Source organism: Pseudophryne corroboree, chromosome 6 (genome assembly GCF_028390025.1).
Source record: "Pseudophryne corroboree isolate aPseCor3 chromosome 6, aPseCor3.hap2, whole genome shotgun sequence".
NCBI classification, from domain to species: Eukaryota; Metazoa; Chordata; class Amphibia; order Anura; family Myobatrachidae; genus Pseudophryne; species Pseudophryne corroboree.
In genome coordinates, this window is record NC_086449.1 from 119,450,141 (window position 1) to 119,738,498 (window position 288,358).

The window sequence follows — 288,358 nt, forward strand, 5'->3', positions numbered from 1 at the left end:
CCCCCTGTAGATTTGCCCCCAGTAGCTGTGCCCCCAGTTAATTTGCCCCCTGTAGCAGTGCCCCTAGCAGTTGTGCCCCCTGTAACTGTGCTCCTTGTAGCAGTGTCCCTTGTAGTAGTGCCCCCTGTAGCTGTGCCCTCAGTTGATTTGCCCCCAGTAGCTGTTCCCCTTGTAGCAGTGCCCCAGTATGTGCCCCCTGTAGTTGTGCCCCTTGTAGCTGAGCCCCCTGTATGTGCCCCCTGTAGTTGTGCCCCTTGTAGCTGAGCCCCCTGTATGTGCCCCCAGTAGTAGTGCCCCTTGTAGCTGAGCCCCCTGTATGTGCCCCTTGTAGCTGTGCCCCCTGTATGTGCCCCCAGTAGTAGCGCTGCTTTGAAACCCTAAAAGAAAAATCACAATATTTACCTGCCTCGCTCCTGCTTCCAGACCGCTGCTTCTGCTGTCTCCGGGCGCCGGCTCCTCTCTATGGGAGAGACTTCATGACGTCTCTACCATAGCAGCGCCGCACTGACACTAGGGGTCAATTTTGACCTCTAGCGTGAGTCAGCGACGCCGGCTGCAGCGGGCGCACACGGCGCTCGCTGCAGCCGTGGAGCGGGGAGGGAGGGAGGATTAGTAGCGACTTTTGCCACGGCGGCGCCCTCAGGGTAGTGGCGCGGGCAAAAAGCCTGCTTGCCCATGGCAAGAGCCGCTACTGGTTCACCCACTATTACCCTTCCCTATCTATATCACCAGAGCCCACACCCCAGTCACTGCTAAACCGCTTAAGATATTGGTACAATCTGACAGAATGTATTGGAACACCGAAACACTACCATATTATGTATATCGATACTTAAATTAAACTTTAAAAATAGGTTTCATACAAGTTTTCACACCCAATCTTCCCACACGGGTCCAAATTACTACTTATTTACAGATGTGTCCTCATACATCATGGCTGCAGTCGCGCCAAACAGCTCTTTGGGGTGCTCCAAGTCCATATCTCTCACTGTATGGTGTACTGAAGATTGGTGTATGAGGACACTTCTGGATTATTTTCTATTTTCCTTCACTATTCACATTGTTGTCCAGTATATAGAGGCAATTCAATACCCCACCATGTGCCTTTGCAACAGTATTGAAAGCACTCTGCAATAATGTTTCTTCCTCACTTCTCCTCTCACCCAATAGAACTGCGCAGGAAAAATACCAAATATTGCTTACAGTAATAAGTGATAGTGTGCGCAGCTGAGCATTGTGGCAGCACATTGCCGAAAACTGCATTGCCCCATATTTGTCTATGCACCTAACACCATCTGCTGATTGGGATGGAAAACCAGCCTGGGAAATTTATGGAAGCGGTCCTAATGGGGGTGTGGCCTGTTGAAGGGGTCCTTCCTCATAGGGCGTCTTGTACTGCACGGCAGGGTCGGATTGAGAACAGCAGGGTCGGATTGAGAACAGCAGGGTCGGATTGGGAACTAAAAGTGGCCCTGTAAAATGTAGTAGAAGTGGACCGACATGGACAGCACATTGGATGGCAGAGTTGCTGTACTGCAGAGATGAAATAGCAGAATGAATGGGGACAATGCAGTGTACTGAGTGTGGTGGGTGCCTGTCATGTGGGGGCCGGGGCCACATGACAATACACAAAACAGGACCCGCATACACGTCGGCCTACCAGGAATCTGCCTAGTGAATTCTATGGCCAATCCGCCCCTGCCTAATACCATTGTATTGCTAATATCTCTTTTCCACTGACATCTAAATCCCAGGATATTGCATCTTGTAGCTAGCAGGGTTTTACCTGCCAAGGGCCCGGATGAACAGCAGTTTAAACGAGTAACCCAGGTCGTCTGACACAGGACCCGTTCACAGCTTTGAGAGAGACGCTTTCCCAGCGCAAGAAAATTATGTCATCTCCAAGTAACGCCACTGCATCCGTGTGCAATGAGAATGTCGCCGACCCTGGAATAACCCTGGCCAGTGCCGCAGTGTGAAAGGGACTGTCCCGGGTCTGACCTGGTTTGGAACTGTGTTCCAAATCTTGGGACAGACCCGGGACTTTAGTGTAAAAGGAGTACAGTATGTTGTGCCTGAAAACTAGGGTTGGGTACACTTGAAGTATCTCATTGAGCAATTTGTTTTTATGTGTTGTTATTGCAGTCTGTGCGCCTGTCTTCCTATTTAGCCTACTGAATATGTGAAGCCTAACTAGCGTTCATGTTCGTTTGAATAGTAGATAACGATTGCTGCTAGGTTTTGTGGCAGATACACACATTATGGTGGTTTTTGCCATATGTATGTTCTTCAATCCTTGCCGCTGTTGTACTTTGTGGGAAAAGCAAACTCTGGGCCTGACAGCAGATTAAGAAGCACTCAGTCAGCCCATTTGTCACTGACTAGAAACCTATCGCTACACCGCACCCAGAGTACAACACTCGGCTATTACCGTCTTCAGCAGCGTGTTTGAATATATATGCCTATTACTGCTGTTGTGTAGCTGTATAGAACACAACAAACACACTACACGCTATGTACAATAACAGCAATTTATACAAATTGCATTCTAAACAATATTTCAAATAAAATATTAAAATTGAAACAGAAAAAAAATACATTTGTAACAGATGTCTGCAGAGCTTACAATCAGAAAACACACTTTTTTTTTTTAGGAACAGACAATTCTATAAATGGCTGATTATATATATATAATATATATAAGTCCTTGTCTTGTCTGTTGGTAGTAAGGTCCATGCACACAGAGTTCACCTGTTGGAGATAAAATAGTAATGTTCATTTATTTGTTGGTGAGGGCAATCCTATCACGTCTCGGTTAAGGCATCCTGAATAATAATTTTTCAAATACAGATAGTAACCCTGTGGTGGTCGTGGTTATTAGTTAGGGTGCAGTCAGTCTCTCATACTTACAGTAGGATTCACTCAGCCCATTGGTAGAGCAGGATGGATACTTTGGGGTATATTCAATTGAAGTCGAAAGCTGCCGTCTATCGAAAAGACGTCAGTTTTCGAAATTTTTTAGGTCGGAAGGAGTTCCGACCTATTCAATATAACCCAAAATTATTCAACAAGTCGAGCACGTGGATCCTCGGAATAGCTGCAAATCCGCGTGCTTGTGTCGAAAACGGGGCCAAAACCCCTTTTCCACCATCTCAATTCGACTTTAAAAAAAGTCGAAGTGAGATGCAGGAGCACAGACCGGGGAAGAGCCGCGGGCAGAGGGGAAGAGCAGCGTCGGAGGAGACGGCAGAGCCGCGGGCAGAGTGGAAGAGCAGCGCCAGAGGAGACGAGGAGGAGATGGTGGGGGCAGATGGGGGAGAGCAGCGCTACAGCAGCGGGCAGCATAGCTGGAGGATGTCACAGCCGCCGCTCACAGCAACGTCTGCCCTGCTCCAGCAAGCGGCACCTCGCTTGCTGGAGCCGGGTGGACGCTGCAGTGAGCGGCGGCTGTGACATCCTCCGGCTACGCTGCCCGCTGCTGTAGAGCTGTGCTCCCCCGTCTGTCCGCGGCTCTCCCCCGTCTCCCCTCCCCCGTCTCCTCCGTTGCTGCTCTCCCCCTCTGCCCGCATTTCACCTCCTACATCTCAATTCAACTTTTTTTAAAGTCGAATTGAGATTGCTTTGAATAGTCCAGGCTGGAGCCATTCCGACAAATCAATGTCGGAATGGATCCGACTTCAATTGAATATACCCCTTTGGGGTAAATTTACTACAGATTCTAAAACAGAGAATTGGTGATGTTGTCACGGCAACCAATCAGAAGCTATCATTTCTCTATTGCCTTTTAGAAAATGATAGACAGCATTTGATTGGTTGCTATGGGCAACATCACCAATTCTCTGTTTTGGAAGCTATAGTAAATTTACCCTTTTGTCTTGCAGTCAGTTCCGTTGTGGGGGGTCAGTGTCTCATATTAGGATTCAGTCAGACTACATAAAAACAAGCTTCATAACAACATATAAGGGGGTATTCAGTCACATTTTGATGGACATTATCTCAGGGTTAGGGTGGATACGGTACATGACTTAGGGGTCTATGTACTAAGCCTTGGAGAGAGATAAAGTGGACATAGATAAAGTACCAGCCAACAAGCTCCTGTCATTTTTCATACACAGGGGCCGATTTAACAATGAGTGATATTCTTCTTAATCACTCGTAACGAATGATAAATTGTGTTCTAGCCAACCAGCTCCTAATTGTCATTTTTCAAACACATGACAGGCACTGATTGGCTGGAGCATCATTTTTCATTCGTAAAAGTGATAAGAAGAATATCACTCATTGTTAAATCTGCCCCACAACCTGTAACATGTCAGTTAGGAGCTGATTGGCTGGTACTTTATCTCCAACCACTTTATCTCTCTCCAAGGTTTAAGGGGGGTACACACGTGGAGATGTGTGCTGAGCGATCTAGCACAGTCCGCTCAGCACACATCTCTCCCCCCACTCAGCACACAGGGTGATGTGTGCTGAGCGAGGGGGATGGGACGAAGGAGAAACGCTCACTTCACCCAGCAGTGAAACGAGCGATGTACTAGATTGTGCAGGCCAATCTAGCACTGGCGATAGCGACGCATGGGGCCGTGCATAGCTATCGCTATGGGGCAGATTTCTTAGACATTAAGCACAGATCTCTCCGTGTGTACCCCCCTTAAGTACATAGACATCATAGTGAAGAACTTTTTCTCATAATAGCATGCAGCAAGGACTGTAACATATTACCTGTCAATCTTCAGGCTGTTCTAATTGCGACTCCATTTTGAAGTAGAGGAACACAGGCTAGATGAAAGAAACAAGACCCCTTAGTGTGTGGCAGACAAAATATAGATATGAGTCTAGGAACAGTTCCTGAACCTCACCTTGTGATCCCCCATACAGACATCTCCTCCAGTCCGCCCATACTGAACACAGTCTTCTCCATCTTTACCCTGTGGAGGACAGAACAATGATGTGGAGATCATAGAGGTAGAGATGTGGTGATATCAAGAGAAAGAAGAAAAACAGAGGTGACTGAGAGATTCCTGACCTTCTGCAGGAGGCCTCTAGCAGTGTGAGACATGAAGACCCGGTCACACCATGCTGGGCATCGTGTACCCATGAACTCTGAGGGTTTCATCACATTTTCACTGAACGGGTAACTGGGAACACACACAGCAAAGTCTTAATGACAATAATCTGTATGTAACATCACCTGGTATGACTAACCGGCCTGACTGCTTATCTTACGTGGGAGGAAAGGAGATCTGGACCTCTGTCAGTTCATTCAAGAAGGGGATTGGTTCATGGTCAAATCTGAGCAGCTAGGGAGAAACGTGCATGGGTACAGTGGCAGTACAGTATCTACAAGACGACAATGTAATCTATCAATCATTCTTTCATAAATACATACTTATTAGATGTTTTACATTTGTAGTCTACCTTATAATTAGGACCATAGACATATTGGATACATGTTTTCCCTCAGTAACTGGTTCCAAATGAGTAGACAGGCTGTGTTCTCATTAATATTGGTTTAGCTAACACAATTGCTATCATTAATGTATTTCAGTGTCAGCTGCACTTTCATGGAGAAATAATATATAAATGGTAATTACTCATGCACAGAAATACACAAATAAAGTGTCTCAGATAGCTACCATGGACAGACGAAGGCTTCTTGAGCAGCATGTCATACTAGAGTCTCATCGGCTGCCATAAGATACCCCATCTTTATCACCTGTTGGGCTTTACACCTTGCGAGATTCTTGAGGATATCTTGACAGAGTCACTTCTGTAATGCTGACCCTGCATGCTGTGATTTAGCCCAACAATGTGGCTGTATTAGATAAAATTGTTCACCTAACAAGGTGTATGGAGGTCCACTACGATTGTCAATACGATAATCATTTGGCCTGGAATAAGTTAAATGCAGTCAGAAGAGCACCTCAATTTTTATTATTGGAGGAGCAGCCTCAGGACTAGGTTATGCATCGGAAGGGTACGCTTTGATGAATAGGTGGGTTTTCAGTGCCCGCTTGAAGCTTTGCAAGGTTGGGGAGAGTCCAATGGAGTGGGGGAGCGCGTTCCACTGAAGGTGTGCAGCGCGGGCAAAATCTGGAACTCGAGCATGGGAAGCAGAGACCAGGGCAGAGGAGAAGTGCTGGCTGACCGTAAGGGGCGGGAGGGAGTATGAAGGGAGAGGAGGTTGGAGATGTAGGGAGCAGTGGAATTAGAGATGGCCTTGTATGTGAGGGTGAGGAGTTTGAAGAGGATTCTGCAGGGGAATGGGAGCCAGTGCAGATTTTGTCGAAGGGGAGTGGCAGAAGTGGAGCGGCGGAAGAGGAAGATAAGCCTAGCTGCGGAGTTGAGGACAGATTGGAGGGGAGCAAGATGGGAGCAAGTGAGGCCAATGAGGTGAACGTTGCAGTAGTCGAGCCATGAGATGACAAGTGAGTGGATTAGTTTAGTTGCACTTTGGGAGAGAAATGGCCTGATGCGAGCAATGTTGCGTAGCTGGAACCGACAGTATTGCACCAGAGCTTGGATGTGGGGTGCAAAGGAGAGGGAGGACACAAGAGTGACGATCAAGCAGCGGAGTTGGGGAACGGGGGAGATGATGGTGTTGTCAACAGTGATAGAGATTTTGGTAGGGGGTGTTACTCTGGCTGGGGGAAAGATGAGTTCAGTTTTGTCCATGTCGAGCTTCAGAGAACGGTCGATCTGACAGTATCTGTCTTCAACCCAGAATGAAGCCATTAAGGCCCCCATTTATCAATCCTTGGAGAGTGATAAATAGTACGGTGATAAAGTACCAGCCAATCAGCTCCTAACTGTCATATGTTAGAGGCTGTGTTTGAAAAATAACAGTTGGGAACAGATTGATTGGTACTTTATCACCATGCAATTTATCACTCTCCAAGGCTTGATAAATCTGGGCGTAGGTCTGAAGGCTGAGCAACCAGGTCTGTCAAATCTGGCCATACACAGAGGGGTAAATTTACTAAAGCTTTTAAAACAGAGAATTGTTGATGTTGCCCGTAGCAACCAATCAGATGCTGTGTATTATTTCTCTATTGCCTTATAGAAAATGATAGACAGCATCTGAATGGTTGCTATGGGCAACATCACCAATTATCTGTTTTAGAGGCTTTAGTAAATTTACTCCAGTGACCAAAGTTGGTATAGGTCCAGTGCAGCTAAATGCATGCATGGACAGCTTAGTATCAAGTTATAGACGACACGGGAAACCAGTTATCCTTATGCCTAGGATATTATGCAGAAGACGAATTTAGTGATAAAGTAACTATATTACGTAATTATTTTTTTATAAACTTTCAAGAGTACATAGGTCTCCTAGTCTGGCATGGTATAAAATGTATATTGAAATAGATATAGATTTATATATAGTTCATAGTCATTTTTGGGTGTGGTATAGAAGATCTACACTGTCTAGATAAACAGTCAATAGGTCGAGCCCATATGGTCAACATGCATTAGGTCGACAGGTACAAAAGATTGACTAATGAAAGGTCGACATTATTTCTCACCATATGTACACTGTCATCCTGAAAAATCTTTGCGTTCTGATGTTCAAACATCTTAATCTTCATGACTAGTTGAACCTGAGTAGAATGGTAGAGGCCAAGATGGCAGACATGAGTAGTGGGTGAGACATGGCGAAAAAACACATGTATGAGGGAAGCAAATGGGAAGGGCTGAGTAACAAATGGGCTAACAGGTGCAGGATTGAGAGGCAAGTCAAAGAAAGATCTCTGAGTGAGATAAGAGTGTAAGAGAAACTCAGAGAAGCTATTAAGAGCGAGGGAGGAAAGAGGAAAGGAAGTAACTGAATGATATATGGGAAAACAACTAAGGATCTGGAAATAGCTATGGCAGGAGGAGGAGTGAATGAAAGTAGCTGAAAGAGTGCAGTAAGTGAAAGCAATTAGGAAAGTGAGTGTAGGAAGGGAAGGTGGGAAGGGAGTCAAGAAAGGGAGGGTTGGATATAAGGTGAAGGAAGTACAAGCATGGCAAGTTGTAAATAAAGGCAGGCAAGGGAGTACTGAAAAGGAAGGCAGGTATCAGAATGAAGGAAATGGGAGAAGGATGCGAATGTATGTGAGTGAGTGAGTGAGTGAGTGAGTGAGTGAGTGAGTGAGTAAAGGAGGGGAGAGTCTTAATGGAGTGAAGGAAGGGAGAATGGAAAATGAAATAAGGGAAGGAAAGGAAAGAGAGGGAGGGAGGGAGGAAGGGAAGGAAAGGAAAGGGAGAGAGGGAGGGAGAGAGAGAGAGAGAGAGAGAGAGAGAGAGGGAGGGAGGAAGGAAGGAAGGAAGGAAGGAAGGAAGGAAGGAAGGAAGGAAGGAAGGAAGGAAGGAAGGAAGGAAGGAAGGAAGGTAGGTAGGTAGGTAAAGGAATGAAGTAAACGAGAGGGGAAAATTAAATTAAGTAAGAGGATGGGGGTCAGAGGGTGAAGGACAGGAAAACAAGTGAGGTGGAGGACGGGAAAGGCAAGTAAGGGAGTGAAGGAAGGATAGGCATGTGACTAAAGGAACAGAAAGTAAATAAAGGAGTGAAGGAAAAAGAACTGAAAAAGAGGTGAAAAATGGAAAGGTGTAAAACAAACTGTCGAGAGTGAGCACTATACCAGTTTGCATAGTCTAATTTGCATAAGGCGCAGAAAACGTGATTCTGGTACGTATACCCGCTTAAGCTAACAGAGGAGGGACGGGAGAGGGAAAGGGCATTCTAAACGCTGAATGCATTTAGAGTATATACACAGAATTGAGAACAGGTACAGACCTGCAACCAGCAGTATACATTTGCAGGTGGTACAAATAGTGGATAATAATGAATTGCTTACGATTGGACGATTGCAAAGGCATCACTAATGCTGATATGTCCAGGTACATATTTATTGTTTTGTGAACGTGTGGTAGCGTGTGTGTGTGTGTGTGTGTGTGTGTGTGTGTGTGTGTGTGTGTGTGTGTGGTTATGCTGCCGTTATGGAGCTGTATACATATTTAGTTTAGCACCGATCTCCAAATAGGTGGGTTTATGCTAGGTTTGTGTGCATTCTTTTAAATCATAAATTGTGCCCATTTTGGACTCTCTCTACATCAGCCCCTATGAGTATAAATATTAGTAAACATAATAACAGGTCACATGACATGTTTAGATGATCAGAGAGCTTTGGAAGTTAGGGTGACAGTGAAAGTAGTGATTAGAATAATAGCGACAGGAAAAGTCTAACCTCTCCATCCTGCTCATATGCAACGATCTGTCCATCTGACTCACCGGTGACACTTGGGGGCCAGCCCTGAGCCTGAAACAAGCAAAACAGTGTTCTATCACATAGTATATATAGCACAGTGGGCAACCATTGCAGTCACTTCCATTCATGATATTCACACCTGGATGAGGCTTTTCAAATCCAAACGAAAATTAAAATCTCCAAACAGGAAAAACGGAGCATCAGAGTCATCCTGTAACCTGGGGAAGAAGAGAATTAATACAAACATGTGTGATGTCGCATACTGAAAGCAAAGCTAGAAGGAAGGGGATTATGGGGTAGGAATGATAAACCCAGATGTCAGCAATGGTCCTTTTCCTCCTAACTAATGTTTTATATAATCAATTTACAGTGAGATTCTCAGAGTGTGATCACAACTAAAAGAAGGCAGATTGCCACATCCAATTCCCTCAACATAAGTGATCTTTCCCATATCCATACCACTGACACGAGAGCGAGCTCATAACTGTGGAGATCTCTGGTACATCTTATAGTAGACAATATCTGGTACCTGGCCAGCACATGGTATAACGCTCTTCTGCGATTGGAGCTGTACACGGATGGAGAGGAGTCACAGGACACAAGATTTGAGGCATCATGGAAGAAGTGAAGATTCACAAGGTCAAACATCCTTAAAAATAGCAGAACACGGAGAATGGTACAGTTAGTGCTGGTGATGGTGGTGTGCGTGTGTGTGTGTGTGTGTGTGTGTGTGTGTGTGTGTGTGGGAGGGGGGGGGCATGGCACGCTACCCATTATCATCGCTCTAGTGCAGAGGCGCTTTGAGAAAAGAGGGGGCCTGTGCGCAGTCTCTGATTGGGCCACCTTCTCTGGCGGCACAGTAGACTACTGCGCATGTGCAGATCTCCAGGAACATGGCACCCGCACCACATTCCCAGGGTCATCTCTATTGAGTGAGTATAAGTAAATGGGTGCAGGGTGTGGGCCCCCTTGGACCCAGGGGCCCATATGCACCGCACAACTTGCACCCAATATATATAAGCTAGTGATCTGGGGGCATGCCCAGCACTCCCAGACATGCCAGGTTGCCCACAGAGACTCTCCCCATACTGTGCAGATGTGCACAGCATCTATTTATCCACTGCTCCCCCACCCTCCTGTGGGACACTGCGGCCTGCAGGTGGGGCGGCAGGACATTCCCCAAAAAACCTGACAGTTAGGAGGTATGAGCGCTATTTTTTTTTTTTTGCTTTACTCCTAACTCAGAACCAGCCCCTTTATATTCCTTTGATTTTAAACATCTTTTTGCTGAATTCAGTTCCAGCCAGTACATTACCTTACATGCTGACATATTACTGGCATATTACTTTAAGAACGGCACGTGTCTCATAGGAATAAGAAGACAATATACACCTGTATTAGAGAAATGTTTTGTCCAGGAGTCATCGTTTGGTAAATCTACTAAATTATATAATTATAGATATAATGTAAAATATTACCTAAAAAAACCCAGATGAAAATAAACCCTACTTATACAACTCTATCCCCTTCTAAGTAACATTCTGATTACTGTACCTTCCACCCCCCTTCCCCTGTACATAGGGCAGGATTAATTGGCACCAGGGAAGCTCTGACTCGTACACTGGAAGGAGTAGACATGACTGCAGTGCATCAAGCTCAAGGAAGTATTAGGATCAAGGGTTGCTCATTATTGGAGATATGAGTCAAATACAAACACATTTATCACAGTGATTGCCAACCTGCTGCAGCACAATCACACTGATCTGAGCCACAGAGTGGGGAGGGTCTGGCTGTGATTACCTGCATGTATTACAGCAGCATGTGTCATTAGCAGAAAGCCATTAGCAGGGCACTGCGACATACATACCGGTTGTGTATCAGCCACCGCGTCCTCATGAATCCTTTACGGGTCCATGCAAACTGCAGATGTTACAGGAGCAGGTTAAAGCACACGCTGTGCCACATACTAGCCATGAATATGAAGACACAGTGGGATAAACATTTGTATATATAAATATCCGCCAAGCTAGTACGTACGAGTCCATCATATCAACAAGGAATTAAGAAATGACTAGGTTTCCTTTCCTAGTGGTTCCATGCAATTTACTCTAAATGCCCATTTGTTACCTACAGTCTCAGTCATACTCCGAGTTCTAACTCTGTGTAAGAGGGTCTCATATAAAGTTGGCCTACAAAAATGCATCCCAAATACAGGCCTAGACCTATGTAATATTGTTGTGTGAATGGCATCCTACAATACAGAGGTATATAGCAATGGCCCCATAAAAAGACGCTCTGGCTTATAGATGCGACAATGGAAAAAATGTGACATTTGTTATCACCAACTTGATAATTACTAAAAGCGAACTCATTATTTTCCCCGCTACCCTGGTGCCATTATCTCCCTCAATGCAGCGAATAAAGTCTGCTGTCTGGGCGTTATCCTCGATTACTACCCTTTCCTTCCCGCAAAATCTCTCTCCTGCCATTTCCACCTCTGTAATATCCCTAGTAGGGATCAGTTCGGGATACCGGCAGTCAGGATACCAACAGCAGAATCCCGACACTGCTAACGCCGGCATTCCGACATGTATCAGGCCCTCACTCACTACTGGTGCCACATGAATCTTATTCTCGCACTCCCCATCTCCCCACTCTACTACTGTGTAACCTCCTCACCCTTACCCTTACCATGTAAGATCACCCACCAACTATTCACCCTTACCATGTAAGATCACCCACCAACTATTCACCCTTACCATGTAAGATCACATGGGCAGGACCCTCATTCTTCCCATTCCATGCCACTTGTGCACCTTGTCTTTGACTCCAAGTCCGATCAATGACTATGATACTGAACATTCGCCTATTCTATTTGTACAGGCCCAGTGAGTGACAAACTGCCTTCCCTCCCTGCCACTTGCCTTACAAGATAGTGAGTTGCCATACCCTCAACCCATATCCTGGGTAGTCCTGTAAAATAGTAATGTAAGCGTTTGCACAGAAAGAGAATGAAGGACAACCTACAGCCACCTAATAAGCTGCTCTGCAAGCTGGGAATAACAGTGACAGCAAGTAGGCTGCGGTTGGTAAGACCCCATGGGGGAGATGTACTAAGCCTTGAAAAGTACTACATTTCACACTGATAAAGTACCAGCCAATCAGCTCCTAACTGTCATGTCACAGGCTGGGTTTGAAAAATGACAGTTAGGAGCTGGTTGGTTGGAACTTCGTACATCTGGCTCCATAGCAGAAAAAGATGAGACCTTAACTTTACTAAGGGCTACATTTACTAAGCAGTGATAAGAGCGGAGAAGTGAGTCAGTGGAGAAGTTGCCCATGGCAACCAATCAGCACTGAAGTAACATCTATAATTTGCATACTATAAAATGATACAGAGCTGCTGATTGGTTGATGTGGAAATATCTCCACTGGCTCACTTTTCCGCTCTTATCACTGCTTAGTAAATGTACCCCTAAGACACCAATTTAAAATGAAACCCCTGTCATTACTTCATAGAACAGTTCAGGTAAAAATTTATATTGAAACCATGAGGAATCTAACTGCAAAAGGCCCAGCTAGACTGAGAGCTCCTGACGTGCCCTTGTGCCAAATGAAATCAAGGCTCTAATGAAGGCCTACTAGAAGCAGCCTACTGGACACAGTTCTGGAAGTAAAGAACACGACAAATAAATGGCTCCATCAGAGCTTACAGGAAGGGAACTGCTATACCGGAAGTTACCCGGATACACGTGTCAGCATGTGGACCCCTGATCATTCCTCTGTGGGTACTTTGGACATAATATTGAAAGGTGTGAACCCACTGTACTTATATCTGTACCTCTGTCCAGAAGTCCTGTGGGAATCTCTCCTTGTGCACATTGGGACAATCCTCAAGAGAACTAATCCATGCCGCATGGCCTGAGAGAGACACAAACCGCCTTTCTGGGAGACAAAGAGGAGAGAAAAGCTGCTGAAGACAGTAATGCCAAGATATCAATGGGTGTGGGCCGCAAACAGCGCCAGGTGGTATAAACGGTAAAAATGCAGATTTCCCGCTGACTATATTCAGAGGATATACCAGGCTCCCATTATATACAGTGTACACAGAGGATATACCATATTCCCATTGTACACAGTGTATACAGAAGATATACCATATTCCCATTATACACAGTGTACACAGAGGATATACCAGGCCCTTATTATGCACAGAGGATATACCAGATTCCCATTATACACAGTGTACACAGAGGATATACCATATTCCCATTATACACAGTGTACACAGAGGATATACCAGATTCCCATTATACACAGTGTACACAGAGAATATACCAGGCCCTTATTATGCACAGAGGATATACCAGATTCCCATTACACACAGTGTACACAGAGGATATACTAGGCCCTTATTATGCACAGAGGATATACCATATTCCCATTATACACAGTGTACACAGAGAATATACCAGGCCCTTATTATGCACAGAGGATATACCAGATTCCCATTACACACAGTGTACACAGAGGATATACCAGATTCCCATTACACACAGTGTACACAGAGAATATACCAGGCCCTTATTATGCACAGAGGATATACCAGATTCCCATTATACACAGTGTACACAGAGAATATACCAGATTCCCATTATACACAGAGGATATACCAGACCCCTATTATACACAGTGTACACAGAGGATATACCAGATTCCCATTATACACAGTGTACACAGAGGATATACCAGACCCCTATTATACACAGTGTACACAGAGGATATACCAGATTCCCATTACACACAGTGTACACAGAGGATATACCAGACCCCTATTATACACAGTGTACACAGAGGATATACCAGATTCCCATTACACACAGTGTACACAGAGGATATACCAGATTCCTATTATACACAGTGTACACAGAGGATATACCAGACCCCTATTATACACAGTATACACAGAGAATATACCAGGCCCTTATTATGCACAGAGGATATACCAGATTCCCATTATACACAGTGTACACAGAGGATATACCAGATTCCCATTATACACAGTGTACACAGAGGATATACCAGATTCCCATTACACACAGTGTACACAGAGGATATACCATATTCCTATTATACACAGTGTACACAGAGGATATACCAGATTCCCATTACACACAGTGTACACAGAGGATATACCATATTCCTATTATACACAGTGTACACAGAGGATATACCAGACCCCTATTATACACAGTATACACAGAGGATATACCAAATTCCCATTACACACAGTGTACACAGAGAATATACCATATTCCCATTATACACAGTGTACACAGAGGATATACCAGACCCCTATTATACACAGTATACACAGAGGATGTACCAGATTCCCATTACACACAGTGTACACAAAGGATATACCATATTCCCATCGTACACAGTGTACACAGAGGATATACCAGATTTCCATTATACACAGAGGATATACCAGATTCTCATTATACACAGTGTACACAGAGGATATACCATATTCCCATCGTACACAGTGTACACATAGGATATACCATATTCCCATTATACACAGTGTACACAGAGGATATACCAGATTCTCATTATACACAGTGTACACAGAGGATATACCATATTCCCATCGTACACAGTGTACACATAGGATATACCATATTCCCATTATACACAGTGTACACAGAGGATATACCAGATTCTCATTATACACAGTGTACACAGAGGATATACCATATTCCCATCGTACACAGTGTACACAGAGGATATACCAGACCCCTATTATACACAGTATACACAGAGGATGTACCAGATTCCCATTACACACAGTGTACACAAAGGATATACCATATTCCCATCGTACACAGTGTACACAGAGGATATACCAGATTTCCATTATACACAGAGGATATACCAGATTCTCATTATACACAGTGTACACAGAGGATATACCATATTCCCATCGTACACAGTGTACACAGAGGATATACCAGATTTCCATTATACACAGAGGATATACCAGATTCTCATTATACACAGTGTACACAGAGGATATACCATATTCCCATCGTACACAGTGTACACATAGGATATACCATATTCCCATTATACACAGTGTACACAGAGGATATACCAGATTCTCATTATACACAGTGTACACAGAGGATATACCATATTCCCATCGTACACAGTGTACACAGAGGATATACCAGACCCCTATTATACACAGTATACACAGAGGATGTACCAGATTCCCATTACACACAGTGTACACAAAGGATATACCATATTCCCATCGTACACAGTGTACACAGAGGATATACCAGATTTCCATTATACACAGAGGATATACCAGATTCTCATTATACACAGTGTACACAGAGGATATACCATATTCCCATCGTACACAGTGTACACATAGGATATACCATATTCCCATTATACACAGTGTACACAGAGGATATACCAGATTCTCATTATACACAGTGTACACAGAGGATATACCATATTCCCATCGTACACAGTGTACACATAGGATATACCATATTCCCATTATACACAGTGTACACAGAGGATATACCAGATTCTCATTATACACAGTGTACACAGAGGATATACCATATTCCCATCGTACACAGTGTACACATAGGATATACCATATTCCCATTATACACAGTGTACACAGAGGATATACCAGATTCTCATTATACACAGTGTACACAGAGGATATACCATATTCCCATTATACACAGTGTACACAGAGGATATACCAGATTCTCATTATACACAGTGTACACCGAGGATATACCATATTCCCATTATACACAGTGTACACAGAGGATATACCAGACCCCTATTATACACAGTATACACAGAGGATATACCAGACCCCTATTACACACAGTGTATACCAGACCTCTATTACATACAGTGTACACAATTCATACGTGTCTCTTATTAAAGAGATGATTTGGCAATCCTAATGGATTTGCAGTTGTATGGCTACGCCTATACTGTACTTGGCCTCCACCAGACAGCCCCCCCATTGGTGCCCGTCACATCTTGGTGCAAGCCGCTGGAGGCAGACATAACTGGCATAAAGGCGGCATGGGCGCATATGCATTGGCACAGTATTCTGAGCATTCGCAGAATGAGTTCAGTAGCAGTCACACCTCATCTGCCCCACTGCTGTCACACGTACAATGTCTAAACACACAGTGCCATCTGTATTAACACTCATACACTATAGCAATGCCAGTCTCCGTATTTCTTACCTTGAAAGTCATAGATCTGAACACTACGCAGGGAATCATGTATGAAATAGACAGAGCCAAGTGCCTGCAAACAGACATATAAGCACAGTTAATAAAACAATATTTTGTAAGTAGTGGAGCAATGGGTAATATGGTGAGGATGTGGGGATTTCAGGCACTGTAGGGGTTAATGAAGTCAGCACCTATAGGGTCCTACAATCTGTTCTATGGACACGAGCACAGGTGAACCCACCAACCCCCACCTGATCCTAGGGGGCACAAGGGCCCCCCTCCCATCCTCACAGCTCCACTCGGCTGATTAATTGGGAGCCTGCGATCAATAGGAGGCAGAAAATTAAAACTATTTTTAAGAGATTAAGTCGTTTAACAGCTGTCTGGAGCGGTGTCAGAGAGGGATACCACAGAGACAGCGCAGGGAGGGGAGCAAGCAGCGGAGGAGGGGGAGAGCTCAACAGTTATAGGCACACAGAATGTGAATTCAAGAGCAGTAAGGGACGGCGCTCCACCAAGTCTACCCTTTACTTTGCAGACCTTATCATACTGTAGAAGCGGAACAGAATGTCCCTACATGGTGTAGAGTGCGGCCCTGCAACCCTGTGAAGCCACCTACCACCTCTGCTTGAAAGCAGCTCAATGTTTCTACTACCCTCATACTACAAAACGTTTCCCTTAACCTGCCAGCCAGATTCAGATCAAGACCCCATTGGGGTCTTAGTTTGGGTTCTTTTACCCCTCAATGTATTAAAAAACAAACAAGCAAATAAATAAATAAACAAACAAACATACAAGATAAAAAAAACAAGGGCCTAAGTCAGAAGCCTAATTAGTTGCAAAATGGATAATCCGGGTATACTGCCAGCAACACCCCGCTTCATTGTAGGACATAACTAGAGAAGTGTGTGTAAAATCATAAGTGATTACAATATGATGAAAGGGTTAATGATGGCGGATTCAAGAAATGTCAGTAAGTCGATATTTGGCCCCAGTGATACTGGTAAAGAAGCAATGCGCAGTAACTGGCACAGTGGGGTGCCGATATGTGTTGGGGTGACTGGTTCCTCAGACACGTACTGAGATATTGTGTAATCATCAGGCAGGGGAGGGGTTAACAGGGTGATGCGCCACAGGAGGGGTGCGGAGACTCACAGACATGTTCATAAATCAGAGTCTCGCACGAAAGAGTCGCAAAAATATAGAGTACCAAATAATTGCCTATCAAAAGAGCGTTAATAACCAGGAGGGAGAAGAAAGAGACAGCGCTGCCTAGGGAGAGAAAGGCAGCAGACTACTGAGAAAAGACAACTGAATGGAGAGAGAATTAGAGCAATCTAGTGAGGGAGAAACAGCCGGTAGGAGAGTGGGACAGCAGACTGATGAAAGAGACAGCTGGATGGAGAGAGAATGAAAACTAGCTGGAGAGAAAGCTAACTTGAGAGAGGACACAAGCAAAGACTAGAGAAGAAAGTAAAGTATGGCTGATTAAGAGAAAAACAGAAAGCAAGACAGCTGCTTGGAGAGGGAATAAGAGAGCTGCTAGGGCCTAAGAGATAGCTGTCATTCCACTGAATGGACAGTATATGAAGGGAGAGAAAGAGATGACAGAGATAGCCGACTGGAAAGAGAATAATATAGCACAGGCATTATCCAAGGAAGAGAATTAAAGATCATGGGGCAGATGTACTAAGCCTTGGAGAGAGATAAAGTGGAGACGGATAAAAAAAAAACAGCCAATCAGCTCCTAACTGTCATGCTACAGGCTATGTTTGAAAAATGACAGGAGACGATTGGTTGGTAGTTTATCGCTCTCCTCCTTTATCACTCTCCAAGACTTAGTACATCTGCCAGTGTATGAGAAACAGACAGATAACCGACTTGAGAGTTGACCAATGAAAGAGAGATCACTGATTGGAGAAAAAAATGAGACAAAAACAAAATATACGTTATGGTAAGAACTTACCGTTGATAACGGTATTTCTCCGGCAGGGTCCACAGGATAACATTGGGATATGATGGAGCGACAGTGGATTGGCACCAAACAATCACAAGCTTTCTGGCCTCCCAGGAGGCAACGGGCTTGTCCATATATTCCCGTCCACTGGCTCAGTCAAATCAGTTTTTTGTTTGATGCGGCAGGAGCCGGACCATGGTCACAGGGCTGCTGTGTTTGGCAGCCCTAAGCTTTATTATTTTATTTATACAGTCTTACTACATTGTTTTGAGTGATCTTTCCTAACAGCGTCTTGCACGCATATTGGAAAAAGTCGCTCCAACAACTCTCCGCTGGGTCGCAACAACGCTTACCCACGGTACAAGTGATGTCTCAACGGGCGCCTGTGTCGGATATACTAGCAGGTCCAGCAGACGTTACCAGGCTGTGGCCGGAGCGCAGGGAGAAGGTAAGGCATCGGTTCCGCTTAGTAGGGGAATACAGACACAGCCGCACTGTTTTGGGAGGAGACTACCAAACAGTAGCTGGCGCACCGCCACCACGAGTGCTCCAGCACTAGGCTTTACGGATCATTAGGCACCAGGAATAGTTTGAGGCTGCGATCCCTAAGGTTGATGTCAGCAGCGAGGAGTCAGACGCTCTCCTGGTCGCCCCTCCCCCCAGTTCATGACCAGTTTCCGTGCGTCTCCCGCCATGAACTGAGTACCTCACTTCCGTCTCAGACGCAACCACGAGGGGTCTCGGCCACAGCATAGGCCGCTGCGTCTGTGTACACAAAGGTTACCGCTAAGAGTCTGGGTCGCAGAAGGGTAAAAATGAATCTAAGCAGACCCAGTACAATAAGCCTGGTAAAGCAAAGAAGCAACGGGCCACTAGAGGTCCAGCTTCCAAACCAGAACAGAAACCATCAGCCTGATGGTGCGGGCCTCCACCTGGGGGACTCCAAGGTATGGGGGCCGACTTCTTCAGTTTGCACACATATGGCAGCAGTCGACAACAGATGCCTGGGTGCAAGAAGTGGTATCTCTGGGTTATGTTTTCCCTTTCAAGAAGCAGCCTCCACGAAGGTTTTTTTGCACCAGCCCGTCTCATATAGAGACGAAGGCCAGAGCCCTGCAAGAAGCAGTTCAGAAATTGCTCCAGTCCGGGGTAATTATTCCAGCACCCCCCGAACAATAGGGGTGGGGTTTTTACTCCAACTTATTTTTGGTCAGAAGCCAAATGGATCATTCTGGCCAATTCTCAATCTCAAAATGTTAAACAAATACATTTGGGTCCCAAGGTTCCACATGGAGACGTTACGTTCTCCTGTAGACAAGCTATTGTCTGTTGGAGATGGCCCGGGAGCAATTCCTGGGATTGTGCCAGGATTAAAAGGTCGTCGAGGTATGGAAAAATTCATATTCCCTGCTTGCGGAGATAAGCTGCCATAACCACCATAATTTTGGTAAATACTCTGGGGGATGTGGCTAAGCCAAAGGGTAAAGCCTGGAACTGAAAATGCTGCTGGAGGATGGCGAACCTGAGATAACACTGATGAGACAGTGCTATAGGAACATGTAGGTAAGCATCCTGTATACCCAGGGATACCATATAATCCCCTGGTTCCATGGCCAAAACTATGGAGCGTAACATCTCCATGTGGAACCGCGGTACCCAAATGTATTTGTTTAGCATTTTGAGATTGTAAATGGGCCGAAACGACCCATTTGGCTTCTGAACCAAAAACAGGTTGGAGGAAAAACCTTGTCCCCGTTGTGCAGGGGGTACTGGAATAATTACTCGTGACTGAAGCAATTTCTGAACTGCTTCTTGCAGGGCTCTGGCCTTTGCCTCTACCCGAGATGGGCTGGTGCAGAAGAACCTTTGAGGAGGCTGCTTCTTGAAAGGGAAAACATAACCCAGAGATACCGCTTCTTGCACCCAGGCATCTGTTGTCGACTGCTGCCATATCTGTGCAAAATAAAGAAGTCGGCCCCCTACCCCTGGGGTCCCCCAGGCGGAGGCCCGCACCATCAGGCTGATGGTTTCTGTTCTGGTTTGGAAGCTGGCCCTCTGGTGGCCCAATACTTCTTTGCCTTACCAAACTTACTGTATTGGGGCTGCTTACGTTCACTTTTTCTTTTGCTTTTCCCTGCGACCGAAATGGCCGAAAAACCGGACCCTTAAGCCTGGGGTTATATGTGACAGGAAACCTGACTTTCTTGGATTCTGCTTCTGATTCCAGAATATCTGTCAATTCCTTACCAAACAGAATATTCCAAACAAAAGGCAAATATTCCAGAAACTTTTTTGATTCTGAATCAGCTTTCCATGTACGTAACCAAACTGCTCTACGAGCACCTACTGTTAAGGCTGATGCTTTAGAAGCAATAGTACCCATATCTATTGCCGCTTCTTCCAAGAATACTGCAGCCTGTTTCATGTGAGCTATATGGGATTCTTGCTCCCTAGAAGGTGCTAAAAGCCCGTCTTCCAGTACCTCAGCCCATTCAGCTACTGCTCTTGCCATCCAAGCTGAAGCCATAGCTGGCCGACTGCCCCGGACAGAGAAAATATGGTTTTCAAAAACCCATCCACTCTCCTGTCTGTGACATCATCTAATGACGTTGAAGGCAAAGGCAATATAGATTTTCGCACTAATCGAATGACATGCGTATCTACTTTAGGAGGCACTTCCATTTTTAAACAGTCCCCAGTTGGAAAAGGATAATTGGAATCCCATTTTCTGGGTATTCTGTATTTTTTATTGGGTGTAGCCCAATCTTCTTCCATGATTTCTGTCAGCTGATCTGATCCTGGAAACTCTATCCTGTTTTGGGACGTTTAAACACAGGTGCTTTAGTTTTTAACACCGGCTCTGCTGAATCCTCTAAGGACAGAATAGCCTTCATTGCTCTAATTAATTCAGCTACATCCACTGAGCTGATACCTTCTACCTGTTCTTCGTATGCTGAAGCAGAGTAGCTAGAGCTATCATCATCTGATGTATCATCCTGTGTAGCCTGTGAATTTGATGATTTATTTACACTCGGTTTATCAGCTTGTTTCATTGGAGAAGCTGTTGGGGATATACCGTAGGAAGGGAGCTGCATATATGGGTTAACAGTGTACCCTACTCCTGGTATTGAAGCTGTAGGAATTACCCGTTCAGCTATACTGGACAAGGTCTGTGCAAACATTGCCCAAGGTGGATCTACCTGACGCTGAACAGGGATCTGCCTTGTAATCTGCTGAAAAGCAAAACAATTTGCACATAAACCATCCTGTACCAGATCCTGAGAGGATAATACCGTTTTGCAGGACAAACATGATGATATAAGTGTTGGTGTTACTGTCAGTGTAACCTCGTCACTTTGCCGCTCTTAGACATGATAAATAATCAGCACTTCCACAGTGTACTACACAATTTGTGACTGTAATCACTTTACCATTTAAAGTGATATCAATCTGACCCTACCCATGCACCAGCATTGAGGCTCAGAAGAAACCACTGACAAACATATATAAAGTCAGCAATCACACTAGCAGTCAGTCACGTTATATATTAGTCATATGAGCATATTATCAACTACAAACACATTTCAAAGTATGTAGAAGTACATATTACTGCATTCTGTTCTATACAAATCTTAACGTATTCAGACGCAATATGAAGAAAACCACAGTAATGTACACAGACTCATATGCAATGGACACTAAACTTAACTATTCATACTAACCAAAGTAGATAGAAATTTAGTGCTGTATAACCCGTACTCAGTAGAGTGGGAGACAGGGAGACTCATCTCACTTACAAGATCGCTCAATATGTTAGTGAACGCTGAGTGGATCCAGACACTACTAGTGTACACTGTCGCTCCGGGAACTTTAGGTGAACACAGACGCACTGTGTACACAGACGCTCCAGTCACGCAGACGCCTGTACTGCGACCCGGTCTCCTCACGGTAGCTTTTTAGTGAACACAGACGTAGCAGCCTATGCTGCGACCGAGACCCCTCATGGTAGCGTCTGAGATGGAAGTGAGGCAATCAGTTCATGGCGGGAGACCGACGGAAACTGGTCATGAACAGGGGGGAGGGGCGACCAGGAGAGCGTCTGACTCCCCACCGCTGACATCAACCCTAGGGATCGCAGCCTCATACTATTCCTGGTGCCTTATGATCCCTAAGGCCTAGCGCTGGAGCACCCGTGGTGGCGGCACGCCAGCAACTGTTTGGTAGTCTCCTCCCAAACTAGTGCGGCTGTGTCCGTATTCCCCTTCTTAGCGGAACCGATGCCTTACCTTCTCCCCGTGCTCTGGCCACAGCCTGGTAACGTCTGCTGGACCTGCTAGTAAATCCGACACAGATGCCCGCAGAGACAGCACTGTACCGTGGGTAAGCATTGTTGGACCCAGCGGAGAGCTGTTGGAGCGACTCTTTCCAATATGCGTATAAGACGCTGTTAGGAAAAATCACTCAAAAACATAGTAAGACTATAAAAAATAAAATAAGAACGCTTAGGGCTGCCAAAAACAGCAGCCCTCTGACCATGGTCTGGCTCCTGCTGCACCAAACAAAAAAATTATTTGCCTGAGCCAGTGGGCGGGGATATATGGACGGGCCCGTTGCATCCTGGGAGGACTGAAAGCTTGTGATCATTTGGGGCCAATTCGCTATTGCTCCATCATATCCCATTGTTATCCTGTGGATAACCTGTGGACCCAGCCGGAGAAAAGTGTAATTTAGAGAAATTTCTGTAATTTCTGGTGTGGAACTAGAAAGGGCAGCACAAGGAAAGAATGCAGAGAAAACTGGAGAGGAGAGAGACATCCAAGGACTATGACTAGAGCAATAAGAGACGCCAGAACAAGAACGGAGATGAAGGGTCATATGGTGTCAATGATATGGGTGACGAGACAGCATGGTCTGTGCTGACAGCCAGGGTGGGGCACATGCCAGGGTACAGTGATCTCAGGATACCAGTGGCTATTATTGCAAGGGGCTCTTCATAAAGATAGTTACCTTCTAAACCACCACCGCCTAGCATAATAAATTCATTATTCTAAACGTAATTTTATTGATTAGATGTTAAAACTTTTTATAACTTAACTGTAAAAGAGGTGTGGGCCTGGGATCAAAAATTGTCAGGGTTCCCATCAGTGCTTAAAGTGGTCCTAGAGAGGTGGTGGAACTCACCCCCCTCCCCACGGTGCCCATGTAACAAAGGTATTGCGCGCGCCGTAGGCGCGTGCAGCAAAAAGGGGGTGTGGCCTCAAAAATAAAGGGGCGTGGTCACACAATAGTAATAATGCCCACAGTAGTAGTACCCAAGTGGAAATTTTGAAGTGGGGGTATGGAAAAGTGAAGGGTGCAATTATGTGCGCGCCGAAGGCGCGCGCACTCCTGACAAGGGGGCGTGCCCTTCAGTGTAGTTTACCACACCATATACCCCTTATACACATTATGCACCACAATAGTAGGACCCCTTTCACATTATACCTCACAGTATGAGCCGAAATTCACATTTATACCACACAGTATGAGCCACATTCATATTACACCACACAGTATGAGCCAAATTCACATTACACCACACAGTATAAGCCAAATTCACATTACACCACACGGTATGAGCCGAAATTCACATTACACCACACAGTATGAGCCGAAATTCACATTATAGCACACGGTATGAGCCGAAATTCACATTACACCACACAGTATGAGCCGAAATTCACATTATAGCACACGGTATGAGCCGAAATTCACATTATAGCACACGGTATGAGCCGAAATTCACATTATAGAGTGACAGAGTGACAGGGAGAGTGACAGCAGGGACATGGAAAGTGACAGCAAGGGAATACAGTAGGGACTAGGGAGAGAGAAAGGCAGCAGGTTAGATTACCTGTTTAGCAGCGGCGGTGGTCTGCGGTGCTGTGGATGAGTAGGCTGTGGTAGGCGTGACGTGGAGGAGGCTGCAGGCCTCGGAGATAGTGCGGAGGAGGAGGCTGTGGGTGCGCAGAGGTCCGAGGGCGGGGCGGCAGAAGAGGCTGAGGGCGGCTGCAGTGGATCTGGAACCAGGCTGGCTTTATTCCTGCCGCCGCATCGAGCTCCTGTGACCACGGCGCTAATATTTCAAAACTGCTGCGGACCGGCAGCCAATCAGCGACAGATTTGAACTAGTAGCGCCGCGGTCACAGGAGCTCGATGCAGCGGCAGGGATAATAAAGCCGGCCTGGTCCCAGATCCGCTGCAGCTGGGAGTCTGGAACCTGGGCTTCCAGTGCGGCGGCGATGGTAGGGGTGGAGCGACGGAGGGCGGACCGGGAACGCAGCTTCTTTGTCGGCCCATACAGTAATGCCCCCAGCAGTAGCACCCCTTATACAATGCCCACAGTAGTAGTGCCCCTTATGCAATGCCCCCAACAGTAGTGCCCCTTATGAAGTGCCCCCTTTACAATGCCCTCATTAGCTGTGCACCCCATCAGTAATGCCCTTAATGGTAATGCCCCTGTGTAGTATTGCCCCTAGTCGTTTAGCCCCTGTAGTTTAGCCCCAGTAGTCATGCCCATACTGGTAATGCCCCTGCAGTTATGACCCCAGCAATTTACTCCCCCCCCCCCCCCCTTTAGTTTAGCCTCTGAGTGGTAATGCCCCCAGTAGTTTTGCCCTCATGTAGTTTGCCCCATGTAGTTTATCCCCCAGTGGTAATGCCCCCTGTAGTTGTGCCCCCAGTTGTTTAGCCCCTGTAGTTTAGCCCCCATGTAGTTTGCCAAAGTTAGTAATGTCCCCAGTAGTTTGCCCCCTTGTAGTTATACCCCCAGTAGTTTAGCTCCTGTAATTATGCCCCCTTGTAGTTTAGCCCCCAGTAGTAATGCTGCCAGTAGTTTGCCCCTTTGTAGCTTGCCCCCTTGTAGTAATGCCCCCAGTAGTTTGCCCCTTGTAGTTTGCCCCAGCAGTAAAGCCCCCCAGTAGTTTGCCCCCAGTACTAAAGCCCCCCAGTAGTTTGCCCCTCTGTAGTTTGCCCCAGTAGTAAAGCCCCCCAGTAGTTTGCCCCAGTAGTAAAGCCCCCCAGTAGTTTTGCCCCAGTAGTAAAGCCCCCCAGTAGTAAAAGCCCCCCAGTAACTAGCCCCCAGTAGAAACGCCGCTAGTGGTACACATATAGGAGGGTGGGGGAGGGGGGGAGCACCATACTTACCAAGCCCCGCTCCCGCCACAGTCCTCTCTCGCCGCCCGCTCCTCGGCACTACGGGAGAGACGTCATGACGTCTCTCCCATAGCGCGCACTGACAGAGCCGGAAGCCGGAGCTCAGTACTGAGCTCCGGCTGCCGCTGCGGAGAGGGAGACGGGCGCCCGCTGGTAACGCGATCTCAGCGGGCGCCCGGCATCTCCCTGCAGCGCCGCCCGGGACATCGGGTTAGGTGAGCCGGGGGAGGCGGAACTGCGTTCCGTCTCCTGGTGGAACTGACGGAACGCAGTTCCGCCCCGTTCCGGCTCACTTTAACCCCTGGTTCCCATCATTTTTATACACAACCCAAGTGATGATGCATTCACAGCAAGCAATTTCCCAAGCATTTGATTGCCCATGCTAAGGTTTATGGAATCTGTGTAATAAATCCATCCCCCTCAAAAATTGCACTTGCTTAGATTGCAGAGCTGGTGGTATGGCAAGGCGTGTTCAGATCGGTAAGTGCACCTTATGTGCCTGGCTTATTCTTGTAGAGAACAGTAATATATGTGACTGGTTTTCTCCAGCAAAGAACAGGAGAACATGCACCTGATGTACGCACAGTGGGGCAGATGTATTAAGCCTGGAGAAGTGATAAAGTGAAAGGTGATAATGCACAAACCAGTCAGCTCATAACTGTCATTTTTCAAACCCAGCTTGTAACTTGACATTAAGGAGCTGATTGGCTGGTGCGTTATCACTTTCCACTTTATCACTTCTCCAGGCTTAATACATCTACCCCAGGATTACATGCACTTGCTTGAATGTCAGTAGAAAACAGTGGTTTATGGGTAGACTTTCCATTATATATCTTTAATCCGGGACAACTATGATTTACACAGGTTCTGTGGCTGATTAAAACAAGGTGAAATGCAGGCTTGAATTTAGCCAGCCACAGAACCTGTGTAAATAATAGGTGTCCCGGAATAAAGGGATATTATGGCAAGGGAATGCGTTTAATTTGCTGGCTGTCGGGATCCTGGCGGTCATTAAGCTAACGCTGGAATCCAGACAGCCAACAATGCCTCCAGCCGGAATCCCGTCGCAACTATTCCCACTCGTGGGTGTCCACCACATCCATAGAGTTGGAATAGATCCAGTGAGCCACCGAACCCACATCGTGGCAAGCGCAGCGAGCCCACACGGGCACTCTTTGTGCTCGCCCCACTGCTGGCATTCTGGCGGCTGGGATGCAGCTGTCGGGATATTGACAGATGACATCCCGTCCGCCGGTGAATCATACTGAATCCAAGGCAAGACTCCAGGAGAGAACAGTACTATATGTGCCTTGTTTATGACAGGAGATTAGCTGATGGATGTACGACTATAATGTGTGCTGTATTTTTAGCATTTACACTATGTCTGCACAATATCATTAATAGAAAAAAGATGTAATATTTACTATGTAAAAGTAAATTACAATAAGATGTAAACACAAAATGGAAGCAGCCGCCTATAGTCATAATCATCATAAATTTGTATTATAAGCTCCATAAGTGACTCACCTCAGGCACATCATGGGACACGTGTCCTCACTGTACTTTGGGGAGAAGCAAGCTCTTATGTTTTGGGGGGGTTAAAAGGAATCCTTCTTTATGAAGAGCTTCTTAAACAGTGTAAATTCTTTAAATACGCTGGTATCCTCCAGGCAGACAAGAATATTCTGTGTGTAGCATTTCGTATGCAGATACAGCCACAGTCGCACACAGTATATAGGCATGCCGTATATCATTTTAATCAGCAGAAGCTGCTTGTGCATCCTAGCCACATAGCAATACAAATAAGATGCATTTTCATAAAAAGTAGGCACCCGACATTAGCAGAGCTGCCAGTTGACTCACGCCAGGAACTACATGTGTCATTATGTGTATAAGGGCATTAATAATGTGTAACACATATGTAAGGGGCACTATGTGTGTCATTATGTGTATAAGGGCACTAATGATGTGCGGCATATGTGTAAGGGACATTATGTGTGTCACTATGTGTATAAGGGCACTAATGATGTGCGGCATATGTGTAAGGGACATTATGTGTGTCATTATGTGTATAAGGGCACTAATGATGTGCGGCATATGTGTAAGGGACATTATGTGTGTCACTATGTGTATAAGGGCATTAACAATGTGCGGCATATGTGTAAGAGAAATTATGTGTATAAGGGCATTAATAAGGGTTGGCATAATGTGTAAGGCGCATTATGTTTATAAGGACATTAATAATATGAGCCATATGTTTAAGGGGCATTACTGTGTGGTATTATGTGTATAACTGCATTACCAATGTGTGGCATTGTGTGTATAAGGTGCTCTACTGTCTGGCGTAACGTATAGAAAGGCACTACTGTGTGGTCTAATGTGAAAAAAAGAGCAATATGGTGTGGTGTAATGTGAATAAGGAGCAATATGGTGTGGTGTAATGAAAATAAAGAGCAATATGGTGTGGTGTAATGTGAATAAGGAGCAATTCAGTATGATGTTATGTGAATGAGGGGCACTACTGTGAGGAGTAACGTATATAAGGTAAAGTGGTACTACTGTGTGATGTAATGTGAATAAGGGACACTGTCGTATAATAAATTGTGAATAAAGTTGCACTACAGTGAGGCATAATTTGAATTGGGGGTATTATTGTGTGGCCATGCCCCTTGTCAGCAAAAACACATACCTTTTTGGGCTGTACGCCGAATGTGCACACTGTTCTTATTTAAATTACAGGGGGTAGGAGAAAATAAAAGGACTGCTATGGGTGGGGGGTGATGGTGCTGGGAAAGGGGTGCAGGGTCAGAGGCAGAACTAGCGGTGGTGCTAGGGGGAACCAGCCAAAATCTTGCCTAGGGTATCATATTGGTTAAGGCCGGCTCTGGCAGCAGTATGCCCCTTTTTACATATTATGGCAGCAGTCCCCCCTTTTTACACATTATGGTAGCAGAGTCCCCCTTTTTACACATTATGGCAGCAGAGTCCCCCTTTTTACACATTATGGCAGCAGAGTCCCCCTTTTTACACATTACGGCAGCAGAGTCCCCATTTTTACACATTACGGCAGCTGAGTCCCCATTTTTACACATTATGGCAACAGTTCCCCCTTTTTACACATTACGGCAGCAGAGTCCCCTTTTTTGCACATTACGGCAGCAGAGTCTGGGGGGGGGGGATAGACAGAGAGTGAGAGTGTAAGTTTGTTATACTTATATAGACGAACTAAAGAGACAACAGACACAGCAGTCGGTACCCCCCAGTCCGCCAGCCCAGCTACCCGTTTTTGTGGGGTGGCTGGAAGATGCGGTGACCTGGCCTCAGAGTTGTTGTCAGAGCCCGCTCCCCGCCGGGGATCTGACAGCGCGATCTCTTGTCCCCGGTGGATGCTGGTCTCAAAGAGGAGGAGCCAGGGGTGGGGAGGAGCGGATACCCCTCCTCTTCTCTCATGCTGAAAAAACTTCCTACGCCCCTCGCAGACCACGGCCGTCCAGCATACTTTAATGAGAAGCTGTCAGCGGCGGCAGGGCTCCCGTGCAGCAGCGGCAGCCAACGGGAGTGAGTCTCAGTGTACCAGTGGCCGTGCTGCCAGATGGTGCGCCCTCAGTGCATTTGCACTGTGGGCAATGAACCATTGGCCCACAACTAGTTACGGCTCTGCTCTCAGCCACACCAGCCTCCTGGCATATGCCAATGTTGACAGAATGCTATGTTAGGTGGGAAGCACTTCTGTATTTCTGTATCTGACCCAGGCTTACAGAAACACACTATGTAGACTGATGAATTCATACACACTGGCAGACACAGCTGGCAGTCAGCTCCTTAACTGCAGAAATGCCATCTTTTCTTACCACCATCTCTTATGTCTCACATCTTGAATTCCAGCTAATGTGAGAATCAGGGATCCTCAGTCCTCCATTTATTACATGGCAACAAGTGAAGTTTATAAATTATGATGCTTACATACATGTTTATTCAGTCAGCCATCAAGTGAACTCTAGGCTCAGATTTATCAAGCAATGGCAAGTGACAAATTGCACAGTGATAAAGTACCAACCAATCAGCTCCTGTCATTTTTCAAACACACCCTGTAACATGGCAGTTAGGAGCGGATTGGCTTATACTTATCACTCTCCAAGGCTTGATAAATCTGGGCCTAAATGTTGGCGTTTAGCACAGCTACTTACCAACTTTATTCATATCCTCTCTGGAGAATCCTGGAAAGGAAATGACGGCTTTGGGAAAGGGGCGGCTCTCTACATCATCAGGCCCTGCCCCCGCTGCCTCAAAATGCTGTGATTCGCGGAGCCTTGGGGAGGGGATAAATTATGAAATTTGCGTAATTTAGCCCAACACCCACCAAAGAGACCTAAGATTCCCTGTATTATCTTCCCCATCCTGCCCACTTCACTCATACCCCTTTTCCATTAGCTCTAAAAACACGGGTAAATGCACGGGGGCGCGCATTTACCCGTGGTTTTTCCTAGTGGAAACGCCCCCCCCCTGCAAATTCCCGGATCAAATGATCCGGGAATCCTACCCGGGTAGCTTGCCGGGTTGAACACGTGTTCAACCCGGTAAGCTGTGTAGTGTGAACGCAGTGGCAAATGCAGGATTTGCATGGGGGGGTTTCCTGAACTGGGTGGAGCCAAGCACGGGGTTGGGGACTGAGGTGACCCAGTATATGCTGGGTCCGTAAAACTAGTGTGCCTGTGTGTGTGTGTGTGTATATATATATCTACACATATATATATATATATATATATATATATATATATATCGTATATACACACATAAAGATTATATATATATATATGTATATATATATATATATATATATATATATATATCCAAACAATGATTCAGGGGCGCTATAGATCACTTCCCAATTATACCAGCAATATAATTGACCACATATAACAATTGATAACAATTTATTAAAAGCACATTATGCAAACAGAGATAACCCTTTCCAATACACAGTCAGAAATTTGTGTCATAGATGAAATGAAGGGTATTATTTCTCTCTCTTCAACACTGACGCATTTCGTCCTTTACGGACTTCTTCAGAGGGATGGTCAGAGAAGATATATACTTAATCCAAACAATGACAATCAAAGGAATATTCAGGCCCTTTGGGCCACTTTTTACAGTTCGGATATGTTGCAAAATTTTAAGAACCAATGAGACCTATATCAATAATATGTGAAGGTCCAATAGCAAAATAGATAGTTTACCCCTAGTCCCACTAGGGGTGAGCTTCAATAAATAATGGAATTAACCACAGTGTATGGAAGGGCGGCGCTGGGAGATCATGTGATCTCCCAGCGCCGCCCCTGCCGTGTCAGCAGCAGCGCCACCAACCTGGCAATATGCCGGGTTGGTAGAGCTAGTGTAGAAGGGAGCTGTAGCACGGGTCGCAGCCGTGTCAGGCTCCCGGCTGCGACCCGTGCTACAGGTGGAAAAGGGGTATAAGTGAGTGGGATGCAGGAAATCTGCCTCCTCGTATGGGAGTGTGGGGGACTACCCACATAATCAGGAGTCTCCCATAACTTCCAGGAGAGTAGACGAACTGTCACTTTCTTCTATGAGTTTATCCTCTCACATAGTGGGCGTCTCAGGCCTTGCACATACATATGGATGTACACCAGAGAAGGGCTTTCTGACCACCAAAAGATGCAGACAAATCAGACCACACGTGCATTGCATGGACATGCATGCAGGGGCGGATTGGGATCAAAAACCAGCCCGGGAAATGTATTGAAGCAGCCCTAATAGGGGTGGGGTCTGTTGAGGGGTGGAGTCTGTGAAGTGGGTGGGATTAATGCTCAGAAGGCTCAATCAAATGCATGCAAACTTTTAGGGGCGTGGCCTCATGGGGAAGGGGCGTGGCCACATAATAGTGCCAATTCACATTACACCACACAGTAGTGCCGCTTATACACATTGCACCAGGTAGAACCTCCTATAGACACTGCGCCAGGTAGAGCATGGTATACACTTTGCGCCAGGCAGAGCACATTATACACATTGCGCCAGGTAAAGCACATTATACACTTTGCGCCAGGCAGAGCATATTATACACATTGCACCAGGTAAAGAACATTTTTACACATTGCACCAAGTAAAGCTCATTATACACATTGCACCAGGTAAAGCACGTCATACACTTATACATAACGTGAGCCCTCTCGTTTTTAATGGCTTCCACTATTTGAGCACAAAGGGATCAGTGCCACCCTATACACACACACACACACACACACACACACACACACACATAGTGGACAGTGCCACCCTACACACACACACACACACAGGTCACCTACACACATAGTGGACAGTGCCACCCTACACACACACACACACACACACAGGTCACCTACACACATAGTGGACAGTGCCACCCTACACACACAGGTCACCTACACACACACAGGTCACCTACACACACAGAGAGAGGTCAGTGACAGCTTCCCCCCTCCAACTGATCAGTGACAGCCTACAAAAAACCAAACAGCACAGTATTAGCAGCCTACACACAGTGTCAGCCTATGGAGCTGCTGAGCTTACCATGGGACTGGCCACTCCTTCTACTCCTCCAGCCTCTCCTCTGAGCTCCTAGCTGCCCCGGGCCATCAAACTCCCCAGCAAAGTTGGTATCCATGCCAGCAGCAGCTCCCCCATAGCGCCGCCTCCATGATGTCACTGTCTGCAGCAGCTCCCTACGTGCAGGGGGTGGGGAGGAGAGAAGGGAAGGGATCCGCCGCTGCGCTCCACAGCTGATCTCCATGGTGACTTGCAGGGCTGTGCTGGCCTAACGCTGCCGCGATCGGAGCTAAGCTCTGATCGCGGCTGCCGGCCAGAATGGGGGATGACGGCGGCCACTGAGGGGACACCAGGACCAGCCAAACGGAATCTGGTCCGGCGTCCCAATCCGCCGCTGCATGCATGTTACACTGGTAACAGTATCATATGCATTACATACACATACTTGTCACACTTGTATTAATACCACAGTGTTCTACACAACACATACATGTTACACTGAAAATTCCCAGCTGAACAGAACTGAATAACTATTGCTAATAGAGTTTCCGACAATACTGTACAGACATTAAATATTACCACAATACACATTCTTTCCTTTTCACTATAAAACCACATATATCTGTATACGACTTAATCTGTATCTTGCATACAGTGTTTACACACACACCTCACACCTCTTTCTATCTCCCTCCCTCTCTGTATTTATCAACCTGACACGATCAATACTTTTAATCTAGAGCTAAATTTATTAACTATGGTAGACAGCAGGGGAGATAAATGTGACCCCTGCCTCTCTCTCACACACTACATAACTTCCATATCTACAGGGGGGCAGAAAGTTTCTATGTATAGGTCATTATCTGTAGCACCTATGTCACTGACATTGCAGTGTCGCAGAACACTATTACCCGCGCCCAGTATGGCCGATACGTTCCTGCTGTGTTCCTGGGTGTTGACTCATTTCTTAGAGGTCCACGACTTAATGCAGTGCTGCTTGATTTGAGTGCTGAGCAGGGGTGACAAAGAAATATTTAGATCTGAGCAGCTTCTTCTCTAAAGGTGCCCATGCAAGGGAAAGTGGCAGAGCGCCAGATCTATGGCTCATTAAGTACAGTAGCTAGCAATAAGGCATATGGAAAGTGAACTGGATGGCTGAATCCAGATGTATTTAATGTCTGGGACTTTTTTCCTCTTAAGATATTAATAGAAGTATGAAAAAAATGTGTTATATAAATGGTATATATCATAATTCCTCTAATAGCCTGCAAAAGTGATTTAAAACAAAAAAATTCTGTATATATATTTTTTTTTAAATAGGATTGCTGCATTAAGTCCTATTAAAGAATATTCACTGACCACATACAGAGGAGGCAATTGTGAAGGGCAATCTGTGTTGCCCAGCTAGTCTGTCCCATTTTTTTACCTTTTGGTAATCTCAACCCTATTTGATCCTTATTTCTCTGTAAGGATATTCATATGCTTATCCCAAGCAAGTTTGAATTGCTATACTAACTTAGCCTCAACCACCTCTGATGGAAAGTGGAGGCTATTCCAACTATCCACTACCCTTTCTGTGACGTACTTTTTCCTCAATTTTCCACTGAACATCCCTCCAGTCTCAGTGCATGTCCTCATGTTCTAATACTTCTGTTCCTTTAAAGAATGTTTCCCTCCTGGACCTTGTTAAATCCTTGATATATTTGAAAGTTTCTATCATGTCCCCCCTTTTTCTTCTCTGCTCCAAACTATACATGTTAAGAACTTTTAGTGACTGTTTATGGGTAAGTTTTGTGATATAAACCATGCAACATTTTAGCCAGGGCTGTTTCTTGGGGCAGGCGAGCAGTGCAACCGCACTGGACGCCCGCCGCGGCACTAACTGTGGCTCCCTGCTTCCCCCTCCTATTTCTCCCCGAGTAACCCGCTTGGGGGGCGGAGTTTCATGGAATGCCGCGGTTGCACCGTTACGTCACGACGCAACCCCGTCACTCCGCGAAACTCCCCCCTCCCGAGCGGAGTACAGAGGGGGATCCAAGTTAAGAAGAGGGAAAGGCCGGCGCGAGGAGCGACTGGTGAGGCGGGCCGAAGAGCGGTAATCGCCTCTGTAAGTATTCTCTCTCTCTCAATGTGTAAAATGGGGACACATTTTTTTATGTCATGGGGGGGCGCATTTTTAAATCTCGCACTGGGAGCCAAATTGGCTAGAAACAGCCCTGATTTTAGCTGCCCTTCTTTGTCCTCTTTATAATGTATGTATATCCTTCTGGAGATATAGGGGTCTATTTATTAACATTATTTTTACTAAAATAATGTGAAAAAGGGTGTTTTCACACCCTTATCACATTATTTTAGTATCACCTAAATGTATTAAAGGGCATTTGGAGCAGTTTTCATAAAAAACTGCTCCAAACCCTGTAATTAACTTTTTTTTTAGTAACCCACTTACAATGGGAAATGTGATGTGGCCAAATTTACTAAAAATAAAAGAAAAAAAGGGAAAAAATACTGCAGTGTGTCCTGTGATAATCTCACCAGCTCAGGCTGTTCACAGGGCAGCACTGCGATAATGTGGCATTTGCCCCTGGCAGAGAAAGCTGAGCAGGGACCCGGCAGAGTGATCAGCTATATGTGTCCGATGGACACACAAGCTCATCACAGTGTAAAAAAACAAAAAAGTAAAAAAACAAAAAAAACCTCACCTGTCCAGGGAGCCGGTGTCCGCTGCTCCAGTGAGCGATGCCGGGCACCAGGTCCCCCATATGCTGTGCTGTGACCCCGGTGAAGTAAAGTGACGCTGCAAAATGGCAGCGCACTTTACAGCACCAGGGGTCACAGCGCAGGAGAAGGACCCGGTGCCCGGCAGCCTCCTAAAACAGTGCGAACCGGCTCCCTGGACAGGTGAGTATACTATCTTGCTTGGGGGGGGGGGGGGGGTTTCGGCGCGTGGGGGTAGCCGCGACGGTGGGGGGTGGGGGTCGACCGGGCGGCGGCGGTAGCGATGATGCCGACAGGGGCGGCGCATGTGCAGCAGGACATTGGGGTATTTTTTACGAAAAACACACCGATGATGCTGCGAAGAGGCATCGCAGGGACAGAGCTTGACCGCAAGCTCTGTTCCTACATGTGATAATTGATACATCCCTGCGATCTAATCAATTATCGCAGTGCGAGTTTGGCCGATTTATCACCTGTCATCCGCATCCTGTATGCGGATGGTGATAAATAGGCCCCATGGTCTACAGAACTGGACACATTGCTCCAGATGAGGACGTACCAATGACCCATACAGTGGCATTATTACTTTGTTTTTCATGTTACTTATTCCTTTCCCGTGCAATAAAGCATCTGACTTACCTGCCTCTGTGCTTTGTTACATTGCTCCCGAGCCTTTAAGGGGCCTATTTATCACCATCCGCATCCATGATGCAAATGACAGGTGATAAAATCACCCAAACTCGCACTGTGATAATTGAGTACATTGCAGGGATTTATCAATTAGCGCATGCAGGAACAGAGCTTGTGGTCAAGTTCTGTCCCTGCGATGCCTCTTCGCAGCATCATTGGTGTATTTTCCTTAAAAAAAATACCCAGATGTCCTGCTGCGCATGCGCCGCCCCCGCCGACATCGCTGCTACCGCCGCTGCCCAATCGACCCCCCTGTCGTGACTACCCCCAACGTGCCGTGGACCCCCCAATCCCCCGTCAGAAGTGAAATATACTCACCTGTCCAGGGAGCCGGTCCGCGCTGCTTCAGGAGGCTGCCGGGCGCCGGGTCCTTCTCCTGCGCTATGACCCCCCGGTGCTGTAAAGTGTGCTGCCATTTTGCAGCGTCACTTTACTGCACCTGCGTCACAGCGCAGCATATGGGGGACCCGGTGCCCGTCAGCGCTCACCGGAGCAGCGGACACCGGCTCCCTGGACAGGTGAGTATGGGGTTTGTTTTTGTTTTTTTTACACTGTGATGAGCTTGTGTGTCCATCGGACACACATAGCTGATCACTCTGCCGGGTCCCCGCTCAGCTCTCTCTGCCAGGGGTAGAGAAAGCTGGGCAAAAGGGTGCTTATCGCAGTGCTGCCCTGTGAACTTGCCAGCCTGAGCTGGCGAGATTATCACAGGGCCCACTGCAGTATTTTTTTCACATTTTTTTTAAGTAAATTTGGCCACATCGCATTTCCCATTATAAGTATGGGGAATGCGATGTGGGTTACTAAAAAAAAGTTAATTAAAGGGTTTGGAGCAGTTTTTCATGAAAACTGCTCCAAATGCCCTTTAATACATTCAGGTGATACTAAAATAATGTGAAAAGGGTGTGAATGCACCCTATTTCATATTATTTTAGTAAAAATAATGTTAATAAATAGACCCCTAAGTCGCTTGAAATAGTGACTCCTAGATCCCTTTTCTCCTCAATAGATTCCATTATACCACCCTTGATAACATATCTAGCGGGACATTTACTAAGCAGTGATAAGAACAGAGAAGTGAGTCAGTGAAGTTGCCCAATCAACCAATCAGCAGCTCTGTATAATTTTATAGTATGCAAATTATAGGTATTACTTCAGTGCTGATTGGTTGCCATGGGCATTTCTCCACTGGCTCACTTCTCTGCTCGTATCACTGCTTAGTAAATGTCCCCCTTAGTCTTATGTTTTTGAGACCCATGTGCATGATTTTGCTTTTTTTAGCATTTAGGGGGGAATTCAATTAAAAGAATAAGCTCTCGAGTAGGGCCCTCTTCCCTCATGTGATTATCCTTTTTCTTGCTTTAATAATCTTCAACTGCACCAAATCCAGCAGTCTTCTGCCACCTGATACTTTTTTTAGTGTCATCTGCTGATGTAGCCATGTCTATATACCCTGTACTTGTCCTATATTGTTTTCAAATGTAAGTTACTGTTTTCCGGTTTTGATTATTTGTTTATGTACTCTGTAATTGGGCGCTGCGGAACCCTTGTGGCGCCATAAAAATAAAGGATAATAATAATAATAATAATAATAATAAAAGAGAAGAAACATCGGGAGCGAAAAATTTAAGTTTATCGTAACGTTTCCCAATGTGTCTCCTGAATTTTTTTGGGGGGCAATCCAATCTGGTCACCTGAAAAAAAATAACCTTTCTACCAAAAACACACAGGTTCAGAGAAACGTGACTGCTTCCAGTGAAAACACACAGGTTCAGAGAAACGTGACTGCTTCCAGTGAAAACACACAGGTTCAGAGAAACGTGACTGCTTCCAGTGAAAACACACAGGTTCAGAGAAACGTGACTGCTTCCAGTGAAAACACACAGGTTCAGAGAAACGTGACTGCTTCCAGTGAAAACACACAGGTTCAGAGAAACGTGACTGCTTCCAGTGAAAACACACAGGTTCAGAGAAACGTGACTGCTTCCAGTGAAAACACACAGGTTCAGAGAAATGTGACTGCTTCCAGTGAAAACACACAGGTTCAGAGAAACGTGACTGCTTCCAGTGAAAACACACAGGTTTTCAGATTAAAACAGGGCTGTTTCAGGGGATTTGTTTCTCCTGCTTGAGGCAGGAGAAACATAATACTCAATAAGCTGCGACTAGCGCTGGCTTATTGGGGATAATTGAATAGCCCCAGGGTAATTGAATTCCCCCCTAAATTGTAGTTGCCATGTTTTTGACTATTTCTGAAGTCTACACAGATCGTCAATCATTTGTTTTACCCCTCCTGGTATGTCTACCATGTTGCGCTATGTCTAGTCTGTTGCATATCTATGTGTCATCTGCAAAAAGGCATACTTTCCCCTTCAATACGGTTTACAATGTCACCAACATAAATATTAATGAGCACTGATCCAAGTACAAATCCCTGTGGCACTCTACTGGTAACATTCCCCTCCTTAGAATGCACTTAATTTTCTACAACTGTCTGTTTCCTACCCTGCAACCAGGTTCTTATCCATTCCACTGTTTTATAATCCAATCCAATGCTTTCAAGATTTTTTTTCTAGCATGTGGGACCGTGTCAAATGCCTTACTAAAGTCTAGATATGCTACATCTATGGCCCCCATTGATCTATTATTTTAGTAACAGTCAAAAACGTCAATAAGATTTGTTTGGCATGACCTCCCCCAAGTAATCCATGCTTTTTGAAATCCTGTAAATTGTTGGATTTAATAGTGTTTCCATTACTTTCCCTACTATTGACGTAAGGCTTACTGGTCTGTAGTTACTAGCTTCTTCCTTATTTCCACTTTTGTGCAGTGGTACTACATTCGCTCTTTTCCAGTCCTCTGGAATTGCTCCTGTAGCTAATGACTGGTTGAATAATTATGTTAATGGTTCTACCAGAACATCTTTAAGCTCTTTTAGCATAATGCCAGAAGTATACTTGCTGACAGAGAGGAGGGGGGTCCACAACAGAGGCTGCATGTGGGTACTCTCCTCTCTTAAAATGGTCCTGGCCTATCTTATATAAAACCACTTACAGTACTTTTTTTCCAGGAACACTTAAAGTTCTCAATTCCCTCAGTGTCATTAGCTACAGTACTGGGACACATCTAGGTCATAACTTTAGAATACAGTGTCATTTAAAGAAATAGGGGTAAGCTGTTGCTACTAAACAACAAGAGAAGTGCAATCCTTATATTGTTTTAAAACAATGTGTGTGTATGAACATATATCACTAGCCTTATGGACCAGTTAGTCACCGGGGTGCTAGCTGTGGTGGGCAGCATTGATGATTTTTATTTTCTCCCCACCTCTCTCTCTCCGCCTGTCTTATCAGGTCTCTGCCACTTTTGGATCTTTCCTGGTATCTGCCCTCCACTATAAATTCAAATAGGTACGGATCCAGAATGAGTGCCCCCAATGGGTTTTGTTCTAAATTTCGCTTTTTCCCACCTAGATTCCACTGGCAGCATGTGGGCACTTGTGTTCAGATTTATAAAGCCGAGTGAATAACAGGAGAAGCGGGCAGAGGGCAGAAAAGGACAGCAGCAGCGGGCACATAACAGGAGGCAGCTGGCATAGAAGGGCAGAGGTGGGCATATAACAGGAGGCAGTGGGCAGGCAGATAACAGGAAAGATCAAAAAGTGGGCAGATAACAGGAAAAATGCCCCCTTAACCCTGTCTCATTCATTATCTCTTTATCAATGTTTCTCCCATCTTTCTCTCCTCCTCTTGCTCCAGACATTATATAATGTCTATGAGAATACTTTTGAACAGATTTTCCTAGTCTGACTCTGAAGCATGATAAGATAATACCTCAGGTATAAGTGCACATTAGAGAGACTGCCACAGGTATAATGCTGTACAGTGTACATTAGAGTGACTGCCTCAGGTATAATTGCGGACAGCGTACATTAGAGTGACTGCCTTGTGTATAAGTGCATGCAGTGTACATTAAAGTGATTGCCTCAGGTATAAGTGCATGCAGTGTACATTAGAGTGACAGCCTATGGTATAAGTGGGCACAGTGTACATTAGAGTGACTGCCTCAGGTATAATTGCGGACAGCGTACATTAGAGTGACTTCCTTGTGTATAAGTGCATGCAGTGTACATTAAAGTGATTGCCTCAGGTATAAGTGCATGCAGTGTACATTAGAGTGACTACCTTGTGTATAAGTGCATGCAATGTACATTAGAGTGACTACCTTGTGTATAAGTGCATGCAGTGTACATTAGAGTGACTACCTTGTGTATAAGTGCATGCAGTGCACATTAGAGTAACTACCTTAGGTATAAGTGCATGCAGTGTACATTAGAGTGACTGCCTCAGGTATAAGTGTATACAGTATATATTAGAGTGACTGCCTCAGGTACACGTGTACAGTGTACATTAGAGTGACTGCCTCAGGTTTAAGTGCATGCAGTGCACAATAGAGTGACTGCCTGAGGTATAAGTGCATGCAGTGCACATTAGAGTGACTGCCTCAGGTACAGTATAAGTGTATACAGTGTACATTAGAGTGACTGCCTCAGGTATAAGTGCATGCAGTGTACATTAGAGTGACTACCCTCAGGTATAAATGCATGCAGTGTACAATAGAGTGACTGCCTCAGGTATAAATGCATGCAGTGTACAATAGAGTGACTGCCTCAGGTATAAATGCATACAGTGTACATTAGAGTGACTGCCTCAGGTACAGTATAAGTGTATACAGTGTACATTAGAGTGACTGCCTCAGGTATAAGTGCATGCAGTGTACATTAGAGTGACTGCCTCAGGTATAAATGCATGCAGTGTACATTAGAGTGACTGCCTCAGGTATAAATGCATGCAGTGTACATTAGAGTGACTGCCTCAGGTATAAATGCATGCAGTGTACATTAGAGTGACTGCCTCAGGTATAAATGCATGCAGTGTACATTAGAGTGACTGCCTCAGGTATAAATGTATGCAGTGTACATTAGAGTGACTGCCTCAGGTATAAATGCATGCAGTGTACATTAGAGTGACTGCCTCAGGTATAAATGCATGCAGTGTACATTAGAGTGACTGCCTCAGGTACAGTATAAGTGTATACAGTGTACATTAGAGTGACTGCCTCAGGTATAAGTGCATGCAGTGTACATTAGAGTGACTGCCTCAGGTATAAATGCATGCAGTGTACATTAGAGTGACTGCCTCAGGTATAAATGCATACAGTGTACATTAGAGTGACTGCCTCAGGTACAGTATAAGTGTATACAGTGTACATTAGAGTGACTGCCTCAGGTATAAGTGCATGCAGTGTACATTAGAGTGACTGCCTCAGGTATAAATGCATGCAGTGTACATTAGAGTGACTGCCTCAGGTATAAATGCATGCAGTGTACATTAGAGTGACTGCCTCAGGTATAAATGCATGCAGTGTACATTAGAGTGACTGCCTCAGGTACAGTATAAGTGTATACAGTGTACATTAGAGTGACTGCCTCAGGCATAAGTGCATGCAGTGTACATTAGAGTGACTGCCTCAGGTATAAATGCATGCAGTGTACATTAGAGTGACTGCCTCAGGTATAAATGCATACAGTGTACATTAGAGTGACTGCCTCAGGTACAGTATAAGTGTATACAGTGTACATTAGAGTGACTGCCTCAGGTATAAGTGCATGCAGTGTACATTAGAGTGACTGCCTCAGGTATAAATGCATGCAGTGTACATTAGAGTGACTGCCTCAGGTATAAATGCATGCAGTGTACATTAGAGTGACTGCCTCAGGTATAAATGCATGCAGTGTACATTAGAGTGACTGCCTCAGGTATAAGTGCATGCAGTGTACATTAGAGTGACTGCCTCAGGTATAAATGCATGCAGTGTACATTAGAGTGACTGCCTCAGGTATAAATGCATGCAGTGTACATTAGAGTGACTGCCTCAGGTATAAATGCATGCAGTGTACATTAGAGTGACTGCCTCAGGTATAAATGCATGCAGTGTACATTAGAGTGACTGCCTCAGGTATAAGTGCATGCAGTGTACATTAGAGTGACTGCCTCAGGTATAAATGCATGCAGTGTACATTAGAGTGACTGCCTCAGGTATAAATGCATGCAGTGTACATTAGAGTGACTGCCTCAGGTATAAGTGTATACAGTGTACATTAGAGTGACTGCCTCAGGTATAAGTGCATGCAGTGTACATTAGAGTGACTGCCTCAGGTATAAATGCATGCAGTGTACATTAGAGTGACTATTTTCTGTGTCACTGGCATCCTTTCCCCATGGGAGTTGAAGTGGGAAATGATAGAGAAAAGCTAACTGCCTGTGCGGTGGACCTCATGAAAGTGGATGATCTGTCTGACACAGATGGATCCTTTGCGGATTATAATTTGTGTGATCCCCTGACCCTTCTCTTGCGCATGTAAGTATCAGGCATGTAAAATGCTAGTGACAGAAAAGGGGGATATTCCGGCCTTAGCAGGGACAGCATTTAGTCAGCGCTACAATCCCGCTCATCATGCTATTAGGATATAGGCACTTATTGCGATCCCATTGCACATAATGAGGTTTATTATGTATATACTGAAGTGTATTACACATGTTGTATATACTGTATATTGTATATATGCTGAAGTGTGCACTAAACATCCATAAGTGTGTATTTTACATAGAAAAAATTGTGTTTTACATAGGTTGCTCTTTGTTTTACATTGATTACTGTGTGTCCTTCAGACTCTTTGATCTGAGTGATCTTTTATGTTCCAAAACCCAATTTCGTTGTTCAATCTGCAAATACTTTACCAGATTATCTGACGCAAAGCGGAGAACAACCCGTATAGTAGATGAAGGAGAGGGAGCCCGGGACTGGGGCACAGTAAGCTTTGTGTATTTATGAGGAGCAATGTGTTTCTCCGCAGCAACACATTGATTTTTCTTATAACTTAAACAATGATCTCATTTATATCTCTGATTATCCCCTCTTCTCTACAATGCCTGCCTCATACATTATAATGTGTTTTTTTGTTTATTCATGATCCATTACATCGCGCCTGTAGAGCAAAGCAAACTATTGATTTGCATTTATAATCAAATGGGTTAATTCATTTATCTAATTCTTATTGATCCTATTTTATGATGTCAGTATACACTGCAGCTCGTACTACAGACGGGGCTGGAAATGTACAACATACTAAGCGCCATAGTATAAGGGCTTAACTAATGCTGGGCTGTACAATGTGTGGAACAATTTCTGGCTGTATCCTCCTACACCTATACTGTACCTACAGCAGAAAAAAATTACTATGTAGAAACAAGAGTATACAGTATATAAAATTATAGATAGATAGATAGATAGATAGATAGATAGATAGATAGATAGATAGAGTGGAACGAAAGAAGGCTGCGGCACTCAGGGTCTTGTAACCAAACACTGTGTATTAAAAAGTCACAACATGGTCCATCAACGTTTCGGGGTGTCTGGATGTGAGAGTGTCACATCTTTACAAAGGGGGTAGACATCCCAAAACGTTGATAGACCATGTTGTGACTTTTTAATACACATCGTTTGGTTAAAAGACCAAGAATGCCGCAGCTTTCTTTCGCTCCACTATCAATTACTGATAGCACCGGGGTGCAGAAACTGTCAGAGGAGTGCCGGGCTACACATCTTTTATATATATATATATATATATATATATATATATATATATAGTCAGAGCCAGCACAACCCGTTCAGCAAGGGTATGCACAACAACAGGGAGGCACCAGGTTCAGGAGGCGCTTAACCCTACTGTGCTACCGTTCAGTTTCAGCCACACTATGTGACAGGCACTATGTGACAGCGAGACGTGTGGTTCTCAGTGTTAGTTCCCTCCGTCTCCCTCCACTCCAATGCACCTGTCAAGCTCTAAGACAGGCAGTGGCACCGGCAGCTTCAAGCTAATTTCCAGTGTAAGTACCACATACTCCCCCCTCTCCCCTCCTGTGGACATATATGTAAGGGCCACTACTTCTGTGGGCATTAGGTATGGCACTACTACTGTGGGCGTTATGTGTAAGGGGCACTACTACTACTATTGTGGACATTATGTGTAGCACTACTACTGTGGGCGTTATGTGTAAGGGGCACTACTACTACTACTATTGTGGACATTATGTGTAGCACTACTACTGTGGGCGTTATGTGTAAGGGGCACTACTACTACTACTATTGTGGACATTATGTGTAGCGCTACTACTGTGGGCGTTATGTGTAAGGGGCACTACTACTACTACTATTGTGGACATTATGTGTAGCACTACTACTGTGGGCGTTGTGTGTAAGGGGCACTACTACTACTACTATTGTGGACATTATGTGTAGCACTACTACTGTGGGCGTTATGTGTAAGGGGCACTACTACTACTACTATTGTGGACATTATGTGTAGCACTACTACTGTGGGCGTTATGTGTAAGGGGCACTAATACTGTGGGTGTTATTTGCAAGGGGCATTACTGTGGGCATTATGTGTGGCACTACTACTGTGGGCATTGTGTGTAAGGGGCACTACTACTGTGGGCATTGTGTGTAAGGGGCACTACTACTGTGGGCATTATGTTTATAAGGGACATTACTCTGGGATTGTGTAGCATAACGTGTATAAGTGGCACTACTGTGGGGAGGGTGGTGGTGAACACCCTAGCACCGGCCCAGTATAGAGCTACATGGAGTCTTTCACTGGCTGCCCGAACAGCACAGCATCTCCTCTTCCCCAGCTAAGTAGCGCACGTGCATGCACGCACACACATACACCATGGTGTATATTTACTAAGGTGTTGGTTTATAGAAGTGGAGTTGTTACCAATACCAACTAATTAGATTCTACTTATCATTTATCTAGCACCTTCTAGAAGTTAATAGCTGGAATCTGATTGGACACTATTGTGGAAGCGGAACAGGATGAGGGGGATATCTGCATACTATCTGATGCTAATGAGGATATTGAAAATGTTGTTTAAGTCAGCCATCAGTCGCAGCAGTTCTTGCCCGTGATAAAAAGAAAGAAAGCCATTGTGATGCCCGGGCATAAGACCAAAAAAGGTACCTCTTGGGTTTGGGATTATTTTTACCCAAATCCTGACATTGTTTGTGAAGGCAACTAGGCACCTCCACCATGTTACATCATTTGCGGCGAGTTCATGATTTTTTTTTTTAGAAAATTATAATCATTTGTAAAATAATAACAAGTAGTTCAGTATCAGCTACCAGCAGTTTGGACCAGCACATGCAATCTCCACTGCCAACATCCTCATCATCAACATCTTCATTAGTGATCAAAGGTAGTCCTTCTAAAAATATTTTTTTTGTAGGGGCTCAAACAAACCAAGCACTTCAGCAATAAAAGTATCAGTCCCTGTCACCAGAGTGCTTGGTTTGTTAAACTGTACATGTCCTTTTTAATATCCAACAAATGGGTGAGAAGGAGGGCCCAAGGACAATTCCACATTGCACCACTTTTCATTTCTGCCACTGCTGTGTGGCAATGTTTAATAAATGTACTATAAACTGCTGTGTGTTTGTGCTGCTGCTCTGTTGCTTAGTAATGGGCCAGCTCGCTGCAGCCTTTGTCCAATATTGATGAAAACAATATTATGAGCTGTGAGGTGGTCAAAATGTATTGGAAATCACAGTGAATTCATGTCATTTAAATTAATAATACTGTAGGAACAAAAAAAATGCCCAAATTGTGTGATTTTAGCTGTTTATATCAATGTTTTAAATTAATAAAACACAGATCCAAAACACATAAAAGTGGTTTTGGCAAAACCAAAACCAGACAACAAATTATAACCAAAACACGGGGGTCCGCACACAACTCCAGTTAAAACACACAGGACATATAAATAGAGATAAACACTCTTTTAGCATATGTATATAGAGAACATTTTACAGAACCTGGATTATGCTCTTATGAGTGACACAATCTTACCTCCAACTGACATTTGTAACAGTTCTACAATACTTGCTGAGGTCCTGTAATCTGCGTGAAGTGCAATTCTCTCATTGCATTGTAGATAAGTGGTTATGAGGCCAGATTCCCTTATCAGGCTAGAAATGATAAACCTGGAGCAGATATTGGTGTTACGAGCACAGCCCAGCGTCATATCACTCAGGCAGAGTTGTATATAGGCTAATTATTGTCACATTTCGTTTTAGAATGTCAGGGATTTCACAAACCAAAGGGGAGGGGAGTGTGTTTGTCATGTACAGGGAAATCTAGACAAACTCTATTTTACATTGTGTTGTTACTAGAGATGAGTGGATCGGATTTGCTGAAAAAACAACATATCTGAACATTGGGATACAGAGCTGAAACAAGATCCAACCCAAGCCAAATTCGGTTTTTGGATCTAAAATATGAACCTTGTGTGTTCTGGATAGCATGTAAGTCTCTTTCTCAAGGTTCTAGAAGCCATTTCACACTGGATATTAATGTAATTGATGCAACAAATAATGTAGGAACAAGCACAGGTCCAAATCTCATGATTTTTAAAGAAATCAAGAGCCCAAACCAAAACACTTGAGGGTGGTTTTGCCAAAATCAAAACAAGATGATGATTTAGAAGGCATAGAAGGTCCAACAGACCGAGTAGAATGGGCATTAATAGTAGGGATGAGTGGGTTCGGTTCCCTGAGAATCGAACCCTACCGAATACCACATCCCGAGCCGGGATCCAAACTTCCAGCCTGACTCGGAAAACCAGAACGAGGCAAAACGTCATCATCCTGCTGTCGGATTCTCGCGGGTTTTGGATTCGATATAAGGAGCCGCGCGTCGCCGCTATTTTCACTCCAGTCTTGAAGAGTGTAGTGAGAGGACGTGTCTCCTCAGTGTCTGTGCGGGAAAGTGGCGTGGCGCGTGGGGTGGCAACCTGCTCTTATGTGTAATTCCAGTGCTGTCTTGTGCTGCATCAGTCCAGTGGTGGTGTCTTGTGCTGCATCAGTCCAGTCACAGTGGTGGTTTCCTGTGCTGCCATAAGTCCAGTGCTGCTGTATAAGTCCAGTGCAGTGGTGCTGTCTTGTGCTGTATCAGTCCAGTGGTGGTGTCCTGTGCTGCCATAAGTCCAGTGATATTGCCGTATAAGTCCAGTGCAGTGGTGCTGTGTTGTGCTGCATCAGTTCAGTGGTTGTGTCTTGTGCTGCCATAAACCCAGTACTGCTGTATAAGTCCATTCCAGTGGTGCTGTGTTGTGCTGCATCAGTCCAGTAGTGGTGTCTTGTGCTGCATCAATCCAGCCACAGTGGTGGTGTCCTGTGCTGCCATAACACCAGTGCTGCTGTACAAGTACACTCCAGTGGTGCTGTCTTGTGCTGCATCAGTCCAGTCACAGTGGTGGTGTCCTGTGCTGCTATTAGTCCAGGGGTACTGCAGTATAAATCCAGTCCAGTGGTGCAGCCGTATAAGTTCAGGGGTACTGCCGTATAAGTTATGGGGTACTGCCGTATAAGTCCAGTGGTGCAGTCGTAAAAGTTCAGGGGTAGTGCCATATAAGTCCAGTCCAGTGGTGCAGCTGTATAAGTCCAGGGGTACTGACGTATAAATCCAGTCCAGGGGTACTGCCGTATAAGTCCAGTGGTACTGCCGTATAAGTACAGGGGTACTGCTTTATAAATCCAGGGGTACTGCGATATAAGTCCAGTCCAGTGGTGCAGCCGTATAAGTTCAGGGGTACTGCCGTATAAGTTCAGGGGTACTGCCGTATAAGTCCAGGGGTACTGCCGTATAAGTCCAGGCCAGTGGTACTGCCGTAAAAGTCCAGTGGTGCTGTCCTGTGCGGTGTATTATTTACTCCAAATAAAGGGGTTAGTAATATTTAATCCAAATAATTTTTACAGAGTTTGCCCTGTGTGGTTTAGGGGTACGCTCTGCTGTGCCGTATATTGTTATATAACTTCGTCCAAATAAGAGGGTTATTATTATCCAAATTATTTTTACAGGCTTTGCCGTGTGTGTGTGGTTTAGGGGTAAGCTCTTCTGTGCCACGCATATTGTTATATAACTCCATCCAAATAAATGGGTTACTATTATCCAAATTATTTTTACAGGCTTTGCCGTGTGTGTGTGGTTTAGGGATACACTCTCCTGTGCCACCAATATTGTGCGTGTATTACATATGGGCAAATTCCAGCATGTCCCATGTTGTGCACATACAATTCATTTGGTGGTGCAGAATTTTTTGAGAAATGACAGGGGCGTGCAGGAGATGCGAAAAATTGCGGCCCACTTTCGACATTCAGCCACTCCTAGATGGGCCAGGTGTTTGTGCCGCACACTTGTGTCGCTTAGCTTAGTCATACAGCAACCTCAGTGCACCTCCTTTTCTTCTTTGCATCATGTGCTGCTTGGGGACTAGTTTTTTAAGTGCCACCCTGTCTGCCACTGCAATGCCACTCCTAGATGGGCCAAGTGTTTGTGCCGCACACTTGTGTCGCTTAGCTTAGCCATACAGCTACCTCATTGCATCTCTTTAACTTCTTTGAATGATGTGCTGTTTGGGGCCTATTTTTTAAATCTGCCATCCTGTCTGCCACTGCAATGCCACTCCTAGATGGGCCAAGTGTTTGTGCCGCACACTTGTGTCGCTTAGCTTAGCCATACAGCTACCTCATTGCATCTCTTTAACTTCTTTGAATGATGTGCTGTTTGGGGCCTATTTTTTAAATCTGCCATCCTATCTGCCCCTGCAGTGCCGCTCCTAGATGGGTCAGGTGCTTGTGCCGGCCACTTGGGTCGCTTAACTTAGTCATCCAGCGACCTCGGGGTAAACCTTTTGGCCTAAAAACAATATTGTGAGGTGTTCACAATAGACTGGAAATGAGTGGAAATTAATGTTATTGAGGTTAATAATACCGTAAGATCAAAATTACCCCCAAATTATGTGATTTTAGCTGTTTTTGTGGGGGGTTTTTCAAAAATCATCCAGATCCAAAACCTGAAAGGGTGGTGTGGCCGGGGAGACCCACCAGACACATGTGCAATGGCGGCAGCGGCACTGAAGGGTTTAACCCTTATGTGCCCGGCGCCATTTTCAGGACAATGGGTGCTTGGCGCCACTTTTTGAATGAACACTGGCGCTGGGCGCCATATTTGAAATGTTAGGGGCGGCAGGCGCCATGTTTTTAAAAATGTATATTTATGTACGCTGCGGTCCCGGACCTCTTCGGCGACCGCGGCAGTGAGGGAAGCCCCCGGTGCGCCGGGGGAGAGGAGAACCGCTGCGCTGCCCACTGGGGGGACCAGGTTATCTGTCCCCATGTGCGGTGGGTGAAGAAGGTTGCTGGCCACCCGGCGCGGCAGCTGGGAGTCCGAGATCTCTGGCTCCTGTGTGCTGCGCTGGCGGCAAGAAGCGCCCTGGAGGTTGGCGGCTGGGACATTTGCAAGTTTTTGAAAGGACTTGCAAGTTACATGGTTTATCCAAGTTGGAGTGGGTGAGACACCTTGTGCCTACTTTGCATGGAGAGGCCTTGGAGGCCTATCGAGGAGTGGCCATAGAGGACTGTGGTAATTACAACGAAGTCGCAAAGGCACTCCTCCAGCGCTTCTTCATCACTCCAGAGTCTTACAGGAAAAAGTTCCGAAACTTGCCCAAGAACCCTAACAGCACCCATGAGCAGTTCGCCACCCAGCTGCGGCAGTATGTGGTGAAGTGGGTGAAGGATTTTGAAGTCACTACATGGGACGTAGTGAAGGAGCGGGTGCTAGACCGGGAGCCACCCAGCTTAAAGATGGCTGCCAAGCTAGCAGATAAGTATGTGGCAACTCGGCCACATGGGCAGAAACGCCCAAGCAGCAGCCAGCCACACAAGACTGTACAACCAGGGGGTCACCCCTCTTCAGCTCATCGCCCTCCAAAGCAAGCATCTTCCAACCCGGGTGCTTTTGGCCAGGAACTGCCCCGCAGTGCCCCTGCCAGTAATCAGAGACCATCAGAGCCACACCTGGACAAAAAGTGCTATGGCTGTGGGAAAATCGGACATCTGAGGATGAACTGTCCTGCATCCCAAGCACCCCAGACTCGTGCCCCAAATCCGAGTGCAGGAGCCCGAATTGCTTGCTTAACCCGTGGAAATGAGCCTTCAGTCGGTCCGATGGAGTGTGGCGAGAAACAGGTGCATTCTGCGGAGATGGCCTCTACACAATATGTGGAGGCACCTGCAGCCGGTCCACGTGGGACCCCTGCAGGGGGAAAGCCTAAGAGACAGGGTTGGGGCAGGAAGTGTGGTCTGGCAGGAAGGGTTAAGGTACAGGGTAGACAGGAAAGTGGGAGGGGATAGACCAGATAGGGAACGTGTCCAACTGGTCCCCCATGGAACTTTCCTGCGCAACCGGTGTCGGTGTCCAGGCGTTGTACCACCAGTGCTCCTTGTCAGCCGAGGAACTCCGTGAACTATAGTGACTGTCTCACGATGATGATGACATCAAATCTTGCGAGACTGTGTTCAGCCCAGACTGAGTCGAAGCTGCTGTGACGCTACCATTGGCAGCTCTTCCTCAGCGTTTCCCCGGGCTACGGATGTGAAGTAATGCTGGCCCGGCTCATGTGAGAAGAGCAACGAGAGCTGACAGGCATGTCACACATATACTGTATTTATAATATAATGAGCTTGCATGAATTAAATAGAGGCTCAAGTTATATATAGATATATGTATATTTTTTAATCACTAACAGACACCTTTTAGTAGTGCATTTGTTTGTTTAACCTGTTGAAGCTTGATATTGATTAGGTTGTGTGCAACGCTTCCACGGTTCTTCTCTCTTTCACACAATCTAGTGTATTAAGGCACCAAATGCCTGTAATTTAGCCAAATGGCAACTATCATATACTAGGTGATTCATCGCGCCCTACGGGCGCTCTTCACACCGTCGTAAGGGGCTACGCCCCTTTAACCCTTGCACACCCTTGTGGCATGCAATATTTTTATTATAGGGAGTATTACATCCAATCATAATTTTGTGAGTGGTTAAATATTGCACGGAGAAAGGGCGTGCAATGGTTAAGGGGTGGAAGCCCCTTGCAACGGCGTGAACAGCGCACGCAGGGCCTGGTGAATCACCTAGTAGGTGCTATGGTTGGGGGAGTAGGGGGTGCGGGGAAGAGGCGGATGGGATCGTGGGGTGCCACGGGAGGGGCGGTTGGGGTGGTGTCGCAGGTGGGGGAGGGTGCGTGGGTGCCGTGGGTGGTGGACCGGAGCCGCTGTGGGTGGGGGAGGAGCAGTTGCGGGGTTGCCCCGGGTGGGGGAGGGGTGGATGCGGTGGTGCAGCGGGAGGTACGGGTGCGGGGTCGCTGTGGGTGGGGGAGGGGTGCTGGAGGGGGTGTGTGGGGGTGCCGCGGATGGGGCCCGGAGGTACTGTGAGTGGGAGAGTGGCGGGTAATACTTCTCCTGCTTCTCCTCCTGTCAGCAGCTAAGCTGCTGTCCTCCCTTTGGCAGTGGCTCTCCCGGAGACTCGCACAGCAGCCAGTCACTATTGTTCGCGCCGGTGTCCCAATGCGCCGCATTACAGGGAAGAAGATGTACGCAATAAACTACAGCTACCAGCAGCCCTAAGGGGCCGAATGCTTCGGTACTAAGGGCTGCTGGGTGCTGTAGTTTATTTAGTGCATCTACTTCCCTGTAATGCGGCGCGTTGGGACACTGGTGCTAACAATAGTGACTGGCTGGCAGAACTGAGTGACTGGCTGAATCAATGTAAAAGGTGAGAGTGCTGAGCAGTGTCAGTTGACACTGCACACAGGGCCGGCGCTAGCCGCTCAGCAAAGGGATGCAGTGCAGGGAGGCACCAGGAAGGAGAGGCGTTCTCCCTGCTCTGCCTGTGCTGAGCTGCTGCTGCTATCCCTGCTGCTGCCGGCTGCTGTCTCCCCCCCCCCCCTCCCCTCCCCTGTGTGACATTCAGTGGCCGGGAGGGAGCCAAAGTGGGCGGAGCTAGATGGGAGTAAGGGGCGGAGCTACACGGGACCATGCTGCAGCAGGAGGATGAGCTGCTACAGCTTCGGCAAGCCAGACTTCATTAGATAAGTGTCTGGAAAGAGAGTGAGTGTGTGTGTGTGTGTGTGTATATATATATATACAGTGTCTGTGTATACTGTATATATGTGTGACTGTGTATGTGTGTAATGTATGTACAGTATGTATGTGTGTGTGTTTGTATATATATGTGTCTGTTGTGTGTGTATGTGTGACTGCTGCATAATGTGTGTAAGCGTCACTGGTACAGGGGCATTACGTGTGTGAGCGACACTGGTACAGGGGGCGTTACGTGTGTAAGCAGCACTGCTACAGGGGGCGTTGTGTGTAAGCGGCACTGGTACTGAGGGCGTTATGTGTGTAAGCGGTACTGGTAGAGGGGGCATTACGTGTGTAAGCGTCACTGGTACAGGGGGCGTTACGTGTGTAAGCGTCACTGGTACAGGGGGCGTTACGTGTCTAAGCGGCACTGGTACAGAGGGCGTTACGTGTCTAAGCATCACTGCTACAGGGGGTGTTACTTGTGTAAGCGTCACTGGTACAGGTGGGGTGTGACATGTGTAAGCGTCACTGGTTCAGGGGGCATTACATGTGTAAGTGTCTCTGGTACGGGGGCATTACATGTGTAAGTGTCTCTACTACAGGGGTCATTATCTGCGCTGTGCATGTGTAAAGTATGCGAGGGTGCAAATTTATAGTTTGCAGGGGGGCGCCGAACACTCTAGCAACGGCCCTGACTGCACACCCACTGCACTGCACAGCACTGTCACCTTTTACATTGATTCAGCGTCCAGACATTACCCTCCGCAATATCACCCTCTTTATCCATTACATTAGCCATCTTGGGGCTTCCAGGCCGGCAGCCCAGGTACTGTGTTGCGGAGTCAAGGCCTCTGGTGATCTGGGTGCGGCTGTGGCGGGGAGGCACTTCTGTGACATCACACGCAGAGGACGCTCCGGGGCTCAGAGAGTATGCGGCGCAGGGAGGCCTATGAAAGTCTTCCGCTGCACCACTTTCATACACATCTATGCCGATGGCCGCAGCAGCTTCTGTTCCACCTGCGGCGCAGCTAGGGAGTGGGGATTGTTGATGCCGGAGGGGGCAGGTGGACTGGCAGCAAGACATTGGTGGTCATTCTGAGTTGATCACTCGCTAGCAGTTTTTAGCAGCCGTGCAAACGCTATGCCGCCGCCCACTTGGAGTGTATTTTAGCTTAGCAGAAGTGCGAACGAAGGGATCGGAGAGTAGGTACAAAAAAAATGTGTGCAGTTTCAGAGTAGCTTCAGACCAACTCGGCACTTGCGATCACTTCAGACCATTCAGTTCCTGCGTTTTTCCGAACACTCCCTTAAAACGGTCAGTTGACACCCAGAAACGCCCTCTTCCTGTCAATCACTCTGCGGCTGCCTGTGCGACTAAATAGCATCGCTAGACCCTGTGTAAAACTACATCGTTCGTTGTAATAGTACGCCGGAACCACAATCTCTTGGTTAAGGTGAAAAGATGACACCACCTTAGGTAAATAACTGGGCGTGTTCTAAGAAGTGCCCGATCACGATGAAATGTTAGAAAGGGTGGACGACAGGGCATTCAGGACAACAGACAGATTTCATGGAGCCACAGGAGGAACATAGGGAGGCTGAATCCGTAATACACCCTGAGTGAATGTATGAACGTCAGGTATAGATGCAATTTTTCTCTGAAACCATACCGACAAAGCAGATATGTGAACCTCGAGGGAGGCCAGATGAAGACCTAAGTCCAGGCTTCTTTGCAGAAAAGCCAGAATTCTGGAAGTTCTGAATCTGTATGCATCATACCTCTTATCAGCACACCAGGTGAAATAAGTTTTCCACACCCTATAATAAATCCGAGCAGATGCCGGTTTGCGGGCTTTTAACACAGTTCGGATGACCGCCTCAGAGAATCCTTTGGCTCTCAGGAGTGATGCCTCAAGAGCCACGCCGTCAAAGCCAGCCTGGCCAGGTCCGGATAAAGACAAGGGCCCTGTACGAGGAGGTCTGGGTGCTGAGGAAGTAGAAGAGGACGCTCTGTCGATAGACCCTGCAAGTCTGAGAACCAATGCCATCTGGGCCACGCTGGAGCGACTAGGAGTAGAAAGTAGAAATCCTTCTTCTTGTTTGAACTTCCACAGGACCCTGGGCAGGAGTGACACTGGAGGGAACACGCAGGGCAGCCGAAAGTTCCATAGAATTGCCAGTGCATCCACGAACGCTGCTTGAGGATCCCTGGTCTTTAATCCGAAGACCGGAACCTTGTGATTGTGTCGAGATGCCATCAGGTCTACGTCTGGTAGGCCCCACTCGTCCACTGGGAGTTGAAAAACTTCTGGATGAAGACTCCACTCTCCGGCGTGCATGTCTTGGTGGCTGAGGAAGTTCACTTCCCAGTTCAGGACACCCGGATTGAACACTGCCAATATTGCTGGCAGATGACAATTCCATCATAGCCATGCGGCTTCGAGTGCCGCCTTGATGGTTTATGCATGCCACCGCAGTGGCATTTTCTGACCGTACTTGAACTGGCCTGTTCTGTACCAGAGGCAGGGCAAGAGCCAATGCATTGAACACCGCCCGCAACTCCAGAATGTTTATTGGGAGGAGTGACTCCACCTTGGTCCAGCTACCCTGGAAAGAGTGTTGCTCCAACACCGCACCCCATCCCCTCAGACTGGCTTCTGTTGTCAGCAGGACCCAGTCGGAGATCCTGAAGGGATGACCCCTGCTCAACTGCTGGACCTGTAGCCACCAGGTCAGCAACAGGCGAGCCTCCGGAGTCAAAGTGATCATGTGAGATCTGATCCAATGAGGTAGACTGTCCCACTTGGAAAGGATTAACCTCTGCTGAGGGCGAGAATTAAATTGAGAGTACTCTACCATGTCGATTGCCGACACCATCAGGCCAAGTACTTGCATCGCCGGCACTCTGGGGCAACAAAGGAAGCATCTTATTCTGTCTTGAAGTCTCATGACTTTTTCGGTTGACAGAAACAGCCGTTGACTGTGTGTGTCCAGGAGTGCCCCCCAGGTGCACCATGCTCTGTGCTGGGACCAGGGAGGATTTCTTCCAATGGGCTTGTAGGAAGCTTACCGTCAGTTGTAGATGACTGAGGAGGACATCGTGGGAGTTTGCCAGAATCAGCAAGTCATCCAGATATGACAGGATCCTGACTCCCTGGCGAAGGAGATGGGCTGTCATTACGGCCAAGACCTTGGTGAAGATCCGAGGAGCCATGGCAGAGCCTGGAACTGATAGTGGAGGATGCCAATAGCAAACCGCAGATGCTGCTGATGCGACATGGCAATAGGTATATGCAGGTACGCATCCTGTATATCCAGGGATACCATAGAGTCTCCGGGTTCCATAGCCACTATAATTGAGCGCAGTGTTTCCATACGGAACTTGGACACTCTCACAAACTTGTTCAGTAATTTTAGGTTAAGTATAGGCCGGAAAGACCAATTGGGCTTCGGAATTAGAAACAGGGTCGAGTAGTAACATCTGCCTCTTTGGGCCAGAGGAACCGGCACTACCACTTCTGTATTCAGGAGAGAACTCACAACCTTTTGCAAAGCTTGCGCCTTTAACGGATCCGAAGGGATAACCGTGGTGCAAAACTGGCGAGGGGGACGTCTCTTGAAGGAGACTGCGTACCTGTGAGAGACAACTTCTCGCACCCATGCGTCTGAAGTGGTCATTAACCAGACCTGGGTTAACTGCAGAAGTCGGCCTCCCACCCTGGGGTCCTCCGGGGGATGCCCAGCCCGTCATGCGGCAGGCTTGTCTTGTTTAGTACCAGGCCGATGGGCCACCCAGGGCTGCTTTGCCTTGGCCTTAGTGGTTTTGGGAGCAGGAGATTGTCTTGGGTATGCCTGACCTTTTGCTTTCCCTTGAGGCCGAAAGGAATGAAAAGTGTTACCTTTAGCCTTCTGTGCAGAAGGATAAGTATTTGGGAGAAAGGCAGTCTTAGCAGCCGCCAATTCAGACACAATTTTATTTAGGTCTTCCCCAAACAAAATGTCCCTCTTAAAGGGGAGTACCTCCAAGGTCTTTTTGGAGTCTAATTCCACCCTCCATGACCTCAAACACAGAATACGGTGAGCCAGGACAGATGTATGCAACGCCTTAGCTACCAACACACCCGCCTCAGAGGACGCCTCCTGAATGTAATAGGCGGCGATGGAAATGTGAGACAGGTATTGTCTGGCATTGTCAGATATATCCTCGGGCAGCTCTTCCTCTAATGCCTGAACTCATGCTTCAATCCGTTTTGCAGCCCAAGAGGCCGCAATAGTGGGTCTATGTACAGCACGTGTAAGGGAGTAAATAGATTTCAGGCATCCCTCCACACGCTTATCTGTCAGTTCGTTCAAGGAAGGGACAGTGGTGACAGGCAGAGTGGACGACACCACTAAGCGGGTGACATGAGAATCCACCGGCTGTGAATTGTCCCACTTGTTACATAACTCTGCAGGAAGAGGACAGCGAGCCAAGGCTCGTATAGACAGAGGGAATTTCTTCCCTGGATTAGACCAGGGCTCCTGCCTGATGTCCACCAAATGGTCAGAATGGGGCAATAGATTTTTAACCACCTTCTGCCATTTAAATATATCAGTTTTCTTAGCCACAGTAGTGGAATCCTCATCATCAGTGATTTGTAAGATTTGCTTAATAGCAACCACAATGGCAGGGACATCAATTTGCAATAGAGAATCCTTGTCAGAAACACCTGATTCAGTGTCTGAAAGGATAGTATGCTCCCCCACCTCTTCAGATAAAATATCTGAGAGATTTGTGGATTGTGAGGAGGAAGCACCCCGCTTAGATGACCCAGAGACACTAGAGTGACCTGGAGTAGATTTTTGTCTGACCAAGGAATTATTTAATTGCTGCAACTGGTTAGACACATTTTTTGCCCAAGGCGGATTAACCATAGGGACAATTTGTGGCTGTAAGGGCACAGGTGGTCCCATAGGGGGCGTAAGGCAGTCCACCAGAGTACCCAGCAGGTTTGTGAACGCAGCCCAGGGTGGCTCCTGATTGGTTACAGGAGCTGCGGACTGACTGGGAGATGTAGGCTACATAGTACACAGACCATCATACACAGCTTCACCCTCTGGTAAATCTTTGGCGCATTTTCTGCATGATGCAGGAACGTCCACAAACTTACTGCCCTTCTTGTTAGACATTGTACACAAATGCAACAACAGAACGAATTAGTACAATAAAGCCAGACAGAGTACAATACCTTCAAATAAATCCGTTAGTATGTGACTGTAGACACAGTACACAACACCAGCGAATAAATCCGGTATTATGTGACTGAGTACACAGTAGAATAAAAGTAATAGGTAAATACTGTGATGCACTATATATATGACCCTGACGCACCTAGGGGGTAATTCAGACCTGATCGCTTGAGGTCAGAACTGCGCATGCACCGCAATACGCAGGCACGTCACACGGGTACAAAGCAGATCGTTGCTGTGCGATGGGTTTTACAAAGAATCCATTCGCACAGCCGATCGCAAAGGGATTGACAGGAAGAAGGCGTTTGTGAGTGGCAAATGACCGTTTTCTGGAAGTGTTTGGAAAAACGAAGGTGTGTCCAAGCGTTTGCAGGGCGGGTGTCTGACGTCAATTCCGGCCCTGGACAGGCTGAAGTGATCGCAGCGGCTGAGTTAGAACTGGGCAACTCAGAAACTGCACAAAGTTTAGTTGTACCACTCGGCTGCACATGCGTTTGCACACTTGCACAGCTAAAATACACTCCCCTGTAGGCAGCGGCTATCTGATCGCAGCGCTGCAAAAAACTGCTAGCGAGCGATCGGGTCTGAATTACCCCCCTAGTCCCTTAGGGTACAGAATATAGTGATAGATATATCTGGGAAACACAAAGTGAAACCACACAGCAGATACACGCACACACAGTCACTGGCAATGCAGATAATTATTATGACAATAAAACTGCACTGGACTAGTATATGTACAGATATATATCTAACACAGCACGGTCCTTGACCGGATGTATATATCAGAATACTCGTACAATATCTCCTGTAATAATAAGTACACTTTTTCTTAACTAACGCTGTATGTATAAAGACATGAAGAATACTCAAGTGCTTGTAAAGTCAAAGCGCTGTATACAGGCGGCTTTACGAGGGAGAACTTGCCCTCAGTCCCAGAGATTAGCCGCAACTATGCTTATAAATGGCGCCCAGCGTCTGTCAGGGAGTGAGGGAGAGTGTGAGGCAGCTCCAGGGCGGAAAAATCTGCAGCAGATGTCGCCCTGGGCTGGGGAAAGGCTACAGGTCAAGCGCCAGCTCTCCTATGCTGGACTTCCACCCCAGGTACTAGCAAGCCTTATTAAATGGGGCGTTAGTACACCCGACCTGTGCTCTATTGCCCTGGTGGTCTAGTGGGGTCCCTGTTCGGTGACAGTGTCCATGCCAGCGCCGCCACCCATCTCCCTAGGTTGCGGACGGAATGCGATTTTTATGGCGGGTCCCGCGTGGAGGACCCTCTTACCTCCTCCCCGTAGCAGCCACGTGATCCAAGAGAGCGACTGCGACCATGTGCCTAAAGCCGTAGCATCTCTGCCGCAAGTATCCGGGAACAGGCCTCGGGACTATGTGACGCCACTTGGGAGGTGATGGAGCCGCAGCACTGAATGTCACACACAGACCTACAGCGCTGACAACCCAGTTTTGAAGAAATTTTCTGTCAGAAAAAGCTTTTTCAGTGCTGCCCAGTGCAGCCCACCTGTTAAGTGACCTGCTGCTGCAGACGCCAACTGAAACTGAGTTCACAGTGCTTGAGGCAGGGTTATAGAGGAGGCCCCAATGCATCCTGGGACACCCTAAACCGTTAGCCTGATGATGCATCTGGATCAAGATCTACTCTACACCCCGATGTTTCACTGTGGAAACCAATGTAACCTGCTGCAGAAAAGTAATTAGAAGCCTTACTGTGGGGCATAATGTGTAATGGGCATTGCGGTGTGTGGCATAATGTATCATGGACATTGCGGTGTGTGGCATAATGTATCACGGACATTGCTGTGTGTGGCATAATGTATAACAGGTATTACGGTGTGTGGCATACTGTATAACGGGCATTAAGTGTTTGGCATAATGAGTCACAGGCATTACGGTGTGTGGCATATTGTGTAATGGGCATTATGGCGTGTGGCATAATGTTTAAGGAACATTACAGTGTGTGGCATAATGGGGGTAATTCCGAGTTGATCGCAGCAGGAACTTTGGGGGTAATTCCAAGTTGATCGCAGCAGGAAATTTTTTAGCAGTTGGGCAAAACCATGTGCACTGCAGGAGAGGCAGATATAACATGTGCAGAGAGAGTTAGATTTGGGTGTGGTGTGTTCAATCTGCAATCTAATTTGCAGTGTAAAAATAAAGCAGCCAGTATTTACCCTGCACAGAAACAAAATAACCCACCCAAATCTAACTCTCTCTGCACGTTATATCTGCTTCCCCTGCAGTGCACATGGTTTTGCCCAATTGCTAAAAAATTTCCTGCTGCGATCAACTTGGAATTACCCCCTTTGTTAGCAGTTGGGCAAAACCATGTGCACTGCAGGGGAGGCAGATATAACATGTGCAGAGAGAGTTAGATTTGGGTGGGGTGTGTTCAATCTGCAATCTAAATTGCAGTGTAAAAATAAAGCAGCCAGTATTTACCCTGCACAGAAACAATATAACCCACCCAAATCTAACTCTCTCTGCACATGTTATATCTGCCCCCCTGCAGTTCACATCGTTTTGCCCAACTGCAGTAGCGGATCTTGCCACAGGCAAGCAAGACTTTTGCCCGGGGCGCCGCCTTCCGGAGGGCGCCGGCGCCTTCCGGAGGGCGCCGCACCATGGCAAGATCCGCTGCTGCTGTGGTGCCCCCCGCTGCTGCTGCCCGCTGTCCTGTGAAGGGAAACTAGATGCTACGCGTCTAGTTTCCCTTCCTGGAGAGGACCTTAACTGTAATGATGTGCGGTGCGCGTTGACGTCATCGCGCACCGCACAGCAAAGGTCCTCTCCACGAAGGGAACTAGACGCTTAGCGTCTAGTTTTCCTTCGTGGAGAGGACCTTTGCTGTGCGGTGCGCGATGACGTAATCGCGCACCGCACATCCTACTACAGTACAGGGGGCGTAACTGACCACGCCTCCTGTATGAAGCCATGCCCCCTAATGCCACCCGGGGCGCAAGAAGCCCCGGAACCGGCCCTGCCCAACTGCTAACAAAGTTCCTGCTGCGATCAACTCAGAATTACCCCCAATAAAGAGGAAAAATGAAAAATAATGTAAGGGACATGAATCAGGATTATTATTTTTTTCCTGCGGTGGCCAATGTCTAAGTGTGCAGGTTGCAAAACTGGGGTACAAGGTAGTCTTTTCCTGCAATACCAGGCCCCTTGCAAGGAAGTCATGCCCCTTTTACTGAGGCCATGCCCACATTTTGGCGCACCCGCGCCTACGGCATATGCAAATCCTCCACTTTTATAATGGCAATTGGGGGGGGGGGGGGGGGCGCACAAAATGTTTTGGCTTGGGGGTAAAAAAGTTACACCACTGGTTGCGGTGCAATTGGGGTAAATGTAACATGCGCAGAGAGATTTAGAATTGGGTGGGTTATATTGCATACATTCCAACTTTCAGAATTCAACAATCGGGAGTCCCCTGTGCGTCCCTCTGTCTTCTCTGAATAGATGCTGTGCGCACAGCGTCTATTCACCACTGCTCTACAGCAGAGTGGCGAGTGACAGGAGTCTCCCAACTTCCCCTCCCGCACCACAGGACACTGCAGCCTGCAGGTGGGACAGCCCCAAAAAAACGGGACTGTCCAGCAAAAATCGGACAGTTGAGAGGTATGTCATATTGTTTCTGTGCAGGGTAAATACTGGCTGCTTTATTTTTACACTGCAATTTAAATTTCAGTTTGAACACACCCCACCCATATCTAACTCTCTCTGCACATGTTACATCTGCCCCACCTGCAGTGTAGCATGGTTTTGCCCATTAGTGTAATTTTTTGGTTTGCTTACAAACCTAAGGCCATATGTACTAAAGAGATAACATGGAGAGAGATAAAGTACCAGCCACCCAGCTCCTGACATTTTTCAGACACAGCCTGTAACATGACAGTTAGAATCCGATTGGCTGATACTTTTTCTATCTTGTCACTTCATCTCTTTCCAAGGCTTAATACATACACCCCATTGCCTCTAACCTCTAATGAAGGAAATAATCCGGCCGGTCAGAATAACACACGTGCCATGTTCTCTGTGCAGTATAAACAGTCAGTATTAACTCTACTTCATTGAAGTTTACAACTCTTAGTACTTGAAAGCTAATTTAGGCAATTAGAAAACCGTCTAATGTTTAATGCAGCAATCCCATATATAAGATGTCTATTATTTTCTTCAAAGAGCAAGCTAAGTACCTTTTAAGTATGTTTCTGATTTGCCATTAGCTATTTTCGAATACAAAATCTAGCTCAGACCTGGTCAACCTGTGGCTAGCTGGCTGGCAGGCAAAAGTGGCCGTCAGAGACAGCCGCAGGGTCATAGCTCTCTGCATGCCATGTGATGTCACACTGCAGTCAGAGTTCAGAGGGGAATCCCAATGCTTCTCTGCTCAGTAAATCACGTGACTGTGGTTGCCATTGTAGTTCAGAATCATAAATCATTAATAGCAGCCTGAAGTAAAAAACAAGAGAACATTTTTTCATGGGCTAACTGCTTCAGGAGTGTATTTACTTAGTATGAAAGGCAAGTGAAGGGGCACCTAAAGCTGGGGGGATGGGTACAGGGGCCCCAGGGTTTGACTGGAAGGCATAACCACACAGCTTCTTTAAAGATGGCCAGAATGGGGTGTGGCAGAGCTGCTCCTACCTGTGGTTACCACTCAAAGGCAGGTATGTCTGTTCAGTTTGACCCCTGAAGAATCACATCTGCTGTCAATTTGGCCACCCACAAGCAGAGCCAAAGTATACAGATGTGTTCATTAAGCAATGATACCGTATAACCAGATTCCACAGCAAAGAGGGCATTTCCTGCTTTCTTGCCAATGCCCCAACACACAGATTTGCCATCACTGTGTGACTGGGCACAAGTGTTGGATTGCTGGGACAACTCAATCAAAAACAAATGCCAGTGCAGTAATGTACAGCAGATCCCCAAAGGGTCATTCCACACCAAATCACTTTAAAAAAAAAAATTACAAAAAAATGAAATGTTCACCACCCGTCTCAGATTTGTACGTTTTTTTTTTTTTGTTAAGAGAGGATGTCAAAACAACTATTTCTGCCAAATATCTCGACTGTCTGACAATTTGGTTATTAAATATTGATTTTTCAATTTATTAAATTATTTACTAATCACGGCTTCTTTATCCAGTTTATATTTTATTTGGGTATTTATTAAGGAATCACCATGAAATTTGGACCTCTAAGGTAACACCTCCTCTCGAATCCAAAAATCCAATCCAAATTACTTTATCTGCTTTACGTTTTGACTTACGATAAAAACGCATGTTTTCCGAAAAGACTTAAAAACGCTATGTTCAATCAACATTAGATATTCAAAAATGTTTAATGTGCTTAACAAAGGTATACATTATTGCTACACAAAAAATCAGCATGGTACTCTGGCCCTCATTCCAAGTTGTTCGCTCGCTAGCTGCTTTTAGCAGCCGTGCAAACGCTAAGCCGCCGCCCTCTGGGAGTGTATCTTAGCAGAAGTGCGAACAAAAGGATCGCAGCGCTGCTACAAAAAAAGATTGTGCAGTTTCTGAGCAGCTCCAAACCTAGCTTGCAATCACTTCAGACTGTTTAGTTCCTGTTTTGACGTCACGAACACGCCCTGCGTTCGGCCAGCCACGCCTGCGTTTGTATCTGACACTCCTGCGTTTTTCCACACACTCCCCGAAAACGGATAGTTACCTCCCAGAGACACCCACTTCCTGTCAATCACTATGCGGCCAGCAGTGCGGCTGAAAAGCGTCGCTAGACATTGTGTGAAACTACTTCGGATGTTGTGAAAGTACGTCGCGCATGCGCATTGCGCCGCATACGCATGCGCAGAAATGCCGATTATTTGCCTGATTGCTGCGCAGCGACCGAAAACAGCTAGCGAACAACTCGGAATGACCACCTCTGTTTCATAATGGAGAAAAAAATCATGAAGTTGACGTTCAATTACTGTTGTACCGCATACATAATTAACACAAGAAATCATGAAATTTTAATACTTAAACATAACTTGAGTCCCTAATTTATTTAATATCATAGAATACATGGTAAAACAACAAGAAAACTTAAAGAAGCCCATGGCATACCGGCTGAACCTGAAAAATATTGAGGGAAAGCCCTTTCTGTACAAATCGTTCATCAGGTACAGCAGTTTTACTAAGATGAACATTCTTGGATGTGCCCTGGAAAGAAAGTCTGTTTCTGTAAAAGTTCCAGGAGGAAAAATAATTCACACACAGGAAAGGCTAGTCCTAGTAAACTTTAAAGAGCTGTATCTTTCTTTCAAATAGTTAGCGTTGCTGCAAGAGGTATGCATTCTGTGTGTGTTTGCGAAACTCATCAAAACGTAAAAAGTTATTGGTTGCTGTTCTACCACTAAAGATGGACTACAAAGACGTAACTGAAATCCTTGTTTGTTCTTTAGTCTCAAAAACTTGTATGCTTCATCGATGTGACAAATGCCCAGGTCTGGAAGCACTTCAGAAAATAGTTGAAAAACTTTTTCATGATAGTGACATCATGATGAAGACATAGGGGTATATGCAATTCCGGGCGAATTGCGGCACTTTTTCGCCCGTTTTTAAATTCGACACAATTCGACCATCGAATTCCGGCAGGTGGGTGCCGGGATTCGACATATTCAATAAAAAACGGATTCGACAGTCCCGCTGTCGAAAAACGGCTGAATTGACGGTTTTTGATTCGTTTTTTAAAAATGTTAAAAAAAAAGGTAAAAAACCCGAAAAAAATTTGCGTGGGGTCCCCCCTCCTAAGCATAACCAGCCTCGGGCTCTTTGGGCCGGTCCTGGTTGCCAAAATACGGGGGGAAAAATGACAGGGGATCCCCCGTATTTTAACAACCAGCACCGGGCTCTGCGCCTGGTCCTGGTGCAAAAAATACGGGGGACAAAAAGAGTAGGGGTCCCCCGTATTTTTTGTACCAGCACCGGGCTCCACTTGCTGGACAGATAATGCCACAGCCGGGGGACACTTTTATACCGCTCCCTGCGGCCGTGGCATTAAATACCCAACTAGTCAGCACTGGCCAGGGTACCCTGGAGGAGTGGGGACCCCTTCAATCAAGGGGTCCCCCCCCCAGCCACCCAAGGGCCAGGTGTGAAGCCCGAGGCTGTCCCCCCCATCCAAGGGCTGCGGATGGGAGGCTGATAGCAAAGTGTAAAAATGAAAGAATATTGTTTTTTTGCAGAAGAACTACAAGTCCCAGCAAGCCTCCCCCGCAAGCTGGTACTTGGAGAACCACAAGTACCAGCATGCGGGGGGAAACAGGCCGCTGGTACCTGTAGTTCTTCTGCAAAAAAAATACCCAAATAAAAACAGGACACGCACACCGTGAAAATACAACTTTATTTCACACATGCCGACACATACATACTTACCTATGTTGACACGCCGACTGCCACGTCTCCAATGTCGACGAATCCGGGGTACCTGAAAATAAACTTAATACTCACCTAAATCCAGTGTCCAGTGATACTGGTAATCCACGTACTTGGCAAAACAAAAAAACGCATTTACCCGATCCACACGGACTGAAAGGGGTCCCATGTTTACACATGGGACCCTTTTCCCCGAATGCAGAGACCCCCCGTGACTGCTGTCACAGAAGGTCCCTTCAGCCAATCAGGGAGCGCCACGTCGTGGCACTCTCCTGATTGGCTGTATGCGCGTCGGAGCTGTCAGACGCACATCGCACAGCCCCCTCCATTATCTTCAATGGTGGGAACTTTGCGGTCAGCGGTGAGGTCACCCACGGTCAGCGGCTGACCGCGGGTAACCCCACCGCTGACCGCAAAGTTCCCACCATTGAAACTAATGGAGGTGCTGTGCGATGCGCTGTCTGCCAGCTCAGAGGCGCATAGGGAATCAGGAGAGTGCCAGGACGTGGCGCTACCTGATTGCCTGAAGGGACCTTCTGTGACAGGAGTCACAGGGGGTCTCAGCATTCGGGGAAAGGGGTCCCATGTGTAAACATGGGACCCCTTTCAGTCCGTGTGGATCGGGTAAATGTGTTTTTTTATTTTGCCAAGTACGTGGATTACAAATATCACTGGACACTGGATTTAGGTGAGTATAATTTTATTTTCAGGTACACCCCGTGGATTCTACTTGGACAAGTGGACCGAACGTCGTGTCAACATAGGTAAGTATGTGTGTGTGTCGACATGTATGTAATAAAGTTGTACTTTCAAGGTGTGCGTGTCCTGTTTTTATTTGGGTGTTTTTTTGCAGTAGAACTACAGGTACCAGCGGGCCCGTTTTTCCCCTGCATGCTGGTACTTGTGGTTCTCCAAGTACCAGCTTGCGGGGGAGGCTTGCTGGGACTTGTAGTTCTGCTGCAAAAAACAATATTCTTTCATTTCACAAAAGGCTATCAGCCTCCCATCCGCAGCCCATGGATGGGGTGACAGCCTCGGGCTTCACCCCTGGCCCTTGGGTGGCTGGAGGGGGGGGACCCCTTGATTGAAGGGGTCCCCACTCCTCCAAGGTACCCCGGCCAGGGGTGACTAGTTGGGGTTTTAATGGCACGGCCGCAGGGACCGATATCAAAGTGTCCCCCGGCTGTGGCATTATCTCCCCAGCTAGTGCTGGTTCCAAAAATACAGGGGACCCCTACGCTTTTTGTCCCCCGTATTTTTGGCACCAGGACCGGATGCAGAGCCCGGTGCTGGTTCTAAAAATACGGGGATCCCCTGTCATTTCCCCCCCCCCCGTATTTTTACAACCAGGACCGGCTCAAAGAGCCCGAGGCTGGTTATGCTTAGGAGGGGGGACCCCACGCATTTTTTTTTCTGATTTTTAACCCATTCCATAAAAATAAAAATATTTAAAAAAATATATAAAAAATACTTGTGCCTCCTAAATAGACAAACCAAGTACCTAATCCCTTCTAATATAAATAGATATGCTATTACCAATAAAAACACACAAAAAAAACCATGTTTTTAAAAATTTTTATTAGATTCCGCCAGCAAAGTGAGGCAGATTGAAAATGACGAATTTACTGTCTAAAAGCACTGTTGTCGAATTTACAATCTTCAATTGAATATACTTTTGTCGAAATGCCGCATTTGTACCATTGCAGAAATGTCGAATTTGTCAAATGTCGAATTTCAAAAAGTCGAATTTGGAAAGTCCATTTTTTTGACGAAAAGTACTGTATTGCATTGTCGAATTTTTTTTTGGGTCGAAAATGTCCCGTTTTTCGACATTTTCGGGAATTCGACCGCAATTGCATATGCCCCATAGTTGTTTATAAGCAGTGGGTCAACGCTGACCAAAGTAAATTTGTTACACTCACTAGTACTGTGGAACAATTCAAAGATATTTGTAGTGCTGTTGATGATGCAACAGCCCATCTGTATACAGCAAAGTCGCAGACTGAATACCTACGCCAGTTGAAGGAAACCATTCGACCAGAAACAGAAGCTACATGTTACTAGATTTTGCAGAAAATTATTAATTTGTGCATCAGGATGCAATTCAAGAATTCCACTGGGACACTTCACAAGGAACACTTCACCCATTTGCTGTATACAGATAGAGCCACACTTATCTATGCTGCGATGAGTGCGCACAGCATACGCATTGCAGCATAGTTCGAATGTGCTGTGCTGCATCTGATCAGAGCCGGCGTTCGCTTCATAAGCTTCCATTGGCGTGCATATGCGTGCATTTGCGGGCACACATGCCGCAAGGCAACGATTAGCGTGACTACATCTATTTTTAGGCAAGATGATTGTGTGACACTTTAAACTGTGTGAGTCTGTGTGTTATAAGTGATACCTATGACCATGTAGCAATAACTGTGCATGCCTTCTTTACGGTAGTTACGAAACACTTAGCGGAACTATTACCAAAATTGGAGTATGTTCACTACTTTAGTGATGGTGCTAATAAACGTCTATCCAACCGCACCAGTCTGCAAGCAGTGAAAACTCATAAATTTTTGACACCTTTGGACCTGTGTTCAGTGAAACCAGTGTGTTTTTGATAGAAACAGCCCCGTTTCCGTGGATATGGTTTCGCCTGCCTGAGGCAGGTGAAACAAAATCCCTGACAAGCTGGCGCGAGCCGCGGCTTTACGGGGTTAACTGGATAGCCCCCCGGCGGGACAAAAGTGATCTGCAACCTGGAACATACATAGCAGTAGTGTACAATAACATCCGGTACATTGGGTATATTATTCAATGTAATGAGGAGGAACAAGATGTGCTGGTACACTTCATGAAACAAAACCAATCACCAAATGTGTTGTCCTGGCCTTCAATGTTTTGTTCCTTTTATTCAGGTCCCCTGTGTAACGGAAGTGCCTATTATCCAAGGAAGTACCGGAAGGCACTGTCTGTTGACACTTTAAGGAAAATTACAGACAGTTACAACATGTTCCAAACAAGGGAAAGATAATGTGATTGTTGACTCAACTAAAGTTATGGATTCAAGTTATGTTTAAGTTTTAAAATGTCATAGTTCCTTGTGTTAATTATGTATGCGGTACAACAGTAATTGAACGTCAATTTCATGATTTTTTTCCCTCCACTATGAAACAGAGTACCGTGCTGATTTTTTGTGTAGTAATAATGTATACCTTTGCTTAGCACCTAGAAAAAAAAATTGGGATATCGAATGTTGATTAAACCTAGAGTTTTTAAGTATTTTCGAAACACGTGCGTTTTTGCTGTAACTCAAAACATAAGGCAGATAAAGTGCTTTGATTTGGATTTTTGGATTCAGGAGGAAGAGTTACCTTAGAGGACCAAATTTCATGGTGATTCCTTACTAAACACCAGTCATACTTCAAATAAACTGGATAAAGAAGCCGTGATTAGTAAATAATTTAATACATTGAAAAATCAATATTTAATAAACAAATTGTCAGACAGTCGAAATATTTGGCAGAAATAGTTTTTTTGACATCCTCTCTTAAGGTGGGTACACACTATTAGATATATCTGCAGATCAATTGATCTGCAGATATATCTATGTACGGATCGGGCAGTGTGCTGTGCATACACACAGCCCGATCCGTCGGGGGACCGACGTCATGAACTGGGCGGGCGGCGAGCGCCCGCCCAGTTCACCTGTCAATCACCGCCGGCCGCCGCAGCATGTGTACGGGCGGTCGGACGACCGCCCCGTACACACACAGCGACGGGCCAATATATCGTTAGATATATTGGCTGTCGGCTGTGCTGCACGGCCGACGCGATACGTCTGTGAACGACGGAGTTCACAGACGTATCGCCCGTACACACTGGCCGACGGTCCCGCGATGTATCAACCGTTCAAGAGAACGGCCGATACATCGACCAGTGTGTACGGGCCTTTAGCTAAAATTTTTCCATAAAAATCTGGGTGGTGGACATGCCTGGTTGAACTGACATGGCATGACCCCAAACAGACCCTTTAGCTTCTGGCGCCCCCTGGAGGCTAGGTGGTGGTCGTCCTAGGCAAATGGCTTTGCCGCCTATGCCTAGGGCTGACCCTGTGGAACGCATTTTGGCCACAATAATTTACATTCTTAAATGTCATTAAGGTTACATTTTGGTAGGTGGGGTCACACAGCGTGAGGATGGCTTAATCCTGCAGGAAAGTAATAATTGTCAACTAGAGACAGTCTTGTATACTTCTGTTATGATGATGTCCCTTCTCTTTCTTATGTCTCACTATGGGTAACACTCATATAAACAGCGGAGGCAGACATATTGGAGCTGTACAACTATTCAGGGCAGACAGTAATGTCCCTGCTGTGTATGAGAGACGGGGCGCACTTTCTAGCAATTTGTTTGTTTTTTTAAATGTGTGTTGAGGACGGTATTATGGGAATCAAGGAAACTAATAGTTATTTTACCAGTTCTTCTACTGTTGGAGAAAGACTGTGAATGTCTGTGACATTAATGGAAATAAGGGCAGATAATTCAATGTCCCACTAATGATGGTTGGACTGCAATGTCACTACCAGTAACAAAATGCTATGTGTCATTGCTACAGTGGTACGCAGTCTGACAGCGGTGTATATGCATTGTGGTGAAAGATGAGAGAATTCTGCCACCTTGTGGTAAAACAAAGTTATGTCTACTTCAAAGTCAATGCACTTAGGAACAGATTTACAACGCTTACAGCAATCCAGTAATAACAAACGACTAATACCCCTTTCAGATTGGTAGAGCCCGGTTACACCCGGGAATTTATACACGGGTGCAACCTGGCTTGACACCCCTTTCAGACTTGCGGCCCGACCTGGAATATTGCTGGGTTGGTGACGTCACCCCCGACGCTACAGGAGGCAGCGCTTGGAGATGATCATCTCCAAGCGCTGCCTCCTCCTATGCAGATAATGGATGCTGAGTCGCCGTGACCCGGCTTACCTGTTCACACTGCACAGCTTCCCAGGTCGATTCCGGACTCAACCCAGGTCACGATATGGGGTGAAATGCCCGGGGATACAGTCATTAGGTCGACCACACTTAGGTCGACAGTCATTAGGTCGACCACTATTGGTCGACATAGTCATTAGGTTGACATGAACAAGGCCGACATGGAAAAAGGGCGACATGAGTTCTTCACTTTTTTTTTTTTTTACTTTTTCATACTTTACGATCCACGTGGACTACGATTGGGAATAGTAACCTGTGCCGAGCGCAGCGCCAGTGGAGTGAGGCACCTTTCCCGAAGTTCGCTCGCCATGCGAGGGGACACGCTGCACTAATTGGGGTTCCCTGTCACTTTATGAAGAAAATGACAGCAAAAAAAACAAGATTTTACTTACCGATAAATCTATTTCTCGTAGTCCGTAGTGGATGCTGGGGACTCCGTAAGGACCATGGGGAATAGACGGGCTCCGCAGGAGACATGGGCACTTTAAGAAAGAATTTGGATACTGGTGTGCTCTGGCTCCTCCCTCTATGTCCCTCCTCCAGACCTCAGTTAAAGAAACTGTGCCCGGAAGAGCTGACAGTACAAGGAAAGGATTTTGGAATCCAGGGCAAGACTCATACCAGTCACACCGTATAACTTGTGATAAACTTACCCAGTTAACAGTATGAACAACAACGGAGCATCAGATCAACCCTGATGCCACCAAACATAACCCTTATTTAAGCAATAACTATATACAAGTATTGCAGAAGAAGTCCGCACTTGGGACGGGCGCCCAGCATCCACTACGGACTACGAGAAACAGATTTACCGGTAAGTAAAATCTTATTTTCTCTAACGTCCTAGTGGATGCTGGGGACTCCGTAAGGACCATGGGGATTATACCAAAGCTCCCAAACGGGCGGGAGAGTGCGGATGACTCTGCAGCACCGAATGAGCAAACACAAGGTCCTCCTCAGCCAGGGTATCAAACTTGTAAAACTTTGCAAAAGTGTTCGAACCTGACCAAGTAGCTGCTCGGCAAAGCTGTAATGCCGAGACCCCTCGGGCAGCCGCCCAAGAAGAGCCCACCTTCCTTGTGGAGTGGGCTTTTACTGATTTTGGAAGCGGCAATCCAGCCGCAGAATGAGCCTGTTGAATCGTGTTACAGATCCAGCGAGCAATAGTTTGCTTTGAAGCAGGAGCACCCAGCTTGTTGGATGCATACAGGATAAACAGCGACTCAGTTTTCCTGACTCTAGCTGTTCTGGCTACATAAACCTTCAAAGCCCTGACCACATCTAGTAACTCGGAATCCTCCAAGTCACGAGTAGCCACAGGCACCACAATAGGTTGGTTCATATGAAAGGATGACACCACTTTTGGCAGAAATTGTGGACGGATCCACAATTCTGCCCTGTCCATATGGAAAACCAGATAGGGGCTTTTATGTGACAAAGCCGCTAATTCTGACACACGCCTAGCTGAAGCCAAGGCTAATAGCATGACCACCTTCCACGTGAGAAATTTTAACTCCACGGTTTTGAGTGGCTCAAACCAGTGTGACTTCAGATAACTCAACACCACGTTAAGATCCCAAGGTGCCACTGGAGGCACAAAAGGGGGCTGAATATGCAGCACTCCCTTTACAAACATCTGGACTTCAGGAAGAGAAGCCAGTTCTTTTTGAAAGAAAATGGATAGAGCCGAAATCTGGACCTTAATGGAACCCAATTTAAGGCCCAAAGTCACTCCCGACTGTAGGAAGTGAAGGAAACGGCGCAGCTGGAATTCCTCCGTAGGGGCATTCCTGGCCTCACACCAAGCAACATATTTTCGCCATATACGGTGATAATGTTTAGCCGTCACGTCCTTCCTAGCCTTTATCAGCGTAGGAATAACCTCATCCGGAATGCCTTTTTCTGCTAGGATCTGGCGTTCAACCGCCATGCCGTCAAACGCAGCCGCGGTAAGTCTTGGAACAGACAGGGCCCCTGTTGCAACAAGTCCTGTCTTAGAGGCAGAGGCCATGGGTCCTCTGTGAGCATTTCTTGCAGATCCGGATACCAAGTTCTTCTTGGCCAATCCGGAACAATGAGTATTGTTCTCACTCCTCTTTTTCTTATGATTCTCAGCACCTTTGGTATGAGAGGAAGAGGAGGAAATACATAAACCGACTGGAACACCCACGGTGTCACTAGTGCGTCTACAGCTATCGCCTGAGGGTCTCTTGACCTGGCGCAATACCTCTGTAGCTTTTTGTTGAGGCGGGATGCCATCATGTCCACCTGTGGCAGTTCCCACCGACTTGCAATCTGCGCGAAGACTTCTTCATGGAGTCCCCACTCTCCCGGGTGGAGGTCGTGCCTGCTGAGGAAGTCTGCTTCCCAGTTGTCCACTCCCGGAATGAACACTGCTGACAGTGCTCTTAAGTGATTCTCCGCCCAGCGAAGAATTCTGGTGGCTTCCGCCATCGCCACCCTGCTCCTTGTGCCGCCTTGGCGGTTTACATGAGCCACTGCGGTGATGTTGTCTGACTGAATCAGCACCGATTGGTCGCGAAGCAGGGTATCCGCTTGACTTAGGGCGTTGTATATGGCCCTTAGTTTCAGGATATTGATGTGAATGCAAGTCTCCTGACTTGACCACAGACCTTGGAAATTTCTTCCCTGTGTGACTGCACCCCACCCTCGGAGGCTTTCATCTGTGGTCACCAGGACCCAGTCCTGAATGCCGAATCTGCGGCCCTCTAGAAGGTGAGCACTCTGCAGCCACCACAGGAGAGACACCCTGGCCCTGGGGGATAGGGTGATCAGCCGATGCATCTGTAGATGTGATCCAGACCACTTGTCCAACAGATCCCATTGAAAGGTCCTCGCATGGAACCTGCCGAAGGGAATGGCCTCGTATGATGCCACCATCTTTCCCAGGACTCGCGTGCAGTGATGCACCGACACCTGTTTTGGTTTTAATAGGTCTCTGACCAGTGTCATGAGCTCCTGAGCCTTCTCCATTGGGAGATAGACCCTCTTCTGGTCTGTGTCCAGAATCATGCCCAGGAAGGGCAGACGAGTCGTAGGAATCAACTGCGACTTTGGAATATTTAGAATCCAGCCGTGCTGTTTTAACACTTCCCGAGAGCGTGCTACGCTGATCAGCAACTGCTCTCTGGACCTCGCCTTTATGAGGAGATAGTATGGGATAATTGTGACCCCTTGCTTTCGCAGGAGCACCATCATTTCCGCCATTACCTTGGTAAATATTCTCGGTGCCGTGGAGAGACCAAACGGCAACGTCTGGAATTGGTAATGACAATCCTGTACCACAAATCTGAGGTACGCCTGATGAGGTGGATAAATGGGGACATGAAGGTATGCATCCTTTATGTCCAGAGACACCATAAAATCCCCCCCTTCCAGGCTTGCGATGACCGCTCTGAGCGATGCCATCTTGAACTTGAACCTTTTCAGGTATATGTTCAGGGATTTTAAATTTAATATGGGTCTGACCGAACCGTCCAGTTTCGGTACCACAAACATGGTCGAATAATAACCCTTTCCTTGTTGAAGGAGGGGAACCTTGACCACCACCTGCTGAAGATACAATTTGTGAATTGCAGCTAACACTATTTCCCTCTCTAAGGGGGAAGCTGGCAGGGCCGATTTGAGGTATCGGTGAGGGGGCATCTCTTCGAATTCCAGCTTGTATCCCTGAGACACAATCTCTATCGCCCAGGGATCCACCTCGGAGTGAACCCACTTGTGAATGAAATTTCGGAGACACGCCCCCACCGGGCCTAGCTCCGCCTGTGGAGCCCCAGCGTCATGCGGTGGATTTAGTGGAAGCCGGGGAGGACTTCTGTTCCTGGGAACTAGCTATATTGTGCAGCTTCTTTCCTCTACCCCTGCCTCTGGCAAGAAAGGATGCACCTCGGACTTTCTTGCCTTTTTGTGATCGAAAGGACTGCATTTGGTAATACAGTGCTTTCTTAGGTTGTGAGGGAACATACGGCAAAAAAATTGACTTTCCAGCAGTAGCTGTGGAGACCAGATCCGAGAGACCGTCCCCAAACAACTCCTCACCCTTGTAAGGTAAAACCTCCATGTGCCTTTTTGAGTCGGCATCGCCTGTCCATTGCCGAGTCCACAGGACCCTTCTGGCAGAAATTGACATTGCATTTATTCTAGAGCCCAGAAGGCTAATGTCTCTTTGAGCATCTCTCATATATAGGACAGCGTCTTTTATATGCCCCAGGGTCATTAATATAGTATCCTTGTCCAAGGTATCAAGTTCCTCAGATAAGATATCCGTCCATGCTGCTACAGCACTACACACCCATGTCGACGCAATTGCCGGCCTTAGTAAGGTACCTGAATGTATATAAATGGACTTCAGGGTACCCTCTTGCTTTCTATCCGCAGTATCTTTTAGGGTGGCCGTATCCTGTGACGGCAGGGCTACCCTTTTGGATAAGCGTGAGAGAGCTTTGTCCACCCTAGGGGAGGATTCCCAGCGTAACCTGTCCGTTGGCGGGAAAGGATACGCCATAAGCATCCGTTTGGAAATCTGCAGTTTTTTATCTGGAGATTCCCAAGCCTTTTCACATAACTCATTTAGCTCATGTGAAGGGGGAAAGGTCACCACCTGCCTTTTTTCCCCATACATATGAACCCTCTTGTCAGGGACTGGGGTTTCCTCTGTGATGTGCAACACATCCTTTATTGCTATAATCATATAACGGATGGCTTTTGCCAATTTAGGCTGTAACTTTGCATCATCGCCATCGACACTGGAGTCAGAATCCGTGTCGATATCTGTGTCAACAATTTGGGATAGTGGGCGCTTCTACGACATAGGATCAGGCATGGGCTGAGACCCCGACTGTCCTAAGGTTTCAGCTTTATCCAACCTTTTATGCAAGGAATTAACATTATCATTTAAAACCTTCCACATATCCATCCAATCAGGTGTCGGCGCCATCGGCGGTGACCCCACATTAATTTGCTCCCGCTCTGCTTCCACATAGCCTTCCTCGTCAAACATGTCGACACAAGCGTACCGACACACCACACACACACAGGGGATGCTCTTTTTGAAGACAGTTCCCCCCCACAAGGCCTTTTGGAGAGACAGAGAGAGAGTATGCCAGCACACACCCCAGCGCTATATGTCCCAGGAATCACACAGTAACTTAGTGTCAACCCAGTAGCTGCTGTATATAATGTTTTTGCGCCTAATTTATGTGCCCCCCCCTCTCTTTTTACCCTCTTCTACCGTGTTTCTGCAGGGGAGAGCCTGGGGAGCTTCCTCTCAGCGGAGCTGTGGAGAGAAAATGGCGCTGGTGAGTGCTGAGGAAGAAGCCCCGCCCCCTCAGCGGCAGGCTTCTGTCCCTCGTTTCTGTGTAAAATTATGGCGGGGGCTCATGCATATATACAGTGCCCCACTGTATATATGCCCAACTTTTGCCAAGAGGTCTCTAATTGCTGTCCAGGGCGCCCTCCCCTGCGCCCGGCACCCTACAGTGACTGGAGTATGTGGGTTTAATATGGGAGCAATGGCGCACAGCTGCAGTGCTGTGCGCTACCTCAGTGAAGACTGGAGTCTTCTGCCGCCGATTTCGAAGTCTTCTTGCTTCATTCACCGGCTTCTGTCTTCCGGCTCTGCGAGGGGGACGGCGGCGCGGCTCCGGGATCGGACGACAAAGGGTGAGATCCTGTGTACGATCCCTCTGGAGCTAATGGTGTCCAGTAGCCTAAGAAGCAGGACCTAGCTTCAGAGAGTAGGGCTGCTTCTCTCCCCTCAGTCCCACGTAGCGGAGAGTCTGTTGCCAGCAGATCTCTCTGAAAATAAAAAAAACCTAACAAAATACTTTCTTATAGCAAGCTCAGGAGAGCTCACTAAGTAGCACCCAGCTCGTCCGGGCACAGATTCAAACTGAGGTCTGGAGGAGGGACATAGAGGGAGGAGCCAGAGCACACCAGTATCCAAATTCTTTCTTAAAGTGCCCTGTCTCCTGCGGAGCCCGTCTATTCCCCATGGTCCTTACGGAGTCCCCAGCATCCACTAGGACGTTAGAGAAAGTAAAAAAAAACTCATATCGACCTAATGACCAAGTCGACCTAGTGTCCATGTCAACCTAATGCATGTTGACCAATAGTGGTCGACCTAATGACTGTCAACCTAAGTGTGGTCGACCAGATGACCCATACCCACATGCCGGGATGCTCGATCCGAGATATTCCTTCAGGACCCTTTCAGACAAAGCACAACCCTGAGTTGATGCGCGTTCACGTGCAATACCTCGGGAAATGTACGCTGGTCTGAAAGAGGTATTATCTAACAATATTTTATCAGGAAGCCGCTCCTTGTACAAAGCTGTAGCTAGAAGTCTGGTTTGCTGGCAATAGTTCCCTTAATGTACACAGCAAAATGGAATAATGGGGAAGACACCGCCGGCATTAGGGCTTTTTGCCCTGGGATAAATTGATGCGTAATTCTGAAGGCAGTATGAAAGGAGCAAATGAAAGAAACATCCTTCCTTGATGAGAAAGCCGCTGGGCGACAGCCCCGTGTTCTGTGTGTCCTTTAGTCACTGAAACAAGCATAGGCTTTTTATTCCTTTTAATCCCTATAACATACCTTTGCATTACATTTTTTACTAGCGCACACAGCAAATATTGCAACCCTACAGCGCAAGTCACATGCTCCCCTTAATACACAGCAATAGCATTGTCCCAGACCCAACCCAAGCGGAACGTTCCATGATTACTTCTAGTTCAATCCATTTTATTGTAGTTTTCGGCAAACTAGACGCATATTATAGAGACATCAGAAGTTACACAAAACACACACAAACACCATTAATAAAATACTAATAATTCCTTAACATTTAATATTAGGATGGAAGAGATCAAAAACAAAGCTTTGCTATTGATAATGGTCTGGTAGAAAACCAGAAAAGATGGGGCAAAGTAGATTTTTCATTCTCCCAAATCTCCCCAGGATGTCACAGAGACCGTCAGGGCTGGATTAAAGTTTATGGGGGACCCAGGGAAACTAACTTTTGGGAGGCCCTACCAATAAAATTGTCAATATGAAATTCCATTAATATTATTAAAAAGTATAATGTGTACATACTCTGAGCACCACAAATAAGTTTAAACTTTCCAGTTGCTTTATGTAAAATCATTAAATTCAGCAATATTCAGCTTTTGACATGTTAAATAGTTGTTTTATTGGTTCTTTAAAATGAAACAATGTAAGTGCTGCTCTTTTCATAAATACTGCCATATTCAACTGCCTAGGGTGCCTAACCCAAATAGTAATACTGCCCTATGCATCTGCCTAGTGTGCTATCTACCCTGTATGGCAGAGGCGTTTCTAGAGAGGAGGCGAACAGTGTGCAGGATCCATCTGGGCCCACTCCTCTCTAGCCGGCAGCGCTGTTACTCTGGGTACTAGGCTCCCTAGGGGACCCTAGTGCTGTCCTAGAGTCTAGACCGCATGCGCAGAGCTCCAAGAAAATGGGGCGGTGGCCATTTTCACAGCAATCTTTTTCTACTGTGCATGCGCAAAACACTGGGAAAACGGCGCCGCGCCATTTAACCAGTGATTTCAGCATTGCTGCTGCTGCGACGTGGAACTCCGGAGGGTAAGTATGAAAAATAATGGGTGTAGTTTGTGCGCACACACCGCACCCATTATAAATATGCCAGTGCTGTATGGTAATACTGCCCCATTCACCTGCCTAGTGTGCCTAACCTGTATGGTAATACTGACCTATTCATCTGCCTAGTGTGCCTAACCTGTATGGTAATACTGCCCTATTCATCTGCCTAGTGTGCCTAACCTGTATGGTAATACCGCCCTATTCATCTGCCTAGTGTACCTACCCTGCATGGCAATATTGCTCTATTTATCTGCCTAGTGTGTCTACTACCCTGTATGGTAATACTGCACATATTGGACATAGTTTACTCACTGTGAATTTGTCTGGTTGGGTAAAATCGTTATCTATGAAGGCTCGAACGCAGTCGTATTGAGACAGTTCTTCACTCGTCATCAGTTTCCTGCAAATAGCCATAGTTAATTTACATGGTACTTAGACTACATACAATATAACAATACATAGAAATATTTATCAATCCTTCTAAAGAAGACAAGTGTAGGTGTGGCCAATAGCAACCAATCAGATTCTAGCTATCATTTTATAGAATGTCATACACAGGTCTATTTTTCAGGCGGAATGGTCCGGAGCGCTGTACCTGAAGTTCTTTTGAAATATTACATCATCTGGAACGGCGTTCCGGAACCACTCACCACTAAGGCGGCAGGTAGGAGAGAGCAGCGGCCCACCTTCCTAGTGGAATGGACCTTTACCTAATTTGGCAACGGCAATCCCGCCGTAGAATAAGCCTGCTGAATCGTGTTACAGATCCAGCGAGCAATAGTCTGCTTAGAAGCAAGAGCGCCAACCTTGTTGGCCGCATACAGGACAAACAGAGCCTCTGTTTTCCTAACTCTAGCCGTCCTGGCTACATACATTTTTAAGGCCCTGACTACATCCAGGGACTTGGAATCCTCCAAGTCACCCGTAGCCACCGGCACCACAATAGGTTGGTTCATATGGAACGACGAAACCACCTTAGGTAGAAATTGAGGACGAGTTCTCAACACCGCTCGATCCACATGGAAAATCAGATATGGGCTCTTGTGAGACAAAGCCGCCAATTCAGACACCCGCCTCGCAGATGCCAAGGCCAACAACATGACCACTTTCCAAGTGAGAAATTTTAACTCCACCGTTTGAAGAGGTTCAAACCAGTGTGATTGATGGAACCGTAACACCACGTTAAGGTCCCACGGTGCCACTGGAGGCACAAAGGGAGGTTGGATGTGCAGTACTCCGTTCACAAAAGTCTGGACCTCTGGGAGAGAAGCCAACTCATTCTGAAAAAATATAGATAAGGCCGAAATCTGCACCTTAATGGAGCCTAACTTTACGGCCATATCCACTCCTGTCTGTAGAAAATGGAGAAAACGACCCAGCTGAAAATCTTCCGTAGGAGCATTCTTGGCTTCACACCAAGACACATATTTCCTCCAGATACGGTGATAATGCCTTGCCGTTACCTCCTTCCTAGCTTTGATTGAGTAGGGATGATTTCCCCCGGAATACCCTTCCTAGCTAGGATTTGGTGTTCAACCGCCATGTCTTCAAACGTAACCGCGGTAAGTCCTGGAACACGCAGGGCCCCTGTTGTAACAGGTCCTCCCTGAGAGGAAGCGTCTACGGATCTTCTGTGAGCATTTCCTGAAGATCTGAATACTAGGCCCTTCGAGGCCAATCTGGAACAATGAGTATTGTCTGCACTCTTGTTCGTCTTATGATTCTAAATAGTTTTGAGATGAGTGGAACACATAGACCGACTGAAACACCCACGGTGTCACTAGGGCGTCCACCGCCACTGCCTGAGGGTCCCTCGACCTGGAACAATACGTCCGAAGCTTTTTGTTGAGGCGTGACGCCATCATGTCTATTTGAGGAAGTCCTTAACGACTTGTTACTTCTGCAAAGACTTCTTGATGAAGCCCCCACTCTCCTGGATGGAGATCGTGTCTGCTGAGGAAGTCTGCTTCCCAGTTGTCTACTCCCGGGATGAAGACTGCTGACAGAGCGCTTACATGATTTTCCGCCCAGCGAAGAATCCTGGTGGCTTCTGCCATTGCTGCTCTGCTCCTTGTCCAGCCTTGGCGGTTTACATGCACCACAGCTGTGACATTGTCTGACTGAATCAGAACGTGTAGGTTGCGAAGAAGATTCTCCGCTTGCTGTAGGCCATTGTATATGGCCCTTAATTCCAGCACATTGATGTGTAGACAAGCCTCCTGGCTTGACCATATTCCCTGAAAATTTCTTCCTTGTGTGACTGCTCCCCATCCTCGGAGGCTCGCATCTGTGGTCACAAGAACCCAATCTTGAATGCCGAACCTGCGACCCTCTAGAAGGTGAGCACTCTGAAGCCACCACAGGAGAGATACCCTGGCCCTGGGGGACAGGCTTATCCTCCGATGCATTTGTAGATGGGACCCTGACCACTTGTCCAGAAGGTCCCACTAAAAAGCTCTCGCATGGAACCTGCCGATCGGAATTGCCTCGTAGGCCGCCACCATCTTTCCCAATACTCGAGTGCATTGATGAACTGACACTCTTTTTGGTTTTAGCGGGTCCTTGACCATGTTCTGGAGTTTCTGGGCTTTTTCCATTGTAACAGAACACACCCAGCACCACTAGACCCTCGACGGCGGGCTTCGGTCCCGCTCAATTTTTTAATACTGGCGGGGGTTTTATAATATACTGCCTCCGCAGTACCTAAGCCTGGTGCCAGTCTTATTTGAGGTAATTATTGCTGCCCAGGGCGCCCCCCCTGCGCCCTGCACCCTTGCTGTGCCTGTGTGTGTGTGGGAGCAATGGCGCGCAGCGCGACCGCTGCGTGGTACCTCACTGAAGATCTGAAGTCTTCTGCTGCCTGTGAAGTCGTCTTTCTTCATATACTCACCCGGCTTCTATCTTCCGGCTCTGTGAGGAGGACGGCGGAGCGGCTCCGGGATGAACAGAGAGGACGACACCTATGTTCCGACCCTCTGGAGCTAATAATGTCCAGTAGCCTAAGACGCAGAGCCTATCAGTAAAGTAGGTCTGCGTCTCTCCCCTCAGTCCCACGAAGCAGGGAGCCTGTTGCCAGCAGTGCTCCCTGAAAATAAAAAACCTAACAAAAGTCTTTTCAGAGAAAACTCAGTAGAGCTCCCCCCTGCAGTGCATCCAGTCTCCTCTGGGCACAGGATCTAACTGAGGTCTGGAGGAGGGGCATAGAGGGAGGAGCCAGTTCACACCCACCTAAAGTCTTAGAGTGCCCATGTCTCCTGCGGAGCCCGTCTATACCCCATGGTCCTTACGGAGTCCCCAACATCCTCTAGGACGTAAGAGAAAAATGCAGGCGTGGCTGGGCGGGTGTATGACGTCAAATCCGGACACGAATAGGCTGAAGTGATCGCAAGCGATGAGTTGGTTCAGAGCTACTCAGAAACTGCACAAACTGTATTTGCAGAGCTCGGCTGCACATGCGTTCGCACTTTTGCTAAGCTAAAATACACTCCCCAGTGGGCGGCGGCATAGCGTTTGCACGGCTGCTAAAACTAGCTAGCGAGCGATCAACTCGGAATGACCCCCGAAGAGAGAGTCTGTCTTTCTTATGGCACTGGTACGATCCACGTAGATCCTTAGAGCACAAACTACTATCTCTTCATTAAGATGGACTTTAGAAAGCACCTTAGGAAGATATCCAGATTTAGTTAGAAGAACTGCTCTATCTGGATGTGAAAACAGAAAAGAAGGGCGGCATAACAGTGCCCCTAAATCTGATACTCTTGTAAATGTCAACCATTTAAGATCCACACACTTAAGAGGTTCAAATGGGGCAACTTGAAGTTCCCTGAGAACTAATTCTAAGTCACAGGGAGCTGTAGGGGGAACAAAAGGAGGTAGAATGTAAAGCATTCCTTGGAAAAAATGTGCGAACATCCTGAAGGTCTGCAATTTTCTTTTGAAACCATACAGTTAATGCTGACACTTGTACCTTCAGGGAAGCCACGCTGAGACCCTTGCCCATTCCTGCTCGAAGAAAAGCTAGAATTCTAGAAATTCTGAAAGACTTCGGATCAAAACTTTTGGCAGTGCACCATTGGAAATATGCATGCCAAATCCGGTAATAGATTCAAGCAGAAGATGGCTTTCTTGCTTTAAGCATTGTCTTGTGAAAAAGTTTTGCTTTTAAAACAGATGTTTTAAGAGCCACACTGTCAAAGACAGTTGATCCAGATGTGTGTAGAGACAGGGACCCTGAATTAGCAGATCTGGACACTGCGGTAGTAGGAATGGAGCGTCCACCGACAGCCTCGGCAGATCTGTGTACCAGTTTCTTCTGTGCCACGCCGGAGCTATTAATATCACGGCGCCCCCTTCCTGTTTGAATTTTCTAATCATTCTGGGTACCAGAGAGATTGGTGGAAACACATAAGCCAGATGACTGATAGAGCTTCCACAAATATTGCTTCTGGATCCTTTATTCTTGACCCGTATGCGGGAACTTTGTTGCTCTGACGGGAGGCCATAAGATCCACTTCCGGCATCCCCCACTTGTCTACCAGAATCTGTAAGACTTCTGGGGGTAAGTCCAATTTGCTTGCATGAATGTCGTGGCTGCTGAGAAAGACCACTTCCCAATTTAGGACTCCTGGTATGAAAACTGCTGACACGGCTGGATGATGAAGTTCCGCCCACAATAATGTGCGGCTTACCTCCTTCATTGCCATTCAACTTTGCGTGGCTCCTTGGTGATTGAGGTACGCTACTGCTGTGGCATTGTCCAAGCGAATCTGAATCAGTCTGCCATGAAGTATTTCTTTTGCCGGGGTGAGTGCCATGTATATGGCACAAAGTTTCAGAATATTGATTGGCAGACAACTTTCTTCCTTGGTCCAGCGTCCCTGGAACAAGTACTGTTCCGACACAGCTACACTGCCCTGAAGACTTGTTGTCAGAACCTCCCAATCTGAAATCCAAAAGGGTCGTCCTTAGTCCAGATGGGACATCTGTAGAAGGGATATATGGTGAGCTAATCGCTGAGGAGGCACTGGCTTGTACCAGTGCCAGATATACACGCAATATATGAGCCAAAGGGTACATCTGGCCATTATACACAGATATAGCAGTATAAGCTCCTGGAAATTTGGTGGGTTTTGATCAGAGATGTGCGGAAATGAGAGGCAGGTGAGGCACTGCCTCGCCTGCCACAGACTTTTTACTGCAGAGTTTTCGCTATAAAAATTATTACAATAATACAAAGAAGATATCTCAAACATATTCTTTGTATTTTTTATATACTTTATACAGTCAAAACTCTCACACAAACGTTAGTATGACAGGAAAGGCTCTGCCTCACCTCACGTCACTGGTCTGTAGCCACCAGGTTAATGACCAACGCACTTCCTGAAGAAGACTACAAAAAAAAACTACTAGAAAAGGTTCAGAGGCAGGCGACCAAACTGATTAAGGGGATGGAGTCGCTGGAATATGAGAAAAGGCTTGCTAGGCTAGGCATGTTTACACTGGAAAAGAGGAGATTAACAGGGGACATGATTAACATTTACAAATATATAAGGGGACAATATGCAGAGCTTGCGGAGGATCTGTTTTTGATATGATCGACACAGAGGACACGTGGACATCCGCTAGGTCAGAGGAGAGGAGATTTCGCACACAGAGGTGAAAAGGTTTCTTCACAGTAAGGACAAATACGTGTTTGGAATTCCCTGCCTGAGAGAGTAGTAATGGCAGACTCAGTCAATACTTTTAAGAAAGGCCTAGACAAATTCCTAATGGATAAGGATATACAGGGTTATGGTGGGTAGATCACGCACTATAGTTAAAAAAAAGGAATAAACATAACGTCCGACATTCACAACAGATAAAATTAGTCGGAAAAATAATACAGTGTAGAAGACCACAAATGGGTTGAACTCGATGGACAAATTGTACTTTGTCAACCTCAAAAACTATGTTACTTATTGTCTGAGTTCTTATTGTCTGATGCTGTCCATTCCATTTGGAGAGAATCAGATGTTGAAGGGGTCTTGAATGGAATAGGGCATGCTCTACCAAGTCAAATGTTGAGACCATTGATCCCAAAACTCGCATTGCTGCCTGCATGGATACTCTCCGACTTTGTAGCAATTCCAGAACCCTCATCTGTAATATGATTATTTTGTTCAGAGGCAGAAATATTCTCTGAAGACTGGTATCCAATACAGCTCCCAGATGTGTCATCCGTTGTGGTGGAACTAAGGAGGACTTTGTCCAATCTATGAGTCAACCATGATCCTGTAGGCAGGCTATAGTCACTTGAAGATGGCATTGCAGAGTTTCCTGAGACTGAGCCAGGATAAGCAAGTCGTCTAGATATGGGAAAATCCTTATTCCCTGACGATGAAGGTGAGCTGCCATCACCACCTTTATCTTGGTAAATACCCAGGGAGCTGTAGACAGTCCAAAAGGTAGAGCCTGAAAACTGGAAATGTTGTTGGAGGATAGCAAACCTGAGATAGCATTGATGAGAAGATGCTATAGGTACATGGAGATAAGCATCCTGAATATCCAAGGACACCATATAATTCCCCGGCTCCATAGCCAGGATAATGGACCGCAAGGTTTCCAAATGGAATCGAGGTACCCAGATATATTTGTTCAGAGTATTGAGATTGCGAATGGATCGGTAAGATCCATTTGGTTTCTGAACTAGAAATAGGTTGGAATAGAAACCTCATCTCCTCTGCGCTGTAGGAACCGGCACTATTACTCCTAACTGCAGTAGTTTCTGAACTGCGTCCTCTAAAGCCATAGCCTTCGATTCTACAGATGATGAGCTGGTACAAAAGAATCTTTGAGGCAGGTTCTTCCCTGAAGGAAAAGCATAACTGTGCGACACCAGTCTTAACTATTCCCCAGACCGTGGGATCGCAGTCTTAACTATTCCTCAGAACCTATGATCCCAAAATCCTAGCGCTGGTGCACTTGAGGTGGCAGCACGTCAGCAACTGTTCGGTACTCTCCACCCAGATCAGTAAGGCTGTGTTATTGGAGTCTTAAACCATTAGCCGGAAAAAGATGCCTTACCTTCTCCCTGTTCTCCGGTCACAGCCTGGGTCATCAGTATGAACTTGCTAGCACATCCAGCCTGGCGCCCGTCGAAACAGCCGTGTACTCGGAGGTAACAGTTGTCGCGACCCGGCGGAGAGTTGTTTGAGCTTCTTTTCTATTATGCGGTTAAGACACATAGAAAGCTCACTCAGAAAAAGAAAAAATACTAAACAAAATAACAAAGCTTCTGGCTGTGGAAAATGTTGCAGACCAACCGTTACAGTGGTCCGGCTCCTGTTGCACCAAACAAAAAAGGAGATTTATGGTAGACTTAGCATTGTTAAATCTCTTTCTGCGTGGTAGATTGGTTCCACAAGGAAAACATCGGGGTGTAGAGATGGATCTTGATTCAGGCACCAACAAGCTAAAGCTTTAGACTAGGGGTGGGCAAAATACGGCCCGCGGGCCGGATGCGGCCCGCAAACCGATCCTACCCGGCCCACTGCCTCCCACCAGCGAGCAATGACAAGCGGCCCGACCAGCTGAGCTGCTTGTCATTGCTCTGCACTGCAGTACCTCCAAGCTGCCAGCGGCGCCTCTCTCCCCTGCTGCTGCGTTGTAGCAGCCTCCTCCAGAGTCCCCAGTGACAACGGCTGTGTTCAGCCGAGAAGGGGGCGGGGTTACGTGCCGATGAGGGGCGGGGCTACATGGGACCTCAGGGGGCGGAGCTACACGGGACAAGAGCCAGACTGCTACAGATCCATCCTTCCTGTCACTGCCAGCCAGATCAGTAAGTTAATGGGAAAAGTGAAAGTGTGTGTGTGTGTGTGATAGTGTGCATATATTTGTGTGTGCGGGCAGTGGCGTCAGACTGTTTTTAGGTTTGGGGGAGAGATCTCTCGCTGTACCAACCCCTCCCGTGTTCTGTCACCATGTCACCCCCGTGTTCTGTCACTATGTCACCCCCCCCCCGTGTTCTGTCACTGTGTCACCCCCCCCGTGTTCTGTCACTGTGTCACCTCCCCGTGTTCTGTCACTGTGTCACCTCCCCGTGTTCTGTCACTGTGTCACACCCCCCGTGTTCTGTCACTGTGTCACCTCCCCGTGTTCTGTCACACCCCCCGTGTTCTGTCACTGTGTCACCCCCCCGTGTTCTGTCACTGTGTCACCTCCCCGTGTTCTGTCACTGTGTCACCTCCCCGTGTTCTGTCACTGTGTCACCTCCCCGTGTTCTGTCACTGTGTCACACACCCCGTGTTCTGTCACTGTGTCACCTCCCCGTGTTCTGTCACACACCCCCGTGTTCTGTCACTGTGTCACCCCCCCGTGTTCTGTCACTGTCACCCCCCCGTGTTCTGTCACTGTGTCACCCCCCCCGTGTTCTGTCACTGTGTCACCTCCCCGTGTTCTGTCACTGTGTCACCCCCCCGTGTTCTGTCACTGTGTCACCCCCCGTGTTCTGTCACTGTCACCCCCCGTGTTCTGTCACTGTCACCACCCGTGTTCTGTCACTGTGTCACCCCCCCATGTTCTGTCACTGTCACCCCCCCGTGTTCTGTCACTGTGTCACCTCCCCGTGTTCTGTCACTGTGTTACCTCCCCGTGTTCTGTCACTGTGTTACCTCCCCGTGTTCTGTCACTGTGTTACCTCCCCGTGTTCTGTCACTGTGTCACACCCCCGTGTTCTGTCACTGTGTCACCTCCCCGTGTTCTGTCACTGTGTCACACACCCCCGTGTTCTGTCACTGTGTCACCTCCCTGTGTTCTGTCACTGTGTCACACCCCCCGTGTTCTGTCACTGTGTCACCTCCCCGTGTTCTGTCACTGTGTCACACCCCCCGTGTTCTGTCACTGTGTAACCTCCCCGTGTTCTGTCGCTGTCAACCCCACCATGTTCTGTCACCATGTCACCCCCCCCATGTCCTATCACTGTCACCCCCACCGTGTTCTGTCACCCCCCCTCCCCGTTTTCTTTCACTGTGTCACACCCCCCGTGTTCTGTCACCGTGTCACACATCCATGTTCTGTCACTGTCACCCCCACCGTGTTCTGTCACTGTGTCACACCCCCCGTGTTCTGTCACTGTCACCCCCCTCCCCGTGTTCTGTCACGTGTCACCCCCACCATGTTCTGCAACTGTCACGCCCCCTCCCCGTGTTCTTTCACTGTGTCACACCCCCCGTGTTCTGTCACCCCCCCCTCCCCGTTTTCTTTCACTGTGTCACACCCCCCGTGTTCTGTCACCGTGTCACACATCCGTGTTCTGTCACTGTCACCCCCACCGTGTTTTGTCACTGTCACACCCCCCGTGTTCTGTCACTGTCACCCCCCTCCCTGTGTTCTGTCACCGTGTCACCCCCACCATGTTCTGTCACTGTCACCCCCCCCTCCCCGTGTTCTTTCACTGTGTCACACTCCCCGTGTTCTGTCACCGTGTCACACATCCGTGTTCTGTCACTGTCACCCCCCCCTCCCCGTGTTCTGTCACTGTCACTTCCACCGTTTTCTGTCACTGTGTCACACACCCGTGTTCTGTCACTGTCACCCCCCCTCCCCGTGTTCTGTCACCGTGTCACCCCCACCGTGTTCTGTCACCGTGTCACACACCCGTGGTCTGTCACTGTCACCCCCCTCCCCGTGTTCTGTCACTGTGTCACCCCCCCATGTTCTGTCACCGTGTTCTGTCACTGTATCACACCCCCGTGTTCTGTCACCCCCACCGTGTTCTGTCACCGTGTCACCCCCACCGTTTTCTGTCACTGTGTCACACACCCGTGTTCTGTCACTGTCACCCCCCCTCCCCGTGTTCTGTCACCGTGTCACCCCCACCGTGTTCTGTCACTGTGTCACACACCCGTGTTCTGTCACTGTCACCCCCCCCTCCCCGTGTTCTGTCACCGTGTCACCCCCACCGTGTTCTGTCACCGTGTCACACACCCGTGTTCTGTCACCCCCCCCGTGTTCTGTCACCGCGTCACCCCCCCATGTTCTGTCACCGTGTCACCCCCACCGTGTTCTGTCACTGTGTCACCCCCCCCCGTGTTCTGTCACCCCCACCGTGTTCTGTCACCGTGTCACCCCCACCGTGTTCTGTCACTGTGTCACCCCCACCGTGTTCTGTCACCGTGTCACACCTTTCCCCAGGGGCCATAAGACACTGGATAATTTGCTTGCTGCACAATAATTATCCTAAATAAAATGTTAATGTGTAAAAAGGCTCTCTACCTGCCGTAATGTGTGTAAAAGGGGCTCTACCTGGTGTAATGTGTGTAAGTGGCGGTGTGGCGCAATTTGAATAATGGAGACTATTGTGCAGCCTAATATGAATCTGTATTATTTTTTGCCCACACCCCTTCCACATGAAGCCACGTCCCTATATTTTTGGCAAGTGGGGCGAGCTGCTATTTTGTATGTGGCCCTCGGATACTGACAGGAAATGTCAAGTGGCCCCTCAGCTGAAATAATTGCCCACCCCTGCTTTAGACTGTCACAGGATGCATTGGGGCCTCCTCTATAACCCCACCTCCAGGCACTGTGAGCTTAGTTTCGTTAACCAGTCCAATGCAGGAGCAGGTAAAAGAGAAGGCAGATGTTAGTCACATAGAACCACATTCTTACAACAGGAGAAGGGACTAGCGGCTAATGCCATACAAACCCATAGAAGCTAGGTGCGTCAGGGTGGGCGCCCTGTGGAACCAATGTACCTTGCAGAAAGAGATTTAACAATGGTAAGTCTAGCATAAATCTCCTTTTCTGCAGCGAGGTACATTGGTTTCCACAGGGAAACCATCGGGGATGTCCTAAAGCAGTTCCTCATGGGAGGGGACACGCCGTAGCGGGTATGAGAACTCGGCGTCCAAATGAAGCATCCTGGGAGGCGGAAGTATCAAAGGCATAGAACCTAATGAACGTGTTCACTGAGGACCACGTAGCCGCCTTGCACAACTGTTCAGCAGACACGCCTCGCCTCCTCTAACGGTAAATTATCAGTTGCATCACTACTGCTCTCTCCATACAAAAAAGACTCTTGCTGGACTGGACTTTTACACAGACAAGGGCCACTTTCTGGAACGGAGACCTCCAATGAAACCTTACTACATTTCCTGACCCAATACCCAGGGTAATATATACCATTTTATTAACATACATGAATTCATGTTATATGTTGTCTGTACACATCTGTGCTTTTTTATTAAAATGTTGGTTTTTATTGTATGCAATCGCTACTAGCAACCATTGTCTTTTATTATTAGAGTGCAGCCTTCCTTCCGCTTTTTTTTGCACTCCTGTATCCAGGAGGGAACGCACAACCAGACGTAGAGCTTGCGCCTTCAACAGATCCGAAGGGATAACCGTTGTACAGAACTGGCGAGGGGGAACGTCTCTTTAAAGATACTGCGCACCCGTGAAAGACAACTTCTTGCACCCATGCGTCTGAAGTGGTCTTGTCTTGGGCTTGTCTTGTTTAGAAGCAGGCTGACGGGTGGCCCAGGATTGTTTTGCCTTGGGCTTGGTGGTTTTGGGAGCACGAGATTGTCTCGGGAATGACTGACCTTTTGCTTTCCCTTGAGGCCGAAAGGAGCGAAAAGTGGTACTTTTTGCCTTCTGTGCAGAAGGGTTAGTATTCGGGAGAAATTCAGTCTTAGCAGCCGCTAAGTCAGTCACAGTCTTATTCAGATCTTCCCCAAATAGTATGTCTAGAATGTCTCCCTTAAAAGGGAGTACCTCCAAGGTCTTTTTGGAGTCCAGGTCCACCTTCCACGACCTCAACCACAGAATACGGCGAGCCAGGATGGACGTAGTCGATGCCTTGGCCGCTAGCACACCTGCCTCAGAGGACACCTCCTGAATGTAATAGGCAGCGGTGGTAATGTGAGACTGGTACTGTCTGGCAATGTCAGAAATATCCTGAGGCAGCTCCTCCTCTAATGCCTGAACCCATGCTTCAATTCCTTTTGCAGCCCAGGAGGCTGCTGTAGTGGGTCTATGTCCAGCACCTGTAAGGGAGTAAATAGACTTCAGGCAACTCTCCACACGCTTATCTGTCGGTTCCTTCAGTGTGGTGACAGTAGTGACAGGCAGAGTAGATGACACCACGAGATGGGTGACATGGGAATCCACCGGTGGTGAATTTTCCCACTTGTTACACAACTCAGAAGGGAGAGGATAACGAGCTGCCATCTTTTTAGATAGGGAGAATTTCTTTCCTGGCGAAGACCAGGGTTCTTAACGTATGTCTACTAAATGGTCAGAATGCGGTAATAATATTTTAGTTACCTTCTGACGTTTAAACTTATCAGGTTTCTTAGACACAGTAGTGGGATCTACATCATCATCTATTTGTAGAATTCGCTTAATAGCAACCACTAGGTCAGGGGACATCAACTTGAGTTGTAGATTCCTCGTCAGAAGCAGTTGTATCAGTGTCTGACGGGTCAGTGTACTCCCCATCCTCATCAGAAGAATCTTCAGAGATATTAGTGGATTGTGAGGAAGTGGCCCGCTTAGATGACCGCTTGACACCAGAGTGACGTGGGGTAGGTTTACGTCTAACCAAAGATTGATTCAATTGCTGCAACTGGGTAAACAAATTATCCGCCCAAGGCAGATTTACCATAGGAACAATATGTGGCTGCAATGGCACAGTAGATCCCATAGGGGGCATCAGGCGTGTCACAAGCCTATTGAGCAGAGATGAGAACGCCGCCCAAGGTGGCTCCTGATTGTTTACAGGAGCTGCGGACTGACTGGGAGATGTATGGCACATATTACACAGACCATCATACAAAGCTTCCCCCTCAGGCAAATCCCTGGCGCATGCGCTGCATGATACAGGAGCGTCTGTGGATTTCCCGCCCTTTGTGTTAGACATTTTAGTGAATGTAACCGCAGAGCGTATGAGTACGATACAGCCAGACAGAGAACACTACCTGCGAATAAATCCCCTAGTATGTGACAGCATACACAGTACACAACACCAGCTTCTTAATCCGGTACTATGTGACTGCGTACACAGTACCCAACACCAGCTAATAAATCCGGTAGTATGTGACTGAGTACACAATTGAATACACTTGACGGTAAATATTGTGCAGCACTATATATGAGACCCTGACACACCTAGTTCCTTAGGGCACAGAATACAGTGATAGATATAGCTGTGATACACTGAAAGTGAAATGCACACAGCAGATACAGGCACACACAGGCACAGTGACAATGCAGATAATTATTTTAGTAAGACAATAAAACTGCACTGGACTAGTATATGTGTATATACAACAATGCGCGGTGCGAGACCGGATGTATATATCAGAATACTCGTACAATATATTCTGGCAAGGGTACACTTTTCTTAACTAACGCTGTCTTAATATTGACATGTAGAATACTTAAGTGTCTAAAATCACGGCGCTGATGTACAGGCGGATAGACCTTGCCCTGCAGTCCCGGAGACCAGTCGCAGCTAATCCTAAAAGATTGCGCCCAGCGTCTCAGTCAGGGAGTGAGGGAGAGTGTGAGGCAGCTCCAGGGCGGGAACACCAGCAGTAGATGGCACCCGGAGCTGGGGGAGGGGCTACAGGTCAAGCGCCTTCTCCCCTATACTGGTCCTCACCACCTGGTACTATGGAGTCTTAATAAAGTGGATATTAATATATCCGATCTGTACTCCTATGCCCTGGGGGATATAGTGGGGTCCCTGCTCTGTTACAGTGTCCAGGCCAGCGTCGCAGTCCGTCTCCTTAGACTGCGACCAGAACGCGATTTAATGGTGGATCCCGCCTAGGGGACCCTCTTACCTCCTCCCTTCTGTAGCAGCCATGCAAACCAGGAGAGTGTCTGCGACCGTGTGCCTAAACCCGGAACGTCTCCCCCGCAAGTACCCGGGAACAGAGCCAGCGGGAGTATGCAACGCCGCTTGGGAGGTGACGGAGAGGCAGCACAAAATGTCACCCTGACATATTAGTGCTGCGTCCCCTGAAGTCTTTTAAAAGCTTTTTCAGGGCTGCCCAGTGCAGCCCCCTGTTAAGTGACCTGCTTCTGCAGGCACCAACTCGAAACTGAGCTCACAGTGCCTGGAGGCGGGGTTATAGAGGAGGCCCCAATGCATAGGAGGCCCCAATGTATAAAGCTTTAGCCTGTTGGTGTCTGAATCAAGAACCACCTCTACACCCCGATGTTTTCCCCGTGGAAACCAATGTACCCCGCTGCAGAAAACTGAATTGCCTGAGCCGGGAGGCGGGGATATAGGGGGCTGGCCCATTGCATCGTGGGAGTCTAAAAAGCTTAACTGTTTGAAACCCGTTCTGCTGTCACTACCTTATATCCCAACGTAGATCCTGTGGAGAAATAGCACTGGTCCTACAAAAATAATAGCGGGACTCTGATTGGTAGTTATTGATAACACACTCTGTTTCCTATTGAAAAGGTTTAAAAACTATCCCTCACAATCACTGTATCATGTGCTGGAAACATAGGGCCTGATTCAGAAATGTACGCAAAGCCATAATTTATAGCGTTCAGTGATTAATGGCCATCTGGGCATGCGCCATGGTCACACTGAGAACATGCCAAGGTACCTTAGCTATGCTGCTTGCAATGAGGTTGTTTTTGCATCGTGACTGATGGTCTCAGTCTGCATCTGCGATCGCATATGCAGGGAACATGGGGGGTCATTCTGAACCGCTCGCACGCAGCGGTTGTTCGCTGCGGTGCGAACGGGTCAGAACTGTGCATGCGCAGCGTGCGCATTGCACACGCGCGCCGTTTCCCGGCGACAGACGTCGCCAGGCAATGGAGTGCCTAGCGAGAAGAAAAGACGCAGCGCTGGCCGGAAGAAGATTGACAGCGGAGAGGCGGTCCAGGGTGGATACTCACCGTTTCCAGACATTTTCGGGGAGAGGTAAGAACAACGCAGGCGTGTCCAGGCGAACGAATGGCTGACGTCAGGACCGGGACCTTCATCGCTGGATTCGTCGCACTGGATAAGTAGCTGTAGGGCTGGTCTTGTTTTGCAGGAAAATTTTTAAGCATAGCAGGGCTGCACAAGTGATCGCAGCCGTGCTATGCTAAAATACACTCCCCCATAGGCGGGGATTAGTTGATCACAGCAGCAGCAAAAAGTTGCTGGCTGCGATCAACTCAGAATCACCCCCAAGGTGTTAGCGTCTCAGATCCCGCTGCCATAAGGTTACTCGGATGGTCGATTATTGAAGCATCTACGCCCACCACTCTACACAGTTCCTTGGATCTGCAAAGCTGCCGGTGGGCTTATCAGTACGTTTCCAGGCAGCGGCAGAATATATCTTCGCACAGCCACGGCATATAAATTTACAGCGGCAATGCTTTAGCGTGCATCTCTGGATCAGGTCCAGAATCTGTTACTCTGCCACAACTTTGTGCGGAACCCCGAAAATTCACATACCTGCCAACTGTGCCACATATACCAGGATAGCCTTGACTTCAGTGACAGAAAGAGGCGTGACTTGTGGGAACAGGATGGAGCCTTGCCTTCATATGGGTGTAATTTGCATAAAAATGGGAGCGGCCTAGTTAGTCTTTTATTTCTAGGTGGGAATACAGACAGCTACTGTATGTACTTATGTCAACAGGGAAAACAACAGGCTCTGTGATAACTAATATGTGATTATACAGCAGCGTTACAGCTTGGGGGTAACATAGAAACATAGAATTTGTCGGCAGATAAGAACCACTTGGCCCATCTAGTCTGCCCCTTTTTTTTTTTTTTATCTCTAACCTTAATTGATCCTTATTTCTTTGTAAGGATATCCTTATGTCTATCCCATGCATGTTTAAATTGCTCTACTGTCTTAGCCTCTACCACCTCCGATGGGAGGCTATTCCACTTGTCCACTACCCTTTCTGTGAAGTAATTTTTCCACAAATTTCCCCTGAACCTCCCCCCTCCAGTCTCAGTGCATGTCCTCGTGTCCTATTGCTTCTCTTCATTTGGAGAATGTTTCCCTCCTGGACTTTGTTAAAACCCTTGATATATTTGAAAGTTTCTATCATGTCCCCCCTTTCCCTTCTCTGCTCCAAACTATACATATTGAGATTTTTTAGTCTTTCTGGGTATGTTTTGTGATGTAGGCCATGCACCATTTTAGTTGCCCTTCTTTGTACAGTTTCTAATGTATTAATATCCTTTTGAAGATATGGGTAGGGACAATAGAAAATATTTCTGTGCTCTTTTTATATGTTATTCCCATTTTTAAGAAGCCTTAGATGCCATAATTAAGACCACCAAACATGTACCTATCCACAGCCAGTAAGAGAGTGCATGGTCCCCTATACATCAGCTCAATTACAGTGGTCTGTTCCTAGCAGACTTAATCATTGGGGAGTTTTCAGACAATCCTTTAAGTATCTGTAATCTGCTAACAATAGTGGAACTATCTTATAGCCCATACAATACATTGGATTTAGATGTTCTTCTATAAATAGGGACCGCTAGTGGCTACCTGATCAAGTGTTCCGCAGAGCCCATGTTCTCCTGGTAGTTTTTGCCCCCAAATTCCTGCAGATGAAGAGCGATGAAGGCCGGCTGGTGGTCCTGCACCGTCTGATTGACAGAGAAGGCAGATACAGGTGAGGATGGAGAAAGTGGCATGTATATAGCACACTATGGTGTTTGGTATTACCTTATGGAATTCTTGAAGCCAGTTCTTCTCAATCTCTCCAGGCTGTTAGTATGAAAGAAACAAAACCTCAGATATGGAAATGTAATGGATGTGATCAACGTTGGCACACAAAGGCTAGATGACATTATGCTTTGTAAAGTGAGAGTCACCTTGCCTCATAGTGAGACATAAGTATGCTTACAGGACAAAGGACAATGACCAGGAGTGAAGATCGAGACAAACTCAGCCACCATTCCTAATTTACAAGGTGGAGGCATACGCAACACCACAGACAGATTCCCAAACCTGATGGTTAACTATTTATCCCTGTAATAATTATGAGTGTTTGATCGATTAAGGTCCCCAGAAACCTACACGGGGCCATGTAGCAGTGACTGGTAAAAAGCCTGTACTCATGGGACATCAGAGCTTGGGATAGTCTGCGCATTGTACTCTATCTTAAAGGTTGATGAAGGATTGGTTTCCTGCATCAGCAACAGCACCGTGACCAGACGCAAGGAAGAATTAGAACAAACACAACAGGACTCTAGATTACTTTTTCATTAAAAATAGGGAATTACTGAAGCGCCTGTGTCTTTTTATAATAGTAATCCCTTTTGGGTAAAAAAAATAGAATAGAATGTGGTGAAAGTCCCACATTCGCCCCTATACAAGGAACTGTGCTGCGCCTTCACAGGAAACATAAAAAAAGTACAAATACTGTAGCAGCGCTCATGGGATAAAAAAAAAACGCACATACAACAATAATGTCAAAAGAGCCGGAGATGAAAAGAAATTCTATAAAATACATTTAATATGCATATATTAAAAAACACACATGATTTTAGCATCTATAAAGAATACACATTTGTATATAAAAATAATGACGAAAAAGGAGATTTATGGTAAGACTTACCATTGTTAAATCTTTCTGCGAGGTACACTGGTTTCCACAGGGAATAACATTGGGGTATAGAGTTGGATCTTGAACCGAGGCACAAACAGGCTAAGCTTTGACTGTTCCCAGGATGCACTGCACCACCTCATAGCCCCGCCTCCGGGCACTGGAGCTCAGTTTTGTTAACCAGTCCAATGCAGTAGCAGTTAAGAGAGACGGTAGGTGTTATCCACATAGAACCACATTCTCACGACAGGAGAAGGGACTAGCGGCTAATGCCATACAAACCCAAAGAAGCTAAGTGCGTCAGGGTGGGCGCCCTGTGGAAACCAGTGAACCTTGCAGAAAGAGATTTAACAATGGTAAGTCTACCATAAATCTCCTTTTCTGCAGCAGAGTACACTGGTATTCCACAGGGAATAACATCGGGGATGTCCTAAAGCAGTTCCTCAAGGGAGGGGACGCACAGTAGCGGGCACAAGAACCCGGCGTCCAAAGGAAGCATCCTGGAGGCAGAAGTATCAAAGGAATAGAACCTAATGAACGTGTTCATGGAAGACCATGTAGCCGCCTTGCACAATTGTTCTGCGGATGCGCCACGGCAGGCCGCCCAAGAAGGTCCAACAGACCGAGTAGAATGGGCCTTGATAGAAGCAGGACCTGGGAGTCCTGCCTGTGCATAAGCTTGTGCAATCACCATTCTAATCCATCTGGCCAAGGTTTGCTTATTTGCAGGCGAGCCACGTTTTGTGAAAACCAAAAAGTACAAAAAAGGGGATCTGACCTCCAGATAGAGGCAGTCCATTCCACATTTATTATTTATTTATTTATTAACAGTTTCTTATATAGCGCAGCATATTCCGTTGCGCTTTACAATTAGAACAACAGTAATAGAACAAAACTGGGTAAAAACAGACAGACAGAGGTAGGAAGGCCCTGCTCGCAAGCTTACAATCTATAGGGAAATAAATACGGAGAGCCCTAACCACATCCAAAGATCGCTCTTTCGAGGACAAACCAGAAGAGATGAAGGCCGGAACCACAATCTCCTGGTTAAGGCGAAAAGATGATACCACCTTAGGCAAATAACCTGGGCGAGTTCGAAGAACTGCCCGGTCATGGTGAAAAATCAGAAAGGGTGGACGACAGGACAAAGCACCTAAGGAGGCTGAATCCGTAAAACACCGAGTGAAAGTGTGACCGTCAAGAAGAGACGCAATTTTCCTCTGATACCACACCGACAAGGCAGATATATGGACCTTGAGGGAGGCCAGACGAAGGCCTAAGTCTAGTTGTAGAAAAGCCAAAAGCCTGGAAGTCCTGAAAGTATATGCATCATAATCTTAGCAGCACACCAGGTGAAGTAAGAATTCCAGACCCTGTTAATAAATCCGAGCTGAATTTCAACATACAGTAGTTTGAATGACCGCCTCAGAGAATCCTGATTGTACTTGAACAGAAGTCTGATTATACTTGAACAGGCCTGTTCTGTACCAGAGGCAGAACATCGAACACTGCCCGCAATTCAAGAATGTTTATCGGGAGGAGAGATTCCTCCTTGGTCCATCGACCCTGGAGTGAGTGTTGCGCCAACACTGCACCCCAACCCCGCAGACTGGCGTCCATAGTCAGTAGGACCCAGTTCGAGATCCAGAAGGGACGGCCCCTGCTTAACTGTCTGTCCTGAAGCCACCAGCTCAGTAACCGACGTACCGCTGGATTTAAGGAAATCATTTGAGACCTAATCTGATGGGACAATCCGTCCCACCTGGCAAGGATTAACCTCTGCAGAGGGCGGGAATGAAAGTGAGCGTACTCTACCATGTCGAAAGCCGACACCATGAGGCCTAGTAGTTGCGTTGCCGAGTGTAACGACACTCTCGGGCGAGAGAGGAAGTATCTGATCTTGTCCTGAAGTTTCAGGACCTTCTCCGGAGACAGAAACAGTCTCTGGCTGTGTGTGTCCAGCAGTGCCCTCAGGTGCACCATGCTTCGAGCAGGTACCAGCGAGGACTTCTTTCAGTTGATGAGCCACCCGTGGGCTTGTAGGAATTGGACCGACATTTCCAGTTGACTGAGGAGGACATCTTGGGAGTTCGCCAGAATCAGCAAGTCGTCCAGATACGGCAGGATCCTGATTCCCTGATGATAGAGGAAAGCCGTCATCACGGCCTTGGTGATAATCCGAGGGGCCATGGCCAGTCCAAATGGCAGAGTCTGGAATTGAAAATGAAGGTTGCCAATAGCAAACTGCAGATATTGCTGATGCGAAATGGCAATAGGTATGTGGAGGTAAGCATCCTGTATATCCAGGGATACCGTATAGTCCTCGGGTTCCATGGCCAGCACAATAGAGTGCAGGGTTTCCATACGGAATTTGGACACTCTCACAAACTCGTTCAATGATTTGAGGTTGAGAATAGGCCGGAAAGACCCATTTGGTTTCGGAACTAGAGACAGGGTCGAATAGTAGCCCCTGGCTCTCTGGGACAGAGGTACCGGCACTACCACTCCTGTTTCCAGGAGGGATTGTACAAACAGGTGTAGAGCTTGCGCTTTCAGCGGATCCGAGGGGGTAACCGTTGGACAGAACTGTAAAGGGGGACGTCTCTTGAATGAGATTGCGTACCCATGAGAGACAACTTCCCGATTCCAGGCGTCTTTAACCAGGCCTGGGCGAACTGCAGAATTCGGCCTACCACCCTGGGGTCCCCCAGGGGGAGGCCGGCCCCTTCATGCAGCAGGCTTGTCTTGTTTGGAAGCAGGCTGACGGGCGGCCCTGGATTGTTTAGATTTGGGCTTAGTGGTTTTCGAAGTACGAGCCTGTCTCGGGTACGCCTGACCTTTTACTTTACCTGGAGGTCGAAAGGAACAAAAAGTTGTACTCTTAGCCTTCGAAGCAGAAGGATTAGTACTAGGGAGAAAAGCAGTATTGGCTATTGCCAAGTCAGCCACAATCTTGTACAGATCCTCCCCAAATAGTATGTCTCCCTTAAAAAGAAGCACCTCCAAGGTCTTTTTGGAGTCCAGGTCCACTTTCCAGGACCTCAACCACAGAATCCGGTGAGCCAGGATAGACGTAGAAGACGCCTTGACCACCATGACCCCTGCATCAGAGGCCGCCTCCTGAATATAGTGAGAGGCTGTGGTAATATTAGACTGATATTGTCTGGCAGTGTCAGAAAAATCCTGAGGCAGCTCATCCTTAATTGCCTGAACCCATGCTGACAGGCAGAGTAGATGACACCACAAGACGGGCGACATGAGAGTGCATCGGCGGTGGAGTTTTCCACTTGTTACTCAACTCCGCAGGGATAGGATAATGAGCTAGCATCTTTTTAGGCAGGGAAAATTTATTTCCTGGAGATGACCAGGATTCCTGACGTATGTCAATTAAAAGGTCAGAATGTGTAAAAAAAACTTTAGCAGCCCAAGAGGGCTTTCTTAGACGTAGCAGGGGGCTCAATCTCATCATCAATTTGGAGAATCAGCTTGATAGCCTCCACTAGGTCAGGAACATCAACCTGGGTTGTAGATTCCTCATCAGAAGCAACTGTATCAGTGTCTGACGGATCAGTATATTCCCCATCCTCGTCGGAAGAATTATCCGAAATATTAGTGGATTGTGAGGAAGAAATGGCCCGCTTAAATGACCCCTTGGCTCCAGAAGGGCGTGGGGTAGACTTTTGGCTAACTAAAATAAGATTTTACTTACCGATAAATCTATTTCTCATAGTCCGTAGTGGATGCTGGGGACTCCGTCAGGACCATGGGGACTAGCGGCTCCGCAGGAGACAGGGCACAAAAATAAAGCTTTAGGATCAGGTGGTGTGCACTGGCTCCTCCCCCTATGACCCTCCTCCAAGCCTCAGTTAGGATACTGTGCCCGGACGAGCGTACACAATAAGGAAGGATTTTGAATCCCGGGTAAGACTCATACCAGCCACACCAATCACACCGTACAACTGGTGATCTGAACCCAGTTAACAGTATGACAACGTAGGAGCCTCTGAACAGACGGCCCACAACAATAACAACCCGATTTTTTTGTAACAATAACTATGTACAAGTATTGCAGACAATCCGCACTTGGGATGGGCGCCCAGCATCCACTACGGACTACGAGAAATAGATTTATCGGTAAGTAAAATCTTATTTTCTCTAACGTCCTAGTGGATGCTGGGGACTCCGTCAGGACCATGGGGATTATACCAAAGCTCCCAAACGGGCGGGAGAGTGCGGATGACTCTGCAGCACCGAATGAGAGAACTCCAGGTCCTCTTTAGCCAGGGTATCAAATTTGTAGAATTTTACAAACGTGTTCTCCCCCCGACCACGTAGTTGCTCGGCAGAGTTGTAATGCCGAGACCCCTCGGGCAGCCGCCCAGGATGAGCCCACCTTCCTTGTGGAATGGGCATTTACATATTTTGGCTGTGGCAGGCCTGCCACATAATGTGCAAGCTGAATTGTACTACACATCCAACTAGCAATCGTCTGCTTAGAAGCAAGAGCACCCAGTTTGTTGGGTGCATACAGGATAACAGCAAGTCAGTTTTCCTGACTCCAGCCGTCCTGGAAACCGATATTTTCAGGGCCCTGACAACATCTAGCAACTTGGAGTCCTCCAAGTCCCTAGTAGCCGCAGGTACCACAATAAGCTGGTTCAGGTGAAACGCTGACACCACCTTAGGGAGAAACTGGGGACGAGTCCGCAGCTCTGCCCTGTCCGAATGGACAATCAGATATGGGCTTTTGTGAGACAAAGCCGCCAATTCTGACACTCGCCTGGCCGAGGCCAGGGCCAACATCATGGTCACTTTCCATGTGAGATATTTCAAATCCACAGATTTGAGCGGTTTAAACCAATGTGATTTGAGGAATCCCAGCACTACATTGAGATCCCACAGTGCCACTGGAGGCACAAAAGGGGGTTGTATATGCAGTACTCCCTTGACAAACTTCTGGACTTCAGGAACTGAAGCCAATTCTTTCTGGAAGAAAATCGAAAGGGCCGAAATTTGAACCTTAATGGACCCCAATCTGAGGCCCATAGACACTCCTGTTTGCAGGAAATGCAGGAATCGACCGAGTTGAAATTTCTTCGTGGAGCCTTCCTGGCCTCACACCACGCAACATATTTTCGCCACATGTGGTGATAATGTTGTGCGGTCACGTCCTTCCTGGCTTTGACCATGGTAGGAAAGACCTCTTCCGGAATGCCTTTTTCCCTTAGGATCCGGCGTTCAACCGCCATGCCGTCAAACGCAGCCGCGGTAAGTCTTGGAACAGACATGGTACGTGCTGAAGCAAGTCCCTTCTTAGCGGCAGAGGTCATGAGTCCTCTGTGAGTATCTCTTGAAGTTCCGGGTACCAAGTCCTTCTTGGCCAATCCGGAGCCACGAGTACAGTTCTTACTCCTCTACGTCTTATAATTCTCAATACCTTGGGTATGAGAAGCAGAGGAGGAAACACATACACCGACTGGTACGCCCACGGTGTTACCAGAACGTCCACAGCTATTGCCTGAAAGTCTCTTGACCTGGCGCAATACCTGTCCAGTTTTTTGTTCAGGCTGGACGCCATCATGTACACCTTTGGTCTTTCCCAACGGTTCACAATCATGTGGAAAACTTCCCGATGAAGTCCCCACTCTCCCGGGTGGAGGTCGTGCCTGCTGAGGAAGTCTGCTTCCCAGTTGTCCACTCCCGGAATGAACACTGCTGACAGTGCTATCACATGATTTTCCGCCCAGCGAAAAATCCTTGCAGTTTTTGCCATTGCCCTCCTGCTTCTTGTGCCGCCCTGTCTGTTTACGTGGGCGACTGCCGTGATGTTGTCCCACTGGATCAATACCGGCTGACCTTGAAGCAGAGGTCTTGCTAAGCTTAGAGCATCATAAATTGCCCTTAGCTCCAGTATATTTATGTGGAGAAAAGTCTCCAGACTTGATCACACTCCCTGGAAATTTTTTCCCTGTGTGACTGCTCCCCAGCCGCTCAGGCTGGCCTCCGTGGTCACCAGCATCCAATCCTGAATGCCGAATCTGCGGCCCTCTAGAAGATGAGCACTCTGTAACCACCACAGGAGAGACACCCTTGTCCTTGGAGATAGGGTTATCCGCCGATGCATCTGAAGATGCGATCCGGACCATTTGTCCAGCAGATACCACTGAAAAGTTCTTGCGTGGAATCTGCCGAATGGAATCGCTTCGTAATAAGCCACCATTTTTCCCCGGACTCTTGTGCAATGATGCACTGACACTTTTCCTGGTTTTAGGAGGTTCCTGACTAGCTCGGATAACTCCCTGGCTTTCTCCTCCGGGAGAAACACCTTTTTCTGGACTGTGTCCAGAATCATCCCTAGGAACAGCAGACGTGTCGTCGGAAACAACTGCGGTTTTGGAATATTTAGAATCCACCCGTGCTGTCGTAGAACTACTTGAGATAGTGCTACTCCGACCTCCAACTGTTCTCTGGACCTTGCTTATCAGGAGGTCGTCCATTTTCTTTGAAGAAGAATCATCATTTCGGGCATTACCTTGGTAAAGACCCGGAGTGCCGTGGACAATCCAAACGGCAGCGTCTGAAACTGATAGTGACAGTTCTGTACCACGAACCTGAGATACCCTTGGTGAGAAGGGCAATTTTGGACATGGAGGTAAGCATCCCTGATGTCCCGGGACACCATATAGTCCCCTTCTTCCTGGTTCGCTATCACTGCTCTGAGTGACTCCATCTTGATTTGAACCTTTGTAAGTGTTCAAATATTTCAGATTTAGAATAGGTCTCACCGAGCCTTCTGGTTTCAGTACCACAATATAGTGTGGAATAATACCCCTTTCCTTGTTGTAGGGGGGGTACTTTGATTATCACCTGCTGGGAATACAGCTTGTGAATTGTTTCCAATACTGGCTCCCTGTCGGAGGGAGACGTTGGTAAAGCAGACTTCAGGAACCTGCGAGGGGAAACGTCTCGACTTTCCAATCTGTACCCCTGGGATACTACTTGTAGGATCCAGGGGTCCTGTACGGCTCCAGCGTCATGCTGAGAACTTGGCAGAAGCGGTGGAAGGCTTCTGTTCCTGGGAATGGGCTGCCTGCTGCAGTCTTCTTCCCTTTCCTCTATCCCTGGGCAGATATGCTTATGGGGACGAAAGGACTGAGGCTGAAAAGACGGTGTCTTTTTCTGCATAGATGTGACTTAGGGTAAAAACGGTGGATTTCCCAGCAGTTGCCGTGGCCACCAGGTCCGATGGACCGACCCCAAATAACTCCTCCCCTTTATACGGCAATACATCTTTGTGCCGTTTGGAATCTGCATCACCTGACCACTGTCGTGTCCATAAACATCTTTTGGCAGATATGGACATCGCACTTACTCTTGATGCCAGAGTGCAAATATCCCTCTGTGCATCTCGCATATATAGAAATGCATTCTTTAAATGCTCTATAGTAAATAAAATACTGTCCCTGTCAAGGGTATCAATATTTTCAGTCAGGGAATCCGACCAAGCCACCCCCGCGCTGCACATCCAGGCTGAGGCGATCGCTGGTCGCAGTATAACACCAGTATGTGTGTATATACTTTTTAGGATATTTTCCAGCCTCCTATCAGCTGGCTCCTTGAGGTCGGCCGTATCTGGAGACGGTACCGCCACTTGTTTTGATAAGCGTGTGAGCGCCTTATCCACCCTAAGGGGTGTTTCCCAACGCACCCTAACTTCTGGCGGGAAAGGGTATACCGCCAATAATTTTCTATCGGGGGAACCCCGCGCCTCATCACACACTTCATTTAATTTATCTGATTCAGGAAAAACTATAGGTAGTTTTTCCACACCCCACATAATACCCTTTTTTGTGGTACTTGTAGTATCAGAAATATGTAACACCTCCTTCATTGCCCTTAACAAGTAACGTGTGGCCCTAAAGGAAAATACGTTTGTTTTTTCACCGTCGACACTGGAGTCAGTGTCCGTGTCTGTGTCTGTGTCGACCGACTGAGGTAAAATGGGCATTATAACGTCCCTGACGGTGTTTTAGACGCCTGGACAGATACTAATATGTTTGCCGGCCGTCTCATGTCGTCAATCGACTTGCAGCGTGTTGACATTATCACGTAATTCCTTAAATAAGCCATCTATTCCGGTGTCGACTCCCTAGGGAGTGACATCACCATTACAGGCAATTTGCTCCGCCTCCCAACATCGTCCTCATACATGTCGACACACCCGTACCGACACACAGCACACACACAGGGAATGCTCTGATAGAGGACAGGACCCACTAGCCCTTTGGGGAGACAGAGGGAGAGTTTGCCAGCACACACCAAAAACGCTATAATTATACAGGGACAACCTTTATATAAGTGCTTTTCCCTTATAGCATTTTAATATATGTAGTCATATCGCCAAATCAGTGCCCCCCCTCTCTGTTTTAACCCTGTTTATGTAGTGCAGTGCAGGGGAGAGCCTGGGAGCCTTCCCACCAGCATTTCTGTGAGGGAAAATGGCGCTGTGTGCTGAGGAGAATAGGCCCCGCCCCCTTTTCGGCGGGCTTCTTCTCCCGTTTTTCTGAGACCTGGCAGGGGTTAAATACATCCATATAGCCCCCAGGGGCTATATGTGATGTATTTTTAGCCATAAAAAAGGTATTAAACATTGCTGCCCAGGGCGCCCCCCCAGCGTCCTGCACCCTCCGTGACCGCTGTGTGAAGTGTGCTGACAACAATGGCGCACAGCTGCAGTGCTGTGCGCTACCTCAGGAAGACTGAAAAGTCTTCTGCCGCCTGCTTCTGGACCTCTTCCATCTTCGGCATCTGCAAGGGGGGTCGGCGGCGCGGCTCCGGGACGAACCCCAGGGTGAGACCTGTGTTCCGACTCCCTCTGGAGCTAATGGTGTCCAGTAGCCTAAGAAGCCAATCCATCCTGCACGCAGGTGAGTTCACTTCTCTCCCCTAAGTCCCTCGATGCAGTGAGCCTGTTGCCAGCAGGACTCACTGAAAATAAAAAACCTAAAAACTTTTTCTAAGCAGCTCTTTAGGAGAGCCACCTAGATTGCACCCTGCTCGGACGGGCACAAAAACCTAACTGAGGCTTGGAGGAGGGTCATAGGGGGAGGAGCCAGTGCACACCACCTGATCCTAAAGTTTTATTTTTGTGCCCTGTCTCCTGCGGAGCCGCTAGTCCCCATGGTCCTGACGGAGTCCCCAGCATCCACTAGGATGTTAGAGAAAGATTGATCTAATTGTTGTAACTGGGTAGATAGAGTATCCGCCCATGGTTGATTAACTACAGGGACAATATGTGGCTGTAATGGCACAGGAGGTCCCACAGGGGGCGTAAGACGTGTTACAAGCATAGTCAGCATATTTGAAAATGCTTCCCAAGGTGGGTCCTGATTGGCCACAGGTGCTGCAGGTGGACTGGGAGATTTATGGCACCCAGCGCCTGAACCAGTAGCTAACACTTCCCCCACTGGTAAATCCATCACGACAGCACTGCATGATGCAGGAGCGTCTGCGAATGTCCCGCCATGTGTAGCAGACATTATAAGGGATGTAGCCTTAGGGCATAACAGTACAATATAGCCAGACAAACACAATATCAGCAAATAATGCCCTGTTATGTGACAGTAAACACAGAGCACAAACAGAGGATTTAAGCGGTGTGGGGTGACTGAAAAACACAGTGAAAAATACAAAACAGTATACCCTGTGTAGCACTATATATTATATGAGACCCTGATGCACCTATCCCCCAGGGTACAGAATATAGTGATAGCAATACATGTGATACAGAAGAATGGAATCCACACAGCAGCTACAGGCACACTCAGTCACAGGTACAATGCAGGAATTAATAAGATTTTAAACCGGTAAATCTTTTTCTCGTAGTCCGTAGAGGATGCTGGGGACTCCGTAAGGACCATGGAGAATAGACGGGCTCCACAGGAGACATGGGCACTAAAAAGAACTTTAGGTATGGGTGTGCACTGGCTCCTCCCTCTATGCCCCTCCTCCAGACCTCAGTTAGAGAAACTGTGCCCAGAGGAGACGGACAGTACGAGGAAAGGATTTTGTAAATCCAAGGGCAAGATTCATACCAGCCACACCATTCACACCGTAAAACATGGGAGATACGAACCAGTCAACAGTATGAAACAAAACCAGTATCAGTCCAAAACTGATCCAATTGAAAAATATAACCCTTATGTAAGCAACAACTATATACAAGTCTTGCAGGATGTTGTCCGCACTGGGACGGGCGCCCAGCATCCTCTACAGACTACGAGAAAAAGATTTACCGGTAGGTTTAAAATCTTATTTTCTCTTACGTCCTAGAGGATGCTGGGGACTCCATAAGGAACATGGGGATTATACCACAGCTCCCAAACGGGCGGGAGAGTGCGGATGACTCTGCAGCTCCGAATGAGCAAACATTAGGTCCTCATCAGCCAGGGTATCAAACTTGTAGAATTTTGCAAAAGTGTTTGAACCCGACCAAGTTGCTGCACGGCAAAGTTGTAATGCCGAGACGCCCCAGGCAGCCGCCCAAGAAGAGCCCACCTTCCTAGTAGAAGGGGCCTTAACCGAATTCGGTAACGGCAATCCAGCCGTAGAATGAGCCTGCTGAATCGTGTTACAGATCCAGCGAGCAATAGACTGCTTAGACGCAGGAGCGCCAACCTTGTTGGCTGCATACAGGATAAACAGAGCCTCTGTTTTCCTAACCCGAGCCGTTCTGGCCACATAAATTTTCAATGCCCTGACCACATCCAGGAACTCGGAATCCTTCACGTCCCTTGTAGCCACAGGCACCACAATAGGTTGGTTCATATGAAAAGAAGAAACCTCCTTAGGCAAAAATTGAGGACGAGTCCGCAACTCAGCTCTATCCACATGGAAAATCAGATAAGGGCTTTTGTGAGACAAAGCCGCCAACTCCGACACTCGCCTCGCCGAAGCCAAGGCCAATAACATGACCACTTTCCAAGTGAGATACTTCAACTCAACTGTTTGAAGCGGTTCAAACCAGCGAGACTTAAGAAACTGTAACACCACGTAAAGGTCCCATGGTGCCACCGGAGGCACAAAAGGAGGCTGGATATGCAGCACCCCCCTTCACGAAAGTCTGGACTTCCGGAAGAGAGCCAATTCTTTTTGAAAGAAAATGGATAGGGACGAAATCTGAACCTTAATGGAGCCTAACTTTAGGCCCAAATTCACTCCAGTTTGCAGGAAGTGGAGAAAAAGGCCCAGATGGAATTCTTCCGGAGGAGCAGTCTTGGCTTCACACCAAGACACATACTTCCTCCAGATACGGTGATAATGTTTCGATGTCACCTCCTTCCTAGCCTTAATCAGCGTAGGAATGACCTCCTCCGGAATGCCCTTCTCCGCTAGGATCCTGCGTTCAACTGCCATGCCGTCAAACGCAGTCGCGGTAAATCCTGGAACAAACAGGGCCCTTGTAACAGGTCTTCCCTGAGAGGAAGAGGCCACGGATCTTCTGTGAGCATTTCCTGCAGATCCGGATACCAGGCCCTTCGAGGCCATTCTGGAACAATGAGAATTGCCTGAACCCCTCTTCGTCTTATGATTCTCAGTATTTTTGAGATGAGAGGAAAAGGAGGGAACACATAGACCGACTGAAACACCCACGGTGTCACCAGTGCATCCACTGCGACCGCCTGACGGTCCCTTGACCTGGCGCAATATCTCGGAAGTTTCTTGTTGAAACGTGAAGCCATCATGTCTATTTGAGGCAGTCCCCACTGACTTGCAATCTCTGCGAAGACTTCCTGATGAAGTCTCCACTCTCCTGGATGCAGATCGTGTCTGCTGAGGAAGTCTGCTTCCCAGTTGTCCACTCCCGGAATGAAGACTGCTGTCAGAGCGCTCACATGACTCTACGTCCATCGAAGAATCTTTGAGGCTTCTGCCATTGACACTCTGCTCCTTGTGCCGCCTTGGCGGTTTACATGAGCCACTGCTGTGATGTTGTCTGACTGAATCAGAACAGGTAGACCTTGAAGTAAGGTCTGCGCCTGATGAAGGCCGTTGCATATGGCCCTTAATTCCAGAATGTTGATGTGTAGACAAGCCTCCTGGCTTGACCACAGACCTTGGAAGTTTCTTCCCTGCGTGACTGCTCCCCATCCTCGGAGGCTCGCGTCCGTGGTCACCAGAACCCAGTCCTGGATGCCGAACCTGCGACCCTCTAGAAGGTGAGTACTCTGCAGCCACCACAGGAGAGACACCCTGGCCCTGGGGGACAGGCGGATCATCTGATGAATCTGTAGATGTGACCCGGACCACTTGTCCAGAAGGACAACTTGACCACTTGTCCAGACTTTCCCACTGAAAAGTCCTGGCATGGAACCTGCCGAATGGAATGGCCTCGTAAGACGCCACCATTTTTCCCAGCACTCGAGTGCAGTGATGTACCAACACCCTGTCTGGCTTCAACAGGTCCTTGACCAAGCTCTGAAGTTCCTGGGCCTTTTCTTTTGGAAGAAAAACCCTCTTTTGTTCCGTGTCCAGAATCATGCCTAAGAAAGGCAATCGGGTCGTTGGAACTAACTGTGACTTTGGTAGGTTTAGGATCCAACCGTGTTGTTGCAACACCCTCAGGGAGAGTGATACGCTGTCCATCAATCGTTCTCTCGATCTCGCTTTTATCAGGAGATCGTCCAAGTATGGGATAATTGTGACACCCTGCTTGCGCAGGAGCACCATCATCTCTGCTATTAATTTGGTAAAAATCCTCGGCGCCGTGGAAAGCCCAAACGGCAACGTCTGAAATTGGTAATGACAATCCTGCACCACAAATCTCAGGAACGCCTGATGAGGTTGATAAATGGGGACATGAAGGTATGCATCCTTTATGTCCAGGGACACCATATAATCTCCCCCTTCCAGACTTGCGATAACCGCTCTGAGCGATTCCATCTTGAACTTGAACCTCTTCAAGTACAGGTTTAAGGATTTTAAATTCAGAATGGGTTTGACCGAACCGTCTGGTTTCGGGACCACAAACAGGGTTGAGTAATAGCCCATCCCCTGCTGAAGCGGGGGAACTTTGACCACCACTTGTTGAAGGCACAACTTTTAAATTGCTGCCAGAACTACCTCCCTCTCTGGGGAAGAAGTCGGCAGTGCCGATTTGAAAAACCGGCGAGGAGGCACCTCTTCGAATTCCAGCTTGTACCCCTGGGAAACAATGTCTATTGCCCAGGGATCCACCTGAGAGTGAACCCAGACCTGGCTGAACAGACGAAGACGTGCCCTCACAGGAGCGGCCTCCTCCCGCGGAGCCCCAGCGTCATGCGGTGGATTTAGTAGAAGCCGGGGAGGACCTTTGTTCCTGGGAACTGGCTGTAGTTGGCAGCTTTTTCCCCTTGCCCTTACCTCTGGCAAGAAAGGAAGATCCCTGAGCTCTCTTGGATTTATGCGACCGAAAGGACTGCATCTGATAATGTGGCGCTTTCTTAGGCTGTGAGGAAACATAAGGTAAAAAAGTTGATTTACCTGCAGTAGCCGTGGAAACCAGGTCTGCGAGACCTTCCCCAAACAATTCCTCACCCTTGTAAGGTAAAACCTCCATATGCCGTTTTGAATCGGCATCACCCGTCCACTGTCGGGTCCACAGTGCTCGCCTGGCAGAAATCGCCATAGCATTCGCTCTGGACCACAGTATGCCTACATCTCTCTGAGCCTCTCTCATATAAAGGACCGCATCCTTAATATGGCCCAGGGTCAATAAAATAGTTTCCTTATCCATTGTATCCATATCAGTAGATAAGGTATCGGTCCACGCTATAACAGCGCTACAAACCCAGGCCGACGCTATTGCCGGTCTGAGTAAGGTACCGGTATGAGTGTAAATTGACTTCAAGGTAGTTTCCTGCTTGCGATCCGCAGGATCCCTGAGGGCAGTGGTATCCTGAGACGGCAGCGCCACCTTTTTGGAAAGGCACGTCAACGCCTTGTCCACCCTTGGGGAGGATTCCCACCGTATCCTGTCCTTGATCGGGAAAGGATATGCCATTAGAATCCTTTTGGGAATCTGCAGTTTCTTGTCTGGAGTTTCCCAAGCGCTTTCAAATAACTCATTTAATTCAAAAGAAGGTGGAAAAGTAACCTCAGGCTTCTTTTCTTTAAACATGTGGATTTTTGGATTAGGCACCGCGAGGTCATCTATAATATGCAGCACATCCTTTATAGCAATAATCATATAATGAATACTCTTTGCCAATTTTGTCTGCAACCTCGCATCATCATAATCGATACTGGATTCAGAATCTGTGTCGATATCAATGTCAACTACCAGAGAAAGTGGGCGTTTTTGAGACCCCGAAGGCCCCTGTGACATAGGGAAAGGCAGGATATGACTCTCTGTACTGTCCCTGGACTCTGCTTTGTCCAAACGTTTGTGCAATAAATTCACATTTGCATTTAAAATATTCTACATTTCCATCCAGTCATGTGTCGGCGTTGCCGACAAAGACACCACACTCATGCGCTCCACCTCATCCCTAGGAGTGCCTTCCGCTTCAGACATGCCGACACGCACGTACTGACACACCACACACTCAGGGAAGACTGTATCTGGAGACAATTTCCCCACAAGGCCCTTTGGAGAGACAGAGAGAGAGTATGCCAGCACACACCCAGCGCCAATGACCCTGGACAAAAAAATTACCCAGATATAGCGCTATTTGTATATTCACTGCGCCAAATTATGTGCCCCCCCCCCCCCCCCCCCCTTCTTTAAAACCCTCTGTCACTGGTGATCAGCAGGTGAGAGTCCGGGGAGCCAGCTTCTCAGCGTGTGCTTGTGGAGAAAATGACGCTGGTGAGTGCTGAGGGAGAAGCCCCGCCCCCCAGCTTCGTTCCCGCTCTTTGAACAAACTGGCGGGGATACCAAAACACACAAATAAGTGTATATTTACTTACAGCCAGTCCTAGAGGAATAAATTGCTGCCTAGGGCGCCCCCCCGCCTTGCACCCAACAGTGTGCGCTGTGTGTGTTCTGTATGGGAGCAATGGCGCGCAGCGTTACCTCAGTGAAGATCTGAAGTCTTCTGCCGCCTCTGAAGTCTTCTGCCTTCCTATACTCACCCGGCTTCTATCTTCCGGCTCTGCGAGGAGGACGGCGGCGCGGCTCCGGGACGAACCGCTAGGGGAGACCTGCGTTCTGACTCCCTCTGGAGCTAATGGTGTCCAGTAGCCTAAGAAGCAGAGCCTAGCATTTAAGTAGGTCTGCTTCTCTCTCCTCAGTCCCACGATGCAGGGAGTCTGTTGCCAGCAGGTCTCCCTGAAAATAAAAAACCTAACAAAATACTTTCTTTTCAGGAAGCTCAGGAGAGCTCCCTGTAGTGCACCAGGTCTCCGCTGGGCACAGTATTAAACTGAGGTCTGAAGGAGGGGCATAGAGGGAGGAGCCAGTGCACACCCATACCTAAAGTTCTTTTTAGTGCCCATGTCTCCTGTGGAGCCCGTCTATTCCCCATGGTCCTTACGGAGTCCCCAGCATCCTATAGGACGTAAGAGAAATTATAGATAAACAATAAAACTGCACTGGACTAGTAAATTACATATAGATATGTATTTATACAGATATAACAATGCACAGTAAACACTGGATGTATATGACAGAATACTTGTTCTAAATATTCAGATAGCAGTACACTTGTTCTTAACGAACACTGTCTAAAATGACATGCAGAACACTTAAGTGTCTGTAAATGCACAGCGCTGATGATACAGGCGGATTTACAGAGGAGACAGTGCCCAGCAGTCCCGGAGATCAGCCCAGCTATGTAATGGCGCCAAAATCTCTGTCAGGGAGTGAGGGAGAGAGAACTGCAGCTCCAGGGTGGGATCACCAGCAGTAGATGGCGCCCGGAGCTGGGGGAGGGGCTACAGATCAGCGCCTTATCCCCTCTGCTGGACTGCACCATCGGGTACTGTGGAGTCTTTTGTAAACGGATTTTAGTAAATACGACCTGTGCTCTCTGCCCTGGTGGATATAGTGGGGTCCCTGTGCGGCACAGTGTCCCCGCCAGTGGCGCGGTCCGTCTCCTGGGACTGCAACTGGATCGCGATTTACCGGCGGATCCCACCTGGGAGACCCTCTTACCTCCTCCCTTTAGTGCAGCCACGCGATCTTGGAGAGTGGCAGCGGTGGTGTGCCTGAAAACCGGTGCGTCTCCGCTGTAAGTACCTGAGAACCCGGCCATGGGAGTATGCAGCGCCGCTGAGGGAGGTGATGAAGCCGCAGCACAGCATGTCAAAGATATAGAAAGTGCTGCGGCCCTTGAAGTCTTCTAAAAAGCTCTTTTCAGCGCTGCCTAGTGCAGCCCCACTTGTTAGTGACCTGCACTGCAGGCACCAACTTACAAATTGAGCTCCAGTGCCTGTAGGCGGGGCTAAAGAAGAGGTGGTGCAGTGCATCCTGGGAACAGTCAAAGCTTTAGCCTGTTGGTGCCTCGGATCAAGATCCAACTCTCTACACCGATGTTATTCCCTGTGGAATACCAGTGTACACCGCTGCAAAAAAGCGAATATCAGCAATGATGCATTGAAGACAATAAAAGGATTGTTAGCAGGCCAGGATTTGTGGATATCCTTACACAGGATGTTAATATGTCCAGGCTGCAAATAGGTGTTGAAACTGACACTTAGTGAAGTTGGATGTTGCAATATTCTTGCGGCCCACACAAGATTTAGACCTTGATTAGTCCGCCCAGTTGGGATTTTGAGTTTAACATGCCTTGTCTACACTCTTGGGAACACTGAACAGATGGGAAACTTCCAATGTCTGTAGGCCACTGATTCAGTTTCAAAAACCTCCAGCAACAAATTCATGGATCAGCAGAAACTTGTAGTATATAATGGTGATCTTCTTATAAGATATATATTATCTAGAACAGTGGTTCTCAAACTCGGTCCTCAGGACCCCACACAGTGCATGTTTTGCAGGTAACCCAGCAGGTGTACAGGTGTATTAATTACTCACTGACACATTTTAAAAGGTCCACAGGTGGAGCTAATTATGTTACTTGTGATTATGTGAGGAGACCTGCAAAACATGCACCGTGTGGGGTCCTGAGGACCGAGTTTGAGAACCTGTGATCTAGAATGTATCTATATCTGTCTCTTTGTGCCCTGCATTGTTAGCGTGCCTGCAGGGATGACAGTGATTACTACAGCCAGTAAATGGTGCACAAAGCTGTAAGACAGCACCATCCTAACATGGGAAGGACTACAGAGGACCCCATGGTGGCGATTGACAATGATATGGATAGTCCAATAAAACAGACTGCCTAGCCTATCATCCTCACTATTAACAGCCCTGACATGGGTGTCATTACATCATTGCTCCACTGGGGGTGACATACTTCTAGAAATCACTGTGCTACTGAGCTTATGTTGCGCTCCTAGTTTTACTTAACCAATGCAATAAGGCATCAATATACTGAGACGACACTTTAAAGCTAGCATTGTGTAGAAGAGGCTGCGGTACTAGGGGGAGCTGCTGTACAGGGTCGGATGAAAGGCCACATTGGCCTGGAGCTGAAAATATTCAGGGGCTTATTGTAAGAAATGGGTTTGGTGTGATCAGTGGTGTGTGGGTGTGGCCAGAGCCATGTGGGCGTGTACATCCACTACACTGTCCGCTCCAATGTCTCTCTAAATATGTAAAAATATAAAAAATTGCATACATTTGTAAAAAAAAAATAGAAATGCAATCTTAATAGATATGATGTATAACCAACCATGTGGCCAGCTGATGGCTAGTGATCATCATGCTGCCATGATGACGGGCCTAATTTTATGTGGAGGCCTGGAGCTGTAGTGCCATCCGCCCCATTGTTAATGTGGCCTTGCTGCTGTATGGACATGAACTATTATTATGTCGTTTAAAGCAATAAATACTGAGAATAAATTCTGATATGTTATTTGCATTTTCCATACATTGTATGTCTGCTCTTGTAGAATATGTTTTACGCTATGCCTATAGATTCCATAAATAATATGAATGCGGCACAGACGTCATTCTAGAGATGTATTCTAGCCCACAATGTAGGAAAAATGTAACATGTGGATGAGGTCTGTAGATTTCAGAAACCTTCGGAACTAGAGCTAACAGAACGTTGCTTAAAGCCTGCAGCCGGAAAGGAACAGATTGTAGACTAGAGAACACTCTGTGCCAATAAACGGTTACAGTCAAGCCTGATATCTATAACACGAATAGTCCACAATTCCGTTTCCATACCCAAAGCCATAGCAGGGTGATAAAGACACCCTAGGGAGCCCCAAGCCCCAAACGTTGATACGTGGCACCATGATGTCACTACTAGGGGGCCGAGAAGCTGAGCCCTAGGCACGTCCTAAGGATGCACAAGGTGGCTCTCCAGCGGATCCACAGGCTGTCCCTACAGTCATCCCGCAAGCTACACACAGGTGCCAAGGAGCAGCTATGGTGTCATCCCATCGACCTTGTGCCCTGAGCAGCGACATCGCTCACGCAACCCTACTTTCTGCCCTGTCCATGCCCATAACATACCTACACTAGAACACCCTGCTGTGGCCCATTACACCAGAAATAGAGATTGCGGCTCAGCCACATGCTACACTGCATATCCCCTAGAGATGCATCTGTACGTCTCAGACGCATGAGCAGTCCGAAAAAAATGCAGTCATTTTCCGTACACTCTGATCAGGTCTTAGAGGGGTGGGCAATTAACTACACATCCCAGCATTCAATGCAACAGTTAGCATTGGCCAAATAGCAAAACTGAGGCAAGACATGCTGGGATGTGAAGCCCTACAGCAGCTGGAGAGCTGCTTATTGCCCTTAGACTGCCTTATATGCATGTTGATCATTGCCATCATACTCTCTGTTCAATACTAGCATTGTACGTATACGTTTCTGTCGTTGGTTAGGAATACTCTGGCAATATCGTCTTCTGATGACAATCCGCAAGAAGTAACTTTCTATTTGGCACACATGGAAGCATGCCTAGCCTCACATTCACTGACACACAAAGGCTCCTTATCCAGGCTGGAAGAAGGTTTTATACATGGAAGACGGCCAAATGGAATTCAGAGATTGATTGTTTAGAGACTTGTGCATGTGTTACCACCTTTGGTCTCAGGCTTCCCTGTGCACTGCAAGGAATCTTCAGGTCATTATAATGTAAGATTACGCCTTCACAATATATCCTAATCTATGGTAAATAGGACTAATTTCCAGCAGCAGATCCGGGATCCCGTGACTACTAACAGGGGTGTGACTTTAGACTTCCGGTTCCGGCATGGCGGAGTAAGCAGCAGCTCCTGTGCGCTCCTCCGTTGCCGCCAGATACCCAGCTCAGAAAAGGCATAATATACACCCCAGACTCCCTAATACTCGGATGATTGTCTGCTGCATGAAAAACACCCGTCCGAAGTGAGGTTGACGCTGCTGTGACGAGCTCCGGTGAAGGCCTGAGGCGCTACCCGCGACCCTGCTCTGACGGCCGCCCACGATACCCGCGCTGACGAGACGCTGCACAGAGGCGGCTTGGAGCTCCAGCCTGCACACCAGCCTGCAAACTCGCCACCTCGCCTGGACACGCAGACCACGTTGCCCGCACAATAGAGACGCTTTCTGAGGGCAGATTGAGTTCCAGACCGCTTACTTGTCACCCGCCCGTGACGCCCGTGTCATCCACGTTATATAGATGTATCCCGGTGACAGCTCGTAAGGCTACTAGCACAACAACTTGTTTGGAGGTAAGAGCTTTGCACTCAGATACACAAAGGAGAAAGCCAGCAGTATATGACCTGGAAACTGGGACTCACACTCGACCTGCTACAAGTTTTATGATATAGAGACAGATCATTAGGAATACATACTAACCTCCACTTCACTCAATTTAGCATACCTGTAAGTGCTGATAAGTCTTTTACAAGCCCCAGCAATATATACACTGCTTAAAAAAATCAGTGCTCTTCCCAGAGATATTTCTGACATAATAATACATCAGTTTTGCACAAAATGGAAAAATTTCTGGGGCCCTCAAATATATCTAAGATCCCGTCAGCAATGCCTCCCAGGCAAGAAAAACGACGCGCTGAGCAATCCGCCATAACAAGCGCCGACTCCAGCCCTGTGAAACCGGTCGCCAAGAAGCCAGTTAAAGCGGCCTCTGACGATGCACAATTACAGGTTCGTAATGATTCTGATCCAGCCACTACTTCCCTGACTTATAGAGATATAGTGGCGGCCATTCATGACACTATGGCTCCTCTATTACAGAAAGCAGTAGGAGATATTACTCTCCAATTGCAGCAACTCTCTACCAGGGTATCTAATACTGAAATCAATTTAGGGGTGACTATAGATGAAATGGAAAGGTTGAAAACCACTGTAGGGCGACTGGAGAAGGACAATAGACATCTCCTTGATAAAATGGATAATATTGAAAATCGTACGCGCAAGTGTAACCTTCGTATAATAGGTTTAACCGAATCTATTAAGGGCCCAGGTCTGGAAGATTTTGTGCGAAACACTCTGCCTAAATTGCTCCATATTGAAGAGATATGTGCTGACATGGTAATTGAACGTGTACATAGAATGGGTGACCAGGCACGTGCAAGCCCTAAAAGACCACGAGTGGTTATACTCAAAATCCTGAACTTTCTACATAAGAATGCGATATGGAAGGCCTCTCGTAAGATAGAGCTCCGATGGGAAGGTAACACTTTACGGATTTTCCAGGATTACTCTGCGGAACTTTCTCGTCTTCGCAAGACCTTTAGCTCCGTTTGCTCCCTCCTGGTACAAAACAAACGTAAATTTGCTATGATGTACCCAGCTCGGCTCAGAATTTTTCGGGGAACCTCTTTTACTGACTTCACCACCCCGGGAGATGCAGAAGCCTTTCTCAAGGAGGAAGAGGACTCTCTTACCAGTGATATTTCAGACGCCCCAGAGTGATATCTCTTCTCACATCCACCCTCATACCTAACAAGATTTTGTTACAATGTTTTTTTGTGCTCAAATATATTGAGTCTGTCTGGCCGTGTAAAGCTATGCCGTTTTTTCAATATGTTTCTTGTTATAGAACTCATTTTATGAGTTTGAGCTGTGATTTCCTTTTCTTCCAATTATGCTTTTTTATTATAGCTGGCGGTAACGGAGCAGCCCCGCCCATCTGTTGACTCTACATAGTTGTCACCACCAATTGTTTGTGCTTCACCCGAAGTCCATTTGTTCCTACTAGATAATTTGTGTAATGTATGTTTCATTACTCTCTTATTTGCTGTTTCTTTTTCTCTCTCCCACTCTTTTTTTGTTTGTACCCCCAGTCATGTTTTCCTTACCTCCTGTCTTATCCCTCCCCCCCTTCCCTCCCCCAATCTTACACCCCCTCGCTAGAGATGCAATGTTTTACATTGTCTTGCCATTGCCAGATGGAGCTTCTTTATTTCCTATGGTATGTCAAAGGTTAAGATATGCACTTTTAATGTAGGAGGTATTAACACACCAGCTAAAAGGCGGAAAATATTATCTTACATGAACAAACATAGTATTGACATTGCATGTTTACAGGAGACGCACCTGGTTCTACAGGAAACTAAAAAATTGCAGATGCTGAACTGGTCTTTATTAGGAGCAGCATCGCTCAATTCTAAATCATGTGGAGTGGCAATTTTGGCGAGACGATCTCTACCCATTGAAGTTTTGACAGTAGACGCAGACCCGGAAGGAAGGTATGTCATTATAAAGGTCAAATTGGGTAATAAACTGTATCATATAGGTAATATATACGCCCCAAATACTTATAAAAAAACATTCTTCACTTCACTTATGGTTAAATTATACGGCTGTGACAGCTCATCCTTAATTCTATGTGGTGATTTTAATCTGGTTTCCTCCCTATACATGGACAAATCCCAATACTCTAACAGAGCTAGACCCCTTCCTAAACTAGGTGTTCCGTGGTTAGCTAAGCGATTTAATTTAGTCGATACCTGGCGAGCTTTAAACCCTACTGAGAAGGAGTACTCATGTCTATCTATGGCTCATAACACTTGGTCCCGTATTGACTATATTCTAATTTCTTCTCTGCTCTTCCCTAACATTTCCCAGGCCACCATTGAGCCGATCTCTATATCGGATCATGGTATGGTTTGGACTGAAATGATTTACTCAATGGAAAGAACTTCTCCTCCAATGTGGAAATTCCCCTCCCATCTAGCAACATCTGATGGTTTCCGACATAAATGTGATGAGACATGGGAGAATTTCCGAATGGATAATTCCTCACATGAATCAGCTAACCCTTCCCTTTTCTGGCAAACTGCTAAGACGGTGTTAAGAGGTGAAGTGATCTCCTATTATTCACATCTCAAGAAATCACTTAACCAGGCATACTTGGATTCACAAGCTGCCTTATCCACAGCTTATCAAGCTTTTAAATTACATCCCTCCACTGACAATAAAACAACTTACTTATTAGCCAAATCTACTTTTAATGATCTTTTGCAGCTGACAGGTGACAAATATAAGTTTAATTTAAGCTATAAGTTTCATCGTTTTGGAAATAAGACGGGTAAACTTCTCACCTCACTGTTACAGGGAACTAGAAAACCGATGTTGGTCCATCCCTTACAAAAATCGGATGGCTCCCTCTCTAGTTCTAACATACAAACGGCGGCCATTCTGCGTGAGTACTATGTATCCTTATACTCTTCCCCAGATCCAAATGATACCCTTAAGTCTCAAGACGATTATTCTCCCCAGTTCTGGGATACTTTGCATTTGCCTCAAGTACCTGCTGAATTAATCTCCTCATTAACAGCTCCCATTACACTTCCAGAAGTCTTAGCGACTATAAAAAAAAACTTAAACAGGGTAAAGCCCCAGGGCCAGACGGATACACGAATGAATTTTATAAACAAATGTCCCCTAAAATAGGCTCGACTTTGCAAGCTGTCTTTAATAGAATTTTGACCGAGGGGATCATGCCGGATAGATTTACAGACGCAGTGATTAAAGTTTTACCTAAACCAGGACGAAATCTCTCCTTGCCGGGCTCATACAGGCCTATATCATTATTAAATGTGGACTTCAAAATTTTTACCTCTATTTTAGCCCAGAGGCTAAAACCAATTATGCCAATTCTTATTCACAAAGACCAGACTGGTTTTATAACTGGTCGGCACTCGGTTGTAAATCTCAGGCGTGTCCTCTCGGTCATCCAGCATGCTAACTCAAATTCCTCTGACACCTCTTCCCCTGCTCTCATATTATCTATCGATGCAGAAAAGGCCTTTGACCTTTTACTGTGGCCTTTTCTTTTTAAAACCTTACATAATTTTGGTTTTCCTGAGACTTTTATTTAAATTTTACGTACCTTATACTCATCACCTGCTTCCTCTATTTCCTGCAATGGCCTTCTTTCTTCCCCATTTGTATTACAAAGGGGGACGAGGCAGGGCTGTCCTCTATCCCCGCTTCTTTTCGATCTCTCGATTGAACCTCTAGCGCTAGCTATACGTAGTTCACCCCATATACACGGAATTTCAATTGACTCGCTGATTCTGAAAATTGCATTATTTGCTGATGATACTCTTCTATTTTTAACAAAGCCAGAGCAATCATTACCTTCCTTATTAAAATTGATATATTCCTTTGGAAAAGTAGCCGGATATAGAATAAACGTTAATAAATCAGAACTCTTACTATTAGGTAAACCATCACCATCCCTACTCTCCCACCCAGATGTAACTACTTTTAAAGTGACACATTCCCATTTTAAATACTTAGGTATCAATGTTTGCGCAGATTTATCTAATCTCTACAAAGTTAACTACTCCCCTGTTATAGAAAATTTAGCCCTCAAACTAGATTCCTGGAAGGACTTACCCCTGTCTCTATTAGGCAGAATGGAAGTGATTAAGTGCATTATTTTCCCCAAGCTTTTTTATTTAATACAAATGCTCCCTATATCATTAACCCGTTCCGATATTCACAAGATTGAGGCACTCTTTTCGAGGTTCCTTTGGCAAGGTAAAAGACCAAGAATAGCCAGACAGAAATTGAAATCTCCTAAATCAAAGGGCGGCTTTGCAGCTCCGGATATACAGGCATACTCTTTGGTAGTTCAGTTTAGATACATTGCTGACTGGTTCCATTGTTCATCTCAATATATTGATTATGAATTGGAAACAACGATATTTTCCCCATACGCCCCTAGTGCACTCCTACACCTACATCCGACTCGGATACCTACACCAATAAAAAGCCATATATTATTCAGAGACACCTTTTCTGCATGGTTAGCTATTAATAAATTATGCAATTGAGATCCTCGATTCTCACAATATATCCCATTATGGGGAAATCCAACGTTCCCACCCTCGTTGCTTAATGCCACATACTTACAATGGAAAGAGAAAGGTCTCAATGCTTTCCATAAAGTTTTTGACCCTGGAGGATCTTTATACTCCTTCCCGGATCTATGCCAAAAATATGGACTATCTCCGCGACACATGTATATGTATTTCCAGGTGCGTCACTTTGTACTCTCTTATGGTGAGCAGCCTCAAAGGGGAGGCCTCAGTGGCTTGAACTCAGCCTCTCATGCTATAGATGCTCTCCTACGTTCCCTTCAGATACGGCCATATAAAGTGAAATATGTGTACTCTATATTGTTAACTTATTTGCCCACTATACAATGGGATAACTTATTCTCTAAATGGAAAGTAGATATACCTGCCTTGTCAAGCATTGTCGATCTCACACATTCTTGTGAGAGATCTCTAAAATTGTTGTCCTCAGCGTATTTTCAGGAAGTTCACCTGAGATTTCTGCACAGGGCCTACATCTCTCCCTCTCAAAGAGCCCACATGGTGTCCTCAGAGACCGGCGAATGTCATAAATGTGGAAGGTCATCGGCAACATTTATGCATTGTGTGTGGGATTGCAGAAAAATTAGGCGTTTTTGGTGTAAAGTTATCGCTTATGTTAACAGATTAATTTCCTCACATATAATCCCGGATCAATTGGCTTCTCTTGCTTTAAATTTAGCAAATTGGCAGATTGCTCCGAAATATTTTCCCATTATTAGTGTAATTCTCACGCTCGGCAGAAAATGTATACTGATTAAATGGGTTAATCGTTCAGCCCCAAACATTATGGAAATTCAACAAAAACTATTGCAATCGATGTACTATGATAGAAAGACAGTGTTATTGTCACCCTCTTTTAGCACTCGAAAGTTCTGCCTTAAATGGAGTCCTGTCTTAGACACTTTGGGGTATATGCAATTCACGGCGAATCGCGGCAATTTTTCGCCGTTTTTTAATTCGACTTAATTCGACAGGTGAATTCCGGAAGGTGGCTGCCGGAATTCACCATATTCAATGAAAAACGGATTCGCCAGAACCGCGGGGAGAAAATCGGCCGATTTGGCGGATTTTGCCGCGATTTAAAAAAAAACGGGGAAAAACGGGAGAAACCCGGAAAAAAAATGGCGTGGGGTCCCCCCTCCAAAGCATAACCAGCCTCAGGCTCTTCGAGCTGGTCCTGGTTCTAAAAATGCGGGGAAAAATTGGGCAGGGATCCCCCGTATTTTTAAAACCAGCACCGGGCTCTGCGCCTGGTGCTGGTGCCAAAAATACGGGGGACAAAGAGAGTAGGAGTCCCCCGTATTTTTAACACCAGCATCGGGCTCCACTAGCTGGACAGATAATGCCACAGCCGGGGGTCACTTTTATACAGTGCCCTGCGGCCGTGGCATCAAATATCCAACTAGTCACCCCTGGCCGGGGTACCCTGGGGGAGTGGGGACCCCTTCAATCAAGGGGTCCCCCCCCCCCCAGCCACCCAAGGGCCAGGGGTGAAGCCCGAGGCTGTCCCCCCCCATCCAATGGGCTGCGGATGGGGGGGCTGATAGCCTTTTGTGATAATGAAAAGAATATTGTTTTTTCCAGCAGTACTACAAGTCCCAGCAAGCCTCCCCCGCAAGCTGGTACTTGGAGAACCACAAGTACCAGCATGCGGGAGAAAAACGGGCCCGCTGGTACCTGTAGTACTACTGGGAAAAAAATACCCAAATAAAAACAGTACACAGACACCTTGATAGTAAAACTTTATTACACACTACCGACACACACATACTTACCTATGTTGACACGCCGACTGCCACGGTCTCCGACGATCCGAGGGTACCTGTGAAAAAATTATACTCACCTTCCAGCGTCCAGAGGTACATCCACGTCCAGAGTATAATCCACGTACTTGTTAAAAAAACAAACCGCAAATACCCGCTCCATACCGGACTGAAAGGGGTCCCATGCTGACACATCAGACCCCTTTCTCCCGAATGCCGGGACATCACGTGACTCCTGTCACTGAAGTCCCTTCAGCCAATCAGGAAGCGCTACTTCCGTGGCGCTCACCTGATTGGCTGTGCGCTGTCTGTGCTGTGACAGCGCATCGCAAAGCCGCTCCATTAGTTTCAATGGTGGGAACTTAGCGGCTAGCCGGGGGGTTACCCGCGGTCAGCCGCTGACCGGCGGGTGACCTCACCGCTAGCCGCTAAGTTCCCACCATTGAATATAATGGACGGGGCTGTGCGATGCGCTGTCACAGCACAGACAGCGCACAGCCAATCAGGTGAGCGCAACGAAGTTGCGCTTCCTGATTGGCTTTAGAGACCTTTGTGTGACAGCTGTCACTGACAGGTCTCATTCGGGGTAAGGGGTCTCATGTGTCAGCATGGGACCCCTTTCAGTCCGGTGGTCCGTGTGTTCGTTTTCTTTTTTTGCCAAGTACGTGGATTTATCTCTGGACCCTGGTTGAGGTGAGTATATTGATCTTTTCTTTTCAGGTATCCGTGGATTCTACATGGAGAAGAGGACCGATGTCGGCGTGTGAACATAGGTAAGTATGTGTGTGTCGGCAGTGTGTAATAAAGTTTTACTTGTCACGGTGTGTGTGTACTGTTTTTATTTGGGTATTTTTTTCCAGTAGTACTACAGGTACCAGCGGGCCCGTTTTTCTCCCGCATGCTGGTACTTGTGGTTCTCCAAGTACCAGCTTGCGGGGGAGGCTTGCTGGGACTTGTAGTACTGCTGGAAAAAACAATATTCTTTTCATTATCACAAAAGGCTATCAGCCCCCCCATCCGCAGCCCATTGGATGGGGGGGGACAGCCTCGGGCTTCACCCCTGGCCCTTGGGTGGCTGGGGGGGGGGGGACCCCTTGATTGAAGGGGTCCCCACTCCCCCAGGGTACCCCGGCCAGGGGTGACTAGTTGGATATTTAATGCCACGGCCGCAGGGCACGGCATAAAAGTGACCCCCGGCTGTGGCATTATCTGTCCAGCTAGTGGAGCCCGATGCTGGTGTTAAAAATACGGGGGACCCCTACTCTTTTTGTCCCCCGTATTTTTGGCACCAGCACCAGGCGCAGAGCCCGGTGCTGGTTTTAAAAATACGGGGGATCCCCTGTCAATTTTTTCCCCGCATTTTTAGAACCAGGACCAGCTCGAAGAGCCCGAGGCTGGTTATGCTTTGGAGGGGGGGACCCCACGCCATTTTTTTTTAGGATTTTACCGTTCCAGCAATAAAAAAATAAAATAAAAAAAAATAATATTTTAAAAAATATCTAAATTATATTTGTGCCTCCAAAAAAAAAAAAAAAAAAAAGTGCCTAATCCCTTCTAATATAAATAGATATGCTATTCCTAAAAAAAAAAACACCAAAAAAAACATGTTTAAATTTTTTTTTATTGTTTTCACCCTCCAAAGTGTGGCGGATTGAAAATGACGAATTTGCTGTCTAAAAGCACTGCTGTCGAATTTCCAAACTTGAATTGAATATGCTTTGGTCGAATTGCAGCACTTGTATCATTGCAGAAAAGTCGAATTTGCAAAAATTCGAATTTCAAAAAGTCGAATTTTGAAAGTCCGTTTTTTGGTCGGAAAGCACTGAATTGCATAGGCGAATTTTTTTTTTGGGCGAAAATGACCCGAAATTCGACAATTTCGGGAATTCGACCGCAATTGCATATACCCCTATACCTACTACAACCAAACAACATATATTAAGAACTCTTGATTGTTCTTTGGCCTCATATGAACTATATGCATATGATTGATTATCTCATTGATATAGTTTATAAGTGGTCTTCTCTGGCAATAAAATTACATATGATGAGTATAAGGGCTGGTCCCTTCACTCGTCTTTAACATGCATCCACCCCCCCCCCCACCCTCCCTTTCCTCTTGTGTCTCCCCATCTCCGATTTCTGCTACTACTTTATCTTGCTGTCCTCTTTATTTCTATTTGAATTTTGTTTCTCATTGATTAATACAGTGTGGAATTACAGATTATACAGCAATAAATGTATAGGTGTGAGTCTGACACCCTTTTCTAAAATTTGAAAGGTTTAAGATTGGTATAACCTACATCTGCTTTATCGTGTTAAGATCTCACAATAATGATCTATTTTTGCAAATCCAAGAAGTCTTTGTAATAGAATGTTCCTCTCCACTCTGTATTTGAATCTACGTACTTATTCGGTTCAGCATTTTTTGGATTTGATGATCTTTCTGTTCATTTCTGTATAATTGAAAAACTTTCAATAAACATATTTAAAAAAAAAAAAAAAACAGGGGTGTGACTTTGCACTGATATTCACACTAACTGGGATTGGGTATATTACCAGATCGGGGAAGATTATCAAGACACTTGTCATTTAATAGGTCAGTTAGCACTTTTATGGAATAAAGTTAATAAGGTTTGTAAGGAGTCATATGAGTTTTAGGCTGAAATCTATAATCTGCCTACGCAGGAAAGGGGGGGGGGGGGGGGGGTGTCCAGTTGCCCAGAAACTCCCCTTCCCCAGAGCCTAGCCAGTGGCCACTGCATGCAGTATGCAGGGTGAAATGGAGTCTGCTGCATGTATGTGTCTGTGGATCTGAGCGCCCAATCATCTCACCAGAGAGAGAGAATCTGGGAAATGGTTTACAGCGATCACTTGGCCTGCATACGCCTAAAGTGCTGTATTACATAAACTGCACTTTGTTTGGAGGAGACGATAGCTTGCTACATGCTAATTACTCATCTTTCATGGGTTGGTGACAATCGCTCAATCAGACATTTGGAAATCCCACCATCAGAAATCCTGCGTTTGCCCCTATAAGAGATACCATTTCAGGATGTAATTATTCAGCAGTAGTAAAAGGGGAGATGAAAATAAGATTTTACTTACCGATAAATCTATTTCTCGTAGTCCGTAGTGGATGCTGGGGACTCCGTCAGGACCATGGGGATTAGCGGCTCCACAGGAGACAGGGCACAAAAATAAAGCTTTAGGATCAGGTGGTGTGCACTGGCTCCTTCCCCTATGACCCTCCTCCAAGCCTCAGTTAGGATACTGTGCCCGGACGAGCGTACACAATAAGGAAGGATTTTGAATCCCGGGTAAGACTCATACCAGCCACACCAATCACACCGTACAACTTGTGATCTGAACCCAGTTAACAGTATGACAACGTAGGAGCCTCTGAACAGACGGCTCACAACAAGAAACAAGTCAACACGATTTTTTTGTACCAATAACTATGTACAAGTATTGCAGACAATCCGCACTTGGGATGGGCGCCCAGCATCCACTACGGACTACGAGAAATAGATTTATCGGTAAGTAAAATCTTATTTTCTCTAACGTCCTAGTGGATGCTGGGGACTCCGTCAGGACCATGGGGATTATACCAAAGCTCCCAAACGGGCGGGAGAGTGCGGATGACTCTGCAGCACCGAATGAGAGAATTCCAGGTCCTCTTTAGCCAGGGTATCAAATTTGTAGAATTTTACAAACGTGTTCTCCCCCGACCACGTAGCTGCTCGGCAGAGTTGTAATGCCGAGACCCCTCGGGCAGCCGCCCAGGATGAGCCCACCTTCCTTGTGGAATGGGCCTTGACAGATTTAGGCTGTGGCAGGCCTGCCACAGAATGTGCAAGCTGAATTGTGCTACAAATCCAACGAGCAATCGTCTGCTTAGAAGCAGGAGCACCCAGCTTGTTGGGTGCATACAGTATAAACAGCGAGTCAGATTTTCTGACTCCAGCCGTCCTTGAAATATATATTTTCAATGCCCTGACAACGTCCAGCAACTTGGAATCCTCCAAATCGCTAGTAGCCGCAGGCACCACAATAGGCTGGTTCAGGTGAAACGCTGACACCACCTTAGGCAGAAAATGAGGACGCGTCCGCAGTTCTGCCCTGTCCGAATGGAAAATCAGATATGGGCTTTTATACGATAAAGCCGCCAATTCTGACACTCTCCTGGCTGAAGCCAGGGCCAGTAGCATGGTTACTTTCCATGTAAGATATTTCAAATCCGCCGATTTGAGTGGCTCAAACCAATGGGATTTGAGAAAATCCAAAACTACATTAAGGTCCCACGGAGCCACTGGGGGCACAACCGGGGGCTGTATATGTAGTACTCCTTTTACAAAAGTCTGGACTTCAGGAACTGAAGCCAATTCTTTCTGGAAGAAAATCGACAGGGCCGAAATTTGAACCTTAATGGACCCCAACTTGAGGCCCATAGACAATCCTGTTTGCAGGAAATGTAGGAATCGACCCAATTGAAATTCCTCCGTGGGGGCCTTCCTGGCCTCGCACCACGCAACATATTTTCTCCAAATGCGGTGATAATGTTGTGCAGTCACCTCCTTCCTGGCTTTAACCAGTGTAGGGATGACCTCTTCCGGAATGCCTTTTTCCCTTAGAATTCGGCGTTCAACCGCCACGCCGTCAAACGCAGCCGCGGTAAGTCTTGGAATAGACACGGTCCCTGCTGAATCAGGTCCCGTCTTAGAGGTAGAGGCCACGGATTTTCCGTGAGCATCTCCTGAAGTTCCGGGTACCAAGTTCTTCTTGGCCAATCCGGAGCCACGAGTATCGTTCTTACTCCCCTTTGCCGTATAATTCTCAGTACTTTGGGTATGAGAGGCAGAGGAGGAAACACATACACTGACTGGAACACCAACGGTGTTACCAGAGCGTCCACAGCTATTGCCTGAGGGTCTCTTGACCTGGCGCAATACCTGTCCAGTTTTTTGTTGAGGCGAGACGCCATCATATCCACCTTTGGTTTTTCCCAACGGTTCACAATCATGTGGAAGACTTCTGGATGAAGTCCCCACTCTCCCGGGTGTAGATCGTGTCTGCTGAGGAAGTCTGCTTCCCAGTTGTCCACTCCCGGAATGAACACTGCTGACAGTGCTATCACATGATCTTCCGCCCAGCGAAGAATCCTTGCAGCTTCTGCCATTGCTCTCCTGCTTCTTGTGCCGCCCTGTCTGTTTACGTGGGCGACTGCCGTGATGTTGTCCGACTGGATCAACACCGGCTGACCCTGAAGCAGGGGTTTTGCCAGGCTTAGAGCATTGTAAATCGCTCTTAGCTCCAGTATATTTATGTGAAGAGACATCTCCAGGCTTGACCATACTCCCTGGAAGTTTCTTCCCTGTGTGACCGCTCCCCAGCCTCTCAGACTGGCATCCGTGGTCACCAGGACCCAGTCCTGTATGCCGAATCTGCGGCCTTCTAACAGATGAGCACTCTGTAACCACCACAGAAGAGACACCCTTGTCCGTGGCGATAAGGTTATCCGCTGATGCATCTGCAGATGCGATCCGGACCATTTGTCCAGCAGATCCCACTGAAAAGTTCGTGCGTGGAATCTGCCGAATGGGATTGCTTCGTAAGAAGCCACCATCTTTCCCAGGACTCTTGTGCATTGATGCACAGACACTTTTCCTGGTTTTAGGAGGTTCCTGACAAGATCGGATAACTCCTTGGCTTTCTCCTCCGGAAGAAACACCTTTTTCTGAACCGTGTCCAGAATCATTCCCAGGAACAGCAGACGTGTTGTCGGGGTCAACTGAGATTTTGGGAAATTCAGAATCCACCCGTGTTGTTGCAGCACTACTTGGGTTAGTGCTACTCCGTCCTCCAGCTGTTCTCTGGACCTTGCCCTTATCAGGAGATCGTCCAAGTAAGGGATAATTAATACGCCCCTTCTTCGCAGAAGAATCATCATTTCGGCCATTACCTTGGTAAAGACCCGAGGTGCCGTGGACAATCCAAACGGCAGCGTCTGAAACTGATAATGACAGTTTTGCACCACGAACCTGAGGTACCCTTGATGTGAAGGGCAAATTGGGACATGCAGGTAAGCATCTTTTATGTCCAGGGACACCATAAAGTCCCCTTCTTCCAGATTCGCTATCACTGCTCTGAGTGATTCCATCTTGAACTTGAATTTTTGTATGTACAGGTTCAAAGATTTCAGATTTAGAATAGGTCTTACCGAGCCGTCCGGCTTCGGTACCACAAATAGCGTGGAGTAATACCCCTTTCCCTGTTGTAGGAGGGGTACCTTGACTATCACCTGCTGAGAAAACAGCTTGTGAATGGCTTCCAATACCGTCGCCCTGTCTGAGGGAGACGTTGGCAAAGCAGACTTTAGGAACCGGCGAGGGGGAGACTTCTCGAATTCCAACCTGTAACCCTGAGATACTACCTGCAGGATCCAGGGGTCCACCTGTGAGCAAGCCCACTGCGCGCTGAAATTCTTGAGTCGACCCCCCACCGCTCCTGAGTCCGCTTGTAAAGCCCCAGCGTCATGCTGAGGGCTTTGCAGAACCCGCAGAGGGCTTCTGTTCCTGGGAAGGAGCTGCTTGCTGCCCTCTCTTACCCTTTCCTCTGCCTCGGGGCAGATATGACTGTCCTTTTGCCCGCTTGTTCTTATAGGACCGAAAGGACTGCGGCTGAAAAGACGGTGTCTTTTTCTGTTGGGAGGGGGTCTGAGGTAAAAAGGTGGATTTCCCGGCAGTTGCCGTGGCCACCAAATCCGATAGACCGACGCCAAATAATTCCTCCCCTTTATACGGCAATACTTCCATATGCCGTTTGGAATCCGCATCACCTGACCACTGTCGTGTCCATAAACTTCTTCTGACAGATATGGACATCGCACTTACTCTCGATGCCAGAGTGCAAATATCCCTCTGAGCATCTCGCATATAAAGAAAAGCATCCTTTAATTGCTCTAAAGTCTGTAAAATACTGTCCCTATCCAGGGTATCAATATTTTCAGTCAGGGAATCCGACCAGACCACTCCAGCACTGCACATCCAGGCTGAAGCGATGGCTGGTCGCAGTATAACACCAGTATGTGTGTATATACTTTTTAGAGTAGTTTCCAGCCTCCTATCAGCTGGATCCTTGAGGGCGGCCGTATCAGGAGACGGTAACGCCACTTGTTTTGATAAGCGTGTGAGCGCCTTATCCACCTTAGGGGGTGTTTCCCAGCGCGCCCTAACCTCTGGCGGGAAAGGGTATAATGCCAATAACTTTTTAGAAATTAGCCCTTTTCTATCTGGGTTAACCCACGCTTCATCACATACATCATTCAATTCCTCTGATTCAGGAAAAACTACAGGTAGTTTTTTCACCCCCCACATAATACCCCTTTTTGTGGTACTTGTAGTATCAGAGATATGCAAAGTCTCCTTCATTGCCGTGATCATATAACGTGTGGCCCTACTGGAAAATACGTTTGTTTCTTCACCGTCGACACTAGATTCAGTGTCCGTGTCTGGGTCTGTATCGACCGACTGAGGTAAAGGGCGTTTTACAGCCCCTGACGGTGTCTGAGACGCCTGGGCAGGCACCAACTGGTTTGACGGCCGTCTCATGTCGTCAACTGATTTTTGTAATGTGCTGACATTATCACGTAATTCCATAAACAAAGCCATCCATTCCGGTGTCGACTCCCTAGGGGGTGACATCACCATTACCGGCAATTGCTCCGCCTCCACACCAACATCGTCCTCATACATGTCGACACACACGTACCGACACACAGCAGACACACCGGGAATGCTCTATTGAAGACAGGACCCCACTAGCCCTTTGGGGAGACAGAGGGAGAGTTTGCCAGCACACACCCAAGCGCTATAATATATATGGGAACAACCCTATATAAGTGTTGTATCCTTATAGCAGCTTAATATATTAATATCGCCAAAAAAAGTGCCCCCCCTCTCTTTTTGACCCTGTTTCTGTAGTGCAGTGCAGGGGAGAGTCCTGGGAGCCTTCCTCACAGCGGAGCTGAGCAGGAAAATGGCGCTGTGTGCTGAGGAGAATAAGCCCCGCCCCCTATTTCGGCGGGCTCTTCTCCGGAATCTGTGAGATCTGGCAGGGGTTAAATACATCCATATAGCCTCAAAGGGCTATATGTGATGTATTTTTAGCCATAAAAAGGTATAATACATTGCTGCCCAGGGCGCCCCCCCAACGCCCTGCACCCTCCGTGACCGCTGTGTGAAGTGTGCTGACAACAATGGCGCACAGCTGCAGTGCTGTGCGCTACCTCAGGAAGACTGAAAAGTCTTCTGCCGCCTGCATTCTGGACCTCTTCCATCTTCGGCATCTGCAAGGGGGGTCGGCGGCGCGGCTCCGGGACGAACCCCAGGGTGAGACCTGTGTTCCGACTCCCTCTGGAGCTAATGGTGTCCAGTAGCCTAAGAAGCCAATCCATCCTGCACGCAGGTGAGTTCACTTCTCTCCCCTAAGTCCCTCGATGCAGTGAGCCTGTTGCCAGCAGGACTCACTGAAAATAAAAAACCTAAAAAACTTTTTCTAAGCAACTCTTTAGGAGAGCCACCTAGATTGCACCCTGCTCGGACGGGCACAAAAACCTAACTGAGGCTTGGAGGAGGGTCATAGGGGGAGGAGCCAGTGCACACCACCTGATCCTAAAGCTTTATTTTTGTGCCCTGTCTCCTGCGGAGCCGCTAATCCCCATGGTCCTGACGGAGTTCCCAGCATCCACTAGGACGTTAGAGAAATCTAGGTGGATGTGGTTTTTGTCTCGTTGTTAGTTTTATAATAAGTTTTTTTATTTTTTATTTACACATCCCAGATTAACCACATCTCTACTACTACTCTAAAACTAAACTGCACAGCCCGAGAAATCCCACCTGCACAGGATGTCCCTCAAACGTTACTAAGCAACCTGGTAATCCAGGCGCTGCTCATTCCCCACTCCCCAAACCCTTTCCCTGCAAACCTGCGCCCCAACAATTCCTGAGACGGGCACCGTTCAAATCCTTAGCAATAAAGATAGATACCCTCGATTACGACCACCGTGCTGGCTTTAAATGTAAATGGGCTTAACCATACACCAGCTGGAAACAATGGCGATACAATACTGGAAACACTAAAAGCTCATGTAGTGCTGCTCCAGGAAACCCACATTATACAAATGCATCCAAGTCTAGTAGTATAGGCATGGCCCCAGATGTTCTATGCAGCTACAAGAGTGCCAATCCATGGAGATACCTCTTACACAGACCACCATGTAGGATGTATTCTACTTGTGGGCACGGTGCACTGGACACTGACCATGATAGAATCAGTATACGTCCATAACACAGAACAGGTGGCTTTTCTGGCAGATATTTCTTATTAAGCTCTCTGAAGTCTCCATGGGGTAGATAGTGAACAGTGGAGATTTCAAATCAGTATTTGATCCCAGCTTATTATTATTATTATTATTATAATTATTAAATTTTATTTATAGGGCGCCACAAGTGTTTCGCAGCGCCGTACAAAGGACAGTACAGGGAGACAAAACTTAGCATAACAGTAAATAAATAACAAAAATGGAGTGCAGGTAACAAAGAGCACCACAATTCTCATACATAATACAGCTTAGATGTAAGCAGCGAGGGAGTAATCATTGTACTACTTGGGGGCTGGCAGCCATTGATAGAGGGGGAGCCTTTACCAGTAGGAGAAAAAGCAGGTAAAGGTGGTCGCTGAGTGAAATGTGTCGAGAAGAGGGCTTAGACAACAAGAGGAAAGAGGGCCCTGCTCTGAAGAGCTAACAATCTAGTGGGGAGGGGCGACAGACAGAGGACATGAGGTGCAAGCAAGCAGGAGGAAGCCTGATGGCGGTATGCAAGCAAAGCAGAGATGTTCAAGGCATGGGGCAGGGGGATGGAGGAGCAGCCTAAGGACTAGGTTATGCATTGGAGGGGTATGCTTTTATAAATAGATGGGTTTTCAGTGCCCGTCTGAAGCTTTGCAAGGTCGGGAGAGTCTAATGGAGCTTAGAACATTCCCCGAGTGCTAAATTTGCATTTGAAACATGCAAAGCATCTAGTCCAGTCTCACTGCTTGGTCACCACATTCTCTATAACGCTGGGAGGGTTTCGTACCCGGCAGACAGAAGTTTCTCTCACTATGCCATGACACACACTTTATACTTGGTCTTGGATAAGCTTCTCATCATCAGAGCTCCACTCAGTCGTAAAAAGAAACAAAACAATGTATTGTATTGTTAATGTCCTTGTTCCATGAACACAATGGACCCTTCTACACTGAGATGGGATAGTAAGCTCACACAGTGACCACAAGCGGAGTTCTCACTGGGGCAATGATGCATCAAAACTCTGAGCTTGGTGGCCACAGTGTCACTCAGACAGCACAGCATTAGTGGCAACCAATGCAACACTCACAGTCGAAGGCTTAGCTGTCAGGGGCCATCACAACCAACTCTTATCCAACACAGTGGGCAACACCCTCATCTGGCTGCAACAGAACTTTTATGACAGCAGCGATAAGTAAGATTCAGTATCTGAGTAATAAGCGGCCACAGAACAGAACCATATTACTGAAACACTAGCCAGAGCAGCTGAATCACAAACCCAGGGTACTGCTGACTCCATCTAGGATTTGTACTGACAGCAGGATACCTCCCTCTCCTCCAATCAGCTTGGTGACTAAATAATTATTGGGAACAAAAACCAGTAATGAAATGAGACTGGGTAATAACAGACAGGGGCGCCGACAGCTCTGTTGGGATCCTGTAATGAGAAGAGGGCGTGGTCAATGCGGGAGGTGTGGCCACACCCCCTCCTTTGAAAACAGTTAAAAGTGTATAATATGTGTGTCCGTGAAGTGGCTGCATGGTCCACACAGGGGGCGCCGGTGAGAGCAACGATGGGCGACGTGGGTATGGCTACGATTGCTCCCCCCCTCGTAGCACATCACACAGAGCGAGAGGACTGACTGCCTCTGCAGCAGTCAGTCTTCTCTTACAATGCACTGAACGGGCGGATGGGGACGCAGTGGGTCCCAGCCGCCCCCAACATGCCCAGGTAAAAAGTACCCGTTCCACCTCCATCTCAGAGCCACTGATAACAGACAGAGAGGTCAGAGGGCCATGCTCACAAGCTTTCACTCTATGGGGCCCATTTATCAAAAAATATTTGCTGCTTGTTCCCAAAAATAACTGTTTTAACGGGTTAGAAGCATATTTTTATTATTATCACCTAATACCTGATTGATCCCTGATACCTGCTGCAATCCCTCCATTCCCGCCTGCAGCCGCATCAGCCATAGGTTTCTATAGGGAATGCGATGCTGCCAGACTTACCAATCTCCGGAATACAAAGCATCGGCGGCCCATCTGAAGATGGTGCTAGCCTGCTCTAGATTCTGGGCTACACATCGCAAACGTAGCAGGCAGAGAACCCTACCCAGAAATGTCAGCGGGGCTGCACATGTGCAGTAGTCCCGCTTCCACACTGAGAACATGGGGACAGGCTTCGAAAGTGCCACTTAATACATGCCACTGGTAAGACTGCATCCTGCAATGCAATCTTGGGGGTTGACATCGCGCCCAGATTGCAGTGGAAATACTATCTGTGATAAAAGCACAAAGGCATGAGTGAGCTGACAGAACCCGTGCAACTCAGTTGGCGTCAGATGTCTTTTATTGTCATATATGCATCTTATTCGCATTGCTATGTCAACAAAATGCACAAGCAGATTCTGCGGCTGTATCTGCAAACAAAATGCTACGTTACAATGTTTTCTAGGAAGTCACTGTAATGTAGCATTTCTTATGCAGATACAGCCACAGTCACACAGAGAATTTAGGCTTGCCGCATATCATTTTAATCAGCAGTAAGTATTGCCTTGGTATGGATTCTTAGTTTTCACAGGCTGGATGCATATTATAATAGATATGCCCCATAATATGATGTACACGTCCTTAATAAAACAAAGGATAAAATATATACAAAGTGGGTTACTGATGAAAATACTTGAATGATCAATTAGAAATTTATAGTAGTTTTTTAAACAAAAGAATCTTTCTTCTAAGGCCTGGACTTTAAACTGAAGGTAATAACAACAACAACAACAACAACAACAACAACAACAACAACATCATATATGAGCGGAATAAATTTGTGTTTTTTAAATAAGCAGCACAATGCAGATATTTGTCAGCCATGGAACACATGAGAGTCATATATAGGGTTTATGTTTTGTGGTTAAAAACAGCAAATTAGCATCAACATTACATTTGACTATTTCCAAGGCAGCCGCAGTATGCAAATGGTGCAGTGGGGAGAGGCAGAATGGTGAAATGGTGGTACAGGTTACATACAGAATGACTGCCCATAAGCAGTAGGAGAAGCAGGAGAAGTGTGTTTAGATGGAAATAACTGGTTGTGATTGATAACAAGCAGAAAGATGTAGGTGCTGGTTCATACTCACCTCATCAGACATAGAGCCAATATTGGATGTGATGAGCAGAACTCCAGGACTCTCCATGACTTAGATCACAGACTGCGAGGCACAGGGTACACAAATATAATGAGAAAGACTGAGGTAAAGTTACCCAAATACAGTAAGACAGACAGTGACACAAAAATACAATTAGACAGAGACTGTGAGGCACAGTGACACAAAAATACAATTAGACAGAGACTGCGAGGCACAGTGCCAAAAATACGAGACAGAGACTGCGAGGCACAGTGACACAGAAATACAATGAGACAGAGACTGCGAGGTACAGTGACACAAATACAGTAAGGCAGAGACTGCGAGGCACAGTGCCAGAAATACGAGACAGAGACTGCGAGGCACAGTGACACAGAAATACAATGAGACAGAGACTGCGAGGTACAGTGACACAAATACAGTAAGACAGAGACTGCGAGGCACAGTGCCAGAAATACGAGACAGAGACTGCGAGGCACAGTGACACAGAAATACAATGAGACAGAGACTGAGGCACAGTGACACAAAAATACAATTAGACAGAGACTGCGAGGTACAGTGACACAAATACAGTAAGACAGAGACTGCGAGGCACAGTGGCAGAAATACAGTGAGACAGATACTGTGAGGCACAGTGGCAAGATAATGACAGACCTGCGAAAGGTATATAGGACAGAAGACCGATACAAGAGGACTGAGATTAACAGATAGTATAAAAGACTAATGCAGAGAGTAAAGTGGAAAAGGGGACACCACAATCAGATATCACAAGGGATAGACAGGTGTCAGACACAGACAGCGAGAGGCGCAAGCAGAGACTGACCGAGGTTTATAACCAGAGGACACAGGTAAATCGTATGCAAAGCATGACAAGTGGAAAGGGGGACACCACAATCAGATATCACAAGGGATAGACAGGTGTCAGACACAGACAGCGAGAGGTGCAAGCAGAGACTGACCGAGGTTTATAACCAGAGGACACAGGTAAATCGTATGCAAAGCATGACATGGGAGGCAAACCACTGGTATTTGGTGGAATTAACCTGTCTGGATCCCTTGCAGAATATTTAATCTGGACTGTGTCAACAACGTGATTTACAGCTGTCTAGAAATCCCAGGATGTGACTGTTTATATTTATCTCTGCTGCTTTCTGCTAATCCATTGATCTCCCTCCTTCCTGGCCCAGGTGTGTCTGTCAGACCCCTCCCTCCCCCTGATCAGGTGTCACATACAACACTTGTCCCTCCCACCAAACACATTTCACAGAGTCCAGATTCTGGCCCCTCCTGCAGTGTCTTCCTCTACGTTCCAGCTCTTCTATTCTGTGTGTCCTTGTTATCAGAGGGAGTCTGTCACTGTGTGTTAAGTTACACGAAGTAGGAAACAGAAATTCTATGCTGCAGGTTTCATTTGCAAGCCACTACTAGAATCTCCCCATGTAGCCACCTGATTACTGTACCTCCAAGTCACAACCAGCCCTAAGGCCTCGCATACAACCTATACTGCTGCAGCAGTTTCTGTTATCCTCGCACAGTCATATACTGCACTTCCCTTTAGCTATTGCACAAGCTGTGCTCGTTGTTTCCACTCAACTTAGGCATTAGCTGAGAAACCTGATCCCAGCAGTCCCATTGTGACCTAGGCATAACTGCTTTGTGATGTCAGCACTACTTCAGAGCACGGGCAGAGCTGGAGGCCCTGGGCAGGCATGCAGGGTGAAGATACTTATGGACCTAACAGTAGGAACATATAAACTGTACTAGAGGCCTGGCATGACGATGGCGGTACCTGAATGCAGTCACCTCATTCCTGGACAGCAGCCAAAAAAAAGTGGGGTTACGATGTCCACAGCAGAGTTCATTGTGAGCAGTAGCCAGAGACAAACAGCCTCTCCAAACCTCAACGACAGACAGTCACAACCATCCCACACTAGAGGTCAAGCTACACACTGCAAACATGCCACCGGCCTATCAACCTCGTCTCTAAAATCCAGACGTTGTGCTTCGCCCTCTAAAAGAAAGGTGACCTTTGCCCAGGACAGCCAACCACCATCTAGGAGGACCCGAAGGTCATCTAGTGCCCCACGACAACAATCCCGTCTGTATTCTAACAAACGTGTGCAGCATCACAAAGCGACGGGTAACAAGAAGTCTTCACAGCCACACTCCAGAAACACAAAAACAGGAATCAGAGGGAACAAGAAATCTGGAATATACTCTACCCCTTCCAGAGCTAGAACCACAGAGGCACCAAGTGGCAGCGCACCTAGTAGGGTTCATGCCCCAAATGCCTCTAGAAGCACTATAAACAGCAATAGAGAGAAACCAACAGAGCGGCTCCATCAGATTCCAGGAACAGAAAACAAAAGGGATGACCATGTAGAAACAAGGTACCTGGCAGTTACAGTACACACGTCTACAGGGTCCGCACCAGGACCTCTTCCCGCAGCCTGCCATGGGTCTGCACCTCGCTGGGGTTTTGGCTTTCTCACACCTTTGTTAGACATCAACTGGAACTTTACCATGCCCCAAGTTCCATCTAACTTCACATGGAAGCTAGAATGGCCCCCCCGGTGAAACCATAGTATTCAATTGAGGTGGCTTAAGGAGCATTTCAGTGACCAATCATTACTGCATAAGTAATAAATAAGATAATGAGCATGATATTGGCATAATTATGTTGTTTTTTTATATTGGCATAATTATGTGGGGGGGTTTTAAATCAAACAGTAAAAAGTACATCTTAGTTTAGGGACATTTTGTATAAATAATAATAATACATTCATTAAATATTTTCTGTATTTAAAACAGACTGTGTAAAGCTCCCGCAGTTTATGGCCCTCTGGTATTGGCATTTAATAGGTATTTAAGATACTGTTTTATGTTTTGTTTTCTAAAGAGTTACATCATCTTCTAACAGCCTGCAGGGGGAGCCGTGTGTGGCAGAGAATCGCTGCCATTGCTGCTGGGATGCAAGAGGTGTGCGTTAAAAGTAACAATTTCCAATTTCAGAATATAAATAATGAACATAATTTTCTCAAGCCAGACAAGGGATACAGAGTAAAGGTGCCCATACACCTAAAGATTTATCTTCCAATCTGGCTGGTTGGAACGAAAATCTGGTAATGGATGAGATACACATTAAGTAATATAGCGTTCTGACGTGGATCAGAACAATATATTGTCCATATTGTCTAGTGTGTACCCACAATTGCACGCTCGCATGCGCCATCAGTGGGGTCGTCCCATTTAATGTGCTGCTTGTCAGATGGGCCAACCCACTGAAGGCGGCATGCAGTTGAATGTGGAATGGAAGGATATATCGCACGGTCGTACACCGGATTATGCAGAGTATACGGTCGCCCGATATATATACTTCCATGGGGCGTCTGGATAGCTGGGATATACATCGTTCTAGAGTGAGCATAGTCGCTACCCCAGGTACTGTGTCACCGGATCCTATATTCCCCAGGTGTCACCACATGAAAAGAGAAAAGGGTACTGGGCATTTACAAATAAGAAAAGGCGTAACCCATTGCATCAGGTATAGTAACAATCTACTTACCAATTCCCCACTACTGGGATGCATACTGCAGACACTGTGGCTTCTGTACAAAGCTAGATATTCTCTGTCCCAGCTGACACAGTGCAGGAGTCACTCTAATGGTTGAAATAGGCAACTACAATGGTGTTGCCCAACTGGAGAGGAATCATCCTACCAGTGAGACTAGAAACACCCTAAATCAACTGGCCGGAGTTCCTGAGGGAAGCAAGCTGTCTACTCAGATCATTCCCCGATCTAGGAGACTGACATATCTAGGATCAACATTATTTGGCTTTAATACAGATGAGAGGCATCAAGACTCCCATATCTTAAGGTACATAAGATGTGGATAATACAAACCTGTCCTACCCCCTTCAGTAGCTTTTTCTATAGTGGGTGCAAGTTTAGCTGAATAAATAGGACCACTCTTAGAACTGGCACCATGGATGCCACAAGCCTTATCATCTGATGTGATTGGGACAGGAGGTTCCAAACCACGAGTATTTGAGGACTTTGGCAGAATCACAAACCAGCAGTGGTGTCAGTGTTCTTGCAGTGTCAGTTGCACATAGGCTTACACGGCCTCTCAAAAGAGGCCTCTAATTATGAGGTTGTCAAGGAATGCCCAAGGGCGTAACTACCATAGGTGCCAGGGGTGAAGCTGCTATGGGGCTCAGTGCTGAGGGGGCCCCCTATCTGTGTCAAAGTTACATATTGTTATAAGATACACATGGTACAAGTTAAACTAGCTGTTCATCATAATTTGGCCACTGGATGGCATTGTTACGCTACTGTATGCAGGTGGTAATTTTATTTAGAAAAACATGACAGCTTATTCTTAAATACAAATCTTTTTAAAATATAACTTTATGCCTCAGATCAGTGATGGCACGAGCTGGCAAATGAACAAAATGGATGGATTCAAAGTACATTTTCAGCAGCGAAAGGCTTATTTACTGTTAAATGCTCTTTTTGACAACAGTGGAACAGTTGCAAATCTCTCTATGGTAATGGTTACATATACTGTATTCAGTTGCGCAAGGATATTTTGACAGTCTGACTGTTCTTTCTTGCAAATAACTTACATGTAATAATGTCATCCTGTGTTTTTTCTTTTTATTGATCTTTTCCACTGTGTCCCATGCACCCCTAATATACAGAAGGGAAAAAAACAATTACATTACCGTCCAATGCACAGACATTTTCAGAAATGGCAGTGCTCAAAAGTTCCTGCAACCAACTTTAAACACTTATTTTCATCACTGGACAAAGGTGATGGGGGTTGGGTAATTCACTTATAATAAACAAGTCTGTTTCCTGTCCTCACAACAGCGGGGAGGAGTTAACCCTTTTCCGAAATACAAGATTCTATATTTAAACTAATGCAAACTCTTAGTTAAAGCCCACAATGGGGGTAATTCAGAGTTGAATGTAGCAGCAAATTTGTTAGCAGTTGGGCAAAATCATGGGGGTAATTCCAAGTTGATCGCAGCAGGAAATTTTTTAGCAGTTGGGCAAAACCATGTGCACTGCAGGGGGAGCAGATATAACATGTGCAGAGAGAGTTAGACTTGGGTGGGTTATTTTGTTTCCGTGCAGGGTAAATACTGGCTGCTTTATTTTTACACTGCAATTTAGATTGCAGATTGAACTCACCACACCCAAATCTAACTCTCTCTGCACATGTTATATCTGCCTCCCCTGCAGCGCACATGGTTTTGCCCAACTGCTAAAAAATTTCCTGCTGCGATCAACTTGGAATTACCCCCATGTGCACTGCAGGGGAGGCAGATATAACATGTGCAGAGAGAGTTAGATTTGGGTGGGGTGTGTTCAATCTGAAATCTAAATTGCAGTGTAAAAATAAAGCAGCCAGTATTTACTCTGCACAGAAACAAAATAACCCACCCAAATCTAACTCTCTCTGCAAATGTTATATCTGCTCCACCTGCAGTGCACATGGTTTTGCCCAAGTGCTAACAAATTTGCTGCTGCGATCAACTCTGAATTACCCCGAATAAGCAATAAAATAATGAAAAACAAACCAGCAGTGCCGTAACTAGACATTTTAGCGCTGTGTGCAGTGGCGGTTCTTGCCACGGGCAAGCATAGGTGTGCGCATGGGGGGTGCCTGGTGCGCACAGGCACCCCCTAATGTCTGGCACCCCGATCTCACATGCCTGATGCAGCGATTGCTGAGCAGGCTGATTACTGTCCCCTCTGCGCTGCACCCTGCAGGACTGCATTACTGACCGGACGCCTGGGTTAATCAAGGGTGCCACTGCCACCGGCTTTCAAATTCCCAGCTCCACCACCATGTACAAAAACAGTGTGATGTGATTACGTCATGCTGCTTGCACGCCCACCCATCACACGCTCACCTCTCTCCTTCTATGCTATGCCAACGCCAGCCACTGATGAGGAGCAGCATGCAGCCATCGTCCCTCTTAGGAAGACAAATTCAATACTGGCAGGCGGTTGGCAGCAGCATTGACATGTCACTTGTTTTTCCAGCAGCAGCAGTAACTAGTCTGTGACTGTCAGTGTCAGTGAGTGACTGACTTGTAAGTAAGCTGCTGCAGCTTGCAGGGGAAAGAGAGTGGGAGCCAGACCAGGCTGAGGAGGACCAGTGTAATTGCAGTGAGTGCCATCAGGGGTGTTTGATTGGTGCACACCACAACATCTGACAATGTATCTGCTTTATTAGGATTGGTACAAAGGTGGATATTTTATATGCGTTGACCATCAATAGATGGTGCTAATCACGCCCATAAGGCGGTGCTAGACACACCCCTCTGACGGTGCACCCCCTAATAAAATGTGCTGCGCACGCCAGTGCGGGCAAGCGGTACTTTTGCCCGGGGCGCCGCCTTCCGGAGGGCGCCGGCGCCATCCGGAGGGCGCCGCACCAGGGCAAGATCCGCCACTGTGCCCCCCGCAGTGCCCCCCCGCTTTGAAGGGAACCAGACGCGTAGCGTCTAATTTCCCTTTATTGAGAGGACCTTAGTTGTGCGGTGCGCGATGACGCCATCGCGCACCGCACAGCAAAGGTCCTCTCCATGAAGGGAAACTAGACGTTACGGTCTAGTTTCCCTTCGTGTAGAGGACCTTTGCTGTGCGATGCGCGATGACGTCATCGCGCACAGCATAGTGGCACAGACACTAGGGGTCATAATTGACCTCTAGTGTCTATGCTGTTCTATGAGAAGAGAGAGGGGAGAAGAGCGGTGCCGCCGGCGGAGGGGGTCTGGATCAGGAACGGGGATGGTAAGTATTCTTTTTATTTATTTTCTTGCAGCGTCGTGACCACGCCCCCAATTGAAGCCACGCCCCCATATTTTGCCCGGGGCGCCACAAGTCTTAGAACCGGCCCTGGCTGTGTGCAAGAAACAGCATCTGCCCCCATATCATATACAAAACAGGGCCCAGGGCCAGTGCACATCATAAGCGCGCACCAAAAATATAGGGGCGTGGCCACATAATAATACCAATTCTTATTACGCTGTACAGAAGTCTAAATTATTCAATTTATGCCGCACAGTAGCGCCACTTGCACACATTACATCAGGTACAGCCCGTTTTTACACATTGCGCCAGGTAGAGCCCCATTTTAACCAGTACGGCAGGCAGAGTCCCCTTTTACACATTACGCCAGGTAGAGTCCCCTTTTACACAGTACGGCAGGCAGAGTCCCCTTTTACACATTACGCCAGGCAGAGCTCCCTTTTACACATTACGGCAGGCAGAACTCCCTTTTACACATTACGGCAGGCAGAACTCCCTTTTACACATTACGGCAGGCAGAGTACCCTTCTACACATTACAGCAGGCAGCGTACCCTTTTACACATTATGGCAGGTATAGTCCCCTTCCGGTGTTAAAGTGCTGCTGTGGGCAGCAATTCCCGATCCCACCCCATCCCTACTGTCAGAGCTTATAGTGCAGCCCACACCCCCCCAACCCCTCCCACGGAGGTTATATTGAGCTGTGGGCAAACATGCCCGACACCCCAGCACCCAACAACAGGCGCTTAAAGTGCAGCCTGACCACTGATCACCCCCTCCCCCTGATGGGTGGTTAAACTGAGCCGCGGACAATACTACCCAATCCCCCCCACAATCGCTGCTGGAGTATACAGTGAGCCGCACGGGCTGCAATGCCCGATCCCCCTCACCATCACCCATGGCCGCCGGAGTTACATTGAGCACCGACAACTCCCTTCCCTTCAGCACAGGGAGCCCGCGACTCGCTGTATCCTGAAGGGAAGGGGGTTTTCGGCTGCATTCACTCACTGCAACTCTGGCGGCGGGGGGGATCGGGCATTATAGTCCGCACGGCTCACTGTCTACTCCAGTGGCAGCAGCGGGGCGGGGTAAATCGGGCAGTATTGTCCGCAGCTCAGTTTAACCTCCCGTCAGCGGGAGGGGGTGTCTGGGCTGCACTATAAGCTTCGGCAGTGGGGATGGGGTGGGATCGGGCTTTGCTGCCCGCAGCTGCACTGTAACACCAGAACCACGGGTGTTGCCGACAGTACTGCGCCCACAGTGCATATGCGCTGTATGCAAGGCTCCGCCGGCACACACCTAGTTACGGCCCTGCAAACCAGTATATTATAATGACCCCAACAAAACAATGATGGCAACTTTAGAATATATTCCAAAGTCCGCTACATGCACAGATTGGCATGTACGGATATCCCATGCCCCTCCAAGCTACTTGAGAGCCTTACCTACACTCGCCTCACGCACTATCTTAACTCACACAACTTACTGGACCCACATCAATCAGGCTTTTGGTCCCAACACTCCACAGAGACAGCACTGACTAAGGTAGTGAATGTTCTGGTCACTGCGAAGTCTAAAGACCATTACTCACTTCTTATTTTTCTAGATGCCTCTGCTGTTTTTGACACTGTTGACCACTCTCTTCTCATACAAACACTACAAGCCCTAGGTCTTTAGGACACAGCCCTTTTCTTGATTCTCATCCTACCTACCTATCTAATCGCTCTTTCAGTGTCTGCTTTTCTGCAGCCACCTCCGCTTCGCTACCTCTATCAGTTGGAGTACCACAAGGCTCAGTCTTAGGTCATCTGCTTTTCTCAATCTATACCACATCTCTTGACAAACTAATCAGCTCTTTTCGAATTACAGTATCATCTGTATGTGGAATATACTCAAATCTACCTATCCTCCCCAGATTTGTTACCATCTGTATTGGTCTAGGGGCCTAATTCAGCCATGCCTGCGTTGGCCGGACGATGCCCACAAAACGGCGGGCAAACGTCGCCGCGCCGCCCCCTTCCGCCCAGCGACCGCCTCTACCTGTCAATCAGGCAGAGGCGATCGCTAGGCAACGACAGCTGTCGGCTGTCAGCCATGCGCCGGCGCACTTCTGACCTGATCGCTGCACTGCGATGAACGTCAGCGTGCAATCAGGTCAGAATGACCCCGTGTCATGGAATGCCTCTCTACCTTTTCCTATTGGATGTCTTCTTGCCACCTCAAACTTAATATTTCCAAGACAAAATGAATTATACTTCCACTGGCCACTAGTAGTTAGCAACCTGATATTTCTATCACTGTTGAGAACAATCCTACAACACAAGCTCGCTGTCTAGATGTCATTCTCATCTCTGAACTGTCATTTGTTCCTCATATTCAGTCTGTCTCAATAATGTCACACGCATCTAAAAAATAAAATCCAAAATACGACCATACCTTATCCAATACACTGCAAAAACTCTAATCCATGTTCTCATTATCTCACCCATTGATTATTGCAATAGTCTCCTTACTGGTCTTCCCAAGAAAAAGCTTCTCAACCTTACACAATCCATTCTGAATGCAGCTACAAGGCTAATCTTCCTCGCTAGACGTTCATTCCCTCCATTTGTTCAGTCAGTCCCTCCATTTGTTACCTGTATTCTGCATATTCAAAATAAAATAAGATTTTAAACCTACCGGTAAATCTTTTTCTCCTAGTCCGTAGAGGATGCTGGGGACTCCATAAGGACCATGGGGTATAGACGGGCTCCGCAGGAGACATGGGCTCTCTAAAGACTTTAGATGGGTGTGCACTGGCTCCTCCCTCTATGCCCCTCCTCCAGACCTCAGTTAAAGAACTGTGCCCAGAGGAGACGGAGAGTACGAGGAAAGGATTTTTGTTATCTAAGGGCGAGATACATACCAGCCCACACCATACACACCGTACAACATGGAATATATCAAACCAGTTAACAGTATGAATAAAACAGCATCAGCCAGAGACTGATCTCAACTGTAACATAACCCTTATGTAAGCAACAACTATATACAAGTCTTGCAGAAATAGTCCGCACTGGGACGGGTGCCCAGCATCCTCTACGGACTAGGAGAAAAAGATTTACCGGTAGGTTTAAAATCTTATTTTCTCTTACGTCCTAGAGGATGCTGGGGACTCCGTAAGGACCATGGGGATTATACCAAAGCTCCAGACCGGGCGGGAGAGTGCGGATGACTCTGCAGCACCGATTGAGCAAACACGAGGTTCTCATCAGCCAGGGTATCAAACTTGTAGAATTTTGCAAAAGTGTTTGAACCCGACCACGTAGCTGCTCGGCAAAACTGTAATGCCGAGACGCCTCGGGCAGCCGCCCAAGAAGAGCCCACCTTCCTAGTGGAATGGGCCTTTACCGAATTTGGTAACGGCAAACCAGCCGTAGAATGAGCCTGCTGAATCGTGTTACAGATCCAGCGGGCAATAGTCTGCTTAGAAGCAGGAGCGCCAACCTTGTTGGCTGCATACAGGACAAACAGTGCCTCTGTTTTCCTAACCCGAGCCGTCCTGGCTACATAAATTTTTAAGGCCCTGACTACATCCAGGGACTTGGAATCCTCCAAGTCACCCGTAGCCACAGGCACCACAATAGGTTGGTTAATATGAAACGACGAAACCACCTTAGGTAGAAATTGAGGACGAGTTCTCAACTCTGCTCGATCCACATGGAAAATCAGATAGGGGCTCTTGTGAGACAAAGCCGCCAATTCGGACACCCGCCTAGCAAATGTCAAGGCCAACAACATGACCACTTTCCAAGTGAGAAATGTTAACTCCACTGTTTGAAGAGGTTCAGACCAGTGTGATTTGAGAAACCGTAACACCACGTTAAGGTCCCACGGAGCCACTGGGGGCATAAAAGGAGGTTGGATGTGCAGCACTCCCTTTACAAAAGTCTGGACTTCTGGGAGAGAAGCCAATTCCTTCTGAAAGAATATAGATAAGGCCGAAATCTGCACCTTAATGGAGCCTAACTTTAGGCCCATATCCACTCCTGTCTGTAGAAAATGGAGAAAACGACCCAGCTGAAAATCTTCCGTAGGAGCATTCTTGGCTTCACACCAAGATACATATTTCCTCCAGATACGGTGATAATGCTTCGCCGTTACCTCCTTCCTAGCTTTGATCAGAGTAGGGATGACTTCCCCCGGAATACCTTTCCTAGCTCGGAGTTGGCGTTCAACCGCCATGCCGTCAAACGTAACCGCGGTGAGTCTTGGAACACGCAGGGCCCCTGCTGCAACAGGTCCTCCCTGGGAGGAAGAGGCCACGGATCTTCTGTGAGCATTTCCTGAAGATCTGAATACCAGGCCCTCCGAGGCCAATCCGGAACAATGAGTATTGTCTGCACTCTTTTTCGTCTTATGATTCTCAATATTTTTGAGATGAGCGGAAGAGGAGGAAACACATAGACCGACTGAAACACCCATGGTGTCACCAGGGCGTCCACCGCCACTGCCTGAGGGTCCCTTGACCTGGAAGAAGACCTCCGAAGCTTCTTGTTGAGGCGTGACGCAATCATGTCTATTTGAGGAAGTCCCCAACGACTTGTTATCTCTGCAAAGACGTCTTGATGAAGACCCCACTCTCCTGGATGGAGACCGTGTCTGCTGAGGAAGTTTGCTTCCCAGTTGTCCACTCCCGGAATGAAGACTGCTGACAGAGCGCTTACGTGACTTTCCGCCCAGCGAAGAATCCTGGTGGCTTCCGCCATTGCCGCTCTGCTCCTTGTCCCGCCTTGGCGGTTTACATGAGCCACTGCTGTGATGTTGTCTGATTGAATCAGAACGGGTAGATCTCGAATAAGACTCTCCGCTTGTCGTAGGCCGTTGTATATGGCCCTTAATTCCAGCACGTTGATGTGCAGACAAGCCTCCTGGCTTGACCACAGTCCATGAAAATTTCTTCCTTGTGTGACTGCTCCCCATCCTCGGAGGCTCGCGTCCGTGGTCACTAGAACCCAGTCTTGAATGCCGAACCTGCAACCCTCTAGAAGGTGAGCACTCTGCAGCCACCACAGGAGAGACACCCTGGCCCTGGGGGACAGGCTTATTTTCTGATGTAATTGTAGATGGGACCCTGACCACTTGTCCAGAAGGTCCCACTGAAACGTCCTCGCATGGAACCTGCTGAAGGGGATGGCCTCGTAGGCCGCCACCATTTTTCCCAGTACTCGAGTGCATTGATGAACTGACACTCTTTTTGGTTTTAGCAGGTCTCTGACCATGTTCTGGAGCTCCTGGGCCTTTTCCGTTGGGAGAAAAACCCTCTTCTCTACCATGTCCAGAATCATGCCTAGAAACTAGAGTCGAGTCGTTGAAATCAACTGCGACTTTGGTAGATTTAGTATCCAGCCGTGTTGCTGCAGCACTCTCAGGGAGAGCGACACGCTTTTCAGCAACTGATCTCTTGATCTCGCTTTTACCAGGAGATCGTCCAAGAATGGGATAATTGTGACTCCTTGCCTGCGCAGGAGCACCATCATTTCCGCCATAACCTTGGTGAAAATCCTCGGGGCCGTGGAAAGCCCAAAAGGCAACGTCTGAAACTGGTAATGACAGTCCTGTACAGCGAATCTCAGGTACGCCTGATGAGGGGGATAAATGGGGACATGAAGGTATGCATCCTTTATGTCTAGTGATACCATAAAATCCCCCCCTTCCATGCTGGAGATCACTGCCCGGAGAGATTCCATCTTGAATTTGAACCTTTTCAAATACAGGTTCAGGGATTTTAGATTCAGAATGGGTCTGACCGAGCGATCCGGCTTCGGGACCACAAACAGGGTTGAATAGTACCCTTTCCCCTGTTGCATCAGGGGAACCTTGATAATCACTCGCTGTTGACACAGCTTTTGTATGGCAGCTGAAACTATTTCCCTCTCTGGGGGGGAAGCTGGCAAAGCCGATTTGAAAAATCGGCGAGGAGGCACTTCTTCGAATTCCAATTTGTAGCCTTGGGATACAATTTAGATCGCACAAGGATCCACATCCGACTGAACTCAGACCTGGCTGAAGTGTCGAAGACGTGCCCCCACCGGCGCGGACTCCCTCAGTGGAGCCCCAGCATCATGCGGTGGATTTTGTAGAAGCCGGGGAGGACTTTTGTTCCTGGGAACTAGCCGTAGCAGGCGTCCTTTTTCCACTACCCTTACCTCTGGCAAGGAAGGAAGAGCCCCGACCCCTTCTGGATTTATGCGACCGCAAGGACTGCATCTGATATTGAGGTGTTTTCTTTTGCTGTGGGGGAACATAAGGCAAAAAAGAAGACTTACCCGCGGTAGCTGTGGAAACCAGGTCCGCGAGGCCCTCCCCAAATAAAACTTCACCCTTGTAAGGTAAAATTTCCATATGTCTTTTTGAATCAGCATCCCCCGTCCATTGGCGGGTCCACAGGGACCGTCTAGCAGAAATTGCCATGGCATTGGCTCTTGAACCCAACAGCCCAATGTCTCTCGCAGCCCCTCTCATATATAACGCTGCGTCCTTAATGTGACCCAAGGTCAATAAAATGCTATCCTTATCTAGGGTGTCAATGTCAGATGACAAGTTATCTGCCCAAGCTGCAATTGCGCTACCCACCCATGCCAACGCTAATGCCGGTCTGAGCAAGGCACCCGTATGTGTATAAATCGATTTCAAGGTAGTTTCCTGTCTGCGATCAGCAGGATCCTTGAGGGCTGCCGTGTCTGGAAACGGTAGCGCCACCTTCTTGGACAAGCGCGTCAAAGCCTTGTCCACCGTGGGCGAGGATTCCCACCGTAACCTGTCCTGTGAGGGGAAAGGATACGCCATAATAATTCTCTTGGGAATCTGCAGTTTCTTGTCCGGAGTTTCCCAAGCTTTTTCAAATAAGGCGTTTAGCTCATAAGAAGGGGGAAACGTTACCTCAGGTTTCTTTTCCTTAAACATGCAAACCCTCGTGTCAGGGACAGAGGGGTCCTCTGTGATATGCAAAACATCTTTAATCGCAATAATCATATATTGAATACTCTTGGCCACCCTTGGGTGTAGCCTCGCATCATCATAGTCGACACTGGAGTCAGAATCCGTGTCGGTATCAGTGTCTGCTATCTGTGAAAGGGGACATTTTTGAGACCCCGAAGGGCCTTGTGACACAGTCAAAGCCATGGACTGACACCCTGCTTTTTCCCTGGACTCTGCTTTGTCCAATCTTTTATGTAATAAAGTCACATTTGCATTTAAAACATTCCACATATCCAACCAATCAGGTGTCGGCGGCGCCGATGGAGACACCACAATCATCTGCTCCACCTCCTCCCTAGACGAGCCTTCCACTTCAGACATGCCGACACACACGTACCGACACCCCCACACACACTGGGATATATAAATATGGAGACAGTCCCCCAATAAGGCCCTTTGGAGAGAAAGAGAGAGAGTATGCCAGCACACACCCAGCGCCACTGGACACTGGAACAAAATCCCAGTCTGTACAGCGCTTTTATATACCAATAATACACTCACTGCGCCAAATAAATGTGCCCCCCCCCCTCGTTTTTTGCCCTCTGTACTTTCTCAGCAGGGGAGAGTCCGGGGAGCAGCGTCTCTGCAGTGTGCTGTGGAGAAAATGGCGCTGGTTAGTGCTGGAGGATCAAGCTCCGCCCCCTCAACATCGGGCTTCGGTCCCGCTCAAATTCTTTATACTGGCGGGGTTTTTTTTAATATACTGCCTCCGCAGTATATATATGTCACCCAGTGTCCCTTGAGGTTTATTATTGCTGCCCAGGCCCCCCCCCCCCCCCCTGCGCCCTGCACCGCTGTGCAGTACCTCAGTGAAGATCTGAAGTCTTCTGCTGCCTTTGAAGTCTTCTTTCTTCTTATACTCACCCGGCTTCTATCTTCCGGCTCTGTGAGGAGGACGGCGGCGCGGCTCCGGGACGAACAGCGAGGATGAGACCTGTGTTCCGACCCTCTGGAGCTAATGGTGTCCAGTAGCCTAAGAAGCAGAGCCTATCAGTTAAGTAGGTCTGCTTCTCTCCCCTCAGTCCCACGATGCAGGGAGCCTGTTGCCAGCAGTGCTCCCTGAAAATAAAAAACCTAACAAAAGTCTTTTTCAGAGAAACTCAGTAGAGCTCCCCTGGAGTGTATCCAGTCTCCTCTGGGCACAGGATCTAACTGAGGTCTGGAGGAGGGACATAGAGGGAGGAGCCAGTGCACACCAATCTAAAGTCTTTAGAGTGCCCATGTCTCCTGCGGAGCCCGTCTATACCCCATAGTCCTTACGGAGTCCCCAGCATCCTCTAGGACGTAAGAGAAAACACTCTTACTCATACACAAGGCCATTAACCAAACCGCACCAATGTACATCTCTTCGTTCATCTCAAAGTATCTCTCAACCCAACCACTCCGCTCTTCACAAGATCTATGTCTCTCATCCACACTCATTGTTCACTCCCACTCACGATCACAGGACTTTCTTCGGGCTGCACCCACTCCGTGGAATGCCCTACCACGCACTATAAGACTCTCCTCTAGTCTTCAAATCTTCAAGCATTCCCTGAAAACTCACCTCTTCAGGCAAGCTGATCCAGTTCCGGAACTGCCCACATAATCTTCACAAACATTTATATCCAATCACATCCTCTCTATACAGACCACACATATCCTCACATATTTTTTTTTTCTTTCTTTACCTCCCATCTTCCTAACCCCAGTTCATCATTGCTGTGAGGCCATATCATACAGCCCACCAAAAGCCTCTGCAATCTGGAGGATGCAATCAGGGCCGTTTCTAGCCAATTTGGCTCCCAGTGCGAGATTTAAAAATGCGCCCCCCCCATTCACATAAAAAAAAAATGCGCCCCCCCATAGATATAAAGAGGAAAAGCAGGTGCACGCTCCCAAGGGTGTGTGGCCTCATTAAAATGGGCTTGGCTTTGTTAAGGTGGGCGTGTCCTCATCTGATCTCATCATCACAGCCCCCACAGGATAAAAAAAAAAAGTTCTCATTTTACACATTATAGCAGGCACGCGACCCCATTTTACACAGCACGGCAGGCACGTGCCCCCATTTTACACATTGCGGCAGGCACATGCCCCCATTTTACACATTGCGACAGGCACGTGCCCCCATTTTACACAGTACAACAGGCAAGTGTCCCCATTTTACACAGCACGGCAGGCAAGTGTCCCCATTTTACACAGTACGGCAGGCACGTGCCCCCATTTTACACATTGCGGCAGGCACGTCCCCATTTTACACATTGCGGCAGGCACATGTCCCCATTTTACACATTGCGGCAGGCACGTGTCCCCATTTTACACATTGCGGCAGGCACGTGTCCCCATTTTACACATTGCGGCAGGCACGTGTCCCCATTTTACACATTGCGGCAGGCACGTGTCCCCATTTTACACATTGCGGCAGGCAAGAGTCCCCATTTTACACATTGCGGCAGGAAAGTGTCCCTATTTTACACAGTACGGCAGGAAAGTGTCCCTATTTTACACAGTACGGCAGGAAAGTGTCCCTATTTTACACAGTTAGGCAGGAAAGCGTCCCTATTTTACACAGTACGGCAGGAAAGTGTCCCTATTTTACACAGTAAGGCAGGAAAGTGTCCCTATTTTACACAGTAAGGCAGGAAAGCGTCCCTATTTTACACAGTAAGGCAGGAAAGTGTCCCTATTCTATGCAGTACGGCAGGCAAGTGTCAAGTGGGGTGGGGGGAGGGAGAGATGGACAACTTACATGTGAAGATCTCCCCGCTCCTCGCGCCGGCCGCCGACGCCTCCTCTTAACAGCTTGCTTGGCTCCCCCTCCTCCCTTTTCCCGAGTACTCCTGCTCGGGGGGCGGAGTTTCGCGGATTGACGCTGTTGCGTCGTGACGTCATGACGCAACCGCGTCATACCGCGAAACTCCGCCCCCCGAGCAGGAGTACTCGGGAAAAGGGAGGAGGGGGGAATCTGAGACCCGTAAAGTGCCGCGGCGGGCGCCCCGTGCGGTTGCACGGCTCGCCCGCCGCAAGAAACGGCACTGGATGCAATAGGTAACTATCTTTGTGTATCGATGCTTATTTCCCTATAGAACATAAGCTTGCGAGCAGGGCCTTTCTACCTCTATGACTATCTGTTATTACCCAGTTTTGTTTTATCACTATTGTTTCCAATTGTAAAGCGCAATAGAATTTGCAGTGCTATATATGAAACTGTTTTGCTAAAACAAGAAGGGTTTGGAGAGATATGATATTCATTTATGCGACTAAGAGCCAGAACATTACATATTGGTGGTACAAACATTCCAATGCAAGGGTACAGTGAGGAGCCTAATGTATATCTCTGCGACTTATGGAGATAATATTAGGACGTTTCATACTGTATCTGTGTAAAGACCTAGGGTGAACATGTTCTTCGTTGAAATTAAAATAAGAATTTACTTACCGATAATTCTATTTCTCGGAGTCCGTAGTGGATGCTGGGGTTCCTGAAAGGACCATGGGGAATAGCGGCTCCGCAGGAGACAGGGCACAAAAGTAAAGCTTTCCGATCAGGTGGTGTGCACTGGCTCCTCCCCCTATGACCCTCCTCCAAGCCAGTTAGGATACTGTGCCCGGACGAGCGTACACAATAAGGGAGGAATTTTGAATCCCGGGTAAGACTCATACCAGCCACACCAATCACACCGTACAACTTGTGATCTAAACCCAGTTAACAGTATGATAACAGCGGAGCCTCTGAAAAGATGGCTCACAACAATAATAACCCGATTTTTGTAACTATGTACAAGTATTGCAGATAATCCGCACTTGGGATGGGCGCCCAGCATCCACTACGGACTCCGAGAAATAGAATTATCGGTAAGTAAATTCTTATTTTCTCTATCGTCCTAGTGGATGCTGGGGTTCCTGAAAGGACCATGGGGATTATACCAAAGCTCCCAAACGGGCGGGAGAGTGCGGATGACTCTGCAGCACCGAATGAGAGAACTCCAGGTCCTCCTTAGCCAGGGTATCAAATTTGTAGAATTTAGCAAACGTGTTTGCCCCTGACCAAGTAGCTGCTCGGCAAAGTTGTAAAGCCGAGACCCCTCGGGCAGCCGCCCAAGATGAGCCCACCTTCCTTGTGGAATGGGCATTTACATATTTTGGCTGTGGCAGGCCTGCCACAGAATGTGCAAGCTGAATTGTATTACACATCCAACTAGCAATAGTCTGCTTAGAAGCAAGAGCACCCAGTTTGTTGGGTGCATACAGGATAACAGCAAGTCAGTTTTCCTGACTCCAGCCGTCCTGGAACATATTTTCAGGGCCCTGACAACATCTAGCAACTTGGAGTCCTCCAAGTCCCTAGTAGGTGCAAGGCACCACAATAAGCTGGTTCAGGTGAAACACTGACACCACCTTAGGGAGAGAACTGGGGACGAGTCCGCAGCTCTGCCCTGTCCGAATGGACAAATAGATATGGGCTTTTTTTGAGAAAAAAACACCAATTTGACACTCGCCTGGTCCAGGCCAGGGCCAAGAGCATGGTCACTTTTCATGTGAGATGCTTCAAATCCACAGATTTGACTGGTTTTAAACCAATGTGATTTGAGGAATCCCAGAACTACGTTGAGATCCCACAGTGCCACTGGAGGCACAAAAGGGGGTTGTATATGCAATACTCCCTTGACAAACTTCTGGACTTCAGGAACTGAAGCCAATTCTTTCTGGAAGAAAATCGACAGGGCCGAAATTTGAACCTTAATGGACCCCAATTTGAGGCCCATAGACACTCCTGTTTGCAGGAAATGCAGGAAACGACCGAGTTGAAATTTCTTTGTGGGGCCTTCCTGGCCTCACACCACGCAACATATTTTCGCCACATGTGGTGATAATGTTGTGCGGTCACCTCCTTTCTGGCTTTGACCAGGGTAGGAATGACCTCTTCCGGAATGCCTTTTTCCCTTAGGATCCGGCTTTCCACCGCCATGCCGACAAACGCAGCTGCGGTAAGTCTTGGAACAGACATGGTACTTGCTGAAGCAAGTCCCTTCTTAGCGGCAGAGGCCATAAGACCTCTGTAAGCATCTCTTGAAGTTCCGGGTACCAAGTCCTTCTTGGCCAATCCGGAGCCATGAGTATAGTTCTTACTCCTCTACGTCTTATAATTCTCAGCACCTTAGGTATGAGAAGCAGAGGAGGGAACACATACACCGACTGGTACACCCACGGTGTTACCAGAACGTCCACAGCTATTGCCTGAGGGTCTCTTGACCTGGCGCAATACCTGTCCCGTTTTTTGTTCAGACGGGACGCCATCATGTCCACCTTTGGTATTTCCCAACGGTTTACAATCATGTGGAAAAAACTTCCCGATGAAGTTTCCACTCTCCCGGGTGGAGGTCGTGCCTGCTGAGGAAGTCTGCTTCCCAGTTTCCATTCCCGGGATGAAACACTGCTGACAGTGCTATCACATGATTTTCCGCCCAGCGAAAAGTCCTTGCAGTTTTTGCCATTGCCCTCCTGCTTCTTGTGTCGCCCAGTCTGTTTACGTGGGCGACTGCCGTGATGTTTTTCCCACTGGATCAATACCGGCTGACCTTGAAGCAGAGGTCTTGCTAAGCTTAGAGCATTATAAATTTACCCTTAGCTCCAGTATATTTATGTGGAGAAAAGTCTCCAGACTTGATCACACTCCCTGGAAATTTTTTCCTTGTGTGACTGCTCCCCAGCCTCTCGGGCTGGGCTCCGTGGTCACCAGCATCCAAACCTGAATGCCGAATCTGCGGCCCTCTAGAAGATGAGCACTCTATAACCACCACAGGAGAGACACCCTTGTCCTTGGATATAGGGTTATCCGCTGATGCATCTGAAGATGCGATCCGGACCATTTGTCCAGCAGATCCCACTGAAAAGTTCTTGCGTGAAATCTGCCGAATGGAATTGCTTCGTAGGAAGCCACCATTTTTACCAGGACCCTTGTGCAATGATGCACTGTTTTTAGGAGGTTCCTGACTAGCTCGGATAACTCCCTGGCTTTCTCTTCCGGGAGAAACACCTTTTTCTGGACTGTGTCCAGAATCATCCCTAGGCACAGCAGACGTGTCGTCGGGATCAGCTGCGATTTTGGAATATTTAGAATCCACCCGTGCTGTTGTAGCAGTATCCGAGATAGTGCTACTCCGACCTCCAACTGTTCCCTGGACTATGCCCTTATCAGGAGATCGTCCAAGTAAGGGATAATTAAGACGCCTTTTCTTCTAAGAAGAATCATCATTTCGGCCATTACCTTGGTAAAGACCCGGGGTGCCGTGGACAATCCAAACGGCAGCGTCTGAAACTGATAGTGACAGTTCTGCACCACGAACCTGAGGTACCCTTAGTGAGAAGGGCAAATTTGGGACATAGAGGTAAGCATCCCTGATGTCCCGGGACACTATATAGTCCCCTTCTTCCTGGTTCGTTATCACTGCTCTGAGTGACTCCATTTTGATTTGAACCTTTGTAAGTGTTCAAAAAAATTTTTAGAATAAGTCTCACCTAGCCTTCTGGCTTCAGTACCACAATATAGTGTGGAATAATACCCCTTTTCTTGTAGTAGGAGGGGTAATTTAATTATCACCTGCTGGGAATACAGCTTGTGAATTTTTTCCCATACTGCCTCCTTGTCGGAGGGAGACCTTGGTAAAGCAGACTTCAGGAGCCTGCGAAGGGGAAACGTCTCGACATTCCAATCTGTACCCCTGGGATACTACTTGTAGGATCCAGGGGTCCTGTACGGTCTCAGCGCCATGCTGAGAACTTGTCAGAAGCGGTGGAACGCTTCTGTTCCTGGGAATGGGCTGCCTGCTGCAGTCTTCTTCCCTTTCCTCTATCCCTGGGCAGATATGATCTTATAGGGACGAAAGGACTGAGGCTGAAAAGACGGTGTCTTTTTCTGCAGAGATGTGACTTAGGGTAAAAACGGCGGATTTTCCAGCAGTTGCCGTGGCCACCAGGTCCGATGGACCGACCCCAAATAACTCCTCTTCCTTTATACGGCAATACACCTTTGTGCCGTTTGGAATCTGCATCACCTGACCACTGTCGTGTCCATAACATCTTCTGGCAGATATGGACATCGCATTTACTCTTGATGCCAGAGTGCAAATATCCCTCTGTGCATCTCGCATATATAGAAATGCATCCTTTAAATGCTCTATAGTCAATAAAATACTGTCCCTGTCAAGGGTATCAATATTTTTAGTCAGGGAATCCGACCAAGCCACCCCAGCTCTGCACATCCAGGCTGAGGCGATCGCTGGTCGCAGTATAACACCAGTATGTGTGTATATACTTTTTATGATATTTTCCAGCCTCCTGTCAGCTGGTCCTTGAGGACGGCCCTATCTATAGACGGTACCGCCCCTTGTTTTGATAAGCGTGTGAGCGCCTTATCCACCCTAAGGGGTGTTTCCCAACGCGCCCTAACTTCTGGCGGGAAAGGGTATACCGCCCATAATTTTCTATCGGGGGGAACCCACGCATCATCACACACTTTATTTAATTTATCTGATTCAGGAAAAACTACGGTAGTTTTTTCACATCCCACATAATACCCTCTTTTGTGGTACTTGTAGTATCAGAAATATGAAACACCTCCTTCATTGCCTTTAACGTGTGGCCCTAATAAGGAATACGTTTGTTTATTCACCGTCGACACTGGATTCAGTGTCCCTGTCTGTGTCTGTGTCGACCGACTAAAGTAAACGGGCGTTTTAAAACCCCTGACGGTGTTTTTGAGACGTCTGGACCGGTACTAATTGTTTGTCGGCCGTCTCATGTCGTCAACCGACCTTGCAGCGTGTTGACATTATCACGTAATTCCCTAAATAAGCCATCCATTCCGGTGTCGACTCCCTAGAGAGTGACATCACCATTACAGGCAATTGCTCCGCCTCCTCACCAACATCGTCCTCATACATGTCGACACACACGTACCGACACACAGCACACACACAGGGAATGCTCTGATAGAGGACAGGACCCACTAGCCCTTTGGAGAGACAGAGGGAGAGTTTACCAGCACACACCAAAAACGCTATAATTATATAGGGACAACCTTATATAAGTGTTTTCCCTTATAGCATCTTTTTTATATATTTCTAACGCCAATTTAGTGCCCCCCCTCTCTGTTTTAACCCTGTTTCTGTAGTGCAGTGCAGGGGAGAGCCTGGGAGCCTTCCCTCCAGCCTTTCTGTGAGGGAAAATGGCGCTGTGTGCTGAGGAGATAGGCCCCGCCCCTTTTTCGGCGGCCTCGTCTCCTGCTCTTAACGGATTCTGGCAGGGGTTAAATATCTCCATATAGCCTCCGGAGGCTATATGTGAGGTATTTTTAGCCAAAATAGGTATTCATTTGCCTCCCAGGGCGCCCCCCTCCCAGCGCCCTGCACCCTCAGTGACTGCCGTGTGAAGTGTGCTGAGAGGAAAATGGCGCACAGCTGCAGTGCTGTGCGCTACCTTTAGAAGACTGAGGAGTCTTCTGCCGCCGATTCTGGACCTCTTCTTACTTCAGCATCTGCAAGGGGGCCGGCGGCAAGGCTCCGGTGACCATCCAGGCTGTACCTGTGATCGTCCCTCTGGAGCTGATGTCCAGTAGCCAAGAAGCCAATCCATCCTGCACGCAGGTGAGTTCACTTCTTCTCCCCTAAGTCCCTCGTTGCAGTGATCCTGTTGCCAGCAGGACTCACTGTAAAATAAAAAACCTAAGCTAAACTTTTCTAAGCAGCTCTTTAGGAGAGCCACCTAGATTGCACCCTTCTCGGCCGGGCACAAAAATCTAACTGGCTTGGAGGAGGGTCATAGGGGGAGGAGCCAGTGCACACCACCTGATCGGAAAGCTTTACTTTTGTGCCCTGTCTCCTGCGGAGCCGCTATTCCCCATGGTCCTTTCAGGAACCCCAGCATCCACTAGGACGATAGAGAAAATGCGCACTCAAGATGTTTACTAGTATAAAGGAATGTAACGTATTATGGAAGACTTTTACTAAGCAGTGATAAGAGCGGAGACGTGAGCCAGTGGAGAAGTTGCCCCATCAACCAATCAGCAGCACTGTATAATTTTATAGTATGCAAATTATAGATGTTACTTCAGCGCTGATTGGTTGCCATGGGCAACTTCTCCACTGGCTCACTTCTCCGCTCTTATCACTGCTTAGTAAATGTCCCCCTAACTCTTAACAGTTATGGGCAATAGCTGATGTTTTATTCAATCCACAACCGCAAAGCAGACACCTAGGTGAGAACGAGGTGTGCAGAGAAAGGTGACTGGAGCCTGTCATGCCCAGCACTGCTGACGCCATACTGTGGCATCCTCCATTTTCTGATGCACACAGATTAATTCAACCCAGTGAGAAATGTGACATGCGCCCTTTGTACGGAAACATGTTATTACAACAACGTATGTGGATGTGCTCAACTGTACGGTGTTATCCTTAAAGCACATTTTGGATCAGAAAGGCATGGAAAAAATAGGAATTTAAGAACTACTGGTAATTCCTTTTCTCCTAGTCCGTAGGGCAGGGCTGGCCAAACCAGTCCTCGAGATCTACCAACAGTTCACATTTTCCAGACCTCCTAGCTGGTGCACAGGTGTAGTCATTACTAATTAAGATGTGCTGCATTCATTCCTAACTGACAATTCTACAGCTCTCCAAGAGGCTTGGAAAACATGAACTGTTGGTAGATCTCGAGGACCGGTTTGGCCTGCCCTGCCGTAGGGGATACTGGGATGACATTAGTACCATGGGGTATAGATTGGGTCCAATGGAGCCTGGCACTTTAAGAAATCATTAGTGTGTGCTGGCTCCTCCCCTCTATGCCCCTCCACCAGACTCAGTCTAGGAAGACTGTGCCCGAGGAGACGGACATACTTTGAGAGAAGGAATAATACGAAAGCAGTGAGGTAACGAACCAACACACAACAAAGAAGGATAGCAGTGCCAACCAGAACAGAGGAAAGCAACGCTAACTACAACAAAGGATAGCAATGCTAACCAACAGGAACAGGGACAGCAACAGCAGACCCAAACACGAACACTTACAACCAGATAAGCAGGAACACGAAGCATCGAGGCGGGCACCCAGTATCCCCTATGGACTAGGAGAAAAAGAATTACCGGTAGGTATTAAATTCCTGTTTTCTCTTACAACCTAGGGGATACTGGGACGACATTAGTACTATGGGGAAGTCCAAAAGCTCCCAGAAAGGGTGGGAGAGTGCTGAAACCCCTGCAAAACTGCCTGACCAAACTGAAGGTCGTCTCTGGCCAAGGTATCGAACCTATAGAACTTCACAAATGTGTTTGAACCAGACCAAGCAGCTGCCCAGCACAACTTTAAGGCCGAGACACCCCAGGCAGCTGCCCAGGAAGAACCCACCGACCTTGTGGAGTGGGCCTGAATAGAACTCGGCAGTGGCAATGCCGGAGATGATTTAGCCTGTTGAATGGTCAACCTGAGCCAACGAGCAATGGATTGCTTAGAAGCAGGACATCCAATCTTTGCAGCGTTGTAAAGAATAAAAAGCGAGTCAGACTTCCTGTGACGAGCGGTCCTCTTGACGTAAATCCTTAAAGCTCTCACAATGTCCAAGGACTTCGGAGCGACCGATGTGTCAGACAGAATCGGAATCACTATATCGGTTGATAAATGTGAAAAGCTGATACCACTTTCGGCAAAAACTGCGGGCGAGTTGCGAGGTCCGCCCTATCCTCGTAAAAAATCAAATACGTGCTCTTACAGGATAAAGCCCCCAATTCTGACACACGTCTTGTAGAGGCTAGGGCCAGCAACATGACAAATCTTCCAAGTAAGATACTTCAAATCCACCCTTTGAAGGGTTCAAACCAGTCCGACTGGAGAAAATTTAAGACCACACTGAGATCCCACGGAGCCGTGGGAGGGACAAAAGGTGGTTGAATACGGAGAACACCCTCCAGGAACGTCTGTACTTCTGGAAGCACCGCCAGCTGTTTCTGGAAGAAGATGGAGAGACACGAAATCTGAACTTTGATGGAACCTAACCATAGGCCCATATCCACTCCTGCTTGTAGGAAGAGCAGAAAACGGCCGACTTGAAACTCCACAGGAGAATATCTTTTGCCCTCACACCAAGAAATACATTGACCTAAGATTGGGTACTGAAACGCCGACCCTCCACCAGGTGAGAGATCTGGAGCCACCATAACAGGGAGATCCCTGCCTTTAGTGACAGGGTTACACACTGGTGCATCTGTAGGTGAGACCCCGACCATTTGTCCAGAAGATCTAGCTGAAACGGGAGGGCATGGAATCTGCCGTACTGGACCGCCTCGTAGAAGGCCATCATCTTGCCCAGTAGACGGATGCAAAGATGAATAGAGACCTTGCGAGGTCTGAGTACCAAGAGGACAATAGCCTGGATGGTCAAGGCCTTGTCCATGGGGAGGAATGCCGTCTGAGCCACTATGTCAAGTATCAAAGTATAATGCCAAGGAACTGAATTCTCTGAGAGAGAGCTAGAGAGAGCGACACAGAGAGGATTGGGACCAGCACACAATACCTCAGGCAAAGCAGTGCTCCGCCTGGGATGTATTATGTATTATATCTATGTATATATATATATATATATATATATATATATATATAACACAAATATTCAGAGTGCGCACAGATACAATGGCATAATTAAAATTGAAATAATTACTCAAAGTAAAATCCAACCAGCATAACCGGAATGATAGAAAGATTATTTTTAATACACGTTAAAATTTGTCATACACGTTGTTCCATAAGCACAATACACATTTATGCAGAAACAGTGTATGCTATATATATCTCATAAAACCCAACGCGTTTCGTCCATTATGGACTTCATCAGGGGTACAAGTCACAGCTGGTAGGGTAAATAGAGGAGAGAAGAGGAGAAAAAAGAGCAAATGAGATACATCAAAACAGTAACATATCTTCATCAACCAGTTCACTTCATAGATTCATTTCACAATATATCAAAAAACAAGAGGGATATGGGAAATACCTCATGGTGTGACATTAAAGTTGATAAACGTATCTTTACAATCAAGAGAACTAGATGTTGAGGAAAGAGGGATATTCTCAAATCTATTCTTAGGTATATAATATCATACTTACTGGAATAATGCTTTAGCAAATTTCCTACAAGATGATCTCACTGTGAAGAGTGTTAAAACGTGATATATATCTCTAATGGAGAGAGAGTGTTAATTAGATTTAATCAAGCTAACTATATACCAGCTAGAGGGTTGATTATTACTTACATAATGATACTAAAAACTCTCGTGAACTTCTAATCAGCTGCTCCTTAATTGTGGTTCCTTGTAGGTACTTTCTATGGAACACACAGATTTTTTGCTACTGATAAGGATTTAACCCATTGCAGCCCAATTTGTATTTAAGGTATATTCAGATATTTACATTTAATTATGGGGCAAATGACCAATTAGATTGTGTCCTCCAAGATTAATGAAAGTTCACAAGGGATCTAAATAGATTAAATAATGTTCATGGTAATTTCTAACAATAATATTATAATCGGACAGTGGACTGGGATAGTGAATCTACTTACTTTAAAGTCAAGCCAATAACACCAAACAGAATGTCCAGTGAGGAAAGCAGCTGTAATAAATAGAAATAATCAGATCTTTACCTCACAATCAATTAGGTGAGAGGTTGATCAATTTAATTTAAGGTCATAAAGTAGTACTTACACTAAAAGGTTCTGGATGTGTGTCAGCCTCCTCTCCTGGATGGTAAGTGAACTGGAGAGGCTATATCTGGCCTATTTATACCTAGGAGTGAATTACCTCACTTCCTATGCTCTAATGATTGGTTGATCGAATAGATCTAAATAAGTGTATATCCAAGGTGTAGCATGGGAAATCTACCCTATGCTCTGTACAGCATGAAATTGTCATCCATATAGGTCTTAAAAAATGACCTTAATGTTCATATAACAACTTAAATAGCAGGCTTTCGTCCTGCGTTCCACCTAGATCATGGTGGAACGCATGGACTTCCGCCTAGTGCGTACTTCCTGTAACTGAGATGAATGTATATAACATCATCAGTTAACCTAATGGGATTGATTAAGCCCAGAGAGGGGGAATGTATGTTAAGCCCAGGGAGAGACGTATTGGGGCTGGGAAGTTTTAAGATCTCATTTGGCACGTCTGCCGCGGATCTCCCCGCTTTGCGTTCCAACCGCATCACCTGTGGAGCGCACCGCGTCATTACCGGATGTTGTCATGCGTTCCACCCATAAGCGATACTGGAACGCATATCTACCTACTCAGTTTGCACGTTAATGCTGGGCTCAATGGTGTATTCCATTATCGGACAAATCAAACGCACTGCAGATGGAAAAATTATGTAATTTATAGTTGTTATTTTGCGAATAGGACCCTATTTCCTCAATACCTTTACAAGGGTTCACAATTTACACACAGTATGACATCCATACAATACAGTGCAATATTATGGATACCACCAATACTACATATGACTTTATAAAGAGAATAATAGTATATGATCAGACATAAGTTGTAATATACAGTCGAATAGACAGACCCTCTATAATAAGTATAGCAATATGATAAAGATGTGCCATAATTGTGTAATATCATATATCAGCATGGCCAAAAATATGTTTTAAAAATTGTTAGATAGATAATCTAGTATACGATAGGGAAACTTTATAATGATAACAGTATATACCCTAGGTGAACGTTTTCATATCTTAAATAGGACACCTAGGTCTGTTCTAGGTCAATATAAGATCAGAACCATTCATACCACGATGTTTACATATCAAAATGACTGTTGATCTCTAACAACCTAAAAAAGAGACTATATCAATGTTTTCATTGAGACCTAACGGATAAAGAGTGTTCAGTGTATAAATCCAATAGGATTCTTGCTTTGCTAGTGTTAAGTCTCTATCACCTCCTCGTCTGTCAATTTTGATGTGTTCTAAGACGGTGAAGGTTAGACCTGTTACTGATGAATTATGGACCTCGGCGAAATGCCGGGGTAAACTATGCGACATCATTTTGTTTTTAATGTTTCGTAGATGTTCCTGGATCCTAATTTTTATTTTTCGTTTAGTCTTCCCTATATATGAGAGGCCGCATGGACAAGTTATTTTATATATTACGTATTCCGTAATGCAGGTGACCCGATCTTTCAAAACGTGGAATCTACCATTGTCCATTCTCAATTTGACGGAGGCCTTTTGCATATGTTTACAACAAATACACTGATTGCATGGAAAACATCCCCCTTTATTACTTAAAAATTGATCAGGCAATGGGTTCTGAGATTTTTCCATTTTTAAAGAGCTAAAATGGAAAAATGTTCCATGCAATCAGTGTATTTGTTGTAAACATATGCAAAAGGCCTCCGTCAAATTGAGAATGGACAATGGTAGATTCCACGTTTTGAAAGATCGGGTCACCTGCATTACGGAATACGTAATATATAAAATAACTTGTCCATGCGGCCTCTCATATATAGGGAAGACTAAACGAAAAATAAAAATTAGGATCCAGGAACATCTACGAAACATTAAAAACAAAATGATGTCGCATAGTTTACCCCGGCATTTCGCCGAGGTCCATAATTCATCAGTAACAGGTCTAACCTTCACCGTCTTAGAACACATCAAAATTGACAGACGAGGAGGTGATAGAGACTTAACACTAGCAAAGCAAGAATCCTATTGGATTTATACACTGAACACTCTTTATCCGTTAGGTCTCAATGAAAACATTGATATAGTCTCTTTTTTAGGTTGTTAGAGATCAACAGTCATTTTGATATGTAAACATCGTGGTATGAATGGTTCTGATCTTATATTGACCTAGAACAGACCTAGGTGTCCTATTTAAGATATGAAAACGTTCACCTAGGGTATATACTGTTATCATTATAAAGTTTCCCTATCGTATACTAGATTATCTATCTAACAATTTTTAAAACATATTTTTGGCCATGCTGATATATGATATTACACAATTATGGCACATCTTTATCATATTGCTATACTTATTATAGAGGGTCTGTCTATTCGACTGTATATTACAACTTATGTCTGATCATATACTATTATTCTCTTTATAAAGTCATATGTAGTATTGGTGGTATCCATAATATTGCACTGTATTGTATGGATGTCATACTGTGTGTAAATTGTGAACCCTTGTAAAGGTATTGAGGAAATAGGGTCCTATTCGCAAAATAACAACTATAAATTACATAATTTTTCCATCTGCAGTGCGTTTGATTTGTCCGATAATGGAATACACCATTGAGCCCAGCATTAACGTGCAAACTGAGTAGGTAGATATGCGTTCCAGTATCGCTTATGGGTGGAACGCATGACAACATCCGGTAATGACGCGGTGCGCTCCACAGGTGATGCGGTTGGAACGCAAAGCGGGGAGATCCGCGGCAGACGTGCCAAATGAGATCTTAAAACTTCCCAGCCCCAATACGTCTCTCCCTGGGCTTAACATACATTCCCCCTCTCTGGGCTTAATCAATCCCATTAGGTTAACTGATGATGTTATATACATTCATCTCAGTTACAGGAAGTACGCACTAGGCGGAAGTCCATGCGTTCCACCATGATCTAGGTGGAACGCAGGACGAAAGCCTGCTATTTAAGTTGTTATATGAACATTAAGGTCATTTTTTAAGACCTATATGGATGACAATTTCATGCTGTACAGAGCATAGGGTAGATTTCCCATGCTACACCTTGGATATACACTTATTTAGATCTATTCGATCAACCAATCATTAGAGCATAGGAAGTGAGGTAATTCACTCCTAGGTATAAATAGGCCAGATATAGCCTCTCCAGTTCACTTACCATCCAGGAGAGGAGGCTGACACACATCCAGAACCTTTTAGTGTAAGTACTACTTTATGACCTTAAATTAAATTGATCAACCTCTCACCTAATTGATTGTGAGGTAAAGATCTGATTATTTCTATTTATTACAGCTGCTTTCCTCACTGGACATTCTGTTTGGTGTTATTGGCTTGACTTTAAAGTAAGTAGATTCACTATCCCAGTCCACTGTCCGATTATAATATTATTGTTAGAAATTACCATGAACATTATTTAATCTATTTAGATCCCTTGTGAACTTTCATTAATCTTGGAGGACACAATCTAATTGGTCATTTGCCCCATAATTAAATGTAAGTATCTGAATATACCTTAAATACAAATTGGGCTGCAATGGGTTAAATCCTTATCAGTAGCAAAAAATCTGTGTGTTCCATAGAAAGTACCTACAAGGAACCACAATTAAGGAGCAGCTGATTAGAAGTTCACGAGAGTTTTTAGTATCATTATGTAAGTAATAATCAACCCTCTAGCTGGTATATAGTTAGCTTGATTAAATCTAATTAACACTCTCTCTCCATTAGAGATATATATCACGTTTTAACACTCTTCACAGTGAGATCATCTTGTAGGAAATTTGCTAAAGCATTATTCCAGTAAGTATGATATTATATACCTAAGAATAGATTTGAGAATATCCCTCTTTCCTCAACATCTAGTTCTCTTGATTGTAAAGATACGTTTATCAACTTTAATGTCACACCATGAGGTATTTCCCATATCCCTCTTGTTTTTTGATATATTGTGAAATGAATCTATGAAGTGAACTGGTTGATGAAGATATGTTACTGTTTTGATGTATCTCATTTGCTCTTTTTTCTCCTCTTCTCTCCTCTATTTACCCTACCAGCTGTGACTTGTACCCCTGATGAAGTCCATAATGGACGAAACGCGTTGGGTTTTATGAGATATATATAGCATACACTGTTTCTGCATAAATGTGTATTGTGCTTATGGAACAACGTGTATGACAAATTTTAACGTGTATTAAAAATAATCTTTCTATCATTCCGGTTATGCTGGTTGGATTTTACTTTGAGTAATTATTTCAATTTTAATTATGCCATTGTATCTGTGCGCACTCTGAATATTTGTGTTATATTTTATCTATCGTCTCCCACTAGCAGGGAGACTTTTCAAGAGGTGCTGCCCTATCCTTGGTACAGCGCGAATTAAGGGTATTGTTGTATATAATATATATATATATATATATATAGTAAGGCAGTTGTGTTACAACAGCTTATATGCTCCACCCTCTCTATAAGGGTGTGGTTCATAGGGTCGACAGTGTCTAGGTCGGCCACTATTGGTCGACAGTAACTAGGTCGACAGGTCAAACGGTCGACATTAATTTTTTATGTTTATTTGTGTCATTTTCTCCGTAGAGTGACCGGAAACCCCAATTAGCACGCCATGTCCCCTTGCTCCGCTACCCACCGCGCTTGGCACAGGTTACTATTCCCAATCGTAATCCGCGTGGATCGTCAAGTATGAAAAAGTTCCAAAAGAAAAAAAAATGTGAAAAACTCACGTCGACCTAAAACATGTCAACCTAGAGACCCTGTCGACCTAGTTACTGTTGACCTAAACTTGGTCGACCTAGAGACCGTATCCCCTCTATAAAGCCCCCTGGTACCAGTACAATTGGTGATTCAGCGGGGTCTGTGGAGGAGCAGCTTTAGCTTGCAGCCTGGCAGTAGCAGGAAATGGCACCTTCCAGCCTCTGGTCCCGCTCTCCAGGAAGCCCCGCCCCTTCAATGGCACGCGGTCCCTCACAGTTTATACTGGCTGTAAACGTGAATTTAGTGTAAAAAAAGGAGTTTAATAGCCCTCTTTGCCTCAGCGCCAGTCTGGGGTCTGCAGCGGGCACCGCAGCTCGCAGCCAGATAACCGCCGCGCCCTAATGCCGCCACTTGTCACCGGGGACCCGCTAACCGGGACCTCTGTGTTTTTACCATTATGGAAAACCTTCCTTTATAAAGAAATGTCATTATTTCTCTTACGTCCTAGGGGACTCTGTGATGACATTAGTACCATAGGGTACAGATCGGGTCCAATGGAGCCTGGCACTTTAAGAAATCAGTGTGTGCTGGCTCCTCCTTTCTATGCCCCTCCACCAGACTCAGTTTAGAAAAGTGTGCCCAAGGAGGCGGGTGCATTCCTCTGGAGCTCCAGAGAGTTTTCTTCAAAACATTTATGTAGTTTGTTATTTTCAGACAGCACTGGCTGGCAACCAGTCTGCATGCATCATGAGACTTAGGGGGGGGGGGGACCGAACCAACCTCCTATAGGGTTAAAGGTTCATTTCCCCACTGACAGGACACTAAGCTCCTGAGGCTCTGTTTCACATACCCCCAGGGTGTGCGCACACGCCGGCAGCATGCCGACACCCCTAACAGATGCTGAAATAGATGCGGTGGGGTGAGTGATATAGTATTTTAATTACCTACCGGTAAATCCTTTTCTCATAGTCCATAAGGGATATTGGGGAGACTTAGTACGATAGGGTATAGACGGGTCCAAAGAAGCCGATGCACTTTACATTTCTTCAATGGGTGTGCTGGCTCCTCCCCTCTGTGTCCCCTCCCACAGGCAGTTATAGGTAAAACAATCCCCAAAGGAGAAAGGACATATACTGTATGAGAGAAGGAACATAACAACAAGGAGTGGTGAGATTCATATACCAGCACACCACTAACATACAACAACCAGCAACAGCTGGTAACAATAACAGCAACAGCTGAACAGGAAACCACATAAAAGAGAACCTGCACAAAAGTCAAAGCACTGATGCGGGTGCCCAATATCCCTTATGGACTAAGAGAAAAGGATTTTCTCCAGCATCCATAAGGGATATTGGGGAGACTTAGGGGGTCATTTTGACGTCATCGTAGCTGTGCTAAATTTAGCACAGTTATGATCATCTTCCCTGACATGCGGGGGGGATGCCCAGCACAGGGTTAGTCCGCCCCACGTCAGTCCACCCCCCCTGCACAAGTACAAAAGCATAGCACAGCGGCGATGCTTTTGTACTTGTAGGGTAACTCCCAGCCAGCGCAGCTCCTGCGGCTAGCAGGGAGTTATTCGTCGCTGGCCGGGTCGCAGCGGCTGCGTGTGACGTCACGCAGCCGCTGCGGCTCGCCCCCATGCACGGTCTGGCCACGCTTGCGTTGGCCGGACTGCGCCCACAAAACGGCGGCCAAACGCCGCTGTGCCATCCTCTCCCGCCCAGCGAACGCCTCTGCCTGTCTGGCATGCGCAGTTCCGACCTGATCAGCTGCTGTGCGAAAACTCACAGCACCGATCAGATCGGATTGACTCCCTTAGTACGATGGGGACGTCCCAAAGCTCCCAGAATGGGCGGGAATGTACGGAGACTGCTGCAGCACCACTTGCCCAAACTGGGTATCCTCTTTGGCAAGGGTATCAAACTTGTAGAACTTAACAAAAAAGTGTTCTTCCCCGACTAGGTAGCAGCTCGGCATAGTTGCGAGGCCGAGACTCCACGGGCAGCCACCCAGGAAGAGTCCACCGAACTTGTAGAGTGGGCCTTCAGAGACTTAGTAACAGGTAAGGTTGCCGACACATAGGCCTGTTGGTTAGTAAGCCTAAGGTAACGAGCAATGGACTGCTTTGAAGCAGGACAACACTTTTTCTGCGCATCATAGAGCACAAACAAGGAATCCGTCTTCCTGATCCGAGCCGTTCGCTTGACATAGACCTTCAAGTCTCGCACAGCATCCAATGTCTCCGGAGGATCAGAAGTGCCAGAACTTGACGGAACCACAATAGGTTGATTCAAGTGGAACGCAGAGACTACCTCCGGCAGGAACTGCTGCCTAGTCCGGAGCTCCGCTCTGTCCTCGTAAAAGACCAAGTATGGACTTTTACACGATAAGGCCCCCAATTCTGAGACACGCCTAGCAGAAGCCAGGGCCATTAACATCACAGTCTTCCACGTGAGGTACTTGTCTTCTACCATCATCAGAGGTTCAAAGCAGGAGGACTGCAGAAATTCCAACACCACATTCAAATCCCAGGGTGCCGTAGGCAGCACAAAAATAGGATTTTAATTACCTACCGGTAAATCCTTTTCTCGTAGTCTGTAGAGGATGCTGGGGTCCACATTAGTACCATGGGGTATAGACAGGTCCACCAGGAGCCACGTGCACTTTAAGAGTTTAATAGTGTGGGCTGGCTCCTCCCTCTATGCCCCTCCTACCAGACTCAGTCTAGAAACTGTGCCCAAGGAGACGGACAACTTCGATAGAAAGATTTTACACAGATAGTGGCGAGATTCACACCAGCTCACACATACAAGGCAAACCAAGCTAACCAGCTTGAAAACTCAGCAACGGCTGAACAATATTACTTAACCAAGTAATAAAAACAGTACTTAACCAAGAATAAAGCAGTACTGAACTAAATAATCCCTGCAGGATCACGAAGCGCTGGGCGGGCGCCCAGCATCCTCTACGGACTACGAGAAAAGGATTTACCGGTAGGTAATTAAAATCCTATTTTCTCTTACGTCCTAGAGGATGCTGGGGTCCACATTAGTACCATGGGCAGGGCCGGATTAACAATGGGGCGGGTGGAGCTGCAGCTCCAGGCCCGCCCATCAAAATAGGCCCACAGGATCCACTGCTGCTGGAAACAGGAAAAAAATTGTTTTTTCCTGTTACACAGCAAGTCAGTAGCACTAGAAAGCCTCAGCCAGAAGCCCTCCGTGTAGAAAGCTTTCTCTCCTCCCTTGCGCCGTGAAGTCACATTGGCGACCTCCCCAGTGGGCCCTGCTCCCCACCACCATGCAGAACAGCAGCAGCCTGCAGTGGACTTGCCTGCCGGGACGCAGGGTGACTTAGCCATTTGTCCGGTCCGGAACCCGACTGCAGGGCCGGCTAGTGGTGCTTGTGCTTGCTTAGCGGTAGATTGCTTTTAGGGGTTTTTTTTTAAAGGGGGCGTGGCCACGGGCCCGTGATTAGGCCACGCCCCCGACTGATCAGTCTGTCTACTGCTGTCTCCGGAAGGTTCAGTCAGTCAGTGTCACTGAGGAAAACGGGGGAGAGTGGGAGTGGGGGTGGGGGTATGTGTGTTGGAAAGGACAGACTAGGGGTGTGTGTAGGGACTGGGGTGAACAGAGTGTGTGTGTGTGGTGACTGAAGGGGACAGGCTGTGTGTGAAGGGGGCTGGGGGGGAACAGGCATTGTGTGTGTGTGTGTGTGTGTGTGTGTGTGTGTGTGTGTGTGTGTGTGTGTGTGTGTGTGTGTGTTTAGGGGGGGAGGGGAAGGCTTTCTGTGTGTGGTGACATGGGCTTATTGCTGGGGTTAGTTGCATGCATAGACTATGGGTTGCTCACACTGGGGTCTATGCTCAGGCAGATGATCTGAAGCTCTGTGGACACACTCGGAACATGTGCATTCGGCTGCACTATGTGCAGTGGGAGGGGCTTTGTTGGCAGAGTTGGAGTCTTGGCTACGGGGAGGGTCGCTGCTCGTCCAGCTCGGGATCCCGCCAGTGGTGGTTTTAGGTGTTGGCTAGCAGTCACCTCACCAGCTCCGTCAGCCCCCGTCTGCTACTTGCATCGCAATGCCCCCTGCTACTGGCCAGCCGCCTCCCATCCTGTCCACTTCACGCTGCTCGCACCCCACCGCTTTCTCCTGCCGGCCACCCCCCTCTCCTGGTAGCTTCCTGCAGGCCGCCTCCTGCCAGTACTCCCCCTCAGCTTCACGCTGGGTAGAAGTATGAGAAGAACATAGAGCCAAGGAACCACAGGTGCCGGATGGTGAGTTATGTCTAGCTGGTGCAATTTGTATAATGGACTACCTGGTACAATGTGTATAAGGGGGCTACCTGTGTATAATAGGCTCTACCTGGTGCAGTGTGTATAATGGCGAAATCTGTATATGGGGCTACCTGGTGCAATGTGTATAATGGGAAACCTAGTGCAATGTGTATAAGGGGCTACCTGTGTATAATAGGCTCTACCTGGTGCAGTGTGTATAATGGCCTACCTGGCGCAACGTGTAAAATGGCCTACCTGGTGCAATGTTTATAAGGGGCTACCAGGTGCAATGTGTATAATGGAAAAACCTGTTGCCATGTGTACAATGGAAAACCTGGTGCAGTGTGTATAATGGGCTACCTGCCGCAGTGTGTAAAAGGGGCTCTACCTGGCATATTGTGTATAAAGGGCTCTACCTGGCGTGTATAAGGGTTACTACTGTGTGGTGTAATATGACTGACGGACACTACTGTGTGGTGTAATGTGAATTGGTACTATTCTGTGGCCATGCCCCTTCCCTCGAGAAGCCCCTCCCCTACATTTTTGGCACGCGCAATCAGAGTGCACTGTCCCTCTTTTGAATGGTGAATAGGGGGGTACCAAAGGAAACGTTCACCCTGGGCGCCACAAAGTCTAGAACCAGTCCTGAAACCCGCCCCCCTCAGGGCTGCTTACGGAGCTTTCGCCTACTGGTTTTCCATCCTAATCTGCCCCTGGCAGCAATCAAGCTCAGCTCCATGAAGATGGCTCGGGAGATCGTAACTGAGCTATCTGGCTGCTGCTCATTGCTAAGGGAAGCCGGGATAAATAGCTGCTGCATAGACATAGGCATGCATCTCCCACCAACTGTAAGTTATACCACCCGCCGGCATATAACATCAGCAAGGCACCACAACACCGCAAGCCCACACTCAAAGCCGATCGTCTAGCTATTATCCCCAGAACACTGCTATACACGTGTTCCCCTAGTGCAGTGGTTCTCAAACTTTTTGGAGTCACGGCACCCTTGAGTAGCAGAACTGTTATTACGGCACCCCTAGGCCAAAAGTTTCTTATTGAGAAATTCAGAAATAAATATTACATTAAGTAAATTGTGTTTATACAGTATATCATCCTAAGGGTGTGTACACACGGTGAGATATTTTCTTTCGATTTTGACTATGTAGTCAAATTCGCAAGAAAAGTTAGTGCAGATCGCAAGGTGAAAGTCACCTTGCAATCCTGATTCGATCCCGATGCGCGGTCCCGCCAGGTCGGCATCGGAAGAAAAGATAGACTGTGCAGGCAAGTCAATCCTTGCTAGATCGGTGTACTCTCTAGTTCATCTCACATGTCAATGACATCTCACATAAGCCAAAATCTCACATAAGCCAAAATTGTAAGCACACATAGTCCATATCTCAAGAAAAGTTAGTCAAAATCTGTGCTATCTGGGCTCCAGGGAGTTCAGGGGAAATCGCAAGTGAAAATTGGGCATAGCAAGGATCTCACCGTGTGTACACACCCTAAGATCTCACACCACCATTACCTCCAACCCCAGCAGCTTCCAACTCAGAGGTGATTGGCACTTTAGCACATCTGCACACCACTAAAATTATATATATATATATATATATATATATATATATATTATATATATAGATATCCATTGTAGAAGAGCCGCACTCACATGTCGTTAATAATCACAGTTGCTGGGGTGCAAAATCCAGGAACAGGTCCTATCAGAACAAAGTTCCACGATACATGTGCACAAATAAGGATGCACTCACCAGACTTCTCCAGGGTGAGATTGATAGATTTTAATCCAGACAGCACATACTCACAAACAGAAGGTCAACCTTCTGTTTGTGAGTATGTGCTGTCTGGATTAAAATCTATCAATTTCACCCTGGAGAAGTCTGGTGAGTGCATCCTTATTTGTGCACACACACATATATATATATATATATATATATATATATAGGTAGATAGATAGATAGATAGATAGAGAGAGAGATAGGTATAGAAGAAATAATGGAAATGTAAGACCATCAGAAACAGCATAACCTACATCACATGCTGTAGTAATAGCTGTCAATCGTATAGTCACTTGAAGTGTCAGGTGATTATATTCCGGACCAATTTCAAGACCACCAACAATTACAGCAGCCGCTTTCAAGCCAAAAAGTACCTGCAGTTACTTGTTGGCTTGAGAGCGGCTGCTGTAATTATTGGCAGCTTTGACTCAGGCAAGGGACAATGGGGGTCATTCCGAGTTGATCGTACGCTGCCGATTTTCGCTGCGCTGTGATCATGTAGCTACTGCGCATGCGTATGCACCACAATGCGCACGTGCATCGTACAGGTACAATGCGGATCGTTGCTGAGCGATAGATTTAACGAAGAATCCATACGCAGAGCCGATCGCAAGAAGATTGACAGGAAGAGGGCGTTTATGGGTGTCAACTGACCGTTTTCTGGGAGTGGTAGGGAAAACGCAGGCGGGTCCGAGCGTTTGGAGGGCGGGTGTCTGACGTCAATTCAGGCACCAAAAAGACTGAAGTGGTCGCAAGGGCTGAGTAAGTTCAGACCTACTCTGAAACTGCACAAAATGTTTTTGTAGAGGTCGGCTGCACAAGCGTTCGCACATTTACAAAGTGAAAATACACTCCCCCATGGGTGGCGACTATGCGTTTGCACGGCTGCTAAAAACAGCTAGTGAGCGATTAACTCGGAATGAGGGCCAATGTGTGAAGGGCCCTGCGTGACCCAACCCCGCTTTTGCTGGTAACACCCCCTGCGACGGTACACAATAGGCCCTTCATAAATTTCAGCTCCAGGCCCATGTGATCCTTAATCTGGCACTGACCATGGGGATGTACCAAAGCTCCCAGAACGGGAGGGAGAGTGCGGAGGCTCCTGCAGAACTGATTGACCAAACTTCAGGTCCTCAGAGGCCAAAGTATCGAACTTGTAGAACTTAGCAAACGTGTTCGACCCTGACCAAGTAGCCACTCGGCAAAGTTGTAAAGCTGAGACACCCCGGGCAGCTGCCCAGGAAGAACCCACCTTACAAGTAGAGTGGGCATTAACCGATTTTGGACATGGCAATCCTGCCGTAGAATATGCATTCTGGATAGTGAACCTGATCCAGCGAGAAATCGTCTGCTTAGAAGCAGAACACCCAAGTTTCTTGGGATCATACAGGACAAACAGAGTCCGATTTTCTGTGATGAGAAGTTCTCTTCACATAAATCTTCAAAGCCCTCACAACATCCAGGGACTTTGAGGGAATTGAGGAGTCAGTAGCTACTGGCACCAAATAGGTTGGTTGATATGAAAAGCCGACACAACCTTTGGAAGAAACCGCTGACGCGTCCTGAGCTCAGCTCTATCTTCATGGAAAATTAAGTAGGGGCTCTTGCAGGACAAAGCCCCCAATTCAGACACACGCCTAGCAGAAGCTAAGGCCAACAATGTGACAGCCTTCCACGTGAGAAACTTGACCTCAACCTGCTGTAGAGGCTCGAACCAATCCGATTGGAGGAACTATAACACCACGTTAAGATCCCAGGGTGCCGTAGGAGGGACAAAGGGAGGCTGGATGTGCAGAATCTCTTTCAAGAAAGTCTGAACCTCAGGGAGGGAAGCAAGTTGTTTCTGGAAGAAAATGGACAAGACCGAAATCTGGACCTTAATGGATCCCAAACACAGGTCCATATCAACACCTGCCTGCAGGAAGAGGAGAAATCGTCCAAGTTGAAACTCCACCGTAGGAAACTTCTTGGATTCACACGAAGACACATACTTTTTCCAAATGCGATGGTAATGTTACTCCTTTCCTAGCCCTTCCGAGCTAATATCTGGCGTTCAACCTCCATGCCGTCAAACGTAGCCGCGGCAAGTCTTGATAAGTGAACGGCCCCTGTTGCAACAGGTCCTCCCGAAGAGGTAGAGGCCTCGGATCTTCCAGCAGTAGATCCGCATACAAAGCCCTTCTTGGCCAGTCCGGAGCAATGAGGATTGCCTGGACTCTTGTTCTCCTTATGAGCTTTAGAACCTTGGAATGAGTGGAAGTGGAGGAAACACGTACACTGGCTGGAACACCCACGGAGCCAACAGGGCATCCACCGCCACTGCTTGCAAGTCTCTTGACCTGGAACAGAACCTCCGAAGCTTATTGTTGAGACGGGAGGCCATCATGTCTATTTGAGGTACACCCCAAAGATTTGTCACCTCCGGATGGAGGCCCCACTCTCCTGGATGGAGATCGTGTCTGCTGAGGAAGTCCGCTCTCCAGTTGTCCACTCCCGGAATGAAGATTGCTGACAGCGCCAACGCGTGCCTTTCTGCCCAGAGGATGATTTTTGATACCTCTGACATAGCAGCTCTGCTCTTTGTTCCGCCCTGTCAGTTTATGTAGGCCACAGTCGTTACATTGTCCGACTGTACTTGAATGGCCCGATCTCGCAGAAGATGTGCCGCTTGGAGAAGGCCGTTGTAACATGTTTATTGGAAGAATGGATTCCAGACTTGACCACCTTCCTTGGAAGGTCTCCCCTTGAGTGACTGCGCCCCAACCTCTTAGACTTGCACCCGTGGTTAGAAGGATCCAGTTCTGAACCCTGAACCTGCGGCCCTCCAGAAGGTGAGGCATTTGCAGCCACCATAGGAAAGAAATCCTTGCTTTTGGTGACAGACGTATCCTCTGGTGCATGTGTAGATGAGATCCCAACCACTTGTCAAGGAGATCCAGTTGGAAGGATCGAGCATGAAATCTTCCGTACTGTAGAGCCTCGTAGGAGGCAACCATCTTCCCCAGAAGGCGAATGCACTGATGAACCGATACCCGGGTAGGCTTCAAGATATCCCGGACCACTGATTGTATCACCAACGCTTTCTCCACCGGTAGAAACACCCTCTGCACTTCTGTGTCGAGGATCATCCCCAGGAAAGAATCTCCTTGTCGGCCCCAAATGTGAATTTGGAAGGTTCAGTATCCAACCATGTTCCCTGAGCAGACGAGTGGCGAGAGCAATGGACTGCAACAAATTCTCCCTGGAGGATGCCTTTATCAGCAGATCATCCAGATATGGAATTATGTTCACTCCCTGTCTGCGGAGGAGAACCATCATCTCTGCCATCACCTTGGTGAACACCCTCGGTGCCGTGGAGAGACCAAATGGCAGTGCCTGGAACTGATAGTGACTGACTAACAGTGCAAATCTGAGATAACCCTGATGCAGCGGCCAAATCAGAATGTGGAGGTATGCATCCTTGATATCCAGGGATACCAGAAACTCTCCCTCCTCCAGACCTGAGATCACCGCTCTCAGAGACTCCATTTTGAATTTGAACTCCCTCAGATAAGGGTTTAACGATTTCAAGTTCAAAATCGGTGTGACCGAACCATCCGGTTTCGGTACCACAAAAAGGTTTGAATAGTAACCCATGTGTTGCATATGAGGTGGAACTGGAACAATGACCTCTGACTTTTCCAATTTTTCGATGGCTTCCTGTAGGATAGCCCTTTCTGTCAGTTTAGCTGGAAAGCCCGATTTGAAGAATCAGTGAGGCGGGAGTTCTTGAAACTCCAGTCTGTACCCCTGGGACACAATATCTTGTATCCAGGCCGGACGACACCCAGATGTGGCTGAAACGTCTGAGTCTCGCACCCACCAGCCCGTTCTCCAGGCTGTGTGGCCCACCGTCATGCTGACGATTTTGAGGAACCAGAAGCAGGCTTCTGGTCCTGGGAACCTGCAGGTGCAGGCTTTTTTGATTTCGCCCGACCACCTCAAAAGAAGGTGGTAGGAGGCTTGGACTTTTTCATCTTAGCAGTCCGAAAGGACTGCGATGTAGGTGAAGAAACGGGTTTCTTTATAGAAGGAGTAGCTGAGGGAAGAAAATGTGACTTACCCGCGGTTGCCGTGGAAATCCACGCATCCAACGCTTCCCCAAATAGAGCCTGACCTGTGAAGGGTAGGTTCTCCACACTTATCCTGGATTCCGTGTCTGCAGACCATTGGCGTAGCCAGAGTCCCCTGCGAGCTGAGACAGCCATGGAAGATATCTTTGCATTCAGCGTACCCAGGTCCTTCATGGACTCCACCATGAAACCCGCAGAATCCTGTATGTTACGCAAAAACAGTTCAATGTCACTTCTATCCATAGAATCTAAGTCTTCTAGTAACATGCCTGACCACTTTACTAAAGCTTTATAAATCCATGCACAGGCAATAGAGGGCCTTAACGCCACTCCTGAAGCAGTGTATATGGATTTGAGCGTAGTGTCAATTTTACGATCAGCCGGTTCTTTTAACGCGGTAGATCCAGGGACAGGTAAAACCACCTTTTTTGACAGTCTGGAGACAGATGCGTCAACTACGGGTGGGTTTTCCCATTTTTTTCTATCCTCCTCAGGGAAGGGAAAAGCAACCAGAATCCTTTTAAGGATCTGGAATTTTTTCTCCGGGTTTTCCAAGGATTTTTCAAATAGAGCGTTTAATTCTTTAGACGCAGGGAAGTTTAGCGAGTCTTTCTTATTGTCTGTGAAGTAAGCCTCCTTAACCTGCTCAGGTGGTGTGTCACTAATGTTTAACACATCTCTAATGGACGCAATCATGAGCTGCACCCCCTTTGCAAGGGATGCCGCCCCCCTAGGCACATCCCCATCACCGTCTGCCATGTCAGAGTCGGTATCCGTGTTGGCTTGCATAATCTGGGCAAGTGCACGTTTCTTTGGGTATATGCAAGGAGATTTAGAAGGCATAGGAACAGAACCTGACCAAACTGCCATAGAATTCTTTAAAACTTGAGTTTCAGTCTCAGTATGAGCTACTGTAGTAGAGATCTGAGAGATCATTCCCTTAATAGAAGTCAGCCATGCTGGCTCAGTAATAGGAATCTGAGACATGACATTCCTGGGTACATGGAATGGATTCTTCTGGTGAAGAAACGTCCTCTGCAGCATAAGACACAGAGTCCCTGGACATGGCTATGTGAGAAAACAAACACACACACAGGAAAATGTCAGACACAGTTTCCCCCCAAGTATGCCACAGAGAAACACAGAGCTTGTAGCCAGCACACACACAGCGCTTTCCTAGGTAGATATAATACAACTACCTGGCGCTGACTGTGTACCTTAATAGACTACACAGTAATTACACAGCCCCCCTCCCCTTCTACAACCCCCTGGTACTGCACAGGATAGCTGGAGTTGCGTGGAGGGACAGCACTCCCTGTCAGCATCTCTGTAGTTGGATCTGCAGGCAGGAAAATGGCGCTGAACGCTGCCTGGTCCGCTCTGAGAAGCTCCGCCCCCTGAAGATGGTGCTGCTTCCCGCACTTCACATCTTTATACTGGCCTGAGGAATGGTGCGGACAGCCTTGGTGACCAGTGTAGGGTATAGGCGCTGGCTCAGGGTGCCCCTTATAGCGCCGCACGGTGTACTACTGAGCCTCTGGAGCGCAGTCAGTACTGCGCTCCCGCCTTGTTGCCGCCATCTTCACACCGGCTCCCCGCCTGCTGGGGTGTCGGTGACTCACTCGCCACCGGAATCTTCTGGCTCTGTTAGGGGGTGGCGGCATGCTGCGGGAGTGAGCAGTCGCCTGGGGTGGCTAACGATCATCACCCTCAGGAGCTCAGTGTCCTGTCAGCGGAGATAGTGGCCATTAACCTCTCAGGGTTGGACACTACTCCCCCCCCTAAGTCCCACGAAGCAGGGAGGCTGTTGCCAGCAGCCTACTTGTGCCTTACTCTAATAAAAACAACAAAACTAGTAAAACTCCTATGGAGCTGCCCTAGCTGTGACCGACTCCTCCGGGCACATTTTCTAAACTGAGTCTGGTAGGAGGGGCATAGAGGGAGGAGCCAGCCCACACTATTAAACTCTTAAAGTGCCCCTGGCTCCTGGTGGACCCGTCTATACCCCATGGTACTAATGTGGACCCCAGCATCCTCTAGGACGTAAGAGAAAGGAGGTTGTATGTGGAGTAGCCCTTGCAAGAAGGTCTGAACTTCCGGCAACACTGCCAATTTCTTCTGAAAGAAAATTGAGAAAGCTGAAATCTGGATCTTAATGGAACCCAGATGTATGCCCTTATCTATACCAGCCTGCAGGAAACGTAGTGGAACTCTGCAGGCAGATACGTGCGTTCCTCGCACCAAGAGACATATCTTCTCCAGATATGATGAGTGTTTTGACGTTACAGGTTTCCTGGCCTGAACCATGGTAGCAATAACCTTTTTGAAAAGGCCTTTGTGAGCTAGGATGTTCCACTCAACTTCCATGCCGTCAAACGAAGTCGCTGTAAGTCCGGGTAGACGAACCGTCCTTGTTGAAGATCGCTTCTTAGAAGATCTGCCCTCCGAGGCCAATCCGGGGCAATCAGAATTGCCTGGACTCTTTGATTTGATTTCTGATTCGCTTGAGCACCCTTGGGAGCAACGGAATCGGAGGAAACAGGTAGACCAGCCGGCAAGGCCAAGGCGACGTCAGTGCATCCACTGCCCTCACCTGAGGGTCCCTGGTTCGTGAGCAATACCAATGAAGCTTTTTGTTGAGTCGAGAAGCGATCATGTCTATCTGTGGGCAGCCACACCGGTGGATGATCTGCTGGAACACCTGATGGTGGAGTCCCGACTCCCCCGAGTAGAGATTGTTTTGACTCAGGAAGTCCACTTCCCAGTTGTCCACACCCGGAATGAAGATTGCCGACATTGCTCTTGCAGTTCTTTCCACCTAGAGGAGTATCTTTGACACCTGTCGCATGCAAGCTCTGCTTTTTGTCCCTCCTTGCCGACTGATTTACGCCACTGCTGTGGCGTTGTCCGACTGAACTTGGATCGTGTGATCCGTGAGCAGAGGAGAGGCCTGAAGCAGAGCATTTTAGATCGCCTGAAGTTCCAGAATGTTGATCGGAAGGAGGGCTTCTTGGGCTGACCACCTGCCCTGGAACTGTGCCCCTTGGGTGACAGCACCCCATCCTCGCAGACTCGCATCCGTCGTGAGAAGGGTCCAATCCTAAATCCCGAAACTCCGGGCTTCCAGGAGATTGGAGGACTGCAGCCACCACGGAAGGGAAATCCTGGCCTGAGGTAACAGCCGAATCATCCAGTGCATCTGTAGATGTGATCCGGACCACTTGCTCAGGAGATCCAATTGAAATGTTCTGGCATGGAACCTCCCCATATTGGATCGCCTCATATGAGGTGACCATCTTCCCCAACAAACCTTGAGCAGGTCGGAGCACCATGCGGACCATTTCCTGAAGTGTTCTCGCTTTGTCCTCCGGGAGAAACACCTTCTGGGCCACCATATCCAGTAACAGGAGCCAAAGAGTTCTGTAGATTGAGAATCCATCCATGGCATGACAGAAGTTGGATAGTGTGGTCGATATGGAGCAATAAAAGCTCCTTGGATCTTGCTTTTATCAGAAGATCGTCCAGGTAAGGGACAACATTGACCCCCTGGACCCGGAGTTGGAACATCCTCTCCGCCATCACCTTTGTGAATACCCTGGGAGCCGTGGACAGGCCAAAGGGTAGTGCCTGGAACTGGTAGTGATCGTCCAGTAGGGCAAACCTCAGATAAGCCTGATGAGGTGGCGAAGTCGGAATATGATGGTAGGTGTACTGATCCAAGGAAACCAGGAATTCCTGTTCTTCCAGGCCCGCAATAACTGCCCTCAGGGATTCCATTTTGAACTTGAAAACCTTTAGGTAAGGGTTCAAGGACTTTAGATTCAAAATGAGCTGTACCGAGCGGTCCGGCTTTGGTACCACAGACAGGTTGGAGTAATAACCCCTGCCTCGTTGTGGTATTGGTACTGGAACAATGACGTGGGACTGGACCAACTATCGGATGGCCTGTTGCAGCGTAACTTGCGTATCTTCCAAAGCTGGCAAGCTTGATTTGAAAAATCGTTGGGGAGGAGCACCATTGAACTCCAGCTTGGAGCCCTGAGAAATAATAATAATAATAATAATTTTATTTATATAGCTCTCTTTCTCTAATAGGACTCAAGGCGCTTAACAGATGGGTCTGGGACGCGGTATCGATGCAGTTTTGGCAGACAGCACATTGATCGACAGCGCTAGTTAGACAGAATGTTTATCGCGACATGTGTAAGATAGACTTGGGTTTTAAATCTATGGCATTTTAGTCGACAAATACATTAGTACGACGTGTAAATAATCGATTCATAAAGTTAGACATACCATAGTGTTCGGCATAAGCATCCTAGACAGAACATATATCGACAATGAGAAGTCCGACAATATAAATAGTATGACAACTAAAAGATCGACCGGTTATAGCATCGAATTAAACCAAGCTAGACCGTTAATAGGTCGACAGGTAAATGATAGAAAATAAGAATTTACTTACCGATAATTCTATTTCTCGGAGTCCGTAGTGGATGCTGGGGTTCCTGAAAGGACCATGGGGAATAGCGGCTCCGCAGGAGACAGGGCACAAAAAGTAAAGCTTTAGGATCAGGTGGTGTGCACTGGCTCCTCCCCCTATGACCCTCCTCCAAGCCTCAGTTAGGATACTGTGCCCGGACGAGCGTACACAATAAGGAAGGATTTTGAATCCCGGGTAAGACTCATACCAGCCACACCAATCACACTGTACAACCTGTGATCTGAACCCAGTTAACAGTATGATAACAGCGGAGCCTCTGAAAGATGGCTCACAACAATAATAACCCGATTTTTGTAACTATGTACAAGTATTGCAGATAATCCGCACTTGGGATGGGCGCCCAGCATCCACTACGGACTCCGAGAAATAGAATTATCGGTAAGTAAATTCTTATTTTCTCTATCGTCCTAGTGGATGCTGGGGTTCCTGAAAGGACCATGGGGATTATACCAAAGCTCCCAAACGGGCGGGAGAGTGCGGATGACTGCAGCACCGAATGAGAGAACTCCAGGTCCTCCTTAGCCAGGGTATCAAATTTGTAGAATTTAGCAAACGTGTTTGCCCCTGACCAAGTAGCTGCTCGGCAAAGTTGTAAAGCCGAGACCCCTCGGGCAGCCGCCCAAGATGAGCCCACCTTCCTTGTGGAATGGGCATTTACAGATTTTGGCTGTGGCAGGCCTGCCACAGAATGTGCAAGCTGAATTGTACTACAAATCCAACGAGCAATAGTCTGCTTAGAAGCAGGAGCACCCAGCTTTTTGGGTGCCTACAATATAAACAGCAAGTCAGACTTTCTGACTCCAGCCGTCCTGGAATTATATATATATATATATATATATATTTTCAGGGCCCTGACAACGTCTAGCAACTTGGAGTCCTCCAAGTCCCTAGTAGTCGCAGGCACCACAATAGGTTGTTTCAGGTGAAACGCTGACACCACCTTAGGAAGAAACTGGGGACGAGTCCGCAGTTCTGCCCTGTCCGAATGGAAAATCAAATATGGGCTTTTGTAAGACAAAACCGCCAATTTTGACAATCGCCTGGCCGAGGCCAGGGCCAACAGCATGGTCACTTTCCATGTGAGATATTTCAAATCCACAGATTTGAGTGGTTCAAACCAATATGATTTGAGGAATCCCAACACTACGTTGAGATCCCACGGTGCCACTGGAGGCACACAAGGGCTGTATATGCAATACTCCCTTGACAAACGTCTGGACTTCAGGAACTGAAGCCAATTCTTTCTGGAAGAAAATCTATAGGGCCGAAACTTGAACCTTAATGGACCCCAATTTGAGGCTCATAGACACTCCTGTTTGCAGGAAGTGCAGAAATCGACCTAGTTGAAATTTTTTCGTGGGGCCCTCCTGGCCTCACCCACGCAACATATTTTTACCACATGTGGTGATAACGTTGTGCGGTCACCTCCTTCCTGGCTTTGACCAGGGTAGGTATGACCTCTTCCGGAATGCCTTTTCCCTTAGGATCCGGCGTTCAAACCGCCATGCCGTCAAACGCAGTCGCGGTAAGTCTTGGAACAGACAAGGTCCCTGCTGGAGCAGGTCCTTTCTTAAAGGCCGATGCCACGGTTCCTCTTGGAACAGACATGGTACTTGCTGAAAGCAAATCCCTTCTTAGCTCCCGAGGCCATTAGTCCTCTGTGAGCATCTCTTGAAGTTCCGGTTACCAAGTCCCTCTTGGCCAATCCGGAGCCACGAGTATAGTTCTTACTCCTCTATGTCTTATAATTCTCAATACCTTGGTTATGAGAAGCAGAGAAGGGAACACATACACCGACTGTTACACCCACGGTGTTACCAGGACGTCCACAGCTATCGCTTGAAGGTCTCGTGACCTGGCGCAATACCTGTCCCATTTTTTTGTTCGGGCAGGACGCCATCATGTCCACCTTTGGTCTTTCCCAACGGTTCACAATCATGCGGAAAACTTCCCGATGAAGTTCCCACTCTCCCGGGTGGAGGTCGTGCCTGCTGAGGAAGTCTGCTTCCCAGTCGTCCACTCCCGGAATGAACACTGCTGACAGTGCTATCACATGATTTTCCGCCTAGCGAAAAATCCTTGCAGTTTTGTCACTACCCTCCTGCTTCTTGTGCCGCCCTTTCTGTTTACGTGGGCGACTGCCGTGATGTTATCCCACTGGATCAATACCGGCTGACCTTGAAGCAGAGGTCTTGCTAAGCTTAGAGCATTATAAATTTGTTCTTAGCTCCAGTATATTTATGTGGAGAGAATTCTCCAGACTTGATCACACTCCTTGTGTGACTGCTCCCCAGCCTCTCAGGCTGGCCTCCGTGGTCACGAGCATCCAATCCTGAATGCCGAATCTGCGGCCCTCTAGAAGATGAGCACTCTGTAATCACCACAGGAGAGACACCCTTGTCCTTGGATATAGGGTTATCCGCTGATGCATCTGAAGATGCGATCCGGACCATTTGTCCAGCAGATCCCACTGAAGAGTTCTTGCGTGAAATCTGCCGAATGGAAGCGCTTCGTAATAAGCCACCATTTTTACCAGGACTCTTGTGCAATGATGCACTGACACTTTTCCTGGTTTTAGGAGGATCCCGATTAGCTCGGATAACTCCCTGGCTTTCTCCTCTGGGAGAAACACCTTTTCCTGGACTGTGTCCAGAATCATCCCTAGGACCAGCAGACGTGTCGTCGGAACAACTGCGGTTTTGGAATATTTAGAATCCACCCGTGCTGTCGTAGAACTACTTGAGATAGTGCTACTCCGACCTCCAACTGTTCTCTGGACCTTGTTCTTATCAGGAGGTCGTCCATTTTCTTTGAAGACGAATCCTCCTTTCGGTCATTACCTTGGTAAGGACCCGGGGTGCCTTGGACAATCCAACGGCATCGTCTTGAAACTGATAGTGACAGTTCTGTACCACGAACCTGAGGTACCCTTGGTGAGAAAAGGCAAATTTTGGGACATGGAGGTAAGCATCCCTGATGTCCCGGGACACCATATAGTCCCCTTGTTCTTTGCTATCACTGCTCTGAGTGACTCCATCTGGATTTGAACCCTTGTAAGTGTTCAAATTTTTCAGATTTAGAATAGGTCTCACCTAGCCTTCAGTACCACCATATAGTGTGGAGTAATACCCCTTTCCTTGTTGTCGGAGGGGTAAATTTATTATCACCTGCTGGGAATACAGCTTGTGAATTGTTTTCAATACTGCCTCCCTGTCGGAGGGAGACATTGGTACAGCAGACTACAGGAACCTGCGAGGGGGGAAACCTCTCGACATTCCAATCTGTACCCCTTGGATACTACTTGTAGAATCCAGGGGTCCTGTACGGTCCCAGCGTCATGCTGAGAACTTGGTAGAAGCGGTGGAGGGCTTCTGTTCCTGGGAATGGGCTGCCTGCTGCAGTCTTCTTCCCTTTCCTCTATCCCTGGGCAGATATGACTCTTATAGGGACGAAAGGACTGAGGCTGAAAAGACGGTGTCTTTTTCTGCAGAGATGTGACTTAGGGTAAAAAACGGTGGATTTTCCAGCAGTTGCCCTGGCCACCAGGTCCCATGGACCGACCCCAAATAACTCCTCCCCTTTATACGGCAATACATCTTTGTGCCGTTTGGAATCTGCATCACCTGACCACTGTCGTGTCCATAAACATCTTCTTGCAGATATGGACATCGCATTTACTCTTGATGCCAGAGTGCAAATATCCCTCTGCGCATCTCGCATATATAGAAATGCATTCTTTAAATGCTCTATAGTCAATAAAATACTGTCCCTGTCAAAGGTATCAATATTTTTAGTCAGGGAATCCGACCAAGCCACCTCAGCTCTGCACATCCAGGCTGAGGCGATCGCTGGTCGCAGTATAACACCAGCATGTGTGTGTATACTTTTTAGGATATTTTTCAGCCTCCTATCAGCTGGCTCCTTAAGTACGGCCCTATCCGTAGATGGTACCGCCACTTGTTCTGATAAGCGTGTGAGCGCCTTATCCACCCTGAGGGGTGTTTCCCACCGCGCCTTAACTTCTGGCGGGAAAGGGTATACCGCCAATAATTTTCTATCGGGGGAAACCCACGCATCATCACACACTTCATTTAATTTATCTGATTCAGGAAAAACTACAGGTAGTTTTTTCACCTCACACATAATACCCTTTTTTGTGGTACTTGGAGTATCAGAAATATGTAACACCTCCTTCATTGCCCTTAACGTGTGGCCCTAAAAGAAAATACGTTTGTTTCTTCACCGTCGACACTGAAATCAGTGTCCGTGTCTGGGTCTGTGTCGACCGACTGAGGTAAATGGGCATTTTACAGCCCCTGACGGTGTTTGAGACGCCTGGACAGATACTAATTTGTTCGCCGGCCCTCTCATGTCGTCAACCAGCTTGCAGCGTGTTGACATTGTCACGTAATTTCCATAAATAAGCCATCCATTCCGGTGTCGACTCCCTAGAGAGTGACATCACCATTACAGGCAATTTGCTCCGCCTCCTCACCAACATCGTCCTCATACATGTCGACACACACGTACCGACATATAGCACACACACACAGGGAATGCTCTGATAGAGGACAGGACCCCACTAGCCCCTTGGGGAGACAGAGGGAGAGTTTGCCAGCACACACCAAAGCGCTATATTTTACAGGGATAGCCTTATAATAAGTGCTCCCTTATAGCTGCTTTTATAAAATCACAATTTCGCCAAATTTTGCCCCCCCTCTCTTGATTTAACCATGTTTCTGTAGTGCAGTGCAGGGGAGAGCCTGGGGGCCTTCCTGACCAGCGTAACTGTGTGAGGAAATGGCGCTGTGTGCTGAGGAGATAGGCCCCGCCCCCTTTTCGGCGGGCTCGTCTCCCGCTTAAAAATGGATTCTGGCAGGGGTTAAATATCTCCATATAGCCCCGGAGGCTATATGTGAGGTATTTTTTGCCAAAAAAAGGATTTTCATTGCTGCCCAGGGCGCCCCCCCCCAGCGCCCTGCACCCTCAGTGACTGCCGTGTGAAGTGTGCTGAGAGCAATGGCGCACAGCTGCAGTGCTGTGCGCTACCTTAAGAAGACTGAGGAGTCTTCTGCCGCCGATTCTGGACCTTCTTCTCTTTTCAGCATCTGCAAGGGGGCCGGCGGCGAGGCTCCGGTGACCATCCAGGCTGTACCTGTGATCGTCCCTCTGGAGCTAATGTCCAGTAGCCAAAGAAGCCAATCCATCCTGCACGCAGGTGAGTTCACTTCTTCTCCCCTAAGTCCCTCGATGCAGTGATCCTGTTGCCAGCAGGACTCACTGTAAAATAAAAAAAACCTAAGCTAAACTTTTCTAAGCAGCTCTTTAGGAGAGCCACCTAGATTGCACCCTTCTCGGCCGGGCACAAAAACCTAACTGAGGCTTGGAGGAGGGTCATAGGGGGAGGAGTCAGTGCACACCACCTGATCCTAAAGCTTTACTTTTTGTGCCCTGTCTCCTGCGGAGCCGCTATTCCCCATGGTCCTTTCAGGAACCCCAGCATCCACTAGGACGATAGAGAAAATTAATATATCGGGGAAAAAAAGCTAGACAGATGATAGAAGGACAAGTAAAAGATCGACAGGTATAGCATCGAATTAAACCAAGCTAGACAGTTAATAGGTCGACAGGTAAATTATAGAAATTTAATATATCGGAAAAAAAAAACTAGACAGATGATAGATCGACAACTAACATGTCGACAGGTATAGCATCGATTTAAATTAAGCTAGACACGTGATAGATCGACAAATAAAAGGTCGACAGGTATGTGTATATATGTATATGTGTGTGTGTCTGTCCTGCGTCCCGCGATGGCAGGGCGCCCTCATCAAGGCACAGCGTCAAGCCTTCATTGATGAGACGCCCATGGCTAGCCGCTAAACGGGACGCTCATAGCCCTCCCCCCCAAGGCATGGCACTACATGTCCCAGGCTGCCCTCTCACATCCCTGACAGCCCCAAGGTCTGGACGTGATCCCTGCCTGGCTGCATGGGACAAGTAGTGTGTGTGTGTGTGTGTGTGTGTGTCTGTCCTGCGTCCCGCGATGGCAGGGCGCCCTCATCAAGGCACAGCGTCAAGCCTTCATTGATGAGACGCCCATGGCTAGCCGCTAAACAGGACGCTCATAGCCCTCCCCCCCAAGGCATGGCACTACATGTCCCAGGCTGCCCTCTCACATCCCTGACAGCCCCAAGGTCTGTACGCGATCCCTGCCTGGCTGCATGGGACAAGTAGTGTGTGTGTGTGTGTGTGTGTGTGTCTGTCCTGCGTCCCGCGATGGCAGGGCGCCCTCATCAAGGCACAGCGTCAAGCCTTCATTGATGAGATGTTCATGGCTAGCCGCTAAACGGGATGCTCATAGCCCTCCCCCCCAAGGCATGGCACTACATGTCCCAGGCTGCCCTCTCACATCCCTGACAGCCCCAAGGTCCGGACACGATCCCTGCCTGGCTGCATGGGACAAGTAGTGTGTGTGTGTCTCCTGCACCCCGCGATGGCAGGGCGCCCTCATCAAGGCACAGCGTCAAGCCTTCATTGATGAGACGCCCATGGCTAGTCGCTAAACGGGACGCTCATAGCCCTCCCCCCCAAGGCATGGCACTACATGTCCCAGGCTGCCCTCTCACATCCCTGACAGCCCCAAGGTCTGGACGCGATCCCTGCCTGGCTGCATGGGACAAGTAGTGTGTGTGTGTGTGTCTCCTGCACCCCGCGATGGCAGGGCGCCCTCATCAAGGCACAGCGTCAAGCCTTCATTGATGAGGCGCCCATGGCTAGCCGCTAAACGGGACGCCCATAGCCCCCCCCCCAAGGCATGGCACTACATGTCCCAGGCTGCCCTCTCACATCCCTGACAGCCCCAAGGTCCGGACGCGATCCCTGCCTGGCTGCATGGGACAAGTAGTGTGTGTGTGTGTGTGTGTGTGTGTGTGTCTCCTGCACCCCGCGATGGCAGGGCGCCCTCATCAAGGCACAGCATCAAGCCTTCATTAATGAGACGCCCATGGCTAGCCGCTAAACGGGACGCTCATAGCCCTCCCCCCCAAGGCATGGCACTACATGTCCCAGGCTGCCCTCTCACATCCCTGACAGCCCCAAGGTCTGGACGCGATCCCTGCCTGGCTGCATGGGACAAGTAGAGAGAGAGAGAGAGAGTGTGTGTGTGTCTCTCCTGCACCCCGCGATGGCAGGGCGCCCTCATCAAGAAGCATCGTCACCCTGGCATTCGTGAGACCTCTCTGGATGCTTTATGTTAAGCTAACACTTGACCTTAAACCTATAAGTAGTTTATATTTAAAAAAAACAACCAAAAATAAATCATGCCAATAATTAAAATGGCCGACGCTCTACCCCCTCAAACCAAACCCATTCTTCAGATTCCGATTACCATTGGCTGGCTATGACATATGTCAAATGATGCATTATCTTACCACACAGCTTAACCAATTAGAAACTTTTAATCATAGGCAGTAGGATGGTTTTTTTTACATTCATTATAAAAGCCAAGATCCACCCTTGCTTAGGCGCCATTTTGAGAACAGTGCTCATGAGTGTCAGCGTAAGTAATCTATCTTTACCCACTGCGTCAGAGACCACTAAACCTGGTTTGCTGTATTCTATTGATTTGTGACAATAAGATATTTGTCTTTCCTGTTAAGGTAAATTCCTAACTTTCCTCTAATTCTATCCTTCGAAGTTAGAATAAAATATAGGTATTTTTAGACATACACAACACACACACACACACACACACACACACACACACACACACACACACACACACTCTTTAAAAATGTATCCTCCCCAAGATCTACATAATACCCAGTTCACTATCACGACCTGCTATGTTTTTTTAGATTAACTACTTCTGACAGTAGAATGCAGCAATCTACATTTATGTGTTACATCCATCTTCAAGATACCCTACGCTAACCAAACCACACCTCTGCCCTGCATCCATTCCAACCAATCGTACTACAGTTACTGGTGCAGTTTTATCTGATGGGCTTTGTAAATTTATCTGGTTTTGGGATAACATAGCTGTGTTTTAGTGCCATTATGCAGTCTGAGTGCCTGACAGTACGTCCCCAATTACAAAATGGCGCCGATTCAACTCCATGCTTGGCTGCCTGTTCATCATGCTAAAGACATCTAGCGTCAATGCACAGATACACAGCTATGTCACCCAACACTTATCACATTGCAGAGCCCAGCAGGGTGTGGCTACTGTGTCTTGGATGTGAGGACGGATTATTGTCACAACATAGATTTGGGCTAGCCCACACAGATAAATACACTAGGGATGACTATCGTTCATCTATGATTCAAATTAATTCCTGGTTTATGACCGATGTAGAATACTTTTCCCATCGATGGGGGAGAACCAATGTTTTCTCTACATCTCTGGCTCAGCCTAAACAAATTTTTATGTATGTTAAATTTTTTTTTTTTTTTACTACTAACGAGCATAGTTTAGACCCCAGCACCCGTGAATCACCACCCCCGGTCTGTGATTGGTCGTCGGGTCTTTCATGGAAAGCTGGGATGACCATCTATAACTGAAACCATATATGGTCTCCCATAGCACAGTTAGTGACCATAGATGTCCACTAACACTTTTCACATCGTAGCTGAACACACCTATGGCCATCCCACTTAAAACACTGTTACTGCGAAATACTTATGCTGCTGATATTGATTTGGGATGGCCATGAGCGGTTATTGGTGCATGCAAGCAGTGCATACGCCCGGTGCGCTGCGTCCTGTGTCCACAGTCACCGCCGCCTGCCCGCACCCCGGCTGCAGCATACGCCGTGGGCTGTGTGGGCGTCCGCTGTAGCCGTCTCCAGTGACGGACACTAGAGGTCATTATTGACCTCTAGTGTCTGTACGGCGCTACTATGGCAGAGATGTCATGACGTCTCTCCCATAGTGGTCTATTCATGAAGCAGTGAAAAGTGTGTAGAAGTGAGCCAGTGGAGAAGTTGCCCATGGCAACCAATCAGCTGCTATGTATAATTTTATAGAATACATTTTATAAATGTTACGTCAACACTGATTGGTTGCCATGGGCAACTTCCCCACACTTTTCACTGCTTCATGAATAGACCCCATAGAGAGGAGCGGGCTGCCAGTCGGAGCAGCAGCAGCGGTCGGGAAACAGGAGCGGGACAGTGGTAAGTTTTTTGTTTTTTTTTGGTTGTGTGTGTGTGCGTGTTAGACAGCAACAGGGGGCACAGCAACAGGGGGCACAACTACTGTGGCCAATCTACTTTGGATAAAGCAACAGGGGGAACAACTACCGGGTGCAAATCAACAGGGGCCTACAACTACTTGGGCAAATCTACAGGGGGCAAAGCAACAGGGGCCACAACTACTGGGGGCAAAGCAACATATACGTGTGTGTGTATATAGTTATATATTATAGTTATGTTATCAATGGGCATGTCGTCCACATTGATGAGTGTATAGGAGTAATGTCCCTGCCCCAAATCCTGCCTCTGATCATACCCCCAATCCTGCCTGCTTCCAACCCGATGCAGGTTTTTAGCGCGTGTGCAAGTCAGATAAAAACTTTTAAACATATACTAATTTTGATGCGATATTTTGTATCCATTGCATCCAAAGTTTCAATGGCGGAAGCATAGCCATCATATATAGGTTTGTTTCTGATGTCCATCCCTACTAACGTGTGTGTAACCTATTCCCGGATCCAGAAAGTGTAGGATAGGTATGTGCATCGGTGATACTAGTATAAATAAAAAAAAATGATGGTATATAAATTCTCAATGTAGTTTCAGTGTTCTGTGCATAGCACTCAATGGTTTTTAACATCTGTGTTAAATCGCATGCGCCAGTGCTTGTACATCAGCTATGTAAGAACCGTGGGCGGTGCTAAGATGTGAGTGACATCTCAGTGTCAGAGCAGCATAATGCACAGGGCTGTTGGCTGAGAGCCTAGCAGGCCTGTGCAGCAGCAGGAAGACCCAAATTATATAAATTTAAAATAAAATGTGTAAACATAACTAGGTATGACAGCAGCAAAGAGATGCAACCACTCCCTAGTACACGTTAGATCCGTGTAGATATGATATTTCCAATATAGATGTCAAATGAGCTATTAAAATATGATAAAATATTTAATAAAATAAACATAAAATGAGACAAAAAATTAGAAATATAAAACACATGTGGTGATTCACAATGAAGGCAGGAAGGTGATTGTACCCGTATATTTGGTGGGAGCCGCAGGTGTTGAGAAAGCAGAGTACCCCGGGAAATACCCTGCTATAGGCTCCAGAGTTTTGATTCCCAAATGACCGTCCACGTGACCCACAGCATGCAGAGGTTATCCGTCTTGATGATGGAATAAGGCACAGCAGGGAAAATCCAACGCGTTTCGGGACTATGCTGTCCCTTTTTCAAGGACTATATCAGGTTTGAATAAATTTAACATTGATGGGGAGAAACAGATGGTTTACTACCATCGATGGATGTTTCAAGGCTAGTGAATTATTTTTCATCTAAGTGTCAGTGCACGGCTCCAGATAAATTGAAAACATTATTCGTAAATATGAACTTTTTACTATCCAAAAATTATAGAACATATATATAGAATTATTTTGTATTATTTCTTATTATTATTATTTCTTTGTAATTATTTTTATTTTATTAGTTTTAGAAAATGGCAGAAGGTGGTAGTAGAAAACGACCCTCACTTCCTCAAGAGGAAGCTGAAACATCTCACAGTCAGAAGAGTCACAGTGATGCTTCTCATGATGAATATGATTCTCATGATGAATATGATTCTCCTGATGAAGGAAGCATCCACAGGGCCCCAAAGTTCACAGATGATGAAACAGACACCCTCATTGATCAAGTTATTCATCATCAGCTATTTGGTCGTCAGCTATTTGGTCCCGAAGCTTTTAATGTACACCTGAAATTTAAAAATAATACTTGGGAAGAAATAGCAAAATCTGTGTCTACAGCTCGAGATATACAACGAACTCCTGAAAGCTGCAAAAAGAGACTACGTGACTGTAAGAGGAATACAAATCATAAAGTAAAGTGTAGAAGAAAACTCCAAAAGGTTTGGGAGAAAAAAATAGAAGAGCACTTTAGAATGGTACAAGATGAAGAGAGGGCAAGCACTAGTTCCCAGGGTAACTATTTGACAACCTATAAATATGTATATAAATATATCTAGATAGATAGTGTTAAAGTCGAAAAATATTGTAATACATATGCCTTGTACTAACCCCATGCACATGCCCGCTGCTCGTGCACTCAGTCCTCCGTGCGTGCACATATCCGCAATTTGCGTAGGATCGCTCCGGCGATCATGCGCGTGATATGGGTATTTACGGCGAAGTTTGTGAGCGCGTAGAGGGTTTTCAGAACATTACAGATTTAACCCAAATAGTGCACATTGTACACATAGCCCCCTGCACCACATCAGAAAGAAATAGCTATTTAAAATGGTAACAGAACAAAGGGATTCACCTTTGCAGGATAGGAGGGGACAGAACAAAGTTACAAGGTGGTGTTTGGTATCCAGCTGTAGGGTAGTTTAAGGGAAACATTCTGGTGTTGGTTTGAGGAAGATCGCATGTTCCTGTGTATAGTTAGATGCAGAAGCAGAATATAGGTTTAAACTGTATTTACTGTATATTATGTATGCGGGGGGAATCCAGAGGAGACCACCCACAAGAGCAGTTGAGAAAGACATAGCCCACCTTTTCAAATCCACCTATGACCTCTTCTGTAATGTAAAGACACATCCTTGTGTCCAATGGACAATGAGATTACAGTGACCATTGTATTTGTATGCATGTTGTGTATAAAAAGCCCATTGTTGCCTGGCCGGTGAGAAGACTCTGAACGCTTTCTATCTGACTAGCGGAGGACCGGCCGGGTTGCGCTTGCGAACATTTTCACGTATGTACATTCTCTGTAGCCATTATTCTGTTTAGATTTATCTTGTTAGCCTGTAGTGTATGATTTGTACTGTTTACCTTTTGGAATGAATCCACTGTGGCCTTAGAACCCTGTGGTTTCAACTACAAATCAGTGTTGTGTCTTCCCTTTCCTGCAAGGGTTTTTAAAGTGTATTTATCTGTATAAGGTGTATAAGTATTGATAAGGTGTACGCACTGCGGGTACTTTATACCGTCAGCGCTACTTAAGGTTTAATGTATAACATCGTTGCAGTACTTTGCTGTTAAGGGTTTAAAGTGTGATCATATCATTACATTGTATCATTAACAAGGTTTAAAGGTTATCAATTGTGTGCGCTCGCTGTGTGTTCTTTGTACACTCAGCGCGGCGTGTGTACGCCAAGTACGTACCACGTGCGGGACTCTGTACGCAAATAGCGTACAAAGTGCGTAGCACGTGTATTCAGTCTAGCGGCCATAGCGGCTCCACGGTAATAGTGTATCTAGAGGTATAGCTTTTCGGTCTAAGATAATATCGACATTATCAATTGGGAGCTCGTCCAGTTTTTCCTCATACCCACAGCCTAGCAGCGTACAGCAGACTTTATCTATCAGCAAAGGGCGGGAAGGTATCCCACACAAACCTTCTCCTGGTTGGTGGATACACTAGTGCTGATAAGATAAGCGTCTGCTCTGCAAGGTTTGTTGGGATGCTGGTGGAATCCGGAAGGTAAGAACGCAAAGCTATTTTTAAAGTCTGTGAATTTCTGTTTGGCGCAAAATGTGCACACAATACACTATGCGTGTATTGTGTATTTTGTACTCTGCATATCTGATCATATTGTTGGAAAACAAGGTTCAAATGAGTCATATTGTGTTTGATTCAGATTGGATTGCTTATCTGTTAAGTAGGGTAAAAGTACATTTAAAAGTTGCTGCAAAAGCCTTGATATAGTGTTTTTTTTTTAACTCAGGCCTAAAATAACTTCAGGGGCTTGTATGATGTGTGATTTCTTTGTGATAAAGGAAGCCGCATGGTTTGTCCTCCATTTTGGACTAACCACATGGTCTGTCCACCATTTTGTGTAACCCTCATGGATGTGGAAGGGGGAGGAGCAGTGGCCATTTTGGGAAGGTCATTTTTCTAAATGGATGATTTTCAGTCTGCTCAAGAATAATCAGCTTTCTTGGTCACAATCAATCACCATTTATGAGTTACCAATGCATTTATTTAACCCATGCCATAGTCAATTACAAATAGTTTCAGATGGGGCCTAGTGAAAGTTAATAGTGAGATGGATACTTGATGTAAGAAGTACACACAGATAAAAACAAAGTTTTTTTTTTCCCTTCTACCTCTAGGATTCAGTTAACTCTGCTTGCTGTAAGATAGCCATTGAAATGCAAATTAACCTGTGTAACTGCTTTTTCCTAACAGTGGAAAAAAAAAACGCCTTTACAGGCAACCAATAGCACATAGCATTCATATGCAAATTAGAAGCACTTAATGGGTAAATGAGCCTCAGGAGAGTGGAGACCAGTGAATGGTACATATATATAATATTATAATTATGTGTATATTTATATCAGTGTATATTCTGCAAGATAGCTATCCAATCTGAATCATACCATTTGAATTATTGAGGATTATTAGATTCATTTTGACCTGTACTGAAATTTTTTTTTGTTGCTATTTAGTTTAAATATAGAGTTAATATTTAAGAAATAAGTGTAAGACGCACATGCAGCCTGGCCTAGTTGTAAAGGTTTATACAGAAGAAACTGTGTGTGGTGTTAAGTGAGCGATTATAGTTAATATCGCTTACATTTATAGAAGTGTGGGATTTGTAGTACTGCGGATGTACGGCCTTTGTACACGTGTCTCAGACAAAGTACGGGACTGCGTGCGCTACGTAAAGGCCTACGCACGTGGCGTGTTTACGCAACATGCGTAAAAGGTACGCCCACTAAGTACAAATCACACAATAGCATTGTTTCAGTTTAGGCGCGAGGCGGTAGCCACTCGATAATAGCACAAATTGATCAGTTTCCAATATTTAGTTTAAATACCTTCTTTACTGTATCACCTCTGGAACTAAGACTGTTTTATCTGAATGAAAGTTAATTTTCTGTACAGAAAAAAACCGAAGTGTATATGAGTGAACGAGCGTGAGTGTGCAAACAATAAAGGTTTTGTGGACCCAGGGAATTCGGGATCCCGTAGGAGACCACACCAGGTGAGTTGACACTTGGTGGCGTGAGAGTGGCTTGCTCACGTTAACATTGATTAAGGTACAAAGGAGCAAGTAGTAGATACAGCAGACCAAGAGGTCAGCGAAGTCAGAAAACCGCTGACAAAGTCAAGCAAAGCTCTGAATACCGCGGCCTAAAAGGTCAGCGAGGTTTTTGTGTAGAGAGCGCAGCCCAGGGGGTTGGCGTAGAACCCATATAGGCCCGTTTTGAAATGCTCCGGCTGAGGTTTCGCAGCCTGAAAAACGATTCCATTGGTCGTACAGCGGATAAGTAACAGTTACCTATACGCTGTGCGATTGTACCGCGCGTTAGTGGGTGCAATATTTAGCTCAACATGATACCCTTTTACGACATTTGCGTAAAATCGCGGGATCATAGGCGCTAAGTGTAGCACACGCAACGTGATTTATGTAACAGTTTTTTTATTTTAAGGGAGTTTCGCTGGTCACTCAGGAAATCTCCAACGACCAATATTTACTGATTAGGGTAAGTCACTCCCATACATTTCCAGTAAATAAAGGTTACACAGGGGCCCTAGATTGGGTACGACCGGCGCTGACGACAGTGTTTAGGTGTATTGGCCAACGTGGGCGTGAGTGGGTGAGAGCACTCGTTGAACTTTCACCGTTGCCTTATCACTGAGTATTTTGTTTTTTTGTAGGAATTAGCTGAGAAGGCAATACCTGCAAAAGATGGGGGCCAGTTGCTCAAGTAAGGGACGATCAACCAGGGTTCAGGTTGATATTCCACGGCCCAAGGGGTCGGCGAGGTACATAATGTGTGAGAAATATGGATCACACGCAGAGGTTTTATGCAATGAATGGGAACGTATGACTGCGGAAGATAGGGAACCATTCCCTAAGGTAGGCAGTTTTAATCCAGAGGTGTTGCAGAATTTAAGGATTAGGATATGTCTGTTAAAATCCCGAAAAAAAAAGGATCAGACACTCAAACTGTTTACATTTATGGCAACGAGAGAGTGATATGCAAAGGGTCTAGCTCACGCAGCTGGTTCCAACCCTGGCAGGAAACTGATTGCAACTGCACCACCACCACCGTATATTACAGGGGAGAAAGTGGCTACAGACAATGACATACTGATATATGCTAAGAGTAAAATTGATAAATGTAGTAATAATAATAAGAATGAACTTAATAAATGTATTAATGCTAACCTGTGCAAGTTGTATCCCATCTTAAACTTCTCTCAGGAATACGAGCAAGAAGATGAACCCAGCACGATATCGGCACTTTCTCCAGCAGCCACCATACAGGACACCCAGGTGGGCACGGCCCAACCGGTAAGAGCAGTAGTAAAGCCCCCTAGCGGAGGGATAAGTGAGGTCGTGTCCACAGGTAAGTACGGTACAGTACATTATGCAGAGACAATTGCCCCTCACATTGTAGAAGCAACCCAAAATGATGTAATTGAACTAAATCCTGTCAGGGTGATCGCAGTCCCCAATGGGAAGACTGACGCTCAGGGAATCACTCCCGTCAGGAACATTGCTATGCATTGTCCTTGGTCCCGGACAGAATTGAGGACAATTATGTCTGAATTTCCCGATCCCAGAAAGGATCTAGTCGCATGTCAGAGGTTTATTAGAGAACTAGGTAACGCCACCGAACCAACAAACAAAGATTGGTGGACAGTGCTACGGGCATGTTTGCCCTCCAATATTGACCCTGTGAAATTCATTGCTGATTGTAAATTAGACGCAGAAGTACCTCTCACTGATGAATACACTCAGGAGAATGTAAAACAGATCAATCTGCAGTTAGGGGTATATTTCCCTACTGTTGTCAAGTGGAATAAAATCTTTTCCATAAGACAAAAATAAGGTGAAACGGCTTCTGAATATTTCCATCGAGCACTGCAGGAAATGGCTAGATACACTGGGGTCGAGGACATTAAGGAAAATGTACATCATAGAGAGGTAGCTGTGTCCGTATTAATGGACGGCTTGAAAGAAACGTTGAGAACAAGGGTACAAACCACTCAACCTAACTGGAGAGGTATTTCGGTGGCTGCATTAAGAGAGTCCGCTATCGAGCACGATCGGAACATCATTAAGCACAGGGAGTCACAGGGGGATAAACTGATGACCGTAAGTATCAAAGCCCTGACAACAAAGCCACATCAGCCAAAACCCCAGATCCCTGATGGTAAGTCGTATGTAGTGAAATGTTATAATTGTCAGAGAGAAGGACATTACGCACGGAATTGTAATTATAAAAGCAACGTAGACCAGAACCATGACTCACAGCATGATACACGTAATTGGGATCAGGGATCACATAGGAAAAATTTTGGGCCGCAACTGTAGCCAGTGAAGTTGATTGTTAGCCTTGGTAGTAAACCTGAGGTCACAGTTGATGTAGCTGGTAGATCATTCCTTGTAGATGCAGGGGCGGCCAGGTAAACTCTGTGATCTATCTTTAAAGTTTCCTCTTCATCTCTGACGTTCACCGACAGATTTACAGCTGAAACGCCACATATTTACTCGGTCTTTTCAGAGGTCTGCCCAACCCCAGTATATCTCACCAGCATCATTGTGCCTGGCCATGCACAGAGGGTGGAGAGTGGAAATACTGGTGAAGGGAGACTGTGCAGAGATACTGATAGACATGATGGTGTGACAGCCTGATGGTGAACGCAAATCTGACAAATTTTATTTTTATTATTCTCTCTCTCTTTTTTCATTTTCCACGGATGGTTTTTCTCTAACGTCCTAAGTGGATGCTGGGGACTCCGTCAGGACCATGGGGTTTAGCGGCTCCGCAGGAGACAGGGCACAATAATAAAAGCTTTAGGATCAGGTGGTGTGCACTGGCTCCTCCCCCCATGACCCTCCTCCAAGCCTCAGTTAGATTTTTGTGCCCGGCCGAGAAGGGTGCAATCTAGGTGGCTCTCCTGAGCTGCTTAGAATAAAAGTTTAAGTTAGGTTTTTTATTTTCAGTGAGTCCTGCTGGCAACAGGCTCACTGCTACGAGGGACTTAGGGGAGAGAAGAAAACTCACCTGCGTGCAGGATGGATTTGCTTCTTAGGCTACTGGACACCATTAGCTCCAGAGGGAGTCGGAACACAGGTCTCACCCTGGGGTTCGTCCCGGAGCCGTGCCGCCGACCCCCCTTGCAGATGCCGAAGTTGAAGAGGTTCAGAGGTCCAGAAACAGGCGGCAGAAGACTTTCAGTCTTCATAAGGTAGCGCACAGCACTGCAGCTGTGCGCCATTGTTGTCAGCACACTTCATACCAGCGGTCACTGAGGGTGCAGGGCGCTGGGGGGGGCGCCCTGGCCAGCAATGTATTATACCTTTTTTATGGCTAAAATACATCACATATAGCCCTTGAGGCTATATGGATGTATTTAACCCCTGCCAGATCTCACAAACTCCGGGAGAAGAGCCCGCCGTTTTAGGGGGCGGGGCCTATTCTCCTCAGCACACGGCGCCATTTTCCTGCTCAGCTCTGCTGTGAGGAAGGCTCCCAGGCTCTCCCCTGCACTGCACTACAGAAACAGGGTTAAAACAGAGAGGGGGGGCACTTATTTGGCGATATGATTACATATGTGAAAATGCTATAAGGGAAAACACTTGTATAAGGGGTTGTCCCTGTATAATTATAGCGTTTTTGGTGTGTGCTGGCAAACTCTCCCTCTGTCTCCCCAAAGGGCTAGTGGGGTCCTGTCCTCTATCAGAGCATTCCCTGTGTGTGTGCTGTGTGTCGGTACGTGTGTGTCGACATGTAGGAGGACGATGTTGGTGAGGAGGCGGAGCAAATTGCCTGTATTGGTGATGTCACTCTCTAGGGAGTCGACACCGGAATGGATGGCTTATTTAGGAATTACGTGATAATGTCAACACGATGCAAGGTCGGTTGACGACATGAGACGGCCGGCAAATAAATTAGTACCTGTCCAGGCGTCTCAGACACCGTCAGGGGCTTGTAAAAATGCCCATTTACCTCAGTTGGTCGACACAGACACGGACACTGACTTCAGTGTCGACGGTGAAGAAACAAACGTATTTTCCTTTAGGGCCACACGTTACATGTTAAGGGCAATGAAGGAGGTGTTATATATTTCTGATACTACAAGTACCACAAATAAGGGTATTATGTAGGGTGGGAATAATCTACTTGTAGTTTTTCCTGAATCAGATAAATTAAAGTGTGTGATGATACGTGGGTTTCCTCCGATAGAAAATTATTGGAGGTATACCTTTTCCCGCCAGAAGTGAGGGCGAGTTGGGAAACACACCTTAGGGTGGATAAGGCGCTCACACGCTTATAAAAACAAGTGGCGTTACCGTCTCCAGATACGGCCGCCCTCAAGGAGCCAGCTGATAGGAAGCTGAAAAATATCCTAAAAAGTATATACACACATACTGGTGTTATACTACGACCAGCAATCGCCTCAGCCTGGATGTGCAGTGCTGGGGGGGCTTGGTCGGATTTCCTGACTGAAAATATTGATACCCTTGACAGGAACAATATTTTATTGACTATAGAGCATTTTAAGGATGCATTTCTATATATGCGAGATGCGCAGAGGGATATTTGCATTCTGGCATCAAGAGTAGATGTGATGTCCATATCTGCCAGACGATGTTTATAGACACGACAGTGGTCAGGTGATGCAGATTCCAGACGGCACATGGAAGTATTGCCGTATAAAGGGGCGGTCCATCGGACCTGGTGGCCATGGCAACAGCTGGAAAATCCACTTTTGTTACCCCAAGTCACATCTCAGCAGAAAAGGACACAGTCTTTTCAGTCTCAGTCCTTTCGTACCCATAAAGGCAGGCGGGCAAAAGGCCAGTCATATCTGCCCAGGGTTAGAGGAAAGGGAAGAAGACTGCAGCAGGCAGCCCATTCCCAGGAACAGAAGTCCTCCACAGCTTCTGCCAAGTCCGCAGCATGACGCTGGGGCCATACAAGCGGACTCAGGTGCGGTGGGGGGTCATCTCAAGAGTTTCAGCACGCAGTGGGCTCACTCGCAAGTGGACTCCTGGATCCTACACGTAGTATCCCAGGTGTACATTGGAAATTCGAGACGTCTTCCCCTCACAAGTTCCTGAAGTCTGCTTTACCAACGTCTCCCTCCGACAGGGAGGCAGTATTGGGAAAAAATTCACAGGCTGTATTCCCAGCAGGTGATAATCAAAGTACCCCTCCTACAACAAGGGAAGGAGTATTATTCCACACTATATTGTGGTACTGAAGCCAAACGGCTCGGTGAGATCTAAAAGATTTGAACAATTACATACAAGGGTTCAAATCAAGATGGAGTCACTCAGAGCAGTGATAGCGAACCAGGACGATATGGTGTCACTGGATATCAGGGACGCTTACCTACATGTCCAAATTTTGCCCTTCTCACCAAAGGTATCTCAGGTTCGTGGTACAGAACTGTCACTATCAGTTCAGACGCTGCCGTTTGGATTGTCCACGGCACCCCGGGTCTTTACCATGGTAATGGCCGAAATGATGATTCTTCCTAAAAGAAATATGGACGTTTTCCTGATAAGGGCAAGGTCCAGAGAACAGTTGGCGGTCGGAGTAGCACTATCTCAAGTAGTTCTACGACCGCACGAGTGGATTCTAAATATTCCAAAATAGCAGCTTTTTCCGACGATACGTCTAATGTTCCTAGGAATGATTCTGGACACAGTCCAGAAAAGGATGTTTTCTCCCGGAGAAGAAGGCCAGGGAGTTATCCGAGCTAGTCAGGAACCTCCTAAAACCAGGAAAAGTATCAGTGCATCATTGCACAAGGGTCCTGTGAAAAATGGTGGTTTCTTACAAAGCGATCCCATTCGGTAGATTTCACGCAAGAACCTTTCAGTGGAATCTGCTGGGAAAATGGTCCGGATCGCATCTTCAGATGCATCAGCGGATAACCCTGTCTCCAAGGACAAGGGTGTTTTCTTCTGCGGTGGCTGCAGATTGCTCATCTATGAAAGGGCCGCAGATTCGACATTCAGGACTGGGTCCTGGTGACCACGGATGCAAGCCTGAGTGGCTGGGGAGCAGTCACACAAGGAAAAAAATTCCAGGGAGTGTGATCAAGTCTGGAGACTTCTCTCCACATAAATATACTGGAGCTAAGGGCAATTTACAAGGCTCTAAGCTTAGCAAGACCTCTGCTTCAAGGTCAGCCGGTATTGATCCAGTGGGACAACATCACGGCAGTCGCCCACGTAAACAGACAGGGCGGCACATGAAGCAGGAGGGCAATGGCAGAAACTGCAAGGATTCTTCGCTGGGCGAAAAATCATGTGATAACACTCTCAGCAGTGTTAATTCCGGGAGTGGAAAACTGGGAAGCAGACTTCCTCAGCAGGCATAACCTCCACCCGGGAGAGTGGGGACTTCAGCGGGAAGTCTTCCACATGATTGTAAACCGTTGGGAAAAACCAAAGGTGGACATGATGGCGTCCCGCCTGAACAAAAAACTAGACAGTTATTGCGCCAGGTCAAGGGACCCTCAGGCAATAGCGGTGGACGCTCTGGTAACACTGTGGGTGTACCAGTCAGGGTATGTGTTCCCTCCTATGCATCTCATACCAAAAGTACTGAGAATCATAGGAAGGAGATGAGTAAGAACGATACTCGTGGTTCCGGATGGGTCAAGAAGGACTTGGTACCCGGAACTTCAAGAGATGCTCACGGAAGAACCGTGGCCTCTACCTTTAAGAGAGGACCTGCTCCAGCAGGGGCCTTGTCTGTTCCAAGACTTACCGCGGCTGCGTTTGACGGCATGGCAGTTGAACGCCGGATCCTGGAAGGGCATTCCAGATGAAGTCATCCCTACCCTGGTCGAAGCCAGGAAGGATGTAACCGCAAAACATGTTCACCGCATTTGGCGAAAATATGTTGCGTGGTGTGAGGCCAAGAAGGTCCCTACAGAGGAATTCCAACTGGGTCGTTTCCTACATTTCCTGAAAACAGGACTGTCTATGGGCCTAAAATTAGGGTCCATTAAGGTTCAAATTTCGACCCTGTCGAATTTCTTCCAGAAAGAACTGGCTTCAGTGCCTGAAGTTCAGACGTTTGTAAAAGGGGTACTGCATATACAGCCTCCTTTTGTGCCCCCAGTGGCACCTTGGGATCTCAATGTTGTTTTGAGTTTCCTAAAGTCACATTGGTTTGATCCACTCACCACTGTGGAATTAAAATATTTCACATGGAAGGTGAAGATTCTATTAGCCCTGGCTTCAGCCAGGCGTGTGTCAGAATGGGCGGCTTTATCATATAAAAGCCCTTACTTAATTTTTCATTCTGACAGGGCAGAATTGAGGACTCGTCCTCAATTTCTCCTTAAGGTGTTTTCTGTTTTTCACATGAACCAACCTATTGTGGTACCTGCGGCTACTAGGGACTTGGAGGACTCCAAGTTACTTGACGTTGTCAGGGCCCTGAAAATGTTTCCAGGACGACTGGAGTCAGAAAATCTGACTCGCTGTTTAGCCTGTATGCACCCAACAAGCTGGGTGTTCCTGCTTCTAAGCAGACGATTGCTCGCTGGATTTGTAGTACAATTCAGCTTGCACATTCTGTGGCAGGCTTGCCACAGCCAAAATCAGTAAAAGCCCATTCCACAAGGAAGTGGGCTCATCTTGGGCGGCTGCCCGAGGGGTCTCGGCTTTACAACTTTGCCGAGCTGCTACTTGGTCAGGGGCACACCCTGACTGAGGAGGACCTGGAGTTCTCTCATTCGGTGCTGCAGAGTCATCCGCACTCTCCCGCCCGTTTGGGAGCTTTGGTATAATCCCCATGGTCCTGACGGAGTCCCCAGCATCCACTTAGGACGTTAGAGAAAATAAGAATTTACTTACCAATAATTCTATTTCTCGTAGTCCGTAGTGGATGCTGGGCGCCCATCCCAAGTGCGGATTATCTGCAATACTTGTACATAGTTATTGTTACAAAAATCGTGTTATTCTTGTTGTGAGCCATCTTTTCAGAGGCTCCTTCGTTGTTATCATGCTGTTAACTGGGTTCAGATCACAGGTTGTACGGTGTGATTGGTGTGGCTGGTATGAGTCTTACCCGGGATTCAATATCCTTCCTTATTATGCACGCTCGTCCGGGCACAGTATCCTAACTGAGGCTTGGAGGAGCGTCATGGGGGGAGGAGCCAGTGCACACCACCTGATCCTAAAGCTTTTATTATTGTGCCCTGTCTCCTGCGGAGCCGCTAAACCCCATGGTCCTGACGGAGTCCCCAGCATCCACTACGGACTACGAGAAATAGAATTATCGGTAAGTAAATTCTTATTATTTCACACAACAGTTAAACACATTGTAATACAGGATTTATGTTCCCTACAGAAAGGTCGCGGACTCGGAAAGAATAGCGTATCACTGGAGTGTCTGTTCCGGGAAGACTGAGAGGCAGCACTGTTGAGACGGCACCTGAGCACAGAGAACAACAAGACTAGAGGCGGTTGTCGTACCAGTTTTCTTTTTCTTTTCTTTTTATTATTTTCTCCATCTCCCATTACCCTCCTTTCCCCCCTTCCTTGCTCCTTTTTCTCTCCCCTTAACAAGATGGACTTACCCCAAGAGACTGCATTCCGGGTTTTCCTGTTGACCCTGTTGTTGACCAGAGCAGTCTATTTCGGTGAGAGTACCAGAGAGGTCGAGAAAGGATCTGGAATGGGTTCTGATGGCAAGGACGGATTTGTAGAATTCCAAGAGCAACACATCCACCGAGCAAAGGCGAGTATCAGAAAACGATCTGGTAGTCAAGAAACTAGGAGGCACTGTGAAGGGTTATTGGCTGAGGAAAATTGTATTTGTAGAAACTGTGAAAACATAGTTGAGGACGGGTGCATCCAGAGATGTCAGTCCAGCCTTAATATCAACATGGACCGTCATCCATTGAGTGATTATCACTCATTAGTGGGTAAGGTTTTAAACCAAACAGAATACTGGGTGTGCTCACAAGTACCTCAAGGTCAGAGCAAGTCAGGACTAGTACCGTATCCATTAACAATAGATGAGGTACTTGAATTAAGGGGTGGGAGACCGGTGGACAAGAAATTTTATATTTCTAAGCCCCCTAGTTTGAAGCTCCACCAATATCATGTGGATAGGTCCTTAGTGTGTTTCAACATTTCCAATTCCCGAAAGCCGGGAAATTGGGAAGTGACATGGAATAACCAAACCATGGCATTTTCACACAGAGCCGACAGAATGCCCGTAGACTCAGAACTTATACGCCAAATAGCCGACGGTGGAAGGTATTTTTGGTACAGGTATACTCTAGAAAGTAGGACCATGCCGGTTGGAGAGGTATCACCAGGGTACTGTGCGCATATCGTACCGCCTGATACGTGTACTGAACAGATAAGAGAGTTAGGGATAGGATTTTTTCACTTGGAAGGTTTGCAATATGGTAATGTCATATTCTGTCCCATATGTTCTCCCCGGTGATGCATATTTCATATGCGGGAGGAAGGCGTATAAGTGGCATGCCCCAAACTCAGAGGGATTGTGTTACATTGGAAGAGTGTTGCCAGAAGAAATGACCATAACCCATAATAAGATGAAAGACGTTCACCGCAATGCTCAAGCTCCTTACACTCACACTCACTATGAACACATCGTTAAGAGACACCTTATAGATAGGACAGAGCACGCAGCCTCTGATTTGATCCACGAATCCACCGGGATTCAATTCCTTCTCGCGTTAGACATCACCCGTACCGCCAGAGGAATTATAAATTATAGGTATATCCACGCGCTAGCGAACCTGATAGATATTATCACCGAGATGTATGATGACACCTTCAGGTATACAGGGAGGGAGTTGCAAGCTTACAAAACGGAACTGATCCAGCACAGGATGGTTCTAAATTATATCACAGCGGTGACAGGCGGGTACTGTGTCACCTTGGCAACTCAGTATGGTGTGAAGTGTTGCACGTACCTCACAAACAGCACTGATGACCCAACCGAGGTCATAGATCAAAAGATGGACGATTTCTTGCAATTGAAGTGGGAGTTCCGAAGGAGACACAACCTTACCCTTACTGCTGTGAGTAATGAACTGACCGGCTGGGTCTCATGGTTGAACCCACGCAATTGGTTCTCAGGTTTAGAAGAATGGGCTCAAAATGTTATCGTGAGTGTAGGAAAGTTTCTCCTTTGTATCCTGGGAGTTGTCATAATGATTGGTTTGATATTTAGGTGTGTTCGAATTTTAACCCGGCGCAAGCGCGGTACCACAGTGATGAGTTTGAGGAGCGGGGGCATTGTTACAACAACTGATTTCATTTATGACCCATCAATAGAGACAATGTTGTGATAAGACGTGATTCCACGGTCCGTTTCTTTCACCCGTTTCTCCTTTGTTTTCCCTCAAGCAAAAATACATCCATTCGGAAAAGACTTTGATGAACAATACCCATTCGGAAAAGACTTTTGATGAACAATACATCCATCCAGAAAAGACTTTGATTAACACTTTCAGCAAAGATACACCCATCCGGACAAGACTTCAACCAATACCCAAGAACGATTGCACAAATGTTATGTGAATGTATTTGTGATACGTGTCTTATCTTCATCTCTACAACCTTCAGGTAGTGTCACACAGTCGATAGGTAATACCCATATATTAGCATTCACATATGTTCCCCCCCTCCATGTATCATCAACTAAATGTGCACCCCATTTGTTGGAACAAGAAGCCGAAAAGAGCTCGGTAGTGTTTGTTGGCCCACTTACAGACCCTTAATACGGGATAAGAAGGATTTAATGTATACTTCGCAATACCTCGAAGCTTATCTAGAACATATACGGCACGATGATACATGCCCCTCAGACATGGATTTCATACATACATGCTTTTACTATTCCACTAGGTCATACATTTCCCACCTACTCCTCTCCTCCTACCATCCCAATCATTTTATGGATAATGTATTGTATATTTTTATCCAACCATCTGTAGATATTGTATTGTATATTTTTCTGTTTAATGTTTAGATAGTGGCAGTTATTGTTGACTGCCAAAGGGTGGACTGTTAAAGTCGAAAAATATTGTAATACATATGCCTTGTACTAACCCCATGCACATGCCCGCTGCTCGTGCACTCAGTCCTCCGTGCGTGCACATATCCGCAATTTGCGTAGGATCGCTCCGGCGATCATGCGCTGATATGGGTATTTACGGCGGAGTTTGTGAGCGCGTAGAGGGTTATCAGAACATTACATATTTAACCCAAATAGTGCACATTGTACACATAGCCCCCTGCACCACATCAGAAAGAAATAGCTGTTTAAAATGGTAACAGAACAAAGGGATTCACCTTTGCAGGATAGGAGGGGACAGAAAAAGGTTACAAGGTGGTGTTTGGTATCCAGCTGTAGGGTATTTTAAGGGAAACATTCTGGTGTTGGTTTGAGGAAGATCGCATGTTCCTCTGGATAGTTAGATGCAGAAGCAGAATATAGGTTTAAACTGTATTTACTGTATATTATGTATGCGGGGGGAATCCAGAGGAGACCACCCACAAGAGCAGTTGAGAAAGACATAGCCCACCTTTTCAAATCCACCTATGACCTCTTCTGTAATGTAAAGACACATCCCTGTGTCCAATGGACAATGAGATTACAGTGACCATTGTATTGTGTATGCATGTTGTGTATAAAAAGCCCATTGTTGCCTGGCCGGTGAGAAGACTCTGAACGCTATCTGACTAGTGGAGGACCGGCCGCGTTGCGCTTGCGAACATTCTCACGTATGTACATTCTCTGCAGCCCTTATTCTGTTTAGATTTATCTTGTTAGCCTGTAGTGTATGATTTGTACTGTTTACCTTTTGGAATTAATCCACTGTGGCCTTAGAACCCTGTGGTTTCAACTAGTGATGTGCACCGGACATTTTTCGGGTTTTGTGTTTTGGTTTTGGATTCGGTTCCGCGGCCGTGTTTTGGATTCGGACGCGTTTTGGCAAAACCTCACCGAAAATTTTTTGTCGGATTCGGGTGTGTTTTGGATTCGGGTGTTTTTTACAAAAAACCCTAAAAAACAGCTTAAATCATAGAATTTGGGGGTCATTTTGATCCCATAGTATTATTAACCTCAATAACCATAATTTCCACTCATTTCCAGTCTATTCTGAACACCTCACAATATTATTTTTAGTCCCAAAATTTGCACCGAGGTCGCTGGATGGCTAAGCTAAGCGACACAAGTGGACGACACAAACACCTGGCCCATCTAGGAGTGGCACTGCAGTGTCAGGCAGGATGGCACTTCAAAAAAATAGTCCCCAAACAGCACATGATGCAAAGAAAAAAAGAGGCGCACCAAGGTCGCTGTGTGACTAAGCTAAGCGACACAAGTGGCCGACACAAACACCTGGCCCATCTAGGAGTGGCACTGCAGTGTCAGGCAGGATGGCACTTCAAAAAAATTGTCCCCAAACAGCACATGATGCAAAGAAAAAAAGAGGCGCACCAAGGTCGCTGTGTGACTAAGCTAAGCGACACAAGTGGCCGACACAAACACCTGGCCCATCTAGGAGTGGCACTGCAGTCTCAGGCAGGATGGCACTGCAGTCTCAGGCAGGATGGCACTTCAAAACAGCCCATGGTGCAAAGAAAAATTAAAGAAAAAAGAGGTGCAAGATGGAATTGTCCTTTCGCCCTCCCACCCACCCTTATGTTGTATAAACAGGACATGCACACTTTAACGAACCCATCATTTCAGCGACAGGGTCTGCCACACGACTGTGACTGAAATGACTGGTTGGTTTGGGCCCCCACCAAAAAAAGAAGCAATCAATCTCTCCTTGCACAAACTGGCTCTACAGAGGCAAGATGTCCACCTCATCATCATCCTCCGATTCCTCACCCCTTTCACTGTGTACATCCCCCTCCTCACAGATTATTAATTCGTCCCCACTGGAATCCACCATCTCAGGTCCCTGTGTACTTTGTGGAGGCAATTGCTGCTGGTGAATGTCTCCACGGAGGAATTGATTATAATTCATTTTGATGAACATCATCCTCTCCACATTTTCTGGAAGTAACCTCGTACGCCGATTGCTGACAAGGTGAGCGGCTGCACTAAACACTCTTTCGGAGTACACACTGGAGGGAGGGCAACTTAGGTAGAATAAAGCCAGTTTGTGCAAGGGCCTCCAAATTGCCTCTTTTTCCTGCCAGTATATGTACGGACTGTCTGACGTGCCTACTTGGATGCGGTCACTCATATAATCCTCCACCATTCTTTCAATGGTGAGAGAATCATATGAAGTGACAGTAGACGACATGTCAGTAATCGTTGGCAGGTCCTTCAGTCCGGACCAGATGTCAGCACTCGCTCCAGACTGCCCTGCATCACCGCCAGCGGGTGGGCTCGGAATTCTTAGCCTTTTCCTCGCAACCCCAGATGCGGGAGAATGTGAAGGAGGAGATGTTGACGGGTCACGTTCCGCTTGACTTGACAATTTTCTCACCAGCAGGACTTTGAACCTCTGCAGACTTGTGTCTGCCGGAAAGAGAGATACAACGTAGGTTTTAAATCTAGGATCGAGCACGGTGGCCAAAATGTAGTGCTCTGATTTCAACAGATTGACCACCCGTGAATCCTGGTTAAGCGAATTAAGGGCTCCATCCACAAGTCCCACATGCCTAGCGGAATCGCTCTGTTTTAGCTCCTCCTTCAATGTCTCCAGCTTCTTCTGCAAAAGCCTGATGAGGGGAATGACCTGACTCAGGCTGGCAGTGTCTGAACTGACTTCACGTGTGGCAAGTTCAAAGGGTTGCAGAACCTTGCACAACATTGAAATCATTCTCCACTGCGCTTGAGTCAGGTGCATTCCCCCTCCTTTGCCTATATCGTGGCCAGATGTATAGGCTTGAATGGCCTTGTGCTGCTCCTCCATCCTCTGAAGCATATAGAGGGTTTAATTCCACCTCGTTACCACCTCTTGCTTCAGATGATGGCAGGGCAGGTTCAGGACTGTTTGGTGGTGCTCCAGTCTTCTGTACGCGGTGGCTGAATGCCGAAAGTGGCCCGCAATTCTTCGGGCCACCGACCGCATCTCTTGCACGCCACTGTCATTTATTAAATAATTCTGCACCACCAAATTCAATGTATGTGCAAAACATGGGACGTGCTGGAATTTGCCCAGATGTAAGGCACGCACAATATTGCTGGCGTTGTCCGATGTCACAAATCCCCAGGAGAGTCCAATTGGGGTAAGCCATTCTGCGATGATCTTCCTCAGTTTCCGTAAGAGGTTGTCAGCTGTGTGCCTCTTCTGGAAAGCGGTGATACAAAGCGTAGCCTGCCTAGGAACGAGTTGGCGTTTGCGAGATGCTGCTACTGGTGCCGCCGCTGCTGTTAGTGCTGCGGGAGGCAATACATCTACCCAGTGGGCTGTCACAGTCATATAGTCCTGAGTCTGCCCTGCTCCACTTGTCCACATGTCCGTGGATAAGTGGACATTGGGTACAACTGCATTTTTTAGGACACTGGTGACTCTTTTTCTGAGGTCTGTGTACATTTTCGGTATCGCCTGCCTAGAGAAATGGAACCTAGATGGTATTTGGTACCGGGGACACAGTACCTCAATCAAGTCTGTAGTTGCCTGTGAATTAACGGTGGATACCGGAACCACGTTTCTCACCGCCCAGGCTGCCAAGGCCTGAGTTATCTGCTTTGCAGCAGGATGACTGCTGTGATATTTCATCTTCCTCGCTAAGGACTGTTGGACAGTCAATTGCTTACTGGAAGTAGTACAAGTGGTCTTCCGACTTCCCCTCTGGGATGACGATCGACTCCCAGCAGCTACAACAGCAGCGCCAGCAGCAGTAGGCATTACACTCAAGGATGCATCGGAGGAATCCCAGGCAGGAGAGGACTCGTCAGACTTGCCAGTGACATGGCCTGCAGGACTATTGGCTTTCCTGGGTAAGGAGGAAATTGACACTGAGGGAGTTGGTGGTGTGGTTTGCAGGAGCTTGGTTACAAGAGGAAGGGATTTAGTGGTCAGTGGACTGCTTCCGCTGTCACCCAAAGTTTTTGAACTTGTCACTGACTTATAATGAATGCGCTGCAGGTGACGTATAAGGGAGGATGTTCCGAGGTGGTTAACGTCCTTACCCCTACTTATTACAGCTTGACAAAGGCAACACACGGCTTGACACCTGTTGTCCGCATTTGTGTTGAAATAATTCCACACCGAAGAGCTGATTTTTTTTGTATTTTGACCAGGCATGTCAATGGCCATATTCGTCCCACGGACAACAGGTGTCTCCCCGGGTGCCTGACTTAAACAAACCACCTCACCATCAGAATCCTCCTTGTCAATTTCCTCCCCAGCGCCAGCAACACCCATATCCTCATCCTGGTGTACTTCAACACTGACATCTTCAATTTGACTATCAGGAACTGGACTGTGGGTGCTCCTTCCAGCACTTTCAGGGGGCGTGCAAATGGTGGAAGGCGCAAGCTCTTCCCGTCCAGTGTTGGGAAGGTCAGGCATCGCAACCGACACAATTGGACTCTCCTTGGGGATTTGTGATTTAGAAGAACGCACAGTTCTTTGCTGTGCTTTTGCCAGCTTAAGTCTTTTCTTTTTTCTAGCGAGAGGATGAGTGCTTCCATCCTCATGTGAAGCTGAACCACTAGCCATGAACATAGGCCAGGGCCTCAGCCGTTCCTTGCCACTCCGTGTCGAAAATGGCATATTGGCAAGTTTACGCTTCTCATCAGATATTTTCAATTTTGATTTTTGGGTAATTTTACTGAACTTTTGTTTTTTGGATTTTACATGCTCTCTACTATGACATTGGGCATCGGCCTTGGCAGACGACGTTGATGGCATTTCATCGTCTCGGCCATGACTAGTGGCAGCAGCTTCAGCACGAGGTGGAAGTGTATCTTGAACTTTCCCTATTTTAACCTCCACATTTTTGTAATCCATTTTTTAATGTGTGGAATTATATGCCAGTATCAATAGCAATGGCCTACTACTATATATACTGCGCACAACTGAAATGCACCACAGGTATGGATGGATAGTATACTTGACGACACAGAGGTAGGTAGAGCAGTGGCCTTCCGTACCGTACTGCTATATATACTGGTGGTCACTGTGTCAGCAAACTGCATAACTAAAATGCACCACAGGTATAGAATCTAGATGGATAGTATACTTAATGACGACACAGAGGTAGGTACAGCAGTGGCCTTCCGTACCGTACTGCTATAAATAGTATACTGGTGGTCACTGTGTCAGCAAACTGCAAAACTAAAATGCACCACAGGTATAGAATGTAGATGGATAGTATACTTAATGACGACACAGAGGTAGGTACAGCAGTGGCCTTCCGTACCGTACTGCTATATATAGTATACTGGTGGTCACTGTGTCAGCAAACTGCAAAACTAAAATGCACCACAGGTATAGAATGTAGATGGATAGTATACTTAATGACGACACAGAGGTAGGTACAGCAGTGGCCTTCCGTACCGTACTGCTATATATAGTATACTGGTGGTCACTGTGTCAGCAAACTGCAAAACTAAAATGCACCACAGGTATAGAATGTAGATGGATAGTATACTTAATGATGACACAGAGGTAGGTACAGCAGTGGCCTTCCGTACCGTACTGCTATATATACTGGTGGTCACTGTGTCAGCAAACTGCACAACTGAAATGCACCACAGGTATAGAATCTAGATGGATAGTATACTTAATGACGACACAGAGGTAGGTACAGCAGTGGCCTACTGTACCGTAATGCTATATATTATATACTGGTGGTCACTGGTCAGCAAAACTCTGCACTGTACTCCTCCTATATAATATTATACTGGTGGTCCCCAGTCCCCACAATAAAGCAGCACACTGAGCATAGATATGGAGTGTTTTTCAGGCAGACAACGTATACTGGTGGTCACTGTCAGCAAAACTCTGCACTGTACTCCTGCTATATAATACAGCTGCTCCCCAGTCCCCACAATTAAGCAGTGTGAGCACAGATATATGCAGCACACTGAGCACAGATATGGAGCGTTTTTTTCAGGCAGAGAACGGATAACTGGTGGTCACTGATCAGCAAAACTCTGCACTGTACTCCTCCTATATTATACAGCTGCTCCCCAGCCCTCCCCACAATTAAGCAATAATGCACAATCAAGTTTAACAATAATGGAGAGGACGCCAGCCACGTCCTCTCCCTAACATTTCCAATGCACGAGTGAAAATGGCGGCGACGCGCGGCTGCTTATATAGAATCCGAATCTCGCGAGAATCCGACAGCGGGATGATGACGTTCGGGCGCGCTCGGGTTAACCGAGCCATACGGGAGAATCCGAGTATGGCTCGGACCCGTGTAAAAAGGGTGAAGTTCGGGGGGGTTCGGTTTCCGAGAAACCGAACCCGCTCATCACTAGTTTCAACTACAAATCAGTGTTGTGTCTTTACTTTCCTGCAAGGGTTTTTAAAGTGTATTTATCTGTATAAGGTGTATAAGTATTGATAAGGTGTACGCACTGTGGGTACTTTATACCGTCAGCGCTACTTAAGGTTTAAGGTATAACATCGTTGCAGTACTTTGCTGTTAAGGGTTTAAAGTGTGATCATATCATTACATTGCATCATTAACAAGGTTTAAAGGTTATCAATTGTGTGTGCGCTCGCTGTGTGTTCTTTGTACACTCAGCGTGGCGTGTGTACGCCAAGTACGTACCACGTGCGGGACTCTGTACGCAAATAGCGTACAAAGTGCGTAGCAAGTGTATTCAGTCTAGCGGCCATAGCGGCTCCACGGTAATAGTGTATCTAGAGGTATAGCTTTTCGGTCTTAGATAATATCGACATTATCAATAGATAGATATATTGGCGTATTGTCCATGAAACGATCATTCCGCCAGATGTGTGTGTCTATATCTATATACACACAAACATAGGTTGAGTATCCCATATCCCAATATGTCGAAATACAGAAAAAAATTTAAATCCGGAAATGTTTATGGGAGAGTAAGATAGTGAATTTTTTTTTCTAATGGCTAAAGTTAAAAAACTTTGTTTAATACACCACATTATAAAAAATATTGTATCAAATGACCTTCAGGCTGTGTGTATAAGGTGTATATTAAACATAAATTAATTGTGTGAATGTACACACACTTTGTTTAATTCACAAAGTATTTTAAAAAATTGTATAAAATAACCTTACGAGTTTGTGTATAATGTGTAAAATAAGATTTTACTCATTGGTAAATCTATTTCTCGTAGTCCGTAGTGGATGCTGGGGACTCCGTAAGGACCATGGGGAATAGACGGGCTTCGCAGGAGACTGGGCACTCTAAGAAAGATTTAGTACTACTAGTGTGCACTGGCTCCTCCCTCTATGCCCCTCCTCCAGACCTCAGTTAAGGAAACTGTGCCCGGAAGAGCTGACATTACAAGGAAAGGATTTTGGAATCCAGGGTAAGACTCATACCAGCCACACCAATCACACCGTATAACTTGTGATAACATACCCAGTCAACAGTATGAACAACAACAGAGCATAAGACAAACCTGATGCAACTATAACATAACCCTTATTTAAGCAATAACTATATACAAGTATTGCAGAAGAAGTCCGCACTTGGGACGGGCGCCCAGCATCCACTACGGATGATGAGAAATAGATTTACCGGTGAGTAAAATCTTATTTTCTCTAACGTCCTAGTGGATGCTGGGGACTCCGTAAGGACCATGGGGATTATACCAAAGCTCCCAAACGGGCGGGAGAGTGCGGATGACTCTGCAGCACCGAATGAGCAAACACAAGGTCCTCCTCAGCCAAGGTATCAAACCTGCAGAACTCTGCAAAAGTGTTTGAACCCGACCAAGTAGCTGCTCGGCAAAGCTGTAATGCCGAGACCCCTCGGGCAGCCGCCCAAGAAGAGCCCACCTTCCTTGTGGAATGGGCTTTTACTGATTTTGGAGGCAGCAAGCCAGCCGCTGAATGAGCCTGCTGAATCGTGTTACAGATCCAGCGAGCAATAGTTTGCTTTGAAGCAGGAGCACCCAGCTTGTTGGATGCATACAGGATAAACAGCGAGTCAGTTTTCCTGACTCCAGCCATTCTGGCTACATAAATCTTCAAAGCCCTGACTACCTCTAGTAACTTGGAATCCTCCAAGTCCCGAGTAGCAGCAGGCACCACAATAGGTTGGTTCAAATAAAAAGATGACACCACCTTTGGCAGAAATTGCGGACGAGTCCGTAATTCTGCCCTGTCCATATGGAAAACCAGATAGGGGCTTTTACATGACAAAAACCGCCAATTCTGACACACGCCTAGCCGAAGCTAAGGCCAATAGCATGACCACTTTCCACGTGAGATATTTTAACTCCACGGTCTTAAGCGGCTCAAACCAATGAGATTTCAGGAAACTCAACACCACATTAAGATCCCAAGGTGCCACTGGTGGCAAAAAAGGGGGCTGAATATGCAGCACTCCCTTTACAAACGTCTGAACTTCAGGTAGAGAAGCTAGTTCTTTATGAAAGAAAATGGATAGGGCCGAAATCTGGACCTTAATGGACCCCAATTCTAGGCCCAAGACACTCCCGACAGTAGGAAGTGAAGGAAACGGCCCAGCTGGAATTTCTCTGTAGAGGCATTCCTGGCCTCACACCCAGCAACATTTTTTCGCCGTATACGGTGATAATGTTTAGCCGTCACGTCCTTCCTAGCCTTTATCAGCGTAGGAATAACCTCATCCGGAATCCCTTTTATCTACTAGGATCCGGCGTCCAACCGCCATGCCGTCAAACGCAGCTGCGGTAAGTCTTGGAACATACAAGGTCCCTGCTGCAACAGATCCTGCCCTAGAGGCAGAGGCCATGGGTCCTCTGTGAGCATTTCTTGCAGCTCTGGATACCAAGTCCTTCTTGGCCAATCCGGAACAATTAGTATTGTTCTCACTTCTCTTTTCCTTATGATTCTCAGCACCTTGGGTAAGAGAGGAAGAGGAGGAAACACATAAACCGACTGGAACATCCACGGTGTCACCAGTGCGTCTACAGCTACCGCCTGAGAGTCTCTTGACCTGGCGCAATACCACTGTAGCTTTTTGTTGAGGCGGGATGCCATCATGTCCAACTGTGGCAGTTCCCACCGACCTACAATCTGCGCAAAGACTTCTTGATGAAGTCCCCACTCTCCCGGGTGGAGGTCGTGCCTGCTGAGGAAGTCTGCTTCCCAGTTGTCCACTCCCGGAAGCGAAGAAATCTGGTGGCTTCTACCATCGCCACCCTGCTCCTTGTGCCGCCTTGGCGGTTTACCTGAGCCACTGCGGTGATATTGTCTGATTGAATCAGAACCGGTTGGTCGCGAAGCAGGGTCTCCGCTTGACTTAGGGCGTTGTATATGGCCCTTAGTTCCAGGATATTGATGTGAAGGCAAGTCTCCTGCCTTGACCAGAGCCCTTGGAAATTTCTTCCCTGTGTGACTGCCCCCCACCCTCGGAGGCTTGCATCCGTGGTCACCAGGACCCAGTCCTGAATGCCGAAACTGCGACCTTCGAGAAGGTGAGCACTCTGCAGCCACCACAGGAGAGACACCCTGGCTCTGGGGGATAGGGTGATTAACCGATGCATCTGAAGATGTGATCCGGACAACTTGTCCAGTAAGTCCCATTGGAAGGTCCTCGTATGGAACCTGCCGAAGGGAATGGCCTCGTATGATGCCACCCTCCTTCCCAGGACTCGAGTGCAGTGATGCACTGACACCTGTTTTGGTTTTAATAGATTCCTGACCAGTGTCACGAGCTCCTGAGCTCTCTCTATCGGGAGATAAACCCTTTTCTGGTCTGTGTCTAGGATCATGCCTAGGAGAGGCAGATGAGCTGTAAGAACCCACTGCGACTTTGGAATATATAGAATCCAGCCGTGTTGCCATTACACTTCCAGAGAAAGTGATACGCTGTACAGCAACTGCTCTCTTGATCTCGCTTTTATGAGATTGTCCAAGTACGTGATAATAGTGACACCTTGCTTCCGCAGGAGCACCATCATTTCCGCCATTACCTTGGTGAATATTCTCAAGGCCGTGGAGAGACCAAACGGCAACGTCTGAAATTGGTAATGACAATCCCGTACCGCAATTCTGAGGTACGCCTGATGAGATGGATAAATGGGGACATGAAGGTATGCATCCTTTATGTCCCAAGTCACCATAAAATCTCCCCCTTTCAGGCTTGCAATGATCGCTCTTAGCGATTCCATCCTGAACTTGAACCTATTCAGGTATATGTTCAGGGATTTTAAATTCAATATGGGTCTGACCGAACCGTCTGGTCTCGGGACTACAACATGGTCGAATAATAACCCCCTCCTTGTTGAAGGAGGGGAACCCTTGACCACCACCTGTTGAAGATACAATTTGCGAATTGCAGTTAACACTGTTTCCCTCTCGTGGGGGGAAGCCGGCAGGGCCGTCGGTGAGGGGGCATCTTCTCAAAGTCCAGCTTGTATCCCTGAGACACAATATCTATTGCCCAGGGATCTAACAGGGAGTAAACCCACTTGTGGCTGAACTTACGAAGGCGTGCCCCCACCGGGCCTAGCTCCGCCTGTGGAGCCCCAGCGACATGCAGTGGATTTTTGTAGAGGCCGGGGAGAACTTCTGTTCCTGGGAACTAGCTGTGTTGTGCAGCTTCTTTCCTCTGCCCCCGCCTCTGGCAAGAAAGGACGCACCTCGGACTTTCTTGTTTCTTTATTCGAAAGGCTGCATTTGATAATGTCGTGCTTTCTTAGGCTGTGCAGGAATATAAGGCAAAATATCAGAATTACCAGCTATAGCTGTGGAGACCAGGTCCGAGAACCCTTCTCCCCACAATCCTCAGCCTTCCATATGCCTCTTAAGTCGGCATCATCTGTCCATTGCATATTCTACAGGACACGTCAAGCAGAACTCGACATAGCTTTGACTCTAGCATGTTTTATATATACATATCTCTTAAGACAGCATCTTTAATATATATATATATATATATATATCTATATACATATATCTATATGTATACTAGGGTCTCAATCTCTGCTGAAAAGGTACCTGTCCACGCTGCCACAGTGCTATAAACCCATGCCGACACAATCGCCGGTCTGAATAGTGTACCAGAATGTGCACGCTATCTGCAGGATCCCTGAGAATAGCTAGTGCTACCTTCTGTGCAAACGTGACACCCTAGGGGAAGATTCCCATCACATCCTGGCCCTAGTGGGGAAAGGATACTGCAGTCTCTTGTCTGGAGATTCCCACTCTTTTTCCTCATGAGAGGAGGGAAATTTACCTCAGCTTTCTTCCCCTTAACATGTGTACCCTTGTGTCAGGGACAAATGAGTCATCAGTGATATGCAAATCATCTTTTATTACAATAATCATATATTGAATACCTTTCAGCCATTTTGGCTGTAACTTTGCATTATCGTAGTCGACACTGAAGTCAAACTCCGTGTCAATATCAGTGTTTATTATTTTGGATAGTGAGCATTGTGAGACTCTGAAGGTCTCTGTGACATAGGGACAGACATGGGTAGACTTCCTGTCTGTTCTCTAATCTTTTGTGCAATAAATTAACCTCAGCACTTACACATATCCAAACAGGTGTCGGCGTTGTCGACGGAGACACCCTCTCACACACATATTTGCTCTATCGCCTCCTTTGGGGAGCCTTTTACCTCAGACATGTCGACACACACGTACCGACACACCACACACACAGGGGATGCTCTATTTGAAGACAGTTCCCCCACAAGGCCCTTTGGAGAGACAGAGAGAGAGTATGCCAGCACACACCCCAGCGCTATATGACCCAGGAATCACACAGTAACTTAGTGTTAACCCAGTATCTGCTATATATATTGTTTTTACGCCAAATTTATGTGCCCCCCCTCTTTTTCACCTTCTCTATCGTGCTTCTGCAGGGGAGAGCCTGGGGAGCTTCCTCTCAGCGGAGCTGTGGAGAGAAAATGGCGCTGGTGAGTGCTGAGGAAGAAGGCCCCGCCCCCTCAGCGGCGGGCTTCTCCCGCGATTTTGTGTAAAATTAATGGCGGGGGCTCATGCATATAACAGTGTTCAACTGTATATATGCTGCTTTTTGCCAGGAGGTAATCAATTGCTGCCCAGGGCGCCCCCCCCCCCCCTGCGCCCTGCACCCTACAGTGACCGGAGTGTGTGGGTTATTGTGGGCGCAATGGCGCACAGCTGCAGTGCTGTGCGCTACCTCATATGAAGACAGGAGTCTTCTGCCGCCGATTTTGACGTCTTCTTGCTTCAGCCCGCTGGCTTCTGACTTCTGGCTCTGCGAGGGGGACGGCGGCGCGGTTCCGGGAACGGACGACAAGGTCAGGTCCTGTGTTCGATCCCTCTGGAGCTAATGGTGTCCAGTAGCCTAAGAAGCGCAACCTAGCCGCAGTTAGTAGGTTTGCTTCTCTCCCCTCAGTCCCACGTAGCAGAGAGTCTGTTGCAAGCAGAAGCTCTCTGAAAATAAAAAACCTAACTAAAATACTTTCTTATTAGCAAGCTCAGGAGAGCTCACTAAAAGCACCCATCTCTGGCCGGGTACAGATTCTAACTGAGGTCTGGAGGAGGGGCATAGAGGGAGGAGCCAGTGTACACCAGTAGTACTAAATCTTTCTTAGAGTGCCCAGTCTCCTGCGAAGCCCGTCTATTCCCCATGGTCCTTACGGAGTCCCCAGCATCCACTAGGACGTTAGAGAAATTAAACATAAATGCATTCTGTTCTTAGATTTGGATACCATCACCATGATCTCTCATTATGATATGCAGTTATTACAAAATACTTTAAAATCCTACATCCAAAATAGTACCTCAACCCATCTAGGATAAGGTATACTCAGTGTGTGTGTGTGTGTGTGTGTGTGTGTGTGTGTGTGTGTGTGTGTGTGTGTGTGATATTAAAATGTTTAATAACTGTAATATTTAGATTGTATTTTTTATATTTCAAAAAGAACCTAAGGGTGCTCAAGAAAAAAGTCAAAAGAAAACACATAAGAAACAGCAGAAGATGTTGGAAGAGCAACAGTCAGGTAAAAAAAATGTAAACCAAAGAAAAAAGGTTACAACTAAACAGTAAATAATGTTTCCAATATTGGATGATGTTATATAGTGATTTAGATAATAAATAGTTTATGTAAGATATTGCTAAATATAGTGCATATTAAAACATATACTGTTAATTTCTTTGGTCTATTGAGCCAAAAAAAACACTTAGGTCATAATTAACATCAATTTCAGTATGTTTTTTTAAAAGTACATATATAATTATTGGCTGAATAATAGTTCATTGCTACGTAAATGCTAGTATAATCAAAATCAATTTTTGTTATTAAAATCTCTAACTTATGTCTCTCGTTTTATCAACGAGATATACCAAAAGTTAACTGATTAGTTTGTAATTGAATATCAACAATTACACTTATAAAGGACATGTTCCGCACGCTGCTGCCGCCAATGGGTCAAAATGCAGGAGCAAAGGAGAATGATCCCACTCTTTATCAGCCCACTCCTGCTGCTGATGCTGCTCTTCTAAATGCTGTAAATGTTGGGACTACAGGCAACCCTCACTATGTTATATATGTAAGATCTCATTACTTATTTTTTTACTGGAGGAGGTCATTAGGTAGATAAACATTGGGTGGGCCACTAAAGGTCAACATTCATTAGGTAGACAAGGTCATTAGATCGACATGAGAAATAAGTAAACCTGAGTTTTCAACCTTTTTTAATTTAATTATTTTTTCTTTTTCCTATTTAACGATCCACGTGGACTACAATTGGGAATGGTAACCTGCAACTAATGCAGCGGTAGCTGAGCTAGGCACCTTACACAAAGCATGACAAGCGTAGCGAGCCATGCGAGGGGACGCGGTACACTAATTGGTGTTGAACATCACTTTACGAAGAATACGAGACCAAAAACAGTATTAAAAAAGCATGTTGACAATTTTCAGTATCTAAATAATAACCCACAACCCTTCTCCCTCCACTTATGTCTTGTCACTATTCATCTCCGCGAGGCCGTCAACTAATGATTTTTACATGTCACCCCCTTACCGCCCACACAGATAGGTGTTCGAGCTTTGTATTACACACACATTATTTATTTACAGATTTTTAGTCAGATGTTTACACAGTGTGTTGTAAATTGCTAGCTACTTTACTGAGTTATCGTGTAACCTAAAAACATACACACCTCCGATCTAGTATGTGTGTGTGTGTGTATATATATATATATATATATAAAGCATATTATTGTAAATTTATAAACATGCCCTCCTACTGTAAAATTAAATTTTGCTAGCTATAATGTTTTACCCTACGTTGTAGAATTAAAATAAATATTGGTTTTTAATCCATATTATTGTGCCTAAAAGCTTTTTTTGGATTTAAAAAAAAAAAAATTACTATAAAAATAAAAGTAAATACATTTTGGAGGTATGCTTTACACAGTTTTAGAATGCTAGAAATATTGTAATGTATATAAAATATTATGTATTAAGCTTTATGAAATGTTTACGTTACCTATTATTTATTTTAGGTTCCTTTACAAAAATAGCAAGGAAAGTTTCTTTTTCTAAAACAGTTATGACAGAAAATGTACCTTCAACTGCGGATGAACCATCAGTGATGCCACATACTTTAACATTGGACAATCCTTCCATGGTGGCCGAACCATCAATGCTGCATCATGATGCAACAGTGGACCATGCTTCCATGTTGGACCAACCATCAATGCTGCAACATACTTCGACAGTGGATGATCCTTCCCTTGTGGCCGAACCATCAAAGCTGAAACATCCGGCAACAGTGGATGATCCTTCCATGGTGGACCAACCATCAATGATGCAAGAATATTATTCTGTGGTTCACAGTTCCGCTACGGAAGAGACTTCCACGGTAAATGAACCATCCATGAGGCAAGATCGATTAACAATGGATTATCCTTCCACTGAGGATGAAAATTCAACCATGCAAAACCCTTTAATGTTAGATAAAGGTATTTATTTAAACAAATACAAATATAATTTACAATCATTGATATTCAATATGATAAAAAACTTATTTTAAGATGAATGGTATTTATCTACCTATTATGCTTGTAGCCATAGAAAGCAACATGGTGCCTGCCACACAGACACAGGATAACATTAATGAGGAGCCTGTATTGCATAGCCAGCTAAGTAATATTGATACAGACTATTACCAATAAAATACAGATATCCCTTCTCCTGCGCTCCTTCAATTAATGAGTGGCAGAAAGAAATGGACTCTACTTATCTTGAAGCAGAGAACTTCTTCGTGTCCCACTGTCTCCTGGATATATTTTGCACTTCAATAACGATATACAGTGTACTTCCAGTGATGTTACATGCAAAGAAAGATTAAAACACAATCTAGTGTAATAAGTTCATAAAACTTCTAGGATTTTACAGCAGAAATTTTCACTCCACATATAATAAATCTCAGTCCAATGGATAAATAAAAGCCTCTTTTTTAATGTTAAAACAGCAATCCAATATCAGTATTCTTCATCACAAGAAGAAAAGGTATATAATCATTTCACATCTCAGACTTATGAGGGTGGCCTCCTACCAGATTTTGGGATTTCAAAGTGCATGTATAGAAGCTGCATAGATGTTCTATGTCCCCAGGGAAGCCGGCTCCAATCGTGGATACTTTGTCCTCTCCTCGTCTGGTCAGTCCGCCACCGATCTCCTCTATTATCCAACGCGTTTCGATCGGATGATCTTTTTCAAGGCATATGCCTTGAAAAAGATCATCCGATCGAAACGCGTTGGATAAACATCTATGCAGCTTCTACACGTGCACTTTGAAATCCCAAAATCAAGGTATTTTTATTTGAATGTATAAAACATAATTTTTAGTGAGCTCCACTATCAGTAGTAGATACTGTATTATTTTCTAACTTGACTTTTTGGTTCTTCTAACTTTAAGTAAAAAATAGTATGTATATTTATGTATTAACTATACCTATAACTTTTTATATACACAGAATGTGAAGTTAGCAGATCACAAACCATTACCCAACAGGATTCTTTAAAGGAAGCCATGCAGCTAATTGAGAGGAATAGGAATGAAGAAATGAAAAGAATTGAACATCAATTAAATCAGCTGAATAATAATATAGAGATTCTCAACACAACACAAAGACAACAGAATCAAGCACTCGTCACTCTGGCAAATTATTACGATCATGTTGTTTCATCACAGAATGTGGCAGCAATCAACTGCCAACAGATGCAGCACAGTATAAATCAAATGCTAGCGTGGCAGTATGAGGCTATTACCATCACACGCATGATTTCCACTTTCATGTAACTATTGACAGAAGAAAGACAAAGAATGTCCATATCAGATAATCCTTCTTGTATATCCAGTGCTACAGCAGGACCCTTTGTATCCAGCTCTACACGTGGAGACTATGTAACCAGGTCTACACTCGGAGAGTATGCAACGAGCGCTGCACCTGGAACCTATCTATACACCACTTTACCAGGACACTCTGTATCCACCGCTGCAGCAGGAACCGATGTATCCACCACTGCAACAGTAACCTATGTATCCACCACTTTACCAGTATACTCTGTATCCACCACTTTACCAGTATACTCTGTATCCACCGCTGCAGCAGGAACCAATGTATCCACCACTTTAACAGGACCATATGTATCCTCCACTTTACCTGTACCCTATGTATCCACCACTGCAACAGGACCCTATGTATCCACTACTTTAACAGGACCCTATGTATCCTCGACTTTAGCAGGACCCTATGTATCCATCCCTGCAAAAGGACCCTATGTATCCTCCACTTTAGCAGGACCCTATGTATCCATCCCTGCAACAAGACCCTATGTATCCACTACTTTAACAGGACCCTATGTATCCTCCACTTTACAAGGACCCTATGTATCCACCCCTGCAACAGGACCCTATGTATCCACTACTTTACCAGGACCCTATGTATCCACCCCTGCAACAGGACCCTATGTATCCACTACTTTAACAGGACTCTAGGTATCCTCCACTTTACCAGGACCCTATGTATACAACACCTTACCTGGAGACTATGTATCCACTGCTGCTAGAGGACTCTATGTATCCACCACTGCACCAGGGCCCTATTTATTCAACGCACCACCAGGACCCTCAGAATACACTACAGGACAAATTGCCTCAGAATCCACCGCTGCCTCAGGACCCTCAGAATCCACCGCTGCACCAGGACCCTCAGAATCCACCGCTGCACCAGGAACCTATGAATCCACCGCTGCACCAGGAACCTATGAATCCACCGCTGCACCTGAACCCTCTGAATACAGCACTGAAAACATAAATTTGAGAACCATAGCTGTAGCATCTGAAGTGCATTCAAGATTGGAATTGGCTTATCGACCTAGATCAAGATATGATGAGAATATGGATCTTCGAGTAAGATTAGAGCGTGCAAATATTCAACTTCAAAATCGAAAGAGACAGGAAGATAACGATGAGGATGAAGCTTAAATATTAATGGTAATGACTAAATGTATATAGATTGCATTCGCAGATGACTAAATATGCTGAGACATATGTGCTATGCTTTGTTTGCAAAACGTAACATCAAAAATGTGCCCTCCTCAATTATCATCACCCTGCCCTTAAAAAATCCTACATATAACACTAACATTTATTATTTTTAATTAGTTTTAGCCATAGGCTTCGTATTCGCAATGCGAGTATGACTCACCGAACTCAATAGGAAACTAAGTTAAGCCTACATTGAGTTTCTATTTGATTTTTGTGTATGGTTTGCCAATTTTTTAAAACAGCACAGCATGTGATTTACTTTGGATACAGTCTTAGCAGAGTGTTATAGGCTACAAGTTTAGACAGCACAAGAGTGGAGTATAAGCAAAATGATGGCATGTAGCATAAAAATCTATTTGTTTTATGTAGAGGACCAGAGCTCTGGAAACATACATGTAGACAAAGTTGCGTGACAGATAAAAGGCAAACAAGTAAAAAAACAGTAAAGGCATAAGGAAGAAGAGGATTAAATACACTTGTAAATGTCTGGAGATTTGTTTAAGTTATTTGGACAGAGATCTGGCCCTGAAGAAGGGGAGTTTAAACAAAAACATGTAAGCAATAAAGGGACACTTTTTGCATCATTGAATCAGCCTGTGTGAGTGCCGCCGATTACCTTTCTTCTACATAGTCACCTTATGCCAAGCTGACGAGGAGGGCACCGCAGCATATTGCATTTATTGTTTGGAGTCCTGTAAAAACTTACAATACTTATATATATATATATATATATATATATACACACATATATATATATATACATACATCCAGACTAATAAATTAAACTCAGAAATACTGCATTTCTTTGTCAAAGAAATGCAGTCTTTCAGAGTGTCTTTTATTAGTCTGTAGTGCTGCCATTGGATGGGTATGTGATACACGTTGATTGCTTTTGACGTCTTATTGTAAGGCACCCGAGCAAGTATAGACTATTTCTCGTGGAGTTCAGGATTCTGGATATTATATATATACATACATATATTATACATTTTTTGAACATTTTGGGGTTGGTGGTGGGGACAGGATTATTTTGTCTGTGCCGTGAAACAGAATTTATGATGGAAGCCATTTCTATAGTGCTTGTATATCTTTAACTTAACCATTGTTAATACCAATGATGGAAAAATCTTCTGTGCACTACTGTTCTAGAGTCAGGATAAGAAATGTATATTGTAATATTTTATTATAATTAGGGTTGTTACCTTTAAACCTTGCATTTCTTTTAAAATGGAGACTACAGTTAAAGATAAGGTGGACAAAAGTGAGGACATTAACTTTCATGAACTTACCTGTTTTACTTCCTTTTTAGATATGTCACAAACGGTCTTGGGAGACAGGGTGAAGGAACTGAAGATAGAGGGATACAGAGTCATCCATGTGTTCTGTTTGAAAAGACAAATCGATAATAAGAATTTACTTACCGATAATTCTATTTCTCGGAGTCCGTAGTGGATGCTGGGGTTCCTGAAAGGACCATGGGGAATAGCGGCTCCGCAGGAGACAGGGCACAAAAAGTAAAGCTTTAGGATCAGGTGGTGTGCACTGGCTCCTCCCCCTATGACCCTCCTCCAAGCCTCAGTTAGGATACTGTGCCCGGACGAGCGTACACAATAAGGAAGGATTTATGAATCCCGGGTAAGACTCATACCAGCCACACCAATCACACTGTACAACCTGTGATCTGAACCCAGTTAACAGTATGATAACAGCGGAGCCTCTGAAAGATGGCTCACAACAATAATAACCCGATTTTTGTAACTATGTACAAGTATTGCAGATAATCCGCACTTGGGATGGGCGCCCAGCATCCACTACGGACTCCGAGAAATAGAATTATCGGTAAGTAAATTCTTATTTTCTCTATCGTCCTAGTGGATGCTGGGGTTCCTGAAAGGACCATGGGGATTATACCAAAGCTCCCAAACGGGCGGGAGAGTGCGGATGACTCTGCAGCACCGAATGAGAGAACTCCAGGTCCTCCTTAGCCAGGTTATCAAATTTGTAGGATTTTACAAACGTGTTTGCCCCTGACTAAATAGCCGCTCGGCAAAGTTGTAAAGCCGAGACCCCTCGGGCAGCCGCCCAAGATGAGCCCACCTTCCTTGTGGAATGGGCATTTACATATTTTGGCTGTGGCAGGCCTGCCACAGAATGTGCAAGCTGAATTGTATTACACATCCAACTAGCAAAAGTCTGCTTAGAAGCAAGAGCACCCAGTTTGTTGGGTGCATACAGGATAACAGCAAGTCAGTTTTCCTGACTCCAGCCGTCCTGGAACCTATATTTTCAGGGCCCTGACCACATCTAGCAACTTGGAGTCCTCCAAGTCCCTAGTAGGCGCAAGACACCACAATAAGCTGGTTCAGGTGAAACACTGACACCACCTTAGGGAGAGAACTGGGAACGAGTCCGCAGCTCTGCCCTGTCCGAATGGACAAACAGATATGGGCTTTTTTGAGAAAAAAACCACCAATTTGACACTCGCCTGGTCCAGGCCAGGTCCAAGAGCATGTTCACTTTTCATGTGAGATGCTTCAAATCCACAGATTTGACTGGTTTTAAACCAATGTGTTTTGAGGAATCCCAGAACTACGTTGAGATCCCACAGTGCCACTGGAGGCACAAAAGGGGGTTGTATATGCAATACTCCCTTGACAAACTTCTGGACTTCAGGAACTGAAGCAAATTCTTTCTGGAAGAAAAATCGACAGGGCCGAAATTTGAACCTTAATGGACCCCAATTTGAGGCCCATAGACACTCCTGTTTGCAGGAAATGCAGGAATCGACCGAGTTGAAATTTCTTCGTGGGGCCTTCCTGGCCTCACACCACGCAACATATTTTCGCCACATGTGGTGATAATGTTGTGCGGTCACCTCCTTTCTGGCTTTGACCAGGGTAGGAATGACCTCTTCCTGAATGCCTTTTCCCTTAGGATCCGGCGTTCCACCGCCATGCCGTCAAACGCAGCTGCGGTAAGTCTTGGAACAGACATGGTACTTGCTGAAACAAGTCCCTTCTTAGCGGCAGAGGCCATAAGTCCTCTATGAGCATCTCTTGAAGTTCTGGGTACCAAGTCCTTCTTGGCCAATCCGGAGCCATGAGTATAGTTCTTACTCCTCTACGTCTTATAATTCTCAGTACCTTAGGTATGAAAAGCAGAGGATGGAACACATACACCGACTGGTACACCCACGGTGTTACCAGAACGTCCACAGCTATTGCCTGAGGGTCTCTTAACCTGGCGCAATACCTGTCCCATTTTTTGTTCAGACGGGACGCCATCATGTCCACCTTTGGTAATTCCCAACGGTTTACAATCATGTGGAAAACTTCCCCATGAAGTTCCCACTCTGCCGGGTGGAGGTCGTGCCTACTGAGGAAGTCTGCTTCCCAGTTTCCATTCCCGGAATGAAACACTGCTGACAGTGCTATCACATGATTTTCCGCCCAGCGAAAAGTCCTTGCAGTTTTTGCCACTGCCCTCCTGCTTCTTGTGCCGCCCTGTCTATTTACGTGGGCGACTGCCGTGATGTTTTATCCCACTGGATCAATACCGGCTGACCTTGAAGCAGAGGTCTTGCTAAGCTTAGAGCATTATAAATTTACCCTTAGCTATATTTATGTGGAGAAAAGTCTCCAGACTTGATCACACTCCCTGGAAATTTTTTCCTTGTGTGACTGCTCCCCAGCCTCTCGGGCTGGCCTCCGTGGTCACCAACATCCAAAACTGAATGCCGAATCTGCGGCCCTCTAGAAGATGAGCACTCTGTAACCACCACAGGAGAGACACCCTTGTCCTTGGATATAGGGTTATCCGCTGATGCATCTGAAGATGCGATCCGGACCATTTGTCCAGCAGATCCCACTGAAAAGTTCTTGCATGAAATCTGCCGACTGGAATTGCTTCGAAGGAAGTCACCATTTTTTTACCATGGCCCTTGTGCAATGATGCACTGATTTTAGGAGGTTCCTGACTAGCTCGGATAACTCCCTGGCTTTCTCTTCCGGGAGAAACACCTTTTTCTGGACTGTGTCCAGAATCATCCCTAAGCACAGGAGACTTGTTGTCGGGATCAGCTGCGATTTTGGAATATTTAGAATCCACCCCTGCTGTTGTAACAGTATCCGAGATAGTGCTACTCCGACCTCCAACTGTTCCCTGGACTTTTGCCCTTATCAGGAGATCGTCCAAGTAAGGGATAATTAAGACGCCTTTTCTTCGAAGAAGAACCATCATTTCGGCCATTACCTTGGTAAAGACCCGGGGTGCCGTGGACAATCCAAACGGCAGCGTCTGAAACTGATAGTGACAGTTCTGTACCACGAACCTGAGGTACCCTTAGTGATAAGGGCAAATTTGGGACATGGAGGTAAGCATCCCTGATGTCTCGGGACACCATATAGTCCCCTTCTTCCCGGTTCGTTATCACTGCTCTGAGTGACTCCATCTTGATTTGAACCTTTGTAAGTGTTCAAATTTTTTAAGATTTAGAATAGGTCTCACCTAGCCTTCTGGCTTCAGTACCACAATATAGTGTGGAATAATACCCCTTTTCTTGTTGTAGGAGGGGTAATTTAATTATCACCTGCTGGGAATACAGCTCGTGAATTTTTTCCCATACTGCCTCCTTGTCGGAGGGAGACCTTGGTAAAGCAGCCTTCAGGAGCCTGCGCAGGGGAAACGTCTCGACATTCCAATCTGTACCCCTGGGATACTACTTGTAGGATCCAGGGGTCCTGTACGGTCTCAGCGTCATGCTGAGAGCTTGTCAGAAGCGGTGGAACGCTTCTGTTCCTGGGAATGGGCTGCCTGCTGCAGTCTTCTTCCCTTTCCTCTATCCCTGGGCAGATATGACTCTTATAGGGACGAAAGGACTGAAGCTGAAAAGACGGTGTCTTTTTCTGCAGAGATGTGACTTAGGGTAAAAAACGGTGGATTTTCCAGCAGTTGCCGTGGCCACCAGGTCCGATGGACCGACCCCAAATAACTCCTCTTCCTTTATACGGCAATACACCTTTGTGCCGTTTGGAATCTGCATCACCTGACCACTGTCGTGTCCATAAACATCTTCTGGCAGATATGGACATCGCACTTACTCTTGATGCCAGAGTGCAAATATCCCTCTGTGCATCTCGCATATATAGAAATGCATCCTTTAAATGCTCTATAGTCAATAAAATACTGTCCCTGTCAAGGGTATCAATATTTTTAGTCAGGGAATCCGACCAAGCCACCCCAGCTCTGCACATCCAGGCTGAGGCGATCGCTGGTCGCAGTATAACACCAGTATGTGTGTATATACTTTTTATGATATTTTTCCAGCCTCCTGTCAGCTGGCTCCTTGAGGACGGCCCTATCTATAGACGGTACCGCCACTTGTTCTGATAAGCGTGTGAGCGCCTTATCCACCCTAAGGGGTGTTTCCCAACGCGCCCTAACTTCTGGCGGGAAAGGGTATACCGCCCATATTTTCTATCGGGGGGAACCCACGCATCATCACACACTTCATTTAATTTATCTGATTCAGGAAAAACTACGGTAGTTTTTTCACATCCCACATAATACCCTCTTTTGTGGTACTTGTAGTATCAGAAATATGTAACACCTCCTTCATTGCCCTTAACGTGTGGCCCTAATAAGGAATACGTTTGTTTATTCACCGTCGACACTGGATTCAGTGTCCCTGTCTGTGTCTGTGTCGACCGACTAAAGTAAACGGGCGTTTTAAAACCCCTGACGGTGTTTTTGAGACGTCTGGACCGGTACTAATTGTTTGTCGGCCGTCTCATGTCGTCAACCGACCTTGCCGCGTGTTGACATTATCACGTAATTCCCTAAATAAGCCATCCATTCCGGTGTCGACTCCCTAGAGAGTGACATCACCATTACAGGCAATTGCTCCGCCTCCTCACCAACATCGTCCTCATACATGTCGACACACACGTACCGACACACAGCACACACACAGGGAATGCTCTGATAGAGGACAGGACCTACTAGCCCTTTGGAGAGACAGAGGGAGAGTTTGTCAGCACACACCAAAAACGCTATAATTATATAGGGACAACCTTATATAAGTGTTTTCCCTTATAGCATCTTTTTTATATATTTCTAACGCCAAATTAGTGCCCCCCCTCTCTGTTTTAACCCTGTTTCTGTAGTGCAGTGCAGGGGAGAGCCTGGGAGCCTTTCCTCCAGCCTTTCTGTGAGGGAAAATGGCGCTGTGTGCTGAGGAGATAGGCCCCGCCCCTTTTTCGGCGGCCTCGTCTCCCGCTCTTAACGGATTCTGGCAGGGGTTAAATATCTCCATATAGCCCCCGGAGGCTATATGTGAGGTATTTTTAGCCAAAAATAGGTTTTCATTGCCTCCCAGGGCGCCCCCCTTCCAGCGCCCTGCACCCTCAGTGACTGCCGTGTGAAGTGTGCTGAGAGGAAATGGCGCACAGCTGCAGTGCTGTGCGCTACCTTAAGAAGACTGAGGAGTCTTCATGCCGCCGATTCTGGACCTCTTCTTGTTTCAGCATCTGCAAGGGGGCCGGCGGCGAGGCTCCGGTGACCATCCAGGCTGTACCTGTGATCGTCCCTCTGGAGCTAATGTCCAGTAGCCAAAGAAGCCAATCCATCCTGCACGCAGGTGAGTTCACTTCTTCTCCCCTAAGTCCCTCGTTGCAGTGATCCTGTTGCCAGCAGGACTCACTGTAAAATAAAAAACCTAAGCTAAACTTTTCTAAGCAGCTCTTTAGGAGAGCCACCTAGATTGCACCCTTCTCGGCCGGGCACAAAAATCTAACTGAGGCTTGGAGGAGGGTCATAGGGGGAGGAGCCAGTGCACACCACCTGATCCTAAAGCTTTACTTTTTGTGCCCTGTCTCCTGCGAAGCCGCTATTCCCCATGGTCCTTTCAGGAACCCCAGCATCCACTAGGACGATAGAGAAAATAGGAATATACTTTCTGAGATACTTCAAGTCGTGCATTCATTTAAATGTTTTAAATACATGTTTTTTACATATTTCTTTTGGCCGTGGTGGGGGGGTTCAGATACTAATATGTTCAAGATAAAAATAGCGAAAATATATGTACAGACACATATTCCGTATTACAGTGGTTGTTCATGCATATATATCTTTTTTATTCTAATAATATCCAAAAGATATTAATGCAAGTTTATGGATTGTTAATAATTTGCAGTAGTTTACCATTGTGTTTATATATTGTAATTGTGTTTTCATTAATATTTGAATAGATTAACAATCGGAACATATCTGTGTGTTTAATGTACACATTACACAATTTAGCTTTAAAATTCCAAAAGTATTAAAATTTTTATATTGATAGAAAAAAAAATTGTATTTCAGATTTAAAATGATGAAGCTAAGGATGGGATCAGATTAGCAAATATATATGGTTCTTTGATGGCGTAAACCATCTAGCCAATTGACGCTATCATCATTTCCCATGTTTGCCTCAAATACATACACCCGTATGTACGTCACTTAAGTTTTAGGGTGCTGTAACTCTGAGGAATAAAAAACAAATCAGTAAACATAGTATTTTCACTGATTAAAACTTTTAATTTATAAAGTGTGAATTTTGAAAAGGTTAACATATTATAACTGTTAATAGATTTATAAAGAAATCTAAAAAAAATATATATCGCATATGTTTCTCTAATAAAGATTAATAAGAATAATATCACTGCATCAGATTACAGTATGTTATGTAGGATCAAGATGGTTTTCATAGTCTTTGTTGTTCATGCATTGTGGATCAAGTTTCTTTTCCTATATTGAAAAAACATAATACACTGTGTGCACAAACAATGATGATTCAATAAAAAATATATACACTAAAAACATTTTTTTCGTGTTTTCAATATAATAATGTAAAAAAAAGAGCAATCATTTTTTGTCATATTTGTTAATCTAAGAGTAATCATGTTTTATTTACCTTAAGGCCAAAAATATGTAAGCTTTAATACACAAACATTGTGAGATATTACACTGTTACATTCGTATTGTATACTTTTCTTATTGTAATATATTTCTGTAAATATACACAGTTTATGAAGAAGCTGGGGAAATACTATTGCCATCTGAACCTCACAGTTTTTATATTAATGATGGATAAAAATTAATAAAATTTTATGTTTGGTATAATTTCAAACAAATAAAGAGGAAAATATTTAACATATTTGAGTCATAACACTATAGTTAAATATGTTATTTTTTATAATATATTCACTTTACTAATATTTTATTGTTATGTAATATTAACAATAGAGAGTGGATCATTATTAGGCATTTACAAAGTTAGAGATCTGGTCCTGTGTAGTTTTAGACTATGTGAAACATTAAGGGCCACATACACTAGAACGATATGTCTAGAGGCTAAATTTCGGGAGATTTTCCTTGAACTCTCGAGTGTGCTTACCGGGAGGGGTTCCATACGATTCCAAACTATTTGGTAGAAATAATTTTTTGGGGCATTCACTGGGGGAGATTCAACGTTTAGAAAAGTCAGTTAGGAGTCTGTTTTTTCATCTCTAATAGCAAAAAAAAGACTCCCAAATGACTTTTAAAACATTTGAATCGCCCCCAATATATCACCTGCGTGACATATCTCAGCAAATGTATAGCAATGCAATCACAGGTACCATAAGATATATATGATGGAATGGATTATGGTGCTAGGTGGCCTTGGAGTGTTTTCAGAATGCCAGTCAAACTTACAACGACATATTGCATGCCATATATTGCTGGCACCAAAAAAAATAAAATTATATACCATTGCAGGCAATCATGATATATCACTAGTGCAGCACTATCGATCTGGATGATACAATCCAAAGCTCACGGGGCCGAGGATCGGATACACATACTAAATACTAGTGATGAGCGGGTTCGGTTTCCGAGAAACCGAACCCACCCGAGCTTTACCTTTTTTACACGGGTCCGAGCAGACTCGGATCCTCCCGCCTTGCTCGGCTAACCCGAGCGCGCCCGAACGTCATCATCCCGCTGTCGGATTCTCGCGAGATTCGGATTCTATATAAGCAGCCGCGCGTCGCCGCCATTTTCCACACGTGCATTGAGATTGATAGGGAGAGGACGTTGCTGGCGTCCTCTCCGTTTATATACTAGTTATATACTACACAGTTGATCTGATTGCTTAGCTTATTGTGGGGAGGATTGGGGAGCAGCTGTTAGGAGGAGTACAGTGCAGAGTTTTGCTAATAGTGACCACCAGTTTTTTATCCGTTCTCTGCCTGAAAAAAACGCTCCATACCATTTCTGTGCTCAGTGTGCAGTGCTGCATGATATATCTGTGCTGAGTGCTCACACTGCTTAATTGTGGGGACTGGGGAGCAGCTATAGCAGGAGTACAGTGCACAGTTTTGCTGACAGTGACCACCAGTATACGTTTGTCTGCCTGAAAAACACTCCTGTGGTGTCTTTTTTTTTTATACTATAAACGCAGTCTGCTGACAGTGTCCACCAGGTCCATTATACTGTATATAGCAGTACGGTAGGCCACTGCTGTACCTACCTCTGTGTCGTCACTCGTCGTCCATAAGTATACTAAGTATCCATCCATCTACATTGTATACCTGTGGTGTCTTTTTTTCTTTATACTATAAACGCAGTCTGCTGACAGTGTCCACCAGGTCCATTATACTGTATATAGCAGTACGGTAGGCCACTGCTGTACCTACCTCTGTGTCATCAGTCGTCGTCCATAAGTATACCAAGTATCCATCCATCTACATTGTATACCTGTGGTGTCTTTTTTTCTTTATACTATAAACGCAGTCTGCTGACAGTGTCCACCAGGTCCTTTATACTGTATATAGCAGTACGGTAGGCCACTGCTGTACCTACCTCTGTGTCGTCACTCGTCGTCCATAAGTATACCAAGTATCCATCCATCTACATTGTATACCTGTGGTGTCTTTTTTTCTTTATACTATAAACGCAGTCTGCTGACAGTGTCCACCAGGTCCATTATACTGTATATAGCAGTACGGTAGGCCACTGCTGTACCTACCTCTGTGTCGTCAGTCGTCGTCCATAAGTATACTAAGTATCGATCCATCTACATTGTATACTTGTGGTGTCTTTTTTTCTTTATACTATAAACGCAGTCTGCTGACAGTGTCCACCAGGTCCATTATACTGTATATAGCAGTACGGTAGGCCACTGCTGTACCTACCTCTGTGTCGTCACTCGTCGTCCATAAGTATACTAGTATCCATCCATCTACATTGTATACCTGTGGTGCCTTTTAGTTGTGCGCATTGAAATATGGAGAACAAAAATGTGGAGGTTAAAAAAACAGGGAAAGATCAAGATCCACTTCCACCTCGTGCTGAAGCTGCTGCCACTAGTCATGGCCGAGACGATGAAATGCCATCAACGTCGTCTGCCAAGGCTGACAATTCTAAATTCCTTTGTCGTATAAACAACCCTTTATGAAGTCTAAGAACACTGTACGCTGCTTACTTAAGAAGTACCGTAAGGGTACGCTATTTGCGTAACGATCGCTCAGCCGTAGGCGAGACGCTCAAGCGTCACGTTCGCTCACGGCCCAGTGATCACAGGACAACACGTTATTGGTTATGATTAGAGTAATGATTCGCTATGGCGTAGCGGACGCTCGAGACCACGAGGAGATCACCAGCGGCGCAGACGCTCACAACGCTATACCTTTATGTCTAAACCTTATACCAATGAAATGCACAGAATACCTTAATGTGAGTACAGGGTGTAAGTGCAACCTTGTGTAACCTGACTAACTACAAAGCTGCTTGAGCGTCACCGACGCTCAAGTGAACACTTAACACTATAGAAAATACACAGATACTGGTTTAGGGTCCAAAGCCTATTAACTGTATTATATCTAATATACTTGTAAAAGGGGATAACAGTACAAATGATACACTACAATATAACAGAGACTTCCTAACCAAAATACAATACTATCTAATACAATACAATACTAGTCTAGGGGAGATGTGAGAGAAAAGAGAAAGGAGAGAGAGAGAGAGAAATGGAGAGAGATGAGAGAAATTGGCTCACAGTAAGACAATGATTACGGAGAGAAAACTTACGCACAAGGGTAAACGATCGCATGCGCCTGGACATCCAGCACCCGATTTTCAGCAATGAGAACCGTTGAAGAGTGAGAGCTGGATGTGGTCGGCCTGCCTATTTATGCCCCACACACAATGCAATCCTACAGTCCCTACAATCCCATTGTCCATTGGACGTCGGAATTCGGCCCTGCATCATAACAAAAGGTCATAGGTTGATTCATACAGGTGGGCTGTGACGATTTCAAACAGCTCAGGTGGGTGGGAAACTAGGTTTCCCGCCGCATACCTGAGTATGAGTAAATAATAGAAATGGACATAAACTTCTTATGTCCATAACTATTCGCACGAGCGATTAATACGCTCCAAACCAACACCGGAATATTGCTAATTAAATACTCTTCCGATGGGTACCAAACACTGCTGCATGACTCTTGTTAGACCCTTCCCACAATACAAAGAGGGATTCCTCAGCTCAGGGACATTCTATATTAACTAAACTTTCAGAAACTATCAAAGGGATCATGATCTACAAACTACATTAATACTGAAAATATGTAACGAATGAGTCGCACGCTACGATTACATAAACTCTACCGTAAATACGCATACCGTGCGCCCGCGGGTGCACGCTATTGCGGGTATGCGCCTTCACGGGAGAGCGTACGCATGCGCAGCGCAGACCAGTGTGCGGTGCAAATATGGCAACGTGCATAGAGATATTTTTCTGACTTTGACAGTCCACCCTTTGGCGGTCAATAATAACTGCCACTTCCTGAAAACATTTCAAAAGGAGAAAAATATATGTCAGTGGTTAATTCATTTCCATGGTTGGGTGAGGGAGGAGAGAGGAGTAGGTGTGAAGAGGGTATGACCTAGTGTGATAGCAGAAGCATGTGTGTATGAGTCCATGTTTGGAGGGTCATGTATCATCGTGCCGTACGTGTTGTAAATCAAGCTTCGAGGTATTGCGAAGTATACATTTGAATTCCTTCTTATCCCGTGGTACGGGTCTGTGGATGGGCTGTCAAACTTTACCGAGCTCATTTCGGCTTTCAGTTGTAACAAAATGGGGATGCACATTTTAGTTGATGATACATGAATGGGGGAGGTATGTGGTTGCTGATATCTGTGCCTGTATTCCCTATCGTCTATGTGTGTCATTACCTGAGGGTTGTAGAGATGAAGATAAAGAACACTTATGGAAAATGCAATGATATTCTATGTCAGGGAAATGTACATCTGTCGTTGAAGTTGTGTTCGGTATCTGTTGAGAGTCGTCTTCTTTGCGCTGTATTGCTCCTTGGGCATGAGCAAATAGCTTTGTCAGTGCCATCAGATTTACAAAAAATGTTGGGCTAGCGTGAGTTTAAAAATACTAGGGAAACTGGGGATCCATGGCAAAGTTCATCAAGTGTCCATATCATAGGTTGTCAAAACTTCATCTTTGGTGCTTGTCTGTTGTCTGTATAGCGTCTCGTCAACTTCCTCGTCCAAGGGGGTCTTTGTATCTTGGAGAAAAGCAGAAAAACAGGTGAAAGAAACGGACCGTATAATCGCATTTTCATCACATTCTGGTTTCTATCATTGGGTCATAAATCAAATCCAGGTTAATTACAGTTTCCTCACTCCTCAAGCTCATCACTTTTGTACTTTGTTTGCACCTCATTAAAGCCTGCCCGCATCTAAATATCAATCCAATCGATATAACGACACCCAAGATACATAGTAGAAACTTTCCAACATCCATTATAACTCCTTGAGCCCAGTCTCCTAAACCGGAGAACCAATTTCGCGGGTTCAACCATGACACCCAACCAGTCAGCTCATTACCTACAGCAGCAAGGGTGAGATTGTGTTTTCGACGAAATTCCCACTTCAATTGGAGAATATCGTCCATCTTTTGGTCTATGACCTCTACCGGATCCTCGGTGCTATTTGTGATATACGTGCAACACTTTATGCCGTACTGTGTTGCCAATGTAACACAATATCCGCCTGTTACTGCTGTAAGATAATTAAGAACCATCCTATGCTGAACTAGTTCTGTTTTATAAGCTTGAAGTTCTCTTCCAGTGTATCTAAACGTGTCATCATACATTTCAGTGATATTATCTAACAAATTGGCGAGTGCGGAAATGTATTTATAATTCATCACTCCTCGAGCGGTACGAGTGAAATCTAACGCTACCAGAACCTGAATCCCGGTGGATTCATGGATAAGATCGGAGGCCGGATGCTCTAACCTTTCTGACAGTTGTCTTTTAACTCGGTGCTCGTAATGAGTGTGAGTATAAGGAGCTTGGGCACCACGGTGTATGTCCTTCATTTTGTCATGTGTAACAGTCATCACTTCAGGCAATACTTTTCCAATATAACACAATCCTTCAGAGTTTGGGGCAAGCCACTTGTACGCCTTTCTCCCGCATATGAAATATGCATCATCGGGGAGAACATAAGGGACGGAGAAGGACATGACCATGTTACAAACCTTCCAGGTGAAATCTCCTGACCCTAATTCTTCCATCTGCTTAATGCACGTATCAGTTTGTACGATATGTGCACAGTATCCTGGTGATACCTCTCCAACTCTAGCAATCCTATTTCCTAAGGTATATCGATACCGGAAAGATTTTCCTCTACTGGCTATGTGGCGTACAAGCTCTGTATCTGTAGGCATTCTATCTGCTCTGTGTGAAAAGGTCATGGTAAGGTTGCTCCATGACACTTCCCAATTTCCCGGCTTACGGGGATTGGAGATATTAAAACATAAGAGGGACCTATCCACATGGTATTGGTGGAGCTTCAAACTAGGAGGGCTGGAGATATTAAACCTCCGGTCCACCGGTCTCCCACCACTTAGCTCAAGTACCTCCCCTAACGTTAAAGGAAATGGTACTAGCCCTGATTTGCTATGACCCTGAGGTACTTGAGAGCATACCCAACAATCTGTTTTATTTAACACGTTACCCACTAAGGAGTGATGGTCACTCAATGGATGCTGGTCCATATGGATATTAAGACTGGATTGGCATTTCTTTATGCATCCATCTTCAACCATTGTCACAGAGCCTACAGATACAGTTTTTCTTTTTTTTTTTTGAACTAACAATCCTTCAAAGAAAATGTTTACAGATAACATGGTTGTTAGATCGTGCCCGGTACTCGCCTTTGCTTGGTGATTGGGTTGCTATTGGAAATTTACACCTCCGTCTCAGTCATCAGGACCTTTCTGGATCCTTTCTCGACCTCACTGGTACTCTCACCGAAACAGACTGCTCTGGTCAACATCATGGTTAACGGGAAAATCCATATCACAGTCTCTTGGGGCAAGTCCATCTTACAGGAGGAGAAAAGAAGAAATTTGTAAAGGGGGCATAAGAAAACAGTTTGAGGGGGAGAGAACTTGTTACGATAATAAGTTCTCTCGTCTTGTTGTTCTTCTTGTTCTGCTGTCCTCTCAAAGGTGCTGTCTCTCAGTCTTCCAAACGAACATTCTGGTGATGCAATATTCCTTCCTAACCGACGATCTTTCTGTAAGGAGCAAAAATCTGGCATTACCATTGGTCCAACTGAGGGGTGACATAGCATCTTTAAACCATGGAAACATGAGTGGGAAGAGAGAGAAAACACAAAAAAAAACAAAAGAGATAGAGAACAATTCATGTGCATATATGCATTACATAACTCTACAATAACCATCAATAAGAAAAGAGAAACAAAACATTTTTTTTTTATTTTTTTTTTTTAAACATTGTCAACATTAAGAAAACATTGTTAGCATTAGAAAAACATTGTCAGATTATCAGGCTGTCATAGCTACGTGTCTAATGGTCTCCTTGAGCAGTCCCTCCCCACCAGCACCTGCATTACTCCACTGTCTGTATCTGGCCAGAAATACATTGTGGCGGAGGTCATGCTGGGGTTTGGTAGACTTCTGCAAGGACCAAGTGGATATGCAATGTTTGAATTCTTACCAATAATCGTCAGAGATGGGGATAGAGAGAGAGAGAAAAAAAACATTTCACAGATACATTTACAACGTTTCACCTGGTCATTCCGGTGTCTTCAGTGAATGACCTCCCACTTTATTAACCGTTACCTCAGGCTTACCATCAGTCCTAATGATCACCTTTCCTGACTATATATTATGGGTGTGGCCCAAAATTCTTCCTATATGATCCCTGATTATAATGGTGTGTGTTGTAATTTTGCTCATTTTTTTGGTCTAGGGGGTCTAACTTTACGTGGGTTATTACAGTTGTTGGCATAATGCCCTTCTCTTCTACAATGGTAACAGATCCTTGGCTTTCTCCGAGTGTCAGTGAACTGGGGTCTTGGCTGATTTGATGCCTCCTCAAACGCTCGGATGCTCATCATCATCAACCGTTTTCCCTGTTCTTCCCTTATTCCTCGGATTTCATGATTATGGTGTTGTCTTTCTCTTGATCTACAATCTCTTGCAAAGTGTCCCTTTTTATGACAATTGTAACAGACTTCCATATCTGGATTTCTCGCAGGGGTGTGGGGCTTTTGTTGGGGTGGTCTTGTGGTTAGGGCCTGTATATTTGCTGCCATTAACTTATCTCTTAGTGACTCTCTGTATCTGGTGATATTCTGATCATGATTAATGACGGCCTCTCTTAGTGCGGTCACCGAGATATCTCTCCAGTTTGGGTTGGTGGTCTGTACCTTTGTTTTTAATTCATCCTTTAAACCATTCATTAATACCTTAACCGCTATTCCTTTATGTTGTGCATTTGTCTTGATGTCTGCGATCCCAGTGTTTCTAGCCATTACTTGCAGTGCTCGATTGAAATAATTAGAAACATTTTCCCTTTCGTTTTGCCTTATGGAGAAAATGTCATTCCACTTGACAGCGGCTGGGAAATATATTCCTAACTGTCGGTTAATCTGCCTAATACATTCCTGATTGTGTTCCTCCATACAAGGTACCTCCGTGTCTAATTTACAATCAGCAATGAATTTTGCAGGATCAACACTGGAGGGCAAACATGCCCTCAGCACTGTCCGCCACTCTTGGTTGGTGGGTCCTGTGGCGTTTCCTAGTTCTTTAATAAACCTTTGACATTTGGCTAGATTTTTCCTAGGATCAGGAAATTCAGACATAATTGATCTCAATTCGGTCCGGGACCAGAGACAGTGCATTGCGCTGTCCTTGACGGGAATGATTCCCTGATCGTCAGTCTTCCCATTGGGGACTGAGATCACCCTGGCCAGATCGAACTCAGTTACATCATCTTGTGTTGGTCTTACATTTTGGGGTACATTTGTTTGTGCGTGATATAAAACATTGTACGTACCTGTGGACACGACCTCACCTGACCCTTCGTTAGGGGGTTTGATTATTGCCTTTACCAATTTGGTCGCGTCCACCTGGATGGCTTTTGTGATGGTTGCTGGAAGAGCTGCTGACATCGTTCTGGGCTCACTTTCTTGTTTGTATTCCTGAGGGAAGTTTGACATGGGGTGCAACTTGCATAGGTTAATAGTTGTACGTTCAACAGTATTACAATAATCATTGTTACATTTATTATACTTATTCTTATAATCTATATTACAGTTGCTAAGAGCGTTTTTATTGTTCCACCTTGTGCTTTTCTCCGCAACCACAATCCTCCCTGCTGCCATATCTCTCCCCTCAAGATAAGAGTCAGAAAAGTCAATTGAATCTCTTTGTAATTCACCTTCCTGTTGCCATAACTGCAAATAATCATAATGTTTACTTCGTCTCTTTGTTGGTTCAATGAGACATATCCTCCTCCTTAAATTTTGTAACACTTTTGGACTGAAGCTACCTATATTTGGGAACTTCTCCCCATCATGTACAGTCATTCTCTTCCATTCATCACATAAAACTTCAGCGTGATTTCCATATTTCTCACACATCACATATCGTGCCGACCCGACTGGCCGGTTCCCTAAATCAACCCGAACCGAGGTTGATCGCCCCCTACCTGAACAACTGGCCCCCATAATCTGCAGGTGTTGCTTACTACTCCTTTGATCTTTATATCAAGGTTTTCAGCGAACCCTTACAAACAAACCAAGATGTCCTGGGCAGGCTGGCGGTGGCGGTTTACCAAGTACCCCACTCACTTCTCGCCCACGTTGGCCAGTACTGCAATCACTGTAACCAGAGCTGCTGTACCCAACTCAGGGCCCCTGTGAACCTGTGTTTACTGGAACATATGAGGGTTACCCGCAGGACACTTACTCTTTCCAGTAAAGGTGGGGTTGTTAGATAGTTCCTGAGTGACCAGCGAACTTCCCTTTAAAAATAAAAAATTACACAAATCACGTCAGAATGTACAAATAGCGTTTGTGACCACTTTACTCTAATGGTATTAGGTCAGATTACTAACTACTGCACACAATTACGTGCGGTCCAATCGTTCAGTACATAAGCACTACTTGTCATGTACTGAAAGATCAATGGAATCGATGTTTCCGGCCGCGATTCCTTCAGCAAGAGCTTGTATGGCCTATATGGGTTCTGCACCAACACCCCAGGCGTTGTGCCTCTTGTACCTTTATAGCGGACCTCTTTGTCTATTTTACCTGTTACCTTATGACCTCCTGGTCTGTTACCGTCTGTTAATGACCTCCTGGTCTGTTACCTTATGACCTCCTGGTCTGTTACCTTATGACCTCCTGGTCTGTTACCTTATGGTCCGCTATACTCTAATGCTCAAATATTATTTAACCAGGGATGCCTCCCTAGCCACCGTATATGTCACTTACACGTGTGTCCCTTGACGAGTACCCGACTTTCCTTTTGGTTCAACCTCTAAGTTATATAAACTTATGTGATAAAAAACACACTCACTCAACACATGTACACTTTGTTTCTATATCTATTTCTGCGCAGAAATTTTTCTTCAGCCCAGCAGTGTTACCAATTTGGAGCAGGATCTGTTAAACTAAATTTCAGATTTTTCCAAAAATAGATTTGCGTTATTTACCGCGTCGCGTTATTTACCGCTGTGCGTTACTTATCGCCTTTGCGCTAATTATCGCTTTGCGCTAATTCAACTTTTCGTGACTTGAGCTACGTGGGCGTAACCGGACGCTACGTTGCGTAACGTACGCTGCGTGCGTCTGCCTTTGGATTGCGTACGCAAGTCCTTTGTTAGGGACACGTGTACGCAAAACAAAGATCCACCGTAACACAATTTCTATTTTTATCAATGTAGATGATCCCTGATCATCTACCGCACACCACACTGACTGCCTTGTCTCCCAGACAAGCCGTGTGTTGGTCTATATTTTAACTATTACCTCTACTATGAAATAACAGCAAATCTCTTTTAGCACTTTCTATCAACTATAAAAATTGGCAAACAGGAATAGTGATATACGAAATTGAAAAAGAAATGCAGATATATATGTATGCGTGCGTGTATACGCAAGACAGAAGAGAAATAAAACAGTTTTAAAAGACACAAGCGTTTTGTTCTTACTTCCGGTTCCCGGATTCCTTCAGCACTCTTTATCTAAGCGAAGCAGACGCTTATCCCGTCAGCACTGCGAGACAACCTCCCACCCTTTGCTGGGGGATAATGTCTGCTGATCTACCTAGTGCAGATATGAGAAGGACAGGACGAGTCCCCCAATTGACAATTCTAAATTCCTTTGTCGTATAAACAACCCTTTATGAAGTCTAAGAACACTGTACGCTGCTTACTTAAGAAGTACCGTAAGGGTACGCTATTTGCGTAACGATCGCTCAGCCGTAGGCGAGACGCTCAAGCGTCACGTTCGCTCACGGCCCAGTGATCACAGGACAACACGTTATTGGTTATGATTAGAGTAATGATTCGCTATGGCGTAGCGGACGCTCGAGACCACGAGGAGATCACCAGCGGCGCAGACGCTCACAACGCTATACCTTTATGTCTAAACCTTATACCAATGAAATGCACAGAATACCTTAATGTGAGTACAGGGTGTAAGTGCAACCTTGTGTAACCTGACTAACTACAAAGCTGCTTGAGCGTCACCGACGCTCAAGTGAACACTTAACACTATAGAAAATACACAGATACTGGTTTAGGGTCCAAAGCCTATTAACTGTATTATATCTAATATACTTGTAAAAGGGGATAACAGTACAAATGATACACTACAATATAACAGAGACTTCCTAACCAAAATACAATACTATCTAATACAATACAATACTAGTCTAGGGGAGATGTGAGAGAAAAGAGAAAGGAGAGAGAGAGAGAGAAATGGAGAGAGATGAGAGAAATTGGCTCACAGTAAGACAATGATTACGGAGAGAAAACTTACGCACAAGGGTAAACGATCGCATGCGCCTGGACATCCAGCACCCGATTTTCAGCAATGAGAACCGTTGAAGAGTGAGAGCTGGATGTGGTCGGCCTGCCTATTTATGCCCCACACACAATGCAATCCTACAGTCCCTACAATCCCATTGTCCATTGGACGTCGGAATTCGGCCCTGCATCATAACAAAAGGTCATAGGTTGATTCATACAGGTGGGCTGTGACGATTTCAAACAGCTCAGGTGGGTGGGAAACTAGGTTTCCCGCCGCATACCTGAGTATGAGTAAATAATAGAAATGGACATAAACTTCTTATGTCCATAACTATTCGCACGAGCGATTAATACGCTCCAAACCAACACCGGAATATTGCTAATTAAATACTCTTCCGATGGGTACCAAACACTGCTGCATGACTCTTGTTAGACCCTTCCCACAATACAAAGAGGGATTCCTCAGCTCAGGGACATTCTATATTAACTAAACTTTCAGAAACTATCAAAGGGATCATGATCTACAAACTACATTAATACTGAAAATATGTAACGAATGAGTCGCACGCTACGATTACATAAACTCTACCGTAAATACGCATACCGTGCGCCCGCGGGTGCACGCTATTGCGGGTATGCGCCTTCACGGGAGAGCGTACGCATGCGCAGCGCAGACCAGTGTGCGGTGCAAATATGGCAACGTGCATAGAGATATTTTTCTGACTTTGACAAGGCCGATGCCCAATGTCATAGTACAGAGCATGTAAAATCCAAAACACAAAAGATCAGTAAAATTACCCAAAAATCAAAATTAAAAGCGTCTGAGGAGAAGCGTAAACTTGCCAATATGCCATTTACGACACGGAGTGGCAAGGAACGGCTGAGGCCCTGGCCTATGTTCATGGCTAGTGGTTCAGCTTCACATGAGGATGGAAGCACTCATCCTCTCGCTAGAAAAAAGAAAAGACTTAAGCTGGCAAAAGCACAGCAAAGAACTGTGCGTTCTTCGAAATCACAAATCCCCAAGGAGAGTCCAATTGTGTCGGTTGCAATGCCTGACCTACCCAACACTGGACGGGAAGAGCTTGCGCCTTCCACCATTTGCACGCCCCCTGCAAGTGCTGGAAGGAGCACCCGCAGTCCAGTTCCTGATAGTCAAATTGAAGATGTCAGTGTTGAAGTACACCAGGATGAGGATATGGGTGTTGCTGGCGCTGGGGAGGAAATTGACAAGGAGGATTCTGATGGTGAGGTGGTTTGATTAAGTCAGGCACCCGGGGAGACGCCTGTTGTCCGTGGGAGGAATATGGCCATTGACATGCCTGGTCAAAATACAAAAAAAATCAGCTCTTCGGTGTGGAATTATTTCAACACAAATGCGGACAACAGGTGTCAAGCCGTGTGTTGCCTTTGTCAAGCTGTAATAAGTAGGGGTAAGGACGTTAACCACCTCGGAACATCCTCCCTTATACGTCACCTGCAGCGCATTCATCATAAGTCAGTGACAAGTTCAAAAACTTTGGGTGACAGCGGAAGCAGTCCACTGACCAGTAAATCCCTTCCTCTTGTAACCAAGCTCCTGCAAACCACACCACCAACTCCCTCAGTGTCAATTTCCTCCTTACCCAGGAAAGCCAATAGTCCTGCAGGCCATGTCACTGGCAAGTCTGACGAGTCCTCTCCTGCCTGGGATTCCTCCGATGCATCCTTGAGTGTAACGCCTACTGCTGCTGGCGCTGCTGTTGTTGCTGCTAGGAGTCGATCGTCATCCCAGAGGGGAAGTCGGAAGACCACTTGTACTACTTCCAGTCAGCAATTGACTGTCCAACAGTCCTTTGCGAGGAAGATGAAATATCACAGCAGTCATCCTGCTGCAAAGCGGATAACTGAGGCCTTGGCAGCCTGGGCGGTGAGAAACGTGGTTCCGGTATCCATCGTTAATTCAGAGCCAACTATAGACTTGATTGAGGTACTGTGTCCCCGGTACCAAATACCATCTAGGTTCCATTTCTCTAGGCAGGCGATACCGAAAATGTACACAGACCTCAGAAAAAGACTCACCAGTGTCCTAAAAAATGCAGTTGTACCCAATGTCCACTTAACCACGGACATGTGGACAAGTGGAGCAGGGCAGACTCAGGACCATATGGCTGTGACAGCCCACTGGGTAGATGTATTGCCTCCCGCTGCAAGAACAGCAGCGGCGGCACCAGTAGCAGCATCTCGCAAACGCCAAATCGTTCCTAGGCAGGCTACGCTTTGTATCACCGCTTTCCAGAATACGCACACAGCTGAAAACCTCTTACGGCAACTGAGGAAGATCATCGCAGAATGGCTTACCCCAATTGGACTCTCCTGGGGATTTGTGACATCGGACAACGCCAGCAATATTGTGCGTGCATTACATCTGGGCAAATTCCAGCACGTCCCATGTTTTGCACATACCTTGAATTTGGTGGTGCAGAATTATTTAAAAAACGACAGGGGCGTGCAAGAGATGCTGTCGGTGGCCCGAAGAATTGCGGGCCACTTTCGGCGTTCAGGCACCGCGTACAGAAGACTGGAGCACCAGCAAACACACCTGAACCTGCCCTGCCATCATCTGAAGCAGGAGGTGGTAACGAGGTGGAATTCAACCCTCTATATGCTTCAGAGGATGGAGGAGCAGCAAAAGGCCATTCAAGCCTATACATCTGGCCACGATATAGGCAAAGGAGGTGGAATGCACCTGTCTCAAGCGCAGTGGAGAATGATTTCAACGTTGTGCAAGGTTCTGCAACCCTTTGAACTTGCCACACGTGAAGTCAGTTCAGACACTGCCAGCCTGAGTCAGGTCATTCCCCTCATCAGGCTTTTGCAGAAGAAGCTGGAGACATTGAAGGAGGAGCTAAAACAGAGCGATTCCGCTAGGTATGTGGGACTTGTGGTTGGAGCCCTTCATTCGCTTAACCAGGATTCACGGGTGGTCAATCTGTTGAAATCAGAGCACTACATTTTGGCCACCGTGCTCGATCCTAGATTTAAAACCTACGTTGTATCTCTCTTTCCGGCAGACACAAGTCTGCAGGGGTTCAAAGACCTGCTGGTGAGAAAATTGTCAAGTCAAGCGGAACGTGACCCGTCAACAGCTCCTCCTTCACATTCTCCCGCAACTGGGGGTGCGAGGAAAAGGCTAAGAATTCCGAGCCCACCCGCTGGCGGTGATGCAGGGCAGTCTGGAGCGAGTGCTGACATCTGGTCCGGACTGAAGAACCTGCCAACGATTACTGACATGTCGTCTACTGTCACTGCATATGATTCTCTCACCATTGAAAGAATGGTGGAGGATTATATGAGTGACCGCATCCAAGTAGGCACGTCAGACAGTCCGTACGTATACTGGCAGGAAAAAGAGGCAATTTGGAGGCCCTTGCAGAAACTGGCTTTATTCTACCTAAGTTGCCCTCCCTCCAGTGTGTACTCCGAAAGAATGTTTAGTGCAGCCGCTCACCTTGTCAGCAATCGGCGTACAAGGTTACTTCCAGAAAATGTGGAGAAGATGATGTTCATTAAAATGAATTATAATCAATTCCTCAGTGGAGACATTCACCAGCAGCAATTGCCTCCAGAAAGTACACGGGGACCTGAGATGGTGGATTCCAGTGGGGACGAATTAATAATCTGTGAGGAGGGGGATGTACACAGTGAAAGGGGTGATGAATCGGATGATGAGGAGGAGGTGGACATCTTGCCTCTGTAGAGGCAGTTTGTGCAAGGAGAGAATGATTGCTTCTTTTTTGGTGGGGGCCCAAACCAACCAGTCATTTCAGTCACAGTCGTGTGGCAGACCCTGTCACTGAAATTATGGGTTCGTTAAAGTGTGCATGTCCTGTTTATACAACATGTGGGTGGGAGGGCCCAAGGACAATTCCATCTTGCACCTCTTTTTTCTTTCATTTTTCTTTGCATCATGTGCTGTTTGGGGAGTATTTTTTTGAAGTGCCATCCTGTCTGACACTGCAGTGCCACTCCTAGATGGGCCAGATGTTTGTGTCGGCCACTTGGGTCGCTTATCTTAGTCACACAGCTACCTCATTGCGCCTCTTTTTTTCTTTGCATCATGTGCTGTTTGGGGAGTATTTTTTTGAAGGGCCATCCTGTCTGACACTGCAGTGCCACTCCTAGATGGGCCAGGTGTTTGTGTCGGCCACTTGGGTCGCTTAGCTTAGCCATCCAGCGACCTCGGTGCAAATTTTAGGACTAAAAATAATATTGTGAGATGTGAGGTGTTCAGAATAGACTGAAAATTTGTGGAAATTATGGTTATTGAGGTTAATAATACTATGGGATCAAAATGACACCCAAATTCTATGATTTAAGCTGTTTTTTAGGGTTTTTTTAAAAAAACACCCGAATCCAAAACACACCCGAATCCGACAAAAAAATTTCGGTGAGGTTTTGCCAAAACGCGTCCGAACCCAAAAAACGGCCGCGGAACCGAACCCAAAACCCGAAAAATTTCCGGTGCACATCACTACTAAATACCCTATTTCAACATATATATCGGTCAAAATACACGAATTGGGTTGAAATTGGGCATAATCGCAGTAGTGTATGGGGCACTTTAACTGATGTGTATAACTTAAAAGTGTACAAATCATATACATAAACAGGCTAAATATAAAAATGCAAAAAAATGTTTCAATAGGTACAGTTACCGCTAAACAAAATAATATAGGAGGCCAATTCTTCGGATTGCAGATGATTGGAAGGTCAAAGCAGATAACTAGTTTAAGTAATAAAATAATAATTATTAGCAATGTAAACATTAAAATATTAGATTAGAATAGCTGATTAAGGTACATAAATAGAGGATAAATTAGCAAAATAAAATTTTTGGAAAATAAATATTACCTGGAAACAAAGTAATAAGGAGAACAATTCTTCTTTGGCTTGCAGACGATGATTGGGAGGTCAGAGCAGTTAACTAGTAAGAAAAAAATAAGATTTTACTCACCGGTAAATCTATTTCTCGTAGTCCGTAGTGGATGCTGGGGACTCCGTAAGGACCATGGGGAATAGACGGGCTCCGCAGGAGACAGGGCACTCTAAGAAAGAATTAGGACTACTGGTGTGCACTGGCTCCTCCCTCTATGCCCCTCCTCCAGACCTCAGTTAAGGAAACTGTGCCCGGAAGAGCTGACATTACAAGGAAAGGATTTTGGAATCCAGGGTAAGACTCATACCAGCCACACCAATCACACCGTATAACTTGTGATAACATACCCAGTCAACAGTATGAACAACAACAGAGCATCAAACAAACGGATGCCAACATAACATAACCCTTAAATAAGCAATGACTATATGCAAGTATTGCAGAAGAAGTCCGCACTTGGGACGGGCGCCCAGCATCCACTACGGACTACGAGAAATAGATTTACCGGTGAGTAAAATCTTATTTTCTCTAACGTCCTAGTGGATGCTGGGGACTCCGTAAGGACCATGGGGATTATACCAAAGCTCCCAAACGGGCAGGAGAGTGCGGATGACTCTGCAGCACCGAATGGGCAAACACAAGGTCTTCCTCAGCCAGGGTATCAAACTTGTAGAATTTTGCAAAAGTGTTTGAACCCGACCAAGTAGCTGCTCGGCAAAGCTGTAATGCCGAGACCCCTCGGGCAGCCGCCCAAGAAGAGCCCACCTTCCTTGTGGAATGGGCTTTCACTGATTTTGGATGCGGTAATCCAGCCGCAGAATGAGCTTGCTGAATCGTGTTACAGATCCAGCGAGCAATAGTTTGCTTTGAAGCAGGAGCACCCAGCTTGTTGGATGCATACAGGATAAACAGCGAGTCAGTTTTCCTGACTCCAGCCGTTCTGGTTACATAAATCTTCAAAGCCCTGACTACATCTAGCAACTTGGAATCCTCCAAGTCACGAGTAGCCGCAGGCACCACAATAGGTTGGTTCAAATGAAAAGATGACACCACCTTCGGCAGAAATTGCGGACGAGTCCGTTATTCTGCCCTGTCCATATGGAAAACCAGATAGGGGCTTTTACATGACAAAGCCACCAATTCTGACACACGCCTAGCCGAAGCTAAGGCCAAAAGCATGACCACTTTCCACGTGAGATACTTTAGCTCCACGGTCTTAAGTGGCTCAAACCAGTGAGATTTCAGGAAACTCAACACCACGTTAAGATCCCAAGGTGCCACTGGTGGCACAAAAGGGGGCTGAATATGCAGCACTCCCTTTACAAATGTCTGAACCTCAGGAAGTGAAGCCAGTTCCTTTTGAAAGAAAATGGATAGAGCCGAAATCTGGACCTTTATGGACCCTAATTTTAAGCCCATAGTCACCCCTGACTGTAGGAAGTGCAGGAACCGGCCCAGCTGGAATCCCTCTGTAGGGGCCTTCCTGGCCTCACACCAAGCAACATATTTTCGCCATATACGGTGATAATGATTTGCTGTCACGTCCTTCCTAGCCTTTATCAGCGTAGGAATAACTTCATCCGGAATGCCTTTTTCCGCTAGGATCCGGCGTTCAACAGCCATGCCGTCAAACGCAGCCGCGGTAAGTCTTGGAACAGACAGGGCCCTTGTTGCAACAGATCCTGTCTGAGAGGCAGAGGCCATGGGTCCTCTGTGAGCATTTCTTGCAGTTCCGGGTACCAAGTCCTTCTTGGCCAATCCGGAACAATGAGTATTGTTCTCACTCCTCTTTTTCTTACGATTCTCAGCACCTTGGGGATGAGAGGAAGAGGAGGAAACACATAGACCGACTGGAACACCTACGGTGTCACTAGTGCGTCCCACAGCTATCGCCTGAGGGTCTCTTGACCTGGCGCAATACCTTTGTAGCTTTTTGTTGAGGCGGGATGCCATCATGTCCACCTGTGGCAGTTCCCATCGATTTGTAATCTGTGTGAAGACTTCTTGATGAAGTCCCCACTCTCCCGGGTGGAGGTCGTGCCTGCTGAGGAAGTCTGCTTCCCAGTTGTCCACTCCCGGAATGAACACTGCTGACAGTGCTTGCACGTGATTCTCTGCCCAACGAAGAATTCTGGTGGCTTCCGCCATCGCCACCCTGCTTCTTGTGCCGCCCTGGCGGTTCACATGAGCCACTGCGGTGATGTTGTCTGACTGAATCAGCACCGGTTGGTTGCGAAGCAGAGGCTCTGCTTGACTCAGGGCGTTGTATATGGCCCTTAGTTCCAGGATATTGATGTGTAGACAAGTCTCCTGACTTGACCACAGCCCTTGGAAGTTTCTTCCCTGAGTGACTGCCCCCCATCCTCGGAGGCTTGCATCCGTGGTCACCAGGACCCAGTCCTGTATGCCGAACCTGCGGCCCTCGAGAAGGTGAGCACTTTGCAGCCACCACAGAAGAGACACCCTGGCCCTGGTGGATAGGGTGATCAGCCGATGCATCTGAAGATGCGATCCGGACCACTTGTCCAACAGGTCCCACTGAAAGTTCCTCGCATGGAACCTGCCGAAGGAAATGGCTTCGTATGACGCCACCATCTTTCCCAGGACTCGCGTGCAGTGATGCACCGACACCTGTTTTGGTTTTAAGAGGTCTCTGACCAGAGTCACGAGCTCCTGAGCCTTCTCCGCCGGGAGAAACACCTTCTTCTGGTCCGTGTCCAGAATCATGCCCAGGAAGGGCAGACGCGTCGTAGGAATCAGCTGCGACTCTGGAATATTCAGAATCCAGCCGTGCTGTTGCAACACTTCCTGAGAGTGTGCTACGCTAATCAGTAACTGCTCTCTGGACCTCGCCTTTATGAGGAGATCGTCCAAGTATGGGATAATTGTGACTCCTTGCTTTCGTAGGAGCACCATCATTTCCGCCATTACCTTGGTAAATATTCTCGGTGCCGTGGACAGACCAAACGGCAACGTCTGGAATTGGTAATGGCAGTCCTGTACCACAAATCTGAGGTACTCCTGATGAGGCGGATAAATGGGGACATGCAGGTAAGCATCCTTTATGTCCAGAGACACCATAAAATCCCCCTCTTCCAGGCTTGCAATGACCACTCTGAGCGATTCCATCTTGAACTTGAACCTTTTCAGGTAAATGTTCAGGGATTTTAAATTCAATATGGGTCTGACCGAACCGTCCGGTTTCGGTACCACAAACATTGTGGAATAGTAACCCCTTCCCTGTTGAAGGAGGGGAACCTTTACCACCACCTGCTGGAGATATAATTTGTGAATCGCCGCTAACACTACCTCCCTTTCTATGGGGGAAGCTGGCAGGGCCGATTTGAGGAAGCGGTGAGGGGGCATCACTTCGAATTCCAGCTTGTATCCCTGAGACACAATCTGTATAGCCCAGGGATCCACCTGTGAGCGAACCCACTGGTGGCTGAAATTTCGGAGACGCGCCCCCACCGCTCCCGGCTCCACCTGTGGAGCCCCAGCGTCATGCGGTGGATTTAGTGGAAGCCGGTGAGGACTTCTGTTCCTGGGAACTAGCTGTATTGTGCAGCTTCTTTCCTCTACCCCTGCCTCTGGCAAGAAAGGACGCACCTCTGACTTTCTTGCCTTTTTGTGATCGAAAGGACTGCATTTGGTAATACGGTGCTTTCTTAGGCTGTGAGGGAATATATGGCAAAAAATTTGACTTCCCAGCCGCAGCTGTGGAAACTAGGTCCGAGAGACCGTCCCCAAATAATTCCTCACCCTTATAAGGTAAAACCTCCATGTGCTTTTTCGAGTCGGCATCACCTGTCCATTGCCGAGTCCACAGGACCCTTCTGGCAGAAATCGACATTGCATTTATTCTAGAGCCCAGTAGGCAAATGTCCCTCTGGGCATCCCTCATATATAGGACAGCGTCCTTTATATGCCCTAGGGTCAGTAAAATAGTATCCTTGTCCAAGGTATCCAGTTCCTCAGACAGAGCATCTGTCCATGCCGCTACAGCACTACACATCCAGGCCGAAGCAATTGCTGGCCTCAGTATGGTACCTGAATGTGTATAAACAGACTTTAGGATACCTTCCTGCTTCCTATCTGCAGGATCCTTTAGGGAGGCCGTATCCTGTGACGGCAGGGCCACCTTCTTAGATAAGCGTGTCAAAGCTTTGTCTACCCTAGGGGATGACTCCCAGCGTAACCTGTCCGTTGGCGGGAAAGGATACGCCATAAGCAACAGTTTGGGAATCTGCACTTTCCTATCAGGAGAATCCCAAGCTTTTTCACATAAATCATTTAACTCATGTGAAGGGGGAAAAGTCACTTCTTGCCGTTTTTCCCCAAACATATAAACCCTCTTGTCAGGGACCGGGTTTACCTCTGAAATGTGCAATACATCCTTCATTGCTATAATCATGTAGCGGATGGCTTTAGCCATTTTAGGCTGTAACTTTGCATCATCGCCATCAACACTGGAGTCAGAGTCCGTGTCGATATCTGTGTCAACAATCTGGGATAGTGGGCACTTCTGAGACCCTGACGGCCTCTGCGCTGTAGGATCAGGCATGGGTTGAGACCCTGACTGTCGCAAGGCTTCAGCTTTATCCAACCTTTTATGCAAGGAGTTTACATTATCATTTAACACCTTCCACATATCCATCCAATCAGGTGTCGGCGCCGTCGGCGGAGACACCACATTCAACTGCACCTGCTCTGCTTCCACATAGCCTTCCTCGTCAAACATGTCGACACAATCGTACCGACACACCACACACACAGGGGATGCTCTATTTGAGGACAGAACCCCCACAAGGCCTTTTGGAGAGACAGAGAGAGAGTATGCCAGCACACACCCCAGCGCTATATAACCCAGGAATTACACAGTAACTTAGTGTTTACCCAGTAGCTGCTGTATATACTGATATTGCGCTAAATTTATGTGCCCCCCTCTCTTTTTACCCTCTTTCTATCGTGAATCTGCAGGGGAGAGCCTGGGGAGCTTCCTCTCAGCGGAGCTGTGGAGAGAAAATGGCGCTGGTGAGTGCTGAGGAAGAAGCCCCGCCCCCTCAGCGTCGGGCTTCTGTCCCGCGATTTTGTGAAACATAATGGCGGGGGCTCATGCATATATACAGTGCCCAGCTGTATATATGCTTACTTTTGCCAGGAGGTACTTAATTGCTGCCCAGGGCGCCCCCCCCCTGCGCCCTACAGTGACCGGAGTGTGTGGGTTAGTGTGGGCGCAATGGCACACAGCTGCAGTGCGCTACCTCATATGAAGACAGGAGTCTTCTGCCGCCGATTTTGATGTCTTCTTGCTTCACTCGCCAGCTTCTGTCTTCTGGCTCTGCAAGGGGGACGGCGGCGCGGCTCCGGGAACGGACGACCACGGGTGAGTTCCTGTGTTCGATCCCTCTGGAGCTAATGGTGTCCAGTAGCCTAAGAAGCGCAACCTACCCCCAGTTAGTAGGTTTGCTTCCCTCCCCTCAGTCCCACGTAGCAGAGTCTGTTGCCAGCAGATCTCTCTGAAAATAAAAAACCTAACAAAATACTTTCTTATTAGCAAGCTCAGGAGAGCTCACTAAAATGCACCCAGCTCCTTCCGGGCACAGATTCTAACTGAGGTCTGGAGGAGGGGCATAGAGGGAGGAGCCAGTGCACACCAGTAGTCCTAATTCTTTCTTAGAGTGCCCTGTCTCCTGCGGAGCCCGTCTATTCCCCATGGTCCTTACGGAGTCCCCAGCATCCACTAGGACGTTAGAGAAAAATTGTATAAATATATTAGCATTGCATAAATGTCAATATTTGTTTGGAATAGTTGATATGCATTTTGAAATTGTATAAAATTTATAGAGCAATATTAAGGGGGGTACTCACGGAGAGATCCATGCTTAAAATCTAAGCAATCTGACTAGATTGCTTAGATTTTAAGCACAGATCACTCGTGTGTAGCCCCCACAGCGATAGCGATGCGCAGCCCCGCACATCCCTATCGCCGCTGCTAGATTGAGCCTGCATGCAGGCCATTAGAGTTATATAAATTTATAGTTATTGTCTACTATACTATATTGACATTTGTGTGCTAACAAATTCTTTATAATTTAAATAAATAATAAATTTTAAGGGAAGGGGGTATTGCTGGTTTGAGAGGTAAGGTGTAACAATGTAAGATTGTTATTAACCAATCATAATATTTATTCTGTAACATGCACTATAAACCATTACTAATGTAATTTATACGTATCAGTGTTTTGAATTTTTAACGTTTATACATAAATTATAATAATTATTGTTGTGTTAACAACAGTTATTTCATAAGGAATAGGCCAGGGTTACACAGCATGTGTCTAAATGAGCTATGGAACTACAGCATCCAGCATGCCATGAAACATTTTTTTTGTTATAGTAATGCCAAAACTGTGGCAGTGCATGCTGGGTAGTTTACTTACACAGAAGTTGGTGAGCCAAAGGTTGCCTAACCATTACCTAGTCCATGGTTTCCATCGGCATTTGAAATACACATCCCAGCAAGCATGGACAACATTTCTATAATATAATAAAAGCAAACCTGTGAGAGTGCATGCTGGGATGTTTATTTCCGCAGCAAATGGAGAACCACAGTATGTCCACCCTGAATTAGGCAAATAAAAGCATCTACCCGTTGCAGTAAAACTACGATTGCCAAAATGCTGGAACAAAAACGATATCTATTATTTTTTTTTACATATAGAAAATCTTGTGAATCTGTTTGATAAAGCATATAATTTGTATAATTGATGAATATTAATAAAATTAATGTTAAACATTATGAAGGGAAACTTTAACTAAAACATTAAATGGGTACAAGACTGTATTAAACTGAAATAGGAAACCATTATATTTTTAACATTTTAAATATAGCTAGAGATTTTAGCTAGATGTATATTTTAGAATGGAAAACAGAATGTAGAAAATACTTGAATAATAGTTATTTTATAACATTATAAAAATTCTACTTACCAGTAATGATAGGATGCCGAAATTCAATATGTGAAAAGTGATTTTTTTTTTTTTAATGGTATTTAAAATGATTGAAAGTCAACTAATGCAAAATAAACCATATGAAATATGAAACTTAATTTTAAAATGAAAAAAGAACAATGTTTAGAATTATTTTTAAAGTTACTCCAACTTGAGATGGAAGGCAATGGCATTTATAAATTCCATCAAATCTATGCAACCAAGTTGTGCAAAACATTTCTGTAGTGCATCTTCTCGAGCAGTATTTTCACGTTTGGTGGGTGTTCGGGCAACATTAAAGGTAACTTTTTCTATGAGCATGGTGGTCATTTGTTGCTCCTTGTGAAGATATGAGATAAGTTTGTAGACTCCAAACTTTTTCTCTCCCAGGAGAATATTCCATCTCCTGTGCCATCCTTCCAACTTATTTTGGGTCCTTGGAATCCCACCAAGCATATTGTCATGCACTGACCACATGCATGGTGGAAACAGTGGGGGAGATCTGTTTTGACTTCTGGTTCGTTCTCTAAGCCGACCCAATATATAGGACTCTTCAAAATAAGTTACTAATGGAGCAGCATTAGGAGGCATTTCTGATTTTAATTGTTCAAATGCAGCAGGGATTTCGTCTGCCGGGAGGAAGGAAAGTGCCTGAAGGTTCCTAAGTTTCATAGCAAATCCATGATCACGTCCATATTGTACAGATAAGCCACATGATTGAATTTTTCGCCAAATATTTTGACCTAAATGGAACAATCAACACTTATGGGTGCTACTAGGAAAAACTTGTTTAGCTGCTTGTATTGCAGCATTTTCAAAATCTGTCAATATGTAAATTGGAGAAAATTGAATATCATATTCCTGAGCATAATCCTGTAGGTCTTCTAAAAAACGGACATAACAAACCTCACTTTTGCTAAGCAATCCATAGACCAGTGGGACAAAGCGTTGCGTACTATCATCTGTGCCAACCATAGCATGAAGTGAGTAGATTTGTCTAAATAGGGTTGGACACGTTTTGAAAGTGCCATCCATTACCCAATACGGTGCCTCATGAAGCTTCCGCAAGTTAGCTTCTGTACTGAATAATAGTGTTCTTTCGTTGTGGAAAGTACTGTCCTTTCCAAGAAATTTTATCCCATCAATGTATTCCAAATTATGTGGGATATCAATATCATCGAGTGTGGTTGGCTCAGGTGGGCAATCCTCTCTCCTTACCCTTTTCACAAGTTTCCGGAGGGATTCACTGTTAGGAAGACAGGCAGCACTGGTAGACGGCATTTGTGCAGTAACCGCTTGAATTATTACAGATGGTGGATCATTGGTATCCCTTGCACGTTGCTTTATTGATGCCTTGGCAATGGCAACATCTGTTTTTTCAGCCTTCGGAGTAGGAGTATGTTCTCCATGAGTATTAAGTTGGTGCTGTCCTGCAACAATGGTCGTCTTTGCAAAACATGAACAAGGGCCGGTCTTCCTCTCTGTGCAGTGCCAATAGACGACATCACCACGCTGCTTGTTTTTTGCCATAAGATATCCGTCTATGTTTAAGACCATTCCTCTTGTAGAAGGAACCAAACGACATGAAGGTTCATCAGCCATAGTTGAAGAAATACGAATGAGTACTTGATCTGAATGCTGGATGAATGACGATTATGTACACCTGAGCAGAGAGTACCTCTTTATAGGATTTTTAAGAGGGAGGAGATTTAAAATATATTTAAATGTAACCAATGGAAAAAAAAACAGTTATTTTAAATAAGTGGGAGGGTTTAGTTTAAAAAATATTTTTTTAATAGAAAGACGTAGGGATATTGATTGGATTGAAATAACAAACTTTTAATAGGAGAAATACCTATACTACTCTACTATGTAAAATATTTATACTTAGAGAGGTATCAAGAATATATGGAGAGTGCCGTCATACGATTGTTCATGGTCTGGGATGAGACTTGTAGCGACATGAAATAGGAATAACTTTGTGGGTGCCAGAGTCTCATTAGAGGCGCATAACGGGGTGCAGGGGGGGGGGGGGGGGTGATGAGAAGACTAGGAGTGTGCGTCCAGAAATAGAGGGGTGCGTAGGGAGGGGGGTCTAGTGTACCATGCAGGGAATGATTGAAGGCAGTGGGAAAAGGCTTGGGGGAGATTGGCGGTCAGCCTTGGACTTGTAGTTCAACGCATTAGAGGAGAGTCGGGCGGCTGAAGCTATTAGCGGGGGTAGCGTATAATACAAGACGCCTGACGGGGTGCAGGGGGGGGTGATGAGAAGACTAGGAGTGTGCGTCCAGAAATAGAGGGGTGCGCAGGGAGGGGGGGTCTAGTGTACCATGCAGGGAATGGTTGACGGCAGTGGGTAAAGGCTTGTGGGAGATTGGCGGTCAGCCTTGGACTTGCAGTTCCATGCTTTAGAGGAGGGTATTTGATTTGGAAAATAGCGGAGGAAGCTTGTGATTCTGGATGGATTGGGGGGATGTAAAATTGGGGGGGGGGTGATGACTTAAATGAGGGTGCATAGAATAGTGTGGGTGGGGATTTTATTATTTGGAGTTTGGAAACAAAGATTAGAGACATGTTCTTGGGTGCGTGATCATTCAAACGTTTTGACAGGAGAGACATGGGGTCTGGAGGAGACAATAAGATAAGTGGTGAACTTTATGTGACTCTGATTAGTGTTGTGTTTGGATGTAGGAGAATTGGAGTCTACAGATAGGGGTGTAAGGGAGACATAAACATGATTTGGTTTGTTTAGGATGGGTGCGCAGGGAGGGGGGGTCTAGTGTACCATGCAGAGAATGATTGACAGCAGTGGGTAAAGGCTTGTGGGAGATTGGCGGTCAGCCTTGGACTAGTTCCACGCATTAGAGAGTCGGGCGGCTGAAGCTATTAGCGGGGGTAGCGTATAATACAAGACGCCTGACGGGGTGCAGGGGGGGTGATGAGAAGACTAGGAGTGTGCGTCCAGAAATAGAGGGGTGCGCAGGGAGGGGGGGGGGGGGTCTAGTGTACCATGCAGGGAATGGTTGACGGCAGTGGGTAAAGGCTTGTGGGAGATTGGCGGTCAGCCTTGGACTTGTAGTTCCACGCATTAGAGGAGAGTCGGGCGGATAAAGCTATTAGCGGGGGTAGCGTATAATACAAGACGCCTGACGGGGTGCAGGGGGTGGTGATGAGAAGACTAGGAGTATGCATCCAGAAATAGAGGGGTGCGCAGGGAGGGGGTGTCTAGTGTACCATGCAGGGAATGGTTGACGGCAGTAGGTAAAGGCTTGTGGGAAATTGGCGGTCAGCCTTGGACTTGTAGTTCCACGCATTAGAGGAGAGTCGGGCGGCTGAAGTTATTAGCAGGGGGTAGCGTATAATACAAGACGCCTGACGGGGTGCAGGGGGGGGGGGGGGGATGAGAAGACTAGGAGTGTGCGTCCAGAAATAGAGGGGTGCGCAGGGAGGGGGGGTCTAGTGTACCATGCAGGGAATGGTTGATGGCAGTGGGTAAAGGCTTGTGGGAGATTGGCGGTCAGCCTTGGACTTGTAGTTCCACGCATTAGAGGAGAGTCGGGCGGCTGAAGCTATTAGCGGAGGTAGCGTATAATACAAGACGCCTGACAGGGTGCAGGGGGTGGTGATGAGAAGACTAGGAGTGTGCGACCAGAAATAGAGGGGTGCGCAGGGAGGAGGGGTCTAGTGTACCATGCAGGGAATGGTTGATGGCAGTGGGTAAAGGCTTGTGGGAGATTGGCGGTCAGCCTTGGACTTGTAGTTCCACGCATTAGAGGAGAGTCGGGCGGCTGAAGCTATTAGCGGGGGTAGCGTATAATACAAGACGCCTGACGGGGTGCAGGGGGGGGGTGATGAGAAGACTAGGAGTGTGCGTCCAGAAATAGAGGGGTGCGCAGGGAGGGGGGGGGGGGTCTAGTGTACCATGCAGGGAATGGTTGACGGCAGTGGGTAAAGGCTTGTGGGAGATTGGCGGTCAGCCTTGGACTTGTAGTTCCACGCATTAGAGGAGAGTCGGGCGGCTGAAGCTATTAGCGGAGGTAGCGTATAATACAAGACGCCTGACGGGGTGCAGGGGGTGGTGATGAGAAGACTAGGAGTGTGCGTCCAGAAATAGAGGGGTGCGCAGGGAGGGGGGGTCTAGTGTACCATGCAGGGAATGGTTGACGGCAGTGGGTAAAGGCTTGTGGGAGATTGGCGGTCAGCCTTGGACTTGTAGTTCCACGCATTAGAGGAGAGTCGGGCGGCTGAAGCTATTAGACGGGGTAGCGTATAATACAAGATGCCTGACGGGGTGCAGGGGGGGGTGATGAGAAGACTAGGAGTGTGCGTCCAGAAATAGAGGGGTGCACAGGGAGGGGGGGGGTCTAGTGTACCATGCAGGGAATGGTTGACGGCAGTGGGTAAAGGCTTGTGGGAGATTGGCGGTCAGCCTTGGACTTGTAGTTCCACGCATTAGAGGAGAGTCGGGCGGCTGAAGCTATTAGCGGAGGTAGCGTATAATACAAGACGCCTGACGGGGTGCAGGGGGTGGTGATGAGAAGACTAGGAGTGTGCGTCCAGAAATAGAGGGGTGCGCAGGGAGGGGGGGTCTAGTGTACCATGCAGGGAATGGTTGACGGCAGTGGGTAAAGGCTTGTGGGAGATTGGCGGTCAGCCTTGGACTTGTAGTTCCACGCATTAGAGGAGAGTCGGGCGGCTGAAGCTATTAGCGGGGGTAGCATATAATACAAGACGCCTGACGGGGTGCAGGGGGGTGATGAGAAGACTAGGAGTGTGCGTCCAGAAATAGAGGGGTGCGCAGGGAGGGGGGGTCTAGTGTACCATGCAGGGAATGGTTGACGGCAGTGGGTAAAGGCTTGTGGGAGATTGGCGGTCAGCCTTGGACTTGTAGTTCCACGCATTAGAGGAGAGTCTGGCGGCTGAAGCTATTAGCGGGGGTAGCGTATAATACAAGACGCCTGATGGGGTGCAGGGGGGGGGGGGATGAGAAAACTAGGAGTGTGCGTCCAGAAATAGAGGGGTGCGTAGGGAGGGGGGGTCTAGTGTACCATGCAGGGAATGATTGACGGCAGTGGGTAAAGGCTTGGGGGAGATTGGCGGTCAGCCTTGGACTTGTACTTCCACGCATTAGAGGAGAGTCGGGCGGCTGAAGCTATTAGCGGGGGTAGCGTCTGATTCAGGAGGAATTTGGAAGGGTTGTAGGCGGGTGATGACTGTATTGTCGAACTATTGGTATGTCGATTATTGATTTGTCGATGTATATTTTTTCGATCTGTTTGTTGTGTAAATAGGTTATGTCTGTTTTTCATGTTGTCGACCATTATGTTTGTCTATCTTATGGTGTGTCTGATTCACATTATTGTTGTGTCTGATTCTATTATTGTTGTGTCGATGTATATTTTGTCGATCTGTTTGCTGTCTGTTTTCATGTTGTCGACCTTTATGTTTGTCTATCTTATGGTGTGTCTGATTCACGTGATGTCTATTATTGTTGTGTCGATGTATATTTTGTCGATCTGTTTACTGTCTAAGTAGGTTATGTCTGTGTTTCATGTTGTCGAGCTTTGTGTTTGTCGATGACTTTATTGTCGATCTATTGGTATGTAGATGTGTTTATTGTCGATATCTTGGTATGTCTATATGTTTGTTGTCGATTATTTTTTTGACTATGATGTTTGCGGTCGATGTTTTCCTTTGTCTGTGAGCATGTTGTCGATGTGTCATGTGTCTGTGTTGTGTGTGTCGATGTTGTTTTCTCGTCGGACATGATGTTGTCGATCTTTTGTTGGTGTCAATCTAATGGTTGTCGATCTTTTATTGTTGTCAATGTAGTTATGTTCGACCTGCGGTTGTCGATCTATTGGTTGTCGATCTTTGTTGGTTCGATAAGCCATCCGGATACCTAACAGATACACAGCATAATATAGTACAGAAAATAATGAAGTACAGAAAAGCTTTTTATAAAATACAGAAGCATATAGATACTAAAGGGACATTATGGGAATGCTTGAGTAAACAGGAAAGTCTTGAGTCCACTTTTGAAGGATTCTAATGTTGGGGCTTCTCGCACTGTGCGGGGAAATTAATTCCATAGAGTCAAAGCCGCATGACTAAAAGCTCGACCCCCAGATGAATTATGGGAGATTCTAGGTACTGCTAAAAGTCCTTCATCTACAGATCGCAGTAATCGAGTGGTGCAGTATGGGTACCTTGGGCCCTGGTCATGTAGTGCTTTGAAACTCAGTAAGCCAATCTTGAAGATGATTCGCCATCTTACAGGCAGCCAGTGAAGGGAGTAGAGGATGGGTGTTATGTGGCTAGACCGGGGCTGGTCGGTTAACAGCCTGGCAGCTATGTTTTGCACCAGCTGTAAGCGGTGCAATTCTTTTGCTGGGAGATCAAGGTAGAGGGCATTACAGTAGTCTAATCGAGATGATACAAATGCATGGATGACTTTTGGCAGATCATCTGAGGGAATTAAGTGCTTGATTCTGGCTATGTTCCTCAGGTGAAAGAATGAGGATTTGATTGTGGCTGATATCTGATGTTTAAGTGTCAAGCCACCATCCAGGACAACGCCAAGATTCCGCACACGATCAGTGGTTTGTAATTCTGAATCCCAGAGTGTAAGTCCAGTTGGTTGGCTATGCTGCAGTCTTGTCCTTTGATGTTGTGGTCCTATCACAAGGACCTCTGTTTTATCCGGGTTCAGTCGCAGCCAACTGGCACTCATCCACTCCTGGAGTTCAGCTAGACAGCCATTTAGGGTTGCTATTGGGTTATCAGTGCCCAGAGCAAAGGACAAGTACAGTTGTGTATCATCTGCATAGCAGTGGTAGACTAGCCAATGGCGCCTGATTATTTCACCCAGCGGGAGCATGTATACTGCAAAAAGCATGGGGGATAATATAGAACCTTGTGGGACACCACATGGCAATGGCACTGATGGTGATGAGTATAATCCAGACAATACTCTCTGTGACCTGCCTGTAAGAAATGATTTTAACCAGCTTAGGACTGTGCCATCCAGTCCACACAAATGTACCAGTCGCTTAATCAGAAGCCCATGGTCCACGGTATCAAATGCTGCAGAGAGATCCAGAAGGATTCATATTGAACAATCACCTCTGTCTCTTGCCATCAAAAGATCATTTAACACACACACCAGGGCTGTTTCAGTGCTGTGTCTTCTCCTGAATCATAGACATCATGGGTTGTCAGGTGGGCTTCCAGTTGATTTGCAACCACTTTCTCAATAACCTTTCCTAGAAAAGGAAGGTTTTATACCGGTCTGTAACTGGTCATGCAGTCAGGATTTATATTAGGCTTTATAAGAAGAGGTCTAACAATTGCTTCCTTTAGGGGTCCAGGAAAAATGCCTGTCTGCAAAGAGCATTAAACAATTTTGCAAAGACAGGAGCAATTATATCCATACAACCTATTAGAAGCGTGGTTGAGGTAGGGTCCAGATCACAGGTGGTGGGACGCAAAATCCAAGCAATTTCAGCAATGTCCTTTATATCCACTGGGTTAAAGCTGGTCCATGAAGGCAGGTGGCTTATATTGGCAGGTCTTGTAGCTTGGCACTCCTTTGATGGCACTGTGGAGATTCCAGCCCGGATGGTGGATATTTTATCTGCAAAGAAGTTTGCAAACTCGTTGCATCTTGCCTGGGAGAGTTTCAGCAGTCTGCAGGCATGCTGGCTTGCAAAGCACCTCCACTGTGCGGAAAAGTTGAGCTGGCCTATTGTTTGCTGCCGTGATCTCATTTGACAGGAACTGTGATTTCTTATGGGTGATTGTCGATTGATATTTTGTTATGCTTTATTCGTTTTATTTTGTCATCCACTAGGTTAGTCTTCCCCCATCGTCTTTCCAGTCTACGTCCCCTTTTCTTGAGCTCACTAACACTGTTGTCGAACCAGGGAGCTCGACATTGTGGTTTACGAGGTCTTATACGCACAAAGGCGATAATATCAACTGCAGCCATAACATCCCTATTATAATAACGGACTAGGTAAGAGGGATCTTCACAGGCACCCAGTATAGCAGAGAGATCCAGATTTGCTGCTAGAGCCTGGGGAGTTATAACCCTCCTTGGACGATACCTGGTCAACTCCACGGGCAGAGATCTTATTTGAGGGGTTGCAACTGAGAACCAAAGTGAGTGGTGGTCTGACCAGATGACTGGGCTTATTTTTAGGTCAGTGACTTCTAATCCAATCTGAAAGACAAGATCAAGAGTGTGATCACTTTTATGTGTAGCAGAAGGAATGACCTGTGTGAAGCCCAGACCATTCATTGTGCACAGGTCTTGGCCAAGGCGTGAGAGCTCATCATCCACCCATGCATTGAAATCCCCAAGGATGAGCCATCTTTGATGTTCCAGAACCAGGCCAGCAACTGTGTCTGCAATTTCTTGTAGAAATATCTTTCCATCACCAGGGGGCTGGTAAATGAGAAGTACTCTGATCCCTAATCCTGTCGAACTCCGGGCAGCAATGCACTCAAATGAGCGAGTAATTTCAATAGGGTGGACCCTAAGTTTAAGGTCTTTTTTAAGCAGATAACCACCCCACCACACCGCCACCCCTGTGGTCCAGTCTTGGGTTGTGGATGACAGAGTAGTTTGTTGGGACTGCGGCCTCCAATATAGGTGCTGCATTTTCATCTAGCCAGGTCTCTGCAATACAGGCTAGATCTGCAGATTCAATAAGGTCAGCAATTGTTGCTTATAGATCTGGCATTACAAAGGAGGTCCCTTACGCAGGTATCCTGGCAGGAGCTTTCCCAGATGCGGCTGAAGTGACGCAGTCGAGCTCCCATCTCAAGATCTCATCGGGGTGGGTGGGCACAGTCATACTGAGGACTTAGTGGAAGCAGAACTGGTGTTCTGTTCCTGAGTACCGATGGTTGCAGGTCTTTTCGACTTACCTCTGGTGCCTCTATTCGCATTGAAGGCACCTCTGGCCCTAGATCGAAATCTGTTAGACCAAAAGGACTGAACAGGTGGCCCAGTGTAGGAACGCCAAGCTGGCGGGGCCCCAGACGGAAGAAACATGGATTTCCCAGCAGTGATTTTGGAAATCCACGTATCCAACTCAACCTCAAAGAGCCATTCCCCAGATAATAGGATTTTGGTACCTACCGGTAAATCCTTTTCTCGTAGTCCGTAGAGGATGCTGGGGTCCACATTAGTACCATGGGGTATAGACTGATCCACCAGGAGCCATTGGCACTTTAAGAATTTAAGAGTGTGGGCTGGCTCCTCCCTCTATGCCCCTCCTACCAGACAGTCTAGAAACTGTGCCCGAGGAGACGACATACTTCGAGAGAAGGACTTAACACAGATACTGGTGAGATTCCAACCAGCTCACACATACAAGGCACGTCAAGTCAACTAACTTGAACTAATCAGCAACCGGCTGAAACATTACTTACCCAGTAACTATGCAGTACTCAACTAAACGAAGTGGTACTGAACCAAATAACATATGCAGTAAAACAAAGCGTTGACCTTCAAAAAGGTCTGAACCTCCGGGAGGGCAGCCAATTGTTTCTGAAAGAAAATGGACAGGGCTGAAATTTGGACCTTCACAGATCCCAATATCAGCCCCATATCCACTTCTGCCTGCAGGAAGAGGAGGAAATGTCCTAGTTGAAATTCCACCGCAGGAAACGTCTAAGAGACATATTTCTTTCAAATACGATGGTAATGTTTAGACGTTACCCCTTTCCTAGCCTGTATGAGGGTAGGAATCACTTCTTTTGGAATACCATTCCGAGCAAGAATCAGGCGCTCAACTTCCATGCCGTCAAACGCAGCCGCGGTAAGTCTTGATAGGCGAACAGACCCTGTTGCAGCAGGTCCTCCCAAGGAGGAAGAGGCCTCGGCTTTTCTTGCTGTAGATCCAGGAGGTCCGCGTACCAAGCTCGCCTTGGCCAGTCTGGGGCAATGAGGATCGCTTGAACCCTTGTTCTCCTTATGAGCTTTAAAATTCTTGGGATGAGTGGGAGTAGTGGAAACTAGTGATGTGCACCGGACATTTTCGGGTTTTGTGTTTTGGTTTTGGATTCGGTTCCGCGGCCATGTTTTGGATGCGGACGCGTTTTGGCAAAACCTCCCTGAAAATTTTTTGTCGGATTCGGGTGTGTTGGATTCGGGTGTTTTTTTTTACAAAAACCCCTCAAAAACGGCTTAAATCATAGAATTTGGGGGTCATTTTGATCCCATAGTATTATTAACCTCAATAACCATAATTTACACTCATTTTCAGTCTATTCTGAACTCCTCAGAATATTATTTTTAGTCCTAAAATTTGCACCGAGGTCGCTGGATGGCTAAGCAACCCAAGTGGCCGACACAAACACCTGGCCCATCTAGGAGTGGCACTGCAGTGTCAGGCAGGATGGCACTTCAAAAAAATTGTCCCCAAATAGCACATGATGCAAAGAAAAAAAAGAGGCGCACCAAGGTCACTGTGTGACTAAGCTAAGCGACCCAAGTGGCCGACACAAACACCTGGCCCATCTAGGAGTGGCACTGCAGTGTCAGGCAGGATGGCACTTCAAAAAAATTGTCCCCAAACAGCACATGATGCAAAGAAAAATGAAAGAAAAAAGAGGTGCAAGATGGAATTGTCCTTGGGCCCTCCCACCCACCCTTATGTTGTATAAACAGGACATGCACACTTTAACGAACCCATCATTTCAGCGACAGGGTCTGCCACACGACTGTGACTGAAATGACTGGTTGGTTTGGGCCCCCATCAAAAAAAGAAGCAATCAATCTCTCCTTGCACAAACTGGCTCTACAGAGGCAAGATGTCCACCTCATCATCATCCTCCGATTCCTCACCCCTTTCACTGTGTACATCCCCCTCCTCACAGATTATCAATTCGTCCCCACTGGAATCCACCATCTCAGGTCCCTGTGTACTTTCTGGAGGCAATTGCTGCTGGTGAATGTCTCCACGGAGGAATTGATTATAATTCATTTTGATGAACATCATCTTCTCCACATTTTCTGGAAGTAACCTCGTATGCCGATTGCTGACAAGGTGAGCGGCTGCACTAAACACTCTTTCGAAGTACACACTGGAGGGAGGGCAACTTAGGTAGAATAAAGCCAGTTTGTGCAAGGGCCTCCAAATTGCCTCTTTTTCCTGCCAGTATACGTACGGACTGTCTGACGTGCCTACTTGGATGCGGTCACTCATATAATCCTCCACCATTCTTTCAATGGTGAGAGAATCATATGCAGTGACAGTAGACGACATGTCAGTAATCGTTGGCAGGTCCTTCAGTCCGGACCAGATGTCAGCACTCGCTCCAGACTGCTCTGCATCACCGCCAGCGGGTGGGATCGTAATTCTTAGCTTTTTCCTCGCACCCCCAGTTGCGGGAGAATGTGAAGGAGGAGATGTTGACGGGTCACGTTCCGCTTGACTTGACAATTTTCTCACCAGCAGGTCTTTGAACCTCTGCAGACTTGTGTCTACCGGAAAGAGAGATACAACTTAGCTTTTAAATCTAGGATCGAGCACGGTGGCCAAAATGTAGTGCTCTGATTTCAACAGATTGACCACCCGTGAATCCTGGTTAAGCGAATTAAGGGCTCCATCCACAAGTCCCACATGCCTAGCGGAATCGCTCTGTTTTAGCTCCTCCTTCAATGTCTCCAGCTTCTTCTGCAAAAGCCTGATGAGGGGAATGACCTGACTCAGGCTGGCAGTGTCTGAACTGACTTCACGTGTGGCAAGTTCAAAGGGTTGCAGAACCTTGCACAACATTGAAATCATTCTCCACTGCGCTTGAGTCAGGTGCATTCCCCCTCCTTTGCCTATATCATGGGCAGATGTATAGGCTTGAATGGCCTTTTGCTGCTCCTCCATCCTCTGAAGCATATAGAGGGTTGAATTCCACCTCGTTACCACCTCTTGCTTCAGATGATGGCAGGGCAGGTTCAGGAGTGTTTGCTGGTGCTCCAGTCTTCGGCACGCGGTGGCTGAATGCCGAAAGTGGCCCGCAATTCTTCGGGCCACCGACAGCATCTCTTGCACGCCCCTGTCGTTTTTTAAATAATTCTGCACCACCAAATTCAATGTATGTGCAAAACACGGGACGTGCTGGAATTTGCCCAGATGTAATGCACGCACAATATTGCTGGCGTTGTCCGATGTCACAAATCCCCAGGAGAGTCCAATTGGGGTAAGCCATTCTGCGATGATCTTCCTCAGTTGCCGTAAGAGGTTTTCACTGTTTTTACGTTGTCCGACTGTACTTGAATGGCCCTGTTTCTTAGACGAGGGGCCGCCTGAAGACCGTTGTAGACCATCTTCCCCAAAAGGCGAATGTATTGATGAACCGACACCCGGGGAGGCTTCAAGACATCCCGGACCATAGATTGGATCACCAACGCCTTGTCCCTCGGAAGGAAGACCCGCTGTACTTCCGTATCCAGGATCATTCCCAGAAAAGACAATCTCCGGGTTGGTTCCAAATGTGACTTTGGAAAGTTCAGAATCCAACCGTGACTCTGAAGCAGCCCTGTTGTGAGAGCCTTTATCAGATCGTCCAGATAAGGAATGATGTTCACCCCCCGCTTGCGGAGCAGCACCGTCATCTCCGCCATTACCTTGGTAAACACCCTCGGCGCTGTCGAGAGGCCGAACGGCAGGGCCAGGAACTGAAAATTACAGTCCTGCAATGCAAAGCGGAGATAAGCCTGATGCGGCAACCAGATCGGAACGTGAAGGTACGCATCCTTGATATCCAAGGAAACCAGGAATTCCCCCTCTTCCGGACCTGATATTACCGCCCTGAGAGACTCCATCTTGAAATTGAACTCATTTAGAAAGGGGTTCAATGATTTCAGGTTCAGGATGGGCCTGACCGAACCATCCGGTTTCGGTTTCACGAATAGGTTCAAATATTAACCTTTCGCCTGCATGTGCGGTGGTACCGGCACAATGACTTGTGCCTCTACCAGCCGTTGAACAGCCTCCAGTAGTACTGTGCTGTCCTCCAACGGAGCTAGCAAGCCTGACTTGAAAAACTGATGAGGGAGACTTTGAAATTCCAGCCTGTATCCCTGAGAGACAATATCCAACACCCAGGGATCCAGGCTGGAGGAGACCCAGACGTGACTGAACTGTCTGAGTGTCGCCCCCACAGGCCCCACCTTCGGGCCGTCCCGTCCACCGTCATGCAGAGGACTTAGGGGTACCCGAAGCAGGCTTTTGTTCTTGGGAACCTGCAGCGGCAGGCTTCTTGGACTTAACCTTACCTCCTCTAAAGGAGGAACCGGAAGACTTGGCCTTTCTGGTCTTGATGGGCCGATAGGACTGCTGCGAAGCTGAGGAGAAGGACCTCTTCGGAGCAGGAGCTGCTGAGGGAAGATACAGAGACTTACCCGCAGTAGCGGTAGATATCCACGCGTCTAGGGCTTCCCCAAAGAGAGCTTGACCTGTATAGGGCAGCGACTCCACACACTTTCTGGATTCCGCGTCGGCCGACCCCTGGCGGAGCCACATTCCCCGACGAGCTGAAACAGACATGGAAGAAATTCCCGCAGCCATGGAACCCAGGTCTTTCATAGATTCCACCATGAAACCTGCAGAATCATGAATGTTACGTAAATACAATGCAACGTCATCCCTATCCATCATATCCAAATCCTCCATCAAGGCAGCCGACCATTTCACTATAGCCTTAGCAATCCACGCACTAGCAATAGTGGGACGTAATATGGCCCCTGAAGCAGTGTACACTGATTTCAGAGTATTATCAATTTTCCTATCTGCCGGCTCCTTCAAGGCGGTAGATCCCGGTACCGGCAAAACCACCTTCTTTGAGAGTCTGGATACAGAAGCGCCAACGATTGGCAGGTTTTCCCACTTTTTCCTGTCCTCCTCAGGGAAAGGAAAAGCTACCAGAACCCTTTTAGGGATCTGAAACTTCTTTTCAGGGTTCACCCAGGCCTTTTCAAATATAATATTCAGCTCGCAGGGAGGGTTAGCGAAGCTTTCTTGTTTTCAGTGAAGAAAGCCTCCTCAACCTGCTCAGGTGTGGTATCATTAACATTTAACACATCCCTGATCACCTCTATCAACAGCTGCACCCCCCTTGCAAGAGATGCGGACCGACGCAACACATCCCCGTCACCATCTGTAGTGTCAGAATCGGTATCCGTGTCGTCTTGTGTTACCTGCACAAGCACACGATTGTGGGGATATATAGCGGGGCCCGAGGTACCCAAGGGCCACACAGCCATAGAGGACTGCAATACCTGGGTTGCCGACTCAGTATTGGTAACCCTGTCAGCAATCTGGGACATCCAAGTCCTGATAGAGGATAACCACTCTGGTTCCCTTGCTGGAATCTGTGCTAAACCAGTGCTATCCTGATTGCATGGAATGGGATCATCCTGGGAAGATAAATCCTCAGCAGCATAAGACACAGTATCACTGGACATCGCTGCTAGTGACCACCAAACACACACAGGATGGGGTAGGACAGAGATTCCCCCCTCAAGAATGGCACGAGAGAGACAGAGATTGAAGCCAACCCACACCAGCGCTTTCTATACTAAGAAACACCTCAAACCAGCGCTGACTTGTGCTTCTTAATAGGACACACAGTCAAGTATTCAGCCTCCCCTCCTTTCTACAACCCCCTGGCACCGTACAGTAACTGGAGCTGCTGTGCAGTGGATGAGGATCTTCCTTCAGCATGCAGCATGGAGGAAAATGGCGCTGGAACGCTGCAGGTCCGCTCTGAGAAGCTCCGCCCCCTTCCCGCTCAACCGTGTTTAAACCTTGGTCTGAGGAGTTGTGCTGGCTGGATCCCAGGGGCCCGACAGGCTTGCTGACCAAGTGTAAAGGGTAAGCGCTGGCCCAGGGCGCCCCTCACAGTGTGCCTCTGGTAACCATCCGGGAGCGCGGTAATACAGCACTCCCTCCCCTGTTGCCGCCATCTTCACACCGCCCCCCCCCGCGCTTGCTAGGGGGGTCGGTGACTAACTCACCACATTCTTCAGCTCTGTAAGGGGTCGGCGGCATGCTGCTGGGGTGAGCGGTGCAAATAATTAGAGGTGAATCTCACCCCAACTCCCGGCGCAGATTAACCAATATATACTTAATTGGACATCAGCTGCACACACTTAAAGGATTAGCAAGATCCCCAAACAAACTAGAAGAAAGAAAAACAGTGGTGCGCTTAATGTACTATATAAATTTGTATTTTAATAACATTTTTGTGTCTGCTTTTACTCAAATTAGCACACGTAGAATCTGCTTCTAATTAAAAATATTTTTACTTCTATTAATAAACAGTAATAGCACACAAACTTTAAGAATCAAGGAATCAATGTATTCCACACACATTGATAGGAGGCACTAAATGTCCTTTTACGCTGTAAATAAATAGCAACAGTGTAGCTCATATGATACTAAACAGACCCGTCCAATCTGTTACATCAAATGTATCAAGCTGTAACATATGCTGATTGCTTAATAGAAACTAAATAGAAAGTGCCTGCGCTGTATCACTGGACATTTCCCGCAGGTTTGGGTAATTATTACACAGCATTCCTCTGCACTGGGACGCCAGTAGCAGGAGGACCTGAATCTGGAATAGTGACATTGGGCTTGTTTTGTGTAAAGAAAAATAAGAATTTACTCACCGGTAATTCTATTTCTCGTAGTCCGTAGTGGATGCTGGGTACTCCGTAAGGACCATGGGGAATAGACGGGCTCCGCAGGAGACTGGGCACTCTAAAAGAAAGATTAGGTACTATATCTGGTGTGCACTGGCTCCTCCCTCTATGCCCCTACTCCAGACCTGTTAGGGAAACTGTGCCCGGAAGAGCTGACATTACTAGGAAAGGATTTGGAATCCAGGGTAAGACTCATACCAGCCACACCAATCACACCGTACAACTTGTGATAACTATACCCAGTTAACAGTATGAACAACAGCTGAGCCTCATTCAACAGATGGCTCAGAACAATAACCCTATAGTTAAGCAATAACTATATACAAGTATTGCAGAAGTCCGCACTTGGGACGGGCTCCCAGCATCCACTACGGACTACGAGAAATAGAATTACCGGTGAGTAAATTCTTATTTTCTCTGACGTCCTAGTGGATGCTGGGTACTTCGTAAGGACAATGGGGATTATACCAAAGCTCCCAAACGAACGGGAGAGTGCGGATGACTCTGCAGCACCGAATGAGCAAACTCAAGGTCCTCCTCAGCCAGGGTATCATACTTGTAGAATTTTGCAAACGTGTTTGATCCCGACCAGGTAGCAGCTCGGCAAAGCTGTAAAGCCGAGACCCCTCGGGCAGCCACCCAGGAAGAGCCCACCTTCCTCGTGGAATGGGCTTTTACTGATTTAGGATGCGGCAGTCCAGCCGCAGAATGTGCAAGTTGAATCGTGCTACAGATCCAGCGAGCAATAGTCTGCTTAGAAGCAGGAGCACCCAGCTTGTTGGGTGCATGCAGGATAAACAGCGAGTCAGTTTTTCTGACTCTAGCCGTCCTGGAAACATAGATTTTCAGGGCCCGGACTACGTCCAGCAACTTGGAAGCCTCCAAGTCCCGAGTAGCCGCAGGCACCACAATAGGTTGGTTCAAATGAAACGCTGATACCACCTTAGGGAGAAATTGGGGACGAGTCCTCAATTCTGCCCTGTCCATATGGAAGATCAGATAGGGGCTTTTACATGACAAAGCCGCCAATTCTGACACGCCTAGCCGAAGCCAAGGCCAAAAGCATGACCACTTTCCACGTGAGATACTTCAACTCCACGGTCTGAAGTGGCTCAAACCAATGTGATTTTAGGAAATCCAACACAACGTTGAGATCCCAAGGTGCCACTGGAGGCACAAAAGGGGGCTGAATATGCAGCACTCCCTTAACAAACGTCTGAACTTCAGGCAGTGAAGCCAGTTCTTTTTGAAAGAAAATAGACAGGGCCGAAATCTGGACTTTTATGGATCCCAATTTTAGGCCCGTAGTCACTCCTGACTGTAGGAAGTGCAGAAATCGACCCAGCTGAAATTCCTCTGTTGGGGCCTTCATAGCCTCACACCAAGCAACATATTTTCGCCATATGCGGTGATAATGTTTTGCTGTCACATCCTTCCTAGCTTTTATCAGCGTAGGAATGACTTCAACCGGAATGCCCTTTTCCATCAGGATCCGGCGTTCAACCGCCATGCCGTCAAACGCAGCAAGTCTTGGAACAGACAGGGCCCCTGCTGCAGCAGGTCCTGTCGGAGCGGCAGAGGCCAAGGGTCCTCTGAGATCATTTCTTGTAGTTCCGGGTACCAAGTTCTTCTTGGCCAATCCGTAACGATGAGTATAGTTCTTACTGCTCTCTTTCTTATTATCCTCAGTACCTTTGGTATGAGAGGAAGAGGAGGGAACACATAAACCGATTGGTACACCCACGGTTTCACTAGAGCGTCCACAGCTATCGCCTGCCCTTGACCTGGCGCAATATCTTTTTAGCTTTTTGTTGAGGCGGGACGCCATCATGTCCACCTGTGGCCTTTCCCAACGATTTACAATCAGCTGGAAGACTTCTGGATGAAGTCCCCACTCTCCCGGGTCTAGGTCGTGCCTGCTGAGGAAGTCTGCTTCCCAGTTGTCCACTCCCGGAATGAACACTGCTGACAGTGCTATCACGTTATTCTCCGCCCATCGGAGAATCCTTGTGGCTTCTGCCATTGCCATCCTGCTTCTTGTGCCGCCCTGTCGGTTTACATGGGCGACCGCCGTGATGTTGTCTGACTGAATCAGCACCGGCTGGTTTTGAAGCAGGGGTTTTGCTTGGCTTAGGGCATTGTAAATGGCCCTTAGTTCCAGAATATTTATGTGTAGGGAAGTCTCCTGACTCGACCACTGTCCTTGGAAGTTTCTTCCCTGAGTGACTGCCCCCCAACCTCGGAGGCTTGCATCCGTGGTCACCAGGACCCAGTCCTGAATGCCGAATCTGCGGCCCTCGAGAAGATGAGCACTCTGCAGCCACCACAGCAGACACACCCTGGCCCTCGGGAACAGGGTGATCAACCAATGCATCTGAAGATGCGATCCGGACCACTTGTCTAACAGATCCCACTGAAAGATCCTTGCATGGAACCTGCCGAAGGGAATTGCTTCGTAAGAAGCTACCATCTTTCCCAGGACTCGCGTGCAGTGATGCACCGACACCTGTTTTGGTTTCAGGAGGTCTCTGACCAGAGATGACAACTCCTTGGCCTTCTCCTCCGGGAGAAACACCTTCTTCTGTTCTGTGTCCAGAATCATACCCAAGAACAGCAGACGCGTCATAGGAACCAGCTGCGACTTTGGGATATTCAGAATCCAGCCGTGCTGTTGTAGCACTTCCTGAGATAGTGCTACTCCGACCAACAACTGCTCCATGGACCTCGCCTTTATAAGGAGATAGTCCAAGTACGGGATAATTATAACTCCCTTATTTCGAAGGAGTATCATCATTTCGGCCATTACCTTGATAAATACCCTCGGTGCCGTGGACAGACCAAACGGCAACGTCTGGAATTGGTAATGGCAGTCCTGTACCACAAATCGGAGGTACTCCTGGTGAGGTGGGTAAATGGGGACATGTAGGTAAGCATCCTTGATGTCCAGTGATACCATATAATCCCCCTCTTCCAGGCTTGCAATAACCGCCCTGAGCGATGCCATTTTGAACTTGAACTTCCTTATATAAGTGTTCAAGGATTTCAAATTTAGAATGGGTCTCACCGAACCGTCTGGTTTCGGTACCACAAACATTGTGGAATAGTAACCCCGTCCCTGTTGAAGGAGGGGAACTTTGATTATCACCTGCTGGAAGTACAGTTTGTGAATTGCCGCCAGTACTACCTCCCTTTCCTTGGGAGTAGCTGGCAAGGCTGATTTGAGGTAACGGCGAGGGGGAGACGTCTCGAACTCCAGCTTGTATCCCTGAGATACCACTTGTAGAACCCAGAGATCCACCTGTGAGCGAACCCACTGGTCGCTGAAGTTCCGGAGACGGGCCCCCGCCGCACCTGGCTCCACCTGTGGAGCCCCAGCGTCATGCGGTGGACTTAGCGGAAGCAGGGGAGGATTTTTGTTCCTGGGAACTGGCTGTCTGGTGCAGCTTTTTCCCTCTACCCCTGCCTCTGGGCAAAAAGGATGCGCCTCTGGCCCGCTTGCCTTTCTGAGGCCGAAAGGACTGTACTTGATAATACGGTGCTTTCTTAGGCTGTGAGGGAACCGGAGGTAAAAAAAGTCGACTTCCCAGCTGTTGCCGTGGATACGAGGTCCGAGAGACCGTCCCCAAACAATTCCTCACCCTTATAAGGCAAAACCTCCATGTGCCTTTTAGAATCAGCATCACCTGTCCACTGCCGAGTCCATAATACTCTCCTGGCAGAAATGGACATTGCATTAATTCTAGATGCCAGCCGGCAAATGTCCCTCTGTGCATCCCTCATATATAAGACTACGTCTTTTATATGCTCTATGGTTAGCAAAATAGTGTCCCTGTCAAGGGAATCAATGTTATCTGACAGGGAATCAGACCATGCTGCTGCAGCACTACACATCCATGCTGAAGCAATAGCAGGTCTCAGTATAGTACCTGAGTGTGTATACACAGGCTTCAGGATAGCCTCCTGCTTTCTATCTGCAGGCTCCTTTAAGGCGGCCGTATCCTGAGACGGCAGTGCCACCTTTTTTGATAAGCGTGTGAGCACCTTGTCCACCCTAGGGGATGTCTCCCAGCGTAACCTATCCGTTGGCGGGAAAGGGTACGCCATTAGTAACCGCTTAGAAATCACTAGTTTCTTATCTGGGGAACCCCACGCTTCTTCACACAATTCATTTAACTCATCAGATGGGGGAAAAGTCACTGGCTGCTTTTTCTCCCAAAACATAATACCCTTTTTTGTGGTAACCGGGTTAATGTCAGAAATGTGCAACACATTTTTCATTGCCGTAATCATGCATCGGATGGCCCTTGTGGATTGTACATTTGTCTCATCCTCGTCGACACTGGAGTCAGACTCCGTGTCGACATCTGTGTCTGCCATCTGAGGTAGCGGGCGTTTTTGAGCCCCTGATGGCCTCTGAGATGCCTGGGCAGGCGCGGGCTGAGATGCCGGCTGTCCCAAAGCTGCGTCATCGAACCTTATATGCAAGGAGTTGACACTGTCGGTTAATACCTTCCACATATCCATCCACTCTGGTGTCGGCCACGCAGGGGGCGACATCACACTTATCGGCACCTGCTCCGCCTCCACGTAAGCGTCCTCATCAAACATGTCGACACAGCCGTACCGACGCACACACACACACACACACAGGGAATGCTCTGACTGAGGACACGACCCCACAAAGTCCTTTGGGGAGACAGAGAGAGAGTATGCCAGCACACACCAGAGCGCTATATAACAGAGGGATTTACACTAGTACAAAGTGAATTTTCCCCCCAATAGCTGCTTATTATCACAATTATGCCTAAATTTATGTGCCCCCCCCTCTCTTTTTTACCCTTTCCGTAGTGTATACTGCAGGGGAGAGCCTGGGGAGCGTCCTTCCAGCGGAGCTGTGAAGAGAAAATGGCGCTGGCTGTGCTGAGGAAGATAGCCCCGCCCCTTCAGCGGCGGGCTTCTCCCGCTTTTTTAATAATATTTATGGCGGGGGATTAGGCACATATACAGTTTAGAACTGTATTATGTGCATTTTCATTTTGCCAAGTAAGGTATACAAATTGCAGCCCAGGGCGCACCCCCCAGCGCCCTGCACCCACCAGTGACCGGAGCGTGTGGTGTGCTGTGGGAGTAATGGCGCACAGCTGCAGTGCTGTGCGCTACCTTATTGAAGACCGGAGTCTTCAGCCGCCGATTTTCTCTGGAATCTTCCGTCTTCTGGCTCTGCAAGGGGGACGGCGGCGCGGCTCCGGGAACGGACGATCGTGGTCGGGCCCTGTGTTCGATCCCTCTGGAGCTAATGGTATCCAGTAGCCTTAGAAGCACAAACTAGCTGCAAGCAGGTAGGTTTGCTTCTCTCCCCTAAGTCCCACGTAGCAGTGAGTCTGTTGCCAGCAGATCTCACTGAAAATAAAAAACCTAACAAATACTTTCTTTTTTAGTGAGCTCAGGAGAGCCCACTAAGTGCATCCAGCTCTGGCCGGGCACAGATTGTAACTGAGGTCTGGAGGAGGGGCATAGAGGGATGAGCCAGTGCACACCAGATATAGTATCTAATCTTTCTTTAAAGAGTGCCCAGTCTCCTGCGGAGCCCGTCTATTCCCCATGGTCCTTACGGAGTACCCAGCATCCACTAGGACGTCAGAGAAAAATAAGATTTTAAACCTACCGGTAAATCTTTTTCTCCTAGTCCGTAGAGGATGCTGGGGTCTCCGTAAGGACCATGGAGTATAGACGGGCTCCGCAGGAGACATGGGCACTATAAATAAGATTTTACTCACCGGTAAATCTATTTCTCGTAGTCCGTAGTGGATGCTGGGACTCGGTAAGGACCATGGGGATTAGCGGCTCCGCAGGAGACTGGGCACAACTAAAGAAAGCTTTAGGACTACCTGGTGTGCACTGGCTTCTCCCACTAAGACCCTCCTCCAGACCTCAGTTAGGATACTGTGCCCGGAAGAGCTGACACAATAAGGAAGGATTTTGAATCCCGGGTAAGACTCATACCAGCCACACCAATCACACCGTATAACTCGTGATACTATACCCAGATAACAGTATGAAATATAACGGAGCCTCTCAACAGATGGCTCAACAATAACCCTTTAGTTAGGCAATAACTATAAACAAGTATTGCAGACAATTCGCACTTGGGATGGGCGCCCAGCATCCACTACGGACTACGAGAAATAGAATTACCGGTGAGTAAAATCTTATTTTCTCTGACGTCCTAAGTGGATGCTGGGACTCCGTAAGGACCATGGGGATTATACCAAAGCTCCCAAACGGGCGGGAGAGTGCGGATGACTCTGCAGCACCGAACGAGCAAACTCTAGGTCCTCCTCAGCCAGGGTATCAAACTTGTAGACTCTTACAAAAATGTTTTAACCCGACCAAGTAACAGCTCGGCAAAGTTGTAAAGCCGAGACCCCTCGGGCAGCCGCCCAAGAAGAGCCCACTTTCCTCGTGGAATGGGCTTTTACAGATTTAGGGTGCGGCAGTCCAGCCGCAGAATGTGCAAGTTGAATCGTGCTACAGATCCAGCGAGCAATCGTCTGCTTAGAAGCAGGAGCACCCAGCTTGTTGGGTGCATACAGGAGAAATAGCGAGTCAGTTTTCCTGACTCCAGCTGTCCTGGAAACATACTTTTCAGGGCCCTGACTACGTCCAGTAACTTGGAATCCTCCAAGTCCCAAGTAGCCGCAGGCACCACAATAGGTTGGTTCACATGAAAAACTGATACCACCTTAGGAAGGAATTGGGAACGAGTCCTCAATTCCGCCTTATCCATATAAAATACAGATAAGGGCTTTTGTATGACAAAGCCGCCAATTCTGATACACGCCTGGCCAACGCCAAGGCCCACAGAATATCCACTTTCCACGTGAGGTATTATAGCTCCACGGATTTAAGTGGCTCAACCCAATGCGACTTCAGGAAATCCAACACCACGTTGAGATCCCAAGGTGCCACTGGAGGCACAAACGGGGGCTGACTATGCAGCACTCCCTTAACAAAAGTCTGAACTTCAGGCAGTGAAGCCAGTTCAATTTTGGAAGAAAATCGATAGAGCCGAAATCTGGACCTTAATGGAACCCAATTTTAGGCCCATAGTCACCTCTGACTGTAGGAAGTGCAGAAATCGACCTAGCTGAAATTTCTCCTTTGGGGCCTTCCTGGCCTCACAGTACGCAACATATTTCCGCCATATGCGGTGATAATGGTTTGCGTTCACTTCTTACTAGCTTTAAACAGCGTAGGGATAACTTCCTCCGGAATTCCCTTTTCCTTCAGGATCCGGCGTTCAACCGCCATGCCGTCAACGCAGCCGCGGTACGTCTTGGAACAGACAGGCCCCCTGCTGCAGCATGTCCTGTCTGAGCGGTAGAGGCCATGGGTCCTCTGAGATCATTTCTTGGAGTTCTGGTTACCAAGCTCTTCTTGGCCAACCCGGAACAATGAGTATAGTTCTTACTCCTCTCCTTCTTATTATTCTCATTACCCTGGGTAAGAGAGGCAGAGAAGGGAACACATACACCGACTGGTACACCCACGGTGTTACCAGAGCGTCCACAGCTATCGCCTGAGGGTCCTTGACCTGGCGCAATATCTTTGTAACTTTTAGTTGAGGCGGGACGCCATCATGTCCACCTGTGGCCTTTCCCAACGGTGTACCATCATTTGGAAGACTTCTGGATGAAGTCCCCACTCTCCCGGGTGGAGGTCGTGTCTGCTGAGAAAGTCTGCTTCCCAGTTGTCCACTCCGGGAATGAACACTGCTGACAGTGCTAACACATGATTTTCCGCCCATCGGAGAGTCCTTGTGGCTTCTGCCATCGCCATCCTGCTTCTTGTGCCGCCCTGTCGGTTTACATGAGCGACCGCCGTGATGTTGTCTGACTGGATCAGCACCGGCCGGTGTTGAAGCAGGGTCTAGCCTGACTTAGGGCATTGTAAATGGCCCTTAGTTCCAGAATATTTATGTGTAGGGAAGTCTCCTGACTTTTCCATAGCCTTGGAAGTTTCTTCCCTGTGTGACTGCCCCCCAGCCTCGAAGGCTGGCTTCCGTGGTCACCAGGACCCAGTGCTGTATGCCGAATCTGCGCCCCCCTAGAAGATGAGCACTCTGCAGCCACCACAACAGCGACACCCTGGCCTTTGGAGACAGGGTTATCCGCCGATGCATCTGAAGATGCAACCCGGACCACTTGTCCAACAGATCCCACTGGAAAATCCTTGCATGGGACCTGGCGAATGGAATTTCTTCGTAAGAAGCTACCATCTTTCCCAGGGCTCGCGTGCATTGATGCACCGACACCTGTATTTGTATTAGGAGGTCTCTGTCTAGAGACAACAACTCCTTGGACTTCTCCGGGAGAAACCCTTTTTATCCTGTTCTGTGTCCAGAACCATACCCAGGAACAGTAGACGCGTCGTAGGAACCAGCTGCGACTTTGGAATATTCAGAATCCAGCCGTGCTGTTGTAGCACTTCCCGAGATAGTGCTACTCCGACGAACAACTGCTCCCTGGACCTCGCCTTTATAAGGAGATCGTCCAAGTACGGGATAATTATTTCGGCCATTACCTTGGTAAATACCTCGGTGCCAGGGACAGACCAACGGCAACGTCTGGAATTGGTAATGACAATCCTGTACCACAATTTTGAGGTACTCCTGGTGAAGAGGGTAAATAGGGACATGCAGGTAAGCATCCTTGATGTCCAGTGATACCATGAAATTCTCCAGGCTTGCAATAATCGCCCTGAGCGATTCCATTTTGAACTTGAACCTTCGTATATAAGTGTTCAAGGCTTTCAATTTTAGAATGGGTCTCACCGAACCGTCTGGTTTCGGTACCAAAACATTTTGGAATAGTAACCCCGGCCTTGTTGAAGGAGGGGTACCTTGATTTCACCTGCTGGAAGTACAGCTTGTGAATTGCCGCCAGTACTACCTTTCTCCGAGGGCAGCAGGCAAGGCTGATGTGAGGTAACGGCGAGGGGGAGTCACCTCGTATCCCTGTGATACTATTTGCAGAACCTAGGGACCCACCTGTGGGCAAGCACACTGGTCCCTGAAGTTCCTGAGACGCGCCCCTACCGCACCTGTCTCCACCTGTGGAGCCCCAGCGTCATGCGGTGGACTCAGAGGAAGCGGGGGAAGATTTTTGATCCTGGGAACTGGCTGCTGGTGTAGCTTTTTCCTTCTTCCCTTGTCTCTGTGCAGAAAGGAAGCGCCTTTTACCCGCTTGCTTTTCTGAAGCCGAAAGGACTGTACCAGAAAATACGGTGCTTTCTTAGGCTGTGAGGAAACCTGAGGTAAAAAAATTTCTTCCCAGCTGTTGCTGTGGTTACGAGGTCCTAGAGACCATCCCCAAACAATTCCTCACCCTTATAAGGCAGAATCTCCATGTGCCTTTTACAGGCAGCATCACCTGTCCACTGCCGGGTTTCTAATACCCTCCTGGCAGAATGGACATTGCATTAATTCTGGATGCCAGCCGGCAAATATCCCTCTGTGCATCCTTTATATATAAGACGACGTCTTTAATATGCTCTATGTTAGCAAAATATTATCCCTGTCTTAGAGTATTAATATTATCTGACAGGGTATCAGACCACGCTGCAGCAGCACTATTTATGCTGAGGCAATTGCAGGTCTCAGTATATAACCTGAGTGTGTATATACAGACTTCAGGATCGCCTCCTGCTTTTTATCAGCAGGTTCCTTCAAGGTGGCCATATCCTAAGACGGCAGTGCCACCTTTTTTGACAAACGTGTGAGCGCCTTATCAACCCTAAGGGATATCTCCCAACATGACCTATCCTCTGGCGGGAAAGGGTACGCCATCAGTAACTTTTTAGAAATTACCAGTTTCTTATCGGGGGAACCCACGCTTCTTTACACACTTCATTCATTCATCTGATAGGGGAACAAAACACTGGCTGCTTTTTCTCCCCAAAAATAAAACCCCTTTTATGTGGTACTTGGGTTCATGTCAGAAATGCGTAACACATTTTTCATTGTCGAGATCATGTAACGGATGTTCCTAGTGGATTGTGTATATGTCTCAACCTCGTCGACACTGGAGTCAGACTCCGTGTCGACATCTGTGTCTGCCATCTGAGGTAACGGGCGTTTTTTGAGCCCCTGATGGCCTTTGAGACGCCTGGGCAGGCGCGGGCTGAGAAGCCAGCTGTCCCACAGCTGTTACGTCATCCAGCCTTTTATGTAAGGAGTTGACACTGTCGGTTAATACCTTCCACCTATCCATCCACTCTGGTGTCGGCCCCACAGGGGGCGACATCCCATTTATCGGCCTCTGCTCCGCCTCCACGTAACCTTCCTCATCCAACATGTCGACACAGCCATACCGACACACCGCACACACACAGGGAATGCTCTGACTGAGGACAGGACCCCACAAAGTCCTTTGGGGAGACAGAGAGAGAGTATGCCAGCACACACCAGAGCGCTATATAATGCAGGGATTAACACTATAACGGAGTGATTTTTCCCCCAATAGCTGCTTGTATACATATATTGCGCCTAAATTTAGTGCCCCCCCTCTCTTTTTAACCATTTGAGCCTGAAAACTACAGGGTAGAGCCTGGGGAGCTGTCTTCCAGCTGCACTGTGAAGATAAAATGGCGCCAGTGTGCTGAGGGAGATAGCCCCGCCCCTTTTTCAGCTGACTTTTCTCCCGCTTTTTTATGGATTCTGGCAGGGGTAATTTATCACATATATAGCCCTGGGACTATATATTGTGATGATTTGCCAGCCAAGGTGTCTTATATTGCCCTCAGGGCGCCCCCCCCCAGCGCCCTGCACCCATCAGTGACCGGAGTGTGAGGTGTACATGAGGAGCAATGACGCACAGCTGCAGTGGTGAAGACCTAAGTCTTCTGCCGCCGATTTTCCGGACTCTTCATGCTTCTGGCTCTGTAAGGGGGACGGCGGCGCGGCTCCGGGAACGAACACCAAGGTCGGGTCCTGCGGTCGATCCCTCTGGAGCTAATGGTGTCCAGTAGCCTAAGAAGCCCAAACTACCACCTGTTAGGTAGGTTCGCTTCTTCTCCCCTTAGTCCCTCGCTGCAGTGAGTCTGTTGCCAGCAGATCTCACTGTAAAATAAAAAACCTAAATATACTTTCTTTCTAGGAGCTCAGGAGAGCCCCTAGTGTGCATCCAGCTCAGCCGGGCACAAGAATCTAACTGAGGTCTGGAGGAGGGTCTTAGTGGGAGGAGCCAGTGCACACCAGGTAGTCCTAAAGCTTTCTTTAGTTGTGCCCAGTCTCCTGCGGAGCCGCTAATCCCCATTGTCCTTACGGAATCCCAGCATCCACTTAGGACGTCAGAGAAAAGAACTTTAGAATGGGTGTGCACTCGCTCCTCCCTCTATGCCCCTCCTCCAGACCTCAGTTAGAGAAACTGTGCCCAGAGGAGATGGACAATATGAGGAAAGGATTTTGTTAATCTAAGGGCAAGATTCATACCAGCCCACACCATCCACACCGTATAACCTGGACTATACGCAACCAGTTAACAGTATGAACAAAAAACAGTATCAGCGAAAGACTGATCTCAACTGTAACATAACCCTTATGTAAGCAACAACTATATACAAGCCTTGCAGATTTTGTCCGCACTGGGACGGGCGCCCAGCATCCTCTACGGACTAGGAGAAAAAGATTTACCGGTAGGTTTAAAATCTTATTTTCTCTTACGTCCTAGAGGATGCTGGGGACTCCGTAAGGACCATGGGGTTTATACCAAAGCTCCAGACCGGGCGGGAGAGTGCGGACGACTCTGCAGCACCGACTGAGCAAACGCAAGGTCCTCATCAGCCAGGGTATCAAACTTATAGAACTTTGCAAAAGTGTTTGAACCTGACCAGGTAGCCACTCGGCAAAGCTGTAAAGCCGAGACGCCTCGGGCAGCCGCCCAAGACGAGGCCATCTTCCCAGTGGAATGGGCCTTCACTGAATTTAACGGCAATCCCGCCGTAGAATGAGCCTGCTGAATCGTGTTACAGATCCAGCGAGCAATAGTCTGCTTCGAAGCAGGAGCGCCAACTTTGTTGGCTGAATACAGGACAAACAGTGCTTCTGTTTTCCTAATTCGAGCCGTCCTGGTTACATAGATTGTTAAGGCCCCGACTACATCCAGGGACTTGGAATCCTCCAAGTCACCCGTAGCCACAGGCACCACAATAGGTTGGTTCATATGAAATGAAGAAACCACCTTAGGCAAAAATTGAGGACGAGTCCACAACTCTGCTCTATCCACGTGGAAGGTCAAATAGGGGCTCTTGTGAGACAAGGCCGCCAATTCGGATACCCGCCTTGCAGATGCCAAGGCCAACAACATGACCACCTTCCAAGTGAGACATTTCAATTCAACCGTTTGAAGAGGTTCAAACCAGTGAGACTTCAGGAACCGTAACACCACGTTAAGGTCCCAGGGTGCCACTGGGGGCACAAAAGGAGGCTGGATGTGCAGCACTCCCTTTACAAAAGTCTGGACTTCTGGGAGGGAAGCCAATTCCCTCTGAAAGAAAATAGATAGGGCCGAAATCTGTACCTTAATGGAGCCCAATTTTAGGCCCATATCCACTCCTGTCTGTAGAAAGTGGAGAAAACGGGCCAGATGGAAATCTTCCATAGGAGCATTCTTGGCTTTACACCAAGAAACATATTTCCTCCAGATACGGTGATAATGTTTTGCCGTCACCTCCTTCCTAGCCTTTATCAGAGTAGGGATGACCTCCTCCGGAATACCTTTCCCAGCTAGGATGCGGCGTTCAACCGCCATGCCGTCAAACGTAACTGCGGTAAGCCTTGGAACACGCAGGGCCCCTGTTGTAACAGGTCCTCCCTGAGAGGAAGAGGCCATGGATCTTCTGTGAGCATCTCCTGAAGATCTGAATACCAGGCCCTTCGAGGCCAATCTGGAACAATGAGGATTGTTCTCACTCTTTTTTGTCTTAGGATTCTCAATATTTTTGAGATGAGAGGAAGTGGGGGGAACACAGACCGACTGAAACACCCAAGGTGTCACCAGGGCGTCCACCGCTACTGCCTGAGGGTACCTTGACCTGGCACAATACATCCAAAGCTTCTTGTTGAGGCGTGACGCCATCATGTCTATGTGAGGAATTCCCCAAAGACTTGTTATCTCTGTAAAAACATCTTGATGAAGTCCCCACTCTCCTGGATGGAGATCGTGTCTGCTGAGGAAGTCTGCCTCCCAGTTGTCCACTCCCGGAATGAAGACCGCTGACAGAGCGCTTACGTGATTTTCCGCCCAGCGAAGAATCCTGGTGGCTTCCGCCATTGCCACTCTGCTCCTTGTCCCGCCTTGGCGGTTTACATGAGCCACGGCTGTGACGTTGTCTGATTGGATCAGAACCGGTAGGTCGCGAAGAAGATTCTCCGATGTATATGGCCCTCAATTCCAGTACGTTGATGTGTAGACAAGCCTCCTGGCTTGACCATAGGCCCTGAAAACTTCTTCCTTGTGTGACTGCTCCCCATCCTCGGAGGCTCACGTCCGTGGTCACCAGAACCCAGTCTTGAATGCCGAACCTGCGACCCTCCAGAAGGTGAACACTTTGCAGCCACCACAGGAGAGACACCCTGGCCCGGGGGGACAGGCTTATTTTCTGATGTATTAGTAGATGGGACCCTGACCACTTGTCCAGGAGGTCCCACTGAAAAGTCCTTGCATGAAACCTGCCGAAGGGGATGGCCTCGTAGGTTGCCACCATTTCCCCCAGAACTCGAGTGCATTGATGAACAGACACTATTTTTGGTTTTAGCAAATCTCTGACCATGTTCTGGAGGTCCTGGGCTTTGGGTGGTCTTCAGTATGCCGAATGTCGGGATCCCGGCACACATTATACCGGCGCCAGAATCCCGACAGCTATTCTCCCTTGTGGGGGTCCACGACACCCCTGGAGGGAGAATAAAACAGTGTGGCGCACGTAGCGCCACCGTGCCCGCAGCGTGGCGAGGGCAGCGAGCCCGCAAGGGCTCCTTAGAGCTCGCCACGCTGTCGGTATGCCGGCATACCGTACTACACCCCTGGGCTTTTTCCACCCGGAGAAAAACCCTCTTCTGTTCCGTGTCCAGAATCATGCCTAGGAATGATAGTCGAGTCGTTGGAATCAATTGTGACTTTGGCAGATTGAGAATCCAACCGTGTTGTTGTAGCACTCTCAGGGAGAGCGACACGCTCTTCTGCAATTGATCTCTCGATCTTGCTTTTATCAGGAGATCGTCCAAGTATGGGATAATTGTGACTCCCTGCCTGTGCAGGAGCACCATCATCTCCGCCATCACCTTGGTGAAAATCCTCGGGGCCGTGGAAAGCCCAAACGGCAACATCTGAAACTGGTAATGACAGTCCCGTACAGCGAATCTCAGGTACGCCTGATGAGGAGGATATATGGGGACATGAAGGTATGCATCCTTTATGTCGAGTGACACCATAAAATTCCCCCCCTTCCAGACTGGAGATCACAGCCCGGAGCGATTCCATCTTGAATTTGAACTTTTTCAAGTACAGGTTTAGGGATTTTAGATTTAAAATAGGTCTGACCGAACCATCCGGCTTTGGGACCATGAACAGGGTCGAATAGTACCCTTTCCCCTGTTGAACTAGGGGAACCTTGACAATCACTTGCTGTTGATACAGCTTTTGAATTGCAGCTAACACTACTTCCCTCTCTGGGGAAGAAGCTGGCAAGGCGACTTGAAAAATCGGCGAGGGGGCACCTCTTCGATTTCCAGTTTGTAGCCTTGGGATACAATATCCATCGCCCAAGGATCCACGTCTGACAGAACCCAGACCTAGCTGAAGAGTCGAAGACGTGCCCCCACCGATGTGGACTCCTTCAGTAGAGCCCCAGGGTCATGCGGTGGATTTAGTAGAAGCCGGGGAGGACTTCTGCTCCTGGGAACTAGCTGGAGCAGGCGCTCTCTTTCCTCTACCCTTACCTCTGGTGAGGAAAGATGAGCCCCGACCTCTTCTGGACTTACGCGACCGAAAGGACTGCATCTGATATTGTGTAGTTTTCTTTTGCTGTGGGGGAACAAAAGGCAAAAAGGTAGATTTACCCATGGTAGCTGTGGCAACCAGGTCCGCGAGACCTTCCCCAGATAAAACTTCACCTTTGTATGGCAAAACCTCCATATGTTTCTTTGAGTCGGCATCACCCGTCCATTGGTGGGTCCACAGGGCGCGCCTAGCAGAAATCGCCATGGCGTTGGCTCTCGAACCGAGCAGCCCAACGTCTCTTTGAGCGTCCCTCATATATAAGACTGCGTCTTTAATGTGGCCTAAGGTCAATAAAATGGTATCCCTATCTAGGGTATCAAGGTCAGCTGACAAGGTATCTGTCCAAGCTGCAACTGCACTACACACCCATGCCGATGCTATTGCCGGTCTGAGCAAAACACCTGTATGCGCATAAATAGACGTTAAAGCAGTTTCCTGTCTGCGATCAGCAGGATCCTTGAGGGCTGCCGTGTCCGGAGACGGTAGCGCCACTTTCTTGGACAGACGTGTTAAAGCCTTGTCCACCCTGGGTGAGGATTCCCAATGTACCCTGTCCTGTGCAGGGAAAGGATATGCCATAAGAATCCTCTTGGGAATCTGCAGTTTTTTATCAGGAATTTGCCAAGCTTTTTCAAATAACTCGTTAAGCTCATGGGATGGGGTAAAGGTTACCTCAGGTTTCTTTTCCCTATACATGCGCACCCTCGTGTCAGGGACCGAGGGGTCATCTGTGATATGCAAAACCTCTTTTATTGCAATAATCATATAATGAATACTTTTTGCCACCCTTGGGTGCAACCTCGCTTCATCGTAGTCGACACTGGAGTCAGAGTCCGTGTCGGTATCAGTGTCTGCTATTTGGGATAGGGGACGTTTTTGAGACCCAGAAGGGCCTGGTGACCCAGCCAAAGCCGTGGATTGACTCCAAGCTCTTTCCCTGGACTCTGCTTTGTCCAATCTCTTATGTAATAAGGTCACATTTGCATTTAAAACATTCCACGTGTCCATCCAATCATGATTCGGCGTTGCCGACGGCGACACCACAAATATCTGCTCCACCTCCTCCTTAGCTGAGCCTTCCGCATCAGACATGCCGACACACTCGTACCGACACCCCCACACACACAGGGATATAGTTATAAGGAGACAGTTCCCCAATAAGGCCCTTTGGAGAGACAGAGAGAAAGTATGCCAGCACACACCCAGCGCCAACTGACACTGGAAAATAATGCCACAGATAATAGCGCTTTTATATGAAATTACTGTGTAATACACTCACTGCGCCTTACAAGTGCCCCCCCATCTCTTTTCAGCCCTGTATCACCATGTTCAGCAGGGGAGAGACCGGGGAGCTAGCTTCTCTGCAGATCTCTGTGGAGAAAATGGCGCTGGTTAGTGCTGAGGGACCAAGCTCCGCCCCCTCCAGCGGCGTGCTTCGGTCCCGCTCAAAATATCTCAAACTGGCGGGGGATTTAAAGAATTACTGCCTCCGCAGAATCTATGCCAGGTATAGAGGTTTAATTGCTGCCCAGGGCGCCCCTCCTGCGCCCTGCACCCACTAGTGTGTGTAGTGTGTGTGGGAGCAATGGCACGCAGCGGTACCTCAGTGAAGATCTGCAGTCTTCTGCCGCCTTGAAGTCTTTTCTTCTTATACTCACCCGGCTTCAATCTTCCGGCTCTGCGAGGAGGACGGCGGCGCGGCTCCGGGACGAACAGCGAGGGGAGATCTGCGTTCAGACTCCCTCTGGAGATAATGGTGTCCAGTAGCCTAAGAAGCAGAGCCTATCACTTAAGTAGGTCTGCTTCTCTCTCCTCAGTCCCACGATGCAGGGAGCCTGTTGCCAGCAGTGCTCCCTGAAAATAAAAAACCTAACAAAATTCTTTATCAGAGAAACTCAGGAGAGATCCCCTGTAGTGCACCCAATCTCCTCTGGGCACAGTTTCTCTAACTGAGGTCTAGAGGAGGGGCATAGAGGGAGGAGCCAGTGCACACCCATTCTAAAGTTCTTTATAGTGCCCATGTCTCCTGCGGAGCCCGTCTATACCCCATGGTCCTTACGGAGTCCCCAGCATCCTCTAGGACGTAAGAGAAAACGACTGCTGTGACGCAGCATCCTCTAGAGGGAGCTTTAACACGTTCCGTATAGCCAGAATGAGGGGTTCAATACCCTAAGCAGAAGCGGAATTCCCACTAACGGGATCCAAGTCATCCCCATCCTCCTGTATTTCCTCATCTGAATCAGAGAGTAGAGCAGGTAAACCACACGTTTGTGGTCCTGAGCTAGTGAGGGGGGCTGTGTAACATCTGCCCTATCAGCTAAATCTGCAACAGCCTATTGTAGTAGCTGAGTTTTCTGAACATTAGCAGTGAGTTGTGATGACATATCAGACATCATAGTCTTAAGAGCCTTTAACTAGGAGGGCTCTGGACCCTCTCCCCTAGCCCCCTCACTGAGTTGTGAAGATTGGCTGCATTGTTCACATGAATCAGAATCCGATGATAAGGGAGAGAATCTGGTGTGGCAGACACTGCATAGTTTGTGTTTTCCCATGTTTACAGTAATCACAATTACATACACACAGACAGTAATACTGATCAAGCCTGCCCTTACTGTATGTGAGAGGAGACACACAGAGAGATAGAGAGAGAGAGAGAGAGAGAGAGAGAGAGAGAGAGAGAGAGAGAGAGAGAGAGAGAGAGAGAGAGAGAGAGAGAGAGATCAGCACACCCCAGCTACACAGCCCCAGTGAGGCTGTCAGCTTATTATATCACAGTGAAACACTAATGATTTTTGTCCTTAGAGCACACAGATTGTGTACAATAGTGGATCTCCCACTTTTGCTGCACCCTGTACCAGTTTTCCAGCGTGTCTTGCGAGTCAGGAGATGTGTGTGCTTGCTGCTGCTGCATTAAGCAGAGGAAGGCGCCAAAATGCCGCTGTTCCCGCTGAGGTAGCTCATACTGGCAATGTCTCCTATTTTGCTTAACATCACACAAGTGCTAGTTTAAGCCACCGCTAGCCAGTTTACATGGGGGGCTCTAGCGGATCCCACCCAGGAGGGTCCCGTATGCCGCTCCCGCGTCTTGCCGCACCGTGAACCGGGGGACACCCCTGGTGGGGCCCCCGGTTTGTACTCACCACAGTCGTCACCTTCAGGCATATTGTTAGGGGTGTGCAGAGTGCTGCGATTATGACACCTAAGGCGCAGTGCCCCGCTGAACAAACAACCACTCAGGACAATGGTCCTGCAGCGGGGAAGCGGCTCTGTCACCTCGCAGGGCCCCCCCCTAACTCCCACAGTGCAGGTATGCTGGTGCCCAAACAGCACTCCGAAAATAATAAAAGCTTAAAAGAAATTGAAGAAAACTCTCTGGAGCTGCAGAGATGTGCATCCTCTCACGTGAGCTCTTTTTTCTAAACTGCATGCGGGGAAAGGGGGCATAGAGGGGAGGAGCCAGCACAACCAGTGAAGAAGTTTAAAGTGCACCGGCTCCTTTGGACCCCGTATATACCCTATCGTACTAAGTCTCCCCAATATCACTTATGGATGCTAGAGAAATTACAGTACAACCATATATTTATTCTTGATTAGGTCACCCCCAATATCAAAGAAACAATATGTGAAAGAATCAGCACCAATAGTAATGATGGTGGGAATTTCACATATGATTGCCTCTCCTGGCTAAAGCAGCATTATGACACAAGGCTATTATACTGTCCCAGGGTGCAGGGGGAGAGGGGAAGGGGAGGACATCCTAAGGGAATAAGCCTCCCCCCAAACAGATACTAAGGAGCATTAAGTCTATTTCATATTTTTTTGTTTTATGTAAAGTGGTATTTCTCTGTTGTGGTTGATTTACACTTTTGGTTATTGGCGCCACTGACAACTGGAGGGCAGGAATGTTTTTTCTTAGGATATTTTATTTCATTGACTATATAAAAACAAAACAAGGAACGTGGCCCAAAGCCCATGCAGGACAGGGTGTAACAGATAAAATGGGAGGCACATGTCTCACGTAATATGGGATCTGGCAAGGTCGCAAACACAGTGACATCATTAACCCTCCGGTTTTAGATTACAGGATTGTTGGAGCTAGTCACCCATGTGACTAGCAGGAACTGTAGATGGCGTGAATGGATGAGGCTGTACTCGTAAGTCATAAAGATGCCACATTTCAGGAAATTCATTGGGGTTTTGGAGGGTCTCAGCCACAGCAGCTGTACGAGGTCC

General features: G+C 46.8%; 2 protein-coding genes and 1 long non-coding RNA gene across 9 annotated transcripts in view; 1 reads left to right on the top strand and 2 right to left on the bottom strand.

The window, feature by feature from the left end:
* Positions 1-2,517: 2,517 nt before the first annotated feature.
* LOC134936628 (inositol polyphosphate-5-phosphatase A-like) lies at positions 2,518-159,820 on the bottom strand. Of its 4 annotated transcripts, XM_063931763.1 has the most exons (18): positions 159,788-159,820; positions 159,646-159,695; positions 137,847-137,910; positions 93,675-93,716; positions 93,495-93,595; positions 77,299-77,386; positions 16,550-16,613; positions 13,093-13,196; positions 11,119-11,171; positions 9,781-9,900; positions 9,391-9,469; positions 9,231-9,302; positions 7,527-7,601; positions 5,227-5,300; positions 5,027-5,138; positions 4,860-4,928; positions 4,723-4,779; positions 2,518-2,751 (listed from the first exon to the last, which is right to left on the bottom strand). In XM_063931763.1, exons 3-17 carry the CDS (start codon positions 137,859-137,861, stop codon positions 4,726-4,728), a joined length of 1,122 nt encoding a protein of 373 aa, XP_063787833.1. In that variant the 5' UTR covers positions 137,862-137,910; positions 159,646-159,695; positions 159,788-159,820; the 3' UTR covers positions 2,518-2,751; positions 4,723-4,725. The 4 variants fall into 4 exon arrangements, with proteins under 4 accessions (XP_063787833.1, XP_063787831.1, XP_063787830.1 ...); XM_063931761.1 differs by lacking the exons at positions 159,646-159,695; positions 159,788-159,820 and adding an exon at positions 133,212-133,283 and having other exon boundaries at positions 137,847-138,066; XM_063931760.1 differs by lacking the exons at positions 137,847-137,910; positions 159,646-159,695; positions 159,788-159,820 and adding exons at positions 133,212-133,283; positions 134,261-134,416.
* A 2,437-nt stretch (positions 159,821-162,257) lies between these two features.
* Positions 162,258-164,114, top strand: LOC134935024 (uncharacterized). Its single transcript, XR_010179850.1, has 6 exons — positions 162,258-162,993; positions 163,086-163,135; positions 163,220-163,286; positions 163,373-163,443; positions 163,518-163,589; positions 163,844-164,114. It is a non-coding gene; the product is annotated as an uncharacterized LOC134935024 (long non-coding RNA).
* A 123,901-nt stretch (positions 164,115-288,015) lies between these two features.
* The window catches only part of GPAT4 (glycerol-3-phosphate acyltransferase 4), a 40,054-nt gene continuing 39,711 nt past the window's right edge, over positions 288,016-288,358 (bottom strand). For 3 of the 4 annotated variants that reach the window (XM_063931764.1, XM_063931766.1, XM_063931765.1), the window contains exon 13: positions 288,017-288,358. This exon is cut by the window's right edge and continues 666 nt beyond it. The gene's annotated coding sequence lies outside the window, so the exon portion shown is untranslated. The other variant, XM_063931767.1, reaches the window with a different exon arrangement.

Coding starts and splice junctions, on each gene's coding strand:
- LOC134936628 (XM_063931761.1), bottom strand. CDS start 133,268: ATGGAGAGTCCTGGAGTTCTGCTCATCACATCCAATATTGGCTCTATG. Junction 93,596..93,674: donor GGCTTCAAGAATTCCATAAG/GTAATACCAAAC, acceptor TCTGTCAATCAG/ACGGTGCAGGACCACCAGCC. Junction 4,780..4,859: donor TCTGTATGGGGGATCACAAG/GTGAGGTTCAGG, acceptor TCTTTCATCTAG/CCTGTGTTCCTCTACTTCAA.